Source organism: Acartia tonsa, chromosome 14 (genome assembly GCF_053477335.1).
Source record: "Acartia tonsa isolate MP-2025a chromosome 14, ASM5347733v1, whole genome shotgun sequence".
Classification (NCBI taxonomy): Eukaryota; Metazoa; Arthropoda; class Copepoda; order Calanoida; family Acartiidae; genus Acartia; species Acartia tonsa.
Genome location: NC_137273.1, coordinates 22833016 through 23056863, shown reverse-complemented (window position 1 = coordinate 23056863; position 223848 = coordinate 22833016). Strand labels below are relative to the sequence as shown.

Below are 223848 nucleotides of genomic sequence, written 5' to 3'. Positions count from 1 at the left end.
TGGACGTCATTTTGTGTCCAATGAGAGACTAGTGTTTAAATATTTTAAAGCTTATTACAGCATTTATTTTGAATATGATAATAGCAACATTCTCACATTAAATGTGATAAAATTAGTTATAGAAAAGAGAAAGATAATGTGAGAGATTTTCTCTAAACAAAAATCAGAAAGGGGTGAGAGAGAGAGAGAGGGAGATAGATAGATAGAGAGAGAGAGAGAGAAAGAGAGAGAGAGAGAGAGACAGAGGTAGAGAGAAAGAAAGAGAGAGAGGGAGAGAGAGAGGGAGAGAGAGATAGAGAGAGAGAGAGTTGGGGTGGGGGGGGGGGGGTCGGTTTAGAGAGAGGAAGATAATGTTAGTGATTTCTTTAAACATAAAGAGACATATATTGACTTGGGGAGAAAGAGGGAGAGGGAGAAAGAAAGAAAAGAGAGAGAGAGGGGGGGGGGGAATAGAGGGAGAGAGAGAGAGAGAAAAAAAACATAGATAAAAAAAGGCTTCCTAATAAATGAGAAAGCAAATTATAGAAAAATATTATAGATTTAGTTTTTTGTCCCTATATTGTCTTTTCAAATTTACTGAGTCTTTGTCATTTATTTATTCCTTCTATTGTTTCTCTGCCATGACCTTAGGTTCTTTGCCCCATATAGCCTAAAACCTGAGTATGATTGATAAAAGAACTAGGCTAACAACCCCCTATAATTTCAAAATTGGGAAGGCCTGCCTTTACATTTTTTTCCCACCTAATTTTTTCACTCCCCTCTGTTAAATAGCTGTGCAAGCTTATGTACTCAGCTCTTCAGAAAATTTAAAACCCAAACGCACAAACTCACACACTCCCACGGCCACACACACACAACCGACTACTTTTCAATAAAGGATAGGCATTTTACTTTAAAAATTACATCATTACGAAAGATTTCCTTTCTATAACAATTAATGATCTGGGGCTATAACCCTGCGGGTTCTATACTGAAGTGCCCTAACCCTCTTAGTCAGCCGGCAGTAAGTCAACAAGTAGCAGCAACTCTATTTAAAATTTAAAGCCACCACAGCTGTCAAAATTGCCGGCAGGTAGCATCTGCAAGTAAAGAATTCAATGTCCAAGCTAAATTTGTCAAAAAAGCAAACTTAAAACTACCACAGGACAAGTAGGTATGTTGCATGAAGAATAGAGCCCAATCGGTTAAGCTTCAGACACACGGACAGACATCGTTTTAATTTTTATTATAGACAGTAAAGTTTTTGTCTGTCTCTTAAGATATCATAAACCACTGAACCAATTAAATTCTCCATTTATCGGGACGCTTAACATATGTATATCCTGGGATGGTATCCTGTCCGTATTATCCACCTTCGGATACAAAGCCCCTAGATGTTAGGTTCGCAGCCGAGCGTCGTAATAGAAAGGGACTTTAATTTAATAGTCAAAGATAATAAAATTACTTAAATTTTATCTAATTATAGATATTTAGTTTGTTAAAATTTTGTGTAAGTTTCCATGAGTAATAAAATATTTGCACAAATTTACAGGAATAAAATTTGTTTAAAGTTTTCCATTGCATTGCTTTACTGGAGAAGGTCAGGGATCTAGGGGGATAAGACAATAGCCGAATGATTGATGTTCATCTTAAATAATAAAAGACCAGATACCCCTTCTGTGGATTCTGAGGGAAAGCGTCAATCTGTGTGATGAAATAATATTTTTTGATCTTCTTTAATTATTATTTTTTGGAAAACTTGGGTTGAAATATATACAACCCAAAGAAGTAAACCCTAATATATAATAAAATTATTGGTTAAAACGTTTGAACACAATTAAGTTGAATATAAGTAATGAAATTTTAAAGCTTTTAAGAAATATGATTTTAAACTTTGGGTTCTAATGTGATAAACAGTTGAATGACCCCTCACTCCCTGACATTATCACAAAATATTGATTAAATATGAATTCTACAAAATTTAATATCATGGTTTATTCCATGTTAAGTTGAACCTGGAGGCAGTGGCGTGCACATGTATTGCCAGAGGGGGTGTTTGCGTGGTGCACCGTTGGCTAGGGTAGGAGGGTGTATAAGAGGAATTTAACCCCTTGTCATGGGGGTGCAGAGGGGTGTAAAATTATTCATCGCTCTAATTTTTGGCAGGGGTTGGTTTCATCCCGAAAGCATTAATGTTGACATATTACTTGCTGACACTTGGTCATAAAGCTGACATTTTAAATTTTACTTTTTTAGTCGAGCTTTTTTTCTTAATTTTTTTCGCTGATACAAATACTTTCATTTATAGAAACATATTTTGTAAACGTGACTTGTAACAAGGAAGACAATGTTAAACGCTCAACATTTCAGACAATTTCTCGACATCAATATTTAAAAAAAAATTTACTTTTTTTAACACAGCTATCCTTCGTGGACAGACAGACGACTGTAATTGGACAAAAAAAACAATTTTAAATATATTTTAAGTATGGTGTATTTAAATTTTTAATATTAAGCAATCTATAATCCTAAGTAGAGCAATGTCTGTCTGTCAGGATGAAGCTTAAGATCTCCCTAACCGCTAGACCGATGACTCTGATTTTTCTTCAGGGAATATACCAGTACCACCACCACCACCATACATACTTATCATACGGGGTGTTTCAATAGAAAAGTTTTTAAAATCTTAATTATGCATAGAAAATAAATTAATTATATAATAGTTATTTCTCGTATCGTATTATAAACGACTTTCCGCGGATATAGAATGTACAATTATAAGATTAAAACTAGTTTTTTTAACCCCGTGGTGCCGAAGGCACCGGCTAAAAAAACTAGTTTTAATCTTATGATTGTACATTAAGATATATAAGTTTTCCGGAATTTTAATGTTAGGGGGAGATTTGAAATCTGCATCAAATTTTAAGGATTTTTTAAAAAATTCGTTTTTTGTATAATTCTTTATCTAAAAGCGGAAATGCATTTTAAGTTAATTAATTTTGACCAATAGGATAGATGGATTCTAAACTACCTGCGCTCTAATTGGTTGAATGATGTACGCTATCCAATCAGAGCGCAGATTTTTTAAATCCACCAATCACAGATGCCAAAATTAATTAACCTAAATTGCATTTCCGCTTTTAGATAAAGAATTATAGAAAAAACGAATTTTATAAAAAATCCTCAAAATTTGATGCAGATTTCAAATCTCCCCCTAACTTTAAAATTCCGGAAAACTTATATATCTTATTGTACATTTCTATATTCGTAGAAAACTGGATATAATACAATGCAGACATAGTTTTTTTTGTATGGATGAGAACCGGTTCCTATCCACCGGATTCGAATGAATACGAGAAAATGCTTTATATATTTGGAAAACCTATTCTGGGACATTTATGTTTCAAATATTTAAAAATGATTTTTTCGACAAATTATCCCTTAAAAACCGTTTTTTTTAAATGCCTTATTTTTGATGATTTACTGATTTAAACATTGTGGAAAAAATGCGCACATTTTTGAAATTCAAATTGCGCAGCTTGTATTAATAGTAGAAAAACGTTTTGCATACCATTAGAATCGTCATAAACTCTAGTTTTTGGTTATGCAAGAATCATTTCTGTGCTACGTATAGTATAGGAGCTACATGGTAAAATTTTTTAATTACTTTAAACTTTTGAACCTTTCTCACCTTTTTCAACGTAGCTTCTAAACTACAAATACCACAAAAATAGTACTTATATTTCTGAAAACTAGAGTTTATAATGATTCTAACAGTATGCATAACGTTACTATTAATAAAAGCCGCGCAATATGAATTTAAAAAATGCATGCATTTTTCCACAATCTTTAAATTCGTACATCTTCTAAAATAAGACTTGAAAAAAGTGTGCAAAAGAAAAGTAACTTTGGACGTAGTCCCTAAAGGCTAGGGGGTAATCCAAAAGAAATATATAAAATGTTATTAAGAGAATATTTGATGTTCCAGGAAACCTAGTATTTTTCCATTTCATTATATTATCATGTACACAAAAAATATAATATTTTGTATATTTTAAAAATCATTCATGATATAAATAGTACAAATTTTACTCTTAGTTAACAAGAATGACAACATCTAAGAGAATGAATCAATTGACGCTTAAGGGAATGGGGGGTAGGAAAAGTCGACCCTTCACAAAAAGAATTTTTTTTTAGGTTTTTTGTAGGGTCTTTTTATAGGAAAGATATTTCTTTGGAAGGTGAAAATACCCACACCATTAATAGTTTTAATCTTTTCCTGGAAATATAAGAAGCTTCACAGTAAAGAAGAACAATACCATCCAGTGGTACACATAGCTAGACATCCTGTTACATCTAATTAAAATCTACCTTATGATATATTTTTAACATTTGAATGAGGTTCAAGTTAAAATGTTCCTGAGATCCATTATCTCTAAAAATCTATGAAATTGGCTGCTAATCGACAAGAGAAGGCCTACAAATAATCAGGAACCACCAGGGATAAGACAATGTCCGATAAATTGGTGTACATCCCCAATGATGATACACAAAATTACCTCTTCTATAGATTAAAATTACTGGTTAAAATGTTTGAACACTTAACTTACTGAAGCAACTAATCAAAATTCACTAAGGGTTCCCAAGTTGTTAAGCCAATTATTAAAGAAATGTTATTATAATAGTATGGGGACTAGTGTAATAAACAGCTCATTGTCCTTCTCTCTCTTGAAAAAAACATCACTTAATAACGCACAGCTTACTCGCAGTGCACATAAATGTGCGACATTATATGTACGTTCAGCCGTTTGTCAGCTAGCAGCCTTTAAAGTTTATAGAACTTTTGAAAATTATCGATCCTAGGAACATTTTACCGTGAACTGCATCGGATTATTACATTTCAATCCTAATTATATAATTGTTAAATAAATCTAAAAGTCATGGGTAATTTACTATCTATTTCAAGTAACATGCACCAAATTTCAGCAGCACTTGCACCGTAAGCAGCTCTCAGCCTCAGCCATAATCAGCCATGGCCGCTAATGTGTATTCAGCCGCAGCTGTGCAGCCAACCTTAGATGTTAAAATAGCACCATCGTTTATTTTTTCGGTTAGTCCGCCTGTCTGTCCATCTGTAATGAAGAGCACATATAATTAATTACGACATGGCATTATTGTCTCATGTATTTCTTTGACATGAAGATTTCTCAGACTAGATACAATTTTAAAAAGTGAAGCAACTCTATAATCATTAACAAAATGTCCATTTACTTATGATCATTTTTGTTCTTGATAATGTGAAATTCAATTAGTCCTCTCGCTGCACTTTCTGATTTTTTATTCCTATTACGATTAGGTACAATGTTGAATTTTATCAAAGAATAAAACTTTTAGGCGTATAATAATTTGGAAAGGTTTCGTGAATTGTAAGATGAAGTTAAATAATAGTTCTGGACCATTCTAAACTGTTTCTCTCAATCATTGTTTGTTGTAAAATCTGCTTTATCAATTTTAAATAATATGGGTCTAAATTCTGATTTTCTTAATGATTTTCTTGAGTTTCTATTAAAACAAAAAAATAATATCTCATACTTCAAATGTACATGATTTATATTCCGTAATTCGTAATTTATCTATTATAAACATTTAAAAATACATAAATTCATAGTTTGTTTCATGTTTAACTCGAAATAAATTATATAAAAAAACAAGAAGTGCAACGCTTTTAGATTGCGTAGTTTTTTTTAAACGGCGAAGATTTTTACAATAAGCTTATATTTGTGCATGTAGTTAATAAATTGAAATCAAATATATCGGTTCAGCGTAACAGATATCTCTTATCGTTAATTTAGGCATGTTAGAATTGTCTAACCGACTTCAACTTTTGCATGATGATTCATATAACAGAAGGGTAAGATTTTGAAAGCGAAGCAACTCTATAATTGTTAACAGAAAATCTCTACGTTTATTTAAAACATGATTATATTCTTACTTTGTGATGGCATTTTTTATATGACATAATTATCCAATTTATCTGATTTTTTGTAACAATGATTCCTTGGATAACAAGGTACAACATGTGTAGCAAAGCATTTCTACAGAATCTGATATTTTAAGCGCCGATACTCTATGAATAGTCAAACTTTCCTATTATGGATGTTGTCATCTTTGTTTAGTTTACATCGCATTGTATTGTTGACAATTTGTTAAATAGATAGGGTCGTTTTCTTTAAATTGAAAAACGTTAAAATTTAATATTGAAAGCGAAGTGTTTCTTTAATGAAAGTTTTTTCTTTTCTCATGAAAACTCTTGAATATGGAGAGCAAACAACTATGGAAGGTAGGTGCGGGTTATTTTGTTTATCCTAATGAGGTTTAACATGTATTATCCATTGTCTTATCCCTTAAGGTCACTGCTCTTAATACTAAACCCGAGTTTAAAAAGGATAATACTATTTAGGCTAATTTAAAGTTCACCGTAATTGTGATAAATAAAATTCTCCTTTGGTAGATCATATTAGCCACTTCTAGTCTGTACTAACCAATCAAGAATTCATCGTATTTTCACAGTACATTTTTTCTCCTATTTCTAGCCCCTGTGGGGGGCTCTAAGCCTTCGGGGCTAATTGCCTAACTCTGCGGAGCAATCACCTAACCGAACATCACCTTACCTAACCTAAAATAACATATAAAAAGCTACTAAACGCCCCTTAAGAGGCGTTGCCACGAAAGGGACTATACCCAAATATAATTCTGATATATTTAGACGATTGACATTCAAAGTGATTCACCAGAAGAAGGGGATGGGTGGAAACCAATAAAGACAGAAAAAAGTAAAAAAAGTAGACCTTTTCAATTTCAATTTTAGGGGTGTGTTGACACCCCCTTACTGCACGCCACTGATTCTAACAGTTACATAAATATAATGATGACATCTAAAAATATTAACAAGGATGACAACATCCATAAAAGCGAAGCACTGAAACGGTAGGACAAACGGACATGAACACTTATATAGTGTCGGAACTGAATAATCAGAATATAAATGTAGCAAAATTGTAAGCAAAATTGTAAGTAAATTTGTTGAAAAATTGCTTTATACAGGATAATGTTTATGGACATACTTACATATTTAGGACTTTATTATAGAGTTGCTTCGCTTATAACATTATACTTTGTTGTCCCAGGAATCAATATGCCAAAAATCAGATCAATCGGATGATTAGATCACATAAAAATTTGTTGTTAAAAAAGTAAAAAAATCAACATGTTTAAAATGGACGTACGGACATTTTGGTAATGATTATAGAGTTGCTACGCTTTCTAAATCGTACCTAACTACTAAAGGAATCACCATGCAAAATTTGAAATCGATAGGACAATTCTAACATGCCTAAATTAACGAAAAAAGCTATCCGTTACGGACGGACAGACGGACGTACCGACGGACGTACGGACGGACGTACGGACGGACCGACCCTAATTATAGAAAAGCTTCGCTTTTAAAAATTACACACAAAAGTAAAAACAAATATATAATGTGAAACACATTTTGCAGAATAAATTCTTTTTATTCAGTTTTGTACCCCCCTCAACCCCCCTCCCTCTCTTTTTGTCTTCTTTAACTAGCCTATAATATTGGTAGGTCCATGCGTCTAAAGAATTGACTTAATATCATAAAAAGAATCTTTTACAATTAGAAAATGGCGAATTCTTTGAGATAAGTCACAATTCTGCTAATAATAAAGTATAAAAGTGAATTCATCTTGAAATGAAAATAGATTTTTTTGTTAAATTTTATTGAAATATTCTCTCTTTAACCCTAATAAATCACATTCTTTATGCCTTTTTTGCTCATAACACAAAAGACCATTGACAATATTACTCAAGTCTTTTTTAATGTTTGTCATATTGTTTACTTAAAGTTAGCTACAAGGAGGTGTAGTATAGAGTGAAGGAACTAAAAAGGATAATGTTGATAATTATTTTTATACACTAAATATTAACTTGTTTCTTTTGCGACTTATCTGTCAAAATAATGACAAATTTCATGTTTGAATTACCAGGGAGGGAGGGGACATTTGACGTTGAAATAATATTGGCACCTAAAGTTTACAAAATTCTTTCATTCGTTGGCTTAAAACCAGTGGCGTGCGAACCGAAGGGGGAATTTGGGGCAATCGCCCCCCCCTAGCGACCAAAACGCCCCCCCTGCCCCCCCCTAGCCACGGCCCCCCCTGCCCCCCCTAAATGTTGAAAAATGCCCCATTTTGCCCTCCCATGGTCAACAAAAATGCCCCTTTTTGCCCCCTACCCTACAAAAAGCAAAACTATCCAAGTTTCCAAAAAAAGATCAAGAAATACTCAAAAAAAAAAATTTTTGCGCTTCGCGCCAAATAGACAGTTACTATTCATTTACCTTAACTTGATAAAATACGCCACTCTTGCTGTCTTTAATTGATTTTAGTTCAAAGTGGGAGTAAATATTTTTAGGTGCGCTTCACGCACCGCCCTTATAAATCCTTGGAAACACCAATTAATCAAAAATTAACAGAGTTTTAAAGTGCCATTTAAAGAGGGTAGGATATGTTGATATAACTTTTTAGCTTCTCTATAATTCACTATGGCTGTCAGTACGTAATGCTAAGGGGGAAATGTGAATTTTTCAACTGCAATTAAAGATAGAAGGTTAAAACTTAATGTTAACATTCCCATCATTATGGAGTATAATTAACTATTAAAAATTCGGACTGCTTTTCAGGACGTTTTTGGCTATTTTTGTATCTTTTAAATTTCGGGTATAGTCCCTTTTGTGACATTGCCTATTAAGGTGCATTTCGTCATATTTTCACAGTATTTTCACCTATTTATAGTTCCTGCGGGGCCAATTGCCTAACCCTGCGGGGAAATCCTCTGACCTAACTCAACCTAGAATAACCTATTAAAAGCTACTATGAAAATACGACGAAATGCCCCTAAAGAGGCGTTGCCACAAAAGAGACTATACCCCAAAGTTTTCCATATTTCTAAGGGATTTTTATATCTGTAGATGAAAGGACAAGTAATTTTTTTAATTTTTTACATAGTTCTTTATATCTTTAGTTTTTATGGTATGATAAACTTTTTTGTGGATTATAATATTAAAAAAAAAAAAAATTTCTCGCTGTTTCTAGCATCCAGTACGTAATTTACTATGACTGTCATCACACAACATACAGGAAAAAGGATTTGAGACTTTTTCTACCTAAAATATATATTTATTTCAACAGATGCTCTTTAAATCTACTCATCTGTATTCTTATTATTGATTTTTTGTGCTTTACTACTTAAAGATGTTATCATCCTTGTTGTCATATAATAAAGAAATATTTAAAATCAGTTTTACATATTAGGTTATTAAAATTATCTTCTGTACTTTTTTTTCGAAGATGCTTTCTAGATGTGGGGAGAAGGGATGGGGGAGAAGAGATGGGGGGGGGGAGAGATGGGGGATATAAATGGGAAATAGGGATGGGGGAAGGGATGGGGAAGAAGGGATAAGGACTAGAAGGCCCATAATCAAATAATCCCACCCCTTAAAACGCCCTTATTTAAAATTAGTATATAAAATCAAAATGCCCCCCCCTAAAGCAAAGTGCCCCCCCGGGGCACTTTGATTTAGGGGGGGGCAAAATTTTACAAAATCTTTAAAATGCCCCCCCCCTAGACAAAGTGCTTCGCACGCCACTGCTTAAAACTTTGGGTACTTTTGTTGTATCTTGATTACTATTGGTTCAAATTGCAGTGTCCAAACGTATCAATCAATTAGTGTAATCTGCAGAAGGGATAATTTTGTTTCACATTGAAGATGGAAGATGGATTTTGTCTTATCCCTTAAGATTCCTGTAATTTGAAGAGTTACTCTTTAACTTACCTTGTCTTTTTGCACTTGTATTGAATAAATGTGATTTGGCACTATCGCACAAGAATACCCTCTTTACCAAACCCCCTCCACATTTTGATATAAATTAAAAATAAGGTGAGAGGTATCACTTTAGGTCATATCAGGTTAGGTTATATTGCGTACTGGGTAGTTACAATGGGTTAAGACACCACATGTATAGTGTAGGCTCCGTAGGGTTAGGGACCCCACAGGGGTTAGGCAAGGCATAGAAAAAATAACCGCCAACATTTTATTTGTGCGTTCCCAAAACAGATGGCTAGGAGGAAATTTATCTCAGGGAAAGTCAGTCAATAAGGGAGAAATACACTTAAAGGGACGATGTGCATCTGAAAACCATCTTTTTTGAAAATATAAAGAAGCAAGGTCTTTTTTGTTGGTTCGTTAAGATATTTCTAACTAATGAATCGAAGTCTTGGAGTTGTTTAAGCTATTTTTCAGCCGCTCACAGCTATTATAGAGCCCCTAGTTGCTAGGGCGGATCCATCAGTTGTTAATACATCAAAATTAGAATTCAGTTACATGTATATTTTTATTAAAAATCTATGATTAAATTATATGATATCTAAATATAAACAGAATCATTCATTCAAGGTTTCGTGACTTTTAAAAGTAGAAGTTTTAATTTTTTATCAAAGATGACAACATCCATAAGAAGTGAAACAAACGCCACAAACAATTATATTTATGTGATGCCCAAAAATAAATTAAAGAATACATATCACCAGGGAGGAAGGGGATATAAGACACTGGTTCCCGTACAGTGTTACAAACACGATATCATATTTGTTGGCTCAAAAACTTTGGGTACTTTAAAAACTTTTTTTTTGTTGGTTTATTCCGAACTAATAAGTCTAATATACATATGAGGTTATTCTATTCACCATCATTGGGGATTTAAATAAAATTTATCGTCCATTGTCATATATTATAGTTCCTCACTTATAATACAACTCAGATTTTAACTATTAAAAACGTATAGCCGGTACTAATGGTGTGCTGCCGCAAAAGTCTATGTGACCAGCTGTTTGACTCCCAGCTTTTCCCCCAACCCATATTGTGGATCTTGGACAAAGAAGCTTCGGACAAAGTAGCTTCAGACAAAGTAGCTTCGGACAAAGTAGCTTCAGGACAAAGTAGCTTCAGGACATTTACTTAAGAAAAGTAGCTTCCTAAGAAAAATAGTCTCCAATATGGCCGCAGCGCTCGGCCCCTGGTTAGGTTAGGTTATAGGCTAAGGGGCCGAGCGCCCGCGGCTAGGCACGCAAGGGGCCGAGTGCTGCGGCCATGATCATTATTAACAGTGGAGGCTACTTTCCTTTGGAGGCTACTTTGTCCTAAAGCTACTTTGTCCGAAGCTACTTTGTTGTTGTTGTTGTAGCTATGATTCTCTGAAGTTAGGACTCAGATGCACACGGAGACTGGAAGTGAGAATCCTTTGGCCAATCTTAGATTGGTAAGCTTCGCGCACAGCTGATTGTATTCTATGTTACATTACAAGCTGACCCGCAATTCTCGTGGAAGCTATTCAATTATTACACCACCCTGGTCTAGAGTTTTGGCAGGTGTTCCATATTAAGCCACCATATTTAATGGCACTCTCATACGAGGAGCATGGATGAGGGAAAGCATGGTTAGAGCTGCTTGATTTGTAGAATCCTAACTTCCTACAAATCGCCCCCCTTACAACCCTAGGGCATCTTAGGGAAGGTTGTGTGATCATAATCTGACAAATTGCGACACCATATGTTAACCAAGTGCAAAGTCTATGTGGGGACTTGAACTCGGTTTCTCCCAACCACAGCATAGTACACTATGGGACATCCGAAGCTACTTTGTCTGAAGCTACTTTGTCCAAGATCCCATATAGTTCCATATAGCTTTTTTTCAAAAAAACTAATCAAAAGTATTATACAGATTTTCTGGTTTTTTCTAGTTAGAAAAAAAATAATATAATAAAATGAATGATTTATCAGTTTTTAAAGAGCTTTCAGTACTATTAGACTTTTTTTTTGACAACATTGTAGATTTTTATTCATAGTACATAATTTTAAATGTTCTACGTCAATATCCTTTCAAATAAAAAAGACAGCATCTATGTGTGTCTGTCTGTACCAAAGGATCTCGCAAACCGCTGAACCGGAAGGTTTTTACATGTCCTGAAAAGTACTACAACTAGTTTGGGGCGAATAACACCCTATTAAGAGAAATCGCACCTGGAAAATATTTAATTAAGTGTCGCTAGATTTTGCCACTGGCGTAGAAAACATTTTATATAAAAAAATATTTTAAAGAGACCTCTTGGGGCCTAGCCAATAGTTTATTTTTAAAGGAAGGGCGTAGAAGGGGGGTGGGCGTTGACCCTGAAATTATTTTCAGTTTGATATGGGCAATTGGCATTAGATCTTTTCATGAAAATACACTTTTTCGAATTTTAGCTTTCTGCTAACCTAAAAAGTCACTTTAGGAGCCTAGAAATACATGTACAAAATTTTAGCTCTCTATCTCTACTGGCGACCTAGCGCCAGGCATGTAAAATATCAACAGATAACGGTAGCACGGCGGTTTTAACAATATCTCAGCAATGTGCAGGTTTTAAGCTCTTCTGCATATTTCAATTTAAACACATAAGGACAAAGATATATTATCCCAAAAATCTTTTGTTAAAGTCTACTCTACACCTAGCGCCAGTCAGTTTTCTAAAATCATGCATTTTATACCTGTGAAAATAGAAATCGCCAGCGCTAGGTGTAGAGTAGACTTTGACAAAAGATTTTTGGGATATTATATCTTTGGCCTTATGTGTTTAAGTTGAAATATGCTGAACACCTGAATTCATCTTCCAAGCCATTCTATAGGCATTTGATTTTTTTTGTGAAATAACGGGATTTCAAAACTGCCCTTTGAAAAGGCCTAAAAAATATCTTTTTTTGTCACTTTTTTTACTGCTTATAGTTACAACTTATTAAAGGAAGCCTGCAAGGATTACCACGCTATAACTGCTGAAAGACTGCCACAAGTAGACCCAATACCCCAAATTTGAAGCCTTCAGCTTCTATAACAAAAAAGTTCTAGGCATTTTAAAATGACATTTTATGTACAATGAAAATTTTGAAAGAATTTGAATGCTAATGTTAGAAATTTCGAAATTAAACTACGTTGCCTAGAAACAAAATTATAAGCTTATTTTTGTCATAAATTTAGATTGCCAGTAACTAATTATATATTTACAATAAAAATACCCATTTTTATAGTCAAAATCATTAAAAAAAATCAAATTTAACTTGCGTTGTACCGAGTGTACTGTAGCCAATCAGAAGGCTGAATCAGCTTAGAAACCAATCACAGCTGAGCTTGCAGAAGTTTCCCCCTTTGTTTCCGTTATGATTTTTGTTTAAAAATGCAATTAAAATTGAATTTTTTTCATAGATTTTGACTATGAAATGTGGTGTTTTTATTTTAAAAATGTAATCAGTTACAGGCAATCTAAATTTCTGACAAAGATAAGGTTATAATTTTGTGTCTAGGCAACGTAATTTAGTATTGTTTTTTCTTTTATGAACATCGGAAATCTTTCAAAATTTCTATTGTATATAAAATGCTTTTTTGAAATGCCTAGAACTTTTTGTTATTGAAGCTAAAGGCTTTAAATTTGGGGTATTGGGTCTACTTGTGGCAGTCTTTCAGCAGTTTAAGCGTGGTATTTCTTGCAAGCGTCCTTTAAGATATTATGCTCAGTTAAAAAAAATCGGCGCCTCCAGCACCAAAACCGGCAAAAACTGGCAGTTAAACTTCTGTGCCCCTACTTGCTCCCCTCTTCGGTAAACAGTAGTTATCTCAAGAAGTAAAAGAGATATCAACACACAGAAAGAAAGCTTTTTAAATAAAACTGAACTAAGTAACCATTACACATTTAATTTTGGGACCTTCCTTCTAGGGGCTTGTGGAGCAAAAGACCCTCCAAAACACTAATAATATGAGTTCTGAGCTTATTTTTAAAGATATCAACCGGATTTTTTTTGAAATCTTTTGTTACTATAATTAAACTCAGTAACATTTACAGATTTCATTTTGGGACTTTCCTTCTAGGGGCTTGTTTGGCAAAAGACCCCCAAAGACTAAAAGTATGAGTTCTGGACTTATTTTTAAAGTATCAACCTAATTTTTTTTGAGAAAACTTTTTTCACATAACCAAACTCAGCAACCTATACAGATTTCATTTTGGAACTTTCATCCAGGTGCTAGTGGAGCAAAAGACCCCCCAAAACACAAAAAATATGTGTTCTGAGCTTATTTTTAAAGATATCAACCTGATTTTTTTAAAGACAATTTTTTAAATAAAACTGAACTCAGTAATGATTGCACATTTCATTTTGGGACTTTCCTTTGTGGGGCTTGTGGAGCAAGCTTTTTTTTGGGGGGGGGGGGTAATTTTAATTTTATTAAATATTTGGTATTTTTTTGTATTCAAAATTGTTTACCTCTCCTAAAATAACCCCTCCTAAATGGTTGATATCTTTTAAAATAAGTCCAGAACTCATATTTTTAGTTTTTGGGGGTCTTTTGCCAAACAAGCCTCTAGATGGAAAGTCCCAAAATGAAATCTGTAAATGTTAGTGAGTTTGGTTATGTTAACAAAGTTTTCAAAAAAAAATTAGGTTGATATCTTTAAAAATAAGCTCAGAACTCATATTTTTAGTTTTGGGGGTCTTTTGCCCAACTAGCCCCTAGAAGGAAAGTCCTAAAATGAAATCTGTAAACATTACTGAGTTTCATAGACGTCCAAGAGGGGGGGTAAAGTGGGGATTCCCCCCCCCAAACGAATTTGGGGGTGCCCCCCCCCCCAAAAAAAAAAGCTTGGACGCCCCTGCTGAAATCAGTTATGTTAAAAAAGTTTCCTTTAAAAAAATCAGGTTGATATCTTTAAATATCAGCTCAGAACTCATATTTTTTGTGTTTTGGGGGGTCTTTTGCTCCACAAGCCCCTCAAAGGAAAGTCCCAAAATGAAATGTGTAATCATTACTGAGTTCAGTTTTATTTTTAAAATTTTCTTTAAAAATTTTGGGGTAAATTTTGGGAAGGTAAACAAAATTTGCCCTGGCCAACAGGTTTCAGGGGGGATAATTACCCCCGCCCCCCCCAAGCAATTTTACCCCCCCCCCTCCAAAAAAAGCTTGGACGCCCCTGCTGAGTTTGGTTATGTTAAAAAAGTTTTCTTTAAAAAAATCAGTTTGATATCTTTAAATATCAGCTCAGAACTCATATTTTTTGTTTTTTGGGGGGTCTTTTGCTCCACAAGCCCCTCAAAGGAAGGTACCAAAATGAAATGTGTAATATTTACTAAGTTCAGTTTTATTTAAAAACATTTTCTTTAAAAAAATCAGGTTGATATCTTTAAAAATAAACTCAGAACTCATATTTTTTGTGTTTTGGGGGGTCTTTTGCTCCACTAGCACCTTGAAGGAAAGTCCCAAAATGAAATCTGTATAGGTTGCTGAGTTTGGTTATGTGAAAAAAGTTTTCTCAAAAAAATTAGGTTGATATCTTTAAAAATAAGTCCAGAACTCACATTTTTAGTTTATTAGGGTATTTTGCCAAACAAGCCCCTAGAAGGAAAGTCCCAAAATGAAATCTGTAAATGTTACTGAGTTCAATTATGATAACAAAAGATTTAAAAAAAAATCCGGTTGATATCTTTAAAAATAAGCTCAGAACTCATAGTATTAGTGTTTTGGTGGGTCTTTTGCTCCACAAGCGCCTAGAAGGAAAGTCCCAAAATTAAATGTGTAATGGTTACTTAGTTCAGTTTTATTTAAAAAGCTTTCTTTCTCTGTGTTGTTATCTCTTTTACTTCTTGAGATAACTACTGTTGGCCGAAGAGGGGGGCAAGTAGGGGCACAGAAGTTTAACTGCCAGTTTTTGCCGGTTTTGGTGCTGGAGGCGCCGATTTTTTTTAACTGAGCATAATATCTTAATAAGTTGTAACTATAAGCAGTGAAAAAAGTGACAAAAAAAGATATTTTTTAGACCTTTTCAAAGGGCAGTTTTGAAATCCCGTTATTTCATAAAAAAAAATTTAAATGCCTAGAGAATGGCTTGGAAGATGAATTTAGGTGTTCTGCATATTTCAATTTAAACACATAAGGCCAAAGATATAATATCCCAAAAATCTTTTGTCAAAGTCTACTCTACACCTAGCGCTGGCGATTTCTATTTTCACAGGTATAAAATGCATGATTTTAGAAAACTGACTGGCGCTAGGTGTAGAGTAGACTTTGACAAAAGATTTTTGGGATAATATATCTTTGTCCTTATGTGTTTAAATTGAAATATGCAGAAGAGCTTAAAACCTGCACATTGCTGAAATATTGTTAAAACCGCCGTGCTACCGTTATCTGTTGATATTTTACATGCCTGGCGCTAGGTCGCCAGTAGAGATAGAGAGCTGAAATTTTGTACATGTATTTCTAGGCTCCTAAAGTAACTCTTTAGGTTAGCAGAAGACTAAAATTCGAAAAAGAGTATTTTCATGAAAAGATCTAATGGGCATATACAAAATACAAAAGTATTATTAAAAACAAATCATTTCAATAATTTGGGTATGTCCGTTTGTCTTAACTGAAAGATTATTTGTTTATTTTTACATGTTAGCATGTTAGCATAGCTACTCTATAATCGTTGATGTGGAAGAAAGTCCGTATGTTCATTTAAAGCATGATGATTTTTTAAATTATTGGCAATATTATTTGTGTAATATAATTATCCTATTAATCTGATTTTTAAAAATGATGATTCCTAGGAAAACAAGGTGTAATATTATAAGTGAAGCATCCTATATTTACGCAACTTTGCTACAAATTTATGTTCAATTTTGTTCACACTTTCAATTATAAGTTCTGGCACACTACAAAAGTTATTGTTTGTTTGTCCTTCCTTCTTATTTTAGAGCTTGGCTTTTATGGAAATTGTCCTCCTTGTTATATGTATAGAAAAAAATAAAGGATTGCGTTTGAGAAACATAGTTATATAGTTGATTTACATCAAACAAGTAATGATACATTGGAAACCCAGGAAGGTTTATCTATTATGCTAGTCCTCAAAGTTTTTAAAAACGTTTACTTTTGATTGGTTAATCCATAGAATTGGGAATTTTGTGAATCATCAGCAATTTATCGACCCTTGTCTTATCCCTTTAGATCCCTAAAGGGAACCCATATAATCACTAGGAGGCATATGCTTATTAGAGCGAAGCTTTTCTATGATTAGAGTCGGTAGAAATGGCGTAGAAATTCATATGACAACAATATAGAATGTTAAAAGCTAAGCATCTCTATAATCAAGCCCAGAAAATGTATGTCCTTCAACAGTATCTTGTATTTATCTAATTTTGCAGCATTTTTTATACAATTAAGTTTAGACTTGTACAATACGTTTTTATTCTAATTGCTTGGTAAGTTCTGACACTCTACAAAATTTGATATTTTTGATTTTAGAGCTTTGCTGTCATGAATATTTTCATCCTTGTTATATTAAAATGTACAACTAACTAAGGAAGTGGTAATCTAATACATTCTAACTACTGGAGTGTTTTGTAGAGTTGTTTTTATTCAATTAATAATAGTCAATTAGAATTTGAGGAAGTTAACATAATTTTTTCAGAATGGTTGCGAAACCAATTAATATCCGCTGAATTAGAACCTGTTCTCAGCACTACAAATCATGTATTACAGACAATTTTCCACAAATATTAAAATAAAAATCATAAAATTAATACCAGTTTTATTAGCCCTAACAAGGGGCCCAAGAAAACATAGCCTAGTGTAACTATTTGTCCAAGGAATCATATGATAAGTTTTTCATACTAATAAATTAATATGCAAAAATGTGAAATAATTTTTTTTAGCTTTCTCCGCTCATTTCAAGCGTTTTCGTTCTAGTTTAAGATATAAAAATATTTTGATGAACATATTGTTCATTTGTCTATTATCTTCACCCTAGAATTAAGACCTCTATTATAAACTACGTAGTTACTTTATGTCAATATTAATTAATAGTGTTAATAGTTATGATCGTTATAGTTATTTATTGCATCGTACTATAAACAGCTTTCCGCTGACAGTAAAATTAAAAGTTATAAAATTAATACCAGTTTTTATCCCCGAGGGGCTGAAAACCCAGGCTAAAAAAAATGGTTTCCCTTTTATGCTTTTTATTTAAATTTTCGTGGAAAATTGCTATACATGATTTTTCAGTATGTCTTAGAACCGGTTCTAATCCAGCGGATATTCAATTGCTTTCGGAGTTATACTGGAAAATTCGTTTCTTTGGTGAAGAACGTTGTACATCCACTTGTTGTCTGTAAGGTGATGGGTTTGTATCTCCACAATGCACTGCTTTCTACCAAAGATTTTAAAATTATAATTACTGCTATGACATTATAATAGTTAAAGTGGAGAGGTGTAACTTAAACCTATGATAATGTATTATTGTAATATATGTATTTAATCAAATTAACAAAAACAAGGATGACAACACCAATAAAACGAAACACTGAAACGGTAGGACAAACGGACATTAATACTTGTATAGTGTCAGAACTGAATAATCAGAAAATAAATATATAAGAGTCGAAGCAAAACTATAAGTAAATTTTTTGAAAAAACTAATGTTTATGGACATACTTAGATTTTTAGGACTTGATTATAGAGATGCTTCGCTTATAATATTGTTGTCCCAGGAATCAATATACCAAAAATCAAAAAGTTGAAAATCAAACTTGTTTAAAATAAACGTACGGACATTCTAGTAACGATTATAGAGTTGCTACGCTTTCTAAATCGTACCTAACTATTACAGGAATCACCATGCAAAGTTTGAAATCGATAGGGCAATTCTAACATGCCTAAATTAACGAAAAAAGCTATCCGTCACAAACGTACGGACGGACGGATCGACCCTAATTATAGTAAAGCTTCGCCTTTAAAAGAAGGCGTCTTAACTTTTTTGCTTTTTATTTAGAATAGCTAGCCGGTGCTTTTAGTAAGTAATAGATGTAAAATTTTCCAAAGAATTCAGATAAGCAATCGTTTTTTTTGTAGAACTCTTATTTTTGAAGTAATTTAAGTTTTTAAAATAAATAATTAAGTCGGTTTTAAGGTACTAAAACGCAACAAAATAAAAGAAGAAAATTGCCAGTATGAACAAAAATAGTAAGATCTTTAATTTGACACCTTACTTTTAAAGTTCTGTTGAGTAATTATTGAAAAAATCTATTTTTTTAATCTCGGTTTACTAAAAACTTTAAATCTAAATATTTCTCAAACAGACATAAAAAATATGGGTTCATATATACCTTTAGAATCAGAAAAATATTACGAATCCATAAAAAACCGATTGCATATTTGAATTCTCTGGAAAATTTTACATCTGTTACTTACTAAAAGCACCGACTAGCTATTCTAAATAAAAAGCAAAAAAGTTAAGACGCCTTCTTTGAAAAAAACATATTCTACATTTTCTCTTAGTCTTCATTGTCAGTGTTTCATTTAATTATCTGTCTGAGGCTTAAGATCTCGGCAACCGATGAACTTATTGGGTTGTGCTTCTTAGGAATAAGCCTACGGTCCTGTAGCAGTTTTAACTCTTGGGATGGGACGTTGAATGAGATACACACACCCCACCCTAACTGCGGACTTTCTATTTAAATTTCCGAATTTCTAAACATTATTCAGTATTTAAGCAGTTTTCAATAAATTTACTTATAATTTTGTGTTGACTTTTATGAATTTATATTTTGATTATTAAGTTCTGCCCTTACAAGTGGAAATGTTTGTTTGTCCTACCGTTTCAGAGCTTCGCTTTTATGGATGTTGTCATCCTTGCTACGGCAAAACTTATAGGGAGTGGATAATTATTTTGTGAGGGTTTAGGTATTTCTAGCTAATTTCATCTTTTTTATGTTTAAGAGATAATTTTCTCTTATCAAAGTTAAAGCCAAAGTTTTTAATTATTATACGTTACAAGATTTTTCTATATTATTATTTTGTGTTTAAAAAGAATGACAACATTCATAAGAAAAACGAAGTTTAACAAATACAGAATAATGTTTCATTTAATTTTAGCATTTTCTAAAAGTTACAGCAAAAAACACCCTTATATAAGAGAAGTTTGGAACTGAATTTTATGGGGGGGGGGGGGGTGTAGGATCCTGCCCTACTTGGGTTGGATAATGAGATCTGAAAATTGCATATTTTCTGTGCTACCATCCAAAATTTTGTAATTTTTGACATGTACAAAAAATAAAAACGTTGGAAACCAAAAAAAAACTAAAGTACACCTTACATAATAATATGGAATAAGGATGGATATAGAATACGAGGCAATTGTAGTAAATTTAGATTTCTAATTTGGATCTCATTTATTGGTCAGTCCATTCAAACAGTAGGAGAAAAGGGAATGGGGTAAAGGGTTGGATGGGGGTATCTATATTTTAGCCAGCTGCGAGTATCCCTTCATAAAAACTCATAAATATCTGGTGCAACATCCAAGTAATAATATATCGATTTAAATATGGTATATTAATTTAAGGGTTAAAAAGTTTGGGTTTATTAATTTTGAAATCAGCTGATGATATTTTATAAAACATAAACAAAAGAATTTTTAGTTGGACCTTTTATCAAGATAATGTGAAGCTAAAGTGTGATTTTTAAAGTTTTTATAATTAATGATACAAGAAGCAGATTATATCATAATCGAAAATGGAGGTAACTTTATCATTTATTTTTAAAATCACTTTACATTGTCTAAAAAAAAGAATTTGTTAAAAGGGGCAGTTTCACGAAATGCATTTGGACTTAATTTTGTGAACCGCATATTTTTTGCTAGTTAATGGGTTAAACTATATTTATATGGCATATATTTGAAAGAATTTCAATTTTCAAAACTACGTGGTGAAAAATTATATCTAGCTAGCAGTTAACGAGATCTTTGATGTGTTCTTGTATGCATGTGCTTTAGTCCAATGTAAAAAATGAGGAAGAGGACACTAAACTGTATATTATATTGGTACCCAAAGTTTTACATAACTTAATTAGCATTTTCAAAACTTTTCTATGAATGATATTATACTATAGAATGCAAAGATTTTATTAAGGGTTATTCATCAATTTATCATTCATTGTCTTATCCCAAAAAAAGATTCATTCTGTTGCTATCTTGTGATAAGCGTTAGAGAAAGTACAAGTGGAACTTACAGACAAAGGTCGGTCAAAAAGGTGTGGCATAATAAAGTGGATTATCTATACATTAATAAATATCAGTTCAGCTCCTTCAAAATTCGACTTTGTCCGTCCTCCCTCCTGTAACGAAAACTTCTTCACACACCTACACTTAAGGTAGAATGGAGGATGTCAGAAATATAGCCTAAAACCACTCTTACATATTTAAATAGCTTACCTGTAAATTACAACTAATTCTGACCAGCAATTTTAAAGATCTTAAGCTTAATCACGGTTGGTTTTTTATTAAATGAATAAGTTAGGGTACAATGTTTGGCACTTTCGATATAAGTAAATATAAGGAAAATTTTGTCAAATATTTGAATAAAAAAACAATATAAAACAAAATAAATTATTTTTAATATAGTCACAAAAAGGCTTAATGAGTTTAGGAAATATTTCATTCACTAATCATGTCATTTAAACTCTATTACACAGAATACAGTGTAAAAAGATGTTCTCGTTTTAATTTTAAGTAATTTCAAATGCATTTTAATACCTTTTAATGATTTATTTTTTGAAACATCTTTTTATAAAATGTTATTGATTTTTAAAGTTATATGTTAAAATGTTTTTAAATTTTGTTAACATTTTGTTTTAAATGTAGAAAATTGGTAATTCTAAACATTCAAAAAATGATTTTATTAAATTTTCATCACTTAAATTGCATGTTTAATGAAATTTTCAACTGATAATTCAAGAAAAATCGTTTAAGTTTATTATATTCTACTTTGAAATGTTAAAAAATATAATTATTGTCAAAAATGTGGAAGTTATACTTTCCTCAAAAAAAGACCTAAAACATGCAAATTAACAAGTGTAATATGATTTTTTTTCTTTCAGGTTTAATTTTAAGTAATTATTGATATGTTTTGTAAAAAGGATTTTATATAAAAAGTTTTAAAACTCGAGTTATGTAGTGGTTCTAAAAAAGGTTGCGAATTTATGCAATTTTCTTGCAAAAAAAATTTTCTAGGATTTTAAAAATAGCAAAGGGTGTTATTAGACGTACTTACAGATACAATTGCTAAGTCATTTTGGCCAAACACTAAAATAAAGTTTTTACATCTGAGGGTCCAACCGTGTAATACCAAATATCATACAGTATGACCCTCGAAAAAGTATTTTTTAGCATCTGCAGCCATTATTTCACAATGAATTATCAAAAAATGTATATGTCCTTGTTCTCTATTGATTTCCACATAAGTAGATATAAAAATATTTTTTTTACCTCTATTAACACCGAAGATTTTTAGAGCTAAAGTTTTGAAAAAGTGACTGAGGAAAAAGTAACTTTTAACATGAAACGACTTTTTTAGCAAAACAAGGTAGAAGTCTTTTTATTTTTGTTACTAGCAGAAATTTTATACAAAAATGAAATAAAAAATTTAGGCTTTGAGTAAAAAGCATTATTTTACACATATTTTTTGAGTCTTCTTAGTTTAATGATATTTTGAAAAAATTACTTATTAGGCAAATTTGTTTTAGATTAAAAAACCAAATAAATCTTTACGAATAAAGCAGGAAAATTGTTTTTGTTTCATAATCCTAACTTTAATAACAAAAAAGTTATAAAGAAAATAAAATTAGAACATAATGATTTTTTAGTCTAAAAAACTTAATTAACCCCCTAATTAATGATTGAGATGTCAGAAAAGGGGGCGGAGCAACTGTCATAATTAATCCTTTTCTTAAATAAGGGTAAATAAATAACCTAAAATTTGCAAATAATCAATTCATTCAGTAGTATTTTTTGCCATATAAAATTAATATTTTTTGGTGGAATAAAAAAGAAATAATTAGTTAACTTTTTTTTCTTTGTGTATTATTATTCAGTTGCCAGAAAAACATAATATAACCATCCAAAAATTATGAGAAACAAAAAAAATTCTTTTTCTCAGTCACTTTTTCAAAACTTTAGCTCTAAAAATCTCCGGAGTTAATGGAGGTAAAAGGAGGATGTGCTTAAGGACCATTTGGGCAGGGGGGGGGGGTTTATTCGAGAACCCTTAGAGCTAGAGGGAGCTAATTTTGGATTTAAGCTTCTATGGGGCCAAAGTTACTTTTAAAATTATCGTCGACCCCCCACCCCCCCCCCCCAAAATTTTTTTTTTTTGGGGGGGAGGGTAAAAATTTTTTTTATTGCATTTCTCGCAGGGTTGCTTGTAAGGCGAAAAATTTTTGAAAAAAATAACATGGTCTCAAATGATTCCAAATTGCCTAATTCGGCGAGAAATGCAATAAAAAAAATGTTTACCCCCCCCCCCAAAAAAAAAATTTTGGGGGGGGGGTGGGGGGTCGACGATAATTTTAAAAGTAACTTTGGCCCCATAGAAGCTTAAATCCAAAATTAGCTCCCTCTAGCTCTAAGGGTTCTCAAATAAACCCCCCCCCCCTGCCCAAATGGTCCTTTAGACCCTAAAAGGAAAGTACAAAATGAAATCTGTAATGGTTCCTTAATTCAGGTATGTTAAGAAAGTTTTTTTTAAAAATCAGGTTGACATCTTTAAAATAAGCTCAGAACTCATATTTTTAGTGGTTTAAGGGTCGTTTGCTCCACAAGCCCCTAGAAGGATAGTCCCAAAATGAAATTTGTAATGGTTTGTTGATTCGGTTATGTTAAAAAAGTATTATTAAAAAAAATCAGGTTGATATCTTTAAAAATAAGCTTTTAACTCTTATTTTTAGTGTATTGGGGGTCTTTTGCTCCACAAGCTCCTAAAAGGAAAGTCCCAAATGAAATCTGTAATGGTTCGTTGATTCGGTTATGTTAAAAAAGTATTATTTAAAAAAATCAGGTTGATATCTTTTAAAATAAGCTTAGAACTCATATTTTTAGTTTTTTGGGGGGATCTTTTGCTCCACAAGCCCCTAGAAGGAAAGTCCCAATATGAAATCTGTAATGGTTTGTTGATTCGATTATGTTAAAAAAGTATTATTTTTAAAAAATCAGGTTGATATCTTTAAAAATAAGCTCGGAACTCATATTTTTAGTGTTTGGGGGGTTTTGTGCTCCACAAGCCCCAAGAAGGAAAGTCCCAAAATGAAATCTTTAATGGTTCGTTGATTCAGTTATGTTAAAAAAGTATTATTTAAAAAAATTAGGTTGATATCTTCAAAAATAAGCTCAGAACTCATATTTTTAGCGTTTGGGGGGTTTTTGTGCTCCACAAGCCCTAAGAAGGAAAGTCCCAAAATGAATCTGTAATGGTTCGTTGATTCAGTTATGTTAAAAAAGTATTATTTAAAAAAAATCAGGTTGATATCTTTAAAAATAAGCTCAGAACTCATATTTTTAGCGTTTGGGGGGTTTTTGTGCTCCACAAGCCCTAACAAGGAAAGTGCCGAAATTCAATTTTCAAAGTTTTATGTGTACATCCAGTCGTATAAGAGAGCCTACAAAAAGAATTAGGTTGATAACTATAAAAATAAGCCCACACGGCCTTCCCAAACTTTTATACTGAATTTCATTTCCTATAACTGTACAAACTTCCCCCCCCCTAGTGGAGCAAAAGACCCCCCAAACACTAAAAATTTAAGTTCTGAGCTTATTTTTAGAGATATTGAGATTATTTTTTTTTCAGAAACCTTTTTTAACAAAACCAAACTAAGTAATCATTGGAGATTTCATTTTGGGACTTTCCTTCTAGGGGCTTGTGGAGCAACAGACCCCCAAAAACACTAAAAATATGCGTTCTGAGCTTATTTTTAAAGATATCAACCTGATTTTTTTTAAATAAAACTTTTTTAACATAACTAGATCAACGAACCATTACAGATTTCATTTTGGGACTTTCCTTCTAGGGGCTAGTGGAGCAAAAGACCCCCCCAAACATTAAAAATTTAAGTTCTGAGCTTATTTTTAGAGATATTGAGATGATTTTTTTTGTCAGAAACCTTTTTTAACATAACCAAACTAAGTAATCATTGGAGATTTCATTTTGGGACTTTCCTTCTAGGGGCTTGTGGAGCAACAGACCCCCAAAAACACTAAAAATATGCGTTCTGAGCTTATTTTTAAAGATATCAACCTGATTCTTTTTAAATAATACTTTTTTAACATAACTGAATCAACGAACCATTACAGATTTCATTTTGGAACTTTCCTTCTAGGGGCTAGTGGAGCAAAAGACCCCCCCAAACACTAAAAATTTAAGTTCTGAGCTTATTTTTAGAGATATTGAGATGATTTTTTTTAGAAACCTTTTGTTACATAACCAAACTAAGTAATCATTGCAGATTTCATTTTTGGACTTCCCTTCTTGGGGCTAGTGGAGCAAAAGACCCACAAACACTAAACATTTAGGTTCTGAGCTTATTTTTAGAGATATTGAGATGTTTTTTTTTCAGAAAACTTTTTTAACACAACCAAACTAAGTAATCATTGCAGATTTCATTTTGGGACTTTCCTTCTAGGGGCTTGTGGAGCAACAGACCCCCAAAAACACTAAAAATATGAGTTCTGAGCTTATTTTTAAAGATATCAACCTGATTTTTTTAAATAATACTTTTTTAACATAACCGAACTAAGAAAGCATTACAGATTTCATTTTCAGACTTTCTTTCTAGGGTCTAGTTGAGCAAAAGACCCCCAAAACACTAAAAATATGAGTTCTGACCTTATTTTTAAAATATCAACCTGATTTTTTTTAAGAACACTTTTTTAACATGACCGAACTTGGTAACTTTTACAGATTTTTATTGTTTTTAGGGTCTTTTGCTCCACTAGCTTATAGAAGGAAAGTCCCAAAATGAAATCTGTAAAAGTTACCAAGTTTGGTTATGTTAAAAAAGTGTTCTAAAAAAAAGGAAGTTGATATCTTTAAAAATAAGCTCAGAACTCATATTTTTAGTGTTTTGGGGGTCTTTTGCTCCACTAGCCCCTAGAAGGAAACTCCCAAAATGAAAGGGGGGGGGGCGAAAGTGACACTTTTTGAAACCAAAATTAAAAGTTAAAGGAACTCAACTAAAAAAAAGAGTTACAGGTCTGACATTTTGCATGGCAGTTGCTTTATAGGGGTACAATATGGAACTGTGAAGAAACGGCGGCGCAACCGCCGAAAACCGCCGAGAAAAGGCAACAAAAATTACGGCGGGAAACGGCGGTTTTCGGCGGTTGCGCCGCCGTTTCTTCACAGTTCCATATTGTACCCCTATAAAGCAACTGCCATGCAAAATCTCAGACCTGTAACCCTTTTTTTAGTTGAGTTCCTTAGTTGACTCTTAGTTTTGGTTTCAAAAAGTGTCACTTTCGCCCCCCGGCCCCCCCTTTGTAATGGTTCCTTAATTCGGTTATGTTAAAAAAGTTTTCTTTAAAAAATCAGATTGACATTTTTAAAAATAAGCTCAGAACTCATATTTTTAGTGTTTTTGGAGTATTTTGCTCCACTAGCTCCTAGAAGGAAAGTCCCAAAATGAAGTCCCAATAAAAAATCAGGTTGATATCTTTAAAAATAAGCTCAGAATGCATATTTTTAGTGTTTTTGGGGGTCTGTTGCTCCACAAGCCCCTAGAAGGAAAGTCCCAAAATGAAATCTGTAATGGTTCGTTGATTCAATTATGTTAAAAAGTATTATTTAAAAAAAATCAGGTTGATATCTTTAAAAATAAGCTCAGAACGATATTTTTAGTGTTTTTGGGGGTCTGTTGCTCAACAAGCCCCTAGAAGGAAAGTTCCAAAATGAAATCTGCAATGATTACTTAGTTTGGTTATGTTAAAAAAGGTTTCTGAAAAAAAATCATCTCAATATCTCTAAAAATAAGCTCAGAACTTAAATTTTTAGTGTTTGGGGGGGGGTCTTTTGCTCCACTAGCCCCTAGAAGGAAAGTCCCAAAATGAAATCTGTATTGGTTTGTTGATCTAGTTATGTTAAAAAAGTTTTATTTAAAAAAAATCAGGTTGATATCTTTAAAAAAAAGCTCAGATCGCATATTTTTAGTGTTTTTGGGGGTCTGTTGCTCCACAAGCCCCTAGAAGGAAAGTCCCAAAATGAAATCTCCAATGATTACTTAGTTTGGTTTTGTTAAAAAAGGTTTCTGAGAAAAAATCATCTCAATATCTCTAAAAATAAGCTCAGAACTTAAATTTTTAGTGTTTGGGGGGGTCTTTTGCTCCACTAGCCCCTAGAGGGAAAGTCCCAAAATTCAATTTTCAAAGTTTTATGTGTAGATCCAGTCATATAAGAGAGCTCACAAAAAGAATTAGGTTGATAACTCTAAAAACAAACCCACACGGCCCTCCCAAACTTTAGTACTGAATTTCATTTCCTATAACTGTACAAACTTCCCCCCCCCTTACCCCAACTATTGGTATCTTTAAAAAAAACCGCGGCGTTTATGAAGGTATATCTTAAATACAGTATGCTACTCTCTTAGTTTTAGAGATAATTGGATGAAATCTTTTGGGCTGGGTCACTAATTACCCCAACTATTGGTATCTTTAAAAAAAACGGCGGCGGGACCGCCGCTCCCGCCGCCTTTTCCGCCGCCACCAAAAATTTTTTTTTATTATATTTCTCGCCGAATTAGGCAATTTGGAATCATTTGAGTTCATGTTATTTTTTTCAAAAATTTTCCCCCCCGCAGGGTTGCTTGTTAGGGGAAAAATTTTTGAAAAAATAACATGGTCTCAAATGATTCCAAATTGCCTAATTCGGCGAGAAATGCAATAAAAAAATTCTTTTTTGGTGGCGGCGGAAAACGGCGGCGGACGGCGGCAGCGGCGGTCCCGCCGCCGTTTTTTTTTAAAGATACCAAAACTTGGGGTAATTAGTGACACAATCAAAAAGATTTCATCCAATTATCTTTAAAACTAAGAGAGTAGCATACTGTATTTAAGATATACCTTCATAAACGAGAATTTGAAAAAAATGACTAAGTCCCCCCGCAGGGTTGCTTGTAAGGCGAAAAATTTTTGAAAAAAATAACATGGTCTCAAATGATTCCAAATTCTGAAAAAAAAATAATCTCAATATCTCTAAAAATAAGCTCAGAACTTAAATTTTTAGTGTTTGGGGGGGTCTTTTGCTCCACTAGCCCCTAGAGGGAAAGTCCCAAAATTCAATTTTCAAAGTTTTATGTGTAGATCCAGTCATATAAGAGAGCTCACAAAAAGAATTAAATTGATAACTCTAAAAACAAACCCACACGGCCCTCCCAAACTTTAGTACTGAATTTCATTTCCTATAACTGTACAAATTTCCCCCCCCCCTTGGGATAAGGGGGGGGGGGGAAGTTTGTACAGTTATAGGAAATGAAATTCAGGGCTTGTGGAGCACAAAAACCCCCCAAACGCTAAAAATATGAGATCTGAGCTTATTTTTAAAGATATCAACCTGATTTTTTTAAATAATACTTTTTTAACATAACTGAATCAAAACTTGGGGTAATTAGTGACACAATCAAAAAGATTTCATCCAATTATCTTTAAAACTAAGAGAGTAGCATACTGTATTTAAGATATACCTTCATAAACGAGAATTTGAAAAAAATGACTAAGTCCCCCCCGCAGGGTTGCTTGTTAGGGGAAAAATTTTTGAAAAAATAACATGGTCTCAAATGATTCCAAATTGCCTAATTCGGCGAGAAATGCAATAAAAAATTTCTTTTTTGGTGGCGGCGGAAAACGGCGGCGGACGTTTGTACAGTTATAGGAAATGAAATTCAGTATAAAAGTTTGGGAAGGCCGTGTGGGCTTATTTTTATAGTTATCAACCTAATTCTTTTTGTAGGCTCTCTTATACGACTGGATGTACACATAAAACTTTGAAAATTGAATTTCGGCACTTTCCTTCTTAGGGCTTGTGGAGCACAAAAACCCCCCAAACGCTAAAAATATGAGTTCTGAGCTTATTTTTAAAGATATCAACCTGATTTTTTTTAAATAATACTTTTTTAACATAACTGAATCAACGAACCATTACAGATTCATTTTGGGACTTTCCTTCTTAGGGCTTGTGGAGCACAAAAACCCCCCAAACGCTAAAAATATGAGTTCTGAGCTTATTTTTAAAGATATCAACCTGATTTTTTTAAATAATACTTTTTTAACATAACTGAATCAAAACTTGGGGTAATTAGTGACACAATCAAAAAGATTTCATCCAATTATCTTTAAAACTAAGAGAGTAGCATACTGTATTTAAGATATACCTTCATAAACGAGAATTTGAAAAAAAGTCCCCCCGCAGGGTTGCTTGTAAGGCGAAAAAATTTTGAAAAAAATAACATGGTCTCAAATGATTCCAAATTGCCTAATTCGGCGAGAAATGCAATAAAAAAAATTTTTACCCCCCCCCCAAAAAAAAAAATTTTTTGGGGGGGGGGTGGGGGGTCGACGATAATTTTAAAAGTAACTTTGGCCCCATAGAAGCTTAAATCCAAAATTAGCTCCCTCTAGCTCTAAGGGTTCTCGAGTAAACCCCCCCCCCCTGCCCAAATGGTCCTTAAGCACATCCTCCTTTAAATTTTTATATCTACTTATGTGGAAATCTATAGAGAACAAGGACATATACATTTTTTAATAATTCATTGAGAAATAAGGGCTGCAGATTCTAAAAAATACTTTTTCGAGGGTCATACTGTAGTATTAATGTAAAACCTCTATATTCTTAATATTTAAATGTTATAGAAGCTGAAAATGGGAGCTGGCGCGCGAATTGAGAAGGCCATCTTGGACATCCAAGGCAGCAAAATGTCAGCTGTCGTCAAGGATAAAATAGGTAATAAAATTAGGAGGGGGAGGGGGGAAAAGTTATTGCCCCCCCCCCCCCAAAAAAAAAACATTCCAAAGAGTGTAAAACCTAAAACTTAAATTCTATCCGTTTTATTTCTATTTGGAGAGACAGACATATATTTTGATTACTTCAGCAATTTTCTTCTTTTTTGCGCAGCTAATCCATTACTATCTCCTTGATTACAAAGAAAATTGCTCTGTTTGCTCTACGCTGTCTTATTTGATACTACTGTTATGTTCTTTGTCTTATTTTTCCCAGTAAAATTTTATCTAATCGTTGTTGCTGCGCTTTTTATTGTCCTTGTTTATTTTTAGACGAAGGAGTGAAGATGACAAAGAAGCGGGCACAATCTGTTGCAGGTATATCCTTTTCTCGTATTCATTCGAATCGGTTCTCATCCATACGAAAAACTATGTCTAGCATCGTATTATATCCAGTTTTCTACGAATATAGAAATGTACATTCTATATCCGCGGAAAGCCGTTTATAATACGATGAAAGAAATAACTATTCTTAATCCTTATCTGCAGTGTAATTAGATGTGCCTGTTTACGGACAAAGTCATTACCCATACACTTACTAGAAGTATAACGCGCATGGAATAGCAGCAGTAGGTATATATTCAACGTCTCTAGCATTACTCGAACCCGACACTTAAACGAAAGAAAGCAGTCATGTTATCATATTTACGCCAATGCCGCGGGTAGTGTAATTAGTCCGCATAATGTCAGATACCACACCTCGTGATACTAGAGACGTTAGAAATAGTAAAGAATAAAGGGTAAAATACTAGCAAAATCTTTGAATACAGGCTGCAAAGACAAAGACATACATGGCAAGACTTTATTACAGAGATATTTAAAGGATGTTCTGTTAACAATTACAGTTTTTCTATGCTTACTAAATTTTATTATATTATTAAAAATCAATCTTTCAAACTTTAAAATACATAGGAAGATTTTAACATGCCGTTAACGATCAAATCTGTACATATATCTTACAGACGTTAAAAATATCAAATTATGTGATTGTCGGTTCTCTAATTTTTCTTCACCAACTGGGGTTTTCCCTAAAATTGTCCGTTGAGCATAGAAATATAAATCTTATTTTATAGTAAATTAAAAATAAAGAAAACAAACAAACAAAATTACCCCCCCCCCCCCACCTTATATTTATGTGTTTTCAAAAGTAAAGGGTAGAGTTCTCTGTGCTCAAGAAGGAATTTTGAGGGAAACCACCTATTTACTTTAACAAGGACGAACCAGGAACAAAGCAGAAAATTTGATGTTCAAAATAAAGCTGATGATCTACAATTCTATAGGAAAATATTTTCAACTTATAAATTAAATTTATAATTTTACAAAGTAACAGGATGTCTGTTTGTCCGTCAGGATGCCCGAGTGTGTGTGTGTAGCGAACGATTTCTCTAACCACTGAACTGATATGGTTGTTATTTTAAGTGGAGGTTTTTATGAGGTTTTAAAACCTTTTGGTTATTGGTAACTCAACCCTCCCAGGAAAATAGCCCTAATAAAAAATAACCTTAACCTATAAAAACATATTTTTTCAAAAAGAAATCTAGAATTGAAAGTAGAGGTTCGACTTCCCCTCCCCCCCCCCCTTTTACCCCAAGTGCACTAGAGGGCTCTAGTGGCGTAGCCGCTAGTTTAAGTTTCGATAGTGAAAAAATATTATATGAACAGCCACACTTTTGACGTTTGTTCTGATTGTTGCTCTATCCTTATTTTTCTATGGAACCTTCTACTATGCGTTCATGCCAATGCAGGTACCTTTTTTAGTAACAAAGGTATGGGGGAAATATGATTTTCTCGGCTGCTATTTTAGATAGACATCTGAAGTTTTTTTGTAAAGATTTCTATGATATATGTGCTTTTAATTAATACATTGTTTTGTCTGTCTGTTCATCCGTAATGCTTCACAATACGTAAACGGTTTTTATAAGGTTTCATGATTTTCTTTGAGTTTTTGCATATGCTTTCTCTTTTTTATTCTTATGAAAACTGAACATCTGCTCTATAACTCACATTGTCTGTTTGTCCACTCTTTAATTTTTTTGCTTTGCTTATTATGGATATTTTCATCCTTGTTCACATAGATAGCAGCGTAGGTACTCTATTGAGTCAGCAGGGAGAAACAATGTCCACGTAGTTTATATCCATTTTTGTATCAGGTACATGAGCAGCCGGTCAACTTCCAGTTCCAGCCATGTTTCAATGAACCTGGAGTCTGTTCCTTCCCGAATGCCAGCATTGAATTGAATAGAAAAATCAAACTGATGGCAGGTACCAAGAGGCGTTTTTAGAGATGATCTGTCCTAGGACAGATCATCTCTAAAAAGGGGTAATTTTATGTATTCGGCCATTGTCTTATCTCTGTATATCCCTGATTTAGACAAATCTAAAATTAGAAATCTTAGTCACTTAAAAAATTCAATACCAAATTGTTAAAATTACTTTATAGAACTATCCCTTTATTAAGTTATTTAGATCAGAGGTGAATTCTTTAAAAAACTTTTGCCTCACAAAAATCAGTTTACCCCACTTAAATCAGTGAGGCTCGCTAAAAATTTAGAGGGGATAATTTGCCTCACTAAAATTTTAGTGGGGCAAACGGATTTTAGTGAGGCAAAAGTTTTTTTAAAGAATTCACCTCTGTGCTCAGCAGCTATTAAGCCAAGCTACTTTATAACTTAATTTGTATGGTTGTCCAATTGTTAGCAGCTAGTTCATCAATCAGTCTGTTCACAATGCTATGTGGTAAATTGAATTTACCTTGCTGCTGTTTAATATAGACGGCTGATTTTTTCGTAAGGCTTTTCTTAACAATAAGCATCCTTTCTATAATTTACTTGGTCCATTGGTCAAGTTTTATAGGGGAAATGTAATAGTCAGCTGTTATTATAGATAGATGGATTAATTTTGTCGTGATGATTCTGCTAATCAATGTTTTGATATGCCTCATTTTAAAGAATGATTATTTAGGTCAGCCTTATAGTATCTCATTGAGGTTGGAGGTGCCTGAATCAACTGTAAATCAGGTATTTCCAGACAATGAAAGATAAATCTATGTATTAAGATATATAAGTTGGAAAAAATTTTAATGTTAGAGGGAGATTTGAAATCTGCATCAAATTTTAAGGATTTTTTTATAAAATTCGTTTTTTGTATAATTCTTTATCTAAAAGCGGAAATACAATTTAAGTTAATTAATTTTGACATCTGTGATTGGTGGATTGAAAATTATCTTCGCTCTGATAGGAGAAGCTTAAGTGACGCACATCATTCAACCAATTAGAGCACAGGTAGTTTCCAATCCACCTATCCTATTGGTCAAAATTTATTAACTTAAATTGTATTTTCGCTTTAAGATAAATAATTATACAAAAAACGAATTTTATAAAAAATCCTTAAAATTTGATGCAGATTTCAAATCTCTCTCTAACATTAAAATTCCTTCCAACTTATATATCCTAATGTATAACCCAAATTATACTAAAAACTATCCCATTTTGAGTGAGGGCAGTAAACCATTCCAAGACTTAAAATTGCAAATAGAATACAGACAAAGAGACAGATAGACATCCTGTTACTTTTCTACATGCAATGCTCATATATGTTTTATATTTAGAATCTTGGTATGTTCATGACCTGCCTCAATCTGGAGATGCAGGAATGGATATAAAATACGTGGATATTGTTACAGATAATTTTTTCCCCGTCAATTTAGGCTGCTAATATAGTACTAAGATATTGGTCAATATTGGGAGGAAATGGGATAAAGTCTTTAGAATGTGTTGAAAGGTATTGTAATATAAGCCAGCTAGGAGAAACGAAATCAGGGTATGCAAAAAATCTATTAAAATATCCACATATTTTATATATCTATTGCTGCAGGATAAAAAAGAAATCCAGAGCTGTAAATCCGCTATTCTTCAATTCAGATCTTCTTTTCTTATTTATCTTGGTATGTCAATTTTTTTTGATTTTTTAGAGAAAAAATTTTACACAACGTTTCAAACTTTTCAACCATTAAAACTTTGTTTGCAAAGCCTTTTCTTCTTTTAAGTAGTGATGCTACCCTACTATTCACTTTACATGTCCATCAGTCCGTAATACTATGGAGTAAATGTGATTTTCTCGGCTACTACTCAAGAAAAACTGCAATTGTTTTGTTAAGATCTTTTTTTCACAGCTTTCTTTGTTTTAATGTAATATATCCTTTTTCTGCCCTGTTACTCACTTTGTTCGTTGGTCTATTTTTTCTAGCCTCGCTACTTATGGAAGTTGTAATCCTTGTTTATTTTCAGAGACGCTTGCCTTTTCCCCATTTCTTGTATCTGGTACCAGCAGTCAGAAACAATATGTTGTCGTCAATTTTTTCCCGTAAGACATTAATTGCCTTTTTTCCTAAAAGTTGAGTTGATAAGAAAAAGTTATATTGCAGCACACATAATTGAGTTTCTTTAGCTAGTAAATGTATAAATATGGATTTGTAACCAAGACAACTACCTGGATTCAGTCTTCGTGACTTTTTTCTTCTACTAGCAAATAGCTGTCTGCTTTTTTATAGCGACTTGGCTGTGTCCACGGGGTGGGGAAATACAGTTATTTAACCCCTTCCCCCTCTATTGTTTTACTTTAATATTTAATCAGTCATTAAATTAAGCATATATTTTTCCGCTATTTGGTAGCCAACAGCCTTCAAAGCATTCTTTTGGCAATAATCGATTCTAAAAACATTTTAAAATAAACCAAAATTTTATAATCCTAAGATTAATTTTGTAAGCTTGTTATCAATTACTATTATTCATCTAAACTTGGACCATAGGGCTTTAATTTTAAAACTTTATTTATTCAATTATAACTGATTGGATGAGACATGAATTTTTATTTTAAGGAAGTTTTTCGATGATTTGCATAATCCTGCCACCTGGGCTCATTTACAGATACAATCCAAGTTTATACAGGTATTGAAAATAAATTTGGGGTATAGTTCCTTTCGTGGCAACGCCTCTTAAGGAGCATTTCATCGTATTTTCACAGTAGACTTTCTCCTATTTCTAGAATTTATTTTCTCTTAACCCTGCATGGCAATCACCTTACCTAACCTTAAATAATCTATCAGAAGCTACTGTGAAAATACAACGAAACGCGTTGTCAAGAAAGGGACTATACCCTAAATTTGTAACCCTAGAACAAAAAGTAATTTAGATTACAAAGTTTCGCGATTTTCAACAGTTTTTTTTATATATCTTTTTATAAATTTACGTTTGTGCTTTCTTTTCATTTGAATATTCCTTGGGACCTCTAAATAATGGTCTTCAAATAGTTTCTTTTTTAACTGCCTTTTTAAGGATCCTGCTCCTTTGCTTATTTCAACCATTTTTGCGTAACTTGTCTTTTTTAAAGCGAAGCTTTTCTATAATTAGGGTCGGTCCGTCCGTCCGTCACAGAGAGATAGCTCTTTTTGTTAATTTAGGCATGTAAGAATTGTCCTATCGATTTCAAATTTTGCATGGTGATTTCTATAGTAGTTAGGTACGAATTAGAAAGCGTAGTAACTCTATAAGCATTACCAGAATGTCCGTACGGGCATTTTAAACATGTTGATTTTTTTACTTTTTTAACAACAAATTTTTATGTGATCTAATCATCCGATTGATCTGATTTTTGGTATATTGATTTCTGGTACAACAAAGTATAATGTTATAAGCAAAGCAGCTCTATTATCAAGTCCTAAAAATGAAAGTATGTCCAGTCCATAAACATTATCCTGTATCAAGCAGTTTTTCAACAAATTTACTTACAATTTTGCTTCGACTCTTATACTTTTATATTCTGATTATTCAGTTCAGACACTATACAAGTGTTAATGTCCGTTTGTCTTACCGTTTCAGTGCTTTGCTTTTATGGATGTTGTTTAAATTTTAAATTTTGTTTAAATTTTTTGACTAAAAACATTGAAAATAATATTCAATCGTTCTATGCAGTAATTGGATGTTTATCAGCCAAAGAATTAGGACGTATGTATGTACATGAAAAAAACAGTAATTGTTTTTATTAAGAAATTCATCAGTTTTCTTTCATAAAATCTAATCTTGTTTTAATAACTTAGGGGAGGGAGGGGGGACTGTAAATTACTTTGGTATCCAAAGTTTTGTAAATATTTTATCTTTAGTTCAAGTACTGTGATGCTTTTGGTCATTTCTAAAATATCAGTGTCCAAACTTTTCAACCAATAGTTTTAATATACATAAGGGGTTATTTTGTTATTATCATTGGGGTGTGCATTAATTGATCGTTTATTGTCTTATCCCTTAAGATCTCTGAATTTCTTTGTTTTTAGATTTACAGCGCCGAGATTTTGATTCACGCCGAGTTTTCAGGAATGGATATAGAATACGTGGATAGTGTGACAATGCAATTTTTGTTTGTCAATTTGGGTTGCTGACATAGTCATCAGATATACGTTCCTCCATGTTCAGGGAGGGAGAAACATTTTATCTGTGTATATAAGAATTTTACAATATCCACGTATTTTAAATTCATTTTCTCAGGACTACGACATATACTTTACCATTACCCTTGGATTTCAACTTGTATAGGTGAGCATTCATTTCTAAAAGCGAAGCTTTTCTATAGAAGGGTCAGTCAGAACGTCCATACATCCAACTGTCGATCTGTAACACTATATTCATTACTAGATTGTTCGCATGTCCATTTTAAAACTGATGAATTTTTTTTAAAGACATATTGTTTTGCACGTTAAAATCGTCCCATTCCTTTGGGTTTTTTAAATGGATTTCTCAGAACATTGGGCATTATGCAAAGCATCTCTGTAAATAAGTCCATTTGATGCATTATGCATTCTGAATAATGTTAAATATTGAATGTATTTTTAGAATATTTTTATTCATGTTCGTTTGTCTTGCCTTCTAATTAGTTCAGCTTTGCTTTTATGCTTGTTAACCATAGATTAACCGTGCAAAGCGTTATCTATTAATCTCTTCTTGTATCTATGTAATTTTGTATGTAACATTTTAGATTTTTCTATTCATTTTTCAGTTTTATAAAATAGGTCAAATTCAGAATTTATTTTTACAAATGAAGAGGGGAGGGGTTGATTTTCTGTTCTCATCAATCTGTATGAGGAAAAGCCCCAAATTGTTAATTTTAAAATTCTTTTGTTTCAGGTGTTGGTGGAAATTTTATATTGTTGAGCACAATCCTTCTCCTTTCCTGGTCTAGGTAATAATACCCAGGGATCTAAAGGGATAACACAAAGGCCGATAAATTGATGTAAAAAATACCCTTCTGTAGATTACATTTAGTGGTTGAATTGTTAGGAAACTCAACCTAATAAAGCAACAAATCAAAATTCATTAAAAATACCCAAAGTTGTTAAGACAACGAATAAGAAAGCGTTATTTCAAAACCTTGGGGACTAGTGTAATAAACAGCCCAATGTCCCCTCTCTCTTTGAGTCCTACTGGGCTATTTTGTAATGGAACAAAAGTATTCATTAATTTAACCAAATTACTTTTGACAAAAATTAAATTGTGACAAATCTATCAAAAAAAGGGTTAAATAATAATATAAGAAATTAAAAAAAAGTTTATCTCAATTGATCTAAAATTGTCTAATTTTGCAAGAATTTTTTTAAAAATTCGGCGGTTGAGTTGGTTCGGCCACCGTTTCTTCACAGTTCCACATTGTTCCCCATTAAAACAACTGTCATGCTGATACCACTATAAGGATTTAATATCATTAATTTTCTATTGGCTGATTTAGAAAGTTTGTATCTATATGTTCTATATTTATTGATGGGGTTTATGCTATTTTATTTTAGATTATTTGCTCCTGAGAATACAGATACTGATGGTTATGATGGTTCAGGTAATTAAAGCACCTTCCAGCAGTGACACTAAATATTTTTTTGTGAATATACTAGGGTTATGTTTTACACATTTATACCAACTAAAAGAATTAAGTTTCATCATGGTTTTATATGAATAAAACTTTGAAATGTTTAGCATTTTTTTTATGAATATCATCAAATGTTTTGTTGATATAACGATATCAAACATAACCCTAGTATATTCACAAAATATCACTGCTGGAAGGTCCTTAGAATCACTTGTTATCGTCCGTGCAAACTCCTCTTTCTGCATATTAGAATAATGATTCTCAAAGATATCTGCTTTTTGAATGTTTTAATGATTACAGGGCTATGATAATGGAAGATAATTTAATATCATCAGCAAATTCTTTAGCTATCATTATATAAAAGTAACAGGGTGTCATAAAAATATGAGTCCGTATGTCTGTCTTTACGGATGAATCATGCTAACCGCTGAAACGGTAAGGTTCTCCTTTACTGAGAAGCATTCATAGGTTCAGGAAAGTTTTACAACTATTTATGGGGAGGGTACCAACAACCTCCCATGAGAAAAAATAAATAATCCCCCCCAAAAAATTTCTTTTCTTTCTGAAAGTCTGACTCCCCTATTATCCCATCACTCAAGGCCTCTAGGAGCACAACCGATATAGTATTGCATACTTTTTTAGGTCTGCTTGGTGATATAAGCGATGCAGAAACAGATCTAAGTTTAGAAGAGGATGAGAATGTTTTCTGGTATTCAAAGGAAATAAATTTATTATAATTCAAGTAGAGCATTTATTCTTGTATGTCCGTTTGTCCGTTCATTATAATTATTAGTGCTTTCATTCAAAGTGCTTATTGATCACTAAAACCAGTCCCCTTGTTTTTTAAAAACATATTGAGTCTATGGGAAGGGGGTAGTTTTTGTTTGTCCTTTTGCCCTACCCTACGTGGCTACCCAGTACCAAATAAAATTAAAATCAACAAGCATTATTGGAATCAAGGTGATTATACTATTGCTGGTTACAGCTGGGTTGGCCTACTTTTGGACATAACTATCCTTGTAAGAAGAGAAACTACTCTACAATTTGTAATAAATTTATTATTTTCAACCAGGATGAGAGTATACCAAGCTACGCAGCCAAACACGAAGATAGTTTCAACTTTTCCAAAGGGACGCTTTACATTTATTTAAATCAAGATATATAATAGTTATTTATCTCATCGTATTATAAACAGATTTCCGCGGATATAGAATGTACATTGTACAATTTTAACATTAAAACCATTTTTTAGCCCCGAGGTGCCAAAGGCACGGGCTAAAAAACTGGTTTTTAATCTTATGATTGTACTTTTTTATATTTGTAGAAAGCTGGGGTATAGTCCTTTCCATGACATCGCTCCATATGGGGCGATGATTTTAATTGATCGCCTCTTATGACAAGGGGCGATGTATTGGCTCCTTGAAAGGAGCGATTTAATAGCCCCTTATAACAAGAGGCGATGTTATGACTCCTTGAAAGGAGCGATTTGATAGCCCCTTGCCCTAAGAGGCGATTAAATGATCCTTTATCGCTCCATAATCGCTCCTTCTAAAGAGGTAATGATATGTCCTCTTATCCCAAGGGGCTATTTAATAAAATATCGCCTCTTCATGGCCCCTTCACTATTATATATATCTTAGTCCCTTGATGGCCCCTACATCGCTCCTACATCGCCCCTTCATCGCTCCTCCATCGCTCCTTCTCCAAATTTATATTACATTGTACTTTGATGGCCCCTACATCGCCCCTCCATCGCTCCTACATCGCCCCTTCATCGCTCCTTCTTCAAATTTATATTACATTGTACTTTGATGGCCCCTACATCGCCCCTCCATCGCTCCTACATCGCCCCTCCATCGCTCCTACATCGCCCCTTCATCGCTCCTTCTTCAAATTTATATTACATTGTACTGTGATGGCCCCTACATCGCTCCTACATCGCTCCTACATCGCTCCTCCATCGCCCCTTCATCGCTCCTTCTCCAAATTTATATTACATTGCAACTTGATGGCCCCTACATCGCTCCTTCATCGCTCCTACATCGCTCCTTCATCGCTCCTTCTCCAAATTTATATTAAATTGTACTGTGATGGCCCCTACATCGCTCCTACATCGCCCCTTCATCGCTCCTTCTACAAATTTATATTACATTGCAACTTGATGGCCCCTACATCGCTCCTACATCGCTCCTACATCGCTCCTACATTGCCCCTTCATCGCTCCTTCTCCAAATTTATATTACATTGCAACTTGATGGCCCCTACATCGCTCCTACATCGCTCCTACATCGCTCCTCCATCGCCCCTTCATCGCTCCTTCTCCAAATTTATATAACATTGCAACTTGATGGCCCCTACATCGCTGCTACATCGCTCCTCCATCGCTCCTACATCGCCCCTTCATCGCTCCTTCCACAAATTTATATTACATTGTACTTTGATGGCCCCTACATCTCTCCTCCATCGCTCCTCCATCGCCCCTTAATAGCCCCTTACCTTAATTTATATAAAAAAGCCCCTACATAGCCTCTCCATCGCCCCTTAATAGCTCCTTACCTTAATTTATATAACATAGCCCCTACATAGCCTCTCCATCGCCCCTTAATAGCCCCTTATCTTAATTTATATAACAAAGCCCCTACATAGCCTCTCCATCGCCCCTAATAGCCCCTTACCTTTATTTATATAACAAAGCTCCTACATAGCCTCTCCATCGCCCCTTAATAGTCCCTTACCTTAATTTATATAACATAGCTCTTACATAGCCTCTCAATCGCCCCTTAAAAGCCCATTACCTTAATTTATATAACATAGCCCCTACATAGCCTCTCCATCGCCCCTTACCTTAATTTATATAACATAGCCCATACATAGCCTCTCCATCGCCCCTTAATAGCTCCTTACCTTAATTTATATAACATAGCCCCTACATAGCCTCTCCATCGCCCCTTAATAGCCCCTTACCTTAATTTATATAACATAGCCTCTACATAGCCTCTCCATCGCCCCTTAATAGCCCCTTACCTTAATTTATATAACATAGCCCTACATAGCCTCTCCATCGCCCCTTAATAGCCCCTTACCTTAATTTATATAGCATAGCCCCTACATAGCCTCTCCATCGCCCCTTAATAGCCTCTTACCTTAATTTATATAATCCTTACCTTAATATATATAACATAGCCCCTACATAGCCTCTCCATCGCCCCTAAATAGCCCCTTACCCTAATTTATATAACATAGCCCCTACATAGCCTCTCCATCGCCCCTTAATAGCTCCTTACCTTAATTTATATAACATAGCCCCTACATAGCCTCTCCATTGCCCCTTAATAGCCCCTTACCTTAATTTATATAACATAGCCTCTACATAGCCTCTCCATCGCCCCTTAATAGCCCCTTACCTTAATTTATATAACATAGCCCTACATATCCTCTCCATCGCCCCTTAATAGCCCCTTACCTTAATTTATATAGCATAGCCCCTACATAGCCTCTCCATCGCCCCTTAATAGCCTCTTACCTTAATTTATATAATCCTTACCTTAATATATATAACATAGCCCCTACATAGCCTCTCCATCGCCCCTAAATAGCCCCTTACCCTAATTTATATAACATAGCCCCTACATAGCCTCTCCATCGCCCCTTAATAGCCCCTTACCTTAATTTATATAACATAGCCTCTACATAGCCTCTCCATCGCCCCTTAATAGCCCCTTACCTTAATTTATATAACATAGCCCTACATAGCCTCTCCATCGCCCCTAAATAGCCCCTTACCCTAATTTATATAACATAGCCCCTACATAGCCTCTCCATCGCCCCTTAATAGCCCCTTACCTTAATTTATATAACATAGCCTCTACATAGCCTCTCCATCGCCCCTTAATAGCCCCTTACCTTAATTTATATAACATAGCCCTACATAGCCTCTCCATCGCCCCTTAATAGCCCCTTACCTTAATTTATATAGCATAGCCCCTACATAGCCTCTCCATCGCCCCTTAATAGCCTCTTACCTTAATTTATATAATCCTTACCTTAATATATATAACATAGCCCCTACATAGCCTCTCCATCGCCCCTAAATAGCCCATTACCCTAATTTATATAACATAGCCCCTACATAGCCTCTCCATCGCCCCTTAATAGCTCCTTACCTTAATTTATATAACATAGCCCCTACATAGCCTCTCCATTGCCCCTTAATAGCCCCTTACCTTAATTTATATAACATAGCCTCTACATAGCCTCTCCATCGCCCCTTAATAGCCCCTTACCTTAATTTATATAACATAGCCCTACATAGCCTCTCCATCGCCCCTTAATAGCCCCTTACCTTAATTTATATAGCATAGCCCCTACATAGCCTCTCCATCGCCCCTTAATAGCCTCTTACCTTAATTTATATAATCCTTACCTTAATATATATAACATAGCCCCTACATAGCCTCTCAATCGCCCCTTAATAGCCCCTTATCTTAATTTATATAACAAAGCCCCTACATAGCCTCTCCATCGCCCCTAATAGCCCCTTACCTTTATTTATATAACAAAGCTCCTACATAGCCTCTCCATCGCCCCTTAATAGTCCCTTACCTTAATTTATATAACATAGCTCTTACATAGCCTCTCAATCGCCCCTTAAAAGCCCATTACCTTAATTTATATAACATAGCCCCTACATAGCCTCTCCATCGCCCCTTACCTTAATTTATATAACATAGCCCCTACATAGCCTCTCCATCGCCCCTTAATAGCTCCTTACCTTAATTTATATAACATAGCCCCTACATAGCCTCTCCATCGCCCCTTAATAGCCCCTTACCTTAATTTATATAACATAGCCTCTACATAGCCTCTCCATCGCCCCTTAATAGCCCCTTACCTTAATTTATATAACATAGCCCTACATAGCCTCTCCATCGCCCCTTAATAGCCCCTTACCTTAATTTATATAACATAGCCTCTACATAGCCTCTCCATCGCCCCTTAATAGCCCCTTACCTTAATTATGTAACATAGCCCCTACATAGCCTCTCAATCGCCCCTTAATAGCCTCTTACCTTAATTTATATAACATAGCCCCTATATAGCCTCTCCATCGCCCCTTAATAGCCCCTTACCCTAATCTATATAACATAGCCCCTACAAAGCCTCTCCATCGCCCCTTAATAGCCCCTTACCTTAATCTATATAACAAAGCTCCTACATAGCCTCTCCATCGCCCCATAATAGCCTCTTACCTTAATTATGTAACATAGCCTCTACATAGCCTCTCCATCGCCCCTTAATATCCCCTTACCTTAATTATATAACATAGCTCCTACATAGCCTCCCCATCGCCCCTTAATAGCCCCTTACCCGAATTTATATAACATAGCCCCTAAATAGCCTCTCCATCGCCCCTTAATAGCCCCTTACCTTAATTTATATAACATAGCCCCTACATAGCCTCTCCATCGCCCCTTAATAGTCCTTTACCTTAATTTATATAAAATAGCCCCTATATAGCCTCTCCATCGCCCCTTAATAGCAAATTTATATAACATAGCCGCTACATAGCCTCTCCATCGCCCCTTAATAGCTCCTTACCTTAATTTATATAACATAGCCTCTCCATCGCCCCTTAATAGCCCTCCATCGCCACTTAAAAGCCCCTTACCTTAATTTATATAACATAGCCTCTACATACATACAGACAAAGATCCTGTTACTTTATTATAAGGATTAAAATAAAATAATTATTAACCTCCCCAGGACCTATGAGAAGCTACCCTATTAAGGAGAACGATCTCAGGACCTATAGGAATCTTCACTGTAAAGGAGAACCATATTGGTTCAGCGGTTAGCAAGATCCTTCGGTACAGACAGACATTTATACATACAGACAAAGATTCTGTTAATTTATTTTAAGAAATACAGATAAAATTGTTATAAACCTTTCCAGGCCTAAAACCATCTCAGGACCTAATTTCTGCCGTTGACAACTCGAGTTAAGTTACTATATTATTTTTACAATGTTTAACTTATCTGTTATTATTGGCTGACGAAAAGTTTGGGCAAAAAAAAAGATTTATTCTTCAATGAAATATCTCTCCAGTATAATTTTGGCAAGTGCTAATTTATTAAGAATAAAGTTTGCCACAAATTTACCAAAAAATCTCATTGTCATTTCGCCAGGGAGGATTAGGATAGTTCCCAAAGTGTTATAAGTTGGCTTATCCAAGAGTGCTGTCTAGTCTCCAAAGTTTTATAATACCGTTTTCTTATTCGTTAGATTAACAACCTTGGGGACTTTTTATTGTTTTGTGATTGTTTAGTTCATTAAGTTGAGTGTCTAAATGTTTCAACCACTAATTCTAAACTAAAGAAGGGGTAATTTTGTGAATCATCAATGGGAATAATTAATATATAAACATACATATATATACAGTGTTTTTTTTTATGAGAGCATTTTTGAAAGCAATTTTACCCTACTTATAGTTATCAGAATTTAATGAGTAATGGCTTATTCTCTTCGTTTTTTATAACCATTAACAGAAAAGCAAAAAAATATTTCAGTTTTTATTTAAAAAGTACAGTAAATTCAAAATTTCAAAACATGGGTGTCAACATCTAAAATAGTTATTTCTCGCATAGTATTATAAACGGCTTTCCGCGGATATAAAAAGTACAATTATGAGATTAAAACTGGGTTTAATCTTATGATTGTACATATCTATATTCGTAGAAAGCTGGATATAATACGATGCTAGACATAGTTTTTTCGTATGGATGAGAACCGGTTCCTATCCACCGGATTCAAATGAATACGAGAAATGGTTTTAGCGCATTTTTCTTATGCTCAAATCTTCTACCCTTTCCAAGAATGGAGGGAGTACATTGGGGGGCCAGTATTCCCTCCCTGGTTGAGATATGGCCTTCAAATTTCAAAATGTTCTAGTACATGTCACAAATAGTATCTATATAAATTTTTAGCTCTATATCTCAACTTTGAAGCGTTTTGCAGCCATTCTTGCAAAGGTAGATTATAAGAAAAATGCACTAAAACCATTTTTAGATGTTGACACCTAAGTTTTAAATTTTTTAATTTACTGTACTTTTTGAATAAAAACTGAAATATTTTTTGCTTTTCTATTAAAGGTTATAAAAAAGAAGAGAATAAGCCATTAATCATTAAATTCTGATAACTATAAGTAAGGTAAAATTGCTTTCAAAAAATTTCTCATAAAAAAACACACTGTATATATGTATATATATCATTTTATCGACAATCGTCTTATCCCTGTAGATCTCTGATTATCAGAGCATTTTTGAAATATTTGCTGCTTATTTTTTGGCTGCCTTTGGCAAAATAATTTTTTTCATAAAAAATGTATACAAAATTATCGTATTAATTTGGTAAATATATCATTGCACTTGAATTATTTTTAAGTCACTAACGGCTAATCCCATAGATGACCCTAGGAGTACTTTAATGAATAGATGTGGTGGAGAGGGGGGGGAGGGGGAAGGTTAAGAATTTAAGGGAAGTGATACCTTCCGGGGGCTGAAAGTGTTGGTCCCCTCCCCAAAATGAAAACTTTTCCTGCGAGTAAAATAAGCTTCAATGTAAAGGAGAAGCATATCGGTTCAGTTGATACTGATAAACATCCTGTTACGTTAATGTAAATATTAGTTTAAGGATAGTCTGTATAATCTCAGGGAGAAAGGAAACATTAGGCAATTTTTACAATAGTCTCCAAAGTTTTATAATGAAGTTTTCTTATTCGTTGGCTCAAAACTTTGGGGACTTTTGTCATATTTTGGTTGTAGTGTTGCAATTTTGTGTATCGTTATTAGGGATGGATAAAAATTTATCGGCCATTGTCTTATTCCTTTAGATCCTTGGTATAATCAACTGAATAACAGTTCCAACAACAAAAATTAAGATATTGCTTCGCTTTTTATGGACAAATATCCTGTTATTTTATTATAAGGAAAAAAAATAAACTATCTTAAAATCATCTCAGGACTCAGCGGTTAGCAAGATCCTACGGTATAGACAGACAGACATACATCATATCGGTTTAGCAGCAAACGAGATCCTTTGCTACAGACAAAAAAAAACTTTGTATATCGACTAGCGGCTACGCCCCCAGCATCTATTGGCTCTGTATTCAAAGGGGAATGAATTAAAGCCTAAAACCTTCCCAGGACTTAAAATAGAATAGCCTAAAACCATCCCTCGACTTAAAATAAAATAGCCTAAAGCCATTACAAGACAAATATTAAGCTTACCTGAAATAGAAAGCCCAATCTGTTTAGTAGTTATTGAGATCTTAAGTTTCAGAACAGAAAGCCTTACTAACGTGGACAAACGCAGGATGTTTCGGACAAATGTCGGAGTGGACATTATATAAGTAAAACGCAGAAGTGTCTATAATATCTTAAAAATTAGGTTTCAACAACATTTGTTTAGTTATTTCTACACAGGTTAGGTTAGGTTAAGATATAAATATACAAATAAGCCCCCTGCAGGGGTTAGGCATATAAAAAAACATATTTGACAGTTGTAAACAATGTGAGAAAAAAATATGTTTTAGTTTAATGAAATGTTCTATCTGTTTCAAACCTTTGCCTTTCGATAGAACTTACCTACTTTGGAAAACTGTTAGACTGATTTTAAAATTTCAGTCTGTGAGAAAAGATATTCAAGATTTTTTTTTGTTTTGAAAGATTTTTATCTTATAAATAAAATAAAAGACACTCCTGCGTTTTACATAAGCAATGTCCACTCCGACGATTGTCCCATTCCTAGGTTTGTCCACTCCAACGTTTGTTTATGTTTTACTACTTTATATAATAGGATAATATGTATTCTTCTTTTATATTTCTCTTTTCTTATTCACTTGCAGCTGCGCTCTTTTTAATGTAAGGAGGCAGAAAAATAGCCTAAACCAATTAGGGGCTTAAATCTGAAAATGAAAAAGCAAAAAACCATCCCATGACCTATGTGAAGCTTCCCTTAAATGGAGAATTTAGTCAGTTTATGAAATTTTTAAGCTTCAGACCAAAAAAAATACTTTTTTTGTTAAAAGAGAGACTTTTCTACAATTAGGGTTAGTCCTTTCGTCATTGCTCTTCTCATTAAGTTAAGCATGTGGTTTTCTCTGCTATTGTTAAAGATAGACTGTTGAGATTTTTAGTGAATATTCCCATGACATATGTATATCCAGTCTATAAATTATTTTGTCTGTCTCTCAATTATGCTTCAAAAGACTTAGGTTTCGTGATAATCTTTGAGTAATAGCATATTCTCTTAAAGTCTGCTCTATAACTTACTTTGTCTGTTTGTCCATTATATGATCCTTATTCAATATTCTATTTAACTAAAAAATTTCATTCTCTTAGTTTATTCTTTTTTCTTTATTTCATTATGTTATTATATTATTTATATTTATTTTATTAATTCATTATATTTTCATTATAATTTTCCTTTTTAAATGCGAAACTTTTCTATAGTAAGGATTGGTTTGTCCGTACGTCCAAACGGTTTGACGACATTTTCTTTAATTTAGACATGTTATAAATATCCTATCGATTTCAAACTTTGCAGAATGATTTCTATAACAGTTGGGTACAATACTATATTCATTACTAGAAAGTATGTACGTCCATTTTTTTTGTATAATATCATTGTCCCATTCATCTGGGTTTTGGAGTAATGTTTCTTAGGACAACAAGGTTTAGTATTATAATCAAATACTAAAAATAAAATTATGCCCTTTTACTATATTCTATACTAGCAGATTCGCCCCTAGCCTCTAGGGGCTTTGCCCCAAGAGGTGATAAAAATTTTTTTTGGCGAAATTCGTAATAGGACCAAGAAAATCTTCAGCAAAAAAAAAATGGGGGGGGATTTTTTTGTTTTTGGGGGGGTTGGGGGTATCCCACCCCCCAAGAAAATAGCCTAAAACCACCACAGGACCAGTAGGTATATTCCCTGAATAGTAGAATATAATCGGTCCAGTGGTTACCGAGATCTTAAGGACTGACAGACGGACAGACAGACGGACAGACAGACAGATTGATGGACAGACATCATTCTACTTTGTATTATAGATTTACGCTAATTTTAACAAAATTTATGTTTGACCTCCTGATTTTAGAGCTTTGCTTTTGTGAATGTTGTTATCCTTGTTATCTTGCTTTTTTTCCTTTTTCATAACCTATTATATAAAGTAGTAATCTTTTTTTTGTCTGTAGAAAAGCTAACCGCTGAACCTATATGGTTCTCCTTTACAGTGAAGCTTCTTTTAAGTTCATAGAGGGTTTATAATTATTTCGAGGGAGGGTATCTCCACCCTCCCAGAAAATTCACCCCAAGAAAAATATTACCCCATCCCCTCAAAAAATCTTTTTAACTTTTTAAAAGCAAAGCTTTTCTATATTAAGGATCAGTCCGTACGTCTGTAACGGTTAGCTATTTTTGTTAATTTAGGCATGTGATTCCTGTAGTAGAAAGGTACGATTTAGAAAGTCTATAATCATTATCAGAATATCCGTACGTCCATTTTAAGCATACTAATTATTAACTTAGAACAAATTTTTATGTATCAAAATTATCCGATTAATCTGATTTCTGGGATACTGATTCCTAGGACAACAAAATAGAATGTTATAAGCGAATCATATCTATAATCAAGTCCAAAAAATGTGAGTACGTCCTTAAGCATTTTCCTGCATGTAAGCAATTTCTCAATAAATTTACTTACAATTTTGTTTCGAATTTTAAATTTATGTTCTGACTATTCAGTTCTGACACTCTACATTATTAATGTTCATTAAACTTTTTTCTATCGTTTCAGAGCTTTGCTTTTATAAATGTTGTCATCCTTGTCATCCTTTTAAAACTTAAATTTAAAACTGTAGAGGGTCACATTCCTTCCTTACCTTAATGCCCTACCTTCTATAATGAAGGGGCAATACAATTACAGAGGCTGTACAGGAGCCATAAAGGGCCTATGTTATATAAATTAAGGTAAGGGGCGATGAAGAGGCTATGAAGGGGCTATGTTATATAAATTAAGGTAAGAGGCTATTAAGGGGCGATGGAGAGGCTATGTAGGGGCTATGTTATATAATTAAGGTAAGGGGCTATTAAGGGGCGATGGAGATGCTTTGTAGGGCCTATGTTATATAAATTAAGGTAAGAGGCTATTAAGGGGCGATGGAGAGGCTATGTAGGGGCTATGCTATATAAATTAAGGTAAGGGGCTATTAAGGGGCGATGGAGAGGCTATGTAGGGCTATGTTATGTAAATTAAGGTAAGGGGCTATTAAGGGGCGATGGAGAGGCTATGTAGAGGCTATGTTATATAAATTAAGGTAAGGGGCTATTAAGGGGCGATGGAGAGGCTATGTAGGGGCTATGTTATATAAATTAAGGTAAGGAGCTATTAAGGGGCGATGGAGAGGCTATGTAGGGGCTATGTTATATAAATTAGGGTAAGGGGCTATTTAGGGGCGATGGAGAGGCTATGTAGGGACTATGTTATATATATCAAGGTAAGGATTATATAAATTAAGGTAAGAGGCTATTAAGGGGCGATGGAGAGGCTATGTAGGGGCTATGCTATATAAATTAAGGTAAGGGGCTATTAAGGGGCGATGGAGATGCTTTGTAGGGCCTATGTTATATAAATTAAGGTAAGAGGCTATTAAGGGGCGATGGAGAGGCTATGTAGGGGCTATGCTATATAAATTAAGGTAAGGGGCTATTAAGGGGCGATGGAGAGGCTATGTAGGGCTATGTTATGTAAATTAAGGTAAGGGGCTATTAAGGGGCGATGGAGAGGCTATGTAGAGGCTATGTTATATAAATTAAGGTAAGGGGCTATTAAGGGGCGATGGAGAGGCTATGTAGGGGCTATGTTATATAAATTAAGGTAAGGAGCTATTAAGGGGCGATGGAGAGGCTATGTAGGGGCTATGTTATATAAATTAGGGTAAGGGGCTATTTAGGGGCGATGGAGAGGCTATGTAGGGACTATGTTATATATATCAAGGTAAGGATTATATAAATTAAGGTAAGAGGCTATTAAGGGGCGATGGAGAGGCTATGTAGGGGCTATGCTATATAAATTAAGGTAAGAGCCTATTAAGGGGCGATGGAGAGGCTATGTAGGGGCTATGTTATATAAATTAAGGTAAGGGGCTATTAAGGGGCGATGGAGAGGCTATGTAGAGGCTATGTTATATAAATTAAGGTAAGGGGCTATTAAGGGGCGATGGAGAGGCTATGTAGGGGCTATGTTATATAAATTAGGGTAAGGGGCTATTTAGGGGCGATGGAGAGGCTATGTAGGGGCTATGTTATATATATTAAGGTAAGGATTATATAAATTAAGGTAAGAGGCTATTAAGGGGCGATGGAGAGGCTATGTAGGGGCTATGCTATATAAATTAAGGTAAGGGGCTATTAAGGGGCGATGGAGAGGCTATGTAGGGCTATGTTATATAAATTAAGGTAAGGGGCTATTAAGGGGCGATGGAGAGGCTATGTAGAGGCTATGTTATATAAATTAAGGTAAGGGGCTATTAAGGGGCAATGGAGAGGCTATGTAGGGGCTATGTTATATAAATTAAGGTAAGGAGCTATTAAGGGGCGATGGAGAGGCTATGTAGGGGCTATGTTATATAAATTAGGGTAAGGGGCTATTTAGGGGCGATGGAGAGGCTATGTAGGGGCTATGTTATATATATTAAGGTAAGGATTATATAAATTAAGGTAAGAGGCTATTAAGGGGCGATGGAGAGGCTATGTAGGGGCTATGCTATATAAATTAAGGTAAGGGGCTATTAAGGGGCGATGGAGAGGCTATGTAGGGCTATGTTATATAAATTAAGGTAAGGGGCTATTAAGGGGCGATGGAGAGGCTATGTAGAGGCTATGTTATATAAATTAAGGTAAGGGGCTATTAAGGGGCGATGGAGAGGCTATGTAGGGGCTATGTTATATAAATTAGGGTAAGGGGCTATTTAGGGGCGATGGAGAGGCTATGTAGGGCTATGTTATATAAATTAAGGTAAGGGGCTATTAAGGGGCGATGGAGAGGCTATGTAGAGGCTATGTTATATAAATTAAGGTAAGGGGCTATTAAGGGGCGATGGAGAGGCTATGTAGGGGCTATGTTATATAAATTAGGGTAAGGGGCTATTTAGGGGCGATGGAGAGGCTATGTAGGGCTATGTTATATAAATTAAGGTAAGGGGCTATTAAGGGGCGATGGAGAGGCTATGTAGAGGCTATGTTATATAAATTAAGGTAAGGGGCTATTAAGGGGCGATGGAGAGGCTATGTAGGGGCTATGTTATATAAATTAGGGTAAGGGGCTATTTAGGGGCGATGGAGAGGCTATGTAGGGGCTATGTTATATATATTAAGGTAAGGATTATATAAATTAAGGTAAGAGGCTATTAAGGGGCGATGGAGAGGCTATGTAGGGGCTATGCTATATAAATTAAGGTAAGGGGCTATTAAGGGGCGATGGAGAGGCTATGTAGGGCTATGTTATATAAATTAAGGTAAGGGGCTATTAAGGGGCGATGGAGAGGCTATGTAGAGGCTATGTTATATAAATTAAGGTAAGGGGCTATTAAGGGGCAATGGAGAGGCTATGTAGGGGCTATGTTATATAAATTAAGGTAAGGAGCTATTAAGGGGCGATGGAGAGGCTATGTAGGGGCTATGTTATATAAATTAGGGTAAGGGGCTATTTAGGGGCGATGGAGAGGCTATGTAGGGGCTATGTTATATATATTAAGGTAAGGATTATATAAATTAAGGTAAGAGGCTATTAAGGGGCGATGGAGAGGCTATGTAGGGGCTATGCTATATAAATTAAGGTAAGGGGCTATTAAGGGGCGATGGAGAGGCTATGTAGGGCTATGTTATATAAATTAAGGTAAGGGGCTATTAAGGGGCGATGGAGAGGCTATGTAGAGGCTATGTTATATAAATTAAGGTAAGGGGCTATTAAGGGGCGATGGAGAGGCTATGTAGGGGCTATGTTATATAAATTAAGGTAAGGAGCTATTAAGGGGCGATGGAGAGGCTATGTATGGGCTATGTTATATAAATTAAGGTAAGGGGCGATGGAGAGGCTATGTAGGGGCTATGTTATATAAATTAGGGTAAGGGGCTATTTAGGGGCGATGGAGAGGCTATGTAGGGGCTATGTTATATATATTAAGGTAAGGATTATATAAATTAAGGTAAGAGGCTATTAAGGGGCGATGGAGAGGCTATGTAGGGGCTATGCTATATAAATTAAGGTAAGGGGCTATTAAGGGGCGATGGAGAGGCTATGTAGGGCTATGTTATATAAATTAAGGTAAGGGGCTATTAAGGGGCGATGGAGAGGCTATGTAGAGGCTATGTTATATAAATTAAGGTAAGGGGCTATTAAGGGGCAATGGAGAGGCTATGTAGGGGCTATGTTATATAAATTAAGGTAAGGAGCTATTAAGGGGCGATGGAGAGGCTATGTAGGGGCTATGTTATATAAATTAGGGTAAGGGGCTATTTAGGGGCGATGGAGAGGCTATGTAGGGGCTATGTTATATATAGTAAGAGGCTATTAAGGGGCGATGGAGAGGCTATGTAGGGGCTATGCTATATAAATTAAGGTAAGGGGCTATTAAGGGGCGATGGAGAGGCTATGTAGGGCTATGTTATATAAATTAAGGTAAGGGGCTATTAAGGGGCGATGGAGAGGCTATGTAGAGGCTATGTTATATAAATTAAGGTAAGGGGCTATTAAGGGGCGATGGAGAGGCTATGTAGGGGCTATGTTATATAAATTAAGGTAAGGAGCTATTAAGGGGCGATGGAGAGGCTATGTATGGGCTATGTTATATAAATTAAGGTAATGGGCTTTTAAGGGGCGATTGAGAGGCTATGTAAGAGCTATGTTATATAAATTAAGGTAAGGGACTATTAAGGGGCGATGGAGAGGCTATGTAGGAGCTTTGTTATATAAATAAAGGTAAGGGGCTATTAGGGGCGATGGTGGCTATGTAGGGGCTTTGTTATATAAATTAAGATAAGGGGCTATTAAGGGGCGATGGAGAGGCTATGTAGGGGCTATGTTATATAAATTAAGGTAAGGAGCTATTAAGGGGCGATGGAGAGGCTATGTAGGGGCTTTTTTATATAAATTAAGGTAAGGGGCTATTAAGGGGCGATGGAGGAGCGATGGAGGAGAGATGTAGGGGCCATCAAAGTACAATGTAATATAAATTTGTGGAAGGAGCGATGAAGGGGCGATGTAGGAGCGATGGAGGAGCGATGTAGCAGCGATGTAGGGGCCATCAAGTTGCAATGTTATATAAATTTGGAGAAGGAGCGATGAAGGGGCGATGTAGGGGCGATGTAGGAGCGATATAGGGGCGATGGAGGAGCGATGTAGGGGCCATCAAAGTAAGTACAATGTAATATAAATTTCAAGAAGGAGAGATGAAGGAGCGATGTAGGGGCGATGTAGGAGCGATATAGGGGCGATGGAGGAGCGATGTAGGGGCAATGGAGGAGCGATGTAGGGGCGATGGAGGAGCGATGTAGGGGCCATCAAAGTACAATGTAATATAAATATCAAGAAGGAGAGATGAAGGAGCGATGTAAGGGGATGGAGGAGCGATGTAGGGGCCATGGAGGAGCGATGTAGGGGCGATGGAGGAGCGATGTAGGGGCGATGGAGGAGCGATGCAGGGGCGATGGAGGAGCGATGTAAGGGCCATCAAAGTAAGTACAATGTAATATAAATTTCAAGAAGGAGAGATGAAGGAGCGATGTAGGGGCCATGGAGGAGCGATGTAGGGGCGATGGAGGAGCGATGTAGGGGCCATCAAAGTACAATGTAATATAAATATCAAGAAGGAGAGATGAAGGAGCGATGTAGGGGCGATGTAGGAGCGATGAAGGGGCGATGGAGGAGCGATGTAGGGGCCATCAAAGTACAATGTAATATAAATTTCAAGAAGGAGAGATGAAGGAGCGATGTAGGGGCGATGTAGGAGCGATGAAGGGGCCATGGAGGAGCGATGTAGGGGCCATCAAAGTACAATGTAATATAAATTTCAAGAAGGAGAGAGGAAGGAGCGATGTAGGGGCGATGTAGGAGCGATGAAGGGGCGATGGAGGAGCGATGTAGGGGCCATCAAAGTACAATGTAATATAAATTTCAAGAAGGAGAGATGAAGGAGCGATGTAGGGGCGATGTATGAGCGATGTAGGGGCGATGGAGGAGCGATGTAGGGGCCATCAAAGTACAATGTAATATAAAATTCAAGAATTAGAGATGAAGGAGCGATGTAGGGGCGATGTAGGGGCCATCAAAGTACAATTTAATATAAATTTCAAGAAGGAGAGATGAAGGAGCGATGTAGGGGCGATGAAGGAGCGATGAAGGGGCACTGGAGGTAAAGGACTATGGAGGGGCGATGGAGAGGCTATGAAGGAGCCATCATGGGGCTATAGTATAGCCTCTTATCATAAGAGGCGATATTAACGCCCCTTCAAAGGAGCTATTAAGAGGCCATGAAGGAGCTATAGCATAGCCTCTTATCATAAGAGGCGATATGAACGCTCCTTAAAAGGGGCTATCACATCGCTCCATATGATAAGAGGCTATGCTATAGCTCCTTGAAGGAGCTATAGAAAATCATCGCCCCATATGGAGCGATGTCATGGAAAGGACTATACCCGAAAGCTGGATATAATACGATGCTAGACATAGTTTTTTCGTATGGATGATAACCGGTTCCTATCCACCGGATTCGAAGAAATACGAGAATAGTTATTTCTCGTATCGTATTATAAACGGCTTTCCGCGGATATAGAATGTACAATTTTAAGATTAAAACAATTTTTTTAGCCCCGAGGTGCCGAAAGCATGGCCTAAGAAAACTGGTTTTAATCTTATGATTGTACTTTTTTATATTCGTAGAAAACTGGATATAATACGATGCTAGACATAGTTTTTACGTATGGATGACATCCGGTCATATCCACCGGATTCGAATGAATACGAGAAAATACATTCTTATGCTCAATTGAATAAGTTTACGGGGTTACTTTTTGTGTTTTTTTATATGTTGTATTTTGAGATTTAGTTTTAATTTAAATCAAATTAACATTTTATTATCTTGAAATCTGAAAAGCTATAACTTTTTTTAAGAATTGTGGTATATTTAATATTTTTCTACTGCATAGGAATTTTTTTTTTTGTAAAATTCTATTGAAATTTTTATCTCATTCTCAATATAACCCCATTCCTCCTATATACCTTTTTCCCAAACCCTGACCATGGTTTGACTAGAATCTGAGGACTATATTAGCAACCTGAATAGACGACAAAATCCACAGTATTCACTTATTTATCCATCTTCTCCTATTTTTGATAGTGTAAAAGTGTTTAAAACTAGATATACACGAAGAAGATATATCTGATCTTAACAATGATGTACCAAATCAAGAAGGAGATATGGACAATAAAATCAATACTCTTGTGGAGAATATCAAATAAATATTTTTATATCAATCTTTTATTTTTTAGTGACGTAGCTACTTTATAATTAGGGTATGTCTGTCTGTATGTTTCTTCATCACAAAATAAAAGTAATTTAGTTAACAAAGTTTTATGATTAGAGACGTTACCCTGGTAGCCAGGATACTCTGCACCCTGGTAGCCAGGATACTCTGCACCCTGGTAGCCAGGATACTCTGCACCCTGGTAGCCAGGATACTCTGCACCCTGGTAGCCAGGATACTCTGCACCCTGGTAGCCAGGATACTCTGCACCCTGGTAGGCAGGATACTCTGCACCCTGGTAGGCAGGATACTCTGCACCCTGGTAGCCAGGATACTCTGCAAATTCTAAAAGATAATCAAATTTTAGTTTTAAAGAAGATTACATTTTAATTTTAACTTAGTCTATAAATTTCCTCCATTTTCACGAAACTTTTTGGGTAAAGTCCCTTTCATGGCAACGCCTCTCAAGGGGCGTTCAGTCGTATTTTCACAGTAGCTTTTCTCTATTTCTAGCCCATGCGCGGGGCTGTAACCCAGCTGGCAATCACCTAACCCAACTTAACCTAACCTTACATAAAAAAAACTTACCAAAAGCTAATGCAAATATACGACGAAATGTCCCTTAAGAGGCGTTGCCACAAAAGGGAGTATACTCAAAATTTTGACATTTCTATTTAAAAGAATATTTTATTTAAAAAAAAACATTTTATTATTTTTAGGTTCACAAATGTGTTCATTAAAATAAATTAAACAAATGACTTTTTCCATCCAGTAGATTCATCCAGAAGTCAACACGAGTTGCATACCTAAATTAGAAAGCTGTATACAAGAAATATTACAATTAATGGATGTATTTTCATTGTGTAGAATTAAAAAGGTTTACTACTTAAATAGTTCTATCAAATAGTATTTTTTTTATTGCACGACCTTTGTAGTCCTATGCAAAGTAATGCGTTTCACCTGTTTGGGGCCAGGGCATTTGCTCTATTCTTAGTTTTTATGGTGCGCAGTATATACATCTTTTAAGGTATTTGTTACAACAGATTTTGGGCTGAGATTCAAACCCTTCACTGTGGCTTGGCCCTGAATTCTTTTATGATCTGGTAGTTTAAGTATTATGTAATGTTTTTAATTTAAAACTTACTTTTCTGAATAAACCATACTTGGCTCAGGTTGTATCTCCATATACAAAGGGTCACTAAAAATATTTTAAATTACCTTATAATTGCTGTATGGAAAAAGTAAAAAATACAGGTTCATTGTGAAATAAACATTTTACCTTGGGTTAAATTTAGCCCATGTATCCTCTAAAGATGGGGTTCCAGTTTTGGCAAAATCTACAAGAAAAAATTTTAACAGAAGTAAGAAAAATTTTCCCTGTAGAAATTTGAGGTTCCTAGATCATTACAGAAAGACTTACGGACAAAGTAAGTTATAAAGTTGATGCTAAATTGATCAGCATAGACTTCACATAAAAATCAGACGTCTATATAAGATAGCAGCTGAGTGAATAAACTTTTCTTGCAAATATATATATGTAATATTTATATGAAAATTGCAAACTGACCAATGAAATACTATACTTGATGCTTAGTAGTATATGGAATCAGACATTTATCTTGAATAGTAGCCAAGAAATTTTTATTTTTCCCATAACATTTTCTAAAGACTAACAAAGGTATGAGCGTTTTAGATTAGAGAATAGCTTTGTTAAAAAATCGGGTATAGTCCCTTGCGTGACAACTTCTCTTAAAGGGCGAATATAGGTTCGATATGATATGAGCTTATATCAAAGGTGCCATTACATACTTTTAGAATATCTATGCCAAATTTAAAAATTCAAAAAAATTTTTTAGTAGATTTTGCAATTTTCTGTTTCAATTGAACATATAATAAATGAGATTGCCAACAAAATCGTTTATTTTAGCCCTTTACAAGACTTTTTTTTGACTATTTTGCTTAAGTTTGATTGACTATTACATTGGCACGCACCTTAAAAGATAATTTAAATGTTTATTATTTTAGATTATATACTAGTTTATTTAATTTTTTAAAAAGCATAAAAATAATTTGCGTAGAAGGGCGTCAGGAGTATTGACAGGGTAAATAATACGTCTTAAAGTTTATTTTCTGTACAGAGATCTTTGATTAATTCATGATGATATAAACAACCCTTTTGTATGCATTTTCAACACACACACACACGGCCACAAAAAAACAGGGATTTGAAATCATTCTTCCTCCAAGAAAATTTTATCGATTATTTTTTTTTACTTTTTACATTATTTGATGTTTTTTTAACTTTTAAATAATTTACTTTTTGAAGGTAGAAGGAGGGTATATTTACCCCTGATTAATTGGTTTCTACGTTATTAAGACTATCATTTAACGAAAGCTTTTTAATTCAACCTTGCCACGAAGCCTTGTGTGATGCTAGGGTGTTTGAGTTCTTAGGGAACCACACTAATTACAAAATATTTTCTTTGAGATTGACGGGTTTTAAGCTATAAACAGACTTATACAATTGAATATGTAAACATTTTTAAGTTATTTATAATCTATGGAATTGCACCTTTGATATAAGCTCATATCATATCGAACCTATATTCGCCCTTTAAGGAGCTTTTTGATGTAATTTTGAAGTAGATTTTCTCCTATTTCTAGCCCCTGCGGGGTAATCACCTAATCTAACATAACCTAACCTAAAATAACCTATCAAAAACTTCTGTGAAAATACGACAAAATTCCCCTTAAGAGGCATTGTCACGAAAGGGATTATACCCAAAAAATCTTACCAGTCCACCAGGAGAGAAAGAGTTCTCTGACAGTAAGATCTTCTTCAGTGAAATCTGTTACGATGTCAAACTGAAAATGTAAGAAAATAATCATCAATTCACCATTTATACACCTAGCAAAATTATATAATCTTTTTTTAATATATTCTAAATGTGACTTTATTTTAATGTCTTTCATAGCTCACTCATAGAATATTAGATTCTAAATTGTAAGTTACATGCTCGAAACCACCCAGAAGGGGGAATCTTTTGTAATTATTGAAAATTGGCAGTTTTTGTGAAGTAAACGTTGTTGCAAATATAGGTATTAATCAAGATGCATGTCTGCTTATCATTTCAGCAAAATAATTGAACTTAATCCAAGCTTATTAGGTCTTTTAAAAACACAGATATACAACGCCAAACATATCATGCAAAATTTTAAGCAAAATTTAAAATCAAAGTTTCAATTTGTTCTATTACTTTTTACTTACATTAAACAGATGAAAGATGTCATCAGCATGTCCCACCCCAATGCCCAGGGCATCAGAGTCTATGCCATAGACAAGGTCAATGTAGTTATTTTTAGACTTGTATGTCAGCATGTAGTTGTAAACAGGAACATACTCTGAAGCAACTATGCTAAATCTAAATTATTTTACATACATATTATTGTCTTAGTTGGTTCACTGTTATGTATTTACATAAATCTAAATTATTTTACATACATATTATTGTCTTAGTTGGTTCACTGTTATGTATTTACAATGTCATGCATATATTTTCCAACTAGAAGACTAGTTGTTTTGCCCCTATCATCAAGGGGGTCTTAATTTAATCCCAGGATTTATCTGAAGCTTACCTAAACTTAGAACTCAATCAGTTCAGTTATTGAATTCTTAAGTTTCAGAGAAAAAAACCTTACTACTTTATAAAATTGGATTATTCAATATTGCCACCCCTTCCCCGACTCCCTAGTCTCTTACTAAGATTGATCTTACAATTATTATAAATTTGTTATATGAATACAACCTGTGATTACCAACCCAAAATTTCATGTCAGTGAACAGATCCACAACTTGAACCAAAGTTTCCATTGAGGCCAATTCATCTCCGAGGTAGAAGTTCCTTACCTCTCTTAATGAATAAATTTAACAAGGGATTTGATCTATATTTTTCACTTTTTATCTCATGGTTATATTATTTTCTTTCAGACTTGAAATGTGTAATTTAGTCAAAAAGTAAGATGATTCTGTGTTTTATCAAATGTTTTTTAAAAATATTTTCATTACCGCTTTGTTTAATTTGAATACATAATTTAGAATACCTTGCTACATCAATCATCTCAGATGTAAAGTTATCACTTTCAAATACATATCTAGTACCATAGTAGTCCCAATCTTCATTTAGAAAAGACCACTGATATGTGTTCAATCATTTCACAATTTAATTAAATGATTGAAAATAAAAAATTAAATTATTTTTTTTCTCATATTCATTCGAATCCGGTGGATAGGAACCGGTTCTCATCCATACGAAAAAACTATGTACATATAATTGTACATTCTATATCCGCGGAAAGCCGTTTATAATACGAGGAAATAAATAACTATTCTCAAATAAAATAACTTTAACTTTAGTTTAACTGAAATGATTTCCTGGTATTTTCCAACAACATAGTCAATAGCAGAAATTATTCCTTCTGCTGAATTGACACCATTAATTATTGGAACTTTATTAAATTCCCCTTTCCTAAAATAAGTGCACATTTTGATATTATTTTTAATTACTACACAATTAGATTTTAATAACTTTTTTCTTATAAATTGTATAATAAATATGATTTTTTAGGTACCTAATTAAATCATCTGGTCTTTCAGGTAGGTATGGATAATCTAGATAATTATCTAGACAGGGTACCCAGGGATAGTTCTGATGATTGTATCCAACAGCTTCTGCTGTAAACAACAAGGTTGAGAGATCTTCATAGTTTTCCAGACATTCCTTAATTGAAATTTATCTTAAATAAAATATAACTAGCTGTAATTGGCAAGTTAAATTGATTCATTCTTACTTTTTATCTCCTTAATGTCCCTTTAATCAAACTTCTATAAAAAAAGTAATTGTTATCTATTTTCTAACTTTAACTGAACTCTAAACCTTTGATTGTAAACATCTATTGGAAAGTTACTGAATTTACCTTTATTAACTCATCAGAATCTACTGAGCATTCTAAGGCTTCTGCAAGATCATATGCTACTCTTCTCAACTGACCATTTTCAGGAATTTGATTTCTGTATTAAATAATTTTAATTTTAATTAAAAGCTGACAAAAGCCTCAGTATCCCTTTAAAACTGATAAGGTTCTGGTTGATTATTGCCAGTGCCTTCGGCATCTCGGGTCTAAAAAGACTGGTTCTAATCTTATAATTGAACATTTTTAAATCAGCAAAAAGCTGTTTATAATACAATGTGATAAATAACTATTAGCAACTTTACCTTGCATCATACTCATTGCCACTCTGTCCAATTGCCTTGTGAAACAGACCTTTGGTGGTTGGAGATACCAGATTGAACAGAACACTTCTACTACCTGCTGACTCTCCAAAAAGTGTAATATCATCTGGATTTCCACCAAAACTGGCAATGTTATTCCTAATTGGATAAGTAAAAGTTGATTCTGTGGTATGAACTACAACATATAATCATGAAGTATACACTTGGAATCAAATTTGAATAAGGCACAATAAATCTGAAGAAGAAAAAAGTTTTAGATGAAAATTATTTTTACCTGACCCACTGAAGTGCTAGAGCTTGATCTTTAAAACCTTGATTGCCAGGGATCAAAGCATTTTCCAAACTCAAAAATCCAAATACTGCTATTCTGGAATAATCAAAATTTATACATATATTTATTCATAGTAATGATCTGGTATTGATCTTAATTTTTTTTTCAAGAACCTGTAGTTCAGTGTAACCAATATTACATCCTTATCCAACAGGAATTTAGGTCCATAATCCTGTTCTGTTCCAGAGCCTGAAAGAGAAATTCAATACAAATTCTTGAAACATTCTATTTCTGTAATCTATTAGATGGATCTTGTACATAAACTAAACTAACTTTTGTATCATTAGCTGATAAAACTAAGTAAGATTTTTTAAAAAATATTCACCATATGTCAGAGCACCTCCATGGAGCCATACCATAACAGATTTATTCCCTCCAGTCTCAGGGGTGTAAACATTCAGATATAGACAGTCCTCTTCAAAAGATACTAAAGGATCTGAATAATTTGATGAAAAGAATTAATTTATAAATAAAAATTTGAAAAAGTATAGGTAATTACTATTTAGAATATGACATGATCATCTTTTTGATGATTAATTAAGGCATTTTTGTAGTGACATTTGAAGGTTATGTAATCATTTCAAGCTATTCAAATAAGTATAATTTACTTGGCTGTGGACAAAAAGGACCATCTTTATCTGCTATATATAGGTCATCTTCATAGTTTGTTATTATTTCAGCATCCTTATAGAAAATATCTTTTACTGATAATTGAAATTTTTGACAATCTTAAGTAAGCAATTTGTATATCTTGGAACAATCAAAACTGAATATTCATGGCATTTTTAATGATGAATTCAGAACTTTTAGAATGATCAATACTTTAAGACACTTGGCCTTTTACTTTTAAGCTCCATTCATTTATTAATGAAATTCCCACTTTAAAAGATTCAAGTATATATTCTAAAGTTTGTGCTATTTTAAGGCTTTTATACTACAGTTATTAATTTCCAGGACTGAATACCTGAAACCTTCTGACTATATTAGCATACTTTAGTCCTTTAAACTTCTTAAATCTAAAAGAAAATTACATCTTTTGAAGTTAACTTTTTTAATTATCGCTCAACTTATAGAATAATGTTTAGATTTTATTGAAAATATAAAAAGTAGTTAACAATAAAATATTTTGTACTGCTAATAGTACCTTTGTCCTTTTTCAGTTAGGTCCCATATTCCCTGTATACTTCCAAGAGGTGTTTTCACTACTGGATTTTCACCAGCCTCAAAACCTGTAGGTTTAAATCATTTATTATAACACAATTTTAGGTATACTATTTTCAAAATTAAGCATATTATGTTTTAATGTTATCTCTTATCTGTCAATTATCACCTATACAATTAGGAGAAAAATATCCGAGTAAAACAAGCAGCAATGACAGTTTCATTATAACTGAATTTTAATATGCATAACTCCAAATATCAGTACTACATACAATGTATCTCATTGTATAAATTGATAGCAGAATTATAAAAACTTATAAATTATTACATTCAAGATAGAAGTTTAAACTTTTAAGGTTCTTAGACCTCTTAAATTCTTAGATTTCTTGATCATTTATTGCAATATTTTTGTTCAGTTGCAAAAATGTACTATAATGATATTTTTTTTCCTTCTTTTATGAAATGCTTTTTTATACACAAAATTTTCTTATCTCTTAAGAAAAAAAGATAGGACTCATTTATAGTCAAAATATTCTCAAAGCATAACATTTCATATTATATCTTCATTAACATTTATTTAAATGGTAAAGAAAAAAGGATAAATAAAAATTATTTAGTTCAAAGTTTTATTAATTAAAAAATGTTCAAAGTAATAAAAAGAATAAAAAAAAATGTTCAAATTTAAATATTGAAGGCAAGAAGGGTTTCTGATGTTGCAGTAAACAGATCACTAAAGTCACTGCCATCTAATCATTTTAATTGTCATTTACGTTTTTGTTAACAGAAAATTATTCAATTCAAAATTTAGAACATACCTTAAATAAGATATGCTGAAAGAAGGTGTATCAACTATTTTTTTTATAGCTAGCCGGTTCTTTTAGTAAGTAGTAGATGTAAAATTTTTCATAGAATTCAGATATGCAATCGGTTTTTTTGTAGACCTCTTATTTTTTAAGTAATTTAAGTTTAAAAAAAAATTAAGTCGATTTTAAGGTACTAAAATGCAACAAAAAAAAGAAAGAAAATGGTCATTATGAACAAAAATAGTAAGATCTTTAATTTGATACCTTACTTTTTCAATTCTGTCAGGTAATTATTGAAAAAATCGATTTTTTTAAACCCACGAGAATAAAAACTTTGAACTTACTTTTATTATTTCACAGGTAAAAAAATATGGGTTCATATATACCTTTAGAATCAGAAAAATATTATGAATCCATTGTAAGCAAAATTGAAAAAAAAAGTTTACAATATAGTATATAAACTACAATAAAAGGAATTATATGAAAATATCATATTATATTGTACAGGCAACGTCTTAATTCTTGAATTGAGTATAAAAATGGGAAGGGGGTAAAGAGGGGGTAAAAAAGGGAAGACGATAGTGTTGCCTGAACAAAAAATATAATTGGCCATTTGATTATTTTTTTATTTTTTTACTTTTTTTCAATTTTGCTTACAATGGATTCGTAATATTTTTCTGATTCTAAAGGTATATATGAACCCATGTTTTTTATGTCTGTTTGAGAAAATATTTAGGTCTAAAGTTTTTATTAAACCGAGGTTAAAAAAATTGATTTTTTCAATAATTACTCAACAGAATTTTAAAAGTAAGGTGTCAAATTAAAGATCTTACTATTTTTGTTCTTACTGGCCATTTTCTTCTTTTATTTTGTTGCGTTTTAGTACCTTAAAACCGACTTAATTATTTAAAAAAAAAACTTAAATTACTTAAAAAATAAGAGGTCTACAAAAAAACCGATTGCATATCTGAATTCTATGAAAAATTTTACATCTACTACTTACTAAAAGAACCGGCTAGCTATAAAAAAAAAAGTTGATACACCTTCTTTTAAAAATATGATTCTTCAAAAGATTAAATGACATTAAATTTCCTGGATGATCTCTGTGGAGATTCTGAATCCCTGAATCTCCAATAGTTCCTAAAAGCAATAAATGATAATGAATTTATGAACATTTATTTAACCCATTCGTACCCACACGTCAATATAACTACGTTAAAGTAGCCTCTGTTTAGAGGGCTCTAAACTCTGACAGGGATGATACTTATAAAAAATGAAATTAGATGTTGAAAGATTATAGCTATTACTTTAATTTTAGAAATTAAAAATATTAAAACAATAAAAAATTAAAATTTTAATGCTTCAATGTAAAGCTTAATCAAAAATTGAAAATTGAGAGGGTAATAATTTTTATAGTTATAAATCAACCAAAAGATATGGTGTTTTTACAAATTTTATTGAATGTTGTGTTTATTAATAATCCAAATTCTAAGCTTTTAATAAAAATTGTAAGAGATTCTTAAAATTTCATGGAGAGAAAAGTATTTGAAAAAGTTACGTAAGTATCATTACGTATGGCTGAAGATTCCCCCATAGTATTTATAGTAGTAATATGCATAATGAATACATAAATCCCCTAGAAATTATGCCCTAAAATTATGTTTGGGGTGCTTGGTCAGTCCTTAAACATATATCATTTTTAAACTGATAACTCATATTTTCAAAATAATTTCATCTAAAAAAATATTCTTTAATGCAATTACATTAAAATAAATATGTAGATATATAATTTTTACTATTTTGTTCTTTATAATACTTCACCATCAAAAGAATAAGTTTGATTTAAAAATCGAACTTTCAGTTGTAAAATTGTAGGTAGAAGGGATCTTGGACAAAGTAGCTTCGGACAAAGTAGCTTCGGACAAAGTAGCTTCAGGACAAAGTAGCTTCCGGACAAAGTAGCTTCCGGACATTTACTTAAGAAAAGTAGCTTCTAATAGTAATAAAGGTTATGGCCGCAGCGCTCGGCCCCCTGGCCTGCCTAGCCGCGGGCGCTCGGCCCCCTTGCCTATAACCTAACCTAACCTATGTATGAATGTTTAATGTACATTAACTTCTAATTGTATTGAAAGCAAACAAAACTTTAACAATTTTAACAAAAAGTGGATCGTGGATTTTACTAAAAATGGTTCGGCGATTTTTTTTTATAATTTTTAATTCGTTTTACCATTTTTTAAAATTTTTACAATTTCTGTCCGCCTTTCTGTCTGTCTGTCTGTCATTTTGTCTGTCTATTTGTCTGTCTTTAAGTCTGTCTTTATGCCTTTTTCTATGTCTCTCTTTCTGCGTAGACATTTCTTAAGTAAAACGTCCTAAAATTTTTCAAAGGTTATTAAATAAAAAAATCTTCCAAATTTAAGGATAAAATCCACCACTGCTGTTAAAAAAGTTTAACAATAAAATCCAATATGGCGATAAAACACACAGGGACGAAATTCAAAACCAAAATTTCTTTCTTGAATAACTTTGTCTACAGGGTGAAATTTAAAAATCCGTCCGACAGTTGTCCCAAAGTCTGTGTTGGCTACCCAACGGCATGGTTTCGAACCCGATACAACCTTGCATTAAAAATATCGACCCTTACCTCACACTTAATAAATGTGATATCACTTGAAAAGTTTTTAGGGGGTTTTACTTAAAAGATGTCGCATTAGGAGGTTTGTCGTTTAGGAGGTTTTTTCTATTTTTCTAAGGAAGCTACTTTTCTTAAGTAAATGTCCGGAAGCTACTTTGTCCGGAAGCTACTTTGTCCTGAAGCTACTTTGTCCGAAGCTACTTTGTCCGAAGCTACTTTGTCCAAGATCCTAGAAGAGGTAGAAGAGGACTAAAGAACAAGGATAACAACATTCATAAGCAGTGAAGACATAAAAATCAAATATTGACAAACAGACAATGTGAGATAATTTCTGATGTTCAATGTACATAACATGAGAGGGAGAAAATTTGAAGAAAAAAAGAGAGAAAGAAGATAAAGAGAGACCAAGTAAAATACATACTGGATATTCACAAAAAATCCACGAGCCTACTTGCTGAGAGAAAGTAACCTTTCCCATATTCAGTTACTGAACGATGTACTAGCAAACCTATCAAATTATAAAGCAGCTGTGTTACTATCTATATAGTAGCTTCGCTTTGTTAGTAATAAAAAATAGGAGGGTTAGACATTTATAATGCTAAATTGGAAAAAGGGATGGTTAAATGACATACACTCTAGAAATTAAATTCATTTTTTAAGAACGTAATTAGACTAATATAAAGAATTAAACATTTAAATAATTTCTAAGAAAGTAGAAAAAAACTTCTTTACATACACTTAAAAATTGTTTTTATAAAATTCTAACACTCCTTAAGTGTACAAATTTGAATATGCAATACAATAATTCTATAAAATCTTATTTTATACTATACTGAGCTTCATGTCAATGGTTATGAGGATAAATGATTTTCATCTAAAATAGATATCTCTTTATCCCTTGATAAACAGGAAATGGGGATGGTCAAGCAAGTCAGATATTGTTTTACAACAGAGATATGATAAATTAATTGGGTGTAGGATGGTGGGGGCGGGAATTTAAAAAAGGATTAACTCTTAAAAACTCGATGGTCAAGAAAAAAGGGGGTGTTGTACATAAGCTGAAAAAACAAATTGACCGGAAATGCGCGCTATTTGACATCCTAACAACTCATTATCTTGAAACTAAGGGAAAAACAAAATGAGGGCGGGGCATAAAAAATCTTATTTGTGATTGGATGAAATTACTGTTAGGTATATGGTATGGTAATTTCTCTCGCGCATTTGTTAAACCGTGCATAGAAAAGGATTTAGACTGTGTTCTATATTTGATAAATTGAATAAGGAGAAAAGAAAATACAGATCTTTACTAATTTGTAAATTTTTAGTAGTAAATAAAGTTATTTATAGGTTAATTTTATTAGGTAAATATATAAGAATATTGTAAATAAACTAAACATAAGATACACTGAAAAGAAAAAAGGTGTAATTGTTCCCTAATTCCTGATGATGTTATACATTTTTTTCTAGCTTATATTTGCTTGGGTCTCAAGGGATATGACAATGGCTGATAAATAGATGTAAAACCCTGAAGTCTATACACACTGTAGAGTACAATTAGCAGTTGAAATGTTTGGACACTCAACTTAATGAAACAACCAATCAAAATTAGATAAAAGTCCCCAAAATTGTAAAGCCAAGAACTAAGAAAATTTTGTTAAAATACTTTTGGGAGTGGTGTAATAAAAAGACCCCCCTCTCTGTTTTATTTGTCACTAAGCTATATAATTAAAAAAGAAATGTTTTTTTCTAAACCATTTTTTTATTTTGTACCATCAGAAATAAAAGTAAATAAATTTTACTATGAATTAAGAAACATAAATAACGTTTTGTTATCAATTTTAGTAGTCAATGTGTTATTTACTATCATCTGATTACGAGGTAGGGAGTGGCCGAACGTCAATTTATTGACGTGGTCATATTTTCTGTCATAGTGGTCATAATAAAAAAAATTCTTTTGATTTGCATGCAAACCATCCATAGTCAGTAGAGTATGTCAGAAAAAGTTTTAATTTTTAAGTAATTCTTGGGGTGGATATTAATGGGTTAAACATATAAAGGTTATTCATCTATTATATCTATATATGTAAATTTAATAAACTAATACATTATGGAATACATTAATATGTCTATATAATGTCTTTAATCAAAAGATTATTTTTCTTTAACACAATATTCTTGACATTTTACCTCCCTGAATTTGAAAAAAAAAACAATTCACAATCTGTAACCTAATAAAGGAAACATATTCTTTTATTTTCCTGGCTACCCATTAGTAAATATAAAGAAAGTTTACCTTGAAGGCTTTCTTGTAGTTAGAGTAGGAGTAGTAGTTGTAGTTGTTGGAAAAGTTCTAGGTGACACTGGAGATCTACAGCAAAAAATATTGATTGAATAATATACCCATGAACTTCATTCAATTTTTCTAAGATAATATAAAAACTAGGATAATAACATTCAAAAGTAGCAAATCACAAAATTCATGGAATGTACATTGGTACAAACAGACAAAGTGAGCTATAGAGTAGAAGTTCAGTTCTCATGACAAAGAAAAAAAATAGAGATTGCAAAATTTATTATATATAAGGTTTATGTCTTTTGAAGCATGACTGATAGACAGTTGGACAAAACAATGTAAAGATTAGATGCAAATATGTCATAGAATTTTCATTTCATTTCAGATGTCTATCTTCGACAGCAGCCAAGAAAAATCACATTTCCCACATAGCCTTATGGACTAGCAGACATAAAGACAAAGTGAATTATATGGTAGGTTTTATACTAAAAATGTTGTATGTGACATGATATATTATTTAATAATTACCTCTGAGAGTTGTTATTTCTCCATTCAGGTGTGTAGTAGCACTTATCAAAGCCATCATCATTGGTATAGCAACATTTGGAACAACGATTCCTTGATAAAAAAAAAGCTTTATTTGTTGATTTGTGAAATTTGTTACATCCTTTTTATAATATATATTTGAAATAAATACTACAATAAAATATTTTGTTTTTCTCCAGTGAATTTATAAATTCTTACCTGGGTTCACTTTCATAAGAGTAGTAGAATATTTCTTCTCCATTACTGTCTTTCTCATAGCAGGTTTTCTCGGTGTTCATTTCATAGCAGGCCTGTCTGGGTGCTGCTTGTCTTGTAGGTTCAGGTGTCCTTACAGTTGGACTGTTAGAAGGTACTTCAATAGAAGTGCTGGAAGGTTCATCATTGTCGTAATCATTATCAGAATTATCATGATCATCATGAAATTGTCTCCATATCTGAGCATAGCAGTCATGTCTATCCCTCCATTCTCTTATCCTCTTACATTTCTTCCATGCCCTCCTATCTCTAAAATGATTATAATTCATGTTAATGTTTAATTTCAGAAAACACTTTTTACTGTTTTAAAAATCAGAAGAATGTTTGGCTATATACAATGAAATAGTTTTTTATTAGTAATAAAACAAGGATGACAAAATCCATAAATAGCTAAGAAAAATTTGTGACATAGACAAACGGACAAAGTGCGTTAAAGAGCAGATTATCTGTTATCATAACAAAGAAAAGAATAAGTGAGAATATGCAACACCTTAAAAAAATGTTATTTTATTTGAAAGTTGTAAAAAAAAGCAGCTAAAAAGCTGCTTAGAAGCAGTAAGACTACCATAGGTTTTTTATACCTAATTGTGGGGCATAATGAATGGGGAATGTTGGCAAGAAGTTTCAGCCGTGTATCTTTTGTTATGTATACTGTATAGTTCATCTTCATAACTTATTATTAGTTTTTTTTTGTTGTAGCCGGAAAGATATGTTGTAAAAGTGGCTAAAAAGCTTCTTAAAGGCAGTCCGACCGCTACGGATGTTTTATACTTAATTCTGCTCCATATTGATGGGAATAGGGACAAGAATTTTCAGTTTTATATCTTTTGTAGGAGCTGCGAAAATTACCCCCAAAACGTTTCAGACTTACAGACGTACAGACGGACATTTCAAATTATTGAGTAGCTGCGCTACTAAAAAAAATAACTGCCCATGTAGCAAAATGCATGTTCACAATCTAACCAATAATATGGTTGAATTGTTCTTTCACTTTGTTTTATTAATTTCAATTTACTGATCATTGATCTAGATACAAATTTTCATTCCCAATAGCTTGTCACCACCCTTTACCACAAAAAAAGCTTGGACGTCCATGTTAAACTTCATTTAAGTTTATGGAATATTTAGCAGAAAGTAGAATAAATAAACTTACCCTCTATGACCAGCACTAACCATGCTCACTACCACAAACAGTACCTTAGAAACATCATTTTTAGAAATGTTTCAATTAGAAGGAATTCGAAATTTGAAGACAACAAATTTAACATCTAACAGAAATTATAAAAGGTATAATCTCATCCTTATGTAAAAGTAACAGGATGTTTTATGTGTCTGTAGCTAAAGATCACAATAACCGCTGAACCTATATGGTTCACCTTTACAGTGAAGCTTCTTAACGGTTCAGGGAAGGTTTAAAATTATTTTTGTGGAGGTTACATTCACCCTATAAAGAGAAATTAACCTGGTAAAAAAAGATTAGTTGCAAAAAAGCTTATATACAGGATACTTTTTTTGGACTTGTTTATAAAGATGCTTAAAATGGATGCCAAAACATTACTTACCAAAAGCTTAAGTGAAGTATTCATATTGAATCTTATTTCCAAACTTGGTTATACTTGGCGAGATCTGCCTTTTTATAAGGATTACCATATTAGAGAAAGTGGGAGTACCCATATCAGCATAAAGCACTGGAGAAAGAAAGAAGGAGTATCTTGGAAAATACGTACTCCATGTTCATCTTACATATTAAAGAGTTAAAAAAGAGTTTTCACCATGGCTTTGAATCTGAATCATTTTCACTGTTTAAAAACCATGTCTTAAAGAGATAGAAAAAAAAGATATAAATCTCATTTTGTTGGGTCGAATGGAATACCAATAAATATATAATAAATTGTATAAACTCCAGGAGGGAGGGGACATTGGAGTATAAATTGTAATAGATACATGTTCTCTCAATATGGTTAGCTTTTAATCTTTATCAAGCGACCACAGACCTGCACTCCCCTTATTTTAAAATAAATTGAAATAAACCTGCGGGGCTACCCTGTACTTCATAGACCTGCGGGGCTACCCTGTATTTCATAGACCTGCGGGGCTACCCTGTACTTCATAGACCTGCGGGGATACCCTGTTCTTCAAAGACCTGCGGGGCTACCCTGTACTTCATAGACCTGCGGGGCTACCCTGTATTTCATAGACCTGCGGGGCTACCCTGTACTTCATAGACCTGCGGGGATACCCTGTTCTTCAAAGACCTGCGGGGCTACCCTGTACTTCATAGACCTGCGGGGCTACCCTGTATTTCATATACCTGCGGGGCTACCCTGTATTTCATAGACCTGCGGGGCTACCCTGTACTTCAAAGACCTGCGGGGCTACCCTGTACTTCATAGACCTGCGGGGCTACCCTGTACTTCATAGACCTGCGGGGCTACCCTGTACTTAATGCTTTATGCTTTGTGATGTTTAAACTTGTCGATGTTATCTCTGCAATAATAAGTCTACTTAATGCATAACATAAACGTCAGTATTTAAAATTAATATGCTAGTTATGTGTTTTGTGAATTCTGAGGCCTGGTAACCCTTAGATTTTCAGTGAACAATTTAAATTTCTAGTTATTTATTCTTACATCAAATAAGAGGGGTTTTACATTTAAATCTTGTATTTTACAAGTATAAATAATTACAATAACATAAAATAATAAAATAAATATCAGCTGGTATCTCATGTAGCTTAACACGTGGTTTTACTGAAATAAAATAAAATATAAACCTAAACTGCATGAAATTAACTTGACTTTACTACTATTTGACTAAAATTAAACTACAATATGATCAATCTTTTCTATTCTGGGCTGAAGACCTTGAATTAAACAAGATTGATAATATGTCTTAAAAGTATTGAAGGTCTAAAAGCAGAAATAAAGAAATAAAATAAAATTAAAATTAGATATAATATCTTACCAAACATTGAGCTTTCCAGGCTGAAAGGTAGAACATAAGAAGTTAACAAATCATCCGTTAAATCTTCTGTGGTGTATAAAGTCTAAATATCTAACATTAATAGCATAGATTAGGTATATCAACTACTACATTTGATATACCCAACCATAAAACATAAAAGGGGTTGGTTCTTAAAGCTACTAAAACATAAAAGATCTAAACTTTAACAAAATCATTTGAATACTCTATGGTTTAAAGCAGTAAAATACAATAAAATTAAGTCTATCACTTAAACACTCTATGGACAAGAGTAAAAGTAATAAACGTAGGACAAAATAAAGCTGGCTTCCACGCCTTTATTATGAAAGGACTTACCTAACCAAGCTTTTGAACTTGGTAGCTGAGGGCTTGTGCCTAGTGTTAATGCTAGGACTTTACTGGTCAGACTACAATTCTAATCCGAATGTTCTATGCTTTTATAGTAAATCTTTCAGACTAGAACTGGTTCTATTTGTAAACAAATGTGTACAGCACATTTATTTATCTATTTATTATCAAATTTTATAAATAGCAACGTAATTTCTATACTAATTTTACATATTTTAAAATAGAAATAAAATTTTAAGTAAATGTTTCAATTTTGCCCTTTGCAGACGAAATGAAACATTTCTAAAAAGAAAGAAAGTTTTATGTTCAATTTTACTCAGAACATCCTAAAATCTACAAAACACTGGGCAAACACAGATGAGAAAAATTGAACATATTATAATGAATAGATATTTCCTGAATGTATTTTCATTTTTAACTAAACAGGATCAATTTCTCTAGAATCAAAATTCTGTAAATAGTTAAAGTTGGTCATTCTTCAGAAATTTAAATTCCCTGTATCTTTCGTAGATTACAGTACACATGATATTCTTTTTAGAATGAAAGTAGATATACCATTGCAGATTAATTATGCATCCAGAAATAATTTGGTCTGGGTTATTAAAAGTACCCAGGAATCTTAAGGGATATTACAATGGACTGTAAATTAATATACATATCCAATTATGATAAACAAAAATATCCCTTCTATAGATTATTTAGTTTGTTAAACGGTTTGGACATTACTAGTTTTGAACCAAACAATAAAAGTTCCCAAAGTTTTAAAACTTTGGGTACCAGTGTAATTTAAAGTCCAATATTCCCTCCCTCCATGATAAAAATCAACTTGGAAAAGGATGGGTGATTTCTTTGTGGGGACCCACCCCCCTCACCCCCAATATCTTTTAAAAAGAGAGTAGTACCAGGGAGGAAGGAGGACATTGGTCTGTAAATCATATTTTCACCCAAAGTTTTATAAACATGCTCAATAATTGCAATAATTTTAGTCTAAATTAGGGGAAATTTTGTTAAGCATTTTTGGGGAAATACATCAATTTATTGTCTTATCTCTTGAGATCCCTGGGATTGCGAAAATAACAGACAGGTTCAAAGACCTATGCAGAAACCCGCAAATAAAAGATGACGTCAATTAACAATAATAGTACAAAATAGAAATGGTCTATAATTTGTAATTCCCAGTTCTATTAAAACAGGGAGTGCCCAGGGATGGAAGGGACACTGGGCTGTTTATTACACTAGTCCCAAAAGTTTTATAGTAACGTTTTCTTATTCGTTAGCTTACAAATCTTGGTGACTTTTATTGATTTGTTTGGTAAATTAAGTTGAGTGGCTAACGTTTCAACCACAAATTGCAATCTACATAAGGGGTAATTTTGTGTATCATCATTGGGAATGTAAATCAATTTATCGGCCATTGTTTTTTTCCCTTAAGATCCCTAAGGAGTGTGAGATCTTATCGAATTCTCAAATCACGTTTTTTCAGCTGTCGTTGAGGGGCAACACATCGTAAAATTGACGACCTCTCCATTTGCCCCCCAAATATCATTTTATATTTATTTCGCTTGTTGGTTATACCTTATACCTGGGTGGTATAAAAGTTTTATAATCCTTCCCGGGACCTATGAGAAGTTACCTTTTTTAAGGAGAACCCGATCGGTTCAGCGGTTAGCGAGATCCTTCGGTACAGACAAACAAACATCCTTTTACTTCATTATAAGGATGATAACATTCATTACGCTTATCTAAATGTATTCTGCCAATTCCTTCCCCCAAATGCATAAATGGAAAGAATTATGTATTATACTGTTTAACCCAACCTAAACTTTAAATATTAATTAAACTTGTTTATAGTTATTCGGTGTTATTTAGGATTGGATCAAAGCTTCTCTACAATTTAGACATAAGTGAATACGTCCGCCGCTTACGCTTTATACGCTAGAACATCAGTGTCAAAACTTTGTGGTCTCTAATTTTGATCTACAGAAGGGTAATTTTGTTTATCTTTGATTCTTTATACGGGATATACATCAATTTATTGTCTTATCACTTAAAACCTGATAAACGTGAATTTTGGAACGATAAATTTTATATATATATAACAAGAACGATTAAATCCAATAGCATAAATATATATAAATAAAAGTGGCTGGTTTTTAATACTTCAACATTTTGAGAAGTCAAGATAAAGAGTTGCTGTGCTTTCTAAAATGTACATAACTGTAAAGCATGATAAGTTTAAGGATGATTTTATAAACATTAAGAGCTAAATGTTATGAAGGTACAGACAGACAGACCAATCAAAATAAAAAAGAATTCGCTTTTCTACACAGGCACAGCGGATTGTGTTTATTTAGCGGGACAAACTAAATTGAAGAGTATCTATGAGCCGACTAATAATAATGTTTTAAGTTTTTGTATATAATCTGTTTAGGTAAATCATGACTAATAATATAAATCTATATTAGTATTTGCCATTCCTTCCATATAAAGGGAAGGAACGTTGTATCCTGTTTTACCCATCCTAATTTTGTAAATATTTAATTGAGCAAGTTTTGTTTGTGTATTGATAACCTCTGTGTTATTTAGGATTGAAGCGAAGCTTCTCCACAACTAGAGCTAGTTAAGTCTGTCCGTCGTGTCATCCGCTCACGCGCTGTTTATGGGTTTGTACTAGTAACTCTAGCTTAGTGATGTGTCAAGCAAACAATAATTGTACAGAAGCTATGCACCTAAACAAACAGTTTGCAAAAATATCAGACATCTTAAGGGATAAGACAATGGAGATGAATTTATTTATATTCCCTATTATAATAAATTATTTTACCCATCCTGGTTGAAAAGTTTGAAAATTTTTAGTTCTGAACCAAACAGTAAAAATACAATAAAAGTACCCAAAGTCAACGAATAAGATAACGCACCTATAAAACTTTGGGTACCAATGTTATTTACAGTACCCAATGTCACCTCTCTACAGAGAAATATGCATTCATGTGATGGAATTATGTATGTCATGGGGGTAGGAAATATTATGGGAAGGATTAATCTAACAAGGATGACAACATCCATAAAAGCGAAACTCTAAAATGGTAGAATAATTGAAAATTAACAATTTTACAGTGAAGGGACTGAATAAGCAGAACATAAATGTAAACGTCTAGCTGTACAAAATTGTAAGTGATTTTGTTGCAAAACTGCTAAAATACAGAATACTGTTTATTAAGGACATAATTAAATATTTAGGACCTGATTGTAGAAAAGCTCAGGAAGTAAGGGAGGGGACAATGGGCAATTAATTGAATTTAAGAGTTTTCAAAGAAAGGCCATGAAATCCAGATTAATCCAGAAAATTTGGAGGAAATTGTAAAAGGATTGTTAATTACAACTAGAAAACCATATACTAAGAAAAAAGTTCCAAGCAAAAAAGGAATCATTTGAAAATTAGATTACCAGTATTACAGACTGACATAACCATTCTGTAATTAACCCTTTACAGTCAGGCCCCTTGCCACACCTTAATCAGTCAGGAAGGGGGGGCGTTCAACCCTCATATCATCTCAGTTCCTATTAGAGCTAGAGGGCTAAATTTTGTGCAAGTCCCCTGTTTGATAATGAATTTCCGACCTTAAGTGAGTCAGAGTCAATTTTCGCTTCCTTCACCCCTTTATTTCACAACCTTTGTTTTTAGGTCCTTTTTTACTTAAAAATTTCAAATGGCTGTAATTTTCTTATTTTTGAAGCTAGAAGAACAATGTATTTACAGAAAATGTTTATCTTTATGTAAATTTTATATTAGAAATATCAAAACATAAATTTCAGCGGCCGCAGCTGTACTTGGCAGCTGCCAGCCGCCGCAGTCGGTGGTCAGCGGGAAAACGGCGGCGGATCTTTATGAAATTTTAATACGTTATGTAGACATGTAAGGAAAGCTTAAGTTTAAAGTTTGAAGTCTCCAAGTCCAAATTGCGGTCACAGGAGCCTTTTAAAGATTTCTGGAGACCTGGAGAATCAGGACCTGCAGGATCATACCTGGAACCTGAAATTGACTTTAACACCTGTATTTCATATGAGAATGTACTACTAGAAGATATTTTAGTATTTTAGTAAGATAAAATGCTTTGTTTAAGTCAAATAAATATTTTTGCTCTTTACCTGGATCACCCTGCCAGGTTTGCTGGCATCCTGTGCCCGCCAGGATGGAGATATTTAAAAAATTCCAACTCTCAGTTATGTGTCATACCCATCTTTCACACACAGAAAATGAGAAAGAAAAAACCGGATGGGGGGGCGTTCAACGCCCCCCCCCCCCAACCGTTAAGGGTTAATTACTAGAAAAATCTCACTGGAACTCCAGATGACAGGGAAAGGGAAAAGAGAGGTGGGGGCAAAGGGCAAGGGATATGAACAGGGGAAAAAGGGGCAGGCAGGCGTGTAGGGTAACTGCTAGCTGGCTGGGCAAGAATATGACCCGCACGCCTTCCTGCCCCTTTATATCCTGTTTATTTCCCATGCCCCTACCTCCCTTCTCCATTTCCCTTTCTCGTCTGCTTTAAAAAAGGAGGTAAGGGAGAAGGGAGGGAAATAGAGTATGGGAGGGGGGCCGTGTATTTATATTAAAACTACTCTCTGTCTGCTATATTCAAAACTAACACAGCGCGTAGCAACATTTCTTGCTCTAGTACCCAAACTCAGTCAGAAACTGCAAAATTCTTGCATATTCCCTTTATGCCGGTACCCAAAGTCTGAGACTTCTAAAAATTGAATATTCGATCTATTGTCCCCTCCCTTATTCCAAAGCTTTGTCTATAAAATTGTACAATGTTGTCCCAGGAATCCGAATTCCAAAAACGTTAAAATCAACATGTTCATTCAAATGGACGTACGGACATTCTGGGGGATTATCAAATTTCTAAATCGTAAATAACTACTACAGGAATCACCATGAAGTTTTAAATCGATAGGACAACTATGTCTTGCCGTTAAGGTCGGAAGTAAGGACGTACCGACGTTAATTATTGAAAAGCTTTGCCTTAGATAACTGTATTACTGCTAACATACAACATAATGTTTATTATCTACAAACAGTTAATAACAATTGTAGATTATATTATTAACCGGGATCTAGAGCAGTTCACAGTGGAATGTTTCAAGTAACATTTATCTCCATAAATCTATAAATTTTAAAAGCTGCTAACTTCCATTCTGCTGAACGTTTATGACATACCCCACACCATTTTAGGTCACATAAGAAAGTCTATAAATAATCTGGAATAACCAAGATCCAATGATGCACAGGGAAAGCTTCACTGAAGAAAAAACGCAAAATTATGTCTTTTACGCGCATTTATGTGACTACGATCGTTAACTCCGCAATTTTTAGTAATGATGCTGTGAGTATTGGTGCAAAAAATATGACGTAACAAAAAAAATTAGCCAAAGAGAGTCCACTACCATTGCCGCCAGTGGTCAATAACGGCCTCTCATTGGCTAATTTTTTTTGTTACGTCATATTTTTTGCACGAATACTCACAGCATCTTTAGTAATGACTATTCCAGATTATTTGTAGGCCTTCTTATTTTCGGTTCAAATTTGATGCAAACATAATAATCTACACATTCCACCGTTTGGTCGTTACCAAAACCTAACATAAAATGCAGGCAGCGTGATTTGGAATAAAAAAATGACGTCATGTGTTAAATTAACCAATGAGAGGCCAGCAAAAATTTACCGTTGGTCAATTAGAGTGTTTACTGGCCTCTCATTGGTCAACTTTATTGTATGACATAATTTTTTTGGTGCCACTTTACGCTGTCTCTTTAGAATAAAGTTGCAATTGTTTTTTTTTTTTAATTGTTTCAAACTGTACAATACCCTTCCCTTTCGATCTCTATTGTTCCACGACTAGTTTGACCGCCTCTCCTCATTTTTTATTTTGTTTTGATAGAGAAAATATATACATTATACATAGTAGCTGTGATTTTTTATGATATATTTAAACAATTTTACTATTTTTATAAGCGTAGGTTTTCTTTAATTAGGTCGGTCCGTTCGTCCGTAACGGTTAGAACCTTTTGTTAATTTAGACATGTTATAACTGTCCTATTGATTTCTAACATTGCATTATGGTTCCTATAATAATTAGGTACGATTTGGAAGATTCAATAACAGAACCAAACGGTTTTGAGCCAGCGAATATGATAACGTGTTTATAAAACAAGTGTTTCATCTTTTCTTTTTTAGATAATTGTCAAGGATTTAAAATGCAAATAATCTGCGCTGGTTTCCCAAAAACAGGGACCAAATCAATGGCCAGGAATGGATATAGGACATGCGTGAATATACTGACAGGGGAAAATCAGTCGTAAATTTGGCTTGCTAATATGGAAATCATTTATTGGTCAATTCGTTTATCCAGTAGGAGGGGAGCTGATAAGGTACAGAAGATTGATGGGTGAAACGTTATTTTACCCATCTGCAAGTATTACTTTATCAGAGTACATGAAAATCTAGTGCAACATCCATGTATGTATATTCTATATCCATTGGCAGGGCTCTGAGAGAATTAGGGTACTCTGTGCATGATTTTGAGGAACATTTAGAGGAACATATGGACATGTTTAATGATTATTTTGATGGGTTCACAGATTCTTCACAGCTGATGGAAGCGTACAGGCAAGTTTCTATTTTTTTTAGTAGCAAAGATTTTCTGTAATTCGGGTTGGTCTGTCAGTCCGTAATGGTTAGCTCTTATAGTTAATTTAGGCTTGTTAGAATCGAATTTAAACTTTGCATGATGATTCCTATAATAATTAGGTACAATATAGGAAGCTATAGCAACTCTATAAGTATTACCAGAAAGTCCATTCAAAACATGCTGATTTTGAAAAAAAAAATTATATGATATAATTATCCCATTCATCTGTTTTTTAAAAAAAATTGATTCATAGGACAACAAGGTAAAATGATTTAAGCAAGGCATTTTTATAGTCCAATCCTAAAAGCAAAAGTATGTCCGTTTACTGTTGACTTTCTTCTAGAATTATACTGATTATTATTATTATTAATTAATTTAGAAATATTGATGCTTGTGTTGACCAGCCAGCGAGTACCATGTGGTTGACTTTCTTCAACAATTATCCTGATTCAAAGGCAACGAATCTATTACATTTAATTTTGGACATAGTGCAGTTCATAGTGAAATGTTCCATGTACTGTTTATATCCGAACATCTCGGAGTGGACATAAATGCGCCAAAAAATATATTTTACACATTTTTTCTTGTATGAAGCGTTTCCTGTGCATCATTTGGATTTGGCTATTCCCCTTTAAAGCTGTGGGCTGACATGACATGATTGTTTAGCCATTTGGCAGCTAACAGCCTTCAATCTTCATAGATTTTTAAAGATAATTGTTACCAGGAACATTTTACCGTGAACTGCACTAGATCCTTATTTTTTTTCCTGCTGACAAAATTGACCCTAAAGGTTATATGATCCATCCCTCAGTGAAAGTAATAACTTGCTACATGGGGGACGCTGATAAAAGATAACCACAAAACTTAACATTGACAATCCTAAAACTTTTAAGTCAATTTAACCCCCATTAACTATCCGTGTGGATTGACATCCACTTGGGTAAATTTCCCCCGTCGTCCTTCTAATATGCATAAATAGTTGATAAAAAATATATATAAGTGGATATATTGACAAAGAATAATTCTTCGTCCATTTAGTTTCCCAATATGGACCTCATTTATTGGAGGAAATGGGATTGGTTAAAGGGAGTTGATGGGGGTATCGTTGTTAGTGTATCCAGTTGCGAGTTGTACGTGTTAGAGTACTTGCAATCAGGGAGTAAGGGAGGGGACAATGAATCGAATATTCAATTTTTAGGAGTCTCAGACTTTGGGTACTGGCTTAAAGGGAATATACAAGAATTTAGCAGTTTCTGACTGACTTTGGGTACTAGCGCAACAAATGGCGCAACTCGTGTGTTAGTTTTGAATATTGCAGACAAGTATCAATAAACTTAATTTGTTATAATGTGGCTGGTTTTAACAATTTTTTTCTCTCCAGAAAATATAATTTCATAGATAAAAACATTATTGTGATATTTGTTTAATAACCATTCTAAGAACCCAATTAAATTTTGGGTTATGTGGCTATGGGTTGAATGGGTTCCAGGAAGATTTTTATAGTTATTAATTACAGAATGATTATGTCAGTCTGATGTGCTTGTAATATAATTTTCAAATGAATGCTTTTTTCTTGGAACCCTTTTCTTATTTTATATTTTTCTGTATTGTATTAACTCTCCCTTTATAATTTCTTTCATTTTTTCTGGATTAATCTGGATTTCATAGTCTTTCAGCGATAACTCTTAAATTGAATTAATTGCCCATTGTCCCCTCCCTTACTCCCTCACTTGAAATAATAACTCGATTTTGATCCCAGGTAATATTAATGGAGAGAGAAAATTCCGAAGTTTGGTTCAAATCCTTGAAAGATATGTTGGACAACTTTGCTCAGAAAAATGTTGGTTGGTTTGAAAAATATCTTCATATATTCAGGTACAGATATTCCAGTATGCTTCAAAACAACGATTATCAAAATAAAAATCATAAAATTGATACAAGTTTTGTTATCCTGGTTCTTCGGCCCCTCGAGGCTAACAAAACTGGTGTTGAACCTAATTTTTTTCAGTTTAATATCTGTATAAATAACTATTGTATACATTTTGGAAGCTGTCGTAGTACTTTATACTTCTTCATAACTATGTTGAAGCCTAATTTAAGAGATTAGTACAAGAAACTTTGAATTATGGAAGTAAATTGCAAAATTAATAAATTGCGAGCAAAAAATCCTCCAAATGCCTCTTATATTGTTTATGTGTAATGTATATTGTAAAAATACATATTTATTTATCAGTGGTACCTATGCCAAATGGATGAAGTTAGCGGAGCATTGTATGATTAGGTAACAATCATTTTCTCATCTCCTTATATAAAAGTAACGGGATGTCTGTTGTGTGTGTGTGTGTGTGTTGTCTGTACCGAAGGACATTGCTAACTACTAAACCGTTATGGTTCTTCTTTACAATGTAGCTTCTCATAAAGGTCCTGGGAGTGGAAAGTTTTAAAACTATTTAAGAGTAGGGCACCGCCAGCCTCCCAAGAGTGGGGTGTGCGGGTATGCCATGTGCGTTTAATCGTTTGGCAGCTAGCAACCTTTAAAGTTCATAGATTTTTAGAGATAAAAGTTACCAGAAACATTTTAAAATTAGGGTCGGCCCGTTCGTCCTGAACGGTTAGCCATTTTTTAGATTTATACATGTAAAAATTGTCCTATTTTTTCAAACTATATTCCTGTAACAGTAGCGTAGCAGAATGCTCAGCAACTCTATCATCGTTACCGGAATGTTGCTAGAAACAAGTTGCTTTTTAATAACAAATTTTATATGATATGATTATTCTATTCTTTAGAATACTAATACCTGATAAGTAAAATGTCATAAGCGTAGCACCTTTACAATCAAGTCCTAAAAATGTAAGTATGTCCTTAAACAGTATCCTGTATTTAAGTACGTTTGCAAAACAATGGACTTACAATTTTGTTTAGATTTATACATCTATGTCCAGCTAATCCAGTTATGACACTTTATAAGTGTTAATATTAGTTTGTCCTACTGTTTCATAGCTATGCTTTTGTGTATGTTTTCATCCTTGTGTTTGTTTGTCAGGTCAGCCGGATATACAGATGCATATTGGAGACAGAAAGCTATCAGTAAAGAATGTTGGATTTATCATGGAGATTAAACATTGATATAGTTATTTCTCGTATTCATTCGAATCCGGTGGATAGGAACCGGTTCTCATCCATACGAAAAAACTATGTCTAGCATCGTATTATATCCAGTTTTCTACGAATATAGAAATGTACAATCACAAGATTAAAACCAGTTTTTTTAGCCGGTGCCTTCGGCACCTCGGGGCTAAAAAAACTAGTTTTAATCTTATAATTGTACATTCTATATCCGAGGAAAGCCGTTTATAATACGATACGAGAAAAATTATTATTGCATTGTATATTATAGACAGCTTCCTGTGGCTATAAAAATAAATAATTATAAGATTAATTCCAGTTTTGTTAGGCCCCGGGCGATGAAGACCAGTGCTCAAGGGCGTCCAAGCATAAAAATTCAAAATTTTGCAAAATTCATTTGCGTGGGGGGGGGGGGGAGGGGGGTGGTAATCCATTCCATTAGAAAATTGATCTTTAATTGTTCCATGACAGTATGAGATGCACAATGCTGGGGTGAAACAACTGGTACCATCTCATCAATTACTTGTGTTTAAGGTATCATATTTCTAATCCTTATTTAAAGTAACATAATGTCTGTCTGTTTGTGTGTGTGTGTATGTGTGCACCGAAAGATCTTGCTAACCTTTGGACCAATATGGTTCTTCTTTACATTGTAGCTTCTCATATGTAGTGGAAAGGTTATTAATTATTTGGGGGGAGGGTACCACCACCTTTCTAAGAAAAATAAATCATTGTCCTCAGCCCCGAAAAAAAGCAGCTTATAGTGTCACCAAAAAGTGACGTCATATTAAAGGCGAATATGACGTCACTCGACATAGTTCGGCCAAAAGTTTGAGCATTTGTCCACTTTTCTTGGAGACACTATGAGATGCTTCACAATTTTATAAGCCTTCTATTGATTTTCGTTTCATGTTTCCAGAATAGCTTCAAAACAGATTAATATTCGCTGGATTGTGACTGGTTCTCAGTCATACTGAAAATCATATAAAGCATCGTAATACAGATAATTTTCCACGAATATTGAGATAAAACGCATAAAAATTAATACCAGTTTGTTGGGGTTAACAAAACTGGTTTTCATCTTATAATTTATCATTTCAGTATCCGCGGAAAGCTGTCTATAATAAGATGCGATAAATAACTATTTGATATCAAATCTAACGTTAAACATTTTAGACTGGCGAAGGTTGGCAGAATCTGTGCAAATTTCTTGGAAAGGGAGGACATCATTTTATTTATTTTTGGTGAATTTTAACAAGAATGACAACATCCATAAGTAGTGAAGCTGAAGAATTATCAATAGATATCGGACAAAAATTAACTATTTAGCAGAGTTATAAAGTTATAAGAAGATTACAATTAGTGGTTGAAACGATTGATACTCGACTTAATGAACCAACTAATCAAAATTCAACAAAAGTTGTTAAGTCAACGAATAAGAAAATATCAAATAATTATAGAATTTTGGGAAGTAATTAACAGCCCAATGTCCCATCCTTCCTGGATTTAATAAAAAAAATTGAATATGACAATACAAAAAAGTTATTGAATACTAGCAGCTACGCCCCCGACTAGGTGAGGGGTGTTTTGTTTGACCCTCCATTTAATTTTTAATTTTAAAAGTTTTTTAAAAAATTAATGGGGGGTTCATACTTTTTTTGTGAGTGGGGGGGGGGGGGGGTCAAACATTACACGATGAGTGCGATTTCTCTTGAGAGGGTAGGGTACTCTCTCTCAAAATACTTCCCAGTGCCTATGAGAAGATTAGTAGAAAACTATATTGATTCAGCCGTACAAACACACACACAATAATGATGTACCTAACTCAACACAGGACAAACCAGACACTCCCTTCCCCTGGGAGAATGTTGGTGGAGAATCTGGCAATATTGTCGACAAATTTAGAAAGTTCAACATGCAATCCAGAATTCAACAGGGATTACAAGTTTCTAACATATTTTCCAGTATGGCTTCGAAATCGATTAATATCCGCTGGATTAGAACCGGTTCTCAACAATACTGGAACATCGTGTAAAGCATCGGATTACAGACAATTTTCCACGAATGTTAGAATGAAAATCCTAAAATCAATACCAGTTATTTTACAAAGGAACTTCGGCCTGACGGGGCTAACAAAACTGCTTTTAACCTTTTAATTTTTTATTTACTTTCCGCAAAAGCTGTCTATAATACGTTGCGATAAATACTATGAATAACTTTTTTCGCAGTTTTAATTCAGTTTGTCCGACCGTCAGTGTGTCTGTAATGCTATGGTGGAAATATGATTTACTCGGCTGCTATTTTCAGTAAGAATTCCTATTACATATGTGTATCTAATGTGTACATTGATTTGTCCGCCTATCTTATCAGTCATGTTTAAAAAGATGTAAACATTTTTTAAGGTATCTGATTTTCTTGGAGCTTTAGCATATTCTCTCTTTTTTTTACATTGTTATGAGAACTGAACATCTTCTCTATATCTCACTTTGTCTGTTTGTCCATTACATGATTTTTTTGTTCTTTGCAACTTATGATTGTTATCATCCTTGTTTAGTTTTGATGCAATTCGATCATTTATTTTTAAATTAACTTTGGAATTGGCTGTTTGGGCGTTTTAGTTTCAAAGAATTCAATCGAAAAATTTACACCCATTTTTAAAATCCGCAATCATGGAAAAGAAACGATTTATTAAACACTTGCTTTAAGTCTAAAACTATAATCACTCAGTTTTGCTTTGATATTAAATAAAATGATAGAAGGGGCATGAGTTATATGTAACTCTGCCTACAGGGCGGGGATCCTGTCCCTATTTTGTAATGGGTCTTAGAAATCAGCTAATAGCGTCGCAAGTTTAAACATAGCCGAGTCCATACAAAAAAATAAAAAGTAATTTTCTAGCAGACTACTAGAAGGTAGTTTTCTGGATTATAAATCTATACTAAAATATTTAATGCTTGGACTATTAAAACTTCCCAAATATTTTAGAAACTATCTATTTACAGGAGTTGGTTCGAAGTCTGACAATTTGTGGCATCTGTTTAGCTCTATGCATTGGTCTTGGAGTGGCATATTTCATCCTTAATTAAAAGTAACAGGATCTGTGTTTCTCTATCTGTACTAAAGGATCTCGCTAACCGCAGAACCTATACGGTTCTCCTCTACAGTGTAGCTTCTCAGAAAGGTTCATAACTATTTTGGAGGAGGGTACCACCACCCTCCCAAGAGAAAACGGCAAAAAAATCTAACCAGCGCCGTCTATCTTAAATTGCAAAAGATTTATAAATGTTTCCGATAACTATCTGAAATTTTTAAAACTTCACAAAAATAAGTATTTCAAAAATCTTAACAAGATTGGACTAATTAAGCATTTTCATTAATTATTTATTACATAAATTTACTATGATAATTATATTGATAATTATTTACTGTGTAAAATAAATTTTTATTTATTGTCTCCATGTTCTCGATAGTTTTAGTAGCAAAGGTACTCTATGATTCACCTTGTTGATCCGTCTGTCAGTCAGTCCATAACGCTATTAGGGAAAAGCGATTTTCTCGGCAGCTATTTATGATACATGGGAGGTTTTTTTTGTTAAGATTCCCTATATAAACGAGCATTTAGTATGTTATTTTCTTTTTCCGTCAGTAATGTTACAAAATGTAAATATTGAAAAAAATATATAAATGCGCGAGAAAGGTTTTGTGCAGTAAATCTATTCTTCACTGTAACAAATACTTTCAAAATCATATTGTACGTATTCCCATCCAGGATTTTTTGGTGCTTCGCTACATATGGATGTTGACATCCTTGTTTAATAATGTTTGATTTTATTTGTGTGCTTTGCTACGTGTGAATGATCCCCAAACAGCCAAGGGATGTTTAAAGGTAAAAAAAGACACAGAAAATATTCTCCCCTATCACATATAATCTGCCCTAGAAATATAAGATATTCAATAATATATGTTATCCCATTCCCCATATAAAAAGTAGTGCTTTTGCCTGTAGCTTTAGATTTATAAAACTACTGAACTGATTGAATTCTTGATTTTAGGGAAGCCTCACATAGATACTAGGATGGTTTTATGCTGTTTTATTTTAGATTTATGCCTTGGAAATATTTTACTGTCCTTACTTACCCCTTCGAATAAAAGAACCCCTGTATTTGTTCTACTTATCAAAAAGGATGGCATTATTCATAAATATGAAACTCGACAAATCTGAAGGTTATAGTTAGATTAATTAACATTTGCAATTAGTAACAACCAATTTAATCATGTTTAAAATTATCTAAAAGTTTTAATTTGTTAAGACAATACTAACATCTATTGCGGACGTATGTTCGGAATTATATTAGTTGTAGAAAAGCTTCACTTTTAGTAAAACATACAAAATATTTTTTAAATCTTTATTTCAATTTACAGGATTACAATTACAGATTTTAAATTACTATCAGTTTGAGTTTCAGTCGGTAGAGGTGATCAGCACATACCAGTATCTTCCCAGAGGTGATCAGCACATACCAGTATCTTCCCAGAGGTGATCAGCACATACCAGTATCTTCCCAGAGGTGATCAGCACATACCAGTATCTTCCCAGAGGTGATCAGCACATACCAGTATCTTCCCAGAGGTGATCAGCACATACCAGTATCTTCCCAGAGGTGATCAGCACATACCAGTATCTTCCCAGAGGTGATCAGCACATACCAGTATCTTCCCAGAGGTGATCAGCACATACCAGTATCTTCCCAGAGGTGATCAGCACATACCAGTATCTTCCCAGAGGTGATCAGCACATACCAGTATCTTCCCAGAGGTGATCAGCACATACCAGTATCTTCCCAGAGGTGATCAGCACATACCAGTATCTTCCCAGAGGTGATCAGCACATACCAGTATCTTCCCAGAGGTGATCAGCACATACCAGTATCTTCCCAGAGGTGATCAGCACATACCAGTATCTTCCCTATAAAATTTCTACCATAGAGTGATCAACACAGTTTAATTTAACATGTTATTTTTATTTGATAAGTCCAATACACAGTGTTTCATGTTAAAAACAATCTTCAGTTGGTTATAAATAAAAGGACATGATGCTTTAATTTTAAGTTTCTAGGAAGAAGCCGCGTATAGTGTCTCCAAAAAAGTGGACAAATGTTACAATTCTAGACTTAAATATCTCATTCCCAATTGACTTCGTAATAGAAGGAAATATGACGTCAATCGGTATATTTCGGGTACACGTTGGCACATTTGTCCACTTTCCAACACAATAAGCTGATATCTTGCCTATGGTATAATGGGTCAGTGAGGGGGGGGGGGACATTGGGCTGTTTATTACACAAGTCCAAAAAGTTTTATAATAACGTTTTCGGGTATAGTCCCTTTCGTGACATCGCACCTTAAGGGGCGATTCTTTGTATTTTTCACAGAAGCTTTTCTCCTATTTCTAGCCCCTGCGGGGGGCTCTAACCCTGCGGGGCCAATTACCTAACCCAGTGGGGCAATCACCTAACCCAATATAACCTAACCTAACCTAAAATAACCTATAAAAAACCCATTTAAAAAATACGACAAATAAGGTGCGATGTCACTAAAGGGACTATTCCCACGTTTTCTTATCGTTGTCTCAACAACTATGGGTACTTTTAATGAATTTTGAGTTTTAAGTGTTTTAACCTTTAAACACCCTGGTGATTTCTCTAAAATAAAACGCTCTAGGATCTTTTTATGATTTGGGATTTTGATTTTATAGATGGATGGAAGTTATTTCCCTCTTAGTTCAGGAATCTCAGTCATTAAGTTTTTTATAACCATTCTTCACAAGAAAGGTATTTTTGGAAATGGGAATATATGCAAATTAGAAAATCTGTAGAAATCGTATTTAAAAGATTACAGTGTCCCTAGACACTAGGGGCGTGGCCACTAGTTACCTATACAATATCCATGGCGGTAGGACTGTCTTTTAACCTTTTTTGGGCTATTTTTTTTTTTTGTGCTTTGCTGCTTTTGGATGTTGTCATTCTTATTTTAAATAAAAATTACCAGCATCCTCCACACGGATCACTAAAACAAATAAAAAAATAACATCAAATAATAAATACTGAAAAAAATGCAAAATTTATAAAAAAAAAAATACTTTTGTGTTTTTGTCTATAAACTATTTCTAAAATTTCATTTTATTTCCATAGAAGATACACTTTCAATTTATGCATAGAATGAAATAAAATTATAAAATTAAAAGAAATGTATAAAAAATTCAAAATTCAAAATAAATATTCAAATGTATACCAAGTTTTGAGGAGAACTGACACGCATTAGTGACAAACGTCTGCAAAGACACTTAACCTAACCTTTTTAAAAACATCTTGTAGGTTTTTTTTTGAATGCCTAACCCCTGCGGGGACGTTTGTCACTCCTGCATTTGTCCTGGAACCGAAAAAGTAAAGGGAAAAGTAGGTTGCGGGTAAAATCCGTAAAGGTGTGTGTTTTAAGGCTTAAAAATTGTAGTAGAACTATAATATTCACTAAACATGTGTATATCCTATTGAAAAGAATATTTTTTTTTAAAGGTAACATAAATTTTTATCTTTCTACTACTGTCTTTAACTTAAAACTCACAACCTTTACGGATTTTACCAGTAACCTACTTTCCCCTTTATTTTGAAAAATAGCAAAAGATGTACTTACGAAGGAAAATCTTCTTTTAATTGTTGATAACATAGAGCTTGCAGTTTGGGTTGGGTTCTTAATTGTCGGCACAACTCTGTTCTCTTTTTGTACTTAATGCAAATTGGAGCAGGCCTTAATATTTTTAATTAAATCATAGATGTCAGGAAGGGAGGGGCTGTTATTACACTAGTCCCAGAAACTTTTATATTAACGTTTTCTTATTCATTGCCTTAACAACTTTGGGGAATTTTATTGAATTTTAATTTGATGGTTCATTAAGTTGAGTGTCAAAACTAATTCAACAACTAATTGTAATCTACAGAAGGTGTAATTGTGTGTATCATAATTTATAATGTAAATAAATTTATCGGCCATTGTCTTGTGCTTTTAGATCTGTGGTAGATGTATACTTAAAACAGAAAGACAAAAATGTAATGTTCAGGTTACTTGAGTTAATCAATTTAGGCAGGGCACAACAAAATAGAAATACCATTGGCTCATAGAGGATATATAATAAAACAAATATAAATTTATATACAACATTAAAGATTACTTTTTCTGTAGAATAAAATTATTGTTCATAAGTTTGTGCACTACTAGTTTAGAATAGGTCTTTGAGGCATAATTTGTTGAAAACTGCTAAATACTTTTTTTCTCTAACAAAAAATCCCATTCCAATAGTGAAAAATAAAATGACATATTGATTATTAATTGCTGTCAATTGTAATGGGTAAAATTTTCAATAAAAAGAAATAACATAGTAGATATATGCTGTCGATGGATTTTTAAAAAAGATTTATTGTTCTATACTTATACTTTAGTGTTTAATGTTGTCTCCCTTTTAATCAATTATTTATTGAATAATGAAAAACCTAACCTAAAAGGTGTACTGTTTACCATGGTTGCCAGAAAAAGACAAAACATCTAAATAAACAACAAGAACAATTACGTCCAATAGTAGCAAATATCCAGTTTCTACGAATATAAAAATGTACAATCATAGGATTAAAACCAGTTATTTAGCCCGTGCCTACGGCACCTAGGGGCTAAAAAACTGGTTTTAATCTTATAATTGTACATTCTATATCCGCGGAAAGCCGTTGATAACACGATGCGAGAAATAACTATTAAATATTATTTTTAAAAGTCTAAAAATCATCTTGTTTAAAATGGACTTCAGGACATATCTAACATTAATTGATGAAAGGATTTATCTATTGTTGAAGGACGAACCGACCCTAAATGAATAAAATCTTCACTTTAAATAATTATTTTACCAGAACAACGAACACAGTTTTCATGTTGAATTCAAGATTTAAACTTGTTGCAGGATGGTTCAAATTTCTTTGTATACAACCTATGTTAGAGTTAAGACATAGAGTTATCTTTAATAACATTACTTTTTCCATGTACTGTAATTTTATTACATTTTTTCTGATTATTTAGATTAGAATTAGTTTTGATTGGGGAGCCTTTTCCAGAAAGGGATGTTTCATTACCGCATCACTCCCGAAAAATAGCTGAAAATCTTCATATGACCATTATATATAAATTGACGGTGGCGTGCACGCACAGAATTTTGTCAAGGGGGCGAGCAAAGCACAGTAGAATATGTTTAATTACATTCCTCTTAAAACCAAATTGGGCGGTGTATTGAGTGTAATCAAGGTCAGGGGGTGGATGCATCCCCCTAGGTGTCCAGGCTACCCATCTACATGATCAACATACTCAAATGTAAAAAAAAAACTAAGAAACTACCATTCCATCTAAAGTCTCTTTGTCTATAAACTTAGTTTCTAGCGTCTAGTTAATACTAGTTTTTTTATTTTCTAAAATTTCCTGCTTTTAAAAAAATCTGTTTCAGTGTGGAAGGAGGGGGGGGGGCATTATTTTAGAAATGCAGAGAGGAAGGGGACATTAGAAATGGGACTTTAAATTAAAATGGTTTCCAAGAACGTCTTGGGGGTAGGCATATTTTTTACTCCCAACCCCCAAAATTTTTTTTTAAAGCTTTGACGTCATTAGTCCCTAAGTCCCTGATTTAGAAAGCTAACTGCTGTTGTATTTCTTCAAAAAAAGAAATTTGTAAATTACAACGTCCGCACGAAACTCGTTTTTAGAAGCGAAGCTACTCTGTTATTTACTTTTTTAGTTCATCCGTCGGTCAGTACGTATTGCTATGGAGGAAATGTGATTCAGCTGCTGTTCACAGGGAGTAAGGGAGGGGACAATGGGCAATTAATTCAATTTAAGAGTTTTCAAAGAAAGGCCATGAAATCCAGATTAATCCAGAAATTGTGGAGGAAATTGTAAAGGGATTGTTATTTAAATTTAATGAACTATAAACTAAGAAAAAAGTTCCAAGAAAAAAGCAATCATTTGAAAATTAGATTACCAGTATATCAGACTGTTGTAATCATTCTGTAATTAATTACTAGAAAAATCTCCATGGAACTCTTTAGATGACAGGGAAAGGGAAAAGAGAGGTGGGAGCAAGGGATATGAACAGGAAAAAAGGGGCAGGCAAGCGTGTAGGGTTATATTCTTGCCCAGAATAATAGATTTCCATAGCATCATGTAAAGCGAAATCACAACTTGTTTTTGATGAAATATATTGAGGTTTTATGGTGTGATTTTTATATTATTAGACCAGGCCAACTGCTGGCTGAGTTACGTTTTTAAATAGTTTATATTGAGAATACATGGCCCCCCAAAAAAGAGTATGGGGGGCCCCCTATACTCTTTTTCACTCCCCACTCCCCCACCTCTCTTTTAAAGGCAGATGATAGGGAAATGGAAGAGGGAGGTGTGAGCAAGGAGCAAGGGATATGAATAGGGAGAAAAGGGGCAGGCAGACATGATGTGCCATATTCTTGCCACAGGCAGGCAAGCGTGCTGGGACACATCATATGTTGATTGGGAAAGGGAGAAGGGAGGTGAAAGCAAGGAGCAAGGGATATGAAGTGGGAGAAAAGGGGCAAGCAGTTGCCAACTAGGAATTACATTTTTCTAATATTGTAAAAGGATGTGGTATTAAAATATTACTCGTAAGATATAATAGTAAAAGAAAGCTAGAAGGATTATAAAAAATATTAGAAATCTTATTTTCATTTTTAGTTGGCAACCATTACTAATATTGCGCCTACCTTCCCCTTTTCTCCCTGTGTATATCGCTTGCTCCTTGCATTCACCTCCCTTCTCTCTTTGCCAATCAACATATGATGTGTCCCAGCATGCTTGCCTGCCTGTGGCAAGAATATGTCACATCACGTCTGCCTGCCCCTTTACTCCCTATTCATATCCCTTGCTCCTTGCTCACACCTCCCTCTTCCATTTCCCTATTGTCTGCCTTTAAAAGAGAGGTGGGGGAGTGGGGAGTGAAAAAGAGTATGGGGGGCCCCCCATACTCTTTTTTTGGGGGGCCATGTATTCTCAATGTAAACTATTTAAAAACTTGTCTCTGACTGGGCAAGAAAATGTCCCCGCATGCCTGCCTGCCCCTTTTTATCCTGTTTATTTCCCTTGCCCCCACCTCCCTTCTCCCTTTTTCTATCATCTGCTTTAAAAAGGGAGGTGGGGGAGAGGGGAGTGAGATAGATTATGGGAGGGGGGCCGTGTATTCTTAACTTTTATATTTAAACTACTCTCTGTCTGCTATATTCAAAACTAATACAACGAGTAGCGGCATTTCATGCGCTAGAACCCAAACTCAGTCATAAACTGCTAAATTCTTGCACATTCCCTTTAAGCCAGTACCCAAAGTCTGAGACTCCTAAAAATTGAATTTTCAATCCATTGTCCCCTCCCTTACTCCAAGATAAATTTGATTTACTTTGTCAGTCGGTATATCAGTCATGCTTCGAAACCAGTTAATCCAATAAAACAAATGATTCTTTTTTCTCGGGGGGGTGGAGGGGTGAAAATAATATTAACACTGCCCTTTACAGGGGTCTATTCTACACCACTCCCCACCCCATCCCCTACTAAAATAGCCTATGTAAGTTTAAAGGTAAAAAAGGCATAGAAGAAGAAAATTTTAGGGGCGAAGATAATCTCCCCTAAATAATCATACAACCTTCTCTGAACCTATAGGTAGCTTCACTGTAAAGGAAAACCATATCGGTTAAGCGGTTAGCGAGATCCTTCGGTACACACCAACAGACATTCTGTAATTTTTATATAAGATGTAGTTAAGTTGATAGTATAATAGGATGCGAAGCACAAAAAAAGGATTGACAAACTAATTAAGCATATATTCAATTGTCATATTTATTAGCAGCAAAGAAAATTATGAAAACGTGAAAAATCGAAAATTAAGCTTTCATTTATAAACACAAAAATCTCTCAACATGACAGAAAAATAATTTTATTCTATATAACGCACAAAGATTTTGAAAATCGGACCAAAAATATGTGAAAATCAGTAAAAAAAATAAAAGTGGCCAAAAGCTGCTTTAAAACAATCAGACTGCTATGTAAAATGCTTCATTAAGCCTTATAATGATGGAAATGTTGACAAAAAATATCATTTCCCTCAAAGCATTACGGACGAACGGACAGTCAAAGTGTATTATAGAGTAGCTTCAATACTAACAACGCATTTGATATTAATGAAAACTTTATTTTAATTTATAGGAATACAATAAAAAAAAATAATTAAACTTACAGATATCAAAAATATATTATTTGCCATGAAATTATTTGAGTTTCAGTCGTGACATTTGAGACCGCCAATATTTCTGATAAACTGGGTGATTGGATCCTTCCTAAAAAGAAATAAATTGAACCACATCTATAAAATCTCTTAGGCTAGCCTAGAGGTTAGGGTTTTATATTTAATTAAATTTATATGGGGTTAAGGAGACCCTAACTCCTAGAATATCCTTAGAATTGTTTCATAAATACACAGTAAACACATACATCCTTCTGCTTCTACTAGAACAACTGGAAATTTGTTTTTATCCTTAGAGTTTAAAAAAAAGAATATTAAAAATCTGCTAGGATAAGCCAAATTATAAAAAAAAAACATTCTATACACAAAAAACGTTTTGAAGGCCAATGTTTTAAGGGCCCTGAGGGTCATATAAGGAAAGAAAGCGCTATAATTTGTTTGAATAATTAAATACTTTTAAAAAAATGTAACAGTCTTGGTTGGCCAGAAAAATATTTTGTTTTAGTAAAAAAATTACCTATTGCGGCATTCATTACCCGCACTGGTGCATGGGTATCTAAAATTATTTGTATATTTAATAATAAGTGCACTACCCTATATATATTCAGAAAACAAATAGAAAGCAGCTCTGTAATGAAATACATTCAACTGATAAAAGGTGTTTTTATTTAATATTATACAATAGCATAAAGATTTTTAAAACAAAATGAAAAAGTTATCCTAATTTTTCTTGAACCACATTTTTCACAGAAAGGATTTTTTGATACTATATATATTATATACCTACCATAGCGGTCACATTTTTAGAGATAATAAAAAACACCTTTTACAAATTTGATGTACTTTTTTTACAAAGAATAAGGACATATGTTGTGTCAGAAAACTAGAAAATTAAGTTTTTTTAAATCACTCTGTATATAATAAATTTGTCTGATTAACGCATAAGTAAGAGTAACTTTATGAGTTAGTGAGTAAATCCATGATAATGGGAGAAAAATATTTTGTGCGTTATTTTACCCCATTTAAACCTGTTAGTTAAGATATGCTAAATTTTAAAAAGAGGTATTGACAGACAGACAAACATTTGGAACACCATTCTTTTAGAAGTCCTTAGTCCATACAAATGACAAAAAATTTAAAACTAATTTTGTTATTCTAAAAGAAATAAACAAAATAAACTTTTTTTTAAAGAAAAAAAATATAAAATTTACTCACTGCGGAAAATGGTCTATTATTAATATATGACAACCAGTCTCTGTGCAAACCTCTTTTCTCTCCGAATATCCTTTGCAACTGGAAGATCTAAATATTTTGTTAATAAAATTTTAAGTATATGTTTTTAAATCCAAATAACTTGATATTTATTGACAATTTATCTTGCAGAAAACTCAAAAAAATGTAAAAATCATGGGAAAAAAATATTGAGAAAATGCCTGCTTTTGAAGATGCAAAACAATGTGTAGGTTAATAGAAAAAATGTATGTGTATTGAATCTTGATAACAAATACCTAATTAATTTAACAATTTCTAGTATTGTTAGAAAATATAAAGATGTATAAAAAAATATCTTTATCTATAAAAAAAAATCTTAAATCCAATGCGGTTGTATAGAAGTGATTGATGTTGTCTTCCTTGTAATTTTTTCTTATAGAATAGTAATGTGTTATAATTAACTTACCCTTGAGGACGAGGTGCACTTTTTACCATATTTGCCAGAAAAAGACAAAACACCTATATAAACAACAAGAACAGTTACGTTTAATAGTAATGAAGCTAATTATTGTAAGTTAACCCTTAAAAAATGATAGGAAAATAAAGAAAGAAAGAACGAAAGCTAAAACAGAACTATGACTCTTGCAGAGAACGCTTTTTTTTACAATAAGGTTAGGTAAGGTTATAGGCCAGGGTGCCGAGCGCTGCGGCTAGGCAGGCAGGGAGGCTATGGTCATAATTCTGTCGAAGGGGGGAGGGTACCAAAATTTTCAGATTGAAAAAGAGGATAATGCCAAAAGAAATATTGCTCTGTAAGATAATATGATTTGAATATTATTTTTAAAAATTAAAAAAAATATTATGTTAAAAATGGACTTACCAGTACAATGAGCGAATGAGTTTTCATGTTGAATTCACGATTTAAACTAACTTTCTCTTACATGAGGTTATTATACAATACAACCTATGTTAGAGTTAAGGCATAGAGTTGTTTTTTTTAACAACATTAATCCATATATCATAATTTTATTACATTTTCTCTCACTATTTGAATTAAAATTATTTTTTTGAAAAAAAAGATTTTATTTGTGTTGGGGGATGGAGCGTATTCCACGGAGGGATGTCCTGACTCCCCCCCTAACTCCCGAAAAAATCTCATTATGTATCTTCTTTGAAACAGTAACGTGCACAGGGTTTTGTCAGACTCTAAAATTTTGACAACCCCATTAAACTCAAATTGGGGGTTTCAGTGGCAGTAAGCTTTAGGGTGGTGTAATTCAGACAACAAATAGGTTGATATTTTTTAAGGACATAATCTACATACTTAAAAGTCAAAGCCAACGTTGACTGGTAAATTGCCACTGGAGTTATGATGGATGTTTGAGGGGTGTTTCCATTCCTCTTAATTTTGCCAGGGGAAGGGAAAAACCCCTACACGCACCTTCTGCACACCAGTTCATGAAAAGCAGAACCCAGTACTTTCAAGGGAGGGCAGTAAATGAAATAAACTAAAAACTTTTTGAAAATATTAATTTTTACCCTACTCATAAAAAAAATTACTCTCTTTTAGAGGGGGGTTATTACACCCCCAACATTTTTTAAGAGGGGAAAGCCCTTTAAAAAATGGTTGGGTATAAGTTTTAAAAAGAAAACGTTAAATAAAAAAATAATTTTGGAGGCGGAGGTCATTTATTTCTAGTGGCGATTTTTACAATTTATTTTTATGCAGGGAGAATGGAATGTGATTTTGACAAACAATTCTAACCAACTTCCCTTTCAGTTACACCAAAAAACAAGTTTTAGTCCAACTTTACTTCAACAAAATATTTAATTTTCGGCAATTTCAAATGGAATTCATTGGCTGAATAGCAGCCCCTTACTTTTATGAAATATTGTATCTAGAGTCTTTTTGTCTACAAACTTAGTTTCTCGCGTCTAGTTTTATCAAAAATCAGGTCGGGATGGGAAGGGGGGGGGGGGTAATTTTAGAAATCCAGGGAGAGGGGGGAAATTGAATTGTAAATTACACTGGTACCTAAGAACGTCAAGGGGGGAGGGGAGGGGAAATATTTTTTAACCCCTCTCCCCCCAAACAAAGCTTGGACTTTATTAGTCCCTTGATCCCTGAACTAAAAATCTGCTTGTCACTGTATCTCTTCAAAATATAAAATGTAAATTACAAAAAAAACTAAGGATTGATTTTTACGACGTCCAAAGAAACTAAATATTTAGTAGCGATGCTACTTTATAATTCACTTTGTCTGTCCATCTGCCAGTCAGTTTGTAACGCTGTGGAGGAAATGTGATTCAGCTGCTATTTGTTCTTCTTTTCAACATTTGGATGACATTATCCATAAAGGAAAAAACTGACAAACTAGCATTGTATTTACATAGTAATAATTCATTTAATATTTAGAAGCTAAGTTTGAAATAAATAGGACAATAATAACATATGTTGCCAACCCTAAATGTAGAAAAGCTTCGCTTTAAATACAAAATAGTTTTTAAAAACTTTTTTTCAATTTATTTAACATTATCAAGCTTACAGGTATATTATATACATATATAATATTAATTTTGCCATAAAGTTTTTGAATATTAGTCTGAATTTCAGTCGTGACAGGTGACACCGCCAAGAATTTTCAGAAAGCCGAGGATTGGATCCTTACTAAAAATAAAAAAAGGTATTAAGTCAAATTCTAAAAATCTCTTAGGCTAGCCTATGAGTTCCTATAATTACACATTATATTTATATGAGGCTAATGAAAGCCTAACTCCTAGGCTATCCATGAAAATATTATAGAATTTTGCCAATTTCAGTATTGCTTCGAAAGTTCGAATACGATTTTTTTTACTGGATAAAAACCAGTTCAGAGGTAAAGTAAAAAAAGACATGTATCACACACAAGGACTAAAAAAATCTGTATGGGGGTTGAGGGATAAATGGAATAGTAAAACCTATATTATGCCTTTTTTTAAAACTTACATGTATATAAAATGGGATAACATGAGAACAACTGATAGTTGTTTATAAAGAAAACAATACCTATTGCGGCATTCATCACCGGGACTCCTACCGGTACCGTTACCGCATGGATTTCTAAAATAATTAGCTTATATTATAACTAACTGCTTCGCCCCTAGCCCCTAAGGGGCCCTGTCCCAAGAGGTAATTAAAAAAAAATATTATGTAATGAGGGTGATCTTTTTTTTTTTGGTGTTCCACCCCCCAAAAAAATAACTTAAAACCACCACAGGACCAGAATATATAGATTTTGGGATCATGGATAGAAAATGCAGTAGCGGGGTTCGTCGTATTTTTGCAGTAGATTTTGATAGATTATTTTAGGTTAGGTTAGGTTAGATAAATCTTAATAATTGCCCAGCAGGATTAGAAATAACAAACAGTTATTGTGATAATATGACCAAATCCTCTATTTTGTTTTCTTTATATGAACCTAATTTTGTCTTATCGACATAAGCAATACTAACTCGTAAAATATATGCAAGAAGTAGATGAAATGGGTGTTTCCATCAAAAACGATTTAGCAAAAAAAATGTTAAAAAGATTGTTGAAGAATGTCATTATATGCTAAATTGTGTAACGACAGAAACACCTATTGCCTACTTCTTCAATAAAAATTTAATTACTGCATAGAATGACTGGAAATAGATAATTAAGATAATCCAAAAATATCTGCGAAGATATGTTAAAAAGTGATGCTGACTGACAGACACACAGAAAAACATTTTGTTCATCATTGTATTAGAGGTCCTTAGCCATACAAATGACAAGAAATAACACTAGCTATAAATTATTTTAAAAAGAACAAAAAAAACATTCATTGTACATACGTTGATCCAAACTCTCTATCTCTTTGTGCATAACATGCAGCTTGATATTGTGGGTCTGATCTTTGGCAAAACTCTGTTGTCTTTGTATAGCCAGTACAACTCCTATTGTTAGACCTAAATTTTTTATCAATAAAATTCACGAATATCAATAGATAAGAAATTAATTTAAGAATTTCCATCAGTAGATTTCAATTATTGGCTGAAAAGTTTGGCCACACCAAGTTTAAAAGCAACCAAGAACACAGTAATAGTGTCTGACTGATTATGACGTAACAAAAAAAATTAGCCAATGAGAGGCCACTATAAATTTTACCATTGGTGTCAATAACGGCCTCTCATTGGCTATTTTTTTTTGTTACGTCATAATCAGTCAGACACTATTACTGTGTTCAGCAACCAATAAAAATTTAATGAATTAAACAAAGCTTTTGAATAAAGAAATAAGATAACATGACTATAAAACTTTGGATACTAGTGCCCCAGGATTGAATTAATACCATAAAAAAAACCTAGTTTTTACCACTTTTACGGTAAAATTTTACCAGCCTTTACGTTTTAAAAGGTGATAAAATTTTACCGTAACCGTGGTAAAAACACTTTTTGTGGTATTTTCTCACGCTTTTTACCAGCTTTTTTTACCACAATTATCGGTAAAATTTTACCAGATTTCCGGTAAAATATTACCATTTTAGGACGCAAATTTATACCAGATTTTGACCAATTTTTACCACTTTTTTGGTAAAATCTTACCGCAAATTTCTGTAAGATTTTACCGAAAAAGTGGTAAAACTGTTCAACACCTGGTAATATTTTTGTCCTAAATTGGTAAAATTTTACCGGAAATCAAATCAAATTGGTAAAAATTGACCAAAAATTGTGGTAAAATCGGGTGGTAAAAATCGTGAGAAAGTAGTAAAAAACGACTGACCCTAATTATAGAGAAGCTTCGTTTTTAAAAATAGAAAAAATTATAAAATTTTTTGTTGTATTTTTATATTTATTTAACTTGAACATAAAATAATAATTCTAATAAATCAGCAGCCGTTCTCAATGTCGCGCAGCTGAGGACCCTTGGGTGCGCCGCCAAACACACAAGTGTTCTTGATTCTACTGCTCTGGCCGAAAACTGTTGCGCAACCTCCTGGAATTGCTGGGCACCGGCCCCATTCCCTCGTATAACCATGATATTCAACCTGGAATAAAATTGCTCATTAGTTAATTAGATAATTACAGGGATATAAAGGGATAAGACAATGGCTGATAAATTGATGTTCATCTCTAATGATGATACACATCGTTACCCATTCTGTAGATTACAATAAGTGATTGAAATGTTAGGACACTCAACTTAATGAACCAACCAATAAAAAATCAATAAAAGTACCCAAGGTTGTTAGGCCAAAGAATAAGAAAATGTTATTTGAAAACTTTGGGGGCTAGTGTAATTTACAGCCCAATGTCCCATCCCTCCCTACTAAATATCTAATCTATAATACAAAGTAGAACGATGTCTGTCTGTCTGTCCGTCCGTACCAAAGATAAAGCCTATACTCGCTGTTTACGCAAATGTGTCAGAACTTCCCCCCCCCCTTACTCTCACACCTAAAATTTTCTTTTGAAAGCAAAAATAAAAGTGTGTAGGTTCGACTCCCCCTCTCCCCCCTCATTCATTTCCTACAGGCATCTTGACACGTGGCAAAAAAATCAGCAAACTTATCTAACTAAACATCTTTGAAAACGCAGAACGAGAAAAAATAAAGGGAAAGCTTACCTGGAAAACATAAGCAGTAACAACATCCGTGGCTAACAAGAACAGGCTGGGGCCATAGTACTCGGCTTTACTGAATATATGCTTCAAACTGTTGGGCAAACTTCCCTCCAACACGTGGTGTATGCAGTCGCTGAACGCGGGGTCCTAAGTTATGGAGGATTAAATGAAGGAAGGAAGTGGACTGTTTATTACACTAGTCCCCAAAGCTTTATTTTCTTCTTCGTTGCTTTAACAACTCTAGGGACTTTTATTGAATTTTGAATGGTTGATTAATCAAGTTAAGTGTCTAAAGCTTTCAACAACTAATTATACTCCACAGAAGGGGTAATTTTGTGTATCATCATTGCTGATGTACATCAATTTATCCGCCATTGTCTTGTCCCTTTAGATCCCTGTCCCAAACAAGTACTAATATTAGATAAATTTAGACCTAAACCCCAGGCAGGGAGGGTAAAATATGATGTAAATATCATAATGGTATCCAAAGTTTCAGAAACAAGTTTACTTATTCGTCAACTCAAAAACTTTGAGTACCTAATTTTTATTAGGTAAATCTTGATTTAATTTCAATACTTCGTCTTTTGTCCTATCCCATAAGAACCATGTTTCCCGTTGTGTCTACAGAAACGTAAATTATTTTAGTACAATCTTTTTTTAAACTTAAACAATATTTTACTTCGTCTTAAATCATTTAATAACCCATTCCTGAATAGCCTTCTTTAAGAAGTTGAGCATAGATTTTAGCAAGGCAGCCCGCTTGGGTAGGCAGGTCAAACCAGGCTTGGGTACATCCTAAATAGAGATAGGTTGTTAGAAGATTTTAGCAAGGCAGCCCGCGTGGGTAGGCAGGTCAAACCAGGCTTGGGTACGTCCTAAATAATCAGATAGATTGATATTAATAATATGTTTTGTTATATTTAACTATTTTCAATAGTATAGGGCTACGTTATAGGATTTTATTTTTATTTAAGCAAAGTTTGTGTTATACAATATAAGATTAAAATCAATATGTGATGCAATCTTTAACATGCGATCCTTTTCAAGACAGACGGCGAGAAACCAGTATATAATTTACTACGTCCGTCGGTCATGCTTTAAAAGACAAAGAAACTTATTTTTATAAATTGTGCGTATTTTTCTTTATTTCTATGATATACATTATGGATGATGTCAACCTTGTTTTTTTACCTAGCTTTCAGTGTAATACTTGTATATCAAACCATGAAAAACATACCTAGTAACAAAAGTAATGTGTTCCAATTCACTGCTGGCCAACTGTATGACCTTAAGGAGTGACTCCAACATGCCGCAGGACACCAGCGCCTCGCCGCCGCTCTCATACGACGCCAGGTGGTACAGGAACAGCCCGGAATACAGCAGACCCTGAATATTTTGGTTAGGTTAAAAAGTTATCATTCCTAAGTAAAGAACAGAATAAAAATATGGAAATAAATATTATATATTTAAAGTAATAAAGAAAGATGGATAAATAAAGATCGGTCTTATATGTATTTGATTTGTTTGGTTTTATTTTCTTCCATTCTAGTTTGTAAAGAGAGTTTAAAAATGCATGTTTTAAAAATTAACAATGCTGAGCTTACAAACCGCTGGATCGATCTGTATGGTTCTCCTATACAATTAGCTTCTCATAAGATCAGGGAATGTTTATAACTATATATATATATTCTCACTCCTAGGAAAAGTAACCCTAATATTGTTTTTTTTTTAATTCTTATTAAAACTAAACAGTAAAGAAAGGGCACCCCAGTACATTTTACGAATGCTCTATGCAAGGTGAAATTCCGAGATCTTAAGCTTCAGACAAAAAAAAGCCTTCCTACTTTAAAAAATAAGACATGTGAAAAGCCATTAAAGGGAGTGTGAACGTAAAAATTTCTCATCTGATTATCAAATCTTAACATTTACTAAGCACATTTCACTACACTGATCAACCAAAAACGTCCTATTAACAAAAATATCCAGAAATAATGCCTTGATTTTATGGTATTTTGAGAGGGAAAAAGGAAAAAACAGGGAAAATCTGAACGTTTTTGATTCTTATAATGTTTGTAGGGATATTTAACTTGTCATATATAGTTGAAACAATTTACTTACTGTTAAGGATTTATTTTATGCTATAAAATTGCCAATTAGTTTTTTTATAACGTAGTAGTTAGGTAATAAAGACATATTTTAAATTCGTATTATTGACAAAAAAAATACCTCACTGTCTACAAAGGGTTGAATCTCATAGGTTAATTAAAATAATAATATCCTTTTTTATTGTGTTGGACAATAAATAACCCACTTTGGAGAATTAGTTTACACTTTTATCAGACTTATTGCTTATTTTATCAATTTCTAAGTAACTATACATTGGTTTAAAGCAAGGATTATGTTAAAAGTCAGCTTAACTGTTAGGAAAAATCTAGAACTATGTGAAAAAGTTTAATTTTAGCTATAATGGGAGAAAAAATCGGCGTTATCCTCTTAGAAATTTTTTTTTCAATTTTTTTCAATTTTGTACCCCCCCCCCCCCCTAGATATACCACACTTTTCTGGGATCTTGCCAAGTCAAGTATCAACTGTTGGGAATATCAAAGGATGACTCCATGCAAAATTTGAGCCGGATCCGGCAAAAACCGGCTGTGAATTTTATGAAAAACCGGTTTTTTCCGGTTTTTAGGGGGTATCTGTAAATCGATTCAGCTGGAGCAAAACCGGTTAGAGGTACAAAAAATTTTGTTTCACATGAAATTTAGCCAATGCAATTGCCTACAAAAATGTACTTCATCATCAACTTGATTGGACAACTCTTTCCCCTCCTAAATGTCCATTAAAACCTCGGAAACGGCAAAAATCGCCAAAAATCACGCCTTCGGCGGCAAATAACGGCTAAACGGTCAGCCGGAGGCGAATGAAACATAAATAAAGAAATATCTGCCTCAAAAAGTTGTTCAACATCAAAGAGATGCTTGAAGTCTCTAAAACGACTCCTTCCCCTCCTTTAAGGGGAATAACTGAAAAAACGTGATTTTCAAAAGTATGCCCACTTTGTGGGTGTGGGGGGCACTGAACCCATCACCCCAGTGAAAGTCTTGTGTGAAAGTCTTGTGTCATTATCTCTTATGAGAAAAAAGTTATTAATTAATTAAAATTTCAAATTGTGATTTTTTGATGGATTTCTTTGATGAAATGACAGGCCGGTCAATTTTTGGGCCATTTTTTGCGGTTTTTGGGCCGTCACGCCCAAACGGTTTGAGATAATCTCACGGGACCTTTTGCCCAACCTAAGTCTGGTTATTTGTGAGGTCTAGGAAAAAAAAACAGACTTACGCAAAAGATTATAATTATAATCTTTACACAGAAAAATGGCACGAGGTGAGGGTTTGAGGGGGCAAAATGAGCCGACCAGCGATTTTTGACGGCGCGCAGCGACGTCGTGCTTCATCCAATCCGGGATTTTTTTTTCTTAGACCTTACTAATAACCAGGCTTAGGTCGGGCAAAAGGTCCCGTGAGATTATCTCAAACCGTTTGGGCGTGGCGGGCCGAAAACAGCAAAAAATGGTCTAAAAATTGACCAGCCTGTCATTTCATATTGAAAAAAAATTTCTAAGAGGATAATACCAAAAAATCAATTTAATGGACATTTTATATAATACGGAAAATTTCTTCCTTTCCCTGTACCTTATAAAAATCGTCGGAAAAAGCCGTTTTTTAAGCAAACAAAAGCGCGTTTTGCTCTATCTGTGAGATATTATGAATGAGATAATGTTAAGATTTGATATTAAGATGAGAAAAATTTACGTTCACAGTCCCTTTAAAGACACAATACCTGTAATAATAATGTACAAACTTTTCAACCAATAATAATACCCTGGCCTTTCTAATTATAAGCCTAGGCAGAGCCATGCTGGTGATGCTAGCTCAAGCGTGGACCGTGGTTTATGTAGAACTGAACTTATGAAGCCAATAACCAATTACAGGGTTACGAAAGTTTAAATTGATGTTTTTTTTTTTAATGTTAATATTGAATGTAATATAGTTTTGTAATGACATATAAAATATATTCGATAGAATATAAAAAAATATAGTGCATTCAATATTAAAAAAAAATATTTAAATATATATAGTTGTTAACCATATATGAATCTATTTCCGGCCGGGTTCTTAAAAGATAATGCCGCGTTTTTTCGACATTTTTTACGCTATGAATAACAAGCGCGACATTCGCGAAATCTAAAAGAGTATACAATGATTTATTTAATTATTTCGCTTTTGATGGTATGGCCTTCATAGAAAAAAAAAGATTATCTTCAATCCATTTTTGCTGCATATTAATTAATGCATCTTTTTAGAGCTGTGTTAGACATCAGAAAAATTGCTAAAAAAATAATTTAAAATTCAGTATTTTTATGTTATATACTCTGTTTGAAATTCTATCGTCAACGTTCAATCAATCAATGTCTAAAAAACGCCAAAAAAATGTGGCATTCATCTTTTAAAAACCCATCTCGGTGGTATTTCCGGTTGGCAAAGACAACATAAATATAGAAATCATGAAACATTGTTGTTCCACAATTTTGCCACATTTTTAAACATCTTGCTTAAAAAAATCTTCCAAACAAATTGTAAATTCTACAAATTTAAATATTTAGAGAAAATTGAGTAGTAATTTACTTCTTGATTCAAAATATTTGATTAAATTGAATCAAAACTAATAATTATTTTTGGCACTCTATATTCAAATAATCATAAGCTTATCAATAGTGCGCATGCGCGCACAGAGGTGCCATAAATTTCAAAACTTAAAAATATAAGTTTTGTAGTGAAATTACTCTATAATTCGAAATCTCTGTCTTTCTTTTAGAAACATTCAGGGGAATATACGAAAGCTTATATTTATATTAAAGATGAAAAATCGATAAATTCAAATGCACACGGCACATCTGCGTACACACACACCTGGATTTTTTTTCTTTTAATTTTAATTCGTATGAAGCTAGCTCTAATAAGTAAATATTAAATTTGATATATTTTTGACGATGCGGGAGGATGTTTTAAAAGAAATGATGAAATAATTTTCAAGGTTTTAAAAAAAAGTTAGCTTCTTTTATGCGAAAAAATTCAATAAAAAGTAAAAATTTTTACCAAAAAGTTGGTCAAATTTTACCAAGTTTTTTTTTTTGTCAAAGTCCAAAAATCTGGACTTAGCCTAAAAATTTACCTTGTCAATTTTTACCAAAAAGTTGGTCAAATTTTACCAAGTTTTTTTTTTTGTCAAAGTCCAAAAATCTGGACTTAGCCTAAAAATTTACCTTGTCAATTTTTACCAAAAAGTTGGTCAAATTTTACCAAGTTCATTTTTTTTGTCAGAGTCCAAAAATCTGGACTTAGCCTAAAAAAATACCTTGTCAAATTTTACCAACTTTTTGGTAAAAATTGACCAAATTGCGTTTTTTTGTCTAAGTCCGAAAATTCGGACTTAACCTGAAAAATAGAGTTGTAAAATTGACCACATTTTTGGTAAAACTTCCAAATGTGGTAAAATTTAAAAAAAAAAAAAATTTTAAATTTAGGCTTCATTGTATAGAAGTCATTATTTTAAAGTATTACAACTGATTATGAAGAGCTGTTTTTAATTTAAAACACAAAAAACGGGATTTTTGTTTCGTCAAATTTTACAAAAAAAATGGTAAAATTTTACTAATTTTTTGGCTAAAATTTTTGCTGGTAAAATTTACCACGAAACTGGTAAATTTTACCAGCTTGACAAGCTTTACCACTTTTCCGGTAAAAAGGGTGAAATTTTGTGGTATTTCGTAGAACCTGGGGCATAACAGTATATATTTAGTATTTTGTTGTAAAAAATCTAACCTTTGAGGAGCACTATTTACCAGACTTGCCAGAAAAAGACAAAACACCTAAATATAATGAACAGCAAGAATGATTATGTCTGAAAGTAGCGAGGCTGGTGGAAATCATTAGTTAAACATTTAGGCAAACATAAGATAAAGAAAAAGAAAGGAACAGAAAGAAAATATAGATATAATTTAGTGAAAGAGAAAACGAGAGGGAGATAGTGAAAAAGTGAAATAGATAGATAGATAGAGAGAGAGAGAGAGAGAGAGAGAGAGAGAGAGAGAGAGAGAGAGAGAGAGAGATAGAGAGATAGATAGATAGATAGATAGATAGATAGAGAGAGAGAGAGAGAGAGAGAGAGAGAGAGAGAGAGAGAGAGTTTTAAAATTGTTCCTATGACTTTTTGTCAGAAACGGACCAACTGACCATAAATGTAGAAAAATATTAATTAAATATTTTACCAGAACAATAAGTGAAGTTTTCATGTTGAACTCCAGATTTGAACTTATTTCAGGATGGTTTCAGCTTTCTTTTATATGTGGTTTACAGGCAATAAGCAATATATAGTTATGTAAAATCTAATTATACAACCTATGTTAGAGTTAAGACATAGAGTGTTTTTTAGATAGCACATTTGATTATGTATTTGGCCATAATTCTGTTTAAATGCTTACTAAACAGACATTTTTCGACCTATTATACTCAAAGAGCCCAAGTAGTCTGTTTTGAGAATGAGATATCTATTTTATTCTAAGGTAAATTTAGGAAAATACCAAAAATTATGCAAATTTGTGTCTTACTATAAAATCAACTGTAAAAATACTTATTTATACTTTTCTCTCATTTTTTAAGTTTGATTTTGTTCAATTCACTCGAACTATATGAAGCTTCCCCGCAAAGAATACTAGCGCAAGGCCTCTTAAACATAACATAAAGCCATGATGTGATATACAAAAATCTTTTGTCAAAGTCTACTCTACAACTAGCGCCAGTCAGTTTTCTAAAATCATGCATTTTACCTGTGAAAAAAAGCGTAATTCGTTATGTCTATTTTAGCCCAAGACATTCCCCTTACTTTAACTATTAATTTCGCGTATCTGACATGGTAGCAGTAGAAACCATCTTTAACGTCTTCAGTTGTGACTCAGTGTTGAGCAGGGATTCGAACTCATAACCTCCCCGACAACGACCCACGGTCGCGGGTTTATTTTCAAAGGAAAGATTGGATCTAAACTCTTTTTGTCTAAAAACATATTTTCTTGCGCACTTGCGAGCTTTTTAAAAGCGAAGCTTTTCTATAATTAGGGTCGGTCCGTCCGTACGTCCGTCCGTCCGTACGTCCGTCCGTCCGTAACGGATAGCTTTTTTCGTTAATTTAGACATGTTAGAATTGTCCTATCGATTTCAAATTTTGCATGGTGATTCCTTTAGTAGTTAGGTACGATTTAGAAAGCGTAGCAACTCTATAATCATTAGCAACTCTATAGTCATTACCAAAATGTCCGTACGTCCATTTTAAACATGTTGATTTTTTAAAATTTTTTAATTAGTTTTTTTCGTTAATTTAGGCATGTTAGAATTGTCCTATCGATTTCAAATTTTGCATGGCGATTCCTTTAGTAGTTAGGTACGATTTAGAAAGCGTAGCAACTCTATAATCATTACCAAAATGTCCGTACGTCCATTTTAAATATGTTGATTTTTTTACTTTTTTAAATAGTTTTTTTCGTTAATTTAGGCATGTTAGAATTGTCCTATCGATTTCAAATTTTGCATGGTGATTCCTTTAGTAGTTAGGTACGAGTTAGAAAGCGTAGCAACTCTATAATTATTACCAGAATGTCCGTACGTCCATTTTAAACATGTTGATTTTTTTTTACATTTTTAACAACAAATTTGTATATGACCTAATTATCCGATTGGTCTGATTTTTGGTATACTGATTCCTGAGACAACAAAGTACAATATTATAAGCGAAGCAACTCTATAATCAAGTCCTTAAAATGTAAGTATGTCCATAATCATTATCCTGTATCAAGCAGTTTTTCAACAAATTTACTTACAATTTTGCTTTGACTCTTATACATTCGCATTCTGATTATTCAGTTCTGACATTATACAAGTGTTAATTTCCGTTTGTCCTACCGTTTCAGAGCTTCGCTTTTATGGATGTTGTCATCATTGTTACTACAATGTTTTCCTGCTTTCCAAAAACCAGGTTTGTAGTATCATAAAACACAGGGAGGGAGAGAACTACAATAAATAAATAATTATTCACTTTTATCTCTAAAAGATTACGAAAATTGGACTTAATCCTTATATAAAAATAACAGGATCTGTGTCTGTCTGTCTGTCATCGTGTGTGTGTCCGTGTGAACCGAAATAGTTCACTTTACAGTGTAGCTACTCATAGGTCCTGGGAAGGTTTGTGATTATTTTGCAGGGGGTTAACACAACCATCCCAAGAGAAATCGCCCAAAGAAAAAATATCTTCTCGAAAAAAGTATTTTTTACTTTTAAAAAATAAAATAAAAAAAATAAATAAAAAAATAAAATTGAAAATTGGCAGGGGGCGTGTTCGACTCGTCCCCCCCCCCCCATTCCCAACCCTTAGAGTTTCCCCATAGGCCTTCAAGGGGTGTAGTAGCTATTTTTATACTAAACCAAGTAATGGCTCGATACTATTCACCTGTCCCTTTATCCCTGCTTTTATATCTGTATCTCAAAATAAGAAATTTGTAATTTACAGACAAACTTTCTGCAACATCTCTTTATCATCTAGCAACTGCGACCATAACATATAGTGGAGAGGGAAGACAATAACCTACAACCACTCATAACTTAATTGAAAAGATAAAGTAGCATCTGATGTCTCTAGTGGCGCTTGAAGGAAATTATATCCATAAGCAGCGCAGCAATAATAAAATCATGTATTTAACCTTCTTTGACCAACATATTACCTTTATATAATAGAAACAAGATGTTTATCTGTCTGTAACTGTTCTGGGAAGATTACTAAGTATAACTTTTGGTTTCAGGGTGTAGCATCTAATTTTAGCTTCGAACATTATTTTATATTTGTACGTCTGCGGATTATAAAATAGCTTTATATTTGGGGTGGATAAAATGGGAAATTTTTTTTTATCTACCCCCAAAATTTTTACCCCGGGGGCGTAAATTTGGCTTGGGGGGATAATTGCCCTTCCTTAAATCAGTTGGGAGGAGTAAATACCCCCCATAATCTGTTGGGGGTGGGGGTTCCTGACTGGTTTTGGGGAGGATACCACCACCCTGGCAGCCTGTACCCACCCCTCACTCTTGGACGTCCTTGGCTATGACCCTAGCCTCTAAGTGTTTTTTATCCCTAAGAGGGGGTTTGAAGTCCCCCCTCTATTACATAGAATTATGAAATATTCTATTAAGACTAAGGCTCAAGAATTTTTTGGGGTGTCCCACATCCAATCAAAATAGCTTAAAACTAGTAACTTTAATCCTTAGAGCGTGGAGCCCAATCGGTTTAGCTGATTTTTTTCTCATGATACATAAACTAAACATCATAAGAAAAGGTTTCGTGATTTTATCCAACCATTATAAAAGCAAAGCTCTGAAAATGTAGAACTGGAAGAGTGTCGGTACTGGATAAGCAGAATATAAATGTATAAGTAGAAACAAAACTATAATTAAAACAGCTGAAATACAGGACATATTTACATTTTCATGACTTAAATACAGAATGCTTCGCTAATAACATTTTACCTTGTTGTATTCCAAAAATCAGATAAATAGGATTATTTTATCACATAAAAATTGATGTTAAAATGGTTCAAAATCGACATGTTTAAATTGGACGTACGGACTTTGTGGCAACGATTATAGAGTTTCTACACTTTCTAAATCGTATCTAACTGTTAAAAGAATTAATATGCAAAGTTTTAAATCGAAAGGACATAACATGTCTAAATTAACTAAAATAGCTAACCGTAACGGACTGACGGACCTACTCTAATTATAGAAAAGCTTCGCTTTAAAAAAAAAGAAATAACGTACTAATATGTATATTGGTTATTTGTTATAAGTGTATTCATACATAATATTATATATATAAAAAAGCTAAATTTTTATAATTTCAATTAGTTAAAATTAACTAAAAAAATAATTATATTAACGAGTTTACTAAAGATTCATTTGTTAATATCAATAAACATTATGACATTATAGACAGAATATACTTGACTAGAGCTCCACGAATATAGGGATAGAAAAATGGAGGTTAATTTAAATTTTCCAATAGTTAATTATCAAATGCGTGAAATATTGTTAATTTCCAGTATGGCTTCGAAATAATTAATATCCGCTGGATTAGAACCGATTCTCAGCCACAGTGAAAAATCATGTATAGCATAATATTACAGACAATTTCCCACAAATTTTAAGAAACAAATAAGAAAGATTAATACTAGATTTGTTAACCTAGACCTGTTAACAAAACTGGTTTTAATATGACAGATTTTTATTTTGTGTCGTCCATTATCCTATCACTATATCCATGCTAAATTTCGCACAGGGATAAACATGAAATTAATAGCAAAAAATCAACCAAAATGGTTATAAATAAAATGAAACTTTTAAGCATTCAAAGAAAATGGGTAACTAGAGCTGGATCTTTAAATCATTTAGTGGTGGGCCGGATCCGGGTGCGCCAGAGGTGGTCTAAATTGGCGCACCTTATATCAACCTTATAGGCTATCCGGCCCACCAAGTAGCGCACCTCTTACACTTGTTTGGTGTAGCCACCGCGCCGGATCGGGGTGAGCCGTATTTCATTAATTAATATTTTTTTTCAATTAGTTTTAATATTTTATTGCAAAACTATCTTGAAAACATTTTTATAATTATTTTAAAAAAAAATTATATATTGTTTTATATAAAATACCGCACTGACCCAGCTTAAGTTATAAAGTTGTACCGGCAGGGATCGATATTTTATTGAGTGTCGCCAGCAATCTGGCAACACCGCGCCAAACATCTTTTAAAGATCAATGTTTTTTAGCAGTGGCTGTGGCGCACCTTCAACCCACCTTCGGACCACCTCTGGCGCACCCCAATCCGGCTCACCACTTAAATGATTTAAAGATCCAGCATTATCAAGTGACTAAAATACTTAAAATGTGCCGTATAAGTATAAAATGTAAATAAAAACTGGTCTCATCAAGCTAATTAAAAGTAAAAAAAAATAGCGGAGCATTATAGTCGCTTATTAATCTTAGTTTTCCCAAGTCCTTAACTTTTTCACTATTTTATTTTGTATTGGTTCCTGATTAAAAAATATCTAAATTCAATCAAAGACAACTTGGTGCTTTCACTTAAAGTGTCTAGCGAGCACAGAGCCATCCCTCCTAATTTTTAAAGCAATTGAAAATAAGGAGGGGGTTTCTGTTCTCTACTAGGTACTTTTAGGGAAAACTGCCGACAATTTTGTTCAGGGTTTTACAAGAGTCTTATTAGACATAGAAGCGAAAAAATGATTGTTCATGAAAAGTTATGATGATAGCTATTTCTATTATGTTAGCTGATTAAAACTAAGTAAAATATGCTTCAAAATAGTATTTAGAAAATCCAGTTTAAAAGAATAGTTAGTTATCGCATTGTAATAAAGACAGCTTTCCACGGATAGTAAAATAAAAAAATAAGGATGAATTAATGTTTTATTTGCCTCAAGTGGCTGAAGGCCTAGGTTAACAAAACATGATTTTTATTTTACTTTTTGTGAAAAATTTTCTTTAATACAACACAATACATGATATTTCAGTAAGGCTGAGAACCGTTTCTAATTCAGCGGATATTATTTGGATTCGGAGCCGTACTGGAAACAATATTCTGAAAAAAGGTAGATATGTACTAGATGTGCAGAATATGTTGTTCTCTTTGTTCATTTAAACTACCGATGGTTTTATAATCAAGCTATTAATAGTCGGCATTATCCTCTTAGAATTTTTTGGATCTTGGACAAAGTAGCTTCGGACAAAGTAGCTTCAGACAAAGTAGCTTCGGACAAAGTAGCTTCAGGACATTTATTAAAGTAAAATATCCTCAAACATAGGTGGGTTGGAATATCGTGGATTTCACAAAAAGTGGTTGGTAGATTTTTACAATTTAATATTGTTTTTACAATTTCTAAAATGATGTCTTTACAATTTTTAGGTTAGGTTAGGTTATAGGCTAGGGGGCCGAGCGCCCGCGGCTAACCCAAGCCAGGGGGCCGAGCGCTGCGGTCATGACCTTTATTAACAGTGGAGGCTACTTTGTCCTGAAGCTACTTTGTCCTGAAGCTACTTTGTCCTGAAGCTACTTTGTCCTGAAGCTACTTTGTCCGAAGCTACTTTGTCTGAAGCTACTTTGTCCGAAGCTACTTTGTCCAAGATCCAATTTTTTTTCAATTTTGAAATTTTTTATACAACCCCATAGCACCCCCCCCCCCTCCCCCGTTCGTTAATTTTTTACAATTAGGTTAGGTTATATGGTTACGGGGCCGAGAGCCCGTTACTATGCAGGCCAGGGGGCTACGCAGCGTCCATTGTAATTATTTTGTGGGGGAGGGGTGGGGGGAAGGGATATAAAAATTTTAAAAAATTCCTGCAAGGATTATACCTAATAATCATACACATACACAGGGATTTGCAAATGGAAAGGGGGGGAGGGAGAGGTTCTCATCAAATACAACCCCCCCCCCCCCCCAAAAAAAAAAGCCCTGTTGATAATACTAAATCAAAATACAAGTAAAGCAAAGTTAATCATTCAAAATCAATAAAAAATGTGTTTGTAGCAATTTCAATACAAAATATGGATACTTTTAGTTTTACACAAGTTTTATTTAAAATGATTTTAAAAAGGAGATTTTTATAGATTTAAAGCGTTTTAATAAAGAGATTTACGAGCGAAAAGAGGGAAATTCGAATAATTGATTTACATTTTTGTGTTTAAGGAATATTTTTTAATTAAACAAATTATCATTCAAGTAATAAAACATACAAAAAATATATATATGACTAAAGACAAAAAAAAAGTTTTTATAACCCAAAAGCTACTTAGTTAAATAAATTTAGATAAAATACTTTTCTCTACAAATTACCATACTAATCTAAGGTGCTTAAAAAGAATTTATGATTATAAATAGTCTATTATGAAAACTCTAAATGAAGTAAATCAAGCAGAAAAAAAATTTCAAGCAGTTATTTAAAAGGATTAATTTTTCTTTTCAAAGAAACTTGTATCTGTTACACAAAAAAATAATTATATTTGTCAATTAGAAAAATTTTATACAGTACAATAAATAAAAAAGGGTCAAAATATGTTTTTATATCACATTAAAAAGGCCAAAAAGTTTGTCACTAGATATTACCAGCATTTTTAGGTATTTGACTTTAGATTAAATTGTTTAGATCCCATAGCCAGGAGTAGTTTATAAAAATTGTTAATAAATAAAAAAATACGCATATTTTTTTATAGTTTTATAAGACTATAAAAAAAAACTGATTTTCCCCATATGTAATGAAAATTTTTCATAATTACCATAGGCATAAGTTGTCAAAAATCGGCTTTTTATTTCAATAAGATTAGATAAGGGATTGGAAGAACCACTCTGTATTATAATATATAAACTTAATTTAGCCTGCAGCCAAATATCTAAAAATGCCTGGATTTTACAAATATTTATTACAGCTTTTGGGTTACTTTCAAAGATCACAGATTTGAAACAATGTTCTAAATTTTAGTAAAAAAATTCATAATTTTTTCCGTTTTTTTTTCATCGGTAATGTAGCTACTCTGTAACTTGTTTTTAGGATAGATTAAAATTTTGAATTAGAAAATACACAATTTTGGTTTATTGCTTAGTACCATTGGACTGTAAATTACACATGTACCCATAGTTTTATAACCACTCTCGCTTAGTGTAAGGATTTAAAACTTTGGGTATTTCTTTAAAATTTAAATTGGTTAGTTCAGAACTTTAAAAGTTTAAACTTTTCAACCAATAATTTAATCTTTAAAATGGGCTTGTTCGCTACTTTAAGTATCAACATCCTTGATTTAATTTCTACTGGTTATTAACTGAGCTCTATTCTAAGCTTCTATAAATATAAAACATAGAGAAAAAATACAATTTACTATATCAATGCCCATAATTAAAAAATTTAGTACTAGATACTTCAAATAATCTAAATATTTATATCTAGATAAAATATCTAATATTTTCATAAATTTTCCTATTTATTAATATATCATAAAATTTGTTTCTACTAAAAATCTAGAAGACCTAATATTTAATTTCTTTGACACAATAGTTTCTGACAGACTTTTTAAAATAATGAAGTTAGGGAATTAAATTTTTAATGTATATAATAGTAATATTATGGTTTGTAATCACATATCATAAAAAGTTATTACAGAAATACATTTTTGTATTTAATTTTTATGTGTTTAAGTAATGATTGTTGAAATATGATGAAGCGTATTTTCCGTAAAATTTTGTGTAACTATTTAGTCAAATGCGCCTATTAGGTCAAACTGTTCTTAATTTTGATCAAACGCATAGTATAATTAAAAGCATAACTAAGAACAGTTTGACCTAATAATCGCATTTGACTGGAAGCTTGCATCCAATTTTACGGATGATACGCGAAATGCCCCCTTTATTGAAATACTGATGATTTTATACTTTATGAAAAATTATGATGTTTATTATTTATATGTATACTGTTAGGCAAGGTTAACTATTTTTTATAGTTGTAATCACATAAAGGATAGGTATACCTATTATCTACCTTTTTAAAAGCCATTTAAGTAAGGTACATATTTCATTGAAAAATAATGGACATTCTATAGATTCATAGAAAATTATATTGATTTGCCAAGTTTATTAACTAGTTCTAAGATGGACTGGCTTAGAATGTTTTGAGGGCCAGTTTAAATGGGGATGGGATTGTACAAAGTGACTATGCCCAGTTATGGGGGGGGGGGGGAGGTCATTAGATATACCTGCATAATTTTATGTGATTTCAGCAAAAAAATTATATCGTATTTGCTTTTAAGATTAGTATATAATATAAGAGATAGAAAATTTGCATTTAAAGTTTGTTTTTAATTTTTGGATATAAGTTTCTAACTAAAAATGTAAATTAGTTTCATAATTAAATTTTGTACCTCAAATTTAGTGTAAATTTTAAATGTAAAAGTATAAAAAAATGCTTATAGTTCTAAAACGAATTTTAACATTAAAACATGTTCTTCTCTTATACATAAGCATACAATTAAGTAATAATTGTTTTTCGCTTCGTACTATAGACAGCTTTCTGCGGATATTAAAAACTGGTCTAAATCTTATTATATTTTATTTAATATTTGTAGAAAATTATCTGAAATACGATGCTATACATAATATTTCAGTATAGCTGATAACCGGTTCTAATCCAGCAGATATTTATCGGTTTCAAAGCCATACTGAAAATAAATATACATTTGTAACTATACAAGGTGTAACTCAGAAAAGGAGACATTTCTTGCTGGCTCAACTTTTACTTTTGTTGGTCCCTCCGTCCAAATGTCAATACGGGTTGCCGCCGATTTCTCTGGCCAGCACATGCTGCTGTTGTAGGTGGTTGGGTAACGCGGCAAATGAGCGTGTGAGGACTGTTTGTCGTCTTCCTTGACTAGAGAGTTCCCTGTGCTTGAGCCTACAGAGTTCAAGGTTGACATCTCAACTCTAAAAAAAAACATTCATGAAAACAATTTTGTAATGAAAATTGATTAATATTGTGTAAAAGTCAGTTATGTGCTTTCACACAAAGTGCCTGTTGATCACAGATACCACCCATCCCCCAAATATTTGTTTTAATAAAATGAAAATAAAGGAGATGTTTGTATTTTTTCCCTATGCCTAATCTCTGCTGGGCTATTTAGTACTAAATATAACCTAAACTAACCAAACCTAAAGTAAGAAACAAGGGAAAGAAAATTAAATCCCAATTTAATATCAATTTATTCAAAATATAAGGGAGGGAAGGGGGGAGGGGGTCAGCGCTTTTTAAGGGTAAAAAAGTAGGTACATTACCTGTTGCTGGGAATTGGCATTGACCTCTGGTTGGTATCACTGCTGCTGGAGCTATTGGAACTTGGATTGGACCAGGACCTGATAAACATACGTAAATTAGAATTTGAAGTAAATAAATTTGCAATTGCACAAAATAAAGATGAGACACACGGAAAATTTTTATGATTGCTATTTTAGTTGTCCCTAGAACCATTCACATGACGAAAAACGCTTAAAATTAGATATTAATTTATTACCTGGTAATATTAGGGGAGATATCCACTTGAGGAGTGGAATGATGATCATCAGAGCACCAGGGGTGGGAGAGCACGGAGTGCAGGTCAATTCTGTTTGTTACATCAGCCTGGTAAATTATATAGAATAAGTAAAATCCTATAATATAAAATTATAAAAGTTTTGTGTTTTCCTTTAATATCTCATAGAAATCTAGACCCGTCGTTTCACAAGTTAAAGGGAAGTTTAAGGACAGGTATTGAACTATTTGTATGGGAATAAGGTTTCCCTACTAAGAGATATGGCCCTTCCGCCTCCCCCCCCCCCCAAAAAAAATGGATATTTATCGGTTTCGAAGAGGCCATACTACAAAAAGTTCTTACCTGAATACATTTGGTAATCAGATCTTTGCAGGCGGGGGAAATGCAATGACGAAACTTGAGAACTCCGGCACAAATCTAAACATAAGACATTAAAACATAGATCCTTTAGAGTCCTTGATTGTCTTTTCATTATCAATGCATACTGAAAAATACTTTCAAAAAATCAGCGCCTTAGCCGTGGTCACCCGCCATTTTTATAGAAATTTAGGTCACACAGACAGTTGATGTTTATTCATTTTCATAGATTTTTGTTTTGCCACAACCGTACTTTTTAATTCTTATCTGCTAGAAGTAAATTAGTCACTAGCTTTTTTCCTACCCTAATTTCTTTTTATATTGGAACTCCGAACTGTAAATTAAACAATATTTATTTATCTCTTAGTATTCCGCTGTCCGCGGATAGAAAAATGTTTAAATTTCAGGTCAACAATACATCTTATAATTATATGATTTTTTAAATATTTATGGAAAGTTGTCTGAATTACGATACGATGCATAATATTTTTGTAGGCCCAAGAACCAGTTCTAATTCAGCGGAAATTAACCGGATTTGAATCCATCCTGGAAAAAGTGTTACCTCTCTGTCAGTTTCGAAAGGAATATCTCCGCAGACCATATCATACAGAAGTATTCCAAGGGACCAGACTGTGGCGGAATCTCCCTGGCAAAAAAAAGAAATCATTTTAGCTTAAACAAGATTAATTGTCAGGAGGTGAGGGACACTAGTCCCCAAGATCTTATAATAACGTTTTCTTATTCGTTGGCTTAACAACTTTGGGGACATTTATGAATTTTAATTTGTTGGTTTATTAAGTTGAGTGTCAAAACGTTCCAACCACAAATTGTAAACTACAGATGGGATAATTTTGTGTATAATCATTGGGGATGTTTATCCATTTATCTTCCATTGTCTTATTGTGAATATAACTTACTATTAACGTTACGGTAACAAAGAACAATAGAGTATAATTTTAAGATGAAAGGAATAATATAAGAGAATAAAAATCTTCTTTTGTCAGGTTAATTTTAATTTTTATCAAATGCTTTGCCTATGTCTAGCTTGCTTAAATTAGCTAAATTGCTTTTCAACACTTGAAGATAATTTTGCTTTTCAAAAAAAGCTTACTACTTTATATAACAGGATCAATTGGACTATAAAATGTTTTATACCTGGTAAATATTGGACATTATCCATTCTGGAGGCGAGTAAACTCGGGTACCTATAACAATTAGAAACATGATTTTATTGGATTAAAATTCCTTATAAAAAGAATACTTCTATGGTCACATTTTCAGCTTTAAAAAAATTCTTATAGCATACAAATTGCCTTTTTTCCATAAACGTGCAGAAGTGGTGTCAATATCCAACTTGAAATAAAATCAGAAAGGCCTCCTCCTCATTAAAGCCACAAATCCTGTGCAAGCTACTATTCACAAATATTCAATTAATTTTTTTTAGAAACGCAGTAAAAACCCTTAACCTCCTATACCCTGTAGGCCCTACCCTACAAGGCACTAGTAATCCTGATTCTTATTAAAAGCGAAGCTTTTCTATAATTAGGGTCGGTCCGTCCGTACGTCTGTCCGTCCGTACGTCCATCCGTCCGTAACGGATAGCTTTTTTCGCTAATTTAAGCATGTTAGAATTGTCCTATTGATTTCAAACTTTGCATGGTGATTCCTGTAGTAGTTAGGTACGATTTAGAAAGCGTAGCAACTCTATAATCGTTACCAGAATGTCCGTACGTCCATTTTAAACATGTTGATTTTTTTATGTGATTTAATAATCCGATTGATCTGATTTTTGGTATACTGATTGCTGGGACAACAAAGTACAATATTATAAGCGAAGCAACTCTATAATCAAGTCCTAAAAATGTAAGTATGTCCATAAACATTATTCTGTATTAAGCAGTTTTTCAACAATTTTATTTACAATTTTGCTTCGACATTTATACATTTATATTCTGATTATTCAGTTCTGACACTATACAAGTGTTAGTGTCCGTTTGTCCTACCGTTTCAGTGCTTCGCTTTTATGGATGTTGTCATCCTTGTTTAACCTAACCTTTATAGAGGAACAAAATTTGTGTTTAAAACTTATTTAGGGGAAAGAAAGAAAGTCCATGGCGAGATGAGTAAATAACTTTTATTACGCTCCCCCCCCCCCTCTTTTAAAAAAAAGCTTAACATCCTTATTGGAGGAATGTCAACTTACCATCAAAATCCGTGTAAGGTTCAGTTTGGTACAGGGTAGAGGAACCAAAATCAATCAACTTCAATTTCAGGGTTCTAAAATAAAAGTTTTCAAAACAAATCAACAATCATTCAATTTGAAGCAACAGGGATTTTTGTCTGAAGCAAAAGATCACCAAAACGAGATTACAAATCTTTTTTTGGGGTTATAAAGGAATCTTTATACATATATATGCAGAGAGTGGGGAAGGGGGGAGAAGGTTCATCTAAGATTTTTAAGTGTCTTGGGTAAAGAAATCGTCCATAGAAAAATACCATATCAAAAAATTCTAGTTTAAATTAAAAATTAAATTTTATGTAAAGGGATGACTCGCCATCACACCCTTCTTTCCTTTAATATAAAATTACCTTAAATCTACAAGAATATTTTCATCCTTGATATCTCTGTGAAGGATTCCTTCTCTCTTGCAAGCCAATATTGTCTCCACAACCTAAAATAAAAAGCTTATTATTGAGTTGTTGCGCTATTGAAGTTTTTTTTATAGTTTACAAAAATAAAAATCTTTGAAAATAGATTTATTTCTGATGCAAATTTAAATGAAAAAGCTATTAAAAATATTTTGATGGATTACGTAGTATCAAGGGTTATCCCTATGATCTTTATGCATGTAAGAGTTAGTAAACCCTAACGTCTAGGCTAACCTAAGAAATTTACTCCAATGATTATTTACCTGTCTAAAAAAGTTTCTGGCAAGCTGTTCCTCCAAAATACGCTTCTCTGTGATAAAATCAAACAAATCCTGAACAAAAATACGAATTGTCAAAATGTTTTAAAACATTATTTAACAAGGATGACAAAATCGTTAAAAGCAGGGTTCGGAAGCCGCAGCCGCAGCCTCAGCCACCATCAGCCGCGCGGCTTACGAGAAGCCTCAAAATCAGCCGCGCGGCTTCCTCAGCCACCCAATAAGCCTCAGCCTTAGTCGCAGCCGCGCGGCTTAAAGAAAACATAAGCCACTGTAAGCCTCAGCCGCATTCAGCCACTGTAAGCCTCAGCCACTGTAAGCCTCAGCCACAAAACTCCAATTCAGCCACATTAAGCCTCAGCCGCACTAAGCCTCATTCAGTCAACGCCCCTCTAAGCCTCAGCCGCAATCAGCCGCGCGGCTTATAGTTGGGGAAGCCTCAGCCACACTCAGCCGCGCGGCTGTTAATAATTTGAAGCCGCAGCCGCACTCAGCCGCGCGGCTTCAAGAAAGCCTCAGCCGCAGCTGCAAAGTTATGATTATGCCGCAGCCGCAGCCGCGCGGCTTGATATTTGTAAGCCGCAGCCTCAGCCGCAGCTTAATTTTTTAAATTCAGCCGCAGCTTTGACACAGCCGCGCGGCTGAGATATTGTAAGCCCCAGCCGCAGCCGCAGGTGCTAAATTAGTACAAGCCTCAGCCGTCAATTCAGCCGCGGGGCTTAATTTTCATTTAATTTTGTCTGTCTGAAGCTTAAGATCTCAGCAACCACTGAACTGACAATGTTGTCCTTCTCAGGAATCCTTTTACTAAAGTAACAGGATGTCTATGTGTCTGTGTATCTGTGTGTCTGTACTGAAGGATCTCTCTAACCGCTGAACCGATCGGGTTCTCCTTAACAGGGTAGCTTCTCATAGGTCCTGGGAAGGTTTATAACTATTTTTTTGGGGGTGGGACACCTCCAACCCCCCAAAAAAATTAAAAATCCACCCCCCCCCCCTCAAATAAAGAAAATTTTTTTTAAATTTTTTAAACTAAAATTAAAAATGAGGGGGGAGACCCCCTTCCCTAAAAAAAAAAAAATTCCCCCCCCCAAAAAAAATTTTTTTGTTTACTTTTCTTTAAAAATTTAAAATAAGAAATTGGGTTATTAAATTTGACTCTCTCTCTTCCTCAAGTGCCCCCTAGAGGCCTCTAGGGGCGTATCCGCTAGTTATATATATATTGACATTGGATGGTTTTGAGCTAATTTTGGGGTGGGGGTCAGACATTTCCATCGCCCAAAAATAATTTTTTTAAATGTTATACTTTTAAATTTTTTTATATTCTTTTATAAAAATTTTATCTTAAGTTTTTTTTAAAATTACAACATAGAAACTACCATCTCGAACAACTACAAAAAGTTTGAACCTGTAACGTAAGAGCTTCAGTGGCGCAATCAGTTAGCGCACGGTTCTTCTACACTGTTATGCCGGGGTTATAAGTTCGAATTTCACCAGGAGCAATACGTTTTTGAACGTTGATACTTATGAATATTATTGAATACTATTTATAGGATAACTGCCCTACTGACGTTTGCCTAATTTTATTGTTTTTAAAAGATACAAATTTTTCAGAATTTACTTAATATTCACTATGAATTTGTATTATCTTAAATTTTTTTTCTTGTACAAGTGGCCTATTTAGCTCAATGGTAGAGCACTCGTCTTTTAAACTAGGGACCGTGAGTTCAAACCTCTCAGGGGGCAATCAATTTTTGTGATACTCAAGTTATATAGTAGCTTCTCTATTATTTTTCCGTTTAGGTACGCAATACTTGTTATATATAATTAAGCTTCTCCTACTTAGATATTTCTTCAATTTTAAATGTATTTAATACTTTGTGGTTGATGAGAGACACTGAAAAAGTTATGCAAAAAAAAGATTTGTATGGAGAGTTATTTTGTCTGTAGATTAAGAATTCGATAACTACTGAACTAATGAAAACTTTTTAAATTGCCTTTTCCAAGTTTTTGAATTTCTTAAAAAACTAAAATTAAAACTGGTGGGTGCTCAACCAAACTCCACCCTATTTTCCCATAAAAAAAATAATAAAAGTCACCCTTCATCCCCCTAAATTTTTTTTCTTCTGGGATTCGAACCCGGATGATAGATGGTTCAAAGCTGTTACTGTACCAAAAAGCTATCAGAGCTCCAATATTTCAAAATGAAAATTTGTCTTATTTTTAGATCATTAAGTATTATGATGTCTGTTTGTTTGTCTGTGTATATGTTTGTACTACAGGATCTCGCTAACTACTAAACCGATATGGTGCTCCTATTCAGGGTAGTTTCTTATAGGTACTGGGAAGGTTTACAACTATTTTGGGGGAGGGTACCATCACACTACCAGAAAAAAATTGCCTTAGAAAAAAAATTAAACATCACCCCAAAATTAAAAATGGGATTTACTCGCCCTGGCCCTCCCAACCCAATAAAAATCACCCTACCCCCAAAAAAATTATTTTAATTTAGTTCTTCTTTTTCCAGTACCTATTGTTTAGTATTTTTTGTAATAACTTCATAATTACATTGTCATTAAGATTATGTGACATAAAAAGTTAGTCATAAAAATTATACCCATGAATAATTGTAATAAAAAGCACTTTTGTAAAAATAACATTTTTCATAAGAGGTAAGTTTTTATGACAAATACATTTATTGCAAGTGTACATATGATAAGCATTTTAAAGACGATTATTTTTAAGACAAATTTAACCTGCGTACCATGGCTCAACATGTAGCGCATCTGCTTGTCATCATGGAGGTAATAGGTTCGAATCTTGGCCAGACACTGCGTGAAAACTGAAGACGTTAAATGGTTCCTAATGCAGCTATGCCAGGTATGCAACATGTAAAGTTAGAGTATGAGGATTTCCTTGGCTCGTAAACAGGCATAACTCATTACCATAGGACTTTCTGGCAGGTAGTTGATTGCTGGATAGATGTCACTTAAATTGGAAAGAATTGGTTCCCCTTAATTATCCAAGGTTCAACAAGAAGCACATCTGCTTGTCATCAGGGAGGTAATAGGTTCGAATCTCGGCCAGACACTGCGTTATAACTGAAGACATTAAATGGTTCCTGCTGCTATGGCAGGTGTGCAACATGTAAAGTTGGAGTAGGAGGATTTCCTTGGCTCATAAACAGGCGTAACTCATTACCATAAAACTTTCAGGCAGGTAGTTCAATAAAAAAAAGTTGGTTGCTGGATAGATGTCACTTAAACTAATACAGAAAAGGAAAGAATTGGTTCCCCAAGGTTCAACAAGTAGCGCATCTGCTTGTCATCACGGATGTAATAGGTTCGAATCTCGCGCAGACACTGCGTTATAACTGAAGACATTAAATGGTTCCTAGGTGCTTGGTGTGCAACATGACAGGCGCAAAGGAAAGATATAATTCCCCTTAGTTATCCAGGGTTGTTGGACCTTGAGTTAATGTCATAGAAACCCTCGACCGTGGCTCAACATGTAGCGCATCGGCTCGTCGTCTGGGAGTTGATAGGCTTTGTACTGCATCATAACTAAAGATGTTGAAATAAATTTCTACTGCTAAAAAACTTGTATAAAACTTTGGGTACCAGTATAAAACTTTGGGTATCAGAATAAATTTTTGTCTATTAGTATAAAACTTTGGGTACCAGTATAAAACTTTGGGTACCAGAATAAATTTTTGGCTATTAGTATAAAATTTGGGTACCAGTATAAAACTTTGGGTACCAGTATAAAACTTTGGGTACCAATATAAAATTTGGGTACCAGTATAAAACTTTGGGTACTCGTATAAAACTTAAGGTACCAGTATAAAACTTTGGGTACCAATATTAAAACAAAATTTTAGGTATTAGTATAAAATTTTGGGTACCAGTATAAAACTTTGGGTACTAGTATAAAACTTTGGGTACCAGTATAAAACTTTGGGTACCAGTATAAAATTTGGGTAACTGTATAAAACTTTGGGTACCAGTATAAAACTTTGGGTACCAGTATAAAATTTGGGTACCTGTATAAAACTTTGGGTACCAGTAAAAAACTTTGGGTACCAGTATAAATTTTTAGTACCAGTATAAAACTTTTGGTACCAGTTTCAAACTTTGGGTACCAGTATAAAACTTTGGGTACCAGTATAAAACTTTGGGTTCTAGTATAAAACTTTGGGTACCAGTAAAAAACTTTGGGTACCAGTATACATTTTTAGTACCAGTATAAAACTTTGGGTACCAGTTTAAAACTTTGGGTACCAGTACAAAACTTTGGGTACCAGTATAAAACTTTGGGTTCTAGTATAAAACTTTTGGTACAAGTATAAAACTTTGGGTACCAGAATAAAATTTGAGTACTAGTCTAAAACTTTGGGTACCTGTATAAAAACTTTGGGTACCAGTATAAAACTTTGAGTACTAGTATAAAACTTTGGGTACTAGAATAAAACTTTAGATACCAGAATAAAATTTGAGTACTAGTATATAATTTTGGGTACTAGTATAAAACTTTGGGTACCAGTATAAAACTTTGGGTACCAGAATAAAACTTTGGGTACCAGAATAAAACTTTGGGTACCAGTATAAAATTTTGGGTACCAGTAAAATTTGGGTACCAGTATAAAACTTTGTGTACCAGTATAAAACTTTGGTTACCAGTAAAATTTGGGTACCAGTATAAAACTTTGGGTTCTAGTCTAAAACTTTGGGTACCATTATAAAACTTTGGGTACCAGACTAAAACTTTGGGTACCAGTATAAAACTTTGAGTACCAGTATAAAACTTTGGGTACTAGAATAAAACTTTGGGTACTAGAATAAAACTTTGAGTACCAGAATAAACTTTGGGTACCAGTATAAAACTTTGGGTACCAGTATAAAATTTGGGTACCAATTCTGAATCAAACATTTGAAAAAATCCTGCTGTCCTCCCCCCTCTTCCCTCCACTCTTATTCTCACAACCCCTAACCACCCTCAACTCTCCAAAAAATGTCCTAGAATGCATTTAAAAAATCCAATTTAGCCAAAGCCTCAGCTGCAAAGCTTATTTTATAATCAGCCATAAGATCAGCCGCAAGGCTTAATATTGTATTCAGCCGCAGCCGCATTCAGCTGCGCGGCTGAATTTAATTCAGCCACAGCCTCAGCCGCACGGCTTTCAGTAAGCCGCAGCCTCAGAATCAGCCGCGAGGCTTAATTATGTTATCAGCCACTCTTAGCCTCAGCCTCACTCAGCCGCGCGGCTTAATTTTCCAATCAGCCACTGTAAGCCGCAGCCGCTATGAGCCGCGCGGCTTTCAGTAAGCCGCAGCCTCAGCCACAAATCCTTCAGCCACTGTAAGCCTCAGCCACCCTCAGCCACTGTAAGCCTCAGCCGCTCGAAGCCTCAGCCACAAAATTCCAATTCAGCCACTGTAAGCCTCAGCCACCCCAATTCTTATTAAGCCTCAGCCGCATTCAGCCGCAGCCACTCTCAGCCGCACTAAGCCTCAGCCACTCTCAGCCTCAGCCACTTCCATAACTTTCAGCAGCCGCAGCCGCAGCCACAGCCGCAAATTAGGATGCAGCCGCAGCCGCAGCCGCGCGGCTGATAGCGCGGCTTCCGAACCCTGGTTAAAAGCACACAAAATTAGCGGAAAATATGTTAATTTATCACAATATTACTTAAATTAAAGTAAATAGGATATTTGTATAAGAGTTAAAAAGGTGCTGAAATGATTAACATACTCAACATTGACTTTCTGTTTTTTATTGTATACTTTCTAAATTTGACGTCATTGGCACAGGGATCATCAAAGTTTGAAGTCGAGGGGATGATAACATGAAGTACAAAGTTTTAGACGGACGTTTGGACCTTAAATGTAAAAAGTGGTCATTAAATATTGTGCACCATATGTACTAAATCAATTTAACTTTTTAGCATCATAAAGTTATGTACATATCTAGGGAGGGAGTGAACATTGGCCTGTTTATTACACTAGTCCTCAAAGTTTTATAATAAAGTTTTCTTATTTGTTGGATTGACAACTTTTGGGACTTTTATTTAATTTTGATTGGTTGGTTTTGTGTGTTTAAATGTTTCAACCACTAATTGTAAACTACAGAGGGTGTAATTTTGTTTATTATCATGTGGGATGTACATCAATTTATCGGCCATTGTCTAATCCCTTTAGATCCCTGGTACAGATTAGAAAAAAGTGTAGATTTTAGTGCACACAATAATTGTACATAAATAGTGCATTATTGCAAAAGTTCTTTGACATAACAACTAATTTTATAGAATAGCAAAATTAACAATTTGAATATTTTAAGTGTCTATTGAAGTAGGGATCTAAAGGGATAATAGAATTGTCGATAAATTTATGTACGTCCCCAATTATAATACCGAAATTACCCCTTCTGTAGATTACAATTATTGGTTAAAACCTTTAGACACTCAATTTAATGAACCAAATAATCAAACTTCAACAAAAGTCCCCAAAGTTGTTATTCTAACAAATAAGAAATCGTTATTAAAAAACATTGGTGACTAGTATAATATAAACAGCCCAACGTCCTATCCTCCCTTCTATTGAAAACTGAGGTTCTAAGTTTTTTTTATGAAAATACAACTTTTAACATTTAAAACAAAAGTTAACTGTTTTGTATGAGCTCTAATTGCAAGTGTAAATAAAAGCTAAAGTAGGTTAATTGATAAAAACAATCATTTCGCACCAGATTCACAATTAAATTAAATAACAAGGATGACAACAATCATAAGTAGCGTAGCTCAAAATTATCATGAAATGTACAGAACGGACAAAGTAAGTTATAGAGCAAAGAAAAAAGAGAGCGATTATACAAAAATTCTAAGAAAATCACGAAACCTATTAAAATTATGCCTTTGGAGGACAGACCGACATACAGATAATACAATGTATAGATTAGATACTCATATACACTAAATATTTCAGCTGTCTATTTTCAACAGCAACCAAGAAAATAACATTTTTTCCGAATAGCGTTACGGACTGACTAACGGACAGAAAAAGTGAATTATAGAAGAACTTTGCTAATAAAAAACAGAGAAAAGAAACAAATACAATTACAGGGCTTTTGATTTGCCAAGCGAAGCTTTTCTATAAATAGGGTCCATACACCCGTCCGTCTGAAACAGATAGCTTCAATTGCTCATTTGAGTTAGATTTATCCTTTCAATTTCAAACATAACATGATGATTCATGTAACTGTTAGGTACAATTTAGAAAGCTTAGCAACTCTTTACCTATATTCCTTGGGTGTGTCATTAATTTAGTTGCACTGCGCAACCCCCCCCCCCCCCCACCCTGGTAAAAAAACAGTGTAAGCCAGTGTCTGAATGTATTTATAGATTGTGACATAATTACTCTATCATGTGGAGAATTAACCCACATTTTACATATGTTCCTTGTTAAACTTTCATGCTGATATTATATCAATAAAAAAATCATAATATTATTTATGGGATCTTAAGGGATAAGACTACGGACGATAATTTGATGTACATCCCCGATATTGAAGCACAAAATTAATAATTTGGTAGATTATAATTATTGGTCAAAAAAAATTTCACACTGATAGTTTATACTAAACCAATTAAGCTTTGATAATAGTACCCGAAGTTTTGGGCATTTTTAAACGTTGGGTACCCAATAATGATTTACATTATACACAAGTATACGGGATTTTCTTATAGATAACTACTGAACTGATAAAGTTTTCCTTGTTGAGAAGCTTTAAAATAGGGCTCAAAATGGTTTCAGCCTATTTTATTTTTAGAATTAATACTTGGGTTTGTTTATCAAAAGTAAAGCTTAGGAACCGTAATGTAGAAATAAATTTCTGACATACTAAACAGCATGTCGATAATATGTTAACAAAATACTTCCAATATTAGTCTGTGTGTGTATGTGTGTGTGTGTGTGAATGTGTGTATGTGTGAGTATGTATAGACATATTTACCAGGGAGGGAGGGGACATTGGGCAGTTTTTTACACAAGTCCCCAAAGTTTTATTGTAACGTTTTCTTATAACTTTGAGGACTTTTGTTGAATTTTGATTGGTTGTTAATTTATTTGAGTGTCCAAACGTTTCAACCGCTTATTGTAACTACAGAAGGGGTAATTTTGTGTATCATCTTTGGGGATGTACATCGGCCATTATCTTATCCCTTTAGATCCCTGCAAATTTACAGTAAGGCAAATGTATACATTTGTAATGAGTAAGTTACACTGCGAGGTTAATTAACCCAAAGCCTTCCTATAATTAATTGTTTCCGTCCAATCAAATATTACAGTTAATCCTTATAAGAAAGTAACAGGATGTCTGTCTGTCTCTCAATAAAATAATTCAACATCTTTCGTTGTTTTCTACACTAAATTACCCCTTCTGTATATTTCAATTAGTGGTTGAAACCTGTGGACACTAAATGAACCAACCAATCAAAATTTAATAAAAGTTACCAAAGTTGTTGAGCAAACGAATTAAAAGACTTTGGGGACTAGTGTAATAAACAGCCCAATGTTTGAGACATTTTTATTCTTGTTTTATCAATACAGCCTTGAATAAATCTTTTATATTGAAGATGTTATAAAATAATTAAAAACAAAGGTGTTTTTCCAAGGTTGACAAATATTTTTCGTCTTATTTTCCTATTTTCAACTATCACAAAAAGTTGTTTTAAAGTTAGTCATAAATAAATAGGTAGAATCCCTTATTGCGCAGCGAGTTGATGACAACATCCCCCCCTCCCCTTCTTTAGAACTCAGGGTGGGAAGGGTTAATGGACTGTAAATTAGATTGGTACCCAAAGTTTTATAACCACGATATCTTATTTATTAAGTCAAAAACATTAGGTACTTTTACTGAATTTTGATTTGTTAGTTCAAACGTTTCAACCAATAATTTTGATACACATTTTGATAGAATGGTTAAGGTTGTTTATCATCATTGGAAATTTATACCAATTTATCATCTACTAGCGGCTTCGCCCCTAGCCTCTAGGGGCTTTGCCCCAAGAGGTGATAAAAATTATTTTTTGGCGAAATACGTAAAAGGACCAAGGAAATCTTCTACAAAAAAAAAAATGGGGGGGATTTTTTTTTTGGGGGGGGGGGGGTTGGGGGTGTCCCAACCCCCAAGAAAATAGCCTAAAACCACCACAGGACCAGTAGGTATATTCCCTGAAGAGTAGAATCCGATCGGTTCAGTGGTTACCGAGATCTTAAGGGAGGGACGGACGGACAGACAGACAGACGGACAGACATCGTTCTACTTTCTATTATAGATTGTCTTATCCCCTATGATCATTGTTAGAACGGTGTCTAGCCTTTTCAGGACTCAAACTTTCTATTATGTAATGACAATAATTTTTATTTAGGGATGTGGTTAGAAACTTTACTATTGTTTGTATTAAGCATAGTGTAAATATATCCCGCTAGGTGTCTCAATTTTTTTTTATTTTATTAATTTTAGCTGCAGTGTTTAAATTTCTTAGTGCAAAGGTTTGATTTTAGAGTCATGAAATTGTAAATAGCTATATTTATATTTTTAATAAACTGAGTTTTAATCTTTTAATGAAAACAATTTAAAGCATATTTTTTTAGATAAAAAATTCTAACATTCACGTAATAAGAAATTATTGGCTAGTCCTTTGAGTCCTTCAAAAAACAAATTGAAATATTTCTGAAGCAAATGAATTGCTTATCACCAGCTATCAGATTAAACCTTAGATTCGAACAAATTTAATAGGTTCGAGGGGAAGATCATTATTGAGACACAATGTATTACTAAATAATTTTTAATTAAGGAAGTACTTGCAAAAAAGAGTTACGCGAATAAATAATTGAAATTGTATCATGTCTGAAAATTCACTAAATATTTGCAGAGCTCGGCAGCTGCGCGTCAGCCGATTTTAAGCCTTAGAAAAATCGCTAAATAGTATGAATTAAAACTTTGGCTGGATGTCTAAATCTGTTCCTAACATTGTGACATGTCATTTTCGCTATGCCTAATCCTTGTGGGGCTACCCAGTGTCCAATATAACCTAAACAAACCTGACCTAAAAGTTACAATCAAAAAACCAGCCCCAACCCCTATTATTTTATTTTATTTTAAATTTTATTTAAGGGGTATCAACAAATTACTGAATGTGCGGCTGCCGAGCCCTGATATTTGGATTTGGTAAAGATCAATTATATAATTAAGCGTAGCTTAACTTCTTCAACAAAGGAATTTGGTAAACAAGTATTTCAATCAACAATTTTTTATCAAGCAAATAAACTATAATTTTTCAAACTGAAAGCAACGCCCCTAGCCTCTAGAGGCATCTTAAAGAGTGTAATAAACAGTCCAATGTCCCCTCCCTCCCTCCTGAGAGTGGAGGGGTGGAGAACTCTAGAGGCAATGAGCACAGCCAAAATATCATAAAATCTTAGGTTGTAAATCTAAATGCAATCTCTAAATATTGTTATCTCTTATCTATAAAAAGTGTAATCTGTCAGGGAAGGAGGGGACATTGGGCTGTTTATTACACTGGCCCCCAAAGTTTTTTAATAACATTTTCTTATTAGATGCCTTATAAATTTAATTGTAATACACAGAAGGGTGTATAATCATTAGGAATGTATATTTATTTATTGACCGTTGGCTTATCCCTTTAGAGCCCTGGTAATCTGTGCCTTATTAAGAAACATAAAAAAATCACCACAAACTTAAGATAGGCCTCTGAAAATAATGAATTTTAGCTCTATAAAACTACCAATCTTAAGTAAGTGAATATTTATTGCAATGGGTTACTTTTTAAAAAACTAGCGGCTGCGCCCATATTATCTAGGATCTAAGTATTCGAAGGGTTACGAAAGCATAAAAATAGCCTAAAAATTTTCCCAAGACTTAAATCTAAAACTTAAACAGCCCAAAACCATCCCTATAAAATAAAATTTAAAATTAAAAAAAAAATGTTGATGTATTTTTGCTGTGTTTGATTAGCATGGAATGTAAACAGTTTTCAAACAAATTCCTTGAATTTATCTATCTATATTTTAAAATGTTTTCGAGTTCTTAAAAAAGCTTTTAGCTTCCAATATTTAAGGAATAGTTGCTTAAAGTTTTTTTTGTCGTTATGAAGAATTACAGTAATAATGTAATTTGAAAAGTTTAAGGGTAAAGGAGGTAATTACCTAAAACATGTAAAATTTTACTCGATAAAAAAATAGTTCGGCGCGCCTCGCGCAAAATCTTAGCCTACAAAAGAATATTTAAATTCCTTTCTATTTTTACCCACCTTACACAAAAAATAACCTAACACCTAAAATTAGCCTTTTTTCAACCTTATTTACATTAATGCCTTGCAAACCATTCAATATAAAGGGGAATTAAAAGGGGTAAGGAGGTTAAAGGAAATGCAAAAAAAAACAAGCACATAAAAGATTAAAAAGCGAAACTATGTAGAATTAACGTAAAACGGCGCGGTGTAGTAAATATTATGATTTAAACAAAGTTAAGGGGCTAAGGAAACTGGTTTTAATAATATAGTTATTTATTTAATATCTGCAGAACATGTCTATAAAACGATGCTACAGCTATTAAAATTTAAAATGAGAGCCATAAGCTACGCAAACATACCCTAACTGTAGAAAAGCTTGGCTTCTTGTACAAATGCGCATTGGAATGACACGCGCAGCGCATGCATATTCAAGCATCTATGCGCGCCAGAGAGAGCGCGTTATTATACAATGCCAGGGAGGGAGGGAGGTGACGTTAAGGTGTTTATTACAAAAGTGCCCAAAGTTTTATAATAACGTTTTTTACTTATTCGTTGGCTTAAAAACTTTGGGGGCTTTTATTAAATTTGGGTTGTTTGGTTCATTAAGTTGAGTTTCCAATCGTTTCATCTACTCATTGTAATTTTCAAAAGAAGTAATTTTGTGTATCATCAATTGTCTTATCCCTTTAGATCCCTGTTAAACAATGCACACAGATGGATAGATAATAGATAGATAGATATTCAAAATGCATCAAATTTTTAACATTCTTTCATAGAAAGGGTTTGGTTTCAGAAAGGGATATATCATCCGAAAAAAACTTTAGGCCTACGATTTTGCAAGAAAAAATCTTATTTTAATATCTTTTTTGTTAAAGATTGCAGCAGTTCAAGTCGATTTATGCACCAAAAAATTATATGAAAAAAAAATATTTGATTTTTTATCCCAATTTCTGTAGCACTTTTTTGTATGATGAAAGTACTTTGTAAGACATATGGTAAAGTACGTTCATGGGAATTTGGTTCATATGTAGCGCAGCAATAACCTCCCAACAATATATTAGATGAAAAAGGACAGTAAACTATAATAAAATGAAAAAATGCACACTGTAGTGAATAGTTATTTATCGGATTATATTAAATACAGCTTTCCACAGATAGCAAATTAAATACTATATGTTAAACTAGCGGCTTCGCCCCTAGCCTCTAGGGGCTTTGATCAAACCAATTTTGCGTATTTTAGATTTAAAATAAAAAAGAAAAAGAAAAAAATTGGGGAGGGGGATTTTTTTTTTGGGGGGGGGGGGGGGGTGGGGTAGTCGACCCCAATATTTTAATTTTAGTTTTAAAAAGAAAATTTTTTTTTTTTTTTTGGGGGGGGGGTATTTTTCATTTTTGGGGGGGTTAGGGGTGTCCCACTCCCCAAGAAAATAGTTATAAACCTTCCCGGGAACTATGAGAAGCTACCCTGTAAAGGAGAACCCGATCGGTTCAGCGGTTAGCGAGATCCTTCGCTACAAACAAACACACAAACACACAGACAGACATCGTTCTACTTTGTATTATAGATTGCAGTTTTGTAAGCCCCTACGGTTCTAATCCAGCGAATATTAATCAGTTTCAAAGCTATGCTATGAATCAAATTTCATCGCTGCTTATGACTCCTATTGTCCTTGTTTAATGGATAACTATACTTTTCTAATTAAAGAATATATCCTCATTTAATTTTTTTGCGAAAAGTTGATTATCACTTTCCTCCCCCCCCCCCAAAAAAAAAAAAGGTTACTACTAGCCTAGATAATGGAGGATTCAGAATTGTTGCAGAGGGAGGGGACATTGGACTGTAAATTGGACTTTTTTACAAAATTTATTTTAAAATGTTATATTATTCGTTGGCTAGGGATATTTTTATTGAATTTTGGTTGGTTGGTTCTTACCTAGTATTGTCCAAACTTTTCAACCATTAATTTTAATCTACAAAAATACTACATATATGTGTGGGAAGGTTGCCAAACTGACAGGGATCTAAAGGGATAAGACAATGGCCGATTAATTGATGTACAATTACATCTGCAATGATGATACACAAAATTACCGGCGTTCTGTAGATTACATTAAGTGGTTGAAACGTTTGGACACTCAACTGAACAAACAAACATATCTAAATTTTATAAAAGTCCCTAAAGTTGTTGAGCCAATCTATAAGAAAACGTTATCATAAAACTTTGGGGACTAGTGTAATAAACAGCCCATTGCCCCCTCCCTGTCAAACTGACCTTTATAGTCACCTTGTTCTAAATTTATACTAAGAATATTTACATTTAGAAACAAAGACCGAAACATTTAGATCAAATAAAGAAACAGGGAAAATTTTTAAAAAATTAAATACCTAATATAAAAGACAAAATAGCCAATATGCGAAAAATATATATTCATGAAATTTTTTTTATTCTTGTATTCTACAGTTTTTATTTTTACATAATAGTGGTTAACTCACTAACAAAATATGAATTTTACATATTTATTTGAGCTTTTCCATTTCAAGAAAAATTGAAAGCAAGATGATTTTAAAGAATTTAAATCTCTATGTTTGATTGAGATAAAGAATAGAATGATAATGGATGTAGAATGTTGTGGATATTATGACAGGGTTAATTTAGCTTGCTAACATGGAACTCGTTTATTGGCCAGTTCGCTCATCCAGTAGAGGGGGGGGGGGGTAAGTGTGATTGGTTAAAAGATATGGAATGAGGATCTTTATTTAATCACGCTTTAAGTTTAACTTTATTAGAGTACATGAAAATATGGTACAAGATCCATGTAATAATATATCCATTAGAATGAATGAAGCACATTAGAATGCAATTTTGTTGGCCCTGACATTTTAATTCAGAAACAAGGAATCTAAGATGTTCCTTTATTACAAAACTAGCGGGTGCGCCCCTCACCTCTAGGCGAGGGCTGTGAAAATTAGGAAAATAGCTTAAAACCAACCCTGGACAATTATTAAGATTTCCAGAAAAGTACAACCATTGGTGACCAGTATTTTCTGTGATATTTAGCTTCACACAAAAAAGCTTACTGCTTTTTGTTATAGGATAGCGATTACTCTTAAGGCCTCTAGGGACACCAAATGGATGGGGAAGTGAGGGGGGGGGGGGGTAAGTCAACCCTTCACTCTCAATTCTTTTTTTAAAAAAGAAATAGGAAAAATTCTGAAGACTAATTTTAAGGTTAAAGTTCTCCCCTAAAACAGTTAGAAACCTTCAGTGGATCTAAAAGCTCCACTGTAAAGCGAACCACTGCGGTTCAGCGATTAACGACATCCTCATACAGGCACACAAACAAACAAACATTCTGTTAATTTTAGTAGGTTTTTTGTCATAGCAGGAGATGCATATCAATGTATCGATTGTCCATTGTCTTATTCCTTTAAATCATTTAACAAACGTGTACTAGTTATCTATAGCATTGTATTATAGACAGCTTTCCGCAGATATTAAAATAAAAACTATAAAATCAATATCTAGGGACCTATTATAAGGGCTAACAAAACTGATATCAATTTTATGACTTTATTTTTCTATTCTTTGTGTATACTACGATGCTATACATGATTTTTCTAATCCAGCGGATATTAATATTGGATTACTACCAGATATTAAACGATGGAAACCAGTTTTTTTTCCCGAAGGACCCAAGGATTGGGCTAACAAAACTAGTATTAATTTTATGATCTTTATTTTAATATTCATGGAAAATTTTTGTACTATGATGCTATACATGATTTTTCAGTACAGATGAAAACCGGTTCTAAACTACCGGATATTAATCGGTTTCGAAGCCATACTGAAATAACTATTATTCATCCCAAACTGAATATAAAAATTAGAACAGCACTTAATTATTTTATTTAGGTTAATTAGACATAATACATGCAGCATTAGAAATGATTTATTATTTGCAGGGATCTTAGGGGATAAGACAATGGCCGATAAATTAATGTAAATCCCAAATGATGATATACAAAATTACCGCTTCTGTAGATTACAATTAATGAACCAACTAATCGAAATCTAATAAAGTCCCCAACGTTGTTAAGCTAACGAAAAGGTAAAGGGGGTGGATAGGGTATATCGTTTTTTTATCCAGCTGTGAGTATCACATTATTAGAGTAGATGAAAATCTGTTGCAAAATCCTTGTGATAATATGTCCATTTATCTATTTAACTGGGCACCAACCCAAGGACATTTGACTGTTTATTACATAAGTCCCCAAAGTTTGATAATAAAAAAAACTTTGGAAACTTTAAATAAATTTTATTGGTTGGTTTATTAAGTTAAGTGTCCAAACGTTTCAACCACTAATTTTATTCCAGAGAAGGAGTAACTGGGTACCAACCTTGCAAGGTGTGGGTCTCTCCATCACAATGATGAAGAACTTCTCCCTGGTGAAGTATTCAATGATGTCCACCACACCCTCCACCTCTCTCAAGCGGAGCAGCACATACACCTCCATGGGAACTCGAAGGCCATCAACCTAAAAAAAATACGATTAGATTCTAATAGTTATTTATCGCATCGTATTATAGACAGCTTTTCGCGGATATTAAAATGAAAAATCATAAGGTCAAAATTAGTTTAGTCAGACCCGAAGGCCCAGATTAACAAAATTGGTTTTAATTCTATGATTTTTATTTTAATGTTTGTGAAAAATTTACTGTAATACGATACTGTACATGATTTTCACTATGGCTGAAAACTGTTCCAATTAATTTCGAAGCCAAACTTGAAACTGTATTAAAGACACTGCTTAATTGCTTGAACTAAAGACTGTATGCTTGACGGTCAGACTGTCACAAAGAACAATTTGTAGAATACCTGCACCAATTTAATAATGTATGGAATGATAATAATTTTCAATGATAATAAAAAAATTTCCATATGTTCTGAAAATTGAAAATTAGGCTTTATTGTTTTAGTGCAAATTATTGCAATTTTCAAATTATATGTATCAGCGTAGCTTTTCATTAATCATTTAACAAGTTAATTGTTGAATCAAGGAGAACAACATCCATCAGTAGCGAAGCCAAAATTAATTCGAGAGAAAAAATCACGAAACCTTTCTCACATATTTTAATATTTTTAACATTTCTATTTTTTACTGACAAGCCGACGGGCAAGATAAATAAAATACTGGATGCTCATTGGTCTAGCGAAAACCTGACGTCTATCATGAATAGCATCTAATATCACATTTCCCCAATAGCGTTGTGGAATTACTGACTGGAAGACGGACAGAAACAAATTTATTATTGAGTAGCTTCGCTTCTAAAAAGCCCAGGAACAAAAGCATGACATGAAAAAATCATACATACTATTTATCAGATTAAAAAGTAATTATTTAAATTTGGCACCAATATGTCATTTAATTGAAATGCACATATTGGACCCACACATACACTCAACTAACAAACAAACACACACACACTCACAAATACATTCTGATTAATGGCTTTATATATATTGTGAGAGATAAAGATTTAAAATTTGGCACCTTGGTGCAAAAAAATGAGAGGGAGGGGTGGGGGAGTTAAGTGTACATTGCACATAAAATTGCATTTTTCAAGTAATTAAACATCTCACCCCCGGCCTAAAATGTAACCATTACTGGGGTTTTCATATAAACCAAGAATACATTTTCGAAATAATTAGCAAAAAAATGCTTGTTGTAGGTATAATTTTTTATACCAATCCAATTCCAATATGGAACCCTTTCTATGATGATTCTATAGATACAAGTATATGTAAATAGAATTAATGTTGTAATCTCAAGGCATATAATTATTATATTGGGTTTCCCATTTTGAACCAATAGATGTTGCTTAATAATATTTAAAAATCATATTATTTTCCATATACTAATCCAAGCATACCTGGTTCTAATCTGTGCATTAGGCTTAAAACTAATAAAACTAATTTGATTAGAAGATAAAACTGCAATTAGCACCGCATTAAATTGGTACTTTGGAAGTGCAGCTACCCTATGATAAGGGTCAATAACTCCCATTCTGTTAAGGAAATTAAATCTTGATTATAAAGAACACGACTTTAATACAAACTAGTACTCACACAATTTAAATTACTTGTACTACCTCTGACTAATACCTATAGGAATAATTGATATGAATTAATAAAAACTATGTCCCGCCCCATAACTCAAACAAGGCCAAGAATTATTCCCTACTCCTTCATTTTTAAAAAACTAATGTTTTAATCTTTTTTTTCAAACTTTTTCCGTTGTCATCTGTATTTTATGGTGATACCTATGATTCAAAATAATTTGTGACATTGTTTTATATAAATGTATGTTTAATATCTTTGATCATATTTGCTGTTATCTATAATGTCTCATACTTATATTTTTTTATTATCCAATTCTTGTTCTCAAACTTTTCCCTATATTGTTCTCATTATTTAATGTATGCTTTAACAGTACATGAGAAGCACTTTTAGATCTGGAAGAGAAAAACATAAGCAATGGGCATACAGATACAGTTCTTTATATTTTTTTACAATAACTGACAAACAAGCATACAATCCATCCTAAAATATAAAAGATATGCTACAAATTTTTGCATTTTTTAGCATTTTAAAAAGAATTAATATGGTCTCTGCGTAAATTATAGAAGACAATTATGAAACATAAAATGCAAAAATATCCAATAGAAACCTTTGAAATGTAGCTGCAACTAATGTAATGTAATACTACTAAAATACAAAAATATTGCAGAGTTGATAAAAATTAAGTTTTTCTTCTTCTTACTATTAAAGTGTCAGAAATGCAATAAATATAAAACATTTATAACAATATTAAATCTAAAATCTACTTTTTAAAATAAACTTGGCACTAACTCTAAATTTAGTTCTTACTTTACAATAATAAATTGTTTTCTCAAAATTAGATTTTCAAAAAGGCTAAAATAGATATGAGGATTCCTTGAATAGCCAAGCTGTTTGAGAGATCTCAAGGTACTCACATATATACTTATACTATTCTTTTGTTGTATTAAATAAACAATTTTATACAATTATTGTAAAATAAGATACTTAAAGTCTATGAATATTTTTATCTAAATCTGTTCAAATATCTTAAATTATACAAAATATGATGCATTAACTTATGTAATTGTCCGAAAGAAATTTTATTTAAAGAGTAAGAGAATAGATTCACTAGTCAACTATAAGGCTTTTTAGAAAGTGGCCATAGTTGACCTTTTATCGACATGCCATTACACAAAAGCCTTGTATTGAAGGAGAAGCTTTAATTTGGAATCTTAAATACATAGTTAAAACAGAAATTTATGTATAATCAAATAAACATAATCTAAAATAAATAAAGCAAAGGTCATTGTCCACAAAATATTCCTATTAATTAAAAAACTTGATTTAATTCATCTTACAAGTTTGATTTTGTCCATCTTTAGCGCAGCAAAAGATGATAAAGATCAATAAAAGCATTACAATCATGCTCTATTTATATAGTAGATAATTAGTCAATCCTATATGGCTTCGAAACCGAATAATATCCGCTGGATTCGAACCGGTTCTGAAACAATCTAAAAAATCATGCATAATATTATAGACAATTTTCTACGAATAATGAAATAAAAATCATAATATTAATATCAGATTTTGCAGCCGGGCTTGTGGACTACAAAACTCGAATTAAACTTTGATTTTTTCATTTTACTATCCGCGGAAAGCTGTCTATAATACGATGTGATATACAACTATTCTGAAATTTCTTTTGACCTTTCCTTATTGGGAAAGTTTTTATGATAAAAACCTAGACATTTAACAGTAGACTTATGTAACTTATGAAGAATAGAGGAAGAAATAAGTTTGTATTTAAATGCAGTTAATTAGTTATATTTTTTTTATTGCGAGGCTACTCTATGATTCACTTTGTCTGTCCGTCAGTCTGTCTGTAACTTTAACTGTTTGTCAATGATAATTTTTTGTGATTCTCTTCTTATGGATGCTTAAATTTTGTTTTTCTGACTATTATAGAGTACGATTTTTAAGCTTGTTCTGCTGCGCTACTTACGAACTTGATAATCCTAGATTAATCTAAAAACTTATTCTACATATTAAAATTCTATTTACATATTTCTTATCTCATGATATGAAAACGGTTGAGTACAATTACATCCTAATTTTGTATACACTAGTTTTTGAGTGGAGTGACCTATCCAGCAGGGAGGGAGGGGACATTGGACTGTTTATTATACTAGTCCCCAAAGGTTTATAATAATGTTTTCTTTTTCGTTTACTTAACAACTTTGGAGATTTTATTGAATTTTTATTGGTTGGTTCATTAGCTAAGTGACTAAACGTTTAAACCACTAATTGTAATCTACAGAAGGTTTATTTTTGTGTATCATAACTGGGGATGTACACCTATTTATCGGCCAATGTCTTATCCCTTTAGATCCATGCCTATCCACCCTAACGAAAGATAAAATCATTTGACATTTACCTTATAGCCCTAAAGTCCAGCCGTCCGTACGTCTGTCCGAGACGGGTAGATGGATTCTAAATGTTAGCATGTAAGAATCGTCCTATGGTTTACAAGCTTTGTAACTCTATAATCAGTTTTTGTATAATATTTTGATAATCAGCTATTTTGACATGTTAGAATAATCCTATATCAATTTGATATTTGTAATGGTGATTCTTAGGAAGATTAAATATAAAACCATTACTTCATCCATAGTAATTATCATAATTTATAATATTTAATATGTTCAGTGAAATTTTGTGGAATTTTGAGCTTTGCTACTTTTAGGTGTAATTTTTTATTCTTGTATGTATGTAATGTACTGTAAAAATATTTAGGGATCTAATGGGATAGAACAATGGCCGAGAATTTGATGTACATCTTCTGTGTTAATACACAAAATTATATTACAATTAGTGGTTGATTATTATCGACCGTCAGTTTAACCAACCAATCATTAAAAATTCATTGAAAGTCCTTGGAATAAGAAAACTATTTATAAAACTTTGGGGACTTGTGTTACAAATAAAATATTGTCCCCTCTCTCTCTGAAAAATATTGGTCCAAAAACAAAATTTAAAATTTATTTAGGGAGGGAGGGAGGGGAGTTTGGGCTGTTTATTACATTGGTCCTCATAGTTTTATAATATTGTTTTTATATTCATTGGCTTAACTTTTTAAAATTTTATTCGTCTGGTTTTTTAAGTTGATTGTCCAAACGGATTAATCACTAATTGTAATCCACAGATGGGCTAATTGTGTGTATCATCACTGAGAATGTACATCAATTTATCGGCCATTGTCTTGTCCCTTTATATCCCTGAGGAATGTTAGCAAAATAAGACCATACTGAATTTATTATTAAACAGCCATTTATACGCTTGGCATTCAAAAATATTAATCATTTCTTCTGCTTGTAAGGCTTTGAGTACAATTATAATTGTTGATTTTAACTAATAATTGTAATCTCAGATAGGGTAGGTTTGATTTTTATCATTGGGTATGCTCATCAATTTATCGTCCATTGTCTTATCCCTTGAGAACCCTGGCTTTGAAATACCAAATGTGTACACTTTAACTGCGATGCCTAACCCAGGGATAAAGTGATAAGAGAATAGACGATAAATTGATGTACATCCCCACCCAATGATGATACACAAAATTACCCTTTCAATAGACTACAATTAGAGGTTCAATTCTTTGGACACCAAACATAGTGAACCAACCAGTCAAAATTAAAGAAAAGTCCCAAAAGTTGATAAGCTAACGGATAAGAAAACGTTTCCATAAAACTTTGGGGACTTGTGTAATAATTAGTCCAATGTCCCCTCCCTCCTTGGGCCTAACCCCTTTTCTATTGACGAGATAATTAATATGATTAATAATAATAATGATGAGAAAATTTGCGCTGCGCCCAAAAATTGTTTAGGATTAAAGCATACACAAAATTCAAAGAAAAACTTTAATCCTTATAAAAAAGTAGCACGATGTCTGTGTGTCCATATGTTTGTCTGATATGGTTCTCCTTTAAAATATAGCTTCTCAACGATCCTGGGAAAGTTTATAACTATTTGGGGGAAAGTACCACCACCATCCGAAGATAAACCATACATAGATAGATATCCAGACATACTCCCATAGATAGATAGATATCCAGACATACACTCATAGATAATAGATATCCAGACATACTCCCATAGATAGATAGATATCCAGACATACACTCATAGATAATAGATATCCAGACATACTCCCATAGATAGATAGATATCCAGACATACACTCATAGATAATAGATATCCAGACATACTCTCATAGATAGATAGATATCCAGACATACTCTCATAGATAGATAGATATCCAGACATACTCTCATAGATATATAGATATCCAGACATACACTCATAGATATAAGATATCCAGACACACTCTCATAGATAGATAGATATCCAGACATACTCTCATAAATAGAAGATATCCAGACATACTCTCATAGATAGATATCCAGATATACTCTCATTGATAGATAGATATCCAGACATACTCTCATAGATAGATAGATATCTAGACATACTTTCATAGAGAGATAGATATCTAGACATACTCTCATAGATAGATAGATATCCAGATATACTCTCATAGATAGATTTATATCCAGACATACTCTTATAGATAGATAGATATCTAGACATACTCTCATAGATAGATATCCAGATATACTCTCATTGATAGATAGATATCCAGACATACTCTCATAGATAGATAGATATCTAGACATACTTTCATAGATAGATAGATATCTAGACATACTCTCATAGATAGATAGATATCCAGATATGCTCTCATAGATAGATAGATATCCAGACATACTCTCATAAATAGAAGATATCCAGACATACTCTCATAGATAGATATCCAGATATACTCTCATTGATAGATAGATATCCAGACATACTCTCATAGATAGATAGATATTGTGTCGGTATGTATTTCTTGTATTCCCCGGCAAGTTCGAACCCATTAATCCCTTTTCCTTACACCAGAATTCCCCAGAGAATGAGTGTGTTACGCGGCATTCCTAACTATCTCCGCGCGTGGCTTGTAAACGAACAAAAGAGACGCGCACTTTTCCTTTGATAAGTCCCACGTGAGGAGCTACGTGAATGAAAATAATGTATTGCTTGAATATACATGCGCTCTGATGTGTGGAAGATCTCAAATAAGCCTTCCTGCTTAGTTTGACATCATATGTGGTAAGAATTTATCTTTTAATTCTTGAAAATAAGCGTAGAATGGTACAATTTTATGAAGAAATTTAAATCATTAATTTTTCAACAAATAGACCATTTAACTGCTAAGTTTTGATATACGAATATTTACTTTTATAATGTTGATTATTTTATTCTAAAATTATCAATTTCTGATGCGATTTAATATGATTCGTGCCAATTTTAAGTTTTTTAGAAAATTCATATTTTTTATTAAATTAAAATCACGCAACCTTGATGCTAAAAAATAATAACAATTAAATTTATGTAATTAATTCTTATATTTTTGTTTTAGACTTACTGTTTTCATGGTAATAAATACACATTCGTAAACTTCACTATGTTGGTCATTCGGGAGGCTTCGAGATAAGATTTCGAGAACGGCTAGGCATTGCGTTCCGAAACAGATATCTAGACATACTTTCATAGATAGATAGATATCTAGACATACTCTCATAGATAGATAGATATCCAGATATACTCTCATAGATATATAGATATCCAGACATACTCTTATAGATAGATAGATATCTAGACATACTCTCATAGATAGATAGATATTCAGATATGCTCTCATAGATAGATAGATATCCAGACATACTCTCATAAATAGAAGATATCCAGACATACTCTCATAGATAGATATCCAGATTAGGGTTGGGCCGGATACTTTTTTGGCCGGATACCGGATACCGGATATCCGGCTGATTTCAAATGCCGGATATCCGGTAACCGGCCAAATTACCAGATATTGAAGTAGTAAAAAAAATTTCTTCAGAAATCTTATATAAATTTACATAAAGTTAAACTTATTCAGAAAAAATGTTCTTCTAGCTTCAATAATAGGAAAATTATAGCCATTTAAGATTTTAAAAAGAAGAGATTTTTGGTGTAAAGTATAAAAATTATAGAGCCGGATATCCGGCCGGATAGTTTCAATATCCGGTATCCGGTCGGATATTGAAAATGGCCGGATATCCGGCCGGATATCCGGCCACACCGGATATCCGGCCCAACCCTAATCCAGATATACTCTCATTGATAGATAGATATCCAGACATAATCTCATAGATAGATAGATATCTAGACATACTTTCATAGATAGATAGATATCTAGACATACTCTCATAGATAGATAGATATCCAGATATACTCTCATAGATATATAGATATCCAGACATACTCTTATAGATAGATAGATATCTAGACATACTCTCATAGATAGATAGATATTCATACATACTCTCATAGATAGATAGATATTCATACATACTCTTATAGATAGATAGATATCCAGATATACTCTCATAGATAGATAGATATCCAGACATACTCTCATAGATAGATATCCAGACATACTCTCATAAATAGATAAATATTCAGACATACTCTCATAAATAGATAAATATTCAGACATACTCTCATAGATAGATATCCAGACATACTCTCATAGATAGATAAATATTCAGACATACTCTCATAGATAGATAGATATCCAGACTAACACTCATAAATTGATATCTATATGAATCTTAGAAATTAAGACAACCTTGAAAAAAACCATGAGAAGATTGCTGCAGCCATTCACCTCTTACGGTCAGTTCCCATAACGATTAGAAACTCTTATGTCACACCTATAATTGTTACTTAATAAGCCAGCTACCGTGTTACAAAATTCTTTATTTAACATCTTTTGAAACCATTTTAAGTAACCAAGTATCAATCCAAAATAACCAATACTAAGATTTGTTAAAGATAATTTTATTTTCAAATATCAAAAGTTGAAATGCTTTTTATAGGAAAGAATAATTTCTAGTTGATTTAATATGATATTTGCTGATGTAAAAAATGATAATATTGTAAGAACATTTTTCCAACAACATCCCCTCCCCCACTCCCTAAACCCCCCCCCATCGATGACAGTAGTTCGAAATCTCGGATTTTTTAAAACTTGTTTTGTTCCCCCCCTTATTTTTGTGCATTAACTGGTGTTTATACAAATGCGCCAATTTCAATTCCCCTACCTAAAATTTTTTTATAATATTTTTTATTAAAACTCAAATTAAAAAGTAGAAAGGCGGTTGACTTATCCCCCTCCCACTTTAATAATACCTAAAGGCTTCTAGGGGGCGTTGCCCCGAGTCTATCTTAAAATAAAAGCTATATCTTGCATTATTTTTTTCAATTAGGTGTTTGAACACGAATTGTATATAGTAAAAATATTTTTCTTTTTTAATTGTTATCCTAATAAGATAAAAGTTATACTTAAAAATTGTTTTAATAGTTATCATTATATTTTGCATTTTTAAAAAAACACCAAAATTGACCAAAATATGCGTATATATTTTGTACTCACTTGCGTCATTTATATTTCAGATTTTATTTACCCGTCATCCCCCCATCTCTCCACTACTTATAATGTCCAACAACACCTGTTGCTAACACCATACAAACCACCTCCCCTTTAATTTTCCTTTTTAATTCTTACTCCAAAATTCTTATTACTACTTTGCTATTTATACATTGCAAATTTTAAAAATGAAAAGTATTATGTTTTAGTTTGTTTTGCTATGAATATATTTTAAATCCATTACTTAGATAGTTCAAAAACAACCCATAAGCATAGTATAATATCAACAAAATTTCTTTCTTCAAATAAATGTATAAGTATATAAGTTTAATTGAGACAACTACCTTGCTCAAGTGGTGGAGACGCTTTTCGAATATGATATATTGCTTTAAATTTGATTGTCCTATCCAGGGAGGAAGGGAACATTGGGATGGGGACTTTGTATCCAAATGTTTCAACCACTAATTGTAATCTACAGGATGGGTAATTTGTATATTATCATAGAGGATAATCCCTGCTGTTTACAATGACTTTGAAAGTTGCTGTTTGTGTATATTTTATACACCATTGCAAAATCATTATTTTTTATTGTAAATACCATTTTCTTTCGCATTAATCCTATCTATCCTATTATATAAAGTAGTAAGATAATTTCTTTCTGTAGCTTCAGATATCGATAACTACTGAACTGATTGTGTTGTCCTTTTTAAAGATACTTACATAGGTCTTGGGGTGAATTCTACCCTTCAAATACGTATTACAGAGCCCCTAAATGCTAGAGGAGCATTCAATATTATTTTAAAGAAAAAAAGAACTGAATTATCCAACATAATATGCATGCTTACAAATAATAAAAAATTATGTGCTTTACATATCTTTTCCTTTTTCTTAGCCAAGCCACTCTATAATAAAAATGTTTGTCTGTCTGTTCTATATCTATTTGATCCTCTAATCGTCTAAAACTATGCTATATATTTATTTTATATTTTTTAAATTAAATCTTAGTTTGCCAAAAAATAAATTATAGTACAATTTTGTACCTTGTCATGAAAGATTCAAATCCTTTTTTAAAAGCCCTTCTGATAACTCGAACAATGATTTTTTAAATATTTCTTATCATTCTGTGTTTTTGAGGGATTGAACTAAATTTATATTCTAAAAAGACTTTTAGATATAATGTCATTTGTTATTTTATACTATTTAACTTTTTTTTGGAAAGATTGTACTAAATGTACAACTAAAAACACTTTAAAGAGATTATATTTAATTTATTTTAATTTTTAAAACTTCTACTTTTTTTCCAGTATTTACTAGAAATGTTTTTGAAGGATTAAACTCAGGGAGGAAGAGGACATTGGGCTGTTTATAACACTAGTCCCCAAAGTAACTTTGGGAACTTGTATTGAATTTAGATTGGTTGATCGATTAAACGTTTCAATCACTAATGGTAATCTAAAGAATGGGATATTTTGTGTATCATTATCGGGGAAATACATTAATTTATAGAACATTGTCTTTACCCTTTAGATCTCGGACAATTACTCTTGAAACACTTTAAAGCAATTATATGAAAATAATTTGATTCTTAAGATAATTAGATCACTTCTGTACAATATTTGAATTGAGGTGGATTCTTAAAAAAAATAAAAACTGTTAAAACAGCAAAAAATAATTTATAATTTGTAAAATTAACCTAAGATTTTTTATTGATTTTAAGGTGAAAAGCATCTATATTTCTTAAAACTTAAAAATATAAATTGTAAGAAATTGGCGTTGTGGTCACCCAATGGCCAATTCTCCAATTTTTAGCATATTTATGATTATCCACTTCCCTCACTGACATTGTAAAGGAGAACCATATCGGTCCAGCGGTTAGGGATATCCTTTGGTAAATACAGACACACACAGATCCTATTACTTTTGTATTAGGATAATTTTGTTATTCTTTTTAAGTAATAAATTTAACTACGCATCTATGACTATTTTCTATCTTGTTATTTTTTAAGAACCCAGCTCACAGGATTTAGCTAAAGGATATTTGATGCACTTTTTTTTCAATTATACACATTTTTGGACAAATACAATTTGCAAATTTCAATTAGTATCAATTTTTACTTTTTTTTCTCTTGTTCAATTTGGTCTTGGAACATTTTTGGCAGATAATTATTTTATGTTATAATTATCTTTTATGTTGGTTTCATCTAATTTTTTTTTTATAAATAAAGAAGGTTCTTTGTTTGTCTGTCCTTTAAAATCTCTTTTACAATTTAACAGATTAAGTTCGACATTTTAGAAAATCTTTATTTAGGTCCCGGGATAGGTGGGTAGCTCCGCAGTGTTAGGGTGATCGCAGGTATCTGTCCCGCAAGGTTAGGGGTATATACATACAGACCCCTCCCTTATTATTTTATTTGAGGGAAATCACCACAAATAAAAGATGTACTCTTGTTTGACATGTGAACAAGGCTATGGCCCAGATAAGACAATGGCGAATAAATTTATGTACATCCCCAATGATGATACACAAAATTATCCCTTCAATAGATAACAATTAGTGGCTGAAACGTTTGGACACACAACTTTATGAGCCAACCAATCAAAATTCAATTAAAGTCCCCAAAGCGGGTAACTCAACGAAAAAGAAACGTTATTATAAAACTTTGGGGACTGGTGTAATAAACAGCCCAATGTCCCCTCTCTCCCTGTTTTAGCCAGGGGGACACTTGGCTCAACTAACATATCATTATCTTTCAATTTGTTATATTTTTTGTATTGGATTTGAACCGAAAGATATCTTACAATAATTCATTTTAATGTTATTATTTGTTAATTATATTAATTTTTGTTTTTATAATTGAAAATATTTATTTCAATTTCTGAATTAGTATTATCCTATTAAAAAGTAGAAAGTTTTTTATGTCACCATTTTACAGATGCTTCACGTTAATCCTGGGATGGTTTTAGGCTATTTATTGTTTTAGATTTAAGGCTTGGTGATGGTTTTATGATATTTTTCAGCTTCCAGAACATTACAGACAGACTGACGGACCAAATGAGGTATAGAACGGTTGCTCAGCTGAATACTCATACTAGAAATCAGCCATCCATCTCTAGAAACACCTGAGAAAATACATTTCCCCCTTAAACACGGACAAATATTATATACTATATCCTATTATATAAAGTAGTAAGGTTTTTTGTTTGCAGCTTAAGACTTTAATAACTACGGATCCGATTGAGTTCTCCATTTTAGGGAAGCTTTGCATTGGTCCAGGGATGGTTTTATGTTATTTTATTTTCATATTTAAGTCTTAGGCTGTTTTTCTGTCCTTTCCTACCATTTTGAATGCAGATCCTCTATAGTTTAGGGGCGCAGTCGCTAGTTATATTATATAGAAGCTTTGTTATCAATAAAGAAAATGTGCTATATTAAGACTTAATATTTAAAATATGAATTATTTTTGCAACATTTGGTATATTGAAGGTCGCAATTATTCAGATATTTAAAAGGATAAGACAATGGACGATAAATTAATATGCATCATCAGTAATGATAAACAAAATAATTCCTTATTGAATATTATATAATTGGTTAAAATATTTGAACACTAATAATTTTGAATAAACCAATTAAATTTCAGTCAAAGTACCAATAGTTTTTAAGCCAACAAATAAGATAGCGTGGTTATAAAACTTTGGAAACCATTGTAATATACTGTCCAAGTCCCCCCCCCCCTGCAATTATTTTACATGCTGTATCTTAAATGATATGCATAAGTGTAATTATCATTAATAATGTAACAAAGCTAAGTTTTTCTACATTTAGGATCGGTCCCTCTTTAGTTCTTATAATTAATAATAATATGTATATAATGAATGTCCAATCGATATTATTCTCGACAAGAGCATCTGAACCTATTGTGTTGTTTAATTTAGGGAAACTTCTCATAAGATTTTGTATAGTTTAAGCTTATTTTCTATCAACTCTCTGCTTTTTAGTATAAAGATACATTAAATGCCACGGTTATGCCACTAGTGTTTAAATGAGAAGAAAGTTAAAAGTTGTAGAGTTGCCACGCATCCTGAGAATGACAATAGTAATAATACTGGGGGAGTCATATTTGCATCAGTCTGAGGCAGACAGACAGACGGACAGACAGACAGACAGAAGCTATAAGGCCCTCCTCCAGCCCATCATCGTCATAATATAATCGCATTCTTATTTGATTTTGGCGTGGCTGTGGCTGAATGAATTTTGTCTGTCTGCCATATTGTGGACGCGTGCAGGCACAGGGTGTTCACATTCAATAGCAAATAACATGTATGAAACAGCAAATATTCTACCTTAAATATTTGATGGTCTATAAACGCCAAATTGCATTTTTTTCAAAATTGAAAATAATTGGTAAATTCTAAAAGCGATGTTAGACTTTAAATCATAAATATTATTTTAATAAATATTCTATTTTGGTGGTAGAGAGAGACACACAGTGAGAGAACAAGCAGGCCTATGCCCACACACACACACACACAGAGATGCACTTTAGCGTAGTGGTTGATTCAGACGCGCAAAACATCCTCCACCCCCCCCCCCCCTAAACAAAATTTTTCACCCTTCTTTATTATAGACCTCCTGATTAATGGATGAATTAAAAGGGTGGCGCATTTTAGAACCCCCACCTCGTCCCCTTGAGCAGGGCGGGGGGTGTAATAGGGACGGAAAACTACTTCACTCTTCCTTCAAAACCAGTTCTGTGTTACGTTATAACAAAAGAGTTAAAAATTGAGAAATTGTGTGTCTGTCTGTATGTCTGAGTTGTTTGTTTACTGGTCTGTATCTGTGTGTGTGTATGTGTGTGTGTGTGTGTGTGTGTGTGTGTGTGTGTCTGTCTGTATGTCTGAGTTGTTTGTTTACTTGTCTGTATCTGTGTGTGTGTATGTGCACGCTTTCGGTGGTAACTAGAGGATTTAGATGCCATTTGTGCCACTTTATTCAACAGCCAGGGATCTTAAGGGAAAAGATAATCTATGTCTATGACTACATTCTAAATGATAATAAACAAAATCAACCCTTCTGTAGTTTTAAATTTTTGGTTGACACTGCTTGTATAAACCAAAGAATTAAGAATCTTTAGTTGTAGTTGAACTTTTTATTAGCTGAAGAAAAGAAACTTTTCTCCTTACATCCCTGAAAGTATCTATGATATACAGGGAGGGAATTGACATTGGGCTTATAATTGCAATAGTACCCAAAGTTTTATAACCATGTTCTCTTATTTGTTGTCTAAAAAGCTTTGTTGACTGAATTTTGATAGGTTAGTTCAAACCTAGTAGAATACGAATTTTGAACAAATAATTGTAATCTACAGGTCGGGTAATCTTGTTTATCATCATTGGGTATGAATAAATAAAAAATCATCGAATATTGACTTATCCCTTCAGATGATTTAGATAGTAGATAGAAGAAAAGTAGATTGTTAGAGGGCAGTGCCCTGACAACAAAGAATTATGTCATTTACTGTTGGATCCAATTCAAAATAAGTATAGGACAACATCCATCAGTAGCGACGCACAATACATGGACATATGACATGGTAAATTTTACAAAAGTGGTCTTTAAAAAGATATAGGATAATTTGAGAAAGAAAGAGAAAGAGAGAACGAGAAGTATATGTTTTGTACTTTTTTCCGCATAGAATCTATAAAAGTACATTTCCACCAAATAGTAGTCCATCAATGCATCTAACTGATGAATTGTTAATAATTTAGATGTTATGGGTGCCACTCAAGTGCCACTTTTTCCCCTCTCTCAGTAAAGCTGACATTTCTTCAAAAAAAATTGGTGGAAAAAAAACAGAACAAAAAGTTGGCTTTATCAATGGATATAGAATATTCTTGGATATTATGACAGGAGTTAATTTTGGTTGCTAACATGAAACTCATTTATTGGCAAATTCGTTCATCCAGTTTGAGGGAGGGGATGGGGTAAAGGAGTTGATAGGGTTAGATTGATTGATTGATTAGCCATAGTTTCTTAGGGTTTGGACCTAAGTAGTCATGGAGTAGGCTGAGACACTTTTGTATAGCCACTAGGGCTATCAAGCTCCACGTTCAAGTACATTATGACTTGACCCGCTATCTCATGAGAGCTACTCATTATTACCTCACCCTCGCCGAGTATGGCAGGTGTCCCAAATTAAGTCACCGTAATGAATGACGCTCTCCGCAGAGAAGCTTGGGATAAGGGTAGTACAGATATTATGTACGTGACTATTAAGTATCCAAACTACTCAATAATCCCCTTCTTACACAACCAGGGGAAGTTGCGTGAATGTATTCAACTGAGAAATTCGAGTTGCCACATGGGGGCTAGAACTCGAACTCTCATCACCGTAACTCAGTGCGTTACCACTGAGCTACGACGCATAGGTTAGATAGTGGGTATCGCTGCGAGTTTCACTTTATTAGAGGACACGAAAATCTGGTGTAACATCCAAGTAATGATATATCCATTTCTTTAGTATAGCTCAGACTGATTTAAATATTATGATAAACAATTTGAGTTCCTATTTTACCATCTGAGTAAGTTATTGAAAATGACCCTATATGTTTCATGCAAGCTGGCTAATTTTTAAAAGAAGGTGTATCAACTATTTTTTTTATAGCTAGCCGGTTCTTTTAGTAAGTAGTAGATGTAAAATTTTTCATAGAATTCAGATATGCAATCGGTTTTTTTGTAGACCTCTTATTTTTTAAGTAATTTAAGTTTAAAAAAAAAAAATTAAGTCGATTTTAAGGTACTAAAATGCAACAAAAAAAAGAAAGAAAATGGTCATTATGAACAAAAATAGTAAGATCTTTAATTTGACACCTTACTTTTTCAATTCTGTCAGGTAATTATTGAAAAAATCGATTTTTTTAAACCCACGAGAATAAAAACTTTGAACTTAATTTTATTATTTCACAAATAAAAAAATATGGGTTCATATATACCATTAGAATCAGAAAAATATTACGAATCCATTGTAAGCAAAATTGAAAAAAAAAGTTTACAATATAGTATATAAACTACAATAAAAGGAATTATATGAAAATATCATATTATGTTGTACAGGCAACGTCTTAATTCTTCAATTGAGTATAAAAATGGGAAGGGGGTAAAGAGGGGGTAAAGAGGGGGTAAAAAAGGGAAGACAATAGTGTTGTCTGAACAAAAAAAATAATTGGCCATTTCTGTAATTTTTTAATTTTTTAATTTTTTTCAATTTTGCTTACAATGGATTCGTAATATTTTTCTGATTCTAATGGTATATATGAACCCATGTTTTTTATGTCTGTTTGAGAAAATATTTAGGTCTAAAGTTTTTATTATACCGAGGTTAAAAAAATAGATTTTTTCAATAATTACTCAACAGAATTTTAAAAGTAAGGTGTCAAATTAAAGATCTTACTATTTTTGTTCTTACTGACCATTTTCTTCTTTTATTTTGTTGCGTTTTAGTACCTTAAAACCGACTTAATTATTTTTTTTTTAAACTTAAATTACTTAAAAAATAAGAGGTCTACAAAAAAACCGATTGCATATTTGAATTCTATGAAAAATTTTACATCTACTACTTACTAAAAGAACCGGCTAGCTATAAAAAAAAAAAGTTGATACAACTTCTTTTGGAATTGCTTATAGTGAATGATATATCATATAAAATGATTTATTACAGTACCTGCCGAAAATAAAACATCAACTAAAAGTTATATTTTGAACCATGAGTGTCCTCGTTAAAAAATTTCCTTCTATATTGTAGCTTCAAAATTATTTTGACATACCTAAAAAAGTTATACTTTGTTAATTTCAAGACAAAATTCTAAGAAAAATATACATTTTCATGTAATTACAGAGCAGCCTTGCTTTACAAAAAAAAAGTTTTAGGCAATTAAACGTAGAAAAGTCATAATAACAAAAAATTTTGTAAAAAAAAAACTGATGGAAAAAATGTGAATTCTCTGTCACTTAAAATTGGATAATTAGCTGGATGATTCACAATGAGCCAGAAAAGTATAAGTTTGAACAAAACAATAAAAAAATATTAATAAAAATAAGTTTTTTATGTATCAAAGTATGAGTTGACTAAAATAAAATAGTTTTTTCATCTGAAAGTCCCCAAAAAGCATGTTTTAAAAGGATAAGAAGCTTCTTTTTTCATTTATGATTACACAAGATAGAAGCTTCCCTCATATCGCATATGGACCACTAACAAAGTTTTTAAACAGGATGGTTTAGCGTAGGAATAAGGAATAGAGTCCCCCTGCAGGAATCATCATGTATGATTTTTCTAAAGGGGGGTTGTGGTTCAAAAATAGGTTTCAGTGAATGCACCACATTACATTCACACAACTTTCTTTGTTGTTACTTTATCACACTTTACTGTTATTTTTAATCTTTAATAGTATTAGGTAATTATTCTGCACAACTAATGGAAAAATTTCCTTGTTTTACAAGTTAAGGTCTAAGTGCGCATAAACTAAATTTAAAAATAGATATTTAAAAGAATTGTTTCATCAATTTATAGGAGAGTACAAAGATATTTTAAGTCAATTGCAGTTCATTAATTTGTACGTCTTGATTTTTAAATTTTATGAATCAATTTAACAAAAGTAATCTATTTACCTTACTTGTTCCATCCGTCCTTTTACATTGCTGAGATTCAGATTCGCTTTTATAATTTCGTTTAATGGTAAAGAAAAAATTAGATTGCTTTTATCGATCTTTATCCATTAAGTTTAAATTGATTTATTCAATTGCCTGGTCTTATAAAACTTGTAAAAGTAAAAAAATCCTCCAATTTATTGTAAAACCAAAATTCTAGCAAAAAAAGATTTGACATTTAGGTTATTGTACATAAATCTCGGAATTGGTAGCAAAAAGTAATTTCCAGTATGGCTTCGAAACCGTTTCATATCCGTTGGATTAGAACCGGTTATAAGCCATACTTAAAAATCATGTATAACATCGTATTACAGACAATTTTCCATGAATAATAAAATAAAAATAGTAAAATTGATACCAGATTGCCCAAGCCTTTGGCTAACAAAAACTGGCTAAATAAAATATTTTTTTATTTTGATATCCGCGGAAAGCTGTCTATAATACAGTGCAGAAAGTAATTGTTGGACCTGTTTAGTTTTATGTTTATAGTTTGGCCTGTGGTCGCTAATATTCTTAAAAGCAAGGCAACTCTTCAATTTATCCGTCTGTTTTCAGTCTTTATAATTTTTAACGTTTTTTTACCCAAATACGCACATAATACTTTGTCCTTAACTAGTTAGTTCTCCCTTAGCCTCTAAGGGAACGTGGAGAGTTCAGAAAAATAGCCCTAAACCACCCAAAGACATATATGAAATTCCCTAAAAAGTACCATCCATTCGAACCAGCAATTAGTGAGACTTTAGCTTCAGACCAAAAACCTTACTACTTTATATTACAAGATAAATTATATAATTTTATTTAAATGGTCGAAAAATGTTACGGAATTACTTAAATCATAAAAATTAATTAATTTTTTTCTGGCTTTGGTGTAAAAACAGAAATTAAAATTTCATCAGACCTTTACAATTTATACAGAATAAGGAAAATTACAATAATTGATATTGTAGATGTAGATTAAGAGATATAAGTTTTCCGGAATTTTAATGCAGGGAGTAGATTTGAAATCTTCATCAAATTTTAAGGATTTTTTATAAAATTCGTTTTTTGTAAAATTCTTTATCTAAAAGCGAAAATACATTTTAAGTTAATTAATTTTGACCAATAGGATAGGTGGATTTTAAACTACCTGCGCTCTAATTGGTTGAATGATGTACGACATCCAATCAGAGCGCAGATTTTTTAAATCCACCAATCACAGATGCCAAAATTAATTAACTTAATTTGTATTTCCGCGTTTAGATAAAGAATTATACAAAAAACGAATTTTATAAAAAATCCTTAAAATTTGATGCAGATTTCAAATCTACTCCCTACATTACAATTCCGGAAAACTTATATCTCTTAATGTAGATCCCTGATCATTAAATGCGACCAATGGAGGAACAAGTCGGTTATAGTATTGGAAAGAACTTGTACACTTTTTGGTATGGAAGGGCAGTTTTTAATGGTGTAATAAGTCAAATTTAAATAGTTAAATTTCTAGAATACACTATAAAGCTATCTTTCGGGGAATTATATCGATGAAAAGTTTCGTCGCTCGTATTATTGGAATGAATCATATGTGACAAAAATATCCTGCTAGAAATTCCTTTCTAGGTAAGACGGATAATTGTTTCTGACTATCCATTTAGGGTAATACATCTATTATTACAAAAATCTTAGATTTATTGGAAACAGAAGGGGTTATACTCAGGTGGGCAGGGTACATTGGGCTGTTAATTACCCTAGTCCCCAAAGTTTTACAATACGTTTTCATTCGTTGGCTTAACAACTTTGGACACTTTTATTAAATTTGGATTGGTTGGTTCATGAAGTTAAATGTTCAAACGTTTTAACCATTAATTAAAATCTACAGAAGAAGTAGTTCTGTAAATCCACAATTGGTTTGTACATCAATTTATCTGCCATTGCATTGTCTAATCCCTTTAGATTCCTAGGTTATACTGGCATAGTTTAGCTTGATTTTGTCATTAATATAACTTTTAATTCTTTTAGTCATTCCATTTCTTTCATATTTTCCATTTTTTGTTTGTTTAAATCTCTTTAAAGGGTAATAATATCTATGTATATTTAACCAACTAAGCTAAATGATGAATTTATAACATTTCTTTGTTCATTTTACTATATAAAATTTTATTATTATCCATTGATAAAAAAATTTATTGGCCCTGATTTTTACAATTTTTATGTGGTTTTGTTATTTGTTATACTGAACTTTAACTCTTTTTTGTAGTTCAACATAGCAAAACTTTCCCAAAAAGAAAAGAAGTTTCTTAAAAACCTTAAAACATTTATTATAATTAATAATGATAAAGTTTATATTTTTACTTTACAATTTACTATTTTCTTAACTAGTGACTTTGCCCCTTGCATCTAGAGGCTTTATATTCAAAAGGGGAAAAGAGATGTTACAAAAATAGTCTAAAACCATCAAAGGAATGAAGTAAAGCTTCCCTAAAAGGGAGATCCTAATCGAAGAGGTGATTATACGACCAAAAAACAGACAAAAATTACTTCCTTATAAATAGTTGTTGGTGTTAATGTCGGTTTCACTTATTCTAGGTTAGGTTAGGTTATATTGGGTAAAGGGTAACCCCGCAGGGGTGAGAGCTCGATTTTAAGGAACTTTAAGAAAAGGTGTAATATAAAAAAGCTTTAAACATAAAATTTGAAAAACTAAGGAATCTTATTGTTTCTGAAATTGTACTTTTATTTGATCTGACCTTAAGATTTGAACTGTTAAAGATTTTAAACAAAATGGTCACAGATACAGATAAGTACACTTGTGCGCCAATATAAAGTCAAAAAAACATTTTTTTGCAATAAGTTTTTAATTAAAGGATCAAATCTTAATATAATAATGATGTGTTAACTTTTTATTTTATTTTAGTATCGAGTACATCTTATAATTAAAGGATGTCCGTCAGTCTGTCCGTCAAATGGCAAAACTATTAACATTAACTGCTTTTAAATAATTACTCTAAGTTTTTAATTAAATTCACATATTCAGTGATTTAGGGCAATTAATTAATTGTCTTCATTTCACTTCTTTTTATAATAAATTTACTAAATTTTTATAAAAACCTATTTTATATAAAAAAAGTTTTTTTTCTTGTGAGTGTACTTTGAACCTTTAAGCAACTGCGCCATAAGTTTAAATAAAACTGAAAATTTATCTCTTAGCAACTAAAATGTTTTAACTTTTTTTGCCGGTGACTTCTTCAGATTAAAATCACACACAAAAAATAGAGAAAAAATTTAGAGAGAGAATGAGAAAAATAGATAGATAGAGACAGCTAGATATAGATAGGAAGAATCAATATTTGCCACATAGATAGATAGAAGGATAGATGGTTGTATAAATGGATAGATAAATCGATAGATAGATGGGTAAATGGATGGATATATAGATATATTTGATAGTAAAGCGGAGAATTTCCCAACGGACAATTAAGCTAAAAAAATGTTAAAATTAAATTTTTAAATATTTGGCAGTATAATTTCTAATATTTAAATATTTAGATCAGAAAAAAAATATAAAAAAGGAACAAGAAAAATAATATACATAAGTAGCACAACAATATAAAGACCAGTTAATCCTAATTTTTAAGTAGCGCAACTACTCTATAACAATAGTAATTCGCAAGCCCGCCTGTCTGTCTTTATGACAAAGCAAATTAATTAAAATACATCTACGTTGATTATGGACGATTGATAATTGCAAAAAAGTTTCGCTACTGAACAAGAATCTTGTTACAAGATGCTATACTTACATTTTGATACTAGAGATGCTTCTTTCATAATATATTGCCTAATTGGCATAGAAATCATTTTTCCAAAAATCTATATGTTTTAAAGGGTCATATGGACTTTTTGTAAATGATTTTCAGTACCCTAGGCTTCCTAAGTTATAACTAATTGTTACAATAATAATCACGCTAAGTTTGAAATCGATAAGACAATTCTAACAAGCCTAGATTAATTTTAAAAACTGACAAACGGATCGACCATAATTAAAGAATGGGCACACTTCTAAAAACTGCCATTAGCTACGCAATTATACAGAAAATAATATTCAAGCCTAATCAAAATATCCAGGGAGGAAGGGGACATTGGGCTGTTTATTACACTAGTCCACAAAGTTTTTTAATAAAAATGTCTTATTGGTTGGCTCTACAACTTCGGGAACGTGAATTTTGATTGATTTTTTTTTTAATTTGGATGTTCATACGTTTTAACCACTAATTATAATCTCCAGAAGTGGAAATTTTTGGTACTATTATTTGGGATGTACATTGATTTTTCGGCCATTTTCTTATCCCTTTAGATCCCTGAAAATATCTAAATTGAAGGAAAATCTAAATTGCAAAAATTTGGGTATTGTTCTTTCTTTTGATAAAAGGCAATTTTAATATTTTTAAGGAAGATTTTATTATCATTAGCATCAGAGCAACTCAGGTTTCTTCAGTTATAAGACAATGGAAGATAAATTGGTGTATATCCCTAATAATGATAAACAAAATTTCCACTTTGATAGACTAGAATTATTGGTTAAAAATTTGGACAGACACTTTAAGTTTGGAATAGACTATTCAAAATTCAATAAAAGTAACCAAAGTTTTAAGCCAACGTGGTTATAAAGCTTTGAGTACCAGTGTAATTAATAGTCTAATGTACCCTCCCTCCTTGACTATATCTAGATCTTTAAACAAAATATGGTTTTTTATGTTAGGGAGAAAAATAAAGTAGAATTAATTTAATAATTAACAGGGATGACAAAATCCAACGAAGTTACTCAAACTGTGTCTTATATTTAAATCATGATAATTTCCTATTTCTTTGTCTGTCCGTTTGTCAGTCTCTAACGTTATGAGAAAAGTGTGATTTTCTAGGCTGTATATTTATTAGAAACGACTGAAATTTTCAATGAAGATTCGCATAATCTGTGTCTGTTTGTCCATCCATAATATTTGTGCTTCGCTACTTATGATTGTTGTCATCCTTGTTTTTATCTTTATGCAACCACTTTAATGCATACACACTAACACTTACATATACACCCCCGGTCCCCAACCCCATACACACACACACAAATATATATATACACTCCATCACACACACACACACACACACACACCCAAACACACAAAGTATAAAGGGTATATATTTGTCATATGTAGATTCTTAATAATTTATTTCATTTAAATACAAATAACATGAAACAAACTATAATATTTTTGGATTTTTATGTTAAAATACAGAAAATTATTCAACATTACACAGATAGTTATGTTTTTAAAGTTCAGTTGATGTTTGATGTTTTTAAAATGATTTTTATTTCATGTAAAAAAAAATCATTCACAAAATAAGTAAATAAACAAACATTTAACTAATGAGTACAAGTTATTATTATAGTTATAACACAATGGGACAAAATCATGATAAGTTAGAAGGGTTTAAAATGAATAATGTTTATGAGATTATCAGCAACACAATGTTAAAACATAATAATATACAGGCAAACTATAATTGTGAGTTTAATCTTGTGTAACATAATATGATAATTAACAGATGATAAAAGTTTTCCTTATTTAGTTTTGTTTAGAAAGATAAATTTAACTATTGTCACTTTTTACACTTTATACATGATCCACATAGACAAATATCAATGCTTCTCTCTTTGCTGATTTCTTCCGCAGGATACCATGACTTGAATTTGTCAAGGATGACCACAAATCGTCGACAGCAAGACGAAAAAGTTTCAATAAAGAAACCCCTTTATCCATGATGGCTGATGCCTGGTATGGATAAGACCATGAGGAGATTCATACTGAAAAATCAGGAGTTATGTCAAGAACAAAATAGTAATCTCCAAGCTAATTTGTTTTAAAGTTCCAAGATTTACCCATGGTGTTTGTAGATTTTGTGGGGGTGCAGTAGTGCATGATATCATTATATTTGTCATATGTAAAGGACATTTTTTGCCACGAACTTTGAGATAAGATTCAGGGTGTTCCATCACGCACGCGAAATTATCATATTTCCAAATTTATAACATAGCAAATTTAGCAATATTATATAGTATTACGAACTCAAATTCACTTGTACTTTATTCGTAAATGCAAACTAAAGTTTAGTTCATAAAAATTGATTCTTTTTAGTTATCGAAGCTACTCATTTGTCTGTCCGTAAGTCCGTAACGCTATGGAGGAATTTTCTCAGCTGTTATTAAATATAGACAGCTAATATTTTAAGTTAAGAATTATATGCGCATTTAGACTTTACATCGTTTTATCCGTCTGTCTGTCGATCATGCTTAAAAAGATGTAACCCTTGCGCCACTTTCTTTCAGTTTTGAAAATTCTCTCTCTTTCTTTTATTGTTACTATGAATGATTATCTGCTCTATATCTCAATTTGTCCGTTTGTCCATATTATATTTTTGGGGGCTTCGCAAAAAAGGATGTTGTCATCCCTTCGTTTTAAGTTTTTTTTTGTGGAAAGGTTTGAATACCAAGATCTTGGGGCATGGTCATAAAATAGATTTATGTAATGTGACCCAGGGAGAAGGGGGACACTGGGCTCTGTAATATACCAGTCCCCAAAGTTTTATAACAACGTCTTCTTATTCGTTGGCTTAGCAACTTTGAGGACTAACGTTGAATTTTTATTTGTTGGTTCATTAAGACGAGTTTTAAAGAGTTTCAACCACTAATTGTTATCCAAAAATTGGGTAATTTTGTGTATCATAATTTGGGATGTAAATCAACTTATCGACCACTGTCTTATCCCTTTTTATCCCAGAATGTGACCAGTAGATTGGTATCTTTACAATTTACCCTAAAAAAACAGGACAATTATATTCATAATTAGAAAAGCAATAATAATAAGATTAACCCTATTTCTTGGGAAAGTATTATACAGTAATAAAGTGATAGTTCTAACTGGCTAAAATAACGATATCCCCCATCCACCCCCCTTTACTCCATCCCCTCCATCCTACTAGATGAATAAACTAACCAATGAATGAGGTCCATTAAAGCAATCTAAAATTCCCCCCGTCCAATATATACCCGTATTTTATGTCCTTTTAATAGATATAAGAAAATCAGGCTTAATTTTAAGTAATTTCCTAGAATTATATATTCGTAAAAATTAAAATATCTAATTGATAAATTTCCTCAGTGGAGGGGGGGGGGAGGGTTTGAGGTATAAAATACTACATCCTCCCCTGAAAATGGTCCCGATAATGCTATGAATTACATTATATTTAGTAATAGAAAGACATTTGTAACCCTTCTTTCAAAAGGCTTAAATACATTTAATCTACATCTGCTTAAATTTTTATTTTATGTAAACTGTAAATTTTGTTATCCTTCACTCATTTTCTTTGTTTTCCTATCTAATCTACTTAATCCATTTTTACCAGGGAGGGAGGGGACATTGGACTCTAAACTACACTGGTACCCAAAGTTTTATAACGACTTTATCTTCCTTGGCTACTTTTATTGAATTTTGATTATTTCCACGTTAGAATTGTACAAACTTTTAATCTACACAGTTGGGGCTGTATATCAATTTATTGTCCATTGTCTTATCCCTTAGTATCCCTGATTTTTTGCCACGCCCGACCTACGCAAAAATTCGCCCACTTTTTTCCAACTCTGCGTAATCATTATATGCAAAAACACTTCAAATTTACAAAAATTTCATCAACTAGAGTAGTTATTTAGATTAACAAAAAAATTAATAACAAAATTTATATAAAAAATCTCTTAAAAATCTAATATGACGGTTTTAAAAGTTGCCCTATTTTAGCAACAATATTTTTGCTAAAAAATGTGTGTATACTATTTACTAAAAGTTTTTTTAAATGGAATATTTGAAATTAAAATTACATAATGTAAATAATTATTATAATTGTTATTGAATACGTGGATATTGTGAAAGATTCTCGCATACCCTGATAAATTGTCTCTTTCAGTTGGCTAATAAAACGAAACCTCCCATCCACCCTCCCTTTTCGACCTTACCCCAATCCCACATGACTGTGACCAAGGAGGAACGTATTATCCAATATCTGAGGACTATATTAGCAACCTAAAATTACAAAAATAATTCCTATGTCACAATATCCACGTATTTCATATCCATTCTTATTGTAGATTTTTGCTGTTTTCTGTCAAACACATTTTTTTTTATTTAATCCTCTAAACAAAGTGGTTGGAAGGACGTGTATTTTCTAACGTTTTTGAGGCACTAAAAGTAAAAGGGTACTTTACGCGTTTAAAGGGAGTTAATAGGAATATATCACAGGGTGGGAGAAGCCAGAGAGGAAGGGAACATTCGGCTGTTTACTACACTAGTCCCCAAAGTTTTATAATAACGTTTTCTTATTCGTTGGCTAAACAACTTTGGAGTCTTTTATGAATTTTAATTGGTTGGTTGAGTGTCCGAACGTTTTAATAACAACTAATTGCAATCTACAGACAAGGCAGTTTTGTGAATCATCATTGGGGATTTTCTTTTCCCTCAAGATCACTGGTTTAAAGGGATTTAAAAGCTAAGAAACATTACGCATTAATTGCGTCAAACAAATTCAAACCAAAAGAATAAATGCAATTTCTAACCGTTTTTTGGGGCCAAATAAAAATTGGGTTTATTTAGAAGTGTCAGTAATAGTTGTTACGCTTTTAAAGGGATTTAAATGTACTTTATGGGGTGGGGAAGAAATAATACACTACGCAAAAAATTGCGTCATATATATTAATTAATATTTGAAATTTCTACCGTTTTTGAGGCTCAAAAATGGGATGCGTCCGATTTCGAACCTTTAGGGGGAATTTAAAGGACTGTTAAAAGGAATATATTACGCAATAATTTGCGTCAGTCTAACGTTTTAGATATAATTGAATCGAAATGGGTAAGTAAATCTATTTTCCTGTAAACTAAACTTTTCTGAAAAATTTGTATCAATTATTTGCATCTTATAGAAGTAGGTAACAAAATACGCAAAAAAACAGCGTCAACTCTTTTCTTCCTTACTCTCTCTCTCTTTCTCTCTCTCTCTTCTCTTTTCTTTCTTTCCTTCTTTGTGCTCCCAGTTTAGGTAGTTTATTACAATGACACTATGACGCATTTGTCAGGATCCATTGTGACGCAAAAAAATGCGTCAACTAAAAGTCAAAGAGTAAAAATAAGGTTCAGTAGTAAGTTGAAGATTTTAAAAAAATAACAATAGCTAATCCAATATCACTTGAGGTTGCTCCTCTAGCTTCTAGGGGCTCTATATTTAAGGAGGGATATTTGGCAGAAAAATAAACTAAAACCATACCAAGACTTAAATATAAAAATAAAATGGTCTATAACAATCTTAGGACCGTTTTGAAGCTTCCCTAAAAAAATAACTCAATCGGTCCAGTGGTTAACGCGATCTGAATGTATAACAAAAAATAATTACTTTTTTTATAGGATATTCTTTTTTGTAGGCTAGGCAAGGCTTTTGTAATTGATTAGATAGTTTATAAAATTTGCCAGAATGTATAAACAATTTAAATGGGGACAAAGGAATGAAAGAGTTAGAAACGTTTTAAATAAACTATAGAAGAGAACCCTTTTCATACACTAATGTTAACTAGCGGATGCCCCACTAGTATCTAGGGAAAAGAGGGAAGTAAAATAGACCAGAACCATCCCAGAACCTATGTGAAGCTTTCCTAAATTTGAGAACTCTATAGTTTAAGTAGTTGATGAAATCTTCAGCTTCAGTAAAAAATGTAAAACTATTATCCCTCCTTATTTTCATTTTATTTTAGATTTAGTGGGTAAGAGGGTTCTGTGCTCGACTAAACACTTTCAGGGAAACAGATAAACATACTTTTTGTGCATAAAGTTGCATATAAACTGCATATAGTAAATACATACACACCAGGGAGGGAAGGAAAATCGGGCTGCTTATTACAAAAGTACCCAAAGTTTTATAATATTGTTTTTTAATTTTATGGCTTAAAACATTGCGGACTTTTGTTGTATTTTGATAATTTGTTCATTGAGTGTCGTTTAAACCACTCATTTAATCTATAGTAGAAGAGTAATTTTGTGTATGATCATTGGATATGTACATGAATTTATCGGCCATTGTCTTATCCTTTTAGATCCCTGCATACATACATACATTTGATATAACTTTACATGATATTTTATAGGTATAACACAACAAAGAACGTTCATTCAATCATCAAGATTTTCATATAAAAGCTTCTAAAAACATTAATTAATTAGATTTATAAAAGCACAATAGCAAAGTTTTAGTATTACAATGGTTTAGGTGTTAAGTGTTACCAAAGTTTTGATACCTTTTTAATAGCGAAGCTACGCTATAATTCACTTTGTCTGTTCATCCGTCTGTCCGTAACATTATGAAGGAAAGGCTATTTTCTTGGCTGCTAATGGAGGTACATGCTTCAATGTGCATCCATTTACAGTTACAGAATTTTTTTGAGCTTCGCTATTAATGGATGTTTCAACAATATCTGCGAAAAAATTTGCAATTCTTCTACTGGATTAAAAACACACCCAACAAAGAAGTGCAAATTTCATTCAAATGTCAGTATTTTTTGCCAGGGTTCTAAAGGGATAAGACAATGGCAGAAAATTTATGTACGTTCCCAATGATTTACACAAAATTACCAGTTCTGTAGACTACAATTAGTGGCTGAAACGTTCGGACACTCAACTAATGAAGAAACCTATCAAAATTCAATAAAAGTCCCAAAAAATGTTAAGCAACCGAATAAGAATCGTTATTAAAAGACTTTGTGAACTAGTATAATAAACAAGCCCAATGTCCCCTCCTTCCCTTGATTTTTGCCTACATTTGTACATGTAAATATGCACACACCAAGTTTGTGCAGAGTTTTTTTTGCCATTTTTTTTGCACTAAACGACTTGTTTCAAACATTACTAAAAGCAGATTTTCAGAAAGGTAGAAAATACCATGGCCGCAAATTTTACTGAATTTATTAAAATTTGCTATTAAATATCGGTGATTTCCCTCTGAGTGTCTAGCGAGCACAGAACCCTTACCATTATTTTAGAATGAAATGAAAATAAGGGAAGGAGTAGTTTTTTTCCGTATGCCTTGAGGTTTTCTGTGAACGACTAGGCACTAGGAAATGTAGAAAATAGCCTAAAACTGACCAGAAAAAGTAATATCATAATTAATAGCAGTTAATAAAATTCCCTTATTTAAGAACAAAGTAAATTTAAGCCGTTAAAATTCAAAATTAAACATAATTATTAATAGTTATTCAGCGCATCGTACTTTAGAAAGATTTCCTCGGTTATCAAAATAAAAATTATAAGATGCAAATTGGGTTTGTTAGCCCTGATTTTATTATTTTCATTAAGATGAGAACAGGTTCTAATCCAGCAGATATTAATCGGTTTATAAGCCATATTAGGTACACTTTTCTTGGTATATTCGGCCTAAACTGCGTCATTATTAATGACGTTAAAAATACTCCAATTATATGGCCTAGCATGTCATATTTGCGACATAAAAAAATTAAAATATAATATTGTATCTCGAAAAAAAAACATGCACGCTTTCACTTAAAAATGTGGTTAAAAACCATTAAATTTGGTAGATTATATTTTGCTATAGAAATAAATGGTCAACAAAAATGTATCTTGAGAAAAAATCATTTAAATGATAGTTTTGTTTCTATGATAAAAATCTAAGAATTTTGAAGAATGAATGAAAAACAAGAGTGGTTACCATCCATTAGAATCCAGCTCAAAAATATACCTGAAATTACAAAAATTGTCATTCAAAAATAAAACTAGATTTATTTGTAATACTAAAAATGCGTACAGTAAAGTCTATATATTATTGATATGTTAGAATCTAGACTGCTTTGATACTGTAAAGGTGTAACTTTATAGATCTACTAGCGGCTACACCCCTAGAAGAATCTAAGGTTACTTATGTCGACAATTCTCCATATTTCAATTTAAAAAAGAAAGAAATTTTTTTGGGTGTAGGAGTTATTTTTTTCTAGGGGTGATTTCTTATGGGAGGGGGGAGATAACCCCCCCCGAAAACGCTTATAAACCTTCCCTGGACCTATAAAAAGCTTCACTGTAAAAGAGAACCATATTGGTTCAGCGGTTAGCTAGATTCCTCACTACAGACATAAAAAAAACTTACTACTTTATATAAAAGGAGAGAAGTCTAGATTACAATTTTTCTTTAGAATCTAGACTACTTTGATACTGTAAAGGTGTAACTTTATGGATATAGACAGGTTTAGATTATAATAATACTTTAGAATCTAGACTTCTCTGATACCATAGAGGTTCAACTTTATATATCTAGAGAAGTCTAGATTACAATAATACTTTAGAATCTAGACTTCTCTGATACTTTAGAGGACTAACTTTTTGTATATTGTAAAGACATTACATTGATACTTTATAATCTAGACTGGTTAGATACTGTAGAGATTTAACGTTCTAGATATAGATAAGTCTAGATTACAGAGGTTGGAATCTAGACTGTCTAGATACTAAAAAGTTTAAAAATCTAGATTACATTGATAATTTCCTATCCCTGGGTAGATATGATCCATTTGATTTCTAAATCCATATTTTTCATACTTTTACATTAATCAAATAGTTTAGGGCAAGGCGGCCGCGCGTTAAACTCCTGTAAGCCTCAGGGAAATTAACCTTTTACAATTTAAAAAAAGACTTACTGCAAGTCTAAACCTTACCCAATCAACTTTTCCCAAAAAAATCCAAGCATACAAACGGGTTTAAATTAGAGGCTTAGTCGTGACTGACGCGCAACTGCCGAGCCCTATGTACGCAAAAAAAGATTGTTATTAACCCCTTTTAAAAGGGGTGCGTGGGCGCAGTTTTAAAAACGAGGGAAAAAAGAAAGAGCTTTTTTATATTAGGAACGCCTTGTTCTTTTCTTTATTTCTAGGATTAGGAACGCTATTCTATTTGTTATCAATATAAAATTGTATTGAAATTACCTCAAAAAAATAATTGTTATTTTGACTAGCGGAAAGGATAGAAGCGCTGTGCTCTCTCAGGGATCTTAAGGGTTAAGACAATTGAAGATAAACGGATGTACATGCCCAATCATGATTACCATTTTGAAGATTTGAGTTATTGGTTAAAAAGTTTGGACTCTGTTAGTTTGGAATTAATAAATCAAAATTAAATAAAAGTACTTCAAGGTTTAGTACCAACGAATAGGAAAACATGGTTAATGAACTTTGGTACCAGTGTAATTTACAGTTTAATGTTCCCTCCCTCCCTGGTTTCAATGTCATTACAAGAATATGATTATTTGTAATATAAATGATCAGACACAATTTCGATGTAAATATCAGACAAATGTGTATTATGGCAAACATGAAACAATACTTTAAGGGTTAAAGCCTAGAGGCACCCCTAACTACAATACTTTTTTGCTCCCCTAAAATTGTTGTATTTTTTTTACTAGAATAATCATACCTATCTTTAAGAAGATATATATTACATGTATATTCGTATGCATATCTGGGATAAAACAATGGCCAATAAATTGATGTACATCCCCAATTATGATACACAAAATTACCCCTTCTGTAGATTTAATTTAGTGGTTGAAAGGTTTGGACACTTTACTCAATGAAGCAATCAATTAATAAAAGTCCCCAAAGTTGTTAAGCCTCTGAATACGAAAACGTTATTATAAAACTTTGGGGACTAGTGCAATAAACAGCCCTATGTCCCCTCCCTCCCTGTATGCATATACAAATTATACATACACATATTTTAAGTTTTAACCGTTACTTCAGATATGGGACCCATTTCTTACACAGAGAGAGAGAGCTAAAATTATCTCATGTTTCATATAAAAGAGGCATTTTAAAAGCAAAGCATTTCTTCATTTATGGTCGGTCTATCGTTAATTTAGGCATGTTAGAATAACCCTACCAACTTCAAACTGGGTGTGGTGATTCCTGTAACATAATCATGACCAAAAAGGCTATATGTCCATTTTAAACATAATGATTATTAGCTTTTTTCGTTATATTATTTTAATTGTTTTTTTTTAAATATTGATTCCCAGGATAATTAGGAATAGTGTTATAAGCAAATCTTAATTAAGTCTAAACATGTAAATATGTCTTTAAACTCTGAGAAATGAGGAAAATGGTTTAAAAATTCAAGATGTTAAGTTTTAGATTTGTTACTTCAAACATGCACACACAAACACACACACACACACACACACATACGCATGAAATACGCATGATTCTGCGTCATTGTGTGCGTCACAGAAAGGAGAAAAATTTTGAAGGTCACACACATATACGCACAAATGCGTACAATAGATGAGAGAGAAAAAGAGCGAGAGAGAGAGAGAGAGAGAAGTACGATGAAGGAAGATCTCGATCATAACTATTTTCGGATAGATTCACCCCCTCTCTTTCTTCATTCCCTTTGAACTGGATGATTCTGGATTATCTATTTCAAAACTTGTTAGCGATAAGGTGTTTATACAAGTGCGCCAATGTTTTTTTTTATAAAATTGTTAAAAAATGACATCTGTTTGGTCTTCCTTTGCAATTAAGCTTTTTTTTAGGTACAGGGAAGGTTTTTAACTATTTTGGGAGAGCGTATCTCCACCCTCCCAATTTAAAATCACACCCCCAAATTTTTTTTCTGAATATTTCTTATTAAAACTCAAAATAAAAAGTAGAAGGGCGGTTGACTTATCCCCCTCCCACCTTAAGAACACCTAGAGGCTTCTTGGGGGCGTCCGTTGCCCCTAGTCTTTCTTAAAATAAAAGCTATGTCTTGCATTTTTTTTCAATTAGGTGTTTGATCACGAATTTCATATGGTAAAAATATTTTTCTTATTTAATTGTTATCCTAATAAGATAAAAGTTATGCTTGAAAATTGTTTTAATAGCTATTATTATATGTTGCATTCTTAGATAAACGTCAGAATTTGCGTCAGAATTTGCGTCATTTGCGTCATTTATATTTTCAGATTTTTATTACCCGTCATCGAGAAGTACATATGGGGAAACGTTGACAGTTAATAGAGGAAGGGGGGGGGGGTTGTAGAATGGCATAAGTTTGTTTACATTTCATATTTAATAAAACTGAGGGAAAAAATGTCAGGGGAAATAAATGGTATGTAAAATAAAAAAAAGGGGGAGATGGTTTAATACCTGTTAGAATTAATACCATTTGATTGATAAAACAAATGTATGCCAATTTTTAATTTAGATTTTAATAGACAGCATTTACCAAAAAAATAGTTAAATATATAAGACATATCTTCCCATGGTAGTGCAAAAATATCCTAAAACCATACCGGGACCTATGTAAAGCTTCTCTAACATGGAGATCAAGAAATTAGTTATTAGAGAGATATTAATGAACAAACAACAAAACATTACTTCTTTACATAGTGCTAGTTAGTTCGCCCCTAGCCTCTAGAAGAGGTTAGAAAAGTAGCTTAAAACCACCCCAAAATATTTTAAGAGTCTATCTGAAAAGTAAACCCAGATTAGACCAGCAATTACCGAGATCTTAGTTGATAATATCAGATATAAAGTTTTACATAATAAGCAAAATATTGTGAGATGTTATTACTTAGTTGTTTGTATGTGAGTGTGTGTGTGTGTTTGTGTGTGTGTGTGTGTGTGTGTGTGTGTGTGTGTGTGTATGTGTGTGTGTGTGTGTGTGTATGTGTGTGTGTGTGTGTGTGTGTTTGTGTGTGTGTGTGTGTGTATGTGTGTGTGTGTCGCATCTATGAAATATGAATGAGAAAAAAATGTTTTGTAAGACAAAAAAAATTGTCATAAACACGGTACAATGTATTTAAAAAAAAATCTCCGATGATGAGGGAAAAATTTCAGTCTGTCTGTCTTAATAGGTTACATAAAAGATAATAAAAAACTTTTCGTTATAAATGTAGAATTCAGTCTTTTATTTATAACTAGCGGCTGCACCCATAGAATCTAGGACTTCTGTAAGTAGGAAGGTTATAGAAAATGGCCTAAAAATGTAAAATTAATATAGCCTAAATACATTTCTAAAGCTTCTCTAAATAGATAACTAAATCAGGTCAGTAGTTATAGAAATCTTAAGCTCCAGACAAAAATACCTTTCTACTTTAAGTAATAGAGATTAAAAATAAGAATATTTGTCCGTTTGTTTGATAATAATAATGTTTGAAAGTGGTAGACAGACGCTAAATTGCAAATGACAGTCTGCGTGTCCATTGTTTACACAATGTACCATCTCTTTATTATGCAGTGTGTCCAACAAAGTACTATCTCTTTATTATGCGGTGTGTCCTTCAAAGTATGTCTACACAATGTACCATCTCTGTATTATGCAGTGTGTCCCACAAGGTTTGTTTACAATGTATCATCTCTTTATTATGCAGTGTGTCCCACAAGGTTTATTTACACAATGTACCATCTTTTTATTATGGAGTGTGTCCCACAAAGTATGTTTACACAATGTACCATCTCTGTATTATGCAGTGTGTCCCACAAGGTTTGTTTGTACAATGTTTCATCTCTTTATTATGCAGTGTGTCCCATAATGTCTGGACTATAGATAAAAGTTCAGATAGATACTTCTAAATTGTCTAGAAACCCAACTCTAGGATAATTCAAAGGAATATTAAATAAACCAATGAGAGATCGTGTTTATAATTTTGGGTACCAGTGTAATTTACAGTCTGATGCCCCCTCCCTTCCGGGTAAGTTTGTGATGCTCTTTAAAGGTCCGTTCATGGGGTAAAAGTCTAACTATTAAACTCTGAAAGAGACAGCCCCCCCCACCCCTTCCCACTAGATAAGGAACTCATAATTCACGCCGGCTTTCCGTTTAAAGAAAGTCACCAGCTCCAACTCTATAGTTTCTCGTAGACTATATTTTTTGAACACCCTTAAATATTGAAGACAAGCGAATGATAAAGCTTTACAGGGAGGGAGGGGACATAGGGCTATGTATTACACTAGTCTCCAAAGTTTCATAATAACGCTTTTTTATTCGTTTTCTTAAGAACTTTTAAGACTATTATTGAATTTTGATTAGTCGATTCATTAAGTTGAGTTTCCAAACGTTTCAACCACTAATTGTTATCTACATAAAAGGTAATTTTGTTTATCATTATTGGGAATTTAACATCATCGGCCATTGTCTTATCCCTTTGGATCCCTGATAGGTATAGGTGTAAATTATGTCTAGCAAACTTCTTATCAACATGAGATAATAAGCAAAATTGTGGATAATAATTTAATTGTTCGCCATATACTGCACATTTCTTTTACGATGGCATTATAATTTTTGTGAAATAAACATCACAAGAACAAGAAAAACAATAATCAAACACAACAAGGCTAGTCACAAACAGCAAGTTCAAACAAACTTTTTTTTTCTCGAATAATGTAACTACAAACATAAAATCATGTCTTATCGTCTTAGGAATAAATATTCCAAGATTAAAATAAAATGAATTATTTTGTCATGTTAAAAATGTCTACAGATACCAAACCTAAAGCAATCCGTTAAGCCATTCGGACAAGTTGACGTACAGACGGACACATCCAAATGTAGGGAGGCTTTGCTGTAAAAATTGACAGTACATTGAAATTATAGGTTTGAATATTGCACAAGTCATAATTTTTACTTAGGTATTGTTCAGGGATATAAAGGGATAAGACAATGGCCGATAAATTGATGTATATTCCCAATTATGAAAAACAAAATTACCCTTTCTCATTTAAAGGAACCAACCAATCAAAATTCAATAAAAGTCCCCAAAGTTGTTGAGCCACCGAATAAGAAAACTTTATCATAAACTTTGGGGACTAGTGTGTGTAATAAACAGCCCACTATCCCCGTCCTCCCTGGGTATTGTTATTTAAAAAGTACACTAAAGATAAAACACCAAACAAAGTTGTAAACATATTTATATTAAAAAGTAACAGGATATCTATCTGTCTGTCTGTCTATGTGTCTTTCTATCTGCTATATTAATATGGTTATATTGAAGCTTCTAATAAGGCCAGGTAATGTTTATAACCAATTTGTGGAAGGGTACCTCCACCCTCACAACATAAATCGCCACTAGAATAGTTATTTCTTTCATCGTATTATAAACCGCTTTCCGCGGATATAGAATGTACTATAAGATTAAAACTAGTTTTTTTTAGCCCCGAGTTGCCGAAGGCACGGGCTAAAAAAACTAGTTTTAATCTTATGATTGTACATTTCTATATTCGTAGAAAGCTGGATATAATACGATGATAGACATAGTTTTTTCGTATGGATGAGAACCGGTTCCTATCCTCCGGATTCGATAGAATACGAGAAAAATATTTTAAAACTTAAAATGTAGAGTGGAGGTGGACCCTCCTCTTCCTTCATCTAGGGGCTTAGCCACTAGTGTTATATAAGGCATACATATATGGTAGGTATATCTATGTAAAGATAAGTATTACTTTTTTTGGTTTCAGCTACTGAGAACCATATCTTAGTTAAGGACCTACAGAATTGGGGCTTTATAGACCCCTTCCCAATCAAATTTTTGAACACAAACATATATTAATTCACATTTAATTTGTCAAACCTATTATCAAAGCTATAAAAATATAAAAAGCGAATAGAAAAATATTAAAAGTTAAAAGAAAAATATTTTTGTCGTGAACTAAATGATTAATTGGACCTTGAATATAATTTAAGGTTCGTGATATTTTCAATCTTTGACTGTCTTAAACAACAAGAAAAAAAGGATTTTTGGCCCAAATAAAGGATTACAAAAGTAGAGAGATAAAGAGATAGGTAAATGGAGATAAATTGATGTATATTCACAATTATGATACACAAAATCACCCCATCTATAGATTAGAATTATTTATTGAAACATTTCGACAATCAACTTAATGAACAAACCAATCAAAATTCAATATATATCCCCAAAGTTGTTAAACCAACGAATAAGAAAACGTTTTTAAATTTTTTTTTTATAAATATATTGATCCTTATATTAAATAAACAGGATGTCTCTAGCTAGATCTCGGTAACCACTGGATCTCTTTACAGTGGAGCTTCTTATAGATCCTCAGAAGGTTTATAAATAAATGTGAAAAACTATTAAAAAGCATGTAATCATTTTAATATCATCAACCTTAAAGTATAAAGTAGTATTTTTTTGTCTGTAGCTTAAGATTTTGATAATTACTGAACCATTCAAGTTCTCTATTTAAGGTAATTTTTACATAGATAATGTGAGTGTTAAAGGCCATTTTATTTCCAGATTTAACTTAATTTTATGCTATTTTTCTGGCCATCTCTCCCCAAAGATGCTAGTGAGTTAAATTTGAGCTATAGCAGAAACAACTGTTTCATTAAACCCATTTTTTATTTAAATTAATGAACAACAAACAAAAACAAGGATTGAGACTTTTATAGAAAATAGTAGAATACAAACAGGCGATGGGCGGGCTTTCCAATTTCCAATTTTAAGGGGGATGTTAATCCATCCACCCCCCCCCCCCACCCAAGCTTCTGTCGACTATTCTTCTAATTAAATATTTTGCCTTTATTAGAACAAGGCATTTTAACTATTCTTACTGGAATAATAAACACTGGGTTATTGGAGGTTTTGGATCATGGAAAGAAAATGAAGTAATAACCTATCAAAAGCAACTATGAAAATACGACGAAACACGCTTCTTCGTTTTCTTTCCATGTTTAATGTCAAGATTCCAACCCATTACCTCCTCAAAAATTAGCCAATACTTTTGCCGTTAAACGCTATCTATTTTTTTATCCGAATATAAATCTCTGTTCTGCACTGAAAAGGTTAAAATTTGAATACTTGATACAGAGATTTTTTTTATTCTTGTATTATCTTTCTTTATAATTAAATATATTTCATTAACAACAGAAATTGGTGTTTATATTATATAGTAAGCACAGCTTATGATAAACAAAATTGGTAATAATTATCTACAGAAAGTTAAACTGTATTTTTTAAGGGAAAGTATGTAATTTCAATGGATATAGAATATACGTGGATATTATGACAGGGGAAAAATTGTTGTCAACTAAGGTTGCTTACATGGACATCACTTATTGGTCAGTTCATTCATCCAGTAGGAGGGGGTTGGATGGGGATCCTTATTATAGCCAGCTACAAGTTCAATGCATTAGATAATAGAGTACATGATAATCTGATGTAACATCCTAGTAATAATAAATACTTTGTAATTTCAGTATTTTTAATCGGGTGATTTTTTAAAAACTCAAAAAAATATCCCAAGGATTTCATTTGTTTTGGTATAAAATGCAATAAAGTAATTAGGTATAAATTGTTAATTACAACTAATAGCCACCAGCCAAATCTAAAACGTAATTTGTCCACCAACTTTCAATCAATAAATTGGGACAAGGTCTTTTACAATGATGTCAGAGAAAGGACAATGAGAGATTTGTTTTAGTATATCTATCCATACTCAAACTGCAGTTTATCTAATTTTCTATTCTTGTAACTTTATTGTGTAAGTATTTAACAGGTGTGGCATATTATTGCAAACAACAGTTCTAAGTGCACAATAATTCATATAATTAAATATATCATCTTCTAATGTTTACAATTGTGTTGCAACCAGTAATAAAACAAAATAAAATCAAAGTAATTTTAAGGAAAATTTGTATTGGGTTTGACCTATAAATTCATTTCATAGTTTTTTTTTAAGTTTAAATTTTTACTTATTTCAACTCAAGATTTTTCTTTCACACAATCGGTAAACTCTAAAACTTGATATTCAATTTAATTAAAGAGCATAAGATAATTATGGACAGCTATGAAAAAATATGTTCTTGCATCACAAATTATGCAAGAAAAAAAATTCAAAAATCACAAAGTACTTTTTATTACCATACCTCATCTAAAATTGCATTTTGTTGAAGCGCAGAAAGAGGAAAAAATGCTGAAACAAGCAAGTTTTTTTAAAACATGATAAACGTGCACTGTGTACTTTTAGGCTAATACAATAGTTGTGTACCTTTTGTGTTTGTTGATGGTTTCCTACTAGTAGTTTTTTTAAATTTTATTTTTGAATAGGCAAGAAAGGATAGGATTCTTCATAATGAAAAACCAAAGCAGGTTAAACTTTAACTTGCAAGTTTTGCTCAAAGTTGATAGGTTTAAGTTATGACACAAACTAAAAAATGGTTCCTGCTGCTGATTTTTATTATCATGTATGATGTAAGAGTAAAGGGAAATGCCTTGGCTTTTAATTTTATGATTAAGAATTCCTCACAATTAGTTAGGATCAGCTACACTGAAATAAGACAAAACTTTTATTATAAGATAAAATAACTTTAAACCTGATAAAAATTATTACCTTCAAAAGTTTGTTTTAATTCTTTCTTTGTCTATCCAATTTAAATTTTAAAAACACAAAACATATTAAATTCTCTTGACCCATTTCCATCATATTTAAATCCTGCTATGATAAACACTAAGTCATATAAAGTCCATATTAAATCTCCCTCCAATGGCCTCGTAAATGCATAAATCTTAGTTTTTTAAATCTCTAAAATCCTATTTAAAAAGAAATGTTATAAATGGCTTACATTTAATCTTGTAGTGTTTTCTAAAAGCAAAAATATGTTTCTTAAATTCTTATTTCAAAATATTATTCATAGTTGTATTATTAGTTTATGTTCTCTTACAAAAATATGAGAGTAGTTTTTATGAACACTAGCGGCTTCGCCCCTAGCCTCTAGGGGCTTTGCCCCAAGAGGTATTAAAAGAAAAAAAAATAATTACCTCTGGAGATGCCCCCACAAATTTTAAATAATTTTTAAAAAATTGAGGGGGGATTTTTTTCATTTTGGGGGGGTTGGGAGTGCCCCACCCCCAAAGAAAAAAGCCTAAAACAACCACAGGACCAGTAGGTCCACAGGACCAGTAGGTATATTCCCTGAAAAGTAGAATCCAATCGGTTCAGTGGTTACCGAGATCTTAAGGGACGGACAGACAGACAGTCAGACGGACGGACAGACATCATTCTACTTTGTATTATAGAAGATTTTAAGAAAAAATATAGTATCCTTTATTTTTTAACAAGTTCTAAACATCTATAAGTAAGAAAGAGCAGATATTATGTATGGAAGATATTTTACAGACTAAAAAGCAGTGGAAAGAAAAAATCCATGCTTTTAGACACTATTTTTGAAATTGCAATAACACCTGGAATTTTGCACTTATGGGCTTTAGTCCTTGAAATTGGGTCACAGAAACAAATAGTCAACATTGTGAGTGTGCATACAAAACAAATAGTCAACATAGTGAGTGTGCATACAAAACAAATAGTCAACATTGTGAGTGTGCATACAAAACAAACAAAATATAAATAATAATTGTTATTCCTTATAAAGTTTACTGAAAGATTCTCTGTTTGGTAAGAATTCAAAATGATTTTAAATGTTAATTGATACTAAAGGGAGGAAAATGTTTAGTTATTATATGCATCAAACCTACAAAATCATCTTTTTGATATTTTGTTTCATAAAAAGACCTATAAAAATTTTTGGTATAAAAGAAATGTTTCATGAATTTTGGCTTGAATAAACAATCACTAAGTCAAAATAGGCATTTAGAAGAGAGATTGGCAAAAACAAGACTTGACAAACATTCTAAAGAAATTGATCAGTTTCCTAGAAAAACTGTTATTTTTTGCTTCTTAGCCCAACCCCTCATCCCCAGTAAGGGGATAGGAGTAAAATTTATAACCAAATGGCATAACAATTAGTATTTTTTACTGACTTGCCATCATCAGTTTGTGAATAAAAATAATTTTAATTAAAGGTCAAAACTAATGTATGTGGAAACTGAACTAAAACTCAATTTGTCATACAATATCATAAATAACTTTTTAAAATCCTCAAATTTTCAAAATATCTTTAAAATATACAATGCTTCTGGAAAAAAATCTTTATATAGAATTTTAAGCAAAGAAACTATTTCAAAAATTTCATCATGATAAATATTTTTAATAGAAACTAATTAAACTGTAATTAGTCTAATTAAACAAATGTTGGAACAACTATAAAAGTTATAAAAAAGGGATAAATTATTCATAAACTTTTTTTTAAGTACTTAAAACCTTTTGGATATGGTTTTGTTTTTAAAAATATTTATTTACTAGTTTGGTAGTAATATTGCTAAAGACACGCGTTAGTAGTATGTATTATTTTTTTAATTTTGCTAAATTATAATACATTTTTTTAAAAAGTATATGAAGAAAAGGATTCTGTTTGCTGCAAACTTGCAATAAAATTTATATATAGTTTATTTTTAGCTTATAACCTTTTAACAGTATTTTAAATAAGATTTACTAGTTGCCCTATGTATGAAATTAATTTGTATTATCAAAACAGGTAAGTTTTCTTTTTAACCGTCGGTTATTGATAAGTTTTTGCTTCAATATTATTTCTATTAAAGCTTGACCTTGTATTACATTCTCTAATGTTCTATAAATGAAAGCTTATATGTTAACACATTCAAGTCAAAGTAGTCAGATATCTAGGTATTTCATTGTGTCCAGTAAGATATCAAATACTGCTGGATTAATGGCAAACCATTGAAAATAAAGTTACCATCCGGCTAAAAAAAGATTTTTTAAAAAATATTTCCAAACGTCTTTTTTTTATATATAAACTTTGCTTCAAGGACATACCTGTACTTTTATTTGAGAGAGGGGTAAAATAAATGTTTTCAAAGGTTTGAGAGTGTTATAATTTATGTATTTTTGAAATTTTGAAGGGTAAAATAAGGTATTTTTAAAGTTTGAGCTTGGAAAACTCCTTCACTCTCCCCCCCCCCCACACCCTCCAAGTAATGGACATCTCTATGCTCTATACTTTTTTGTTATATTGAAGTAACTCCAAATCTGAGACATAGCGTTACATATTTCTGTCTGGGTTACAAATACGCATTTTTACACACATACACACAAACACACACCAATACTCACACACAAAAAATACGCAGAAACAAACAAAATGTCCCGGGACATTTTTGATGAAGGCATGGAACAATAGTGGATAATAGTTATTTATCGCAACGTATTACAGACAGATTTCCGTGGATATAAAAATGAAAATTCATACATTTTTATAATTTTAATTTATGTTTTGGTTAATGAACGAAAGTTAGTAAAACACTTTAACATAATTTAGATCAGGTGTTTTTTTTCCTCATTATTCATTCAACATAACTCTTTTTTTATTTAAGCAGTCAAACTTCTTTACACATAATATCTTTACGTACGAATATCGTGATTGGTCTTTTCGAAAAAAATGGCATATAGTATTCACTTTTTCCACCTATAACATTTTTAATCAAAACAGTGGTCTCCAAAAAACTTTTGATACTCTGTCAAATTTGGACAAACATTGTTATGTTCTTTCGATAACTTTATATATTATTAGCTGAAAGAAAATATGTAGTAGGATCATAGGAAGCAGGAAGGATGGGACATTGAACATTTATTATTCTAGAAACCAAAATTTTATAGTAACGTTTTCTTATTCGCTGGCTTAATAAATGTGTAGACTTTTATAAAATTTTGATTGGTTGGTTTATTATGGTGAGTGTTCAAACGTTTCGATCACTAATTGCAATCTGCAGAAGGAATAATTTTGTGTATTATCAGTGGTATGAACATCTATTTATCGGCCATTGTCTTTTTCTTTTAGATTCATAAGTATGAAGTCTATTTTTAAAGTCGAAATATAATTTTTTTTCATGTTTTGGATAACATAATCCTTGTAAAGTCAAGTGTGTGTAACAAGTATTATAGCATTAATAACAAATTACTTTAATTTTACTTATTCTAAGGAGAAGCTTTACTACATTAAGGATTGGTTTGTGCGTCAAAAACGGATAGCAATATAAAATCTTCCTATCGATTTTAAGGTAATTCCTGAAACAATTTGATACAATGCAATGGATAAGGCACATCAGCACTATAACTAACTATTACCAAAACCATATGATCATTTTAAGCATGTTGTTGTCCTGATATCATTTGATAGGAATGTTTATTCCTAAGAAGAGTAGGCACATTGAATCAATGTTTCTCAAATTTCGAAATATTATGTCTGTTTACCAACGTTTTTTACGTCTGATTAATGGAGCTTCGTTTCTACGGACCTTTTCATTCTTGTTTATTAATTACTATTCAATGAGAAATCTAATCAAATTAAAATGTTCAATATTTAACATGTAATAATTAATTTCTACTCTAGGACTTTAATTTACTATTACGCAGATAATTAGGACATTTTTTTATGTCTATCATAGACATAAGAAGCAAATCAATAATAATCAAACATTGTTTTATTCAAGTTTTTGACTCAAATAGGGTTTTGGACGATTATCATTGTTATCTGTAGATTGTAGAATAGATGTGCGCATTTTAGGCATAGAGACCATAGATGTCTATGGTGGGGGCAAAAGGGGTGTTCACTCCCCTCAAACTTAAAAACACCTAAATTTACACCATCAAAACTGTATAACCCCTAATTTTACCCCCTCAAAATAAAAAGCATGGACATCCCTGGAAAAACGCAGAAATTATTATTTAAGAATCATGTTCATACTTTTGTTTCATTACTGACAGACCGACAAACAAAGTAGATTGTCTACTGGAGGCTCTTTGGAATGGGGTATCTTCACCAAAAATATCAGTTTACTATCTTAAATAGCAGTTGAGAAAGGATGGACATAATAAGTGAATTATAGAATAGATTTGCTGCTAATAAACACACATAGAAACATAAAATACAGACATACAGATTAAAGAATTTATGAGTAGCGACGCTCCTCCATAATTTGAATTTTTCGTTTGTATGTCCATCTGACCGTTATTTTGCTATAAAAACTGTTTGTACCTGTTCCCAGTTCTTGATTTTTGCCCTGTTCATCACTTTAATGGCCACTTCAAAGCCATCGCGAATCCTGAAATAGATTTTTCATAAATTTAAAATAGAGCCATTTGGGGGAATCGACTTTCAATTTTAGTTTTCAACAGATAAAGTAAAAGTAAAACTACAACGCGTAGAGTTAGGGGATATGTGAAGCGTTTTCTCTAGGGAGTGTGGAAGTACCCTCCCCTAAACTAGTTACAAGTCTCCTCTGGACCTATAAGAAGCGTCACTGTTAAGCGGTTAGCATGTTCACAACAGACATACACACTCAAGCAGTTAGACATCCTGTTACTTTTAAATAAGAATGTCAAATTTATTGAAAATCCAAATTGTTAAAATGAAATAATTTGTATATAAGTGAATTGTAAATTGGGATGGGAGACCAGTTACGTGCACGCCGTCCATCCTGCACCGTGCATCAATGATCCTAGGAGCTACACCAGAAGAGTCCTACTGTGCTGGAAAGGTCCTAGGGTAGATGCCAGACTGAATTCTGGTCACTTCCCCCAGTTCAGGGGGTTTGGGTGGGGCTAACAATCCTTCCCTAGAAAAAACCTGCTCACGTTTAATCTGCACAAAGTAAAGACCAATTTAACTTTGGGCTCGGGAACGAAGTAGAGGTTGGAAACAACAATATGATGTTTGGCTGGGAAACCGCTAAAGGACCAGTCAGGCGGATGATTCTGAATTCCCGCAGACCAGCAAAAATTTGCACCTGGAATGTTCGGACAATGTTTCAGTCAGGCCAGACAGAAAACATTTGCCGAGAAATGCTTAAAGCCAAGGTTGATATCCTGGCTATCACCGAATCAAGGTGGACAAATAATGGAGAGTTTAAACATCATTCTGGCTTGAAAATACTTTACTCAGGCCATATGAATGAGGATCTAGGACATAACCAAGGGGTGGCTCTTATGCTGACCAAGCAAGCAGAGCAGGCCATGATCAGTTGGCAACCCCATGGTCCAAGAATCATGGAGGCTTACTTCAAATCCTCAGATAAAAACATCAATCTGAGAATAATAGTAGCATATGCTCCTACAGAACAAGCAGATACAGAGGTCAAAAACGAATTTTATGACCAGCTTGACTCTGTATTTAAGAATGGTCATAAAGAAAAGGACCTGACCATGCTCCTAGGTGATTTCAATGCTCAAGTGGGGAGTAATAATGAGAATTTAGAAGAAGTCATGGGCAGATATGGCCTAGGCTTAAGTAATGGCAAGGAAAATGACAATGGTGATAGACTTGTAAGTTTTTGTACTGAAAACAAACTTGTCATTGGTGGAACCATCTTTAAACACAAGAAGATTCATACTGCCACCTGGAGATCACCAGATCAAAGAACCTTTAATCAGATAGATCACATCTGTATATCTAGACGTTTTAAAGGTTCTCTCCTTGATGTCAGGGTTGAAAGAGGACCTGATGTTAATTCAGACCATTATCTTCTATCTTCTAAAGTTCGGCTTAGATTTAAAAAGCAGGACACAAAGCCTAACCCCAGGAAAAAGTATAATTTAACAACCCTTCAAAACTCTGAAAAGCTACAAGAGTTTAAGCTCACTCTAAAGAACAGATTTGAGTTGTTGACTCTTCAAGAGGATGATGGAGTTGAAGATATTTGGCAAGGTATCAAAAAAGTTTATAATGATACTAGCCAAGAAAAATTAGGTTTTAAAAAGGCTAAACAAAAGCCGTGGATCACTCAAAGATCCATTGATCTCATGGATCAAAGAAGAGAGGTAAGACAAAAGACACTCTCCAGAAACTCTCCAGAAGATAAAGACCTGTATAAAATGCTCAGCAGGGAAATCCAAAGAAGTGTCAGAATTGACAAAAAAGAACACTTGGAAAACCTTGCTATGCAAGCAGAAAATGCTTTTAATCAAAATAGAATGAAAGATGTCTATGAGATTACTAAGAGCATTGCAGGTAAAGTACACAAATCAGGATCACACATCAGGGACAAGGATGGTTCACTCCTTAAAACTGATGAAGATATTCTAAATAGATGGGCAGAGCACTTCACTGAACTGCTGAATCTTCCAGTTCCAGAGGAAGAAACTGAGATTCCACCCTCAGATGCACTTGACATTGACTGTCGAGCGCCAAATCTATTGGAAATCAAGGAGGCCATTAAAAGTTTGAAAAATAACAAGGCCGCTGGACCTGATAACATCCCAGCTGAGGTCATAAAAGCAGACCTAGATACATCTGCTGAGGCATTCCTACCTCTGATCACAAAGATATGGAATGATGAGTTATGCCCAGAGGACTGGAAGAATGGACATATCTCAATACTAGCCAAAAAAGGAGACTTGACCCAATGTGGAAACTACAGAGGGATAATGCTCCTTTCAGTACCTGGCCGTATCCTTAGTAAGATTCTTCTTAATAGAATAAAGAAGAAGGTTAATGAAAAGCTAAGACCTAATCAGGCTGGATTTAGACCAAACCGTTCCACTATTGATCAGATAACCTCTCTAAGAATCATCATAGAGCAATCCAAGGAATGGAACTCTGAGCTTTTTGTAAACTTCATTGACTACAAAAAAGCATTTGATTCTTTAGACAGAAGATCTCTCTGGAAAATCTGCCGACACTATGGCATTCCAGAAAAGATAATCAATATCATTAAAGCTATCTATCATAAAGGAGGTGGAAATGTAATGTATAAAGGTAAACTATCAACCTTTTTTGAGATTGTAACAGGCGTCAGACAAGGATGCCTTCTTTCTCCCTTCCTTTTCCTCCTTGCCATTGACTGGATCATGAAGAACTGTGAAAGTAATGATGGCATTCGTTGGGAGCTATTTGGCAATCCCAAATATTTAGGAGATCTGGACTTTGCTGATGATATCGCTTTGTTAACAAGCAATAGAAGTCAAATGCAAAGAAGGACTAACAGGATAGCTGAAACTTCCAAGAAAGTTGGACTAGAAATAAATGTTCCTAAAACCAAAATACTCAGATTAAATGCAAATTCCCAAGAACCAATTACTATTGGAGACCAAATTCTTGAGGATGTAGATTGTTTTGAGTATCTTGGAAGTAAAATTGATGAAGCTGGAGGCACTTTAACAGATGTTAAAGCTAGAATTAACAAATCTAGGACAGCCTTTGCCAGCCTGAACAAAATTTGGAATTCCAACAACATCTCCATAAAGACCAAGTTAAGACTGTTCAAGTCAAATGTTCTCTCTGTTTTGCTGTATGGGGCTGAAACTTGGTTCCTAAACACAGCAGTGGTCTCCAAGCTACAGACATATGTCAATAAATGTCTAAGGAGAATCCACAAGATCTTTTGGCCAAATAAGATCACAAATGCTGAGCTTCTAGAGCGCAGTGATATGTCAGACATTAAACTGACAATAAAACAGAGAAAATGGAGATGGCTGGGGCACACTCTAAGGAAAGGGCATGATGATATAACCAATCAAGCCTTGACTTGGAACCCCCACGTAGGAAAGAGGAAACCAGGTAGACCAAAAACAACCTGGAGGAGGGAACTCTTAAGTGAACTGAAAGAAAAGAAAATTCCATCTTTCAGCAATGCCTCAAAACGTGCCCAAAAAAAGGAAGATTGGAGAACCATTGTGCATGGCCTACGTTCTGCCGAGAACTAAAAGGCAATGATGATGATGAAATTGTAAATAGAATTAATTACACATAGATCATATGGTAAAAAATGTTTGATAAAAAAAGGTAATGGCGTGGTAAGATTGACTTTCAGGGAAGATTCAAAATTCAACAACCACAAAATAAAGATAAAGTTTACCTGACTCCAGAATAAACAGTTCCAAATCCTCCTTGTCCAAGAGCAGGTCCAACCTGAAATAAAACTAAATTTATTCGGGGGAAGATTAATTGGACCCCAATGCAAAAATTTTAATTAAAACGTTGTTAAAACCATCTAACACAGAAAAAATAAAAAATTATTAATCTCTGATTTGTTGTCCCGGGCCATAGAGGCAAACAAAACTGGAATTAATCTAATATTTTTTATTTTTACTATCCGCGGAAAATTGTCTAAAATATGATGCGATATTTTACTATTCTTCGACTGAAAAGTACGCAGTTTGTTACGCAAAAAGTTAATCAAAAAAAGGGTATTGATTACTTTAAACTTTTCAGGGTTGTAGTGATTGGCTACCACACCACCCCCCCCCCCCCCAAAAAAAAGGATTATAAAAACCGTTCTTGAATTCGTTAGGCAAAGTTTAACCACTTTATCTTATTCGTTGGCTCAATTTTGATTTCTGAATTTTGATTAATTAGTTCAACAAACGTTTCAATAAATAATTTTGATCTACAGAAAGAGTAATCTTGTGTATTATCATTGGAGATGTATATCAATTTATCGTCCATTATCTTATGCCGAAAGATCCCTGAGGTTAACAGAATTTTTTAATAATCATTTATCCATCCTTAGCTCCCTGATGTTTGTATAATAAACATGGCATTTGAAATCTTACACCAAAATAATAATTAATACAAGTAGTGTGCAAAAACTTGCAAAATTTTTGCATGAAATACATTTATTGTCAATAACCAGATTTGACTTATATTGTTTCTTTCTTACACATTCAAGTATGAATTATCATGATACTTAAAACTTACATAAAGTTGCGTTCACAGGGTTATGCCTTAAATTTCATGGAGGGAGAGGAGGGATTTTTTCCTTGTCACCCCTTTGTCTATTTTAGAGGGATATTCATACACCGTTGCCAAGTGGGCGTAGTGGGTGAACACCAAAGGGGTGTATCCTCCTCTCTTGATTTTAACAGGAGGGTGTTACACCGCCCTATACCACCTTATACCATTTTTAATTATTGCTAATTTTCTGCCTTTTAACTCCAACATTCTTTAAATAAAGGATAATAACAAAGATATGTACATCCATAAGTATCGAAGACCACAAAAATCATGGAGGGACAAAAAGACAATATGAGTTATAGAGTTATGAGTTCATCGGTCATAAAAAATTAAAGAGAAAAAAATATACATGTCTTTTGATTTTTGAAGCATAACCGATAGACAGACGGATAAAGTAATTGTATGCAGGATGCTCTTTGGAAAGGGGTAACTTAACAAAAAAACAGCAGCCAATTTTTGCTGTATTTACTTCACACTTTGCAAAAGTCTAGGAATTGTATATTTTGTCCAGAATTTGTGTATTTATCTGTGTGCGTCTGTATATTCGTACTTTTGGATAAAAGAAACAATCAAAGAATATAAAATGTAGGGAACATAAATGAAGTTATACCGTTCCCAAAGTTTTATTGTATCGTTTTCTTACTTTTTAACTTAACAACTTTGGAGACTTATATTGAATTTTAATTGGTTGGTTCATGAAGTTGAGTGTCCACTAATTGTAATCTACAGAAGGGGTTATTTTGTGTATCATCATTGGGAATGTATATCATTTTATCGGCCATTATCTTATCCCTTTAGTTCTCTGTTGTGTTCGTCAATATATTCAAAATTTTGGATATATACAACAATGATTTGGACCAGAGGCATAAAGAAGGAGGTTATATCTACCACCCTGTATTCCACTACAAAGCTGGAATTAATTTTATGATTATTATTTAACATTCTTAGAAAATTTTATGTAATAATAAAAATAAAATTACCTTATAACTTCTTTCAAGTTCAGGATCAATCTTAATGCTGGACGTTTGTTGCTCCATCTGAAAAAAAATAAAGGTTACTCATCACATCGTATTATAGACAGGTTTCCGCAGAAAATAAAATAAAAATTTATATGTTTAACTTAGTTTTATGATTTTTATTCTATTTTCCATGGAAAATTTCATTATGCGATACTATAAATGAATATTGGTATTGAAAAGAACCGGCAATGAATAAAAAAAATTACAATGCTTAGTTGATCTAGAGTTGATTATATACAGGGTGGGGCAAATAAGACCGGACAAACTTTAAACGGCCATAGCGCCAAAACTACTTGACCAATCAGGACGTTTGACCACACTATAAAAAGCTGAGGTAATGACTTTTTAGCACAAAAAAATCTTTGGACGAAGATGGACGTGTACAACGAGCTGGCCGCGCATATGTTCAACAAGGCAGATTCCAAATGCGCCGGTGGTTAAATCTTGATTCTCGACTAGGGCCCACTACATCTGACCTCAGCCCATCTGTAGGTGAGGTAAAGTTATGCAACTTGCTGGGGATACTGTTAGATACCTAAGTAAGACACTAGAAAAGACTAGAGCTCTCTATCTGAAATGGCTTGGCCGTAGTACTCTAGCAAAGTGGAATGAGGCAGATTTTGTGATGTAAAAAACGTCAAAAACCATGAAAATTCGTGAAAATTTCTCGGTTCTTGACTTCAAGGACCCATATTGAACTTTTAAACTCATTTAAGACTATAGGTTGCGCTGACAACCCTACCTGAAACTTCATGCCAATTCCAAAAAGGTGAAGAACGTTGTTCTAGCTCAACTGTGGTCCAAATAAGAGCCTCCGTGTATAAGGGTAGCTTGAAAGTTGGGCGAATTTGGATCCTGCGGTTACTCACGTTCCTAAGAAAATGTGGCCTCCCAGCAGCCCGATCTTAATTCAATGGACTTTTGTGCCTGGGGTTCTTTGAAGCATGCACCAATAGACGTGCCCATACCAAAAAGACCTCCCTCATTGCCACTATCAAGGAGAACTACGCCAGCTTGGACAGGTAGATTTTGACCTGGACCTGCCGGCGGATGAGGAGGCGGGTAGAGGCGGTGATTAAGGCTGGCGGCGATTTTATTGAATAATCTAATAGTCATATACCTATTTTGCTTGTCAGTTTTTAAAATTCAATGAAATCTTTAAAATTGACGATTTTATGTTCATTTGTTTAGAAGTTAGAATTTGTCCGGTCTTATTTGCCCCACCCTGTATATTGATTGGACGAGAACTGGTGACATATAATCCTGTAATTCTTTTCTGAATTGTTTATGTCTGATCACATATCCTTATAATAAAGTAAAAGGATTTCTGTGTGTCTGTCTGTCTGTGTAAAGAAGGATCTCGCTAATCGCTGAACTGATATGGGTCTCCTTACAGGGAAGCTTCTCATGGGAAGGTTTAAAACTATTTTTAAGGAGGGTACCAACTTCCTCCAAAGAGAAATTATCACCCCTAGAAACATCCCCACAACAAAAACTTTTTTATACTTTTTCTTTTTAAAACTGAAATATAAAATTGAGTTGTCGAATTGATATCTGCGGGCCACCACCCTCAAGTGTAAAGTAACTAAAACAATCGTACCATGCAGTTTGAATGGGTAGGAGATGATTGTTGCATGCTCTGACAACTTTCAGGGGCACAGTGTGAATTATTAGCACTCTGTCCACTTTCTTCAAGTTTTGGACCACTGTGAATACAATTTAATATAACTATTTCATTTATTGTGCATGAAGGTTTAGGTTGAATTTTCTTAGAAATTAATAAAGTCAAGACTTTGATTCCCCTATTAATTCACCCTTCCAAAATGTTAAAAAATACTTAAGATTACCCCTCTCAAAACTTTGAAACCCTCATTTTACCCTTTAAAAAGCTTAGACGTCCCGATGCGATACATGATTTATCAGTATAGCTCAGAACCGGTGCTAATCCAGCAGATTTTAATCGGCATCAAAGCCATACAGAAAAATTATCTAGGCACATTAGTAATTAAAATATTGCGGCTTATGCGCGCGGCTGCCGAGCGTTGGAATTTAAATGTTGTATATTCAGATTTGAAAGGATTAAAACTAAAGATTGGCTATGATACAAAGGAGTTACATAAGTGGATTATGTCAGGAATCTAATGGGATAAGACAAGCCGATAAATTAATGTACATCCACAAAACATTACACAAAATTACCCCTTCCTAAGATTAAAATTAATCTTTGAAACGTTTGGTAACTCAACTTAATGAACCAACCAATAAAAGTTCAATACACGTTCCCAAAGTTGTTAAGAAAACGAATAAGAAAACGTCTTTATAAAACTTTGCGAACTAGTGTAATAAACAGCCCATTGTCCCCTTCCTTCCTGAGCTTATGGTCTATGTACAATTGAAAGTACATGTTTTATTTTACAAAGAAAAGAATTTATGCATATATTAAACGTACATACTACAGTTAGATTCGCCAACTTTTTTCTGTTTACTGCTATCTCATTTATTATCCCGTAGGCGTTTTCCCTCAAAGTGCCGAATCTAGCAGAAAACACCCACCTCCTAATTTTGAAATAAATTGAAAATAAGAAGATTATTTCATTATTTTAGTTCAGGTTAGGTTAAGTTATATTGGGTACTGAGTTCCCCTCATGATTAAGGCTTCCCATAGGGATTAATCATAGAAAAAAAATCCCTCACTACCCCCTCCTTTTATTTTCAATTAATTTTAAAAAGAAGGAGGGTTTCCTTGCTCGATAGACACTTTGAGAAAAAGCACCCTACCAGAAACGAATGATTCAAATGGGCTGTGCTTCTTCTAAAAGCTTTAAATGTGTCATAATGTGGTTTTAGGCTATTTATACCTCTCTACGTTTGAAGCAAAGTCCCTATTGACTAGTAAGAGATTAAAGTACATTTGAAAATCAGTGGAAAATAGTAAATTTGTTCGTGGATCTAACTAAAACATGTATATATTATATACAACATATATTGTGTTTAAGCTTTATTTATTAAATAAAGAAGTTAAATAGAATTCAATTGTTACAGAAATTGTTACGGGAAAATTTATGATAGAAAAAATGTGAAAAATTAACAATTTGCAGAGTAAAACAGTCGAAAATAGAAATAAAAGAATATTCTTTAATATCTTTATTAAAAAACCTTCAAATTGTTTTGTTTTGTTTTGTTTAAAATAACTAGTTAATTTCCTTGTATTTGTGGTGTTGATTGTTTGTTGATTGTTGACTAGATTGTTGGGTTGCAGAATTCTTACCCCTGAAAATTAGGCATTAATAACTATAGATATTTTCTTAAAACAAGAGGATCATTGAGAAAATCTGATCGATAAGACGATAAATTTATATTCATTTCCAATTAGAATAAACAAATAACCACTTGTATAGCTTTAAATTAATGGTTATATAGATTGGAGCCAATCATAATCTAACAAAAGTAACCAAAGTATCGGAACCAATAAATAAAATAAAGTGGTTATAAAACTTTGGGTAACAGTGCAATTAACAGTCCACCCTTCTGCATTTCTATTCCTTACATATGGATTGATTGGACATTGAGCTGTAAATGGTACCCAAAGTTTTATTAATCTCTCTCATTCGCTAGCTCAAAATTTTGGGTACTCCAAGTACAGTTTTATTAGTTTGTTCAAATTTTTTAACCAATAGGTATATTTTTTTTAAGATGCACATTAATTTATCGTCGATTGCCTTGTCCCTTAAGATCTCTGATATGTTATGGAGGTACAAAAAATTAAGGTATAAGTCTGTAGTCATTGTATGAACCTGGATGTTTAACTTGACAGGTGGTAGCCGGAGGTTTATGGAATAAACTCAAACTTGGACACTCTACTCCCACTCCTTTGGGTCCCAACACTTTCATCCTAAATACAAATCAAAGATTAGCCACATCATGGTACCCAAAGTTTCATAACCAGGTTATCTTATTTGTTGGCTCCAAAACTTTGGTTACATTTATTAGATGGTTGGTTCTTAGCTAAATATGTCAGCCAATAATTTCGATCTACAGAAGGGGTAATTTTATTTAACCTCATGGGGGATATGCATTAATTTTATGTCTTAACCATTCAGATCCCCATTTATAAATCAACCCCCCCCCCCTCCCCTCTTCTAAAAATAACCCTGCTACAAATTACTGTGTATTTGCTAATCTTTTGATACAAATGTTAAAAGTGAGGTGTTGCCCCCACCCTTTATTTCCAGAAGTCGCCAACTTGTTTCTTAAATAGAAAATTTAATACTAACAAAGCCAGTTTTGTCCTATTTATTTTATGCAATTTCATAAAAATGCAAGTTAATTAAAATATTTCATTTTTATGACTATTTTCCTTTGATTTTTTTTGCAATATTTGCATTTTTTTATTGCTAAATAATAATTTTCCTCAAATCCAATTTACATTGATTTATAAATTATATATCATTTTAATAAGTGGTTATTAGATGTACAGCTACTCTATCATCATCAATTTATCATCCATTGTCTTATCCCTAAAGATCCCTCTGGTGGACCCAATGGATATGGATGTATGGTTTGGTTATTAATATGGAACTCATTTATTGGCCAGTTCGTTCATCCAGTAGGAGGGGAGGGGATGGGGTAAAGGGGTTTGGAGGAAGAGTATCGTTATTTTAGCCATTTGATAGTATCACTTTATTAGAGTACATTAAAATCTGGTGCAACATCCATGTAATAATATAGATTCTGGCTACGCAAAAAATTCCAAAGACATCAAACGAATTAGGTCGTTTAAGAACAAAACAACATTTTGAAAAACTTAAAATTCCACTTTTTAAGTACAAATAAAACAATGTAAGTAAGCACAATAATGGATAAAACGATATGTATTCAAACATTTTAAAAATAATCACTATTTTTGAGTTTAATATTAGTAGTATATATAGAGTGACTTTATGGTTTTCAAATTGGTCGCAACTGACATACTTATACATAATATCTCTTCTTTTTAGAGAAGTTTCGCATAGACACAGAGATATTTTAATGCTTTTTTTAATTTAGATGAAGTCATTGGGTAGCTTGTTGGCTATTCTTTCTCCATCCCTTCTCACCCATTTGAATACAGAGCCTCTAGATGCTAGGGGCGTAGTAACTAGTTTTAAAAAAGGTAAGTATCTAAGAAGCATTAAAAAACATTTTACTTTTTACATACTGTTTAAAAATGTTTGATTTTCAAAAGCAATTTTTTTTGTCAACATTTTTTCCCTGTGCCCCCTAAAAACTTACAGTACATGATAGGAATTTTCCTTATTCTTTCTTTAAAAACATCAAGGAGGAGGGGGACATTGGACTGTAAATTACACACTGTTACCCAACGTTTTATATCCATGTTATCTTATTAGTTGGCTCAAAAATTTTGAGTATTTTTATTATATTTTGATTGTAGGGTTCCAAACTAGTAATTTTCATTTTTTAGGACAATTAATTAATCTTAAGCAAGGGGTTAATTTTGTTTATATCACTGGGCATGTATATCAATTTATCGCCCATTGTCTTATCCCTTAAGATCCATGAAAAATATTTTTAATAAAGCATTGGTTTACTTACAATGCTACAAGTACAAATTAATTAAGCTTGTGCAAAAATTAAACTTCTCTAACCTATTATAAAAGTGGTTTGTCTGTTAAGACCTTGCTTACCACTGAACCAGTTTAGCTTCATTTTAAGATATAAGTTTATAAAAAGGGGTAAGACTATCCCTAGCCTACCCCACCTATGCAAAACCCCTAGATGCTAGGGACGCTTCCACTAATTATTATAATTTTAATACTGCTGCTAGGTAATTTCAATCACATAAATATTGAGAGTAGGGGAAATGTCTTAGCCGATAAACAGGCGCAACTCATTACATACAAAGAATGTGCAATTAAAAGGTTGGAAAAAAGGTCTAAGTAAATCTTATTAACTAAATAAATAAACCAAATTTGCTAATAAAAGCCGGTGCAAAATTAGCTTTTCTGTTCCTAGCTACTTGTTTAATAAAACACATAGTTGTTTCTCCTCTAGACTGTGTAATTTTTAATCTTTTTTCAATCAATCTACTTATAATACAGTTTCTTATTATAACAAAAGGTACGAAATTTTAAACTTAGGTACTTAAGATCAAATTAAAATTATGATTTTTTGTGTTGTTGATTGTGTTTTAATTTATATTAAGAACTGAAATATTAATATTTACGTCAAATAATAAATCTATATGAACTAGTTTATTTAATACTAGCTGCCAAGTCCTATCATCTAGGGGCAATATATTCGAAGTGATGGAGATTTAACCATCATAAGACTAAAGTTCACGCATCTCCATAAATCTAAAATTTATCGTATTATAGAAAATTTCCGAGGATATTATGGCTCAGAACTGGTACTAATCCAGTGGATATGAGCCGGTTTCGAAGCTTATACTGGAAAATTGTTGTTTTTATATCTTATGGTTTCTTCTATGATGAAATAAAAACAAACATTGAAACAAGTTTAATAAAATTTCATGAGGTATTTTTTCATGTGACAATTGTCTGGTATAGGTAGATTTAATATCAAATAATAAAAACAGGATAAAGAATATACAAGACAAAAGCAATGAATTATAGGAAAACAAGGATGACAACATCCATAAGTAGCGAAGCACAAAAAATCGTAGATGGGAATACGTACAGGTAGATTTAAAAGGTTTTTACTAAAATCAAGAATAGATTTATTGGATAAAATAAATATGAAACCTTGTTTTATTTTGTATGATGACGATGGTAAAAGTAAATTATATTAAAGATGCTCATAACAATGGGAAAAATTATTTTGATACTAATATCCCATAAAAGTTTGAAAATTGGATCAAAATAAACAAAGATCTTGGGAAATATGTAAAACATATAAAAATAGCCAAAAACCTGATAAAAGGCAGTCTGGTCGCCATGGTTGTTTTCTTAAAACGACAAAAAATTTAATTTTTAAATCCTTAAAAACTTTAAAAATTTGGAAAATTGGACCATATACACTGAAGATATGGAAAAAAAGTGTTAAATATATTTATAAATAGCCTAAAACCTGCCAAAAAGGCAGTCTGGCCGTCATGGTTATTTCCTTTCAAGACGGGAAATTTAATTTTGATATCTACAACTGAAAAAATTTTGAAAATCGGACTATAAACACTGAAGATATGGAGAAAAATGTTAAAAATATAAAAAAACAGCATAAAACCTGCTGAAAAGGCAGTCTGGCCGTCATGGTTGTCTTCTTTAAAAGACGGGAAATTTAATTTTGATATTTTTAACTGAAAAAATTTTGAAAATCGGACCATACACTGAAGATATGGAGAAAAATGTGAAAAATATAAAAATAGCCTAGAACCTGCTAAAAAGGCAGTCTGGCCTTCATGATTGTTTTTTTAAACGACAGGAAATTTTATTTTGATATCTGTAACTGAAAAAATTTTGAAAATCGGACCATAAACACTGAAGATATGGAGAAAAATGTGAAAAATATAAAAATAGCCTAAAACCTGCTAAAAATTGGTCTGACCGCAAATGATGTTTTATAGTCAAATGTGCTCCTTAATAATGGGAATGTTGTCAAAAAATTTCAGCATTCTATCTTTTATAGGAGCTGAGTAAATCCCATTTCCCCCATAGCGTTACGGACTGACGGACTGACTGACGGACGGACGGACGGACGGACAAAGTGAATTATAGAGTAGCTTCGCTACTAAAAATCATAGGGAAAAAAATCAAAAAAAAAAATAGGTGGTCTATTTAAAGAACCCAAAAATGTTAGCTTTTATCAAAATTAATAGCAAAATAAAAATCATATGATTATTTAATACAAGTTTTATTACCTCGGGCTTTCGCCTATCGGGGGTAACAAAACTGGTTTTAAGCTTTCACTTTAATATCCGTGGAAAGCTGTCTATTATACGATGTGATAAATAACTAGACTATTCTACTATATATTTCTCAACTTGTATCACTGATAGCCAACCTAACTATTTTTAGTAGAGAAGCTATTCTATTTTTCACTTAATCTGTCCGTCAGTCCGTCGGTGCTATCAAAGCTGGATATCTGAATTTTTCTGGTTTTTTTTATGGATATTGTCATCCTTGTTGTATTAGTTTTTTTGCTAGCGTGCTTGTATATATGCTGCGATATCTATTGGACATTTACCGTCCTTGCTAAAAAATGTTTTTTTTTTGTTTTTTTGTGCGTTTATTTTCAAATGACTTTGAGGTTTGAAATTTTAAATGACTTTTTTACGTTTTGTATAGTTTTTCTGTACTATTAATTCTAAAGACGTAAAACTTTTTATCTATTTATATTCTTAAATGTTAAATCTCTTATAAATAAGGTCATAAAAAAATTATTATTAATCCTAAGGTGGTTTTGAAAGAAAAAGAGTTGAAAGACTTTTTATATAAAAATGGTAAATCTATAATTTTTTCTTCAATATATTTTTTTGTTATTGAAATCGATTGGCATCATACGTTAGATATAATGCGTAAAGGCAATAGGTTTCTATTAGTTATACATGATATCATGTAATATAATCTACTTTTATATTATATGTCAGTTAAAATCTTATTTAAAAACGCTTTCGGAGTCAAAATGTTTATTATTTTTTTTTATTTTAACCACTTTTTATGAAAATTTTACAACAAAATGAAAATATTTTGTCACAATAAGTATGATATACATCTAACTACGTGACAATAGAAGTAAACAAAACGTAATTAATTTGACCTAATCCAGTTTCATCAGAGAAAATAGAAATTTTTCTTCATAAACAAATTAATCATGAAAAATTTTGTTTCATTTTCCATTTATCTAAAAAACTATTGTTTTTTTTTGTAGAAAGCAGATGTTTAAATGCTTTTTATATGGCTTTAGTTTTTAGGCTATTTTTCTTCCTTACCCTAGATTCTAGGATCAAAGAATCTATTTTAAGTACATGAACATATTCAATTTTCAAAAATCTAAATTTTACGCATCATTATTTTTCATTATATCATCCCTTACAAAATTTTTTTAAAAATATAAAACGTCCCAAAAAAAGCGCAGTTAGAACATTTCTAAAGAACAACATTTACATTTTGATTTATCAAAAATTCAAAATCAAAGTAATGTTTTTTTTACTGATAGACAAACATTAGGTAACTTGTACAGAAGATTCGCGTACATATTTGCGTTTTTATTTTGAAGGGCTCTTTAAATCGATTTTAAAGATAAACAGCAAATTTTAAATTTAAAATTTTATTTTGTAAACAACTTTTTTTGTTAAGTCATCCTTATTTTTTAATCTTAAAAGCGGATGTGCCCCAAGCCTCTAGAAGCCTAATTATTATATTAGAACCATGGTAGTTCAAAGCAAACCCAAGAAATTTGCTAAGCTTTCCTGAAAAGTGTAACTTAACCCACTTTAGCAGTATCAGAGATACTTTGCTTCAAACATAACAAAAAATTACAACTACTATATTGCTATCAGCTTTGCCCATTGAATCTAGGGGTTTAGTGTACAAAAAATAGGCTTACACCATCCCAGGACACTCATGAAGCTTCCCTTAATCGTTTTAGAGGTAAGCAAGATTTTACCGGGCAATTCAAAACTTTATTACTTTAAATAAAAACTTCATGAAAAAACTTAATTAAAAGGCGCCAAAAATGTTTAAATTTAAAAATTTAAATTTGACCTAGAAATGAAAAAAAACTGTACAGATATATGTCACTACCCCCCCTTCCCCCCCAACCTTTATTTTTCAGCCATTTGCGTAACTTACGCACTAACATATGTGTGTGTGTGTATGTGTGTTTTACATACCTTTCCCTGCGTAATTACGCATCTAACTTCAACCAACGGTTTTATATGTTCCGTATTTAATATCTTAAACTTTAACTTTTTTCACTTTTAACTTTTATTTTTTATATAAAAATAGTATAATTATAACTTTATGAGTAATTTATCACTTTAAAACACTTTTTAAGTATTATTTTTAAGTCACTTATGTTTTTTTAAATAAATATAGATATGTTTCAAATAGTTGATGTGTGTGTGGATGTGTAAGGCACGGTTGTTTTTGACATACTGATGTAGCGTAGTGAAGCGAAAACGTTCGTTTGTTTTGTTAAGTTCTACAGTCACCGAACTGCGTATATTCTCTCTCTACTCTCCCTCCCCTCTCTCTCTCCCAGCTCTCTCTCTCTCTCTCTCTCTCAGATCTATCTTGTCTCTGATTCTTTCTCTCTCTCTCTCTTAACTCTCTTTCTACGTTTCTATTTTTCTTTCTCTTTCTTTTTCCATCCCTATCACTATGTGACAAGTTACCCTTTTATTTGATTACAACTAGGGGCCTTAAAATGGATTTATAGAAAACGTGGATATATTGACAGGGGAGAATTTGTCTTCAATTTAGGTTGCTAATGTGGAACTCATTTATTGGATAGTTAGCTCATACAATAGGAGGGGAGGTGATGGGGTAAAGGAGGGGGGGGGGAAGAAGTATCGTTATTTTAGCCAGCTGCAATTATCACTTTATTAGTTTACATTAAAATCTGATGCAACATCCAAGTAATAATACATCGATTGGCCTTAACCCTCTTCTCTTTATTTTCAACCCTTCTTTCTCCCTTTGAAGAATTACATTCATTGTGAAAAACTATCCACGGGTGCATACGAATTGAAAGCACTTTTTCAACTCTCTGCTTTTTTTTAGTAACACAGCTACTTTACAAATGTCTGTTCGTCTGTCCTTTTGTTTGTATGTCACTTTAGCTTACAATTTTTTGTGTTAGCTTTTAGTCTTTTTAATTGAAACTAAATGAATGAATAGCATTATAATTTAAGAACTCGACTACAGAGATTTTTTGCTTAGAATATTGATCCTGATGAAAAATAAGATGAAAAGGATGATTATATCATAAAAAAAATTTTATCCAAAAATGTTTAAAATTAGCACTTAAATGGATGTACGGACTGCCTGTTAACGTTAATACAGTTACTTCGCTTTCTGGCCAGCAAGATATTTCACCATAGAGTCGCCTTCGAGCTCGTGCAATATATGAACCCATTCCTATGCTAACTCGAATCCCATTTGCCATGAATTAACACCTAATTTTTTGGCGATAAACATTGGAAAATCGGTCTTTCAAGCAAAAGGTAGCATGCGAGTTCGCCATCGATATTGTAGCAGAGTATGAGGCGAAGTGGCACAATCTATAATACAAAGTAGAACGATGTCTATCTGTTTGTGTGTTTGTCTGTTTGTTTGCAGCAAAGGATCTCGCTAACCGCTGAACTGATCAGGTTCTCCTTTACAGGGTAGCTTCTCATAGGTCCCAGGAAGGTTTACAAATATTTTCTCTGGGGGTGGGACACCCCCAACCCCCCCAAAATGAAAAATACCCCCCCCAAAAAAAAAAAATTTTCTTTTTAAAACTAAAATTAAAATAGTGGGGTCAACTAACCCCCCCCCCAAAAAATTTTTTTTTTCTTTTTTATTTTAAATCTAAAATACGAAAAATTGGTTTGATCAAACCTCTTAGGGCAAAGCCCCTAGAGGCTAGGGGCGAAGCCGCTAGTAGTAGCATAAATTAAAAGAGATAGATAGATAGATAGATAGATAGAGAGAGAGAGAGAGAGAGAGAGAGAGAGAGAGAGAGAGAGAGAGAGAGAGAGAGAGAGAGAGAGAGAGAGAGAGAGAGAGAGAGAGAGAGAGAGAGAGAGAGAGAGAGAGAGAGAGAGAGAGAGAGAGAGAGAAAGAGAGAGAAAGAGAGGATAAAAATAGAAGAGGTGAGAATAAAGAGCTGAGAGGCTTTTATACTTTAGAAAGAACCGAATAGAGGGCAGCATTACTTTAACTTATGCTACTATTGTGCTACTTCGCCCCATACTCTGCTACGATATCAAAGGCAAACTCGCATGTTACCTTTTGCTTGAAAGGCCGATTTTCCAACATTTATCACCAAAAAATTAGGTGGTAATTCATAAGCTACCATTTAAGATATCGAACAACGTAGCATGCTACCTTTTTAAAAAAAGTTTTGCTGGGTGAATGATACCTAATTGTTACTGTAATCATCATTGAAAGTTTTAAATCGATAGATTGGACTATCCTAACTTGCATAAATGAACGAAATGAACTAACTGTTACATACATATAGAAAAGTTTCGTTATGAAAAATGTACCAACCATATAATATGCATCCGCGGGCGGGACTTTCAGCCCCTCTTTGTGCTGGTTTCAGAATGCACTAGTTCTTTACCAAAACAACACTCTTTCAATTAACTGAAGGAAAATATTAATTGTGTTGATAATAAATAAAAATCTTTGAAATTCTGATTTGCAAATATGCATTTTGCGTTGTAAGGAAAGGAGGGGAAAAAAGTGCAAATCCGTGGTGTGCCCACAAAAACGCATAATAATATAATCCCTTTTATACATATTGAAGTAACTACATATCTATATTTGTGCTCCTTGTCTCTTACATATCTTAAAAGATATATTTATCTGGCCCATGTCCCGAATAAAGCTTCCCTTAATGTAGAATTCAATAGTTAAGCAATAAAAAAGATTTTTTCTTAAAGGACACAAAAAACACCTCACTACTTTATATAGGGTAGGTGCGCTACTTAAGCCCCGCTGGCCCTGGGGTACTTTAATAGTTATTTCTCGCATCGTCTTATAAACGGCTTTCCGCGGATATAGAAAGTACAATTATGAGATTAAAACTAGTTTTTTTAGCCCCGTGGTGCCGAAGGCACCGGCAAAAAAACTGGTTTTAATCTTATGATTGTACATTTCTATATTCGTAGAAAGCTGGATATAATACGATGCTAGACATAGTTTTTTCGTATGGATGAGAACCGGTTTCTATCCACCGGATTCGAATGAATACGAGAAAATGTTTTATGTAAAAGGGTGGGTTGGGGTGGGAGGAAAATCAGAACATTAAAGTTTAAATGACTTCATTTCAATTAAAAGAAATTTTTTTAGAGTGGGGGTTATTTTCTCATAAGGAAAGCTTTTTCCATTTCAAGAATATAAAAAGCGGCGTTATCCTGTTACAAAATTTTTTATCAATTTGAAAATTTGAGTACCCCCCCCCCCCCCCCCCCCCCCGACAGTCTGGATAGTCTGCGGGAGGAGGAAAAGATTTGAACACGGGAAAAAGGCAAGCTTCAATTTAATTCAATAAAATGTCCGTGCAAAAATACTACAAAATTGCTAAAAATACGCGGACGAGAGGGAGAACATAAAGGGGACTGGGAAAAGGGGGTTGTTTGTCAGATGGGAGAGGAAAGGGGTAAACAATACAGTTAAAAAACGCGGACACGGAGCGGACGAGAGGGAGAACATAAAGGGGGCGGGGATAAGGGGGTTGTTGGTCAGATGGGAGGGGAAAGGGGTAAACAATACAGTAAGAATTCTGTATATAAATAGACTGAAAGCTTGAAGCTGTTTGTTAGTCGACTACAGATTGCCTTGTAGCGAGGGACTGAGATCCTAAACTGGTTGGCATGGTTGACTAAGGAGGCAAGGCAAAGCTCGTGTCTCGCCTTATATACCCTCCCTCCCTTCCTCCTGTCCAACCTAATAATAGTTTACTTAAATTATTATTTTGTTGGGGGGGGGGGGGGTACTCAAATTTTCGAAATCGCTAAAAATAATACTAAGAGGAATATACCCCATATTGTACATATAACATAAAACACTCAAATATTTAAGGATGTAAAGGGATAATACAATGGCCGATAGATTAATGTACTTAACATACCCAATTATAATACACAAAATTAACATTTCTGTAGATTACAATTAGTTTATAAAATGTTTGGACACTAAACTTAATGAACCAACTAATCAAAATTTAATAAAAGTCCCTAAAGATGTTAAGCCAAAGAATAACAAAATGTTATCAAAAAAAACTTTGTGGACTGCATATCCTCCTCCATCCCTGCAAATATAAGCAAACTGAGGATTTTGAAAAGAGTGGAGAGGACTTAAAATATAAAAGGAAAAGAGAGAAAAATTAACAGAATTTTATGTTCAAAACTTGTATATTTATGTTAATTCAATACAAAAAAATTTATAAATATATTGCTTTTCTATCTTGCATATAAAGTGAATAGAAAAAAAATATGAATTTAAACAAATTTCTGCTATCAATAATTAGAATAAGAGGAATGCAATTGCCTATAAACAGGTGAACTGTTTATCATTACCAGTTCACGGCTGGTTTTTTATTAAATGAATAAGTTAGGGTACAATGTTTGGCACTTTCGATATAAGTAAATGATAATAAAAAATCCATAGAATGCGATAATAACTTCAGAAAAATCGAAGAAAATAGTTTTCATACTTAATTAACGTTTTTAAGTTTTTCTTCAAAAAGTTTAGATAAGATGCCTTTAAAAGTCGTCTATGATTTTGTCAGGGATAAAAATGTAACTTTAAAATAAGAATTACAACATATTTTGTCAATTAGTACAAAGTAAAATTTTGAACATTTTATTGATCAGTATATTTTTTAAAATGTGAAGTAGAAACCTGAATATTTTATCATGAAAATTGTGTTATGATTTGATTGTCTGCTAGATTACAAGAAAAAAGATACTGACAGTACTTGTTGGTTCTTTAAAAAAAATTAGGTAGATTACTTTCAGAACCCCTCTTTTTGCAACGTTATTTTAATAGAACAGAGACGTAATCTTAGTGTACTCAATATCTAGACAGCCAACCATTGTTTTAGAATTGTTCAATTTTTCTAACTTCTGATAAAAACAGAATTAATGGTATTTTTGTAAATATTATACCTCCAAGAAATGGCTATACTTCCCAATCATATGTTGTGTGATATTTAAGAGGAATTATTTTGATATAATGTCATTAAAATATTCGTTGAAAAAAGTGCTATTCTAGCTTATACTTTACATTTTAATGTGTATGATAATTCAAATAAAAGATAATGAAGATTTATATTATATTTAATTGTTATAATTATAAAGAAAAACCTGGAAACAGTAAAAAACTGACTTTATTTTATTGACGTAGGGAAAATTTTGTCAAATATTTGAATAAAAAAGCAATATAAAACAAAATAAATTATTTTTAATATAGTCACAAAAAGGCTTAATGAGTTTAGGAAATATTTCATTCACTAATCATGTCATTTAAACTCTATTACATAGAATACAGTGTAAAAAGATGTTCTCGTTTTAATTTTAAGTAATTTCAAATGCATTTTAATACCTTTTAATGATTTATTTTTTGAAACATCTTTTTATAAAATGTTAATGATTTTTGAAGTTATATGTTAAAATGTTTTTAAATTATGTTAACATTTTGTTTTAAATGTAGAAAATTGGTAATTCTAAACATTCTAAAAATGATTTTATTAAATTTTCATCACTTAAATTGCATGTTTGATGAAATTTTCAACTGATAATTCAAGAAAAATCGTTTAAGTTTTATTATATTTTACTTTGAAATGTTAAAAAAATATATTATTGTCAAAAATGTGGAAGTTATACTTTCCTCAAAAAAAGACCTAAAACATGCAAATTAACACGTGTAATGAGATTTTTTTTCTTTCAGGTTTAATTTTAAGTAATTATTGATATTTTTTGTAAAAAGGATTTTATATAAAAAGTTTTAAAACTCGAGTTATGTAGTGGTTCTAAAAAAGGTTGCGAATTTATGCAATTTTCTTGCAAAAAAAATTTTCTAGGATTTTAAAAATAGCAAAGGATGTTATTAGACGTACTTACAGATACAATTGCTAAGTCATTTTGGCCAAACACTAAAATAAAGTTTTGACATCTGAGGGCCCATACGTGAGTTTGAACTCCCAAACATAGGTATTATAATCAAAGGGTAGTCGAAGGTGCTTGATTTTTTTATTTACTCTTATACCCTTTATAAATTTGCAGAAGTACAAACTTTATTGGTAAGAATCTTTGAAATTTCCTAAATAACCTTACACCTGTCCATGTGTGGGACCAATTCTATGACTTTCTGAAAATTGTAATCGGTCCAGACATTTACAAGACCTTAATGGACACATAAATTCGTAAAAAATAAACAATTACTAACTCATATACTTTAACTTCAACTTTAATATATACTAGTGGATACGCCCCTAGAATCCAAGAGCTTTGTATTTAAATGGATATTGAATGGGCAATAAAAATAGCCTAAAATCATCCCATTCCCAAGAATGAAATTTTGAAACAAAATTGCTTAAACCCATCCCAAAACCAAAGCTTCAGGCAACTAAAAACCTACTAATACATCAAAATAGGATTAACTAAATATGGCTACAGGTGTTCTTTCAAAAACTTTTAATTTTACAATATAATCAACATTTTCATCCTTGTTATTTGTTTTTACTGTTACGTAGGATGTCAGATTTTTATATTTTGTACGCAAACAAATTCCGTATTTTAATTGTTGTAAATAATTGAAATTAGGTCATTCCCATGTATGCAATCTTTGCAAAAGATAGAGACAATGTCTCAAAAAAAAGGACGATTACATCTCAAATTTAGATATTGATATGACCTCAGAGGCCTCTAAAATAATGGTCTTCAAAATTTTTTATCTGTGTGTGTGTGTGTATGTGTGTGTGTGACGTGTGTGTGTGTATAACACTTTGTAAAATCTTCAAGCCGTATTTAAGCCAAAAAACCAAATATTTCAATGTTGATATAAATTGACCACAGAAAGGTAACTGGTAAATACAGATCTGAGGACAACTATACCTATATGATATAATTTATTTAAAAGTAATTTAAATCATGTCATGAAAAATTCTCTTATTTTTATGTAAAAAATCTTTGAAACTTAAAATTTTTATTGTCTGTGTTTTAACTCCCCCCCCCCCCCCCCCCTTCCATTCCCGGTGAATTGTTGAGCACGCAATTATTATCTGATTTTTACAAAGTGAGTCAACCCTCTAGGCCTCTAGCTTTATCTATAATACAAAGTAGAACAATGTCGAAAATTTGTGATCCGTTCTGCTGGGTAAGTAATAGAAGATGTAATTATACCTCTTGGGGCAAAGCCCCTAGAGGCTAGGGGCGAAGCCACTAGTATTTGTCTAAAGAATAAAAATTCTAATCCCTAAATATTTGCAATTGCATATTCTGTTTCCGTTTAAATATCTGTTGCTAATTTGAGTAAAAACAAAGAAGATAATTCCAAATACATAAGTATTAGGATGCCTGGCTGTAAAAATGAAATAATAGTTATCTATCACATCGTATTATGTAGAGCTTTCTGTGATTAGTAAAGTTAAATAAATTCATTTTTATTGGTCCCCAGGGGCTGAATGCCCGGACCAACTAAACAGGTAATTGATTTTATGATTTTTATTTTATTATTCGTGGAATATTGTCTATAATTCGATAAAATACATGATTTTTCAGTATTGTTATTCGATTAAAATATACAAAGGCTTCTTATGGCCAATTAAACTTATTCCCTTGTCAATTCCTTTACATATGAAGACATATTCATCTATCATATAAGGAAACTTTTATTGATCCATATAAGGAATCACATATTTTCTCTGCATATTTTCTTTCCGATTTTCTAGTATCAAATAAGATTATTTTTTTTTAAATGTATCTTATCACATTTATTTATTTTACTTTATTGTAAGTTACAAAAGTTAAAGACATATTTTTAATCAATGGAGAGTTTTTAAGGAATGATACAATGGAGGATAAATTAATTTTATCAAGCTGCTAGTTTGGACTAACCAATCAAGATAAGATACAATTACGAACAAGTTTTGTGAGCCAACAATTTAGAGATCAAGAAAAACAACAGTTCAAAGTCCCCTCCTCTTTCTGAAAAATGTTATATAACAATGGGGAAGTTTTATCATGACAGAAAAAGTCCACCCTTACGACGACAATATTTGATTAGTAGAAATTTATACGCGGCAATATTTACATTTGTGCGCTTACACACACACACTCTCACACACACATACTCTCACACACCCCGCCCATAAAATATGTGTGTTTATTTACATTATAATTTTCAAGTGATTTTAAAAATAAATAGAGAAAGTCGGGTAAAATGATATCAAAACTATTTCGATTTTAAAATAAACATCAATTCTTTATTTGAGGAAGAAGGGTCGAAATTGGATTGTATACACGTACGTACTTGGTACTCAAAGTTTTACATATATCAATTTCTATCTTATTTGCATTGGCTTAAAGACTTTAGAAAATCAACACTAATCTTGATTAGATCCCTCAAATTAATGATGTTCTAACTTTCCAACAATAGCTAAAGTTGCGTAGAAAGGGGTAGTTACGTTTAACCTCAAAAGATGGTATAAACGTACCTTCATCAATTTTCTTAATGAAAAATAACAAAAGTTCATACATAAAATGATATGTTTCAGATAATTAGACAATGTAGTGAAACCTAGAGCTCAATTTAGTTTTAGAGACAATTATTAACTCAATTATATTTTATATGTGAAAACTGAAGTTCATATTTATTAATTTATTTAAGGGATTTGTTTATAATGAAATCATTTTGTGTGTCTTATAAGAATAATCTTATGTTTTTTAGAATACTATAATTAAGTTTATCTGAAGATTTACAAACTAAAATTAATAGGTGGAAGTCAATCCTTTAATTACAATTTTGCCTTTGATTATTAATAAAGTAAAAGAATGTTTGAGGAGGGGTCGTTTTCTAGGGCAATTTTTCTTGGAAAGGTGAATTTAACCTCCCAAAAAATAGTCATAAATCTTCCCTTTGGATCCATAAGTAGCTTCACTTTAAAGGATAACTATATATATCAGTTCTGCAGTTAGCGATATCAATCATAAGCTGCAGTCAAACACACCTAGTGCTAGACTTTCTGATACTTTTATACAATGAAATAATGATTAATTATAAATAAATCAATTTAGAATGATGCAAGAAAAACTTCCACCTTCGCTTCTCTGTCTAAGCAGCTTCAGAGATTAAACCGCATACAATTTCCTAGTTTTTATCTTCATGTAAAATATTTGCAATTTCATAAGCACTTGAAATACGTCAAGTTGTGGATCAACAAGAAATACAAAATTTGAAAAAGACACAAATCTCACAAGATGCTCAAAAATGGACGGTTAAAAAACGGTAACTGCTTGCAGCAAATGGAGGTTTTGCTGGCGCTTTTTGTAGCTGTGGTACTTCCACGGATAAATGCAGAGTCAATGTGGCAGGAATGAAATAATATGCTTTATATTTGTTACTTTAAAAGTTTAAAGCAAACTTTGGCGATATCCATTTAAAAACTATTTTTTCAATTTTAAAAATTTGGACCCCCCCCCCCCCCTTGTGGTATTCAATAAATTATATCCACAATTTCTTGTGACTAAAGTTTGTGTATTATCCTCATATTTTGCCGTAATTCTGCGCCCCTAACATTTTAGGGTAGCTTGTTACCAAGGTTTAAAAAATAGTTTAAAGCTATCCCAAGCATCAAATCTTAAAATAAAAATAAAGCGTAAAACCCCTTGAGAACTATGTGAAGCTTCCCTAATTTTAAGAATTCAATCGGTTCAGTAGTCATCGAAATTTAAAGCATAGGACAAAAAAACCTTACTACTTTATATTACAGGATTATGCCTAACAGTTAAAAAAGGTTTAAATTGTTGAAAATATAAATTACCTGTTAATTTTCATGTACATCACCACCTCAATTGTCCCTAGGTGCGTACTGCGTAGCCACAAGTTTATAAAACAAGAGCATATGATTCATGTGTTTGTGAACATAGGAGAACACAGCCCCACGGATATACCTACAGCCAAGAGAATGGAGGGATTACTCCGTGTTCCATGGAAATATTTCTGTTTCAGGTAATAAATTAACAATCCTTCTTCAAGTCAGATCTAACACAATTATTTTTAAGTTGAAGGGGGAGTGATCTACCTCCACTATTGAGTTTAGTTTTAAAAGTATTTTTTTTTTGGGGGGGGGGTATTTTTTACTAGGGGCGATTTCTCCTCTGAGGTTGGTGTTATCCTCCCATAAATAGTCCTGAAACTTCCCAGGACCCATTAGAAGCTACACTGTAAAGGAGTTCCGTATCGGTTCTGTGTTTAGCAAGATTATTCTCTCAGACAGACAATTAACCTGTTACTTTTTTATAAGATAAAAATATTTTTTTAGACCATTTTACAACATTGCTCAAAGATGGAAACAGCATCCTAGTCGGAGGGAGAAACGTTCTCTACAAATTATCAGTCAAAGGAAAGTTTTTAAAGCTTAAAACGTAAAATAAGTATTTTTTTTAATAGGTATAGGTTTATTTAATATCGAACAAAGCACTGAAACTTTTGGAATAATACCTTAAAATACAGTACAGTAAGCCCCACCCTGACCCTTTTATTTTAACTTTATTGATAGACTTCTTTTTTTATCCCTTCTTGAACCTTAATCCAACGGAACGCTTACAAACTTTATTTTACCTAATCCAAACAAAGCGTTTTTAAAATGAAAAACCTAAAAAAATATAAGTGAGCTATTATATTAAATGTAAAATATACCATTTCCTGTTCTACATAATGTGGAATTTTTATTATTTTGTCCTACTATTGAAAGGGGGAGGGGGCGGAAAGGCTACTTTTTTGGGTTGACTTTTTGTTTGTTTTAGGCAGGGAGGGGGAGCAGACTTTGGACTGTAAATTACACTACCAAAAGTTTTTTTTATACGTGGCTACTCTTATTAAATTTTGATTGGTTGGCTCATTAGGTTCAGTATCCATATGTTTAAACCAATAGGTAGTTTTGTTTATTATCATTGTGGATTCTCATCAATTTATCGTCCATTGTTTTAAACCATAAGATTCCTATTTTTAGGTCCTGTTAAAAGTATCACAAGTGCCCGTTGCCCATACCCCACATTTTGTATTCGAAAAATGTAAATTTTTTATATAACAAGCTTTTGAAACTTGTGCTTTAGATTTGCGGCTTGAACAGAGCCTTGTGTGGAAGGCCAAGGAGACGGACGCCCAGGTGTGTGTGCTCAAGGGTAACAGCGAGGAGGTGTGTCAGAATTATATCAAAGTTCTGGCTAAATATGAGAATGATTCAGGCATGACAGATACTCAATTTATATTCTTATTTGAAACCTTCCTGTGCAAAATATTTTCAAAAAGTTAGGTAGACTTTGTTGTTTATAATACAAGCACAAATAAAGACTGCGCTATAGCCTCTAGTGATTTTTTTGTTTTTAAGAAATGTTGTTTTTTGGTTGAGATTTGCATAGTTTCTTTCTCTTTATTGAAAGTGGCGGCGGGGGATTAACCTATCCTACATTAAAATATTGTATAAAGTATCCCAGAAATAATTTAGAGGATCAGACCTTCTAGGATTTCTTCTGTAATAAAAGAAATATATTATATAATACTGATTGATTATATACTTCAAAGTTTAACTACTAGGTATTTAGTGTAATGTAGTTTCTAACTCTTATTTTTAAAAATATAAATAAAGTATCTCATCTTCTCAGGACGATATTTGGTATGTGGTACCAATGCTTACAAACCTCTGTGTAGAGAATATGTAGACGATGCTGGGGCCTATCTTATGACAAGCAATGATGAACGCAGTGGACCCTCTAACAGTGGATCAGGCACAGTGGAATAAAACCAAACATTTTAAAATTATATAAAAAGGACCATTGTATGTCCCTTACCTAAGTATTGAAAATTCATAATTATAACGTATTTGGTGTTGTGTTGACTGTAGTACTAGGATTCGTGGATATTGAAAGAGATTCTTGTATTTCTTGATAAAATATTGTCCCAGCTGGATAATATAACGATACCCTTCTTTTTCTCCTTATGGAAGAATATATTATGTTCTGGAATAGTTCATATTTAGTTGTATATTTTATTCCCTTCTGTAATAAAAGGAGGAAGCAATTATCACAGCCCAAGTGGGGGAGGAGTTGGTTACTGTCCGTACAGTCCTCATGATAATAGTACAGCTGTCCTTGTGGGTGATAGGTAAGTTTGAAACTCCCTGTACAGTTCACATGATAACAGTACAGCTATCCTTGAGTGTGATAGATAAGTCGGTTACTGTCCGTACAGTCCACATGATAACAGTACAGCTGTCCTTGTTGGTGATAGGTAAGTTGGTTGATGTTGTACATACAGTTGTGGCCCGTGGGTGATAGTTAAGTTGGTTACTGTCCGTACAGTCCACATGATAACAGTACAGCTGTCCTTGTTGGTGATAGGTAAGACTTATTGATAGATAAGTAACTACAGAGAATGTACCATTTTGTTATAGGATTGTTTACATTTTTTGCTTGGAGGATCGGAAAAATTCCTATACCCCAAAAATTGCCCTAACCAATTGAAAGGTTGTTTAGAAATAAGAATAGGTACCTAGATACCTATTACTCAAATAAATAGAATGTTCATACTAAGTGAATCAATGTTAAGCCAACAACATTCATATATTTATTACTTGGAATAGAAGTGATAGGATTGTGGACAATGAATTAAGATTGACCCCTACTTTTTTTGTGTGGAATTTTACATTTGGTAGTTGGAATTCCCAAGTTTGAAATAGGATTGAAAATTCATTTAGGTGCTGTATTTACTCTTTACTAATTAAACGATTAATTCAATTTTCTTCCTTTTTTCATTAACGACTTTTTTTTCAGATTATATTCTGGAACAACAGCTGACGCTCAGGGTGTAGATGCTCTGGTATACAGTGGACCCCTGCGTACTCCACAGTTTGACTCAACTGTTCTTAACAAGCCGAGGTTTGTGGGCTCATTTGCCCATGCTGAACATGTCTACTTCTTCTTTAGGTAAGATTTATTATTTTCTGTAGAAAAGTTGTTTAAGTTGTTCAATCCTATGATAGATATTAAATATTTTCTTTTACCTAGGTACCTATTGCTTTTTAATTTGTTTTTTTTTTATGGTTTTTCAAAGACTTTTTGCATTTTTTTTCTTTTATATGAGAACTGAACACCTGCTTCATAGCTACCTTTTTCTGTTTGTCCATCCATGTTTCAGTGCTTCGCTTTTATGGATGTTGTCATCCTTGTTTTTCTAACTTTTACTTTTATTTTGTCATAGCAAATAGACCTGCTACTATAATGACTAGAATTTGTCTGTCTCACCGTAAGTCAATTGATTGATTAGCCATAGTTTCTTAGGGTTTGGACCTAATTAGTCATGGGGTAGGCTGAGACACTTTTGTACAGCCACAAGGGCTATTAAGCTCCACATTCAAGCACATTATGACTTGACCCGCTATCTCATGAAGCTACTCATTATTACCTCACCCTCGCCGATTATGGCAGGTGTCCCAAATTAAGTCACCGCAAGTCAATTAAAAAATTAAATCAGTCAAGTCCAATTTAAATGATTAAATGATAATCTGTTTCTATAACACTGCTTCAATTTCAGGGAGGACTCCATGGAGTATATGAATTGTGGAAAGAGAGTATACAGCCGAGTAGCCAGGGTGTGTCAGAAAGACCAGGGAGGAATTAGGTCACTTAATAATAAGTGGACCAGCTTTGTTAAGGTCAGTCTTTCAGAGTTCTCGTAAAACAAAGTGTTTTGTACATTTGGAAACAGAATAGAATTATAAAAATAAGCCAACGAATAAGATAGCGCTTACCCTTCTGTAGATAACAATTGGTAGAGTTGAAGTTTGTACATTGCTTTTTTTACACACTCAATCAAAATTTACCTAATAACTTGAGTACCAGAAGTTTTTAAGCCTACTAATGAGAGAGCGCTCATAACACTTTGGGTACCATTACAATGTTCCCTCTCTCCCTGTAAATCTTGTGAGTTTACATGATTTAAATTTTGTTCAGGCTCGCCTCAACTGTTCTGTGCCTGGAGACTTTCCTTTCTACTTTGATGAAATACAGGATATCAGTAATATTGTAGAGGTAAGGATTATACATATAATGGATTTATTATTACTTAGATATTTCAACAGATTATCTTGTACTATAATAAAGTTAAACTTGTAGCTGACGAAAATAATGATCCCTACATCCCCTCCCCTCCTACTGGATGAACCAGTTGGCCAATAAGTGATGTCCATGTTAGCAACTTAAATTGACGACGATTTTTCCCTTGTTATAATATCCACGTATATTCTACATGCATCAATGATAATACGTTAATATAAGGGTTACACCACTAGATCATATTTTAGTCCATCTCAAAATCAAATATTGCTACGTCAGTTTTGGTCCAAGGCATCCCCCTTCTCTTTTCTCTTCATGTCACGCACCTGACATAACTTCGCTTCTTATGAATGTTGTCATCCTTTTTTTTTCTTTAGGGCTTGTACAGAGGAGAAACACCAACCAAGCTGATCTACGCAGTCTTCTCCACCCCGGCAAATTCCATTAGTGGCTCGGCACTGTGTGCCTTTAGCCTGGATGGGCTGGAGGATGTTTTCAACGGCAGGTTCAAGGAACAGGCGTCTAGCTCACAGAATTGGCTGGCCGTTGATCCTCATAAGGTAACTTACTATTAAGTTTTAAAGGGGAGCTCTTTTCCCCCTTAAAAATCGGATGTGATACTTTTTGAAACAAAACCTAAAAGTCAAAAGAAATTAGGTACCTAACTGTTAAAAACAGTGGTTTTCAGCGATAGCGGCGGTTCCTCCGCCATTTTTTAACTGTTCAACATTGTACCAGTACCTCTTAAAAGTTACCGCTGTAACTCTTTTTTAGTTTGAGTTACTTTGACTTTCAGTTTTGGTTTCAAAAAGTTTCACACCAGGCAACCCCCCCCCCTTTTTTTGAAATTATAATATAGCCTAAAGGAAGCTATATGAATTTTCCTTAATATATAATAATCTTTCCATTAACGATAACTCTTTCAATTGCATTCCTTATTTTTATGAATAACTAAAATTTTTGTTATCCGCAGGTACCCAATCCCCGTCCTGGTAGCTGCACCAACAACAGCCAGGTTGACCTGAATGACGCCAGCATGAACTTTATCAAGAGTCATCCACTAATGAACGACGCGGTACAGCCATTCTTCCCCACACCACTTCTCATCCAAACAGGTAATTTTAGGACTTTTGAAAAGTTTTAACATTCACTGTATAACTATCAGAGATGATTATTACACTAGTCCCCTAAATTTTTTAATAACATTTTCTGTTTCGTTGGCTCAACAACTATGGAAACTTTTATTGAATTATTATTGGTTGGTTTATTAAGTTGAGTGTCCAAACGTTTCAACCCTCTAATTGTTATCTACAAAAGGAGTAATTTTGTGTGCCATCAATGTAAATGTACATCAATTTATCGGCCATTGTCTTTACCTGTTTGATCCCTGCTGTATACTAACACAAGAACTTAAGGGATAAGACAGAGAACAATAAATTGATGTACACCCTGAATTACGATAAACAAAGTTTCAACTTCTGTAGAATTAAGTTATTGGTAGGGTTGGGCCGGATATCCGGCCGGATACCGGATATTGAAACTATCCGGCCGGATATTCGGCTCTATAATTTTTGATACTTTACACCAAAAATCTCTGCTTTTTAAAATCTTAAATGGCTATAATTTTCTTATTATTGAAACTAGAAGAACATTTTTTCTGAATAAATTTAACTTTATGTAAATTTATATAAGATTTCTGAAGAAATTTTTTTTTTACTACTTTAATATCTGGTAATTTGGCCGGTTATCCGGCCGGATATCCGGTAATTTGGCCGGATATCCGGATATTTGCCGGATATCCGGATATTTGCCGGATATCCGGCGTTGGCCGGATATCCGGTATCCGGCCAAAAAAGTATCCGGCCCAACCCTAGTTATTGGTAAAAATGCTTGTACACTGGAGGAATTGTACAACCCAATTAAGATTTGATTTACCTAACTCTTAAAAGTTTTTAGCCCATCGAGTGAGATATCGAATGTATAAAACTTTTGTTACCAGTTTATATTACAGTCTAATATTCCCTCCCGCCCTGATAAATACCTTTTTCTGACATCAATTAATTTAGGTTTACCAGGAACCGGTTTTACAAGTGTAGCTGTTCACCCCCAGATACAAACTTCCAGCGGCCAACATTTTGATGTCGTCTTTGTGGGCACTCAATCAGGCATTATATTCTAACAAGAAAATCAAATGATTTTTATAGGACAATATCTAGACTGTGTTAGATATCATTGACCCCCACCTCCTAGTGCAACGTGAATTGGGTCTAAATTTGTTGGCTTTTTCTTTTTCTCTTTTCTTATTTATATTTTAGGAAATAACATCAAAAATGTCCCTCCATTACCTACTTAAGTAACCTATGCCTACTCTTTTAGAGTTGTTTTAAGAAAAACTATGGAATCTTCTTAACATTTTGATTGTAAGTTTAGTACACTTATTTAAAAGCACAAATTTCTCAAGAAATTAGTGCTCTGCAAATTAAAGGGTCTATAATTGATAAGGCAGGTAGTTGTCTGGAGTTTTCTACCATTCCAACCTCAATCTTGTTATCATCAATGAATGTTTTTTTTATAAAACAGAGTTATTTAGAAAGATAAAGGAGTGTATTAGAATATAATCCTATACTTTGCTAAGGAAACTTGTTGAAAACTGTGAACACGCAACCCACACAGACAAGTGGGTATAAACCTGTTCTTATTGAGGAGATAGAGGCTGTAGCTGGTCCTGTTATCAAACTAGAGGTAAAAATATTTACATAAAAACAGTTATGTTGTTAGATAAACAATAAAAAAAAAATTTACAATGTAGATAAGTTTTTTTGTAGCATTGTAAACAGACAGAAGGACATGGCGAATTATGGACTAGATTCTCAATGAGAAAAATTAGCTATTTATCTTAAATTAAACGTCATGCATAATCATATCGTTACCACCGTACAAAATATTAGTTATATCAGGGATGCTTGCTCATTGATTAGCAATGCCCAATATTTTCCACCAATGATTTAATCTACAGAAGGGGTAACTTTGTTCAGATCGTAATTATGATTTAGATTAATTTATTGTATATTTTTCTATTCCTTAATTTCCCTGGATCTGAACTATCTGTCTATCTAGGTTGTAACTGATGATAAAGAGCGAGGGTACATCATCGTGGCCTCAGCTACAGAAGTTAGATCTTATCCCCTGCAGAGATGTGATAAAGCTTCCACTTGCCATGATTGTGTTGCCCTACAGGATTGATATTTTTAAATTATATACAAAAATTGGAGGGGGGGGGGTGGTAAATGTAACTATCTCGTAATCAGTGCACAAATAACACTTTGAATTCGAATTTCGTTATCAAACTTGGTATGAGTAATCCTTGTTAGGTCTATTTTTATATAAATCGAACAAAAAGTTTTAAAAGAAGTAGCTTTAAAAAGCATATGATGTATACTTATTACTTATTTTTAAGAATGATAACTCATTTTTGCCTGTTTTATTCTACTTTTCTACAGGCCTCAAATGATACTCTAGGGAAGGGGAAAGTGGGTAAATCGACTACCTTTTGAAAAATGGATGAACCTTACCGATATATAAGTAGTTTTACTGTAAAGGAGAACCATATCGGTCTAGCAGTTAGCAAGGTCTTGAGCTACAAGCATACAATTACAGACATCCTGTTACTTTTATATAAGAATAACTAGCCTACTGATTTAAAATCGGAAAATGTAAATTGATTGATGTGTACAAACTTTAAATATATCAAATGAAATCAGGATCCTTACTGTGCTTGGAACACTAGATTACGTGAGTGCTCCAGCTCTACTGTTGGATGGACTAAGGTAACAAACATGCTCTTCTTTTTAAGTAGCAAAGCTACTCTCTAAGTCCTTATGTCCGTTTGTCTCTGTCTTTAATGCTACAAAAAAGTGTTTCGGAGCCGGGAGCGGCAACATTTTTGGTGGAGCCGGATCCGGAGCCGAATTTTTCGTTAAAAACGGCTCCGGCTCCGGATTAGCTAAAAATGATTTTTTAAAGTAATATTATAATAAGGCAACGGTCTATTTCCATATAATAAACTGAAAAACTATTGGTACTTAACAAATAGACACACATCCTTCTACTTTTATATAGCTTTAATCAAATAAAAGCAAAATATTTTATATTATTTATTGTATTTTATCAAATTCAATAATGAAAAAAATTTACATATTAATTTTAAGGTAGGAACCGGAGCCGGAGCCGCATCAAAATTATACGGCTCCGACACCCTGCTACAAAATGATATGTGGAATAAGGTGTGTCAATAGCTTACAAGCACTTAAAATAGTATTTCACATTGTTATGGAACAAAAGAACACATTTAGCAGAGGTGTTTATTTTCAAATAGGGGAGAAGAAAGAAATTTAACATAAGGAAATTTTACTAAATATATCGGGAAAAGAAATTCAATTAGGTTGGATAAAGTACTCCCCAGAACCACAGTAAAAAAATGGTTGGGTAATGGTATAGTCCCTTTCGTAACAATGCCTTTAAAGGTTCGTTTGATTGTTTATTTTAGGTTAGGTTAGGTGATTGCCGCTCAGAGTTTAGCAATTGGCCTTGCTGGGTTAGAGCCCCCTGCAGGGGCTAGAAATAGGGAAAAACTAATGTGAAAATACGACCAAACGCCCCTTAAGAGGCTGCGTCACGAAAGGGACAAATGTTTAAATAACGAAATTACAAAATCTTCTTCACAAAATAAGAAAATAGGAAAAAATAGATAATAATGTATTTTCCTACTGTTTATGGTAGTAAAATTATTTTTTTTAAATGTGTTGCCGGGAAGATTCCCCGTGGTCCCTTTCAGCCTCCTAATGTTTGCTTTCATTGCAGGGTACTCACGGGACACACTTGCAGTCCGTGCTAACAGGAGTACACAAGGGTTGTCCTCATGTCTCCATACCCAGACAAAAATCAGCTGGTACTAAACTGGGTATAAAAAATCTGGGAACTGTTATCAATTCTATACAGGATAGAAGAGAGGAGGAAAAACTTTTAGGTAAGGTTATTTTTTAAAATCCGTAATATTTGTTTATTATTATCTTCTTAGTTCATTGATTTTGAAAAACATATAAGTGCTAGTATATCTTTTACTTACTGTACTTGGGGTAGGTAGTATGTTTTTTGGGGGTTATTTTTCAATAGATACTTTTTCTTGAGTTTTTGTAGGTAACCTCCTTCAATTAGTTAAAAACTTCGCTAGCCTTATAAGAAGCTTTACTTTAGAGGATAACTACATCGGTCCAAACTTCACAGAGACAGATAGGCATTCTGTTACTTTTATTTAAAGTAGTAAGGTTGTTTTATTTGACTGTAAGGATTTTTCTAATCGAGTTCTTTAATTTTAGACAAAGCTTAGGTCCCTGATGGTTCTAGGCTATGGTTTCATTTATTTAAATTCTTGGGATCGTTTTAATAATTAACTCTCCAAGGTATTTAAATTTTATGAGAAAATATGGCATAATACTTTCATTCAAATTATAGGAATGAACAATGATGAAGTTTTGATATCTGGTGATAGTGGTCACTCCTCCTCTGACCAGTCAGCTGATTATCCATTCCGGAAGGTAGCTCCTGAGCTGTACACTCTGGACACCCTGGCTATTTCTGTGTCTGCTGGAGCTGTGGCTGCCCTACTTGTAGGATTTATTTCAGGTAAATTGATTAATTTAGATACATAAATGTATTTATTATTACTTAGATAACGAATCCCTCCCTCCACCCCCCTTTACCCATTCAATTCCCCTCCTACTGGATAAACGAACTGAGCAATAAATGATATGGGATATAGCAACCTAAATTGACGACAATTTTCCCCCTGTTATAATATCCATATATTCTACAACCTTCTTTAAAATCTAACAGATTTTTCGTCTACTGAAGATCTCTGAACAGCTAAACCGATATTATGGTTCTCTATTACATTGAAGCTTCTGCTTGGTCTCATCAAGTACCGCTACCCTCAAAAGAAATCGCCCCTGGAATGATTCATCTATGACTAAATATAAACAAATATCTTCGTCTGATAGAAATTACTTTTTTATTTGAACGAATTATATTGCTGATAAACATAGGATAATTTTATATAAGTATTTCAAGATAAGAAAAAATATTATTACGTATAATTTTATGCTCGATTTAGTTCGTCCATAACTGGGGTTGGCCGTTGCAAAGCCTGAAAATACCAATATTATATATTTAAGGATCGACTCTTGGGGCTTGGTGACGCTTCGGGTACAAGTCCTCTCCAAGTCACCTTTGAACATACTGTGCATTTTAAATTTGCAATGTAATGCGTTCAATCGCCTAGGGTATCAACACCCATCAGACAACCAACCCTTCAATAGCACGACCTTTGTCTGAGAAGTCCTAACTGTGCATGGTAATGAAGTGCGCCTGTTTTGGGCCAAGGCATTTCCCCTACTCTTAACTATTTACGTCGCGCATCTGAAATAGCAGCAGTAGAGACCATTTTTAACTTCTTTATTTATTACGCGGTGTCGGACCGAGATTCGAACCCATCACCTTCCCGACGACGAGCGGATACGCTACGTGTTGAGCCACGGTCGCTGTTTTTTTAAATATACATTTTTATATATTTAAGGATACTGTTGTGGGCGTAACTGTGGTAAGGATCCTAACAGTCTTGTAGTTGGAGCTGGAGGATACAGGGATACAGAGTATGAATACCTGGAACAGCGACACCTGCCCTCCAGACCCCTGCCTGCTAATCCACCCATACTACAACCATTGCTAGGTAATCAAGGTATGCGCCATTCGAGTTGTTTCCACTTCAATAAATGAATAAAGGTACTAAGAAAGAGAGGTAATGTCTGATTGAGCCAATAAATGAATCGCATCGGAGCATACATGAAATCTCATTGGTTGAATTAAACTGAAGTTTTCTAGCTTTTTCATTAGAGTTAATTAGAGCTGTTCTTTCAACTTTTACTCGAATCAAGTCCATCACATGAAGTACTGCCTTCATATTGTTATATTGTTATTTCACATCTATGTTTTATCTGTGCATTAATAATAATATACTTCATCTATTGCAATCGTTGTAAAATAATAAAAATCCCTTTATGAATTCAATGTAATGAACTAATGAACTTATGAATTTAAGTTAATAAAATTATATTTTTTTCTTGAGTTTCTATTAAAACAAAAAAATAATATCTCGGACTTCAAATGTACATGATTTATAATCTTTAATTCGTAATTCGTATCTATTATAAACATTTAAAATACATAAATTCATAGTTTGTTTCATGTTTGCCTCGAAATAAATTATATAAAAATAAAATAACAACAAATAGCAATACAACAGTACGTTCGTTACGTTTTCAACAGGATCTAGCGTTGTATTGTGTATACACTGTACACATATGGCCATATTTTTTTTTTCATTTTGTTCATATAAAGAGTCAGCTGTAAATAGTCGCATTTCTTAAGATAAAGCTTTTCTCACGTAAATAATATCGTGTTAAAATTTATTTTCTAGCATAGTGTAAAGCATATTACAAATCCTTTAATAAGTTAGTTATGAATTGTTGAATTCCTTAATATAAAGTTAGCTTTCTTGAAATTATATACTCGAAAAATTTTAAAGTTTTTTGTCAGCTGGAGGAGTTCCTTTGTCAGATTTACGAAAAAGGGGTTCACACTATACTTCTTCTCTTCTATTTCTATTAATAAATGAAAAAAAGGGGGATGGGCAGTTTTTTTCTTCCTTACTTCTTTGGGGTTATACACATGCTGTGCTCTAACAGCGGGGCTACCCAATATAACCTAACTTAATTTGACCTAAAGTGATACACAAACAAATGAAAATCCCCCTTTCCTTGTGATTATTTAATTTTGTTTCAAAATATTAGGTAGAGAGTAGAGGTTTTAGTCGAATATATTATATATATAAGATATGATATCAATTAAATATATACCTATAAAGTATTATAAACTAAGTTGTTATAACTTACCTTCTCTCGTTCATTGTCCCCAAAATAAAATTGCAGGAAATATTTTTTTCTTCTAATCCTTAAGATTTGTCGTTTTGTCTGTAAATATTACGTTGAGGTGGTATACTTAAGTTTGACTAAAAAGTTGGTGTGTTTGTCTGTAAAAGCTAATTTAAAAAAACACATTAAGTACTAAGTTACATTTTTCAAGGTGGAGGCATGTTTGGTGACCCAATGAAATCCTCTCCCGCTGGGGGCAACACAATGCCCGCCGAAGAGACAGTGTATGCAGAACCAATTCTAGTGAACCACCATCAGCCCCCCAACACAAACACCACCACCATGTCGTCAAACTCGGGAGGGGGCGGCGCCAACAATATATCCTCCCTGCCCATCAATAATCCGTTGGGCACCACGCTGGGCCCCCCGCCGCCCCCGATGAAGGCATTTCCCAGCAGCGGTCTCTATTCATCCTCAGCTGTTCTGCACAATAACAAATTTAACACAATATCCAATGTAAACAAACGACATGGGGGTAACAGAGGCAGTGGGCGGGGTGGTAATGGGGGTGGCGGAGTTATGTACATGCAGACACCGGTCAGCTTGACAGATGATATTCTGCCCAATCATTATGAGAAGGCGAGGCTGGCGGCTGGCCCACTTGGCAATAATGGAGGCCAGGGGCTTTTTCTAGGTAGGTTTAAGTTTTGATTGTACAGTCTTTGTATAGAAGCTTTCAAACCCCATATTCATTCTATTTAAGTAACAAACCTGACATTCTAAGTCTTACCATATTTGTTTAGGTCTGTTGATCTTATTTCTAACGTTGAATTGTCCACTTTATTTCAACTTTCTTAGACTCCCTAATGGATACAAGATACATGGATATTGTGAGATTCTCGCATACCGTGAAAAAATGTTTATCCCAGCTAATACTTCAATATCCCCATACCTCCCCACCCCATAACCCGTCCACTCCCCTGACCATGGAGGAACGTATTGACCAATGTCCGAGGACTATATTAATAACGTAAATTGACTAGGTACAAAAAATGATTCCCTGTCACAATATCCATGTATTCTACTTCCATTTACTCCATTACTCCTTCTATACATGCGAACACTACAGCCAACACAACAATATTTTTTTTTATGAAGGTGGGCGAAGTATTGGTGGAGAAGTGAACCCAGGAGGTGGCCTCCCCTTGTTCACCACGAATGGAGGAATGGTGGGTAAGATGCCGCCAACTACTAGCACAATCTATCACATGGGCACACTAAGCAAGGTAAACCAACCAGGAGGGGTGTGGACAATGGGCTGTTTATTACGCTAGTCCCCAAAGTTTTATATAACGTTTTCTTTTGCAATGGTTTAACAACTTTGGCAACTTTAATTTGATTGGTTTATACATTAAGTTTTAACCACTAAATTTAATCCACAGAAGGTTTTTTTGTGTATCGTCTACTTTCACCTAGCATATTTATCACATTTTCATATAATCCAGGGTGGTAGGGGACAACATACTGTAAATAACACTGGTATCCAAAGTTTTATATTCGTGTTATCTAATTCGATTAAAACTTTAGGGTAGAAGTGTCCAAAGGTTGGTAGCATTTTCAAATAAAAAAAATGGAAGCTTGATTAAGTTTTACCTACTTTTTAATGGTGAAATTTTTTGACAAAAATACTGCCGCATTCTCCTCTATAACTTTATTCCCTATTTCAGGGGGCTAAGGCACAACATCAACAACTGCAACACGATCAAGGTCAGGTTGTGGACAGTGCGTATGGCACTACACGCTCAATGAAGAAGGTTTACCTCTGAAATAGTCAATCATAAGTCACAAGAAGCCCTTTCTTGCCTCAAATTAAACATGGTGTACTGAATAATTTGTAATGGCTCAATTCTTTTAAAAGATTTGTTGGTCCTAGAAACACGTCGCAATTGATAAAGAATACGTGGATAATGAGAGAGATTCATATCTTTCTACCAGCTGGCTAATGTTAGGGGGATGGGGGATCCCTTCCCTTTATGACTACTCCATCCCCTCCTCTGATTATGGAGGATAGTATTGACCATTATCTGAGGACTTTATAAGCAACCTAATTATACGACAAAAATTTCCCTGCCAAAATATCCACGTGTTCTATATCCATTGCGGTGGCAATTATTGAGGATGTACAGTATTTAATATTTTTGCGCGTTTTCTCACAAATCAATGATTATTTTTTAAAGAATTGGCCCTAAAATAATCAAAAAGTGATGTATTATAATACTATAATGAATGATGAGCGGTATCTCAATCACTATTATTACCCAGAGTGGAACATTCATATCTTTCTTCGGATCAGGTGCAGTTCACGCCAAAATGTTCCTGGGAACGATTATCTCAAAAAAAAAATTAGAACTTTAAAGGCTACTAACGGCCAAAAGGCTAAACTTATATATTATGTTTGCACAAAATTTTAACAAACAAAAGAAGACCTAAAAATAATATGGAATGGCATATAAATGCGAAGTTCATAGATTTTTGTAGATAATTTATTCCAGGAACAATTACCGGGAATTGCACTAGACCTCTGTCTTCTTTTCACTTCTATTGAATTACACACCCCCTTAATATTCATATTATTATATTTATGATGTATAGTAATGCTATATTAATGTACTGTTATTCATTCTTCATATTATTTGCTTACAGTTAGTCATATTTCACCCCCCTCACAAATTACTCCCCTGAATTAAAAACCAGTTTAGCCAAATTGATTGTAGTTGTAATTTTAAGTCATTATCTGCTATTGTCAGTCAAGTTGTAAAGTAGCTTATTCCCCCCGATTTAAAGGAAGCCTGCAAGAAAAACACCGCTGAAACTGCTGCTGAAAGAATGCCACAAGGAGACCCAATATCCCAAATTTTAAGCCTCAAGCCTCCCTAAAATGTCATTTTAAAATCCCTTTAATTTTTTGGTTATTGAAGCTGGAGGCTTAGAATTTGAAGTATTTGGTCTACTTGTGTCAGTCTTTCATCAGTTAGAGTGAAGTATTTTCTGCAGGTTTCCTTTAACTTAGTCGTTAATTATTTTACAAATGCTATGCTTATAAGTAATTTTGTTTTACAATTGCTTAATGCACAATTTTAAAATATGCAGTTTTTATGTCAAGTATACCACTTAGCCCTTCATTTACCATTATGTCGTAAAAATGTAAAAATCATTTCATTAATATGATAATATAAATACCTTAAAAAATACTTTTTAAGAAACTTGCCAAAAAAATGCATATGGATTGCTAGAGCTTTTTTAACAGAAAAAATGTAAACAAAAAATTTTATACTTGAAAAGACCAATTTTTAATTGAAGGTGATTTTTTAAAAAAGTAGATGAATTAGAAGAAAAAACTAAGCAATCAAAATGTTGTACACATCAGCCTAATCCTGCAAAGTACATGGTAATAAAAACCGGTTCTGATTTTAAACAAAATTTAAAATAAAAGACTTTTTCAAACTCTAGTTGTGAATTTTTATTATTTTCTGATAATATTTTATATTTTCAACTTTTGGACCATTTACATTATTTGCGAAGAAAACTTTTTAGGAATAATTTTAATTGATAATAAAAAGAAAGATTCTCTTTAGTAATATTAACCTTATTTGATTTTTAAATAAAGTAAAAAAAATGACTGTAACCCTATCTTAACCCTTCTGAATGATAGAATGCAAATAACAGAATCTCAACTGAAAATATTTAGCCTAGGCAAGGGGGACATGCTGTTCAACCATTTCTTTATTAAGTGGGTGATGGGGCGGGATTGCTATCCCCAAAGCAGTAAGATGAGTTGGCATTTCATTTTTTAAAATTTGTTTTCAAAATTTAAATACCTTACAGAAACTAAAAATATGATTTTTATCCAATTATTAAAATAGTCTATTTCATCCAGAAGGGCTCTAAAAATTGTTGATTTTGGAGTTCGGACTTAATCTTGACAGAAACTTTTAGCCTTTGAAAGCCATAGACTTCCAAAAAAAAAAATGGGACCCTGCCCCCCTCCCCCCTTCTTACTAAAATGGTTAACATGCACTCCTCCCTTGGTTATGTGTTGTTTAGTTTGTTACTCTGAATCTGAACCCAGACTTTTACAGATCTCAAATATTCATTCTTTGTTATAGAAGAACAATCTCTGGCCTAATTATTTGTACATTTTGTTGATATTCACTGTACATTGTGGACATTTGTTTGGACCTATTACATGTACAAGATATTATTTATGCATAATTTTATATTTATTCTCAAGTAAAGTGGAATCTCTCTCTGTAGCTTTATAGAATAACAACCCTTTGCTTGATTATATTGTGCTATCATTTAATTTATAATTATAGTCTTTTTTTTCAGTCATTTATATGTAATTTTATCAAGTAAGTATGTATTATTAAATCTCATGAAACCTGTAAATAACCTAAATTTGAAAATTTTGTGTATCTTTTCTACTGTAGAGTGTGTTGAATTTATATTTTTTATTTATTTATTTAGTTACTCGCCTTATTATATTCTTGTCTCGTTACATTTTTATAATTAAAACTGAGAAAAAGTTTATGCATGGTATAATAAGATTTGATCTAACCTTCAAATTAGATTTCTAAAAAATTGAAAAGATAAGTTATTTGACCCAAAAAGACTATTTATTTGCCCCACAGTGTCAGGGAGGGAGGGGACAATTGGCTTATTATTACACTTGTCTCCAAAGTTTTATAATAACGTTTTCTTATTCTTTGGCTGAACAACTTTGGAGACTTTTCAAAACGTTTCACCAACTAATTGAAATCTACAGACTATAGAAGGGGTAATTTTGTGTATTATTATTTGGGATATACATCAATTTATGGGCTTATCCTTTCAGATCCCTGGCACAATGTTTGTGTATTAAAGCTGTTATTTATAACCTGAACTTTTTCTTGGGTTTTAGTTTAACCAATAAACAGACATAGAGATATCCTATTCAATGATTGATTTTTTGATTGCTAGTCGATACGATATGCATGTCTATCTATCTATTCATAATGTTAAAAGATTAGACGAATGGGAAGATTAATTATTTATCGTATTATAGGCAACTTTTCGCGGATATTAAAATACAAAAGTTTAAGATTAAAACCAGTTTCGTTAGCCCAGATGGGTAAATGGATGTTATAAATTTAATGATTTTAATTTTGATATTTGTAGGAAATTGTCTGTAATATGATGCTATACATAATAATTTAGTATGTCTGATAACCGGTTCTAATCCAGCTGATAATAATCGGTTTCAAAGCCATGCTGGAACGTTAATTCTTGCCAGGTTCTCTAATTCAACAAAAAATTTGTGCTAATTTGTGTATCTTATAAATTCTATAATATAATATTGTAAAGAAAATTTTAACTCAAGTAATGTGGTATTATTGTTTTAATTTTGCTTCAAATTTTGATTCAAATATGATGATAAGGTTAAAATTTTAAGTTTTTAAATCAGAAGATTTTGAAACCTTCTTTTACAAGTCTTAAGTAGGTAGAAATGTTTTAAAATTTAGCATATCATTTTATATGAGCTACGGGCTACATTTTTACATTAATTTTTATGATAACTTAATTACCATTTTTTTTTTAAATGTTAATTCCAATAATTTTATTCTTATAGTCTTATCTTTACCTACATCTTTTCTGAAAGCATAAATTGATCTCAAAATGTACAAGAAATTTTTTTTGTGAGAATTTTTCAGTTCAAAAGTTCAAGTTTGGAGATAAGTAAACTTGTTGTTTAAGTCATAAATTAATTGAAATAAAATACAATAAACAAATTGATTTGAAGCATTTTACATGTATTATATTATAATTGAGCTTATTATTTAACATAAAGGTTATTTTAGTCATTTATCTTATTTACAAATTACTAAGAATTTGGAATTTTTTTAAACTAAAAAAATATTGAGATCTTAAAAATAAATTTTTTGTTTCTCTGAAAAATTACAATTAAAAATGCATAAACAAACTGCTGTTTTCTAATCTAGTGCTGTTCAAGGAGAAATGTTCCTGGTAACGATTATCCATAAAAATGGGCTGCTAGCTGGCAAACGGCTGAACGTAAATGTCATGGCCGTACATCATTTTTAGCGGCATCAGAAGGCCTATAAAGAATCTGAAATATTTAAGATCCAATGACGCACAGGGAAAGCTTTACTGAAAAAAAACGCGTTAAAGAAGTCTTATTCGCGCATTTTTATGCACTGCGAGATGACTAGCAGCTTTTAAAGTTCAAAGAGTTTTATAGATAATCGTTACCATGAACATTTCACCTTGAACTGCAGTAGATCCGTTTTCTTAAAATAATGATGTATACTGTATATATGTAATTGTCATTAACAAATTTGCTCTTATTATTATTATTAATTATTGATTGATTGATTAATTAATATTATTCCAGTGTTTGATTTGCTACTTTAGCAAAATAAACTGATAAAAAATTCAAATTTTGTTACTAATTTTTAAAAGGATATTTTTTCTCTGATTAAAAATGGATTCATCTGAATTATACCTCCCTCGAAATGGCATAAACGTTCCCAGGACCTATGAGAAGCGTTATTGTAAAAGAGAAATACATCGGTTCAGCGGTTAGCAAGATCCTTCGGTATAAACAGACAGACAAATGGACATCATGTTACTTTATTATAAGGATAACAAAACAATATAAAATTGATCACTCGTTTCGTGGCCAAGGTTCATGTAAACATATGTTGTTCCTGATTAAGGAATCCTAAAGAACTTCTGTAAGTCTTATTACCAATTAGGTACGCACATCCAAATCCTTATCAAA

The 223848-nt window shown here is 32.9% G+C and overlaps 7 protein-coding genes and 5 long non-coding RNA genes across 22 annotated transcripts; 3 read left to right on the top strand and 9 right to left on the bottom strand.

Annotated features, from left to right (window-relative positions):
- The first annotated feature begins 20533 nt into the window (after window positions 1-20533).
- LOC145306085 (seipin-like) lies at window positions 20534-33654 on the top strand. Its single transcript, XM_080148010.1, has 8 exons — window positions 20534-20683; window positions 29826-29916; window positions 30246-30290; window positions 31187-31252; window positions 31635-31721; window positions 32127-32234; window positions 32934-32989; window positions 33580-33654. Exons 1-8 carry the CDS (start codon window positions 20678-20680, stop codon window positions 33631-33633), a joined length of 513 nt encoding a protein of 170 aa, XP_080004136.1. The 5' UTR covers window positions 20534-20677; the 3' UTR covers window positions 33634-33654.
- Window positions 33655-56143: 22489 nt separating this feature from the next.
- LOC145305324 (carboxylic ester hydrolase-like) lies at window positions 56144-62510 on the bottom strand. 2 transcript variants are annotated; one of them, XM_080146934.1, is made up of 18 exons: window positions 62411-62510; window positions 62225-62309; window positions 62045-62096; window positions 61689-61764; window positions 61406-61516; window positions 61194-61269; window positions 61024-61116; window positions 60732-60887; window positions 60433-60526; window positions 60088-60236; window positions 59894-59984; window positions 59560-59654; window positions 59265-59369; window positions 58727-58880; window positions 58254-58323; window positions 56738-56795; window positions 56603-56656; window positions 56144-56264 (listed from the first exon to the last, which is right to left on the bottom strand). In XM_080146934.1, exons 1-18 carry the CDS (start codon window positions 62463-62465, stop codon window positions 56195-56197), a joined length of 1644 nt encoding a protein of 547 aa, XP_080003060.1. In that variant the 5' UTR covers window positions 62466-62510; the 3' UTR covers window positions 56144-56194. The 2 variants fall into 2 exon arrangements, with proteins under 2 accessions (XP_080003060.1, XP_080003061.1); XM_080146935.1 differs by lacking the exons at window positions 62045-62096; window positions 62411-62510.
- A 343-nt stretch (window positions 62511-62853) lies between these two features.
- LOC145305677 (uncharacterized) lies at window positions 62854-70394 on the bottom strand. The gene is made up of 7 exons (XM_080147389.1): window positions 70336-70394; window positions 69927-69970; window positions 68717-69022; window positions 68501-68590; window positions 67973-68047; window positions 64139-64184; window positions 62854-62989 (listed from the first exon to the last, which is right to left on the bottom strand). The coding sequence occupies exons 1-7, from the start codon at window positions 70357-70359 to the stop codon at window positions 62978-62980; spliced, it is 597 nt and encodes a 198-aa protein (XP_080003515.1). The 5' UTR covers window positions 70360-70394; the 3' UTR covers window positions 62854-62977.
- A 1024-nt stretch (window positions 70395-71418) lies between these two features.
- Window positions 71419-72166, bottom strand: LOC145305600 (uncharacterized). Its single transcript, XR_013874633.1, has 3 exons — window positions 72092-72166; window positions 71738-71819; window positions 71419-71523 (listed from the first exon to the last, which is right to left on the bottom strand). It is a non-coding gene; the product is annotated as an uncharacterized LOC145305600 (long non-coding RNA).
- A 6176-nt stretch (window positions 72167-78342) lies between these two features.
- Window positions 78343-83210, top strand: LOC145306067 (uncharacterized). The gene is made up of 8 exons (XM_080147998.1): window positions 78343-78415; window positions 78652-78773; window positions 79175-79250; window positions 80555-80670; window positions 81029-81076; window positions 81840-81905; window positions 82393-82456; window positions 83099-83210. The coding sequence occupies exons 1-8, from the start codon at window positions 78362-78364 to the stop codon at window positions 83168-83170; spliced, it is 618 nt and encodes a 205-aa protein (XP_080004124.1). The 5' UTR covers window positions 78343-78361; the 3' UTR covers window positions 83171-83210.
- Window positions 83211-86322: 3112 nt separating this feature from the next.
- LOC145305592 (uncharacterized) lies at window positions 86323-89923 on the bottom strand. 3 transcript variants are annotated; one of them, XR_013874631.1, is made up of 5 exons: window positions 89872-89923; window positions 89472-89518; window positions 88613-88726; window positions 87968-87988; window positions 86323-86888 (listed from the first exon to the last, which is right to left on the bottom strand). It is a non-coding gene; the product is annotated as an uncharacterized LOC145305592 (long non-coding RNA). The 3 variants fall into 3 exon arrangements; XR_013874630.1 differs by having other exon boundaries at window positions 86323-86860; window positions 87971-87988; XR_013874632.1 differs by having other exon boundaries at window positions 86323-86457; window positions 87971-87988.
- A 3271-nt stretch (window positions 89924-93194) lies between these two features.
- Window positions 93195-95408, bottom strand: LOC145306377 (uncharacterized). The gene is made up of 5 exons (XR_013875000.1): window positions 95359-95408; window positions 94945-94997; window positions 94482-94568; window positions 93784-93822; window positions 93195-93360 (listed from the first exon to the last, which is right to left on the bottom strand). It is a non-coding gene; the product is annotated as an uncharacterized LOC145306377 (long non-coding RNA).
- Window positions 95409-96979: 1571 nt separating this feature from the next.
- On the bottom strand, window positions 96980-106506 carry LOC145306376 (uncharacterized). The gene is made up of 5 exons (XR_013874999.1): window positions 106430-106506; window positions 105984-106030; window positions 98334-98447; window positions 97525-97578; window positions 96980-97146 (listed from the first exon to the last, which is right to left on the bottom strand). It is a non-coding gene; the product is annotated as an uncharacterized LOC145306376 (long non-coding RNA).
- LOC145305967 (uncharacterized) lies at window positions 99310-100248 on the bottom strand. The gene is made up of 2 exons (XR_013874843.1): window positions 100105-100248; window positions 99310-99526 (listed from the first exon to the last, which is right to left on the bottom strand). It is a non-coding gene; the product is annotated as an uncharacterized LOC145305967 (long non-coding RNA).
- Window positions 100665-104064, bottom strand: LOC145305966 (uncharacterized). The gene is made up of 3 exons (XM_080147879.1): window positions 103942-104064; window positions 101339-101487; window positions 100665-100896 (listed from the first exon to the last, which is right to left on the bottom strand). Exons 1-3 carry the CDS (start codon window positions 104016-104018, stop codon window positions 100796-100798), a joined length of 327 nt encoding a protein of 108 aa, XP_080004005.1. The 5' UTR covers window positions 104019-104064; the 3' UTR covers window positions 100665-100795.
- Window positions 106507-110007: 3501 nt separating the features above from the next.
- Window positions 110008-195141, bottom strand: LOC145306670 (serine/threonine-protein kinase pim-1-like). 2 transcript variants are annotated; one of them, XM_080148972.1, is made up of 18 exons: window positions 194866-195141; window positions 188813-188910; window positions 188224-188288; window positions 186619-186726; window positions 184980-185036; window positions 183122-183174; window positions 179305-179371; window positions 135319-135456; window positions 119600-119668; window positions 119277-119359; window positions 118891-118964; window positions 117843-117892; window positions 117250-117333; window positions 116673-116747; window positions 116313-116419; window positions 116077-116154; window positions 115483-115728; window positions 110008-115381 (listed from the first exon to the last, which is right to left on the bottom strand). In XM_080148972.1, the coding sequence occupies exons 2-17, from the start codon at window positions 188907-188909 to the stop codon at window positions 115491-115493; spliced, it is 1443 nt and encodes a 480-aa protein (XP_080005098.1). In that variant the 5' UTR covers window position 188910; window positions 194866-195141; the 3' UTR covers window positions 110008-115381; window positions 115483-115490. The 2 variants fall into 2 exon arrangements, with proteins under 2 accessions (XP_080005098.1, XP_080005097.1); XM_080148971.1 differs by having other exon boundaries at window positions 110008-115728; window positions 194866-195140.
- An 8845-nt stretch (window positions 195142-203986) lies between these two features.
- LOC145305987 (semaphorin-1A-like) lies at window positions 203987-223504 on the top strand. Of its 7 annotated transcripts, XM_080147904.1 has the most exons (24): window positions 203987-204284; window positions 204840-204919; window positions 205233-205313; window positions 206026-206157; window positions 206575-206697; window positions 206980-207073; window positions 207742-207894; window positions 208502-208622; window positions 208921-208998; window positions 209400-209582; window positions 209996-210137; window positions 211089-211187; window positions 211658-211764; window positions 212140-212262; window positions 212787-212849; window positions 213883-214048; window positions 214534-214704; window positions 215654-215815; window positions 217219-217701; window positions 218166-218293; window positions 218735-218901; window positions 219270-219360; window positions 219585-219674; window positions 220734-223504. In XM_080147904.1, exons 1-21 carry the CDS (start codon window positions 204169-204171, stop codon window positions 218831-218833), a joined length of 2904 nt encoding a protein of 967 aa, XP_080004030.1. In that variant the 5' UTR covers window positions 203987-204168; the 3' UTR covers window positions 218834-218901; window positions 219270-219360; window positions 219585-219674; window positions 220734-223504. The 7 variants fall into 7 exon arrangements, with proteins under 7 accessions (XP_080004030.1, XP_080004029.1, XP_080004028.1 ...); XM_080147903.1 differs by having other exon boundaries at window positions 219585-223504; XM_080147902.1 differs by having other exon boundaries at window positions 219560-223504.
- Window positions 223505-223848: the final 344 nt, after the last annotated feature.

What these genes read in the sequence shown, in the direction of transcription:
- LOC145306670 (XM_080148972.1), bottom strand. Translation starts at nt 188,909, where the DNA reads ATGAAAGTGTTGGGACCCAAAGGAGTGGGAGTAGAGTGTCCAAGTTTG. An exon ending in CCAGAAACTTTTTTAGACAG is followed by an intron (nt 119,360 to 119,599) that starts GTAAATAATCAT and finishes TTTTTATTTTAG; the next exon opens with GTTGTGGAGACAATATTGGC. An exon ending in ATGCCAATTCCCAGCAACAG is followed by an intron (nt 115,729 to 116,076) that starts GTAATGTACCTA and finishes GTTTTTTTTTAG; the next exon opens with AGTTGAGATGTCAACCTTGA.
- LOC145305677 (XM_080147389.1), bottom strand. Translation starts at nt 70,359, where the DNA reads ATGAATACTTCACTTAAGCTTTTG. An exon ending in ATACTTCACTTAAGCTTTTG is followed by an intron (nt 69,971 to 70,335) that starts GTAAGTAATGTT and finishes GATGTTTCTAAG; the next exon opens with GTACTGTTTGTGGTAGTGAG. An exon ending in GTTAGTGCTGGTCATAGAGG is followed by an intron (nt 69,023 to 69,926) that starts GTAAGTTTATTT and finishes TAATCATTTTAG; the next exon opens with AGATAGGAGGGCATGGAAGA.
- LOC145306085 (XM_080148010.1), top strand. An exon ending in GTTCATGCCAATGCAGGTAC is followed by an intron (nt 31,722 to 32,126) that starts CTTTTTTAGTAA and finishes TGTATCAGGTAC; the next exon opens with ATGAGCAGCCGGTCAACTTC. An exon ending in CTGAATCAACTGTAAATCAG is followed by an intron (nt 32,990 to 33,579) that starts GTATTTCCAGAC and finishes TTTTATATTTAG; the next exon opens with AATCTTGGTATGTTCATGAC.
- LOC145306067 (XM_080147998.1), top strand. Translation starts at nt 78,362, where the DNA reads ATGCAAATAATCTGCGCTGGTTTCCCAAAAACAGGGACCAAATCAATG. An exon ending in AAATATCTTCATATATTCAG is followed by an intron (nt 80,671 to 81,028) that starts GTACAGATATTC and finishes TTTATTTATCAG; the next exon opens with TGGTACCTATGCCAAATGGA. An exon ending in AAAGAATGTTGGATTTATCA is followed by an intron (nt 81,906 to 82,392) that starts TGGAGATTAAAC and finishes TGTTCCATGACA; the next exon opens with GTATGAGATGCACAATGCTG.
- LOC145305966 (XM_080147879.1), bottom strand. Translation starts at nt 104,018, where the DNA reads ATGGCTCTGCCTAGGCTTATAATTAGAAAGGCCAGGGTATTATTATTG. An exon ending in TTTGTACATTATTATTACAG is followed by an intron (nt 101,488 to 103,941) that starts GTATTGTGTCTT and finishes CAAAATATTCAG; the next exon opens with GGTCTGCTGTATTCCGGGCT. An exon ending in CACATTACTTTTGTTACTAG is followed by an intron (nt 100,897 to 101,338) that starts GTATGTTTTTCA and finishes ATCTCTATTTAG; the next exon opens with GATGTACCCAAGCCTGGTTT.
- LOC145305324 (XM_080146934.1), bottom strand. Translation starts at nt 62,465, where the DNA reads ATGAAACTGTCATTGCTGCTTGTTTTACTCGGATATTTTTCTCCTAAT. An exon ending in TTTTTCTCCTAATTGTATAG is followed by an intron (nt 62,310 to 62,410) that starts GTGATAATTGAC and finishes TTAAACCTACAG; the next exon opens with GTTTTGAGGCTGGTGAAAAT. An exon ending in ATTCTGATGAGTTAATAAAG is followed by an intron (nt 60,237 to 60,432) that starts GTAAATTCAGTA and finishes ATTTCAATTAAG; the next exon opens with GAATGTCTGGAAAACTATGA.
- LOC145305987 (XM_080147904.1), top strand. Translation starts at nt 204,169, where the DNA reads ATGCTCAAAAATGGACGGTTAAAAAACGGTAACTGCTTGCAGCAAATG. An exon ending in CTTTGTGGGCACTCAATCAG is followed by an intron (nt 211,188 to 211,657) that starts GCATTATATTCT and finishes TACTTTGCTAAG; the next exon opens with GAAACTTGTTGAAAACTGTG. An exon ending in ACCATTGCTAGGTAATCAAG is followed by an intron (nt 215,816 to 217,218) that starts GTATGCGCCATT and finishes ACATTTTTCAAG; the next exon opens with GTGGAGGCATGTTTGGTGAC.